At 41.1% G+C, this 288,358-nt stretch overlaps 5 protein-coding genes across 6 annotated transcripts in view; 4 read left to right on the top strand and 1 right to left on the bottom strand.

The window, feature by feature from the left end:
• Positions 1-69,338: 69,338 nt before the first annotated feature.
• On the top strand, positions 69,339-73,692 carry FOXD3 (forkhead box D3). The gene is given in 3 exon segments (XM_031968382.1): positions 69,339-69,888; positions 71,381-72,872; positions 72,875-73,692. Coding segments are annotated over 2 exon segments (1,722 nt in total). The 5' UTR covers positions 69,339-69,888; positions 71,381-71,968.
• Positions 73,693-113,361: 39,669 nt separating this feature from the next.
• ALG6 (ALG6 alpha-1,3-glucosyltransferase) lies at positions 113,362-155,214 on the top strand. The gene is made up of 15 exons (XM_031968983.1): positions 113,362-113,488; positions 117,864-118,192; positions 131,032-131,116; positions 135,648-135,737; positions 137,266-137,354; positions 140,037-140,119; positions 140,773-140,837; positions 143,604-143,795; positions 146,256-146,391; positions 148,042-148,127; positions 149,072-149,156; positions 150,548-150,618; positions 151,892-151,960; positions 152,076-152,274; positions 153,918-155,214. The coding sequence occupies exons 2-15, from the start codon at positions 118,111-118,113 to the stop codon at positions 154,113-154,115; spliced, it is 1,530 nt and encodes a 509-aa protein (XP_031824843.1). The 5' UTR covers positions 113,362-113,488; positions 117,864-118,110; the 3' UTR covers positions 154,116-155,214.
• Positions 155,215-158,414: 3,200 nt separating this feature from the next.
• On the bottom strand, positions 158,415-203,423 carry ITGB3BP (integrin subunit beta 3 binding protein). Its single transcript, XM_012547563.3, has 9 exons — positions 203,282-203,423; positions 190,111-190,153; positions 185,113-185,245; positions 173,312-173,381; positions 170,510-170,588; positions 169,666-169,759; positions 168,654-168,704; positions 162,950-163,000; positions 158,415-158,752 (listed from the first exon to the last, which is right to left on the bottom strand). The coding sequence occupies exons 1-8, from the start codon at positions 203,284-203,286 to the stop codon at positions 162,951-162,953; spliced, it is 525 nt and encodes a 174-aa protein (XP_012403017.1). The 5' UTR covers positions 203,287-203,423; the 3' UTR covers positions 158,415-158,752; position 162,950.
• A 57-nt stretch (positions 203,424-203,480) lies between these two features.
• EFCAB7 (EF-hand calcium binding domain 7) lies at positions 203,481-254,970 on the top strand. 2 transcript variants are annotated; one of them, XM_012547560.3, is made up of 15 exons: positions 203,481-203,618; positions 210,373-210,510; positions 211,656-211,843; positions 221,469-221,680; positions 222,365-222,451; positions 223,017-223,212; positions 223,797-223,921; positions 237,180-237,321; positions 239,397-239,506; positions 243,853-244,010; positions 246,194-246,327; positions 247,892-248,040; positions 252,054-252,260; positions 253,535-253,642; positions 254,551-254,970. In XM_012547560.3, the coding sequence occupies exons 3-15, from the start codon at positions 211,657-211,659 to the stop codon at positions 254,623-254,625; spliced, it is 1,890 nt and encodes a 629-aa protein (XP_012403014.1). In that variant the 5' UTR covers positions 203,481-203,618; positions 210,373-210,510; position 211,656; the 3' UTR covers positions 254,626-254,970. The 2 variants fall into 2 exon arrangements, with proteins under 2 accessions (XP_012403014.1, XP_003767333.1); XM_003767285.4 differs by lacking the exon at positions 210,373-210,510.
• Positions 254,971-277,515: 22,545 nt separating this feature from the next.
• PGM1 (phosphoglucomutase 1) overlaps positions 277,516-288,358 on the top strand; it is a 62,007-nt gene continuing 51,164 nt past the window's right edge. The window contains exon 1 of the mRNA XM_031968982.1: positions 277,516-278,010. Coding sequence (XP_031824842.1) covers positions 277,765-278,010 — 246 coding nt within the window. The 5' untranslated portion in view covers positions 277,516-277,764. The remainder of the gene's footprint in view (positions 278,011-288,358) is intronic.

Genomic DNA, 288,358 nt, shown 5'->3' with positions numbered 1-288,358 from the left:
TAGAGAATTTGCTTTTCTCCTTCCTCAGTAACTGTGGCTGCAGCACTCACTGAAGCACTTAGTAGGTCCTATCTCTAAAGGCAAAAGCCCCAACTCTGGAGTCTGAAGACCTAAGTTCAAATCTCTCCCCTGACACTCCCTTTGTAACTTTGGGCAAATGACAGTTTCCCTGGGTCCCAGTTTCCTCATTAGTAAAATGGGAGATGTTTTTTGCTTCCCTTCCAGCTCTTCATCGAGCATCCTATGGATCTGCTGGTCTGGAATTATTAAGACTAGGTCCTCGTTCATGAAGGAGCTGTTGTAAGAAAAAGAAAGAAAAGGGAGAGGGAAGGAAGGAGGAAGGGAGGGAGGGGGATAAAGAGAGAGAGAGAGAGAGACAGAGAGAGAGACAGAGAGAGAGAGAGAGAGACAGAGACAGAGACAGAGAGAGACAGAGACAGAGACAGACACACAGAGAGAGAGACAGGCAGAGACAGAGACAGACACACAGAGAGAGAGACAGACACAGAGAGAGAGAGAGACAGACAGACAGACAGAGTGAGAGAAAGAGACAGTGAGGAGGAAAAGAGGGAGGGAGAGAGGGAGGAAGGAAGGAAGGAAGGAAGGAAGGAAGGAAGGAAGGAAGGAAGGAAGGAAGGAAGGAAGGAAGGAAGGAGAGAGGGAGTGAGAGAGAAAGGAAGGAAGGAAGGAAGAAAGGAAGAGAGAGGGAGGGAAGAAAGGAGGGAGGGAGGAATAAAAACAAACTAATAGAAATCGTGAGTCCAAATTTATTGTCAAGATCTTCAACAATAGGACAGAGTTTTGTGGAGAAATCATGTGTGTTCATAGAACAGACAAGTTGTAGGTCAATAGAAAGCTTCCTTCTCCCTAGCGGCGCAGAGCCTGGACACTATCTGGTTACAAAATAGCCCAAGGGACTGGCACTGCTTCTTGCCTCCAGGTGAGTTAGTGGGACTCCTGGATTAACATGCCAAGATTTAAGACTCCTTACTTCTTTCTTGTTGTTGTGGATCCTCCATTCTCAAAGGGAACCTATGATATCCAGAGGGTGATGTCGTGACTTGCTAGTGAATCGGTTCTGAGGGTGGCAGAGCTGTGTAAAGTCATCACCCTCCCTCTTCCCTCCAGAGACATCAGAATCAAGTGGCAAGACATAGATCAGGACAACTGGCCATGGCTGCAGTGGGAGACCATGGCCTTCCCTTCCCTCATCAGGCTCTAAGCAAAAGATGCCCAGATGCTGCCTCAGACAGTGATCCAGAAGCAGACATTTCAAGTAAGGAGGGTTCTGGGTACCATAATCCAAGACAGTTGGAGAGAACTGACCCCAGAATGTCAAGTATAGACTCCTAGGATACAGGGCTTGGTTTTCAGGAGCGCAGGACTGTAGTTTTCACAAGAATAATGATCAACCCTTAGCATCTATTAGCTCAGCTCTAGAACAGACAGATCTGCAGGTCTCGGAAGAGCTAAACCTTCTACCTGGCTGCTAACTACGCTTACGACGTCCCGGGGGGAACCAGGAAAAATGGCTCCTTGTGTAGTCTGACGATAACGCTAATGTTTACCCATGTAAGCATATGTTCATAACGAACGTGTTAATTACCGACTATTTTGCGTTCGCCTCGGTTTTATTCCTTTCTTGTTCCCGGTTATTTGGCTTTGTGCTCATCTCTTTCGCGAACTGGAGCCAGATTAGTCGGCTAACTATGCACAGTTTTGCCCTTTGTTTATTTGCACATATGTTGCTGTTTTGCGTTTTGCGTTACTTTGTAGACACACTGATGTTACTGCTTTCCTTTCATTAGCTGTTAGGAATATTTCCTTGTACTCTCTAGAGTTGCCAGAAATGCTGAGACAAGTGTATCTTGTATGTCCTTGACATCATTTCGACTTAAGATAATTTAGTAACTGTGGCACCATCCTATGTCTGTTGTATTTCTGCTGCAATTTTCCTGTGAATGGCACCTAAAGTGATCACCCAGGCTGGGGTCTAATTGGATACTATGATGTACAATTCTGTAATGTTGGCACCTGATTTTGCAAGGAACTGAAAAATGGCTGACCCTGAGGAGACATGAAATCCTGGTAATTCCTTAACTCTCTCCAGGGGATTTGCACAAGCCTGGGTGGGAGGGGAAGGAGTAGATATAAGATTTCCTTATCAGGAGTCTCTGAATTAAGTGATCAATATTGAAATTTAAGGGAGATTTTGCTTTCAGGTTAACAAACTGACACAAGGATGATGAATCTGGACACTGAACAAGAGGAGCAGAGAAGCAGCCAGAATTGAAGCTATCTCAGTTAAATGAGACAGCTCGGTAGCACAGTGAGCATCAGGCCTACACTCAGGAGGACCTGAATTCAAATCTGATATTAGAGACTTCCTAACTATGTAACCCTAGGTAAGTCATTTACCTGTTTGCCTCAGTTGCCTCATCAGGAAAAATAAGCTAGAGAGGATGATTTTAGAGAGGCCTGGGGAGGCTTATATGAACTGATGCTAAGTGAAATGAGCAGAAGCAGGAAATCATTGTGCACGGCAACAAGAAGATTATAAGATGATCAGACCTGATGGACAAGGATCTTTTCAACAATGAGATGATTGATACCAGTTCCAATGATCTTGTGATGAAGAGAGCCATCTGCACCCAGAGAGAGGATCATGGGAACTGTGTGGACCACAACACAGCATTTTCACTCTGTCTGTTGCTGTTTGCATTTTATTTTCTTTCGCAGTTTCTTCCCCTTCTTGATCCGATTTTTCTTGTGCAGCAAGATAATTATTTATACATATATTGGATTTAACATATATTTTAACATATTTAACCTGTATTGGATTACCTGCCATCTAGGGGAAGGAGAGGAAAATTTGGAACACAAAATTTTGCAAGGGTCAGTTTTGGAAAATTATCTATATATATGCTTTGTAAATAAAAAGCTTTAATTAAAAAACAAGCTAGAGAAGAAAATGGCAAACCACTCCAGAAAGAAACCTTCAAATGAGGTCACAAAAAGTCAGAAATAATAAAACATAATAACAACAATAACAACAGTTAACTGAGAACAAAGGAGAGAGATCTGGGTCTTGGGCAAAAAACAAGTCTAGTATGCCGACAGCACCCCTACTGCCACCCCTATAAATTCATTTGAATCATTATATTCTGCTTTCCTAATTTGCTTCACTCTCTCCCACCAAAAAGAGTGTATATGAAAACATCCAAGATTTTTTAAATTTATAGTTATGAATTCATTTTTTAATTCCCCAGTGTTATTAAGTGATTGATTCTAATTCTAAGAACAAACACAATAAGTGGCCCGAGGATTCATATGAATATATCATATATGTGCATGCATGTGTATATACATATATGTACACATATGTGTGTATGTAGACATATACAGAGAGAACTATATTAAGAGATAACAAGACAGTATTTTATATAAAAAGATAGAAATATAGAGTTAAGTATTTTGTGCAAGCCTCCAGGACTGTATCCTAGCTGGAAACCTGAGCAACAGGATATAAAATCTTATGGATTATTATACTTTAAGCAAAATTATAATTAAATCTAAGAACTTTTACTTTCTTTAGGTGAAAATCACTTGATTGTCCTTAAAGTCTGGAGGTCAGGCTGCGCTCTGTTCAGCCTGTGGACTTTTTCCACTGTTTACCCACCTATGCTTGGAGAAATCCATCTGAAAGGATGGTGGAGGCAGTACCAGAAAAGTAGTTTCTTACCTGTGGGCAAAAAAAAAAAAAAAAAAAGGAGTGACTGGCAAAGTTGGGCAATTCCTCCAGCAGAACCATCCCAGAAGGAGCAGATAGTCCACTTTACGTAGCCAACACTCACCAATGCCTTGATTTGAGCACATTCTGTCCTCCTTAGTCAAGTGTTTTTTTAAACCAGATAAATTATCGGTAAGGAGGGTCTTGGTTTCTCTACATCTCTCAGTCAGTTGCATGACCATAAAGAGTCAGTTTTGCCTAGTTCCTGCCTCATATTTTCATGGTGGATAAATATGAGCACAAACCAGTCTCATAAAGATTTTACAGAGATGAGAAAGCTGCCCAGGGAGTGAGAAGTAGCTGATATCTTCTCAGATACCTTCTTCTTTTTTTTTCATAGAGACAGCATAATTGAATGGAGATTACAGTGGACCTGAAGGCCTGGGCCTAAATCCCAGGTCTAACCTTGACTATTTGGGGGACTTGAGGCAAGTTATTGTCACCCCTCGGGGCCTCAATGCCTTCCTCTGTAAAATGAAAGGGTTACTTTTTAGATGACAAAGGTCTTTTTCAATTCTAAAATTATGATACTGTGATCCTACGAAACTCACTGCTTCATGCCTCTGGGTCCTAATCCATCAGACAGTTGCTAGTAAAGGGAGAACAAAGACTAAGAGTATTGGCTCACATTTCTATAATGATTTAGTGATTTACAAAATAATTTCCTTGCTGCTACAACATAAGAGAGTGCTATGGATAATTTTATCCCCATTTTACAGAAAAGAAAACTGAGGCTCAGGGAAATGAGGTGATGTTTTGCATGGACATAAAGCTACTAAGTATCAAAGATGGGATTTGAATGCAGTAGGTCCAGAGAGGTTTTTCTATAAACACACAGCATTTAAGTGTCAGAGGCAGGATTTGAACTTGACTCCATAGCCACAAGTTAAATTACTTTCCCCATAGACACAAAATAGTAACTCAGAGGCACGAGGCTTCAGGACTCTGACTTTAAAATGAGGCAAATAAATCTAGAAGAGGGACCTGGGGCTTAGGCAAGGGTGGGGGTCTAAGGACCAAACTGGTGGTTTGATGGCCCCATGTCCAGCTCAGAGGTCAGAGCTGCACACACATACACCTCCAGCCTGCCGTCCTCCTACCTCCCCACTGCTAGGGCTGTCACCTGTTACAGCAGAAACACTGGGAGGGGAGGGAGGGGTGTGGAAGAGGGGGAGGGAATGAGGGGATCTGTTTTCTAAGAGCCATCACAAAGTTTGTTTCCATGGGCCCAGGGGCTCAGTGAGAGTGAGATTTCTGTGCTGCCCGAAGGGGGAAAAGCAAGCTGCAGGGAAGTCAGCTATATAAATCATATGAATATTTTGAAAGAACCAGGACCTCCTGTGCTGAGAAGAGATCCAGGTTCACTCCTGGGGTTCATTCCTGGGTATTCCAGACAAACTCAATTACCTTCTTTCCCTCCCTGCCTTTATTTACCCCATTCTCTGTGTCTAGAATGCGTGGTACTGTGGGGAAAAGTACCAGTTATGTGTTAGAAGATCTGAGTTCAAATTCTAACTTCTATTTGTTACCTGTGTGACCTTAGGCAAGCCCCTTCCCTCTGGGCCTCAGTTTCCTCATCTGAAAAATGAGACTGCTGGATCATTAAAGTGCCTTTCAGTTCTAAGTTAATAATTCTTGTATCGACTCCCCCCTATCACCATCACTCTCCTCAGCATAGGTAGGAGGCGCAATGGCTAGAGCTCTGGACTCTAAGATCTAAATCAAGTACATCCTCAACACTTAGTAGCTGAGTGATGCTGGGCAAGTTGTTTAACATCTGACTCAGTTTCCTCATCTGTATATTGAGGATAATAATAGCTGTCACTTCCCAGAGTTGTGAGGATCAAATGAGCTTATTTTTTTCTTATTTTTAATTTATGGAATAAAACAAGCCTTTCCATACCATAATATAATAAAGAAAATTACACATTAAAATGCAAATCTCTTATGTACAACAAGATAATATTTGTAAAATGCCTTGCAAACCCATCTAAGTGCCAGTTATTATTATTGTCTTAAGCCTGACTTGAACCCGGTTCTCCCTCATTTTCCAGCTAGGGTCTTATCCACTACACCATGCTGCTTCATCCGTTAAAGACCAGGTTAAATGCTACCTCCCTCAAGGAGTTTTCCCTAATCTCTTCCTTCCATCCTCACATAGCACTTGGTACGGCAAAGTTCTCCCTTTTAAATGATGTGATATTGCTTGGTTTGCTGATCTGCGTGAGCATCATGTGGCTACTAGACTGTAACCTGACTTAGGGAAGGGATGCATGCTACTCTGCACAGAGTAGGAGTTTTACAGCTACTCTGCACACAGTAGGAGCTTTACAATTAGATCTTGTTAGAGTTTGCTCTGGGAGTCTCTCATTTGGTCCTAAGTGCCTCATTTTAGGCAGCACATGTACAAGCTAGAAAGCAGCCCAAAGGGGATGCTCATGGTCATCACAGGCTCAGACTTAAAGCTTTCAGGGAACTTCAGGAGGCTCAAGTGCAGCCCCCTGCTCTTCCAGAGGAAAGTTTAAGGGAATGAGGCTGTTTATCTTGGAGAAGAAAAGCCTCGGAAATGAGAGCAGGAGAGAGAGCCACGTTCAACTATTTTGGGGGTCTTCGTGGGGAAGAGAATTAGCCGTGGCCCCAAGTGAATAATTAGGAACCCACCAGGCTGAAGAGGAAATTGCATCCAAACAGGACTCCCGATTCTTGTCCACACTCGGGCAGGCCCGGAAGTGAGGAGTCAAATGAGGATGATGAAATAACCATCTGGCAACACATTTTGTCAGCTCATGCTTGCTTACATGCATACCAAGGGACAATTGATGTTCATCACCAAAGTGTCAAAAGGGAGCACCTGCCAGGAAGTTGTATGTTTTCACCCTGAGGTTAAAAATCGAGTGTGAACCCAGAGGAATGCTTGTATCAACAGGTTCAGATGCATATTCTCCTTTCCCTTAATCCTGTTACAAAATGGCCCTCGCCTGCCCTCCCCCTCCAGCAGTTCCTCTCTTCCCAGAGCCTGGGCAAAGCAGATTTCAGCTTGAACTCGGGGATGTGATAATGAGCTATTCATTGCACACCGACTTTGCAGGTTGACTTAAAACCTGAAAACTCAGAGGATCCAAGGAGAAAGGGGAAGACAGCTTTCATTTATTAAGCACCTATTGTGTGCCTGACACCGTGCTAAGTACTTTACAAATATTGAAATAAGGGGAGCTCTCACTATTTGCAGATTACAATTTATCTGTGGTTTAAATCTATCTGAGAAAAATGACTGAGGGTCTGAGGTGAGATGACTTGTCCAGGATCACATAGATAATAAGTGTCAGAAGTGGGATTAGAATTCAGATCTTGGTTCTATGTCCAACCTTCTATCCCTATAATAATAAAATCGCAGAAAAACATTTAGAATTTTCACATCTATTTGCTGACCCCCCCCCCCCCATTTATTCCTTCTGGATGTCTCCATCAGAGAACTAGCAAATATGTTCATAGTGGGGAAAGTGCTGCCAGCTGACACATGTCCAGCTTAGTTCAGGCTGGTCGGGCTGAAGGACACAAAAATAAACCAGAGAGGGCTGATATTTCTTCCTCTATATTTAAAGAAACTAGTTATAAAAGGTTAAGATTGGGCTCTGCCTCTGTCACCAAGTCAGGAAGGCAATTCTAGTGGTGCTATCCATTAGTGTTCATTTCTATTTTCTTCTAACTGCCTGGGAGCTGGAGGCCAGAAGATGCCTCCTCCTTGTTCCGGCAGTTAGGGGCAGAGGACCTCTTGTTGATACTCTGCCCCACCCCAAATTCCAGGCAACCTTTGGGATCACCTACCCGCCAGCTCCCCCCCCCCCCTCACTCAGCCCCTCCAGCACAGAGCACTCCCATGGGCAGGTGGCTCCCAGCTCAAAGTGGAGAGGGTGAGCCAGGCCGTTACATGAGCTTCTTGCAGCTCAGGCATTCTGGGCGTGACATTTAACTGAGACCCCAGAGTGGAGCTGGCCTGGATCCCAGCCAGAATGTAAGGAAGGAGAGCATCAGCGTCAGGATGATGACACAGGGGAAACAATCGTGACCCTGGCATCGGGAGCCAGAAAGTAACCCAAAGCCTTGTGCACGCCAGCCCTGAGCCTTCCACATGGCAGCAAAATTCCCCTGTGCTCTTAACGCTTTCTTCTTCAGGCTTTCCGGGGGCTCAAAAGTACATATGAACCCCAAAGCCTTAAGCAAACTTGGGGTACAAGTTTTTCTCTATCGTAGAGACAGACAGAGACACACAGAGACAAGCAGACAGGCAGACAGAGCCAGACACACATAGAAAGATAGTTTAGGGAAAGATATAGAGAAAGAAGAGAGAACTATAAATAGAGATGATAGAGATATAGATTAGATATGGACAAATACATATAAGTAGGTATCTATATACATTCATATGTGTATTTATATACCATTTTTTAATTAGCTGGATTTAATTACATTGATATGTGGAACTCCCATTTTGAAAATATCCTCTACCAATTCAGGGTTAGACAAGCATTTATTAATCACTTCCTATGTCAGGCAGTATGCTAAGTGCTACAACAACACAGGCCTGCCCTTCAGCAACTTAAATTCTAATAGAGAGATGGATGGATAGATAGATAGATAAGTAGGTAGGTAGGTGGATGGATAGAAAGAAAGAAAGAAAGAAAGAGATGGATAGATAGATAGATGATAGATGGATGGATAGCTATAGATAGATAGGCAGGTAGATAGATGATATATATATATATACAGGCAGAATGATAGATAGATGGATAGACAAGATAGATGATAGATAATTAGATAGACATAGATATAGATGGATAGATAGATATGTGTGTATATATGTATATGTATATATGTGTGTGTGTGTATAACATACATCAGGTGGAAGTTTCTAGCAGATGGGGAGAACTAGGAAAAGCCTCCTGCAGAAGCAGCCACAGATTGGTTGAATTAAGTCTTGGAGGAAGCCAAGAAAGACAGGAGGCAGACATGAATGAGAACCAGCCATTGCAAATGCGTGGAGTTGAGATGGGGTGTCATGTATGAGAAACAGCTCGAAGGTCAAGATTGATGATCATATTTTACATAAAGAGAAGGTTTGTTATTCAGTCGTTTCACTCACTTCCAACTCTTCATGATCCCATTTGGGTTTTCTTGGCAGAGATACTAGAATGATTTGCCATTTTCTTCTCCACTTCATTTTACAGATGAGGAAACTGAGACAGACATGGTTAAGTGATTTGCACAGGGCACACATATTTGAACTCATGAGGATGAGTCATCCTGACTCCAGGCCTGGCGCTCTATGCACCACGTAGCCATTTAGTTGCCCAAAGGGAAGACAGAAAGACAAGATGTGGGGAGCTTTGAACACCAGCAAGAGGATGTTTTAATTTGGTTCTAAAGGTGATAGGGAGCCACTGGAGTTTACTGAATAGGGGTTGTAGTCAGACCGATGCCCCAGTTTTTCATCTGTAAAATGAGATGGATATGGAAACCACGTCAGTATCTTTGCCAAGAAAACTCAAATTGGTCAGAAAGAGTTGAACACAACTGAATGATTGAATAATAATGAAGATGAAACAAGTACTGAAGGTGAAAACAACAAAACAAAGGGTCGGTAGAAAGCCCCAAAATGTACGTACTGCTGGGTAAGGTAATGCAAATGGTCCGAAGTCTAGGTCAGAAACCAAGAAATTCATAGGAATGATACCTCACAATCCCTACCAACCTCTTGGAAGTTTCCAAAATAGATGAACAAATGGAGAGAAAAGACTCAAATTCTGATTTGAGTCCCAAGATCTGGTCCTGGATCTACTGCAATCTAACTGGTTGATCTTGAATAAGTCACTTACTTTTAGTGGGACTCAGCTTTCTCAGTTGTAAAACGAAATTTGGATAATAATATGGCTAAAGTTCATTTTTTCCCATTTTAAAATTATCTTACTTTTGCAATAAATATGGAGATGGAAATCACAAATAAGCAAGGCATTCATGAAACATAGTGATCATAAATTAATTGTGTTGTAGGGCAACTCTGCCTTTCCCTTTTTTTTTTTTTTTTTTTTTTTCTTCTTTCCAGTCTCTTCTGTGACTCAGCCACTTATTGAGAATCCTTTCAGAATCAGCTGCTCCAAGCAATAGCAGCCTGCTCTGGATCCTAGTCCACTAGCAGAGCTCTGCTGGTGGAGATGTGCTAGGACCCATGAACTCTGGGCACTGGTCCCTAACATTTCTCAGCTCTCAAGCATCATACATGACTCATATTCTCCCACTCAGCAAACATTCCCCACTTCCAAGGAGTGACCTACTAGAGGCCAGATTTACCATGAGGAGAAATCATTCCTTAAATATATCAACAGAACATTGCCCTTTCGGCACGCAATCTCCTTATGACCAGCAACTGAGGAGAGATCCTACCCTACAGAATTATATTTCTTTTAAATCTTGCTTCAAATAATATTTTCCTCTTTCCAATAATGTCTTACGCTCATTTAGCACTTTAAGACTTATAAAGCATTTTAAATATACAGTCACAATTGAATCTCCCAATACCTTCTCTCTTTATCTGGTCCACATTTTGTTTGAACAGAATTATTTGCCTTGTGTGTCCCTCATTAGACTGGAAGGTTCTTGAGAGTGGGGATTGTTTCTAGACTTTTTTTGGATCCCCAGAACTTACCTCTATGCCTGACATACAAAGTAGATTCAGACCTTTATAAACGCTAGTTGACTGACTGCTATTAGTACTCCCATTTTTCAGATGAACAAAGAAAGACACAGAGATTAGATAAAGTTCCCATAGTAAATAAGAAAATTGAGATGAGATTCAAAGCCAGATTTACCTGACCACAAGTCCAGCCCACCATGTACAACAGCAGGTTAGCCTTCAATGGTAATATAGTAAAGTAATTCATTGGAGTTTAATGAACATACATATACTGTTATTTTAATCCTTATAATTAAAAAAGGAAAAGCATAATTGGCAAGCCTTTGTACATTAATTTCCCATTAGTCTGGGGATAATCTAATTATTGGTCCTTTCAAATGCTCACAGACATCACTGTATACCTCACAGCTAATCAGATTGTGTGTAGAGTACCTTAGAGACACTAAGCAGCCTTTTGGGAGATACTCCAAAGAGTAAAGCATTTGTAACTATAGAAACAACCCAGTATCTTTTACATAATATTGACTCTATATAGTTGAATGTACAGATGAGTTTTCCATACACGCCCTCAAGGAGATGTTCTTCACCATCTCAATGCAGTATAATGGGGAGGGATTGTTTGGGGAGACAATCGGGGTTAAGTGACTAGACCGAGGTCACGGAGCTAGTATCCACAGCTGGATTTGAACTCAGGTCCTGGATTTGAACCTGACTCCAGGGCGGGTGCTCTTTGCACTAGGGCATCACTTGGTTCTCTCTCAATATAGTCTTAATGGGTAGGTCCATGTCTTTTACAAGAAAAAAGAATCACAAAGTTCTCGTTTTTTAGTCCTATTTAATTCCCCTGGCTTACCCTTGTACTTACCTTCTTCACCAAGGGCTTTGAAAGCTATGACATATAATTTTAAAAGAGAGTAATCATAAAGATATCAAATTACAGAGATAGGATTTATATAGGGCTTTAAAGTTGGCAAAACACTTCATTATTATCTCATACGGTCCTCACAATAACCCAAGAGGGAGATGCTATTATTGTCCTTGTTTTACTGTTGAAGAAACTGAGGCGAACAAAGGGGAAATTGACTGGACCAGGGTCACACATGTAGGAAGTGTCTGAGCAGATTTTTAACTAGGCTCCAAGCCCAGTTCTCAGTCCTCTATGGAGCCATCTAGCTGCCTATATACTATATAAAATATTACTATAAAATATCGAGACCACAATATAGAAAGGGTCTTACTTTAGGCTTTTGAAATTCAGCCACTTTGCCTTTTCAGAGTTAGTAGGGAAATAACCAGTGACAGTAATTTGTCAGCCTTCCCCCAGAAGATGGAATTCAGTTCTGGGCACCCCAATTGGAAAAGGTCATTGACAAGCAAGAAAGAGCCTAGAGGAAGAGTCAGTAGGATCGAAAAGGATTTGGAGTTTCTATTGAAAGAAGTGGGGATGTTGACCCTTAGGAAAGAGAAGACTCAAGAGATGGGTTGGGGCTATGCTAGCTGAGTTCAAGTATTTGTTTGGAGGGGAGAACCAGGAGCAAAAGGTGGAAGCTGCTAAGAAGCAAATTGAGGATTAGTGGAAGAAAACTTTCCAATAATGAGGGCTGTGCAAAAACTAGAATGGGTTGCCTTGAGAAGCTGGTGTTGACTTCCCTCAGAAACTTTTAAACAAAGGCTGGATAACTACTTGGATTGGGAATAACGGGTTTGGTTCATATAGGTGATTGATGAGATGGCCATTGATGATCCTGCTCTCAAACTAGGCGATTCTGTCTGGAAAGGGAGTGGGCAGAAAAGAAATAGGAAAGGAGACCTCAGATTTCATTGGTACAAAAAGGAAGCTCCCACGTGAAGGAATTGACCTACTAATAAAAGTCAGCACCTTTTAAAAACCTAATAGTCTTAGAGAGTTCCCTAAAGTGATAGAGGAAGTTAGTAAAAATGTTTCACAAATAAATAATTTTTATGTATACATATATTGTATTTAACATATACTTTAACATATTTAACATGTATGGGACTACCTGCCATTTAGGGGAGTGGTGGAGAGAACGAGGGGAAAAGTTGGAACAGAAGTTTTTGCAAGGGTCGATGTTGAAAAATTACCCATGCCTATGTTTTGTCAATAAAAAGCTATAATAAAAATTTTTTTAAAACAAATAATTTTTAAATTATAATATTCAAACATCAACCTAAAGATAACAAGGAGTGAAAATGTATTTTAAAAATTTAATATATGCTTTAAAATATGCAACTATATATATATATATATATATATATATATATATATATATATATATATACACACATTCAGATGGGGGAGTCTATTTATTTTGTTTAACTGCTTTCTTCCTTGGGACAGCTAGTTGGCATAGTGACTAGAGTACCAGATTTGCAGTTCATCTTCCTGAGTTCAAGTCTGATCTCAGACACTTACTAACTGTATGACTCTGGGCAAGTCACCCCTCCAATTTGCCTCAGTTTCCTCATCTACAAAATTAATTAGAGGGGGAAAAATGGCAAACCACGCTAGCATCTTTGCCAAGAAAACCCTAAATGAGGTCACAAAGGATTGGACATCACTGAACAACTGCTTTCTTGATTAAAAGGAAGAATTTAGTTGTGGAGATGGAAGGAAGAACATAATAAGCCTGTATCCAGATATGTCATTGTCTAAAAACAAAAGATAATAAAGTTTTTTAAAAAATATATCATATTATAATCTATTTTTAAAATACCTTATTTTAAAATGAAATTCTATAATCAAAAAAGGTAACATGTTAAGTGAAAAATTCTATAATATATTTCCTATTTTTCATATACATTAGAATGGGTATTCGTGGAAGGAAGGGACTGTTTTGTTGTTGCTGGTTTTTGTTTTGTTTTTGCCTTTCTTTATATCTTTAGGACTTAACATATTCCTAGTATAGTTAATACTTTAAAAAAAAAAAAACACATTCAATTATGAGCTTCTTGAAAGTAAAGACCTACTTTTGCCTCTTTTTGTATCCCTCTGCCTGGCAGAGAGTGGGTGCTTCATTAACTGATTGACTAACAATTCCATTTCTCTTCTCCGGGCTTGTAAATGCCCCCAAAAGTCCTGCCTTCTCACTACTGACCTTTAGATTATCAAGTTTCTTTCAGAACTCATCACCTCCAATATGAGATCTTTACAGACTCCCCCAAGTACTAATGTCTCCTCTTATCAAATTACCTTGGAGTTTTTATTCATTATGTGCATATACATATGTCTGTATACATACACACATTACATGTGTGATACACACATGTATATGTGTATGTATGTATATGTATATATGTGTGTGTGTGTATATATATATATATATATATATATATATATATATATATATCTCATCTCCCACACCCCAACAGTAGATACATCCTCTTGAGAACAGAAGCTCTGGAAGACCGAGGATGATTATATATTTATCTTTGAATCCCCAGGATCATGTCTGGGGAGTCACTTAATAAATCTGTTGATTGTTTAAAAGGTTTATTCTTCCCTAAAACACAGCACTATATAGGTTTCTACAAAGCTCTGTGCTTTAGTCTGGAGAAATCTGGGTCTAAAACCCATCTTTAACATTTATCAGCTGGGTGACCTTGAGCAAACTTGACCTCTATGCACCTCAGTTGCCTCATCTATAAAATGAGGGTACTGATACTGTTCTACCCACCGCAAAGCTTTGTAAGGCTGAGGGAGATTCTTTGTAAACAATAAAGTAAAATAAAAACAAAAAATTGAGATTCCTCATCTGCCTCTGAAAAAATACTATGTGGAACTTACAGTTAGTTACAAGCTTGGTCTAAAAGGTAGATTAGATGAGTTGAGTGTTTTCCTTCATTGCAGTAATTATCTGGATTCCAGAAGCACCTTGGTCCATTTACTCACCTTGTTTAATGGAGGCCAACCCATCACAGAATATCTCCACCATAAATTGGCCCCTGGACTAGCTCTATTGAAGGGCACCTCCTCCATCAGATCCAGTAATGGAGTGGGCAGTCTTCTACCATATGTCACCATGTCTATTCATTAAAGAAATGCAGATGGCTCATACCTACATTTCTTTGCTTTCTGATTTTATTTAGGGTCTTACAAATAAGTGAACTGAACTTTTGGCTCTAGCTCTAATATAGAGAAGAAAAAAAATCAAGATTTCCTTCCTGACCTATCAGCTTCTAAGCTTCAAGTTTGCCAACTGGCTCGTAGACATATTTAATGCAATCATTATTTAAATGGTGGTGACCATGATTTACTTCTGTATTGTAAACGGAGAAACTGAGGTAGGAGGAATTTTATAACTATCTACTGCACTTGTATCTCCATAACTACTTGGTTGAACAACATTTATTTATTATGTGCTGGGCCCCAGACTAGGCACTGAGGATATGAAGACAAAACCAAAATAAGTCCTATAATCAAAGAACTATATTTTGCTGGGGGGCAACAAGAAGCACCCAGAGAAGAAGGTGGACAAAAATTAGGTGATAATTTCGGAGAGGGAGCCCAGAAAACTGAGGAAAGAGGAAAGGCCTCTTGTAAGAGACAGCGTAGATACTGAACCTTGGAGAGGGTTAAGGATTCCAGGAAATGGAGATGAGAACAAAGAGTATGTAAAGGCTAAGAAGAGGGAAAGTTAGGTAAAGGAACACCAAATAGGACACTAGGAAGAAAGGGAGAGAGAATTAATAAGGTAAAATCTGCCTGGAGGGATGGCCTAGAGCCAGATCAGGAAGGATTTAAGTGTCAGCCAAGTCTGTATTTTGGAATTAGAAGTGATAGGGAGCCAATGAGGTACCTTGAGTATTGTAGAATCATTGTGTTGTATATTTAGAACTGAAAGAAGAACTGAAGAGATGGACTTTGAAAAGTTGGATCATTCAAAGTACTGTGCAATGTCCCCAAAGCAGTCCCAGTTCTTCCTTCTTACCTCTGGGCTCAATTCTTTGCTCATAGGCAAGACAAGTATTGAAAAAGTAAATGATGATAACTAATACACAGGACTGCCTGCCCAGTAGCATGTCAGAGTCAGACTAATCTGAGTTTTTCCTCCACTTTGTTTTTAAAGTGTGGATTGTTAGGATGTTATCTTCTACACTGCAGTGAGTTTCACTGAGAAAACTTGGTATAATTCTGGAGTGTAAAGAAATAAATACAATTTAACATGGGGCTAAGAACATCTGAAACATCTTGTCATCAATCCAGGATCCCATTTCCATTTGACCTCTGAGTCATGTAATTAAGATAACTACAGTAATTACCTGACCTGGAAAGTGTACAGAATTCAGGCCCTTAGCACACAATTTTCGCTACTCGCAGCAGAATTCCTCCCCAAGCTCTATGCTGAGATATCAGTTCAATAAATGATCAGTCTTAAGGAAATCAAGAAAATCTCTCCCAAGATAATAGTCAAAGATCCAAGTTTAAACAAACCAGAACAACACAACAACTCCACCTCCAGAAAGGAGGAATCCTCCACCCACTCAGAGATAAAGGAAAGAAACATAGCTAGGAATGAAATCAAAAGAAAATCTTACAGTGAATACTTACTATATTTCATTTTATGACCTTGAATTTCTTCCTCTTGGATAGAAAGGACTATAACTGTCCTAGCCTTTACCTGTAATCCTGTTAATCAGTTTCCATTACAGACTGTCAAATACATACATCATTTGTGGACTTTTAAATCTAAATTTTATTGAAGAAATGTTACATATGGTTCAATATTTCAGTTCGGCAATGGCCATCAGCAATGTACATCAATCCAAGGGTAGGGAATAATTAAATATTCCAGCAAACACAGTGGTCAAATAGCAAAGAAAAACCCTGGGCACTGAGCCCAGATTCCCCACCCTCTCTTATGGTGTGGCTTATGCTTCCTCCCACCCCACCCCCCTTGATTAAATCAACAACCAACAAATCTTTCATCATCATTAGTTAATTTGTAAATGGGCAACACATTCTCAAACTTCTCAAAAATCTCCCTTTAAATTCTGTTGTTAGAAAGAATAATCAAATCATTCCATTAATGAGAAATCTGTCCAAAAAAAAAAGAGGAGAAAGTTGGTATAATTAGAAGGACTAGCATCCCCTGTCAGTCATCATTGTTCCACTCTAAATTCACTTTCCCACCCCTCGGTGCCATTCAGAGAAACTGAGCATTCCTTACATTCTGGCACTTATATTTAAAGCTCTAATTATGCAATCATGAGGGAATGTTTTGTATTACAGTTATTTATGTATGTGTCATAGGATTTAGAGTTGGGAGTGACCTTAGCATGGTGTAGTGGAAGAGAATTAGGCATAAAATGAGTAAAGACCTCAGTTCAAATCCTAACTAGCCAGGTGACTGTGGACAATTCCATTAATCTCCTCAGCCTCAGTTTCCTCATCTTTAAAATAGGGATGAGAATGACTCCTCATTACCAGGGATGTTAGGATTATATAAAATCGTCTATATAAAGCACTTTGTAAACCTTAATGTCATGTAAATAAACATCTTTTTTTAAAAAATCTAATCTAGCCCCCTGGCTGCTTACTTTCTTAACTAATATTATTATAAAAATTATCTACACATCTTGGAAAAGAATCATCAATGTAGGTGTTATTAGGGAAGAAGCAGGTTCTTGCAAGTGACATTCCCTAGTAGAATGTATCTTGAAAAAAAAATGCAAAGAAGTTTTTTTTTTTTTTAAGTTGTAAAGAATAAAATGCCCCTCCTTCCCTCAAGCCAAACTCCATCTTAAAGGCACTTTTAACAAGGTATCTCCCATGCTCATGTCAAAATGATTCAAGATTCTTTGAAAGGTACGATAGAAATAATCTTGTTCTATGACCCTCTGATGTTAACTCTCCTAAGGCTTAAAAGACAAAAACATGTTCCTCAAAAGTGTTCTTCACTGTCATGGAAGAGATCCAGCGTAGAGTTTAAATTGAAGAAGGTTTTCCTGAGGATGTTAAGGTTGTCCCGATGCTCCTCTTTGGTGATGACAAAATAGATGGCTATACCATGCTCCCAAGCATTGCCAGATCTTATGGATGAGACCCTTGACCATGTTAAAAAAAAAAAAAAAGACTTTGACCCCACACACAAGAAAAACCAAATGGAACACCACCACCAACAACAAAAACCTTATATTGCTGATTGCAGCATTATTGCATTATGACATGAAGAACCAATAGAGTTGCTTCATTATTATATCTGTCTTAGACAGAAACTGCAAATGGTTGGTGAGGAGGGACCAGAATTACTAAGAATGAGAAGAGTAGATTGGATTGCCTTCATGAAATTTCAAAGCTCCATTAAAGATCCCAGACCTCTACCAGGAGCCAAAGTACACCTTTTTTTATGTAAACATAATGTCAACGGCAATCCCTGGAGCCATTGTATTGTTGTGAGTTGTGAAACACTACAGTCACCAAAAATAAAAAGTGAGAATCACTCGAAGGACAATGGAGAAGCACAGGGTAACTAAGAGCAAGTTGGCAATGGTCAAGTAGGGATCTCTAAAGAACAGGAAGCCAAGAAACTGGAAACTGAATAGATGTCCATCAGTTGGAGAATGGCTAAATAAATTGTGGTATATGAATATTATGGAATATTACTGTTCTGTAAGAAATGACCAACAGGATGATTTCAGAAAGGCCTGGAGAGACTTACACGAACTGATGCTGAGTGAAATGAGCAGGACCAGGAGATCATTATATACTTCAACAACAATACTATATGATGACCAGTTCTGATGGACCTGGCCATCCTCAGCAACAAGATCAACCAAATCATTTCCAATGGAGCAGTAATGAACTGAACCAGCTATGTCCAGAGAAAGAACTCTGGGTGATGACTAAAAACCATTACATTGAATTCCCAATCCCTATATTTATGCCCACCTGCATTTTTTATTTCCTTCACAAGCTAATTGTACAATATTTCAGAGTCTGATTCTTTTTGTACAGCAAAATAACGGTTTGGTCATGTATACTTATTGTGTATCTAATTTATATTTTAAATGTACTTAACATCTACTGGTCATCCTGCCATCTGGGGGAGAGGGTGGGAGGTAAGAGGTGAAAAATTGGAACAAGAGGTTTGGCAATTGTTAATGCTGTAAAGTTACCCATGCATATATCCTGTAAATAAAAGGCTATTAAAAAAAAAAAAAGAACAGGAAGCCAGATTATTATCAAAGGAACATTTAATTGAAAAAGATGAGAAAATCTTGTGGCAAGAGCAGAAGATAAATGATGGGCAGTCTGTGAACTTCCATGATTACCAAGTACAGTAAGGAGAAAGCAAGGAAGGCTTTTGTAGACTCTTCCTATGAAAGATACATGGAAAGGTCCCATGCCACTGAAGACACAAAGACACAAAGCTTTCCAGGACTTCAAGGAGCTGACATGCTATCAACGGAGACAAATCGAAATGAGCATACATATGTATACACACACATATATGATATATAACCACATTCATAATATATGTTTATATATACATATATTTATATGTGTATATATAGCTATTATTATTTATTTTTATTTTTTTATTTTGCTGAGGCAATTGGGATTAAGTGACACAGCTAGGAAGTGTTAAGTATCTAAGGTCAGATTTGAACTCAGGTCCTCCTGACTTCAGGGCTGGTGTACTATCCACTGAACCACCTGGTTGCCCCCATTATTTTATTATATTTAGTACATATACATACATATATACATAATGTGTATAAATGTATTGCAATAATAACTAAAATTCCCATAGTACCAAGCATTGTGCTAAGGACTTTCAAATTATGATCTCATTTGATCTTCACAATAACCGGGAGAGAAATTATTCTATAGTCGAGAGCAGCTGGGATTTGGAGGCAAGAAGCCCTGGTTTCTAATGCTGACTGTTCCCCTGAGAAACCTAACTTTCACCTGTCTGAACTTCAATTTTCTCATCTGGAAAAGGGCAATTGGAGAAGCAAATGGTGAACTGTACAGCATCTTTACCAAGAAAACCCCAAATGGGGTCATAAAGAGCTTGACACAACTGAAAACCAAGTAAACACCAACAAAAGACAGATACTAAATAATAGGACTCACAGAACCGTCAGGAAGATCAAATGTCTTAATGTATATAAGATGTTCTACAAATCTTCAAGCTCTAAGTTGAGTTATAATGAATAATCCAAAGCCCTCACTTGACATATGTCGATTTTGCAAACTCCTTCAAATCTGCACTGACCTCAGGAAATTCCAAGGAAAGCCCTATTTCTGAGTCGCACTGAGGTCAGCTACTTTTACCTATGGGTGCAGCCTGATACTGTGGCCTTGAGTTTTAACCTGAACTTTGAACTTCCTTGTTTTGGTGAACTTTAGTTCAGCCCTAATCTTCTTTAATTGTAAAGTGGGATGGGGGAGACTCATAGCTGGATATTTACAAAGGATCTCATTCAGAAAACACCCTGGCTACCTTTCTCTATCTCCCACTGTTCCCATTGGCCATTCAAGAGGGACACAAAAGTATCAAACATACTCCAGATGTCGCCTGCAGCAAGCATTTCTGCCATCATTAAATCTGCATTTCCAGAGCACTGATGTCTATTGTGGCAAACGGTCTCCTTTTAAATTCTTCTTTGGGGCTCTCTGGGGATGCTACCCACACCCAGATATTTTTGAGACAGTAACAGCAGAAATAAAGAGCTAGCAAATAAAGACTGACATCGTTAGACTGCTTTCAAGTTTGCAAAATGTTTTGCATGGTATTTGATCAGAGATTAAAGCTAGATAGTGCTTTGAAGGTCACAGCCAGTAAGTGGAATTCTAACCTGGATCCTTGACTCTCAAATCAGAGTAATTTTCATTGTTCTGTGTGACCCTCATTTCGGCCTCCCAACAACCTAAATAAAATGTAACTATCCCCTTATTACAAGTGGAGACTTACAGGGGTTACCCAAAGTCAGAGAACTGATAATAAGGTAGAATTTTAAGTCTTCCTAGTTCCAAGTTAAATATTCTGTCCATTTTTTATGCTATCTCTCTATTAGGAAAATGTGAAATAACTAGGGGTATAAAGGGCAGAGGTACCCAGAAGCCCTGGATATTCAAGTGCAGTACTGTAAACTTGGAACATCAGTAAAACCTTGATTCACTTACTAGCTGTAAGCAATCCCCTTAATTTTAGTTTGAATCTGAAAGGCATCCAAACCTTCATTTCACAGATGTGTACAGGTTGCCCTAGATTCAGTCAAGCTCCAGATAAAAATCAACCTTTTCCCATCTCCAATTTATTCTGTATCAAGCTTGTTTAGATGTACCTAGTTGTTTTCCTAGTTATACTGTGGGCAAGTGTTATTGTTGTTCAGTCTCATCTGACTCTTCGTGACCCCATTTGGGGTTTTCTTGGCAAAGATATCGGACTAGTTTGCCATTTCCCTCTCCAGCTCATTTTACAAATGAAAACCTGAGGCAAACAGGATGAAGTGACATGTCCAGGGTCACACAGCTACCAAGTGTCTGAGGCTGGATTTGAACTCAAGAAGATGTGGCGTCTGATTTTAGGCCAAAGAAACATGGAAGTTCATAAGAATCTTAGAGAGCTGTATATGGAAGAAACCTTCGACTATCCAAAGTTATAATAGTGGACGTAGAAGTCTGGGATGGACTGGACTAAGAACATAGAAAATAGACTGACTATTAGAACTGAAAGGACCCTTAGAACTTCAGTTGTTTGAGCTGGCTGGGAATTTAGAATTCATCTAATCTAACTTTCAGGTTTAATGGAAGAGGAACTGAATTTAACAATCTCTGAACGGTGAAGGATTGTACCCATTTCTACAAATAAGGAAAACCAAGGCCCCAGAAAGCTACAGGGAGTTCTCTAAATCTCAAAGTTGCTGAAAGAACCAGAACCCAAATGTCCATTGTCTCTGGTACCCATTCCATTCAACTAGCCTGAAATAAAAAAAAAAAAAAAAATCCTTTGGAATCACATCTTTATCACAGGAAATCCTTCCAAAAGTTGGTTTTTCACTGTTTGCCTGCAGACCACACACAGTTCTTGGCTGCAGACAAAATGGCTAATGAACAGGAATGTGTTGTTTGGAATGGAAGCCACCAGTTATTTATTGGAATACAAAGAAAACCTATTTCCAAGAGGGTCCCAAATAGGTTATTTCTTCCTAATCTTTTAAATTTTCAAAGTCCACAAAGTGAAAGTAAAAGACATACATTTTAAATATAGAGATACAAATAGCTGAAAACCATTAGCTTATCAGTAATGGGATATAAGATTAATTTTTTAAGGATATGAGGTGTATTTTCAGTGGAAGTAAAAAAAAAAATTTTTTGTGGCCTCAGCATGAGATAATCCTGAGCACCAATGGATTTATTATTAATGAATTATAATTAGTAAATGGCACTTTTTCCAATATTTTGTTTTCCCATTCAAATTTAACATTTTGCCTAATTCTGAAAACAGACTAGTGGGCATATTAAATGCTAAGCAGGTAAATATTTCCTAAATGTAGATATTTCCTACATGTTCATAATCAATATAAGTAGATGAATATTACAAAAGTAACAATGATTAACTTTCTAAACATCATATGCTTTCTTCACACTGAAATAAATACTGTTACAAATACAGTATATTTATATAAAATATTTATTAGAGACATGATCTTTTACCTATCCCAATCTCCCATAATATAGTTATGATTGATGTTACATTTTTGCAAGGAAATGGCTATGATTAAGATGTAATTTAATTTCACTTAATAACCAGTCCTGTAGTGTCAGTCAAGATATTTCCCACTTTCCAGTATACAGCCCATATTTGCTGAACAAATACTCCCCTTCCTGGGAATATATTTTGGCGATGAGAATTTTAATATTTAGGAAGAGTCGTGAATGCCGTGACTGTTGTAGCTTTAATTCTCAATTTTAATGTTTCATTAACACAGCTTTTTCTGTGAATAGATCATGAATTGTCAACCAAACAAATGTTTAATAAAGCAATAACCTGTTGAAGGAATAAATTAGCTGTACAGGCAGGTTATGCTTTTAGCATATCTTCACTCCAAAAAAAAAAAAAAAAGGTTTTGTAGCCATTCTGCTCAATGATCAGTCTTATATTGCAATGTGACTCATAAGACTCGCTGTACTGAATAAAAATTTGGGCAATTAGTGATCTTATTTCTTAGGGAGAACTGCTCGCTCTCGTATATTAACGTGGATCTCGCTCAATTAAAATTATTCACAGTCAGCAAAAACAATTTCTGCACTGTAATGAAATGATGAAATAATTATATGCAAGGGAGGACTTGTGATCTTTTTAATTATTCTATTCTTCATTTTTTAAAGGGCTATTTGAAAACGCACTCTTATAATTGATTGCTATAAATCAGTCAAAAGCATTCTAAGGATCATAAATATTCTAACTTTTAAAAGACAAAGAAATGCTAAATATTCAATGGAATCCTTCAATATTCAGAAAATTTAATCTAGGGGGAAAGGAGAGACTGCTCTTTGGAAAATAAAAAAGTAAATTTGTTGTCCTGTGAAAAATGAAAGCTCTTGAATGTCAGTAACAGAAATGGAATTAACAAGAGATCTTTTTATTGTTTTTTAAGGTCATTAGGCTGTGAATTCTATAATTATGGAAATTGTCAGTCCAGTTCTGTAGAGTGTTTGCTCCCATCCATAAGGTACTGGAATGTTCAATCAGTCTCTCTCTCGTGGGAAAGTTAGGTCATAACTGTAAGTGTACCAGCAAAATTGAATTAAGCAAAGAGATTTCATTAGTATTTATAGCCAGAAGGCATCTGTAAAAGTACAGGGCAAAGAAGTTATGTGGAAGTCAAAGGAGGAAAAAAAATGGGTTTCTAGTGACAAAGGCGACTCTGAAAGAGATATAAGTGTGTAATGAATAAGCGCTATTGAGCGAGCCTGCAAGGAGGGAGTCGCAAAGATGTCAAATATTGATTTTCTTGTGTATGCCTTTGGACTACATATGTAATTGTTTGGATTTGCTGTCTTCATGGTACAACAATATTTGTTGTTGAAGGTTAAAAAGCATGGTGTGAAATAAACCCTAAAAAAAAGTCTGAAACATGCTGAAGAATCGTAATAATATTTCACCCAGCGTCTCATTAAGGAGTTGAGGTATTTTCTCACAAAGGAATATTCTCACCCAGAAAAACGCAATAGCTCGATTCATTTTTAAGAGAACAGAAAGTCCATATTGGTGCTTAACTACGTTATTGAACAATATTTGATTAATTGATTGCCGGCATCACTTTAGATTAAACTAATTCCCCAACTACTTACTCCAATGCACAGATATTCTTAAGGAGCATCTGCACAGGGGGAAAACAGAGACAGATTCTTTTTATTTTATTTTAGGTCTTTGCTGTGATTTTAATCAAGCCAAATAAAGGTCAAGTTATTATAGAGATCTAGAGAGTCGTGTCTTTAAAAAAAAAATTTCCTATGGCTTTTTATGTTGTCACTAATTTTCCTTCAGCTGCACAATGCATCTCTGCTTTGGAATCCATTTAAACGTATGTATTATGATAACAGGTTGTAGTTGAAGTAAGCAGAATTATCTATGGTGTTCATAAGGTAAGTAAAACAAATTTTTGAATGTTTCTGGGGATTTCTTCCCCCTTAAAACTTCAGCAATCTTAATCAGGATTGTTGATTATCATAATCATCTTTCTTTTTTTAATCAGCAAAATGGCCCGTTTATTTTTTATTATATTTTATTATTTAGCCACCCTTGACCTTGGCATTTATTTCTATTTTCTTGGGAATTCTTTATTTAAAAACATATATATCCAAAATAATATTACGATCTCTGGTAGCCTGAAAGCAGAAACTGAAAAAGAAAAAAAGGAAATTCAAGGCAGGCAAAAAGCTGGCCCTTCCCAGGCCCCAGCCTAGCTCGGGAGGCTAGTTTCAGCACTAGGATAGATGAGAGAGCTGGCTGTCCTTGGCCAAGCATTGCTTACTTGGAAACCAAAATGGAAAATTCTAAGTGAGGGCAACTCCCAAGATAGAGGCAAGCTCGGCAGCACCTGGAAGATTGGAGCTCATTTGTTGCCTGGTGTGCAGCTTCTGCAGCTGAAGCAAAAACATTTAAGCAGCAAGGAAAACAGAAGGAGCGGACCAGATCGGAGCCGGGTCCAGTGCAAGGATGCTGCGTTTTCCAAGGATTTTCCTGGCAGGTGGGACCAGAAGGAGACGCTGCAACGCGAGCGTGAGTCCCCGGTGTGAATACTTGTCAGCAATGACATACAGCGCAGTTCTGCTTGCCTATTTTCCTATAAGGGCCGCTAGCAGGGTATCTGTTCATAAAATAAATGACGTTTCCTAAAGAGCTATTAGCGCGCAGCCTTTGGCTTCGGGACCAGCCCCCTCCCATATGTTGTCCCCCTCTCTTGTTCTCTTGCCCCTCCCCTCACTAGGCACTTGACAATCCCTCTGCTCCTGGGGGAGCTTGCTGCCACACCCCCTCCCCACGCCTGGCTGGCCATTAACAGGAAAACCAATTGCTGTTTGTTTGTCCCGACTCTGAAACGTTTTCCTAAACCCCGAAGGTTAGAAAGCCCCTCTGACTTGAGAAAGCTTCGCCCACTGAGCTGAGACCAGCATGCTAATCCCCCCCCTCCTGGCAGACCCCCCCCAGGCCCGGCCTGCCCCATTTCCCTGGTTCTGGGAAAAGAGCTGCGAAGTTTGGGGACCTCGCAGCCAGAGCGCAGTGTTCTCTAAGCAAGCAGTAAGGGAGGACAGCGCCCAGGACATGGGCTTACCCCCAAATCCAGGGTTTCATTAATCAAATTATACTGAGATAAACCTGTCAGTGGACAGAGGAGACCAGAAATCAAATGGTCAGTGGAAAGTTCTGACAGATTGTTAAATAGAAACCCCTTTAAAATGGAATTTAATTTACTGTGATATTATAGATATTTATGCATCAATAGGCAAGTGCAGATTGAGTTCAGGGGTCAGCTCTGGTATTTGAAAAATAAAAGCCTGGGCCGAAACAAAAGGTGGCAGTTACCTTTGTCTGAAATTAGGGCTCATTAGACTAAAGAGGGTGTCTCTGATGGATCGGTTATCGGCAGAGGAAGCTACCGGCTAGGATGGGGATGTGATGTGGGAAGGCAGGACAAGCCCGTCACTATTTTGTCAGCTTCATCAAAGACTTGGCTAAAAATTTCAACAGAAAAAAAAAAAGTATGTGTGGATATCTAAACATATGTACATGTGTTTATACAGACATGTGTGTGTAAACACATGTACGTGTGCTTATACATGTGTGTGTAACATATGTACATGTGTTTATGTATGTCTATCTTTTCCCCCAGAGGCTCCCTTTTTAGGTGCCTATCTCTTTTCTTTCATTCTCTTCTTCTTTCTTCCCTTTTTAAAAAGGTTCTCCCAGTTTCTTCTTTTTTTTCCTTTTCCTTCCCACTTCTGGCACATTTTCTTCCCCATCCCACCCCCTTCCTACAGGGGCCAGTCAAAGGCAAGTATTACTGGCAGCCCTATCTGCTCCCTTTCCTTAGTAAAATGTTTTTGAGCCCCCCTCAAGAGTTCTTGAGCAGAAAACCCAGTGAAATGACAAAAGAACCTTGTCGTGGACAACAATGCTGCCCAGATCAAATGTTTTGGGGAATTCCTTTGCTTCTGATAAAGCTACAACTGGTTTGGGTAAATTAATACGATTAACATCGAAGTCCCTATTAAGCTGCTAATAATGGATGCTGCCCTTAGTCAAGCAAGGATTTTGCCCAGATCTGTCCCAGAACATAATTCTAGTACAACCTGCCCCTGAAATCTTTCCTAATATTCTCAGTTGTTGGTATTATCCCTCCCAAACTCTTCCTAAAGTATATGTACTTATATGTGTATTGGTTCTCTCCCTCATTAGAATGTATGCTACTTGAAAGTAAAGATTGTTTCATTCATTCTCTCTGTATCCCCCATTCCCTCGCAGCGCCTGACATATTGTAGGTACTTAATAAATGATTGTTGATCTGTTGATACGACTTCGAACAAGAATTATTGTACATTTTAAAAACATTCCACACCCAGAAGGGTTGTGTTTTACAGTTCAAAATTACTTATTGTGTTCCCTTGATTCATGTTTTCGGCAGCTCTACACTTTCCCAAATGTTCCTGTTTTGCTTTGGTTTGGGTTGGGTTTTTTATGATCCTGTGAGGTTTTTTTTTTTTTTTTTTCTTTCCTCTTTCTACACATCTAGTAGGAAAGAACAAGGAAGGCTTTTAAAAGAGTGTGAAAAATGGCTCCATCGATAATGGTTATTTTCTAGAAAACATAAAACATTTGCTCTCTGTAAGTGGCTTTATAGTAGAGTCAGTCACCCAAGCAACTGGATGAGCTGACTAGGGGTCAAAGAGCATTTGATAAGTCAAAGAGAGAGAGTATGAAATACTGCCATCCCCAGCCCTCGCTTATTTGTTAAGCAGCCTAGACTGACCAAAAAGTTGGTCAACAAGTATTAATATGTACTATGGGCCAAATGGTGTGCTAAGCATTGGGAATCCAAAAATAGGCAAAAAAAAAAAAAAAAAAAAAAAAAAAAAAAAAAAAAAAAAAAAAAAACCAATCCTCTGGCTTCAAGGAGCTCAAGCTTAATGAGAGAGGTAATATGGAAACACCTACATTCAAAAAAAAAAGATAAAATGCAGTTCATATTAGAGGGAAAGCATTGGGACAGTGGCAGAGGTGGAGTAAGACATTGGAATATGAGATTTGAGCAGAGTCGTGAAGGAATCCAGGGATAACAATACTGGGAAGGAATCCCAGGCATAGAAACAAGCATCACAGAGGTATAATCAAAAGATGAAGTGTAATGTGTGAGAAACAGCAAGTAGACCAGGGTAGCTAGATGGTATGGTGGGAGGTAAGTAACCAATATAAGATTGGAAAGGTGAGAAGGAGAAAGGTTGTGAGGAGTTTTAAAAGTCAAAAGTCAAGACCTTTAGATCATATAGATAATGAGGTTCCGTTGCATTCATGACAATGACCCAAAGAGTTCATAATAAAAAATCTGTAATGGCACCTTAAGCAGTAAATAATTGCCCGATTACATTATGAGCGTGTTTTTCTTCTGTGACAACAAGCATGTGTGCATTCTTAAGCATCATAGGTTTGTTTCCACAGCTATTCAAAACCATCATGATCATACATACAGTGATTTGGTATTCATGATGTGATTATGTCAAACTAGTACCACATCCAACTAAGCACAAAATGCTCTTGTAGTTTCTCAACCTGTCATCAAATTGTTTTCAAACTGCCAAGTGTTGACATTTGAGCCCAAACCAATTCCCAGTAATTGGATGCATACCTTCATTTGCATTCTGTACACTGCATCAGAATAGCTTCCTCAATCCCCTCTATTATACTGTAATCACATCTCATCAGCTGTTTAATCATATGATCAAGATGTTATGAACGTTTGTGTTCTGACAGCTCAAGTGTAAGGTTCTTTGAACACCATGATCGCTGGGCATGTACATTAGCAGCCATATTGAAGCCATTTCAGACTATCACAAATGTTTTATAGATACAAATATTATATTGCCTCTTACTGGAGTATCAAGACCCTTTTTTTGCTTGAAACACCCTCCACTAACATGATTATTCCTTGAGCTGATGACCATGAACAGTTTGACAACACCAGTCAATCACAGTCATTCAATAAAGTGTCTTAAATACTATTGTGCTATAAGAAATGATAAGCAAAATAATTTCAGAAAATGTGGAAAGACTTACATGAACTGATAGAAAGTAAAGTGAGCAGAACCTGGAGAACATTGTACACAGTAACAGCAATATTATATAATGGCAAATAGCTATTCTCAGCAATACAATAATCCAAGACAATTCTGAAGGATTTATGATGAAATATAATATCTCCATCCAGAGAAAAAACTGAATACAGATTGAAACATACTATTCTTCACTGCTTTTATGTTTTCATGGTGTTTTTTGTTTTTTGTTTTTGGTCTGTGTCTTCTTCACAGCACAACTAACACAGAAACATGTTTTGCATAACCTATATCAAATGCTTACCATCTCAGGAAGGGAAGGAGAGAATTTAGAACTCAAATTTTTAAATAAATATTAAAATTGTTTTTACATGTAATGGGGGGGGGAATAAAATAATAGTTTAAAAGTATCTCTGAGAGTGTAGCTGGTATGCAAATAGTAGAAAAGCATGTCATACCTGCAGAAAATTTTTATTTACAAAGGTTAGTTTATATGTTAGCACTGTTAAAATAACAACAACAAAACAATAAATACAATTATACTTTAAGCGCATTTATCATTTAATAAAAAGCTTGCAATTAGTCAGTAGAAAAATAAAATTTTAAGAACAATGATCAACTGTAAAAACAAAACAAAGCAAAGCAAAACAAAACTTAGGTGTTCTACTCAATAAAATGATCCAAAGCAATTTCAAAGAACCCATGATGAAAAATGCTACCCACCTCCAAAGACAGAACTGATGATCTCTAAGTGCAGTTTGAAGCAGAATTTTTTCTTTTTCTTGCATTTAATTTTTTTCATGATGGATAATCCATATATTATATATTAATATATATTGCTTGCATTCTCAGTGGATTTGAGAGAAGTTGAAGTGAGTTCCCCTCACTGGAACTTAAATTTTGTTTTACATTAATATTAAAAAATAAAGTTTACAAAGATAAGAAAAGTAAAGTAAATATTTTACAAAATAACTAGCTATTCATTCTTATCAATTAATCTGGTGGCTAAAAAGTTTTTTTAAATGAATTTTTATCTTTCAAGAGAACTTATAAAATTCCTCTAAGATTCTCCACTACATATTTGTATAAGCAAGGATTATTACTTTGTTTTAAATTACAATTCAGAAGTAAACTCAAAGCTGAATCAGATTTATTTAAGGCCATATTTGTTTTATGTTCAGTCAATCATGCAAAACCTTATTCAAATAAAAAAGATCCAACATATATAATTTTATGTTGTGTTAAATGTCTTCCAAGATGCAATTTATTTCATTAAAAATGTTCTTTATATTCTACAAAATTTATAAAAATAAATTTAATATGAGGCTTTGAAAATAATATATAATATGATATGATAATATGATACAAATAATATGTAAGTATGTGAAGTCTTATTGGATTACTTCTTTTAATTCTTACAGAATGTCTCACATAAAAGTGTTAGTAATTACTTTGTATTTGGAGTCTTCACATTACAAGTAAAATGAAGTTTTATATTCTGGATTTATAATTATGTAATCGAAACTCTAAATTTTAATTTGGGGGGACAAAAGTTATTATTGTTATTATAAGCACTGAATGAACATATCTAAAAGAATCTTATGAGGAGTATTTTATATTGCCCTGAGATATCATAATGCATTTGTTTGTTATTGAAAGAGGTTCACAGAACAAAACAAAACAAAACAAAACAAACAAACAAAAAACATTGGGAACTACTGGAATAGGAAATGACATGGCAGATTTGCAAAGTAGCCACTAACTCAGTCTCTGCTCCTAGACAAGTCCCTTAATCCTTCTGAATTTTGTCAAGTCAAGAAGCATATATTAAGCACCTGCCATTTCCAGGCAATGTGCTAAATTGTGGAGATACAAAAAGGACAAAAAATAATCACTGCTCTCAAAGAGCTCACAGTGTAATAGGGGAGAAAAGATGTAAACAAGTACAATGTATAAACAGAATAATTCCTAGCCTGGGGCACAGACAGCTTTCAAAGATATAATGTCATAGTTCAAGAAACAAAAAGAAGGCCAGTGTCAGTGGATAATAGAGTCTGAGCAGGGGAGTAAAGTATAAGAGACTGGCAAATTAGAAATGGGCCAGATCATAAAGGTTTTTGAATGTCAGAGAATTTTCTATTTCTTTCTAGGTAATTGGGAGCATCTAATATACGTTGAGTAAGGCAGCGATATGCTTTAGAAAGCACTTTTGCTGCTCAGTGGTTAGAGACTTGGGACAGGTCGGTCAACCAGCACACTATTTCAGTACTCCATAAATGAGATGATAACGACCTGTACCATGGTAGCAACAGTGTCAGAGGAGAAAAAGAGACATATACAAGAAAAGTAGATTTGACAGGACTTGGCAACAAATTGGATGGAGCTTAGAAAGAGAGAATCAGGATTTGAGGATGACACCGAGATTGCAAACCAAGGTGACTGAGAGAATGGGAGTACTCGTGACAGTAATAAAAAAAAATTAAGAAGAAAAAGAATTTGGGTGGGGGTGAAAGTTAATGAATTTATCTTGGGACAAGTTTAGTCATTTAGTTAGATTTGTCCAAAAGACATTTGGAGATTCAAAATTGGAGGTCAGGAGAGAAATTTGGTTAAAATATATAGAACTGTGAATCATCTACAAATACTTGATAATTGAATCCACGGAAGTGAATGAAATTCCCAAGCAAAACCATATAATAGGAAAAGAAAAGACAGCCCAAGGCAATTTGAGGCAAATAGATGAAGATCCATCAAGAGAGAATGAGGTTCTGATTAGCTTATCTGGAAAATCTGGAAAATCGGAAAAATAAAAATAATTTAAAGGAAAAAAAGATGAAAAGATTTCAGAACTCTGATCTATGAAGTATTCAATAGAAACTGAAGAGAACTAATGATGAAGAATGCCTTTCCTTCTTGACAGAGAGGTGATGGACTAGAGATGTGAAATGAGGTATATGTTGTCAAGCATGGCTCCATGTTCATTTGATTTGCTTAACTGTATAACAAGAAAGAGTTCTATTGGGGATTCAGTGAAAAGTATCAGTGATGAAAAGAACTTCAATGAAACGTTTTTTAAATGCAACGAAATATATAGGAATGATACCTAATCTTATAGAACATACAGTTTCAGAAGCAGAAGGTATTTTGTAGATGAGCTAGCCCAACCTTCTTAATTTGTCAAAAAAGACTCAGAGAAGTGACCTGACCAATCCAAAGTCTCACGGCCAATTATGGGAGATATAAACTTGGAGCCAGATATCAATTCCCAATCCAGTACACATTCTACTATATTGCAGGCAATCTCTGGGGACTATAATGTATGAAATATGGCACAAGTGATCCTACTGTGACATCAAATATCACATAAATTATACACAGATGCTTTGAGAGATATATGGGCATACCACCCATGAAGATCTCAGCCCCTCCTGCTTGTGGCCATCTCTGTCCATAGAAAACCCACCCCAAAGCACTCACTGGAGGCCTCCCCTCTGGTTCAGAATAATACCAACGTGACAACAGCAGTTTTTTCTCATTCTCATTATGCAGTGTGCCTTCTTAGCCAGTCATAGATTTCCTTGAGATACACAGCCCAGCACAACTAGTCAATATCAAATTTAGACCCTCAAGATTCATTAATTATCATTTAACTCCCAAATGGCATTATTCACAGAAGCCAAGGTTAGCTCCAAGCACAACCACATCTTTTGTATCAGTTAGTGTCTTACTTTGCATTTCAATGGGACCATTGAAAACAGAAATGTCAATAGAAGGGAAGTCCATATCAATTCCTGGTTCCCAGGATGAAAACCTTGAAAATCCAGAATAGAAATAGTGCTAAAGATATAAATCAGGATAGATCACCAGCCCTGAAATCAGAAGGACCTGAATTCAAATTTGTTCACTTAACACTTCTTAGCTGTGTGACCCTGAGCAAGTCACTTAACCCTAATTGCCTCAGGAAAAAAAAAAAAAAGATATAAATCAGTATGGTATAGCAGCTCAGATTAAGACAGACCAGGCCCAGGAGCTCTGAGATCCCTAACACAATCTGAAGTCAACAAAGAGCATCCAGCCTTCTGTTCTTCAAAAATCTCATAGGGCATCAGTACAAGAACTGATACCACCCAGAGTGAAACAGCCCAAAGCACAAAGGAGAAAGAGCTTGGCCTTGGCACAAAGCCACAGTTCAGGAGATAAAGCTGGAAAAAGAAGAGAGAAAAGAAAGAAGGATTTATTTAGCAGTATTGTTTTAAATGCTTTATAAATATTCTCCCATTTAATAGGCAAATCCAAAAAAAAGCACTGAGCATCTTCAAAAATTATCGCAAATCTAGAAACCCCTAAAAAAAGGGAAAATTGCTTCATAACAACTGCAAGACTTAAGGGAAAACCATATTTTCCACAAAGACTATGTGCATAATAAGAAGAAATTAAGTAAGAGGGAAAAATGAAATAAAATTAGGAGAATTAATAGCTTAGAAGAGAAAGTGGTAACCCTACTAAAGTAACAGACTCCATGAAAATGAGAATAGACCAAACAGAAATCAAGTAATCCATGAGATTGAAAGAAATATGAGAATAAAATCAAAAGACTATGGAGGGAGAAGCCAACTGATATTTTAACCCTAATGATTATCCTAGAAAATAGGTCATGGAAAGATAGCTTAGGAATCATAGGATTTTATGAAAACCATTTTTGAAAAAGGCTAAATACTATCTGTCAATAAATTTATTCTGCCTTCTGGAGTCACACAGAATAAATCTGGACACTGTTGTCCTTTATGGTTCTCCAAATGAGACAATCTTATTCCACCTAATTTTTCTTTAACCACAATTTACGATTCCCACTTCCTTCAATTTAAGCTCACATAAAAGGGTTTTTCTCTCATCATTCCACTCACTCTTCAATTTTTGAATGTTTCTTCTAAAATGTGAAGTTCAATCCTAGATATAAAATTCCGGTGAGTCAAAACAGCCCAGATTAAGAAAAACTGTGCAGATCTATTAAATTAGAGGACAAAGCAAAAATAGGGGGAAAAAAATTCTGTTGATAACTTCCCTAAAAGAATTCCAAAAGAAAAAACCTCAAACATGTCAAAAACAAAATCTATTAACGTCAAAGAAAAATGCTATAAGTATCCAGAGAGATGCTAGTCAAATGTCAAGGAATTATAGTTTGGATGGCATAAGACCTGGAAATTTCTACTAAAATCAAGAGGAGCTCATGAAATTCTATATTCCAAAAATGAAAAGACATAGGCTAACAAACAAGGGCAACTTATCCATCAAATTTAAGATTTTTTTAAAGATAATTTAAAAGAGAAATAAATGATCCTTCAATGGAATAGAAGACTTTCAAACATTTCTTTTCTTTCTTTTATTTTTTTTTCAAGGCAATTAGAGTTAAGTGACTTCCCCTCGGGGTCATATAATTAGGAAGTGTTAAGTATCTGAGGCTGAATTTGAATTCAGGTCCTCCTCACTCCAGGGTCAATACTCTATCCATTGCACCAGTTAGTTGCCCCTCAAACATTTCTGATGATAAAACCAGAGTTTAGTTGGAACTTTGAGATTCAAATACAAGAGTTCACAAGAAACCTAGAAAGGTAAGTTAATTTGAACAATTAGAAGTCAATTTTGGACATGTATAATTAGGAAGTTTGTTTTGCCTTACTATACGTGTTTATTATGTTTAATTTTTCTTTTTCAATGAGGAGAGGGGAAATGAGAGAAAAATATAAATTTGTCTATCAAAAAATAGTTTAATTTTTAAAAATAAGACTTTTTTGACCTGTCACAGCAACATAAATATTTAGGTTAAATGTTGTTGTTTTTTTCTTTTGAATGAAACCAACTTAAAGGCAATTTTGGTTACAGATATAAAGAGCAAATTTTGGTTTTGATCGAAAATAATCTTTTGTGAGTGAAGAAGGAGATGCCTTTGTCTAAGAATTCATTCTGGACAAGCTGTCTCAGAGTAATGAAAAGTTTTGCTTTTCCATGGCAGCCCAGGAAATGATATTCTCACCAGCGAACAACCATTTCTTCTCAGAAGCAGTTGGTATTACAATGGATGGATTGTTGAGCTTAATGTCAGGGTTCAAATCTAGCCTTAGATATTTACTAGCTGCGTGATCCTGGACACGTCCATTGATCTTAGTTTGCCTCAATTTTCTTACCTGTAAAATGAGAATTATGATAGTATCTATTTCCCAGGATCGTGTGAGGATCAAATAAAATAATATTTGTCAAAGCAAAACATTCAGTGTAGTGTCTGGAACCAGAGAAATACTTAATGATGCCCATACATACCCAAATATGCCCAAAATTTCCAGTGTAACTGAATTTCCATGGGAAAATAAACAGATGTAGAACATTATTGTCTATTGTGCCATGGCCAGTTTCAAGAGGACAGGGAATTATACTTGTCCACTTTGACTTACAGGGTTCTTGTGAAAAACAGAGGCAAGAGGATGTAGCTTATTGGGAATACTGGAACTGAAATCAGCAAAAAAATATATATATTTTAAAGGAGACACAAGAATTTCTTCAATTGTGCCCTGATCAGACAAAAAGAGTTTTCAAAGAATAATTGGGAAGTGAAGGGCAGAAATCAAAGTTAAGAAAGAATAGAGAACAGCAAAAGAAATGAGTAAAGAAAGTAGAAACAGCAACAAAATCAATAAAAACTGGGGTCTTTATCTACTGTCAGACTGTACTCCAGCCGGTCATCTCATAGTCACTGATCAAAAAGGAGCCTGAGGGAAGGAGTCTGGCTGGTCAGCGTCCACACATCCCCCACTATGGGAAAAAGAGCCCAGGCTCCTGCTGATGGGTCATTCGTGTCAACTTTATGAATAGTGATGGGCAAATCTTACCCATCTTTTGAAGTCTCTCTTTTGCATTTCTAAGTTGTTTTAGTTAAACACCTGGTTTGTTTTCAGTTTTATATTCATTTGTTTTTTAAAACAAACCCCCAAAAAGTGGAAGAATCAGTAAAACAACATATACACATTGACCATAATAACGTAAATAGAAAGAACAAAACAAAGCAAAAAACAAACAACCCTGTACTCTTCGTTAGTTTAATGACCCATTTTAATCCTAAAGAAGAAATGAGAGACTATAACTCCTTTGAATTCAGTGAATCCTGGCAAGACTTGAATGAACTGATGCAAGGTGAAATGCGCAGAACCAAGAGGCCAATGTATACTATAATAACACCACCAAAAACAAACAACTTTGAGACACTTAAGAACTCTGATGAATTAAATGACCAATCATAATTTCAGATGGCTGATGCTTCATCATCAGCATCATTTGTCTCTCTCCTGAGACAAAAATAGTGGACTCAGGATGCAGAATGGAATGACAACGATAATGATAATGACAGCGATAACCACTGCTACTACTACTACTAATAATTTGTAATTAGGTAGTTCTTTAAAGTTTGCAAAGTGCTTTACAAATATCTTATTTGATCCTCAAAACAACCCTGGTGGGGAAGTACTATTATTATCTGCCAAATTTTTTTTGGACAGGGCCGATGTGGGAATTTGTTTTATTTGATCACATAGATGTGTTACAAGGTTTTTGTTTGGTTGTTTGGGTTTTATTTTTCAATAAGGATGGAACATACAAGAGAAAAATCAATTTTTGTTGATTGAAAACACAAAAATGAATAAAAGTTAATAAAAAAAAAAGCATGCCCCTCCTTTCTTTGCTGCAGTGAGGAACTGTGAGTGTGGAACATTGCATATGTGAGATAGAAAAACTCAGAGTGTTAGTTTTACTGAACTTCTTTTTCCCTGTTCTTCTTTATGCTTAGTTATGGGGAATGACTCAGTAGAGGAGCATTATATATAGAAATGAAAGAGATGTATAAGCAAAATACAAAAAAGGGGAAAAATTAAGAAAATACTGATTAAGAATTATGTATTTGAAAATAAATGTGAATTTAGAGAGTTCTTTACAAAGGGAATTTTTCTAATTAGCCACATAAATTCCTTAATGTCATATGAAATGCATATTCACATGTTGATCAACAAGTAGCATTTAATTTATTAAACACTTAGTATGTGCCAAGTGCTAAACTAAATACTAAGGAATAAAAAATATAAACAATTCCTGTCCTCAAGAAAATTACATTCTAATGAGGGACAAAATGTGTCTTTAAATAAGACACATATGAAACACATATGGTAACCTTAGAATGGAAGTTTCTGGCAGCACATCTCTGACTTAAAATGTTTCCGGCCTCTTAGAATCCCATCTCATTTCTCCATTCAGCAAACACTTCGTGAGGGCTCGCGCTGTGCAAGGCACCACCACAAACTTGTATTCTAAGTACTTGTATTGTAACCCGGATATTAAAGCATCCTCCATGGACAGATCTAGTACATGGCAGAAGGGACGATACAATATGGTAAATACAAAAATGGATACAGATGGAGAAGGGGAAGGATGATTTCCTCTACCTGCGGAAACAGAGAAGGTTTCATTAAAGGGTTAATGTTTGACCGGGGCCTTGAAGGATGGCTAGAAATTGGTCAGATTGCTAGGAAGGGCATGGGCACACATTCTTGGCAGAGGAAATAACTAAGCAAAGGGTTCAAGGTGGGCAGATGACATGTATTCTAAGAAGAGTAAGTAATCCAGATTGACACTAGCAAGAGTGGGAAAGAAAAGCAGAAAGGAAAGGTAGCAGTCATTTTAAAAAATTCTTCTAAGGAAGCCCTTCTCTCACCATTTCAGATGTCTTACTTTGAAATACTGGACAAGTCACTTACCTCTCTGGGCCTGACTTTTCTCATCAATCAATAAGAGGGGAAAGGTTGACTTCAATGGCCCTTGAGTCCTTTCTAGTCCTTGATCTAGAATCTGCTTATTTAAAAGGGAGGGAAGAGAGAGAGAGCACTGGACTACAGAGTCTCAGAAGTCTCTTCCCACTCTCAAGCCTATGTTCCCATAAATACAGGAGTCTTATCCGTTGGAGGAGTGAATTGTTTGCTTGAAGAGTTTGTTCTTTGAGTTAACTCCTGACATGAGATCAAACCGTATTACAGTTTGAAATCTCAACCCATTCCCCAGCCGCAGAGTATTTTAGGACTTGGAATAAAGCACACACTCATACATCTGTCCCTTTAGGACCGTTCAGACTGCCACTGTAATTGTTCAGTGACCACAGTTGTTGCAACTTTGACACAGGAATGACCACAGCTCTAGGTCAGGTTTCATCCAGAAATGAAGACACATTAAGAAAAAAGAAGCAGGAGGGGAGGGAAGGAGGAAGGGAAGAGAGGGAAGGAAGGGAAGAGGGAGGGAGGAAGAGGGGAGAGAGGAAGGGAGAAAGGGGAAGAGAGAGGAAAAGATTGAGGAAGAGAGATTAAGAGGAAGAGAGGAAGCGAGGGAACAAGGGAAGGAGAAAGAGAGAGGGAGGGAGGAAGGGAAGGAGAAAAAGAGAGGGAGGGAGAGAGAGAGAGGAAGAGAGAGTAAGAAAGAGAGAGAGAAAGAGAGAGGGAGGGAGGGAAGGAAGGAGAAAAAGAGAGGGAGGGAGAGAGAGAAAGAGGAAGAGAGAGAGTAAGAAAGAGAGAGAAAGATAGAAAGAGAGAGAGAGAGAGAGAGAGAGAGAGAGAGAGACTACTCAGGGAAAAGATAGAAAAAATACCATCTATTTCAGTATTGCATAAGCTTTCCAATGAAAGCCACACTCTAATTATTATTATTACCATCATCATCATCATTTCTCACCTTGATGAACATGAAAAATCGTTCCATCTCAGCACTTAAATAATAAAAAGCTTTTACAAATTAATTATATTATTTTAAATGGGCAAGAATCAAATCAAACAGCCAGTTACTAATGAACTCAATGGAATGTTTATCAAAGGTTATACTTTACTACAAATAAATACTTTAGAAAGGAAAGCCTGGGAGATGAGAAACAAAATTTAATTACATCAGTTCAAGATGATCTATTCTCATATTAGCTTCAATGTTGGTTGTGGGCTGGCAAATTCTGTAAACACATCCATAAAATCAGCCGCCATTGCAGAAAATCGAGTCAAGGTTTAGCCACTAAATGGATGAAGCTATTTGAAGAGATACTGTCAAGGCAAGATAAGGTAATGATAGCGCTGTGCCCTCTCACAGAAGCAGCGTTCATCTGAAAGGAAGGAGAGCTGTCACAGAATCCAGATCACAGCATTTTAGGGCAGAAAGGGACTCAGTGGCCATGTGGCACAACAAGAATTCCCTTCTTGCCCTATTGACAAATGGTCATCCAGTTTCTGCTTCTGAAAGGGATGAGGAATGATCCATATGATTTGCTGCCTGATAACTCCTGGAGAAATGCTAGGAGCAGAACACAGATCTGTACACAGCATTGCTTCCTCTGACCGAGCCCTCTGATGCTGTCAGCAGTGAGGGCTTTTGGGAAATTATGCCAAAATTTGGTCATTCAGAGAAGCTCATCAGTAGTGGACCTCAATTTTCCAGTGGCACGCTTGCCTGGGTCCTGGATAATGGATAATACTCTCACACTTTCCCAGTCACTACTGGAATAAAACAAGGCTGTGTGTTTGCCCTGTGCTTTTTGACATGATGTTTTCAGCAATGTTGTCAGATCCCTTCTGATGAACATGGCATCCTGAGTAGCCACTACAATGATGGCAAGTTATTTAACTTGAAAAGGCTACAAGCCAAGACTAAAGTGCAGGAAGAGTCAGTGCAAGATTTTTTGTTTGCAGATGATTTGTGCATTCGGTGCAGCCTCTGAGGTTGATATGGACCATTTCTCTGCTGTTGTGGCTAGTTTTGACCTAATGACTAACACCCAGAAAGCCAGCACTCCATCAGCCAGCGCCATCATCCATATGTGGAAACACTATGACAGCAAATGGAGAAATTTTGAGTGCTACTTACCCCGGTAGTAGACTTTTCAGAGATATCCACATATATAGTGAGGTGGCCAGATCCATTGCCAGAGCTGGCTTCTGAAACTGCTGAACATCAAGCAAGACAAATTTCTTCAGTGGCTGCTTTGTGTGTGTGTGTGTGTGTGTGTGTGTGTGTGTGTTGAAATACATTGAAAGAATCTATATGTGCTGGTTTGGGAGATGGTGGTCATGAGAGACTCCAGGACAAAAGCCTACATTCATTCCAAAAAATTATACCCCACAGGGATTTATACAAATATACAGAGATAAAATTTTCTATTTAATATTTTGAAGAGGAAAATTAGAGAAACTAGGATACAATGGAATGAACGTGGGTTTGGAGCCAGAGATGCTGCACTGGAATCTTAGCTCTGCCACTTACACCTTTTGGCACCTTTGGCAAATCATTTAACCTCCCTGTGCCTTAGTTTCCTCACCTGTAAAAAGAAGATTTCTAGGCGACCTCGGAAGTACCCCACCCCAAGCTCAAAATCTTTGATCCTATGAGCTGTATTGCGACCACCAAAAACTTCGCATAAAGTCACCATTTAAAAATAGGCATCAAGCCAAAATCCCAAGATCTGGGTTCAAGCGCTACTCTTCACACGGCTATCTGTGTATCTCTAAGCAAGTCACTTGACTTCCAATGTTCTAGGTATCTCTCTGTATCTCTAAGTAGCACAGCAGATGCTTCTTAGCAGGTACTGGTTGTCTCTAGAAGAGGGGATTTCCTAAATAATAACTCTCTACACTCATGAAATCACAGATCTTGTCAAATACTATTTCTTGACAGTTTATTCATTTTTTTGCTGAGGTAATTAGGGTTAAGTGACTTGCCCAGGGTCACACAGCTAGCAAGCGTGAAGTGTTTGAGGGCAGATTTGAACTCAGTCCTCTTGACTTCAGGGCTGGTGCTCTGTCCACTGTGCCACCTAGCTGCCCCTTGACACTTTTTTTTAATGTGTGGCCAGAACACTCCAAGAGGCTGTCCCAAGGCTGGAGACGGCTGGAGAAATCAGGGAATGGGGATATCATAGAAAATGACTGCTCCTCAAGAAGCAGGGGGAATTGTGGGTGATGGAAGTGAGCCAAGTCAACACAAATCCAACGGCTGCAAGAATATAGGAGAAAACCATGGGAAAAGCCAAGTGAACTCTGACTAATTGTGTAAGAACCAAATTCCATCCCAGAGAACTGGCAATGAAGCACGGCTCCTTCCTCTCTGGACAGAGGGCAGGTGACAAGAGATGTGGAATCATAATGTTTATGGAGTGTTTCAAGGTTTGAAGGTCCTCCATAGAAACAATGATTGAGTTCTGGAAAGGAAACACCATTATTATTCCCATTTCACAGATGAGGAAACTGAGGTTCAGAGAGGTAGGAAAGAGTGTTGTTTTGGAGTCAGAATTCAAAATACATGTCTGTGTGACTTTGGATAAGTCCTTTTACCTCATTGGGTCTGAGTTTTCTGAGCTGTAAGATAAAGATATGAGACTAGGTGCCCTCTAAGATCCTTTCCAGCTCTAAATCTCTGAAAGACTATTCACTACACTCCCTTGATAGAACTAGGAAGGGACCCAACAGGAAATAAATATTTATATGGTCCCCTTTTTACATAGGTATACCATTCACATAAGTACCTTCTATGTGTCGGGCATTATGCTAAAAACTTTACAAAAACTTTCTCATTTGATCCCCACAACAATCCCACAAGGAAAATGTTATTATCACCCCCTCCCCCATTTTGCAGATGAAGAAACTTAGGGAAACAGTGGTTACAAGTGACTACTCCAAGTCCACCCACCTGGAAAGTGTCTGAGTGGAAAAGATATTACTGACCTCCTCTTACAGACATAGGGCAATTAGGTGGTACAAAAAAATCGAGTTCTTCATCTGGAGTCAGGAAGAACTAAATTCAAATACATTCTCTAACACTAACTAGACATGTGAGTCACTTAACTTCTGCCTGCCTCAGTTTCCCCATCTGTACAATAGATAATAGCATAATCTCCCAAGGTTGTTGTGATGATCAAAGGAGGTAAAATGCTTTAGCAGTAGCTGGTAGATGGTAAGTGCTATATTAATGTTAGCTGTTAATATTGTTCTTAGGATGTCAATAGAGTCAGAGGTTCTTGAAAGCCCCGATATTCTTCCGATGCCATGAAACTTCTGTCTTACTTTATACTATGAACTGAACAAATGGGAAAGCTGGGGGTGGGGGGGTGGGATAGAGAAAGTAAACAAGACTAGCTGAAGCTCCATGCAATTTCTTCCAGAACTTTGTCCGCAGATTCCAAAGCCACCACATAACATCCTGGCTATTTCAGTCTTGGATGACTCCCAAGGGGCTACTGACAATCATATCAGATTGAAGATCTGGAGTGGGGAATGGACCTCACCGAGGCAAACAAGCTCGTTTTCACTTGTGACTCAAATGGGATTTCTTTCTCATCAACTGGACAGAAATGTTCCACGTGTGACGGGGGCTGCCCTCTAAGAACCAAAGATAGAAGTTGGGTGGATTAGACCTGGTCTAAAAGGGAACTTCTGGAAAAAATACAGATGCTATGGGAAGGCATATTAACTGTAGCACATGAATGCTGGGCACACGGCAGAAACTCGACAAGTTCTTGGTAAGTGACTGAGTGAACGAATGAATGAATGAATGAAGGGAGAACAGGATCTCAGACTAGGAAAGGACACCAAGGTCCAAACTTCTGCCTAAGAATCCTCTCTCCAACATACCTGACAACTGGGCATCCAGTCTTTCCTTGACAATCTTTACTGATACAGTCTGTACCACTTTAGGGATAGCTTTTTTAGGCAATCAAATGGTGCAGTAGATTGAACACTGGGCCTGAAATTATGAAGACCTGGTTCAAATCCAGCCTTAGACATTACCTAAATAAGCCACTTAGCTTCTGCCTGCCTCAGTTTCCCCATTTGTAAATTTGTGATAATAACACCTAACTCCCAAGTTAGGTGCTATTGGGTGTTGTGAGAATATTTGTAAAGTGTCTTGCAAACCTTAAAGCAGTACTAAATATTAGCTCTCGGTAGTATTAGGAAGAATTAACGATTGAGAATATTTGTTAAACACTAAATATGTGCTGAGCGTTAGGAACAAAAACAGAAAAATTGATCTAGTCCCTACCATCTTCATCATCGTCATGTCTAGTGTTTATATATGTTACTTTAAGATTTGCAAAAAATTCAATATGTTGACTCATTTCATCTCACAGAATTCATATTCAAAATGGGGGAGCAATAAATAAAAGAAAGTTGAGTTGCAGGGGAAATGGAAAGTAATTATAAGGAGAGGGAGAGAAAGAGAGAGAGAGACAGAGTGAAACAGTGACAGAGACAGAGACAGACAAAGAGAGATAGAAAAATGCTAATTCCTCCTTAAATGTGCTTAGTTATGTTGACATCCCTCTAATTCAGGCTGCTTCATTTCTCATCTACGAATTCATAAACAATCTGTTATTTCATCAGAATAAGGGATTCCAAATGTAAGAACTCCTTCTAGAAATTTGGCCCCATTAATCACAACCATCTTAAGACTAAGCAGACAAATCCTGGAGAATTATCCCAAGATACATAAAATCCAAGGGACTTGTCCAGAATAATGTCACTAATATGTATCAGAAGGCAAGGATGGAGAGTGGTGCTCCTGACTCAAAGACCTGCAGTCTCTCATCCATAATGGGGTTCTTAAGTCAGGCTTCATAAATTTGTGATGTTTTAAAAATATCAATTGTATTTTGATATAAATGGTCTCCTTAATCATCCTATGCATTTGGTTAACAATATGATTCTGAAAGAGGGTCTCAAGACTTCACCAGCTTGTCAAAAGATCCATGACTCAAAGAAAATGGAAAACCCTGCCTAGATCTTCTTCCCTTTGTACTATCACTATTCATCCCATTGCAATCATCCCCTAACGGGGCTCCAGAATTTTGGGCTCCTTCCTCCAATCTACCTTTCACCCTGCTCTTCCTAATAAGCAGTTTTGACCATGACAGATTTCCTGGACTTAAAAATCTACAATGGTTTACACTGCTTGATGAATAAAGAACAGATACCTTATCCTGGCATTTAAGGCTCTCCACATTATGATTCTAATCTGCCTCTCCAGTCTTATCTTCCATTTCTTCCATTTTCACACTACAATATAATCAAGCCCAAATATCTATGATCTTTTCCACCAAGAATGACCCTTCTCTGCCTTTACCTAGGAATGCAGGAACCAGTTTGAGAGATAATTATTAAATTTTCAGTATGACCATTTATACCTCAAAAATCAGCAATGCTACAAATCAGGGCTTGATTTATTATTCTGTTATTTGTCAAGACCATAGAAAGTGATGGACAAAATGTTAATAATGCAGGTTAAACTGAATAGTGTGTCCTGTGTACATCCCTCTCCCCCCCCCCCAAAAAAAAAAGTTAAACATTTATTGGTTGTTAAACATTTATCACCACACCTCTCTCTCTACGTCAAAATTCTATCCATTATCTCAGACCCAGCCCAGATACTACATCCTCCTTGAAGCTTTCTTTGTTCTCCTTAAGGTGAAAGGGATCTCTCCCTCCTCGAGGTTCTCAAGGCACTTTGCTTTCACTTTTCTTAAACCGCCTCTGGTACTTGACATATTTTATTCTCTGTGTTCATAGAATCGCATAGGAAGGAAGTTATAGGTAAACTACTACAATCCTCTGTTTTATTTTATTTTTTAGATAACCAAAACCCAAAGAGTCTAAAGAGATTTTCCCAAGTACACACACACACACACACACACACACACACACACACACACACTAAATAGTGAACTGGATTCAAAAGCTAGGCTCTACCCAAATCCAGTGTGATTTTCACTGAACCTTGCCTCCATTATTCCTTACCATGTTCTACCTTCTCTGTTTTGCAATACTATAAAAATATCCTGTCAAAAAAGGAGGAAAATGATTGATAGATATGTTTAAAGAACATGATTAATTGGTCAAAAACAGAAATATTTTGAAACATTTTATTGAACAAAAATTTGAACTGAACACAAAAATGCACCATTAGATTTTTCAAATGTAACTCACAATAGCTTACTTTTAGAGGGAGACCATCAAATAGCTAAAATTCAGGAATGGAATCAAAAAGCCTTCCATGAGTGATATACATATGATCTTAGGCAACAAGACTTCATCAAAGAAACATTGAACAAATGGTAAAGTTATGCAGATTTGCTTGTGGAAACATTGTTTTATGACCAAGTTATTGCCACTAGAGGTCCTGATTTAATAAACTGATATGGATTAAGCACAGATCTTGTGCATAAGTATTCAAAGTGTAAGAATTTCACCCCCAGGAAAACACAATCTGCTAATAGCTATTAATATAGATCAGAGGATTATTATTATTTTTTTGCTGAGGCCATTAAGGCCTCAGGGATTAAGTGACTTGCCCAGAATCACAGAGCTAGTAAGTGTTAAGTATCTGAGGCCAGATTTGAACTCAGGTCCTCCTGACTTCAGGGCTGGTGCTCTATCCACTGTACCACCTAGCTGCCCTGAGGATTATTACTTTTAATTATAAGACCTCAAAATATCCCTGAGAATTCAAACAATGAACTATATTGGAATTAGACCATTATCACAGAACAAATCATTGCCCACAATGTCCACTGTCAAAAGTTAAATAGAGATCAAGAAGAGTGTGGAAACAGACTAAGCTATTAGAACTGGACATCAGAAAGTAACTTTGGGAACTTTGGAGGAACAGTTTTTGTTAAGTAATAAATTTGGAGGCTACATCAGAGGGTTTTTAGAGACACTAAATGTAGATGGCTTTTTCAAGAAATTTGACTGAGAAATGAAAGAGAGATAATAGTTTGCAGGAATGATGGAATCTATATTATTTTTAGGCATGGGAGAATTTGAGAATGTAGGCAGAAAAGGAGAATGCAGATATAGTGAAACTGAAGAATAGAGAAGATGATAATGGGAGTAATTGACCCAGAACCATTTTGATCTGAACCCCACAGACAAACACACACACACACACACACACACACACACACACAAAGTCTCATTCTTTTACACATAGACATACATGTATATAATGCATACCATAAAGACAGGAGCAACTAGATGGTGCAGTGGATAGACCACTGACCATAGAATCAGGAAGACCTGAGTTTAAATCCAGTTCCAGACATTTACTGACTGTATGACCCAAAACAAATCACTTAACCCTCATTGCCGCCAAAAAATATGAAGACAGACTGACTAAGAGCACTTTACATTTTACAAATCCCTTTGAAGTAAACTATCCTATCTGGTTCTCATAATAACCCTTTGAAGTTATCAGGACAGGTGCTATTATACCATTTTAATGTAAGTAAACTGAGACTGAGAGCAATTAAGTGATGAGACTAATGCCACATGATAAGTACAGGTGGGATTACAAATGATCTATATATAGTCCAATCTTCTTCTTAGTTATCTGCCATAATGCCTTACCTATAACAGGTGAATCACCAAATCACAGATTTTTCTGAGTTGAATAGTTCCTTTATCACCACTTTTCCAATGACTGACTGAAGATTCCTACTACAATACAGCTAAGAAGTGATCATTCAGCTGCTGCTTAAAGACCACTGAAAGGCAGCCCACTGCCATCTTTGGAGTTCTCTTTCTTTTAGTGAGCTTATTCTGAAAGTTTTAATGTTATACTTTCCTATTTTCTCTCATTACTCAACAGTCCTTCCCTCTGGAGTTAAACAGGACAAAACTAATCCATCTCCCGGATAGTTCTTCAAATACTGGCTTTCATACCCTCCCTTCTCTAGATTAAATACAAATATTTTATAAACATTACTGGCTTTATTCTGGGATTATTCTGAAGTTATTCTTTTTGAAATGTAGGGTTAGTGGCTTTCCTTCTCTACATCTCCATTTCATAGAATCAGAGATTCAGAGTTGGGAGGACTAGAATCCACTTTATAGATGAAGGAATTGAGACTGAGAAAGCTTAAAATAATAAGTAAAATAAAAACATAAAAATAAAATTAAAGCTTAAAATAATAGTAATAATTATAAAAATAATAATAAAGTAAATTAAAGTAATAATAGTTATAGCACACATTTATATAGTATCTACTATGAACCAGGCACTATGCTAAGTGCTTTACAATTATCTATTATCCATTTTGAAATAATACTGGGAAGCTAAAAATCTGCCTCACCCTCAATGACATAGAAATTTAGCAAACATTCTATATTTTTAATGCCTTTCTTTGAATTTTTGTACTTTTTTCATGTATATAAATATATATATATATATACATAGTGTGTATATGATACACACATATGTATATAAATCTGTCTATATATGCATATCCCTTTGTGGTTTGCTGGGTGCTTTACTTATATTATCTTCTTTGGTCCTCCTATCTACTTGAAAGGCAGGTACAATTATTATTCTTATATTATAATTAAGGCAACTGAGGCAAACAGAAGTTAAATGATTTGTCCAGAATAACCCAGCTACTGTCCAATGCATGATCGTTCAATCTTTTTTCAGCCATGTCCAATTCTTCATGACCCTATTTGGGGTTTTCTTGGCAAAGATATTGGATTTGCTATTTCCTTTTCCAGTTCATATGACAAATGAGGACCCTGAGACAAATACTTGCTCAGGGTCACACAGTTGAGTCTGAGATCAGATATGAACTCAGGTCTCTGGCACTCTATCCACTATACCACATAGCTGTCCAAAGCAGGTTATAGAATCAGGTTTTCATGTCTCCAGCTCCAGGGATCTAACCACTGAACTACCTAGCTACTTCTATTTTACATTTTGTATTAACACGTTTGTATACTTTTTTTCTCCACTAGAATTTCCAGTAACTTCCTTGAAGGCATGATTTGCTATTTCTTTTTTGTTATTGTTTTGATTTGGTTTTGTTTTTCGCCTTGGTATTCCCAGTGCCTGGCACATAGTAGGGACTTTTAAAACAGCTTGCTTTTACCCACTGACTTAAGATTTACTAGATGCTTTACAAACATTAAGTCATTTTGATTGATTGGTTGATTGGCAGCATGTAAATTCCTCAATTGCAGGCATTGTTTCATTTTTTTTTTTTTGCCTTTGTATTCCCAGAGCCTGGCACACAGTAGGGGTTTAAAGAACATTGGTTAAATCAAAACTACCGCCTAGCCTTCTGAGAGAATGAACCTCTCCAGAGTGTTGTTTACTTGTATTACAATATTAAAAAGAGAATCTTCTCTTGGCTTACACAGCCTTACAAGACAGACAATAGCCGCGTTTGGATCTCTGGACTTTGCCAGTTTATAGTGGCCAGTGGGTTTGTCTTTATGGTTCACATAAAGCCCATTGTTAATAGAACTAAACTATGCTTCCCCCTCACCCTCCAGCAGGGTGTTCTGTGCATTTAATAAATATTCGTTGAATTGAGTGAATGATTTTTTTTTTAAATGTAAGAGTTTTTGATCACCGTTAGGGAGGGAAGAAACAGTGTGGGTAAGTGGACTTCCTGGGTCATTGAGATTTCTGTTTAATTGGGAGTATGAACACTAATTTGGAAGAATCCTTTTTGTAATCTCTCTATCCACAGTCAATGCCATGTTCATAAATAGAGCCCTGTGTTTCATAGGCTGTCCCAGCACAGCAACAGGCTCTGTTCCCAGGCCGAATTCCGAACTTTAAATGACTGTAATGGCCAGTTGGTGGGCTTCAAGTTTCTGCACCCTCCAGGTTGGTCAAGTCCACGCTGTAAATCACAGCTAGCCAGGAGAGTGTCTACCAGCTGGTGCGGGGGAGGAAGCATGGAAAAAATCCTTTTAGATGTGAAAGTGGCTTTTTCTAAGGAAGATGAATTCCCAAGCAACCGGGCAATGGATTTTCAGAATGTTATTTACTTACAGGACTTTAAAAACAATTAAGACATTTGGGGCACACATTAAACCACAGATAAATGTGGATTCTCTCCCAGACCATCTATCATCCAAAGCTTTTTATTCCCCCATCTTCCACTCGGGAAGATGAATGTTTCAGACTACGGTGACATATTTCCTTTCTGTCCGGTTCCTTAGAATGCATTTCAACGTGCTTATTGAAATTTCCCGTGGTGCAATATTTTAGCAAGATTCCCCAAATAGATTTCACTTTCAAGTTGTAAATACTGGAGTGAAGGGATGGCTGTGATTTTTTTTTTTTCTTCAAGAATAAATGCTTCTGCAAGCCAGAAGTCACCTATATAAACATTTCCCATCTGGATGTAAACAAGATTAGCAAGAGAAAAGAGGCAGAGTTGTAGTTTTCCCCCAAGTAATTAAAACATTAAGAATTGAATATGCAAAAAAGGAAGGGGGCCCCCAGGTGCTGGCGCTCTTTTGGGGTGGGGGGGTTCTGCATGCATATGCCTACCTGCTAAGAACCCATTGTCATCTTTAAGACCCTCATGTTCAAAGATTGCCAAGTTCCTAACAAAAGAAAAGTAGAGCTTATCAGCAGGAATAAAGAGTCTAGGAATCCCCAGAAGTCAGAGAGAGGAAGGGACCTTAGCAGCCTTCTAGTCCAACCTTCCGCCCAATGCAAGCATTCGAGCCACCCCAACCCCCCAACTAAATACATCATCTATATTCAAGAATCCACAAATCAGAATAAAATCAAGACTGTCCCCTCAAGTCATCCAGAAGCAAAATCTCCTGGGGGAAAAAACATTGTCTTAGAAGAGGATATCCACTGAGCATTTCTTAAACACCTACTATGTGTGCCAGACTGTATGTGGGTTCTGGGGATTCAAAGGAAAAAAATTACCCCTTGTCCTACGGATGCTTACATACTACTGTAGGAAAACAAGTACAAAGAAAAGTCAATTACAGTCTCTTGTTGTAGCTTTAATTGAGGGGTGGGAGGTGGGGTTGAGCATTAATTACTCTTCATCTAGCCCTGTCTAGACGTTTAGTGATGGCCAGATGAGTTTGGGAAAGTAAGGATCAGGCAACTGACAACGCAGGTAACTTAATGAGGTGAGAAATTCAGCTAAAACATGTATTCAGCATCTAATATATGCTAAAGGCCAGGAATCCCAGGACAAAAATCAAACAGTTTTGAATCCAAAGACAAAAATCCCTTCCCTCAAGGAGCATAGATTCTACTATGGGGGAAACTATGCATACAGATAAATCCATACAAAATAAATACATAGAAAATGCAAAGTAATTGGGGGGGGTGTAACAAAGGGGGAGCCAGGATTTCAAACTTATTTAAATAAACATTGGGGATTTCATGATTCTTAGGGGTTTTTTGAATGAAAATAAAAATCATTTAAAGTTGGATTTTTTTAAAAGTTCTATCTGATTTAATTGTGGGGAAAAAAGAAAATATTATTTATTTTAAAAGTTCCATCTGAGCTCACCAGAGATGAGATTTGGTAATTATACAATATACTCTCCTTTGGATTGTATTTCATCTGTGCTGGGGCAGATCACGGCAGCCCAACAGTGGATGCTCCCACTTCCACCTTGAGATCAACTCCTTGCCATATTTATTCTGTTAAAGGCACTATTGTGACAAGCTGCAAATATTATAATGCAGACAATTCTAAACGGGAGTGCCCGTCAGAGTGTGGGGAAGGGATCATGCTAAAAATTTTGGTTACAGTCATGCACAGTAGAAATGGTTTCTAAATGAAAAGGGACAAGTTTGAAAAGAATTCACGAGTTTAGTCCACACATGGACAAACAGCCTACAAAATCTTATTCTGAAAAACAAACAAAGCCTCCTTTGCATTCCGGGAGAACAAGAAAGCATACAAAAGGGAGAATTCCTCAACTTCTGCCCTGCTAATATTTTTTAAAAGGCCAAAACAGGCAGACAAGATGAAATGACAAAATCCAGGAGTCAGAACTTTCAACCCCAACTTCTGGAGAGAATAAAACAAAAAAGGGGATGTGGGGAAGGGAGTCACAAAAGGAAGCAAAAGGCATTTTGAGGAAAATGAAAGAACGTGAAGAAGTTAAATTAAAATGCATCCTATTTTTTCCAAGTCAGGCATTACAGTCATGGGTTCATAGCCTTAGAGCAGAAAGGATTTATCTGTCCAAGCCTTTCATTTAACAGAAGGGGGAAACTGTGATCCAGAGAAGCAGTGACTTATCCAAGATTAAATAAACAGTTGTCAAGGTCAGGATTCAAATCTAGTTCTCTATCCAAGAATGCTATTCTGATTGGGGTATAGGAAAGGAAAGAATGACAATAACAACAATGAGGACATTTCTATAGTCCATTTATATGATGATTCGGTGTGTATTATATAATTTGATCCCACATCAAACCAAGGAGATGCTGATAAACGTTTAACAATCAGATCTCTGAAGGAGGAAATAGACACTTTTAAGTTTAATCAGCATTATTAATATTTTCTCCATCACCTTCTCAAGTCTGACTAATCAAACCCTGATTTCCAAGGTCTCTCTGAAAACTTAATAATAAATTTCTGAAAAATTAATATTCAGTTCTTGCTCATATGAGCAGGCTCTAGCACACTCCTGCCCTGCTCAATGGTCACATCCATAAATGTCCTATTTATTTATATCCTGTTAGGGACCAGATCTGTAATTTCACTGGCATAGAGATGCTTAATGAGGAAGTTTTCTCTACCAATGAAAGTGAGCACCTTCTCTCCAAGATATATATAGTCTTAGAAACACATAGATGATTTTTTTCTCAGTTTTCTCTTTTTTTCAAGTCATTGAAGTTCAATGACTGGCCCAGAGACACTTAGTCTAGATTAGGGGTAAGACTTAAGCCATCTTGGTTCCAAAGGCAGCTTTCTGTTAAAACAGTGACAGAATGAAAAAATGAATCAAAATTCACAGTAGAAAATTTTAAGAAAAGAAAAAAGATATATTGGGAACTAATTCATTGTTGGTAGAGTTGTGAACTGGTCCAGTCACTTTGGAGAGCAATCTGGAATCATGCAAAAAGAGTTATTTAACTGTCTATACCTTTTTTTTTTTTTTTTAACCCAGCAATACCATTACTAGCTCTATTTCCAAAGATGATTAGGGGGAAAGGGAAAGAACTTATGTTTTACAATATTTATAATGGCTCTCTTTATGAAGGCAAGGAACTGGAAATTGCAGGGATATTCATTAATTGGAAGAGCTGAACAAGTTGTAATATATGATTGTGATGAAATACTATAAGAAATAATGAAAGCAGTGATCTTAGAAAAACATGGAAAGAATTGCATGAAATAATGAAGAGTGAAATGAACAGAACCAAAAAAAATATTGTATATAGTAACAGCAATGTTGTCTTAAGAATGGTTTTGAGGGAATAAGTCATTTTTATTTTTTAAATGCCCAAATTAACTATAAAGGATATATGAAGAAAGATACTAACTGCATGGAGAGAAAGAACTGATAAATAGAAGCATGGATAGGATAATTTTACACATGTATATATACAAATAAACATATATATTATATATATACACATATGTATATATATACACTCAAACATATATGTGTGTATACATTCAACATACATATGTGTGTACATATACACACACACACATATATATATATATGTTTATATAGAGAAAGAATGACCATTTCTAGGGCTAGGGGAAGGGAGGGAAAAAACTAAAAAAGGGAATTGTCCATGATAACTTTGTTCTATATTTAAAAGGAAAAGCAGGTTATACATAGTAGATTTACAGTTTCATGTACAATAATCTCTTTTTCATTATACTTTGTTATGGAAATGTTTATTTTGTTCCATAAATTAAAATTTTTTAAATTCAAGTTCATGTACTTCATTGTTTTATCTCTTGTGATATCCTGTGGTATACCAAAATTCAAAATTAAAAAAAAATTTAAGGGGAGATCACTAATCAAACCTAGTCAAGCATTCCAAGTCTGGGACTCTTCCAAGAAGGTAGGCTCAGGGTGAAGAAAATCGCCATGAGGTCTTACTCATTAGATTAGAACATCCAGGATGAATTGGGCTCAAATTCTATCTCTGCTGCTTACTGCTAATGTGATCTTGTCTCTGGTTTTGTGAAACTTTCAACCAAGGAGGTTGACACAAGCATTTATGATGCCCAACCATGTATCCAGTGAGGTGACATAATGCAAAGTGTTAAACCTAGAATCAGGAGGAGGGGGGGAGAGGGAAAGAACAAGTATTTTTAAAAAATATTTCCCCCAGTCACATCAAGAAAATTTTGAGCATTCATTTTTAAAGATTTTGAATTCCAAATTTTTCTCCCTCTTTTCCTTCTCCTCTTCCAAAGACAATAGGCCGTTTAAAATGCTTTATATGTGTGCTATTATGTAAAACATATTTCTATATCAGTCATAGTTGCAAAAGAAAAAACAAAAAGGGAAAAAACATGAGAAAGGTTAAAGTAAGTGAAAAAAATGCTTCAATCTGGATTCAGAATCCATTCTTTATCTGGTTATGGGTAGCATCGCCCTTTGTGAATCCTTTGCTTTTGTCTTGGGTCATTGTGTTGCTAAGAAGAGCTGAGTGAGTCACAATCAACCATCCTATAATGTTCCTGATGCTCGGCTGTACAATGTTTTTCTGGTTCTGCTCATTTCAGTGGGCCTAAGTTCATACAAGTCTTTTTAGGTTTTTCCAAAATCTTCTTGTCTATCATCTCTTATTACACAATAGTATTCCATTACATTGATACACCCCAGCTTGTTCAGCCATTCCCCAACTGATGGGCATTCCCTCGATTTCCGATATTTTGCTACCATGAAAAGTGCTACTATAAATATTTTTTGCACATGTAAGTCCTTTGCCCTTTTCATGATGTCTTTGAGATACAGATCTAGTAGTAGTATCGATGGGTCAAATGCACAGTTTGGTTGCCCTTTGGGCATCATTCCAAATTGCTCTCCAGAATGGTTGGATCAATTCACAACTTTGTGCCTTAGTGTTCCAATTTTCCCACACGCTCTCCAAAATTTATCACTTGTGTTTTTGTCAGTTTGGTGAATCTGATATGTGTGAGATGGCATCTCAGAGATACTTTAATTTGCATCTTTCTAATCAAAAGTGACTTGGAGCACTTCTTCATAGCCCCATAAATAGCTTTGATTTTTTTTTAATCTGAAAACTACCTGTTCATTTCTTTTGATCGTTTATCAATTAGGGAATGGCTTGTATTCTTATACATTTGACTTTCTTTACATATATATATATGTATATATATATATGATATAATAGTTGACTTTATGTACATTATAAATGTATTATACATTCTTTGTATATTTGAGAAATGAGGCCTTTATCAGGGACACTTGCTGTAAAGAGTTTCCCAGTTTTCTGCTTTCCTTCTTATTTTAATTGCAGTAGTTTGTTTATACAAAAACTTTTAAACTTTATATAATCAAAATTACCTCTTTTGCATTATGCAATACTCTCTCTATCTTGTTTGGTCATGAATTCTTCCCCTTGCCAGAAATCTTACAGGTGAACTGTTCCTCGATCATCTAATGGCTTATGATTAAGGCATGTACCCATTTTGACCTTATCTTGGAATATAGTGTGAGATATTGGTCTATATGTAGTTTGTGTCTTATTGTTTTCTAGTTCTCTGGCAGTACTTATCAATAGTGAGATTTTCTCCCCAAAGTTGGGATCTTTGTGTTTATCAAATACTAGATCGCTAGTCATTGACTACCGTGTCTTGCGTACAAGTCTATTCCACCCATCTACCGCTTTATTTCTTGGCCAAAGCCAGATTGTTTTGATGATTACTGTTTTACAATATGGTTTGAGATCTGTTTTGCTAGGCCAAGAGAACAAGCATTTATTAAGCATGTTAATTATGAACTTGGACCAGTCATTTAACCTTTGTTTACCTCAGTTTCCTCATCTGTAAATGGCAATGATAATAACAGCACCTACTTCACAGGGATCAAGAAATCACAGGGAGGGGATCAAATGAGATAATATCTATAAAAGGTTTTGCAAACCCTAAATCGCTGCACAAATGCTACCTTACTCAGTACATTAAAGACCTAAAAAATGTAAGAAGGAAGGGAGGAGAGTTGTTGTCCTTATCAAAAAGGGCAATCAGAAAAGGCTTTGTGGAGGAGGAGTTTTTGAGTTGTTTTTTAAAACCATAAGTAAGAAATTCAATAGGTAAAGAAAATAAGACTATCACTTTTGGAACCGTAAAAGGAAACATTGAAGGTAGGAAAGCTCGGGATTTTCTCAAGAAACAAAACATTCAATTTAATTGAAGTACATAGAATATGGGTAGGGATGAGGAGAAGAGAGGGGAGAGGGGGAGGAGAAAGGGGGAAAAGGAGAGAAGGAGGGACAAGGAGGGAGGGAGGAATAAGCAATAAACCAACAAAGTAAGATGGTGCCAGATTGGGGATGAGCTTGGAACGAGAAGCAAAGAAGTCTGAATTCGCTGGCAGCAATAGGCAGCCAGTGAATGATTTTTGAGCAAATGACAAATAATATGATCTGAGAGTTGTCTTCAAGCCATTCCAAAGAGCATTCCCTCTTAAATGCATGATGTCTGAAGGCAGGTAGAAGTGGTGGAGATGCAGATTTTACCTCGTTATGAGGTAAAATTGTCTAACAGAGTTTTACAAAAGTGATATAGGCAGTTTTTAGAAAGAGGGAAGTCCCTAATCATCACAGATCTTCAAGACCAGATGATTTGAGAGAGATGCTCTCTGAGGAATTAATGCTTCACATAGACTATGTGCAATGCTAGGAGTTTCTCTCCCTCCCCCAATTAACCAATGGAACACCAGAGTAAGGTAGGTATTGGGAAATTTTCCTATAACATCATCAGAGTGTGGACAAGCCCTTAATAAATTTAAGGACTTTGGGTCATTGGGCGAAAGGCAGAAAATGTCACACAAGAGATATTTTACCATGGGCTGAGAAAATCAAGTCATTCTTCTTGGGTTAGCATTTTAAAACAGCAAATCATTTGGTTAGAGAATCAGTCGAGCAATGGCCAAAATCAGTGGGGAAGAACTTCAAAGAAGGTATTCTTTTTACCTCCTCACCTCATCCCACCTCCCACTCCTCACTGATTAGGTGATGATCTTGTGAACTTGAAATAGTCATATTTGGAGTTCTCATTCACATTAGGTGGCAGGATCCCCAAAGTGTTGATGACTGATGGTGTCATCTGCATCAGGGACTGAGAGACACAGAGGACAAACTAGGTCATCTGAAGAAAGGGAGTTTTGAGGAGTGTAACCTTCAAGAAAGGGGAAAAAAATCAGCTACATAGATCCTAGAAAACACTGACTCTCAGAGCCAGCAGAGAAATACACCTAAGGGAACTTTTTTAGGACTCAGTGAAGGGTGGGGGCAAGGAGAATCCTGGTAACCAGGAGTTAGGAGTTTCTCTTCAGCCATAAGTGTTCTCCACACATATACTTTACTATCTTTGTAGTTTAAATTTGACCTTGTGTTTGTGTATACAAAGGGAGAGTGAATTCCTAGTGTGAGATTACTTTTGTAATTACTTTGTAATCCTTATTATCCCTTCTCAATAAATACCTTTCCTAAAAACAAATGAAGTCTGTCGGTAACAAATGGGAATCATTCCAATAGGGGTTTATGAATATCCCAGCATATTGGGGTTACCCACAGAATCCTGAAGAAAACAGAAAGCAGTCACTTGTGAAGATGTAACTTTTCAGTGCCAGTGAGGACTGGGGAGAAATCCAGTGGATAGAGTACCAGTGTCCAGTGGATAGAGTACCAGCCCTGAATTAAGGAGGACCTGAGTTCAAATTTGACTTTAGATGCTTAACATTTCCTAGCTGTGTGACCTTAGGCAAGTCACTTAACTCCAATTGCCTCAGCAAAAAAAGAAAAAGGAAAAAGAAGAGAATCATGTCCAACTTGGACTAAAGGTTTTCTATTCCTTCAATATAAGTGGTCAGATAGAAGAGTCACACGTAACCACATCCTGTGACATTAGAGACTGAGGGCTGCAAGGGCCCTTAGAAAATATTTAATCTAATCTCCTAATTTTACAGAGAAGGCAATTTAGGTCTAAGACATTAGTTGATTTATCCAAAGTCACACAAGGATTAAATGTCAGAGGCAAGATTTGAACCCAAGTCCTCTGAATTCTGAATCTAAATGATTTCCGCTGAATCATGTTGCCTCCCCAAGCTGGGTACCATTCAATTGCTTCCCCATGAACAGATCACTGGCTTAAAAGCAACCTGCCTGGCAGAGTAGGTGTACTCCCATTCTGTAATGACTGGGTCATGCATTCAGGTCTATAATTATCACTGTCAGTTCCTCACTGGTCACTTAAGAAAGTCTGATTGGCTTCATCTGAGCATGTTCGATGTGTTGAAATCACTCACAAATTTGGAGAACACTCAAGCAGGCAAAAAGGCCGTTGAATGTCATAGAAGTCAAACATAATAATAGCCTTTGGGCTTCTTAAGTACTCAACAAATAAATATCATCTCTGAAGTCTCAGTCAAAGGCTCTGAGGTGGAAGAGACTGAAGGCTTGCTTTGGGAATCATTCTTGCCCCATTGCCTATTGGCTGAGGGATCATGGCACTCACACTCTAACTCTTAGGGTTGGTGCATGACTCTGGGTGAATAATTTTCCCTCTCTGGGTCTTAGTTTCCTGATCTAGTTGGACTAAAGAGCCTCTGAGACTCCTTCCTCTTCTGATAATGGAGCCCACTTTTTTTCCATGAAAGTATCATCTGATCTATAATGTTAGCCCAATCTAAGGACACAAATCTCCTTCCCATTAACAATAAAGAAGGGTAAGAGACCAATCAGTGGCCAAGTACCTACTACGTGCAGGGTACTGTGTAATCACTTTATAAATATCTCATTTGATCCTCACACCAACCTGAGAGGTAGATGTTGTTATTATGCCCATCAAAGTGATGGGGTTGCAGACAGAAGTTCTTTCTCACACAGCTAGTTAGTGTCTGAGGCCATATTTGAATTCAGGTCTTCCCTCCTCAAGACTCAGAACTCTATCCACTGTGCCAGCAGCTACCTCAATTAACAGAAGATAATTATTTTTCAGCCAAAGTCTCAGATTTGGAGGAGTGTAAGAGTTGGAAAACACCCCAAAGTCTGCCTAGTCCAACCCATATCCATAAGGAACCTTCCCTAGAACCCACCCTCCTGACAGGTGGTTATCCTCCCTCCGCTTGAAGACATCAAAGAAGGAGAAATCCCCCAGTTCTTGGAGCAGCCCTCGGCATTTGGGGGCAATGCTCATCAGTAAGATGCTTTTTCTGGCATCGGGCCTGAACTGGCCTCTGGAGCTTCCATCACTGTGTGTGTCTCTGCCCTCTGGGGCCAAGCAGAGTGATACTAATCCCTCTCCTACAAGACAGTCCCTAAGACACTGGAAGACAACTATCACAGAGCTTGTAAGGATTGGGGGAGGGTGTTCTTTGGGTTCTTGTTGGGAAGGACCTATAATGTCAAAGTAAAACTGATCAATAAAATCAAAATAAATAAAATATCGATTTGGTATTTAAAACATCAATTTTCTAACTTCCTGATTGACTTCTGGGTTGAGTTTTAGATGAGAAGGTTACAGTTGCTAACTGACCACACCATCTACTCCAGCTTCTTATCCTCTCGCCTAGAATCCTGACTGCACCAGGGCTTGATTTTCGTGAGAGCTCTGCTTTTAACAAGACCTTCGGCAAATCACTTTCCCTTTACGTGCCTCAGTTTCCCCATTCTAAAAATAAGGAAATTGGTTTGTCATCTCCACCTTCATTTCCAACCTTCAATACTCTATGTAGGATCTAGTCAGATGTGAATATTCCTCCCTCTAAAGGGGTAGTTTATTGTCTCCCAGCCTGAGCTACTCTTTTTTGAGATATTCAAAGGACTAAGATAAAAATCAATATCCTAAAGCCTTCCCTCATGCAGACTAAGTTAAATTTTCCTTAAAAGGATGAAAACCAATCAGTCAGTCTTTACAATTTAATTAGCTCAAGGGACTAAGGCTCAGCTAGTTGATATTGCTTCCTGGTGACTTGAGTATATACACCACACACATGTATCTATATTTATCTATACCCATATATGTGTATAAATCTAGATAGATAAAGAGATGGATATACACATACATATACAATACACATACACATACACACACCACAAGGAGTTCCTCTCAGGCGTCTGACCAGCATGGGCCAGCATAGATAACACAGAGGCATGGAAGGCTAACATTGAACAAGAACTGCCCTTAACAGTGGTATGGAAAGGATATTCAGCAGTTAAAATAATGAACATCTCTTCGAGTGCACCCCTCTCCCCTTGTCTCCATGGGCAGCAGAATTCTGGTAGAGAACTCCCACATCAGGAAGGTGCTGAGTATATCAAACCTGAAGAAGCATCCAGATTCTTTTGATGGTGGGAGACACAACATCTATGTCATGTAGGCTAAGCTAATGTTGCCCTAATGGGTAATTAAACCATCCTCGAGATTTAGTTGGTCCAGCGGATTTAGGATCGACTGGTAACATAACTTTCAGGTCCCCTGAGTATAAAAGTTCAGCAGAGAAGACTTGAGCACTCCCGGTGTGTGCTGTTCTATACTTCCTCCTGACATGGGAGTCTCTTACCTGGGCACTTCTTCCTATGCAAACAAAAGGAGATGAGTCCATGGCAGCAATGCTTTATCCTTACTGAATATTCTTTCCATGCTATAGATAAGCAAATTTCTTTTTTTTTTTTTTTAATGTCAATCTTCTTTGCCTCTTCGTGTTACCCATGAGAGCTTGCTGGACAGAAAGCTGAGGAAGGGACTCTTTGGGCCCTAGTTGTTTTTTTTTTTTTAAATAACTAGGGCCACCAGAAAGCTACGCCAGCTACCTGAGCCCTCGCCCCCTTAGCCAATTAAAGAGAACAACACTGGAGAACAGCAGAAGATCTGATTGGAAAGACAGATTGGGTCACCACCCTTCTTGTCCCTTTTTCTTCCCACCACCAGTATTCTTTAAATATTCCATAGGAAAAAGAGCTTGTCACAACTTTTAGACTGAATTAAGGCAAAGTTTTTGCACAATAATATTTGCTTCTTGTCTCACATTCTATACCCCTTTCCCATGTCCGAGTGTCCCTTCTCCCAAGTACCTACAATATTTATGATCCACCTTCAAATACCCAAACTCTTTCATTTTAGGACCATCAATAGTCCTAACGCTTACTCCCACCTCTACAAACTACCTTTCTGTCCAGGGCCTTCTAATTTCCCAATCTCCAGTTTGAACATCTAAGTGTCCAGCCAGGTAGAACACTAAATTTTTAATGTCTGAAGTGGATCATCTTTTCTACTTGGGTTGTTCTTACATTAATATGTGAGCCGCCTACAGTGGGAAAAGGGAGATAACCCTAGAGGGAGTTCAAGGTGATAACAGACAAGAAGGCCGAACTTAGCTGGGCTCTTATTTTCTCTGACAAGGAGTACAAGCTTTGGCCCAGAAGAACGAGAATAAACAATGGACAATAAGAAGTTGAAACCCCAAATAAAGAAAGAGATAGCAAGAGAATACCAAGCAGCTCTTGCCAAGTTTTGAGGGGCCAGGTCCATGAAAAAACTGGAAGATGGGGTTGCTGAGACATTAGGAGGGAGGTTGGAAACTGGTCTCTTCCAAGTCTGAATGGCTATGAATGCAAGCAGGTGTTTAGGGGAAAGTGTCGAGCTTAATCTTCTTGACACTCTGGTGTGAAGTACTGATTGCTTGGGAGGTGGGAGGTACCCTCCCCAAACATTTACATTTTAAAAGAAGAGATTGTTTAATCACTTACAACTCTTTGGGACTCCATTATGAGGTTTTTTTGGCAAAGATACTAGAATGCCTTACTATTTCCTTCTCCAGCTCATTTTACAGATGAGAAAACTGAGACAAATAGAGTTAATTGACTTGCCCAAGGTCACATAACTAGCATCTGAAGCCAGATTGGAATTCAAGAAAATGAGTTTTCCTCACCTAAAGCCAGCACTCTCTCCACTTCTCCTTCTAAAAAAGATGGTAGATTTATTCAAATAAATCTTTCTTGATGGAATTTAAGTCTAGAGAAGAGCATATGAGAGCAAGGATGCTTTTCTGATTCCTTTAATCCTTAGTAATCTTAAAGTTTAATACTTGCCTGCTCAACCTACCTACGAAAGAAGCTGTAGGACTGGGAAAAGGAAGGAGACAGTATAAGTCCATGGCATACATAGCCTAAGTCAAGTCGGGAAGATGTTGCCTTGGAAATTTGGGCTTCCTGTGTTACTGCATCCTGTAACCTGAGGAGTGAGACTTATGGGAATATGAATACTCAAGTGCCAAAGAAAATGCCATTGGGCGCCATGTACACATATGTTAAAAGTGCCATTCCCTTGGAGCATTGTGGGTATAGAGTTGATCTTGGAGTCAGCAAGTTTTTTTTTTCAAGTTTTGTCTCTGACGTAAGCTCAGCTGCGTTAAGTCACTGACCCCAATGTCCCTAAGACTTTATTTACAGAGCCAGTCTTCATTTCAACTTGGACCTTTTTGCTGTTCCTCAAACATGACGCTCTTTTCATTTGGATTTACCCAGCCCTGAAATGTTCTCCCTCCTCACCTCAGCCTCTTAGTTTCCCTGGCTTCCTTGTACACTCTGCACAAATCTGACCTTTTGCTGCTCACCTTCCTATATTTGTCATAATAGCTACCATTCTACAGCCTTTTGAGTTTTTTATTTTGTTTTTGTGAGGCAGTAGGGGTTAAATGCCTTGCCCAGGGACACACAGCTAATAGACATTAAGTGTCTGAGGCTGGGTTTGAATTCAGTTCCTCCTGACTCCAGAGCTAATGTTCTATCCACTGGGTAATCTAGCTGCCCCTAACCCTTAGTTTTTCAGGATTCGAATTCAGAGCTTGACTCCAGATCCACCCCTACCTACTTGTTTGCTTCTGGTGTTCCTGATTAAACTGTTAGCCCCTTAAAGACCGGTACCTTTTTTTTTTTTTCACCTTTCTCTGTATCCCCAGCATTTAGCAAGAATGGAGAGTGTTGCACCTAAAATCAGGAAGAACTGAGTTCAAATTTGCTATTTACTAGCTCAGATCCTTATTAGTTTTGTGATTCTGGATAAAGTCATTTAACCTCTTTCTGCCTCAGTTTCCTATCAATAAAATGGAAGTAATAATAGTATCAAATGAGGGAATAATTATAAAGTGCACTGCATAATGTTAGCTATTGTTGCGGTTGTTATTTTCATCTCTGAGGTTCTTCACAACTCTGAGATTCTGTGATTCAATGAATGTGGATATGGAATATCTGGGGATACAGATGATACCTAGAAGCTAGTGGGAGAGGAGGTCAGCAACATTTGGAATGAGACAGAACTTAAGCCTATCTTCATGACCAAGAAAATGCTGTCCTTAACCAGCATTTTGACACATGCATAATTACACGTTGTATAATCCATTGAGGCAATATGGTTGACATAAACATTTTCTCCCGGAAAGTCTGTTCCTAAGCTGGGGAGCACACACAGGAAAATACTTCTTTGTGACATCTTTGATTGTGTTGGAGTTCTCTCATTTTTTATTTTTATTTTATTTTAATTTTTATTTATTTATTTATTTTGCTGAGGCAATTGGGGTTAAGTGACTTGCCCAGGGTCACACAGCCAGGAAGTGTTAAGTGTCTAAAGTGAGATTTGAACTCAGGTCCTCCTGACTTCAGAACTGGTGCTCTATCACTACTCCAGCTAGCTGCCCCATCTCTACATTTTTAAAAGCTACATGTTAAAGTGCACAGGGCATATAGAGCGTTGTAAGGATTAGACCGTCTCTTCCTGTGCTACTTTTGGACTGAGTCTCTTTAAACCAGGATGTTAGCGGCGCCAAATGGAATATCTGGGGTTACAAATGGAATCTTAGACATCATTTAATTCAACCGCCTTGATTTTCCGGCTGATAATCACAACTGACATTGTATAGACCTTCCGCGTGTGCAAAATGTTTTCTGGGCGTTGTCTCACTTGAGCCTCCTGATAACCCCGGGAGGCTGATAGTGCAGGTGTTATCCCCATTTTACAGAGGGAGAAATAAGCACTGAGAGATTAAAGATCTTTTCCTGCGACCCACAGAGGCAGGATTTGAACTCAGACTCCAAAGCCGGTGCTCTCCCCATAGTGCCACTTGCAGCCCTCCTCCACACGCTGTCTGCTGCCATCGGGGTGTAAGCTCCTCTGGAACCGGTTCCCTTTGTCTTTATCTCCCCAGGACTTAGTCGTTCCTGGACACGAGCAGGTTAATAATTGATTGATCTGCCCCACGTTAGGTAAGCCAGGGCCCGGTGGCTGTTGGTCGTGGGCTTCAAGGGCCCAGGCCACAGAACCCAGAGAGAGATGAACTTCTGGGCCCGCGCTGCGGGGAAGAACAGCCAGGGGATGGTGGAGAGGCTGGAAACTGGATGGAGTCAGCAGGCCCCGAATTGTGGGGTTCTGGTCGGGCAGTCCCACTCCAGGGGGTATCGGTTTCCTCATCTGTAAAATGGGTGGGGGGACTTAGTGTGGTTAATACAACGCTTCGAGGGCCTCAAGAAATGAAGGAAATGCTAGTTCTGGTGGCCCTTCCCGCTTCAGCTCCCCTCTCTGTCCGAGCCCTTAGTCTCCTGTGTCCATTGGACGCCACCTGTCTCCAGGAGCAAAGGGCAGCGCTGGGGGCCTGGAAACACCCGAGAACTTCCCTCAGCTTGAGTCCTCCCCGAAGGGGCCAAAGGCTCCGAAGCGGGGATTTTCCGAACTGGCCGCGGAGGGGGCGGGTCTGGAGCGAAGGCCACTCAAAACAGGGATGTGGGGAATTCGGCCCGGATCGGACTCGTCGGAAGAGGGAATCGAGTTAAATATAACCCTCGGAATGGAATGATGCTAAAAATAAGCCAACAGCTGCCTGGTCCCCGGGCCTCCGCCTGACAGGATTTAAAAAAAAAAAAAAAAGCCCTGGGCTAGGGGTACGGAAGGGAGAAGGAAGGGTGGGGAACCGAGAGCCTGGCTAGGGATTCAACCTTCTCTGCCAGCACGGGTCCTGGGCCCTCCCAACAGCTGAGCCAACGAAGAAGGGGGCCGGGGGTTGGGGGTGGGGGGGAAAAGGCGCCCTTGTCAGCCGGGCTTGAGGCTGCCGGTGGGGCTTCAGGCTGTCGGGGGGCTTCAGGCTGTCGCGGGGCTTCAGGCTGTCGCGGGGCTTCGACTGCCCGCTCTAAGGGTCGGCCCTAATGGTCCTGGGACCTGCAGGAGGGGGGAGGCTGCCCGCCACGCCCCGGCCTCCTCCCAGAATCACTTTGCTGCCTTCAGAGATGGCAAGATGAAAGGGCAGACAAGGATTGAAGCTGAATCCGCGCCTCCCAGACCCGCAAGGGTCACCTCCTCCAGCCCTTGAGCCTCACCTGAGCCCAAGCTCCGCCCCCGCCCCCGCTCCCCACCCCTCCCTCCCTCACCCCGAGAGTGGTGGACAGGCTGGGGGTTCTGTTCCCAGGGAAGGAACTCCCCGGGAAAGGGATTAGTTGGCAGGAAAGTCAACAAGCATTTGTTTATCAGGCCCCTACTATGTATCAAGCACTCTGCTAGAGGCTGGGCAAAGGGAGGCAAAAAAAGTGCCTGCCCTCCAAGGCTTCATAAGCGAAGTTTGTCACTGAGCCTCTCTCCCTACCGTCCCCAGTCCTCAGTCACGCTAATTCACATATGTATGCGTGTGCCCTTCCCTCCCTCCCTCCCTCTCTCCTTCCTTCCCTCCCTCCCTCCCTTTTTCCTTCCTTCCTTCGTTCCTTCCCTCCCTCCCTCCTTCTTTCGTTCCTTTCCTCCCTCCCTCCCTCCCTTTTTCCTTCCTTCCTTCGTTCCTTCCTTCCTTCGTTCCTTCCCTCCCTCCCTCCCTCCCTTTTTCCTTCCTTCCTTCGTTCCTTCCCTCCCTCCCTCCCTCCTTCTTTCGTTCCTTTCCTCCCTCCCTCTGCCTTTCTTCTTCTTCTTCTTCTTCTTCTTCTTCTTCTTCTTCTTCTTCTTCTTCTTCTTCTTCTTCTTCTTCTTCTTCTTCTTCTTCTTCTTCTTCTTCTTCTTCTTCTTCTTCTTCTTCTTCTTCTTCTTCTTCCCTTTTCCTCCGTCTTCTCCTTTTCTCTTCATACACACACACACACACACCCACAACTCACATACCCCACACACGACTCCCTGGGAAAGTTAGGGCCTCCTTTCTCTCACCCCCAAAACCAACCCATTTCGTTTTACCGGGCAATTTCTCATCCCCTTCTCCCCCACCCCCATCAAAGTCGTCGCGGGCTTTCCAGCTGACCATCCCTCCTCCTCCAGCACACACACACACACACACACACACACACACACACAGAGGCTCTCACGCACTTGCTGTTCCATCCTCGACCTGGGGTAGTGTGTGTGTGTGCTGTTTTGCAGGTGGGTGCAGAGTCCCCTTCCACAGACTGCAGGACTGATAAAATATGAAAGGTTTCCAGTCCTTTATTGACTCGATGGCTCTGCCTGAAAAGGGGTTGCAAAGAGGGTTGCCCCCCCTCGGGAGGAAGGGTCGGGGGCTCTCGGCAGGGGAGAAGCTCCAGGGGGAGCGAGAAGTGGAAAAGGTGCTCCAGATGTTGCTGCTAAGGAGGCAGAAGAGTTAGAGCTGACAGATGTGCATGGGGCAGGCTGGGAGCTGCCCCCATTCTCCTCGGCTGAAGTTTCCCTGGCTCCCGCAGCTCCAGGGTCCCAAGAGCCGGCGCCTAACGGCGTTTTCTCGGACTCCAGCGCGACTGAAGCAGCTGGGGCTCTTGCCCTCGAAGCTGCCACATCTGAGAGAAGGACGCAGGGAGACGATATCTGCGAAGCAGGGCAGAGTGATGCTTGTGGAGAAAACAAGCATTCTTTGGGTGTTAGCAAGGCACACGCAACAACTCCGGCGCCCTGCACCGCCCAGCCGCCCACCCTCCCCAGCCAGCTAAAATGCCCATTTTTACCAGCTATCCTTTTCTCCCCCACTCTGTATTCCTCCCTCCCTCCCTCTTTTCTTTTTCCTTCCTTCCTTCCTTCCTTCCTTCCTTCCTTCCTTCCTTCCTTCCTTCCTTCCTTCCTTCCTTCCCCTTGGTTCTACTTTCCTTCTTCCTCTCCAGCTTAGGAGGCCTGGGAGGCCGGCCGCGTGCAGCCCGCAGTCAACCCAGCCCCTCCGAACGTCTCGTCTGTTCATTCTTTTGTTGCTGAGCCGACCGACTCTGCCTTTCCCGGGTGAATGGGGGTTTTGTAAAATGGGACAGATAAAAATGAGCAACATCATATTGTTTGACAGAATGATCCAAGATGATAAAGTGGCGGCTCCGGAGGGGGGTGAAGATAGTGAATTCCTAAAAAACAAGCCCTCTGCTCCCGTCTCTAGCCTGGAGGGATGCTGTGAAAGCCCATGCGATGCAAGACTGGGTCCAAAACACCCGGGCTTTCATTTCTGAGGCCGGATCCAGCTCAGGACCTTTCTCCTCGACGATGAAAAGAACAATTTTCTAGAGAAAGGCTCGTTTTGATTAAATCTGACATGCTGCTGATAACTCCATGCTAATGTGAAATAATTAACATAATAGCCATAATTAAAAGCACGCTAACAATGCCATAAATTTATCACACAATTTTACTAGCTTTCTGCCCCTAACTGCTCTCTCATCGTTAATTAAACGTGTTGCCTTTTACAGAATGGATGTTTATACATTTCCAATATAAATAAATCCGCAACTACTATTCCCTCTCTTTCTCTCTTCTTCTTCTTCTTCTTCTTCTTCTTCTTCTTCTTCTTCTTCTTCTTCTTCTTCTTCTTCTTCTTCTTCTTCTTCTTCTTCTTCTTCTTCTTCTTCCTTCTTTCTCCTCCTCCTCCTCCTCTTCCCTCTCTTTCTCATTCTGTGGTAACCTCCTGATTTTATAGGCAGCGAATTGCAGGAAGGTGGGGGTAGATTTAGAAAACAAATGAAAATTTTTTAGATGCAGATCCACAAACAAGAACATAAAACCAGCTCTATTCCTACAAGGTGAGAGGGAAGCAGGGCGAGAGGGAGGAGGATGGGAGAAACTGAGAGGGAGGGGGCCCTGAAGGTCCCACCCACTGTGTGTGGGGAGGGGGAAAATGAGGTGGGTGGATTTGGGGATCTCCTACCATCTTGTCCTTTCCACTCTTGTCAGCTGCAGCAAATCTCCAGAAAGTGGTAGAAAACTCTCTATATATATATGGTTGTTTATGATTCACACGCACACATTGTATATACGTGTGTATTTAAAGATTAGAAAGGAAAAAAGGACATAACAGCCCAAGACTTTTATAAAAGAATTTTGGTAATATATGTTTATTATATACATGAAATATATTTATGTATGTGTGTGTATATATAAATACACACACATATGTATGTATAAATATTATCCCATATCCAATTATCCCCAAGATATATATATATATAGAGAGAGAGAGATGGAGGTAGGGAAAGGCAACATCCGGACCCACCTGTAATTTTTCCAGCTCTGCGTCTGATTTCCCCCTTTCAGGAGAAATTGACACACACCCACACATTCGAAAAGAGGATTGTCCCCCGGACCAGCGCCACGGATTCTGGAAGTCTTTGCAAAGGCAGCTGCTCACGGGAGAGGGAGAGAGAGTACTCTGGCTCCCGCTCCGCTCCCTTCTTTCCCCAGCTTTCCAGCCGCTAGGAAGCCCGCCTGCTGCACCCCTGCTCTCCACTAAAAACCTACAGTTGCTGATTTCGAACTAAATTGAACTGTAATTAATTTCTCTTTCTCCATCATAAGTTGTACCATCTACTTTTCTCTCCCCCCCCCCCACCACACACACACACACAGTAACAACGACACTCTTGTGCCTAGAAGACATCTCAATTCCCTTTCTATCGATCTTTACTACAGTTTACTTTCTTCTCCGGTTGTTTGAATCTCTGTACTTGAAACCTCCCCACTCTCCCAAAGTGCTCCCCCCTTTTCTTTCTTCCTTTCTGTGGCCCAGGTGGGTTCCCCTGGCTTCCATTTCAATGAATTCCATGCCTGCACCGGGGCAAGGAAGGAATTCATTCCCTTTTAATCCATTTCCCCCACTTTCCACTTCTCCCACCAGTGCTACCCCTCGTCTAGGGGAGAGATGCTTAAAAAATTAAAACAAAAACTTCAGCAGATAAGTGGCCGGATGCCACCCCTATCCAAACCATCCTGTGAAGTTTGCCTTTTTTAAAAAAAAAATTCTCTCTCTCTCTCTCTCTCTCTCTCTCTCTCTCTCTCTCTCTTCCCTCCCTCCTTTCTCTGTACTTTTTCTTCTCTCGTTTCTTCTCTCTTCTCTTTCCTCCTTTTCTTCTCTTACATTCTTTTTCTTTCTTTCACCCTTTCTCTTCTCTCCTTTCATCTCTTCCCTTCCTTTTTTCCTGTCTCTCCTCCTCCTCCTCCTCTTCTTCCTCCTCCTTCCCTTTCCTCTTCTCTCTCTCCTCCTTTTTTCTCTTTTTACAAGATATAATAAAAATAATAACAATAACAATAAATCGAATCTTGTGTTCACTGAAGACACGCGGGGGTTTAGTGATCAACTACAAAGAGACTTCAAACAGATTCTAGTGAACACTCAAATTCGATGTGAAAGCTACAAGCCCCAAATAACCGCTTTTACATCTAGGTTTCCTCCTTCCTTTGGCTGCTATTTTCTAAAACAAGGACCACTTCTAAGGGGAAGGAAGCGTTCCAGTGCCAACCTCCTCCCACCCCCCAAAGGAGAGAGAGCCAGAGCCAGAGCCAGAGAGCTGATTTCTCCCCCTCTGTGCAGGTGAAGCGAGCCCCCGAAGCCGAGATCCGGGGAGAGCGAGGACTCGGGCAGGCTGCAGCCGAAGCCGGGTCCGCGGAGCAGAGCGTGTCCGATTGGCAGCCACCTCCCTTTGATCTAAATCGATTTTAAACAGGCGGGCAGGCAGAGGAGCCGGCGTCAGGGCTGCGGCGCAGTGGGTCCGGCACGTCTAATAATTTAGCTAATCGAGTCGAAAAGTTTCTGTAAGGGGCCGGTCCGCGCATCAGATGGTAACACTGATTGAACAAGAGATTAGCACAATAGATCTCTAATCGAGGGGAAGCGTTGCTTTTCACGCTAAAGACCGTAATTAATGGTATGAATCAATTAATTTGACTTTTATTGTGTCGAAGGAAAAAGCGCAACAAATGAAAAGCCCGGCTAGGAGTTGATCATTCGCCCTCCCCCTCGCCCCCCCTTTCCCCGGGAGATTTCCGAGAGACACTGGAGAAGAGAACGGGATCGTCTTTCCCCAGTGGAAAGGAGAGAGAGAGAGAGGAGCTGATGGAGATGCAAAAGAAGCGGGAGGGTGCTCCCGGGGAGCGGGCGCTGCTCTCCCCGCGCCCCCCAAATCCACTGCCCTCCAAATAGAGATTAGAAGCGATCGGAAGGGACTGGGAGAAGACAGCAGCCGGCGATCGCTAAAGCGCACGCCCCCACGCGCCCCGCACCTGCACGCAGCGCCCCGGCGGTGGCCTGCACCCCGGGCGGGAGGGCCGGGCAGCTAGGAGCCGGGGCCAGGGCCGCACCCCACTCTCGGGCGCTTTGCAAACGTCTCGAAGATGTGTTTGTGGGGGCGAGCTGGGAGGGCACGAGGGAAGGGGACAGGGATTCGGGAATAGTCTCCATGCTTCGCCCCGAAATTTTCCTCCGGGCCGGTGCGGGTCGGGGTCCGCCCTAAACGCTCTTCTCTCCTCAAAGCCCCACATTCTCTGATTCCTGAAAGGTTGTTTTGTTCCCTCCACCCCACCCCCTCCCCAGCGTGCACACACTCCACACCTTACAAATAGCGTTTTGAAACGGTTTGGAGCAAGGAGAGTTCAGTGCTGCAGCTGCGAAAATCCAGCCCCTGGCGCATTTCCTTGGCTCAGCTGCCCCCCGGAGCTTGACTCGGGACAGAGATAAATCCTAGAAATGAGTGGCAGCCTCCTAGAGCGGAGCGCTGGCCTCCTCCGCCCCGTCTCAGCCACCCCACCCCTCCCCGAGCCCAACTCCCATCTTCCGGCCAAGAAAACCCCGCGGGTCTCGGGTGGAATCGGCCGCTCGGGTGTCAAGGCTCCCTTTAAGAGCAATTACGGCAGATGCACGAGTGTATAGACAAGCCCTATGGAAGCAAGTTTGGGCAGACTTCCTTGGCGGAGTTTATAGGCTAAAAGGCTGAGAGAGAGAGAGGCGGGAGCCTGGATATGGGGGGAGGAGGGAGCGTTGGGGGATGGGGGTAAAACAGCAGCCCAGGACCCGACCCTGAAATAAATCAATCCTTTTGCTCAGCTTCTTCACTCCCAGATTCCTCCCAGTCTCTTAGTTCTTGCCCTTTCCCCTGCCCAAGCTCAGCTCTAGCCGGGAGGGCTGGGGGGGGGGGGTGAGGGACCACGGGAGCCCCACTCGTGCTTCCTCTTCAAGCGTCCGCGGCCAGAGATGGGGTTCGAGTGATGGTAGCCGGCTCGGGGGTGGTGCCAGTCAACCGCATCCTCGTCCTAAATGCTTGGAGAAAAGGGGGGAAGAGAAGAATTATTGGCTCCCACTGGCAATCGTTGAGATCTCTGTTCCTGTGCCGCAAAAGGTAAAAAAAAAAAAAAAAAAAAAAAAAAAGCCCTGCCAACGGAAACGCGGTCGAAGTGGTCCTGGAGTTGTCCGACTTCTTTTTCCATACCTATTCAGCCCATGCGGATAGTCTGTATTTTATAGAAGGCTTCCATTCCAAAAGAAATGTTATTTGCATTTACGATCTGCATCTGCGGGCTGGAAACAGACATCCTCCTTCTGTCGATCGTTTCTATTTATAGCTTTGATTTTGCAGCCCCCCCTCCCCCCCGAAAAGCCCAGAATACACACGGCAACGCATGCAGGTAAGAATCCACATAGATCAGACCCCCCACCCAAAGCCGGAGAGGAAAACAACGGAACGAAGCCGCTTCCGACCTTGCCTTCCCAGCTGGGTTATTCTTAGTTTGAACAAGGCCCTTGGCTCCAAGAGAACAGAATTAGTCGACAAGTTGCAGCATCCTTTCCAGGGACCAGTCTTACCTTGGGCCAGCTGAATAGAGTCTTCACATTCACACTCCCCTCATTTCCTACTTTTTCGTATGCTAACTCTTGCAATGATTAAGTCGTTAACACCTCTCAGGAGCCGGTTAAGGCTTCCTTATTTACAGTTTCTCTTTGTTATTTTACGTCTTTTTATTTCTCTCGGCGACTAATCTAATAGATTAATCAATAGTCATTTTCGGATTTCCTCCCATATACCGTGGAGGGGGGGGATCTTTATAATTTCGTATACGTATAATATACACCGGTTATACATACCAACGTGCAGAACAAGAAATGGGTGCAGGGCCAAATTGCCTTTTTGTTGCCTTCCCCGCCCCCTCCCTTTCCCCCCCCCCCCCAAAAAGCATCCCTTAATGTGCATTGAGTCGGAGGGATGGGCTCGCCGGCCCTGGCTGTGCCGCCGGACTTGGGAACGTCTTCCTCCTGGTTTTTTGGGCGCAGAGGAACCTGGGGCGGGGAAAGCTGAAGGGGAAAAGTCGGCCAAAGGCTGGTTGTTGACTGCCCGACTCCCATACTAACTGTTGGGAAAGGGAAAATGGAGGAGGGGGGGAAGGGGAAGAAAGAGGAAAGGAAGGGGGAGAGGGGGAAAACACGCGCGCGCGCGCGCACCCACACCCCTTTGGCTTCCAATGTAATGAAATGAAGTGCCTGTAATGTGTAATCTTTAGGTAAAGGCAGACTAATGGGCTTCCCATTGATAGAGTCCCCAGCTAGCGTGAAGGAAGGCTGTGGGCTGAAATGATGCTTGCATGTGATGATAAGTTGTGCTACTCTTGTCTCTTTGTTGACAATTCCATGAAACAACTTGAGTTTTGCATGGCTTAGCAGTGGGGCTCCTGACGTCACGGGCAGTCACGTGGCCCCGCCTCCTGCTATATCTTTAAGTGGAAAGTAATCTATCAGCCCAGTCTTTAAAACGGGACTTTCAACTGAGGCGGCTTTTGAGTCCCTGTGACACCCCCCCTCCCCCTTTGGGTTTCCCCCCCTTCTCTCTCCTTCTGCAGCCACTTGGAGATAACCATCCCACACCCCTCGGTCGCCAGCCAGCACCTCTCCTCCTCCTCCTCCTCCCCCCCCCCACATCCAGGGGGAGAGAGGGAGAGAGAGAAGGAGAGGGAGGAAGACAGGAAGAGAAAGAAGTAAAGGGGCAAAATCTGGAAGCCACCGACAGCCGAGGGAAAACGCCGGAGCCCCTTCCCCAAAGAGAGGAGAGCCGAGGAGGAGACGGGGAAGCAGACGGAGTCACCTGCAGCTGCTCGCATGAGAAGCACCGAAAGCCGGGGAGTTTGAGCTGAAGGCAGCCGGGGAGCAGCCACCTGCAACCCCCTCCTCCCTTCTCCCCTTTCCTCCCTCCGCTTCCCCACCCCCAGCCCTCACCTCTCCTTCTCCCCCCCCCCCCGATTTTGCCAGCTTTCGGGACCGAGAAGCCCCCCCCCCTTCGCCGCCTCTGCCCAGCCCAGCCCAGCCAGCCCCCTAACTTGCCCCACGCTCCCACCTCCTCCCTCCCCTGCTTTCCTCCCCGCTGCCACCACTCCCTCCCCGGCACCGCCGCGGCCGCCGCCGCCGCCGCCGCCACTAAACTCCGAGAAGGTATGACCCTCTCCGGCAGCGGCAGCGCCAGCGACATGTCCGGCCAGACGGTGCTGACGGCCGAGGACGTGGATATCGATGTGGTGGGCGAAGGGGACGAAGGGCTCGAGGAGAAGGACAGCGACGGCTGCGGCTGCGAGAGCCCGGCGGGGCCCCCCGAACTGCGCCTGGACGAGGCGGACGAGCAGCCGGCCCTGGCGCAGCAGCCCCAGCAGCCCCAGCAGCCCCAGCCCCTGTGCCTCCCCAAGGAGGCGGCTCCGGCGGCGGGGGGGGACCCGAGCGGCGGCGGCAGTCCGGCCGAGGCGGACGGCAAAGGCGGAGGGGGAGGAGGCGGGGGCGGAGGAGGTGGGGACGAGAGCGGCGGCGGCGGCGGCGGGGGCGGCTGCAGCAGCGGCGGCGGCGGCGGGCCGGCCGCGGGCCTGGCCCCCAGCAAGCCCAAGAACAGCCTGGTGAAGCCTCCCTACTCGTACATCGCGCTCATCACCATGGCCATCCTGCAGAGCCCGCAGAAGAAGCTGACCCTGAGCGGCATCTGCGAGTTCATCAGCAACCGCTTCCCCTACTACCGGGAGAAGTTCCCCGCGTGGCAGAACAGCATCCGCCACAACCTCTCGCTCAACGACTGCTTCGTCAAGATCCCCCGGGAGCCCGGCAACCCGGGCAAAGGCAACTACTGGACGCTGGACCCGCAGTCCGAGGACATGTTCGACAACGGCAGCTTCCTGCGCCGGAGGAAGCGCTTCAAGCGGCACCAGCAGGAGCACCTGCGCGAGCAGACGGCGCTCATGATGCAGAGCTTCGGCGCCTACAGCCTGGCCGCGGCCGCCGGGCCCTACGGCCGCCCCTACGGGCTGCCCCCGGCCAGCGCCTACCCGCACCCGGCGGCCGCGGCGGCGGCGGCGGCGGCCGCGCGCTGCAGTACCCCTACATCCCGCCCGTGGGGCCCATGCTGCCGCCCGCCGTGCCGCTGCTGCCCTCGGGGGAGCTGGGCCGCAAGACGGCCGCGTTCGGCGGCTCCCCGCTCAGCCCCGGCCTGCAGCTGCAGCTCAACAGCCTGGGCGCCGCAGGCGCGCCGCCACCGCCACCTCGTCGCTCATCAAGGCCGAGCCACAGCGGCCCTCCTTCAGCATCGAAACATCATCCGGCGTGTCGGCCGCGGCCGGGGCTCGGCCGGCGGCGGCCCGAGGCGGCGGCAGGCGGGCGCGCAGGGCCAGGGCGGCCGGAGGCGCCCGGGCGCCAAGGGCGGCCAGAGCGATCGCGCGGCAGCGCAGCGGCAGGCAGCGCAGACTTTCCTGCGGCCGCCGGTCTCGGTCCAGTCGGCGGCTCTCATGGCCACGCACCAGCCGCTCTCCCTGAGCCGGACCACGGCGGCCATCGCGCCCATCCTGAGCGTGCCCCTCTCCGGACAGTTCCTGCAGCCCGCAGCCTCGGCGGCGGCCGCGGGCCAAGCCAAGTGGCCGGCTCAATAGTAGCCCCCCCCCCCGCCCCGCCCTCCCCGGCCGGCCGCGGCCCGCCCGGGAGCAGGCAGGCTCCAGCTCGGGCCTCTCCCCTGCCCCGCCCCGCCTCCCCCTGCCTGGCGCTCTCCGACCCCACTCGCTTGCCCAGCGGTCCCCTCCACCCCCAGCGGAGCCCCCTTTCCCGAGGCCCCTTCTCCGGACCGGCGCACCCCGAGGCCCCCCACCCTGAGCCGCGCACCCCTGTTAGATGGGCAGCCGAGGGAGCCTGACCTCGCTCTCCCCACCCCCCGACCCCCACTCCTGGCACCCACAAACACACTCGGGTGCGAGCAAATAGGAATGAAGCTGGCAGAAGTGCGTTCTGTACAGGTAAAAAGAAACTCAGAATCACCCAAAGGCCCGAAGGCGACAGCACCCAGTACCGCGGGGAGGAATCATTTGTACATATTTGTATAAAAATTATTGACTTTCCTTTTGGGGTTTTTATTTTTTTAAGAAAAACAAATCCGGTAGATTTAGAGCTCTGAACTTTCATTTTTTGGAAGGTTCACTCTCCGCAGTTTTATCTGAGAAAAAAAAAAAGTGTATAAAATCGTTGGGAAATTTTAAATATAAAAAAAATTTTCAAAAAGGCGAAAAAAGTGTCATTCTATTATAGAAGTCTGTTTATATATGAATGAATATATGTTATTCTAAATGTTATTCCATCGTGTCGTACATAACTTTGTAAATAAATTTTTAAAATGCTGACCCCAGTGTTTTCTTTAGTGGCCTGACAGGATTTTAAAATAGCGTTTATATTTTAGTTTTCTCATAAATTCGCCTTGTTTCAAATAACAACCTTTTCGAACGTTGTTATTTTTAATTTGCTTTGCAAGAGAAATTTAAATCTGGGGAAGTATAAATAGAGACATGGAGATTTTGGGGGGTCGCGTCTAGATGCTTCATTTCGGCCCGTAAAATCTAAATGGCTGAGAGTTCGCTGGATTAATTCAATTTTCTTTTTTAAAACCCATCTCGGTTTAAAACAATAGCTCATTCAATTTTTTTTTAGAGCAGTTTTGTTTTTCCAAAGGAGAACTTTGGAGAGTTTTTAAGCATTCCAAATGACCCTTTCAAGTGAATATAAATTTCTTCGTCATTTTAGACTCTGATATTTTTAAAAATTATTTTGGCTACCTTCTCTTGTCCCATCTGCGTTGGGGTGATAAGTATAGCTGGTAAATAAATTACTCTCCAATTACCTTCCTGCATTTAAAAAGAGTTGGAATTAATTTTGCAGTGGAACTGCAATGATTCTCCAGCTCATCAGATTTCCTACAACTCTAAATAAGGTCATCTGCGAATCCACAAAATTACCCGATTTCGGAAGGCTTTCTATCATCGCCTCCTCCCCTCCCTCTACTTTAAGGTTGTTTAAAGCACGGTTCATTACAGAGCTTTAATAACCTTTTAAAGACAGAGTCAATGAGACCTATTTTTTAAAATCTTTTGTTCTTTGTACGGCGAGTGAGGGGAGAGAGGGTAAAGAGTTGTACGTCAGGGCTGCGGCATCTTGTCAAAATCAGCTGGAGAATTTTCCAAAATCTCCATTTCATTGTTTTTGACCCAAAAAAAAAAATAATAATGCCCGAAATATGAAGGTGGAAGGAATAAGCCGAGGGCGTCTCGGGCCACCGTCATTTTCTCCGAGTTTCCCACCCGGCTTCCAAAGGCAGCATTTTCTCATCCCAATTATTTTAGGACTAGCTGGAGGTGTTGAGAGGACGGTTGGGGAAGGGAGGGCTGGGGATTCCCTCGAAAACAGTAAAGTTCGAAGGGTACCACAAGTGATGTCCCTATCCGGGGTCTTGTCCAGTTTGTAAAAGACAGTAAATTCACCGGGTTCAGGCCATCGCCGCCACCCACCCCCGGATTATTCCAGCTTTCCCGAGTTACTTCTACTCCAGCGCCTCGGCCGCTCATTTCTGGGCTGTCAGGAGTCTACAGCGTTCGGCTGCTTTAAAAGAAACGTCCTGCCCTCCGCATTACATTTGTTTTCCTGGGAAACAGTAAATATTATTGAGTCCTAAGTAAACATTTAGACCTCTGGATCCAGCTATACGAAAATAAAACAAGCTGCCCGGCGGAGAGGGTTTGACCTTGATAAATAAGGAGCAGATAATCATCAGACGAGTAGAGGGACAAGAGTCACCTTAAGCGAGAAGAGATTATGTCTCCTTAGGTTTCCACGCGGGTCCCTAAATGAAGACCTTTCTGATCTCCTTTTACAAGGAAAACTAAACGGATCTCGATTTTGTTTGCGGGTCGCAGCTATAAAAGTAACAAGTCGTTTCACAGTTGTGTCTGGCTAATCGGTTTTTACACAACAGCAAATGGTACATGATTTGTGCAAACACACAGAGGTTATTTCTATATTTAGCTGATACTCCTGGGAAAAGGGAAAGGAAGACCTTCTTGAATTCACTTTTAGGCTCAAGAAGCTGCTGATCCAAGGCTTCTAAATGACATCGGATAACAGGGGCCTCATTCCACCCCTGATCCTTTGTTACTTATAAAATTACTCACTCATATTTCCGTACATAGCAGCCATACCTTACAGCCTTGCCGCCGCCGCTGCCGGGGCCGCTGCTGGCGGGCTTCAGAGCCCGCCGCCCGCTACCGGCGGCGGCTCGCGCTCGCCCGGATTTGGGTCTTGCTATTTATTAAACGGCGGGGTGTGGAGGAGGCCGGATCCCCCCGCGACTTGCTGCCCAACTACCTCGCGCCCCAGAAATCGAGGCCTCCAACCTGAATTTGCCTTTCTTTCTCTGGGTGGGGGGCCGGGGTCCCCCGAAATCACTCCACCGCGGGGGTTTAAAGTTTTGGGGGGCTGTCTCAGGGGAGGGGGCCTGCTTGGAGCCCCGCTGGGGAGCTCCTTTGGGGGGTTCCGCATCTTTGTCTGTATTTATGGAGAATGGGGGGTAAGGGAGCTACAATATAAGAATAAGTGGGAGCACAAATCTCTTTCTCCCGAACGCAGCCACAAACAAGCAGAGGCTCTGAGAGCAATTGGCGAAGCGAGATTTTTACTGCAACCAGACCGGGTTTGGCTTTCAATAAGGGGAGAAAGTGGTAAAGGTCGGGAGGAAAGGACTTTAGTTTGCTCCTACCCATTCTCCTACAGTTCAGACTTTTAAAAAAGAAAAAAAATTTTTTCTCCTTTTTTCTGTTTTTATTAAAAAAAAAAAAAAAAGTCATTCCCTATTCCCGGATCTGCTGCCGCTGCTGCACTGAATCAAGAAAGAGACCCAGATCGGCGGTTCTTCTCCATTTAATTAGAATAGACGGAGATGGAGACTGGTAGGGGCCATTAAGTGAAATAAGAACGAAATGGGAGGCAAAGCAAACGGAGGAGCAGATTGGGTCCCACTTGGGGGCTCCGAGGAGGTTATAATCGTAATGACGGGTAGGGACCTGCAGGGGGCGATAGGTATATAGTTCTTTACTCGGTTTGTCATTGGGATAGCCAGGTTTAGACCCTTAGCCTCCTCTCCTTCTCTAGTCCGCTTTCCTCTGGGGGTTGGGGGGATGGGGCGCCCGACTCCCTCTTCTTCTCCCCTGGAGCTCCCCCAGGAGCACACCGTGTGAGTGAGTGTCCTTTTCCCAGGCCTCTCCCTTGGGAGCGAGCAGAACTCCCCGGAGAGCAGTGGCTAGAGATTGGGAGGCAATAAAGTTGAGTGATGAGAAAACATTGACTCGGAGGCAATTAGTGGTTATATTTGAGGTCATTTATTTTACATAGTTTAGAGGAAGAGCTTTCGTGTAATTGGGGAAAACACCAAAAGCCTGGTGAGCAGTTTTCTACTAGGTCTGCCTCTGGGAAGCGGAACTGTATTATCTCTGCAGTCTGTACGATACGCAGATCCAGTGTACACTGCGATGTAGACGGGATGAATCCAGATCTATCCGGAGAGATGACACAACGAATTGACTCTGCGGCCATGAAAGGGAGTGGAATGCTTCCTCTGATCCGCCACCCTAGGGTGCTCGGGGGACGTTCTTAAACTCGTGGGCCTTCCGGACTCTTGGGGGAAGGTGTGTCCAGATGCTCCCTGAAATCTAGGCTGAAGAGCAATTCAGAACAAAGCAAACTCGCTTCTGAAAAATCCGCTTCGGTCAAGGGAGACACCTGGTTTTAGAGGAACAGCCAGTGGTTACCTACAACGCCCCTAGTCCACATCAATTCAGGGATTCCGTGGGAGAGAGGGAGCAGCAGAATTATGAAGAAACTCTAGCCCCTCTCTTAGGCCATCCCCCCAGCTCTGAGACTGGCAGGAGATGGCTCTCTCCCACCTGCTTCTCTGCACCCTCCATAGCCATTCCAAGAGCTCTGAACAGCTTTTTTTCTGAGGGTGGCTTAACCAAAGTAGAAAAGACTGATTTGCTGTTTTTCCCCCCTTTGCTTCTACGCAGTATTCAACGCATGTGGGAGAACCTGACACCCTTGTTGACAGATGCCTATTAGTGTAAGACATTGCCTGCTGGCCTCTGGGGTGTATTAAAGGTAACCAGATCTGTAACATTGGTAAAATGACCATATCTCAACTGCTCCTCAAACAGTTGGCACATTTATACTGGAGTCAACTTTCCCTCCTCCTCCCCCCACCCCCCATTCGGTATTTCTTCGATTTAGAAGTGATGTTTCTCAAAGATTCTTCATTTCCTCCTTCTAAAAATTAGGGGGGAGGAGCCTGGACAAAATGACAATGACCACTCGGACAGCTTTTTAATAACCCCAAGTTATTTGTCAGGGAGAAAATGATCTTGGTTGTTTTTTTTGTTTTGTTTTTTGTTGTTGTTGTTGTTGTTGTTTTGGGGGTAGATTTGTCTTTGATAAACATTTTTTGGCCAAAAAAAAAAAAAAAAAAAAAGAAAAAGAAAAGAAATGAAGGAGGAAACCTCTAGCGTGTTAATGTAAAGTAAATGCTCAAACAAACCTTCTTTTCCACAAGTCATTGTTCACCTAAGACTAGTTCTTTTTAATTCAGTGAGAAAATGTGACATTAGCCCTGCTTCCTCCACAACTCATAAAATAAATGTACAAACTACCTTCTGATGTCCACAGCAGCAGAAGGAAGAACTGCAACCAAAGTATTCTCAATACCTTTAAGGTGCAAAGGGGAATTTTACACACACATACACACACACACACACACACACACACACACACTTCTGACTTTACTAGGAGGAAAATGGAAGCATGCCTTAGATGGAGTAAGGATGGAAAAAAAGAGAAAGGGAAAGGAGAGATGACAGACAAAATCGGAAGAGAAAAGAAAGGATTCTTGACTAAAGCCCCAGATGGAGGGTAATCCTTGGACAAATTGTTTAGGCTTGGGTAATGAGACTTGGTGAGGAAGAAAGTTCTTTGTTTATTTGTTTGTCCTCCTGTCCTTGAGGCACTAAGACGTCAATATTTTCATTCCTAATAAAAATAGTGGCGTCCTTATTTCAGACCCAGGGATTGAACTGATCATCATTGAATTTTCACATAGGGAGTACTTTGGGGAAAGGGGGAGGAATGGTAAAGTCTCTCCAGTTTCACCATACACCCCGAATTTGTGTCTAACTGTACCAAGTGTTGTATGTGGGAGGGATCCCCTAATGAGAATCACTCTCCTCTCCCTTCTCTTTCAAAGGGACTGCCTTTCCCAATCAAAAGCCCCCTGCCCCTCCCTTACCTTTCTCTCCCTTCCCATCTCCCCATCTTTAGCCTTAAGTGGAGGAGAGTTCTGAAGGTCAGATAGAGGAAGAACCAGTTGGGATGGGAAATGTTAACGATCGTGGGGAGGAAGTTGAACCTAGGAGACAAGAAGCAGATGGAGGGGGAGATGGGCAAAGCGAACCCCCAAATATAGGTTACTACCTACAACTAAGACACCCTCTGATGCTTCTCTTTTTCTGTGTCTCAAGAGGAAAGATCGAGACTGGGAATAAATCGCCTGTGAATAAAATATAGGCTGCCTAAACACATTTATCCTTTTAACTGCAAGCAAACAATTAGTAAGTTTGTTACGCTCATTAGAGTTAGACAACAGTAGGGAAAGTGTTGCACTCAAGAGAGCTCCCTCCCTCCCTTCGTACAGACTTGTCTCCTGAATTTCCACTCCCAACTTATACCCTGGGCCCAGGCTGCCTGGAGGAAAGGTCGGCGAGCGTCTGACTGGAAGGGAAGAATTCACCTCCTGTCATTCATTCCGGGACACAGCCGCTCCCATTTTAATAAGGTCATGTATTTTTTATCAGTTTTTTCCTGTGACTACTAGCGATGAGAAAGAAGCACAGTGCCCATTAGACTTAAGAACAGGATCCCCACCCACCCCGCCTCATTTTCTCCAAAAGATAAATGGAAATGAAGCACGGTTTTGTCCACAAGAGAATTTGAAATTTCACATGAAATCAATCCTCTCCCCCCGCACAATTTTTTTTGCAAATGTTTTCTTAGAACGACTTTTTGGGTTCTGGAACTGGAACCCAGTTCATCCAGAAATCCCTAGTTATTGACCTTTATTCTGCTTTTTCTCTTCCTGAAATACTGGAGGAAATGAGTATCAGCAATTGAAATGGGAATGGAATGGCTTTGCCCATGAAGCCCATAACTACAGCACCTTTCTCCTTCCTTCCTTCCTTCCTTCTTTCCTTCCTTTCTTCCTTCCTTCTTTTCTTCTTTCCCTCTCTCCTTCCTTCCACTCCTTCTTTCTCTCATTTCTGTCCTTTTAGCTTCCTTCTTACTCTTTCTCTCATTCTTCCTTTACTTTTCTTTCTTTCCCTTCCTTCCCTTAATTTCTTCTTTTCTTCCTCTTTTCCTTCTTTTTCTATTCTTTCCTCACTTTCTACCTTCTTTCTCTTTCTCTCTTGCTTCTATCTCTCAACTCCCCTTTTTCTGGGCCTTTTTGTTCCTTTCCATCTTTTTCCTTACTTTGTTTTCTTATCCCTTCTTTCTTTCTTTTTTAGTTGTCTTCTTTCCTCCCTCCCTCCCTCCTCCTCTCTTCCTTCCTTTCCTTATTTACATGCTTCCTTCTCTCTCTCTCTCTCTCTCTCTCTCTCTCTCTCTCTCTTCTTTCCTTCCTTCCTTTCTTTCCCCAGGTTCCTGACTTCTAGAGATTCACAAGTTGCTAGATCTAAAGTCAATTTGAAGTGGTTGATCCTAATCCACCCTGAAGTCTTTTGATGTGAATTACAGAATGTCCAAAAAAAAAAAAAAAATTATCTCCTGAAGTCTTGAAAAAACGTTCTCATTTTTAAATTCCTTTGTGCAAATTTGAACTGCAAAGAATACCAGAAGCTATTTAGGTCTTCTAGATATCATTAAAAAAAAAATTCACTTTGTATTGACTAAGCCAACTCTAACTCTTGAGAAAAATGTCCTATATTTGAATCATAAAATCTTAGGATCTCAAAGGATTTTAGAGATCATTTAGTTTAATATCATACATTTGCTCTAGGATCCCTCCTATATATATATATATATATAGAGAGAGAGAGAGAGAGAGAGAGAGAGAGAGAGAGAGAGAGAGAGAGAGAGAGATCGCTAGTGTACAATTAGGGATTCATTTGCAGCTCCTCTTTTAAAATGCAAATGCCTCCTTTTGCAGTAGGTTAACCCTCACAACCTCGGGGTGAATTACTTTAGCCAGATTATCAGAATGCTTTGTGCCTCATACCTAGTAGAGCTAGCTCTCTGAGGGAATGGGAAATTGGATTGGGGAGAAAAGTCAGCTTTTGAAGAAGCCAGGATCCATTTCGCCATGACTTAAAAGAAGACTTCAGTTTAGCCCAACCTGCCAAAATTCTTTTCTTTCAGTGTTTGACTCAAAAAGGACCCCTCCTTTATGATCTCCCTCAAAATTTCCTAGAGCATTATATCTGGATCTCTCTTTTACCTCAATTCCACTCTTCCTTCTTCTATTAAGCCCATTTGTAAACAGGCTATAAATCCTTCAAAGGAAAGGACAATGCCATTTTTTGGATCTTTGTATTCCAAGCACCTAGCACAATGCCTTGCACAGTTTGTTGAAGTGAATTGGTTAATCATCTGGGCTATGTGATTATAGGCAGTCAATCAACTTCTCTTGTCTCCATCCAAAAGTACGGGTCAGACTTTCCTGGAAAGGAAATTGTGTCCTGACAGAAAGGAAATAGTTCTGCCAGATAGAGGGGCACCCAAACCTCAGTTTTTCACCCACCCCTATTCCTTTTCTTTGAACTCTTTGTGTGTGTGTGTGTGTGTTCAGAAAAGCAGGATTGCTATTTTATGAAGCCTAATAGATCAGTTGATCTCTCTCAGCACTTTGCCTAGTGTTCTGGCATGGAAAAACATTGCCCAGCCTTCCCAGACGCAGTGGCTTTATCAGCTACAGAACATAATGAGTGAGTGCTTGGAGGTCTTCAGAGAAAGGTGCTGTCCAAAATATGCTTAGGTAGACTCCACTGATATTACATATAAAAAAGGAAAAAAGCCAGAGCCTTTCATGATTTTATTCAGTTTTAAAGGCAAGATAATGCTCTTTTATGGGATATATTTAATTATATATTTTTGTGACCTATTCTCAGGCAATTAGAGTCAGAGTTGGTACTGAAGGCACAGGCAAGGCAGGCAAGCATCTTCAAGACCACAAACAAGGTAATAAATGAAGGAATATATAAAACAAATCAATGATCACTTTTAAAAATTCAATTCCCAAAGTTTAATAGCATAATTATGAATGACATCTCTCTAGGATCTAAGACAAAATTGCATAGTTTAAACAATTCTACAAAGAGATTCAGAACTACTGTGGTAGTTTTTTAACCCAAGTAAAAGTCTTCTTTTAAAATTGTTTTACAATTGATGCTAAGAAAGCCTAAAGCAGACAGACGCTTTGTCCTGGCTCTTGCTAAAATATTGGTGCAAATGAATAAGAGCAAAGAAGTTCAACTCCCAAGTCCTAAATATTTGGGTTTCTTCTTTTTATAAACAGAGATTTTACTTTCAAGCCCTCTCTTCAATCGTATCATACCACAGATATAAGTGTTGGTCATGAGGAAAGAAGGATGAAAGATGGTGAATGACTCAGTATAAATAGCACCACTAACATAAATGCAAATCATATGAGCATGTCTTAGAAAGGGTTCATCTATCTTTGCACAAAAATATCAGGAATTGTGAAACTGAGAGAAACATGGAAAAAACTGATACAAAGGAATACAGAACAAGGAGCTGATCCAGGATACCATATACAACCACACTTATGTAAATGAAAACAGAATCAAAAAAGAGGGGCTCAGATTAAATGTAATGATCAATAGAAATATTGGTAATTTTGCTTAATTTTTTTTATCTATGGTGAGTAAAGACCACTTCTGAGGAATTAATAAAAAAAATTAAACCTCTGGTGGCTGAAAGAAAAAAAATGGAAAAGAATGGGAATGATTTCAAACATTTCTATGTGTTTTAAGACATGTGATACTTTTGAATAATCCATTAAAATCTTTTGCCTTTTTTTTTTTTTTTTTTTTTTTTACTTCTCACACTGCTTTGTAAATTTTATCCAACTAATCTGTTACTCAAAGCTCATCTTTCCCAGGAAGCTTCCTTAGACTTTAATGTGTGCACTGGATTAAATTCATACTCCATTAAATTACCCATTATGCTGTTATGTAATTGCTCTTATACTGTTATGCTTCTATATGTTTTTACTCTATAGCTAGACCATATTCTGCAAAGGGTAGGAATGTTGTCTGATTGATTCTATACCCTCCCCTGCATTTGGCATCTGTGGATGTCAAGTTCAAATCCCAGCTTGGTTAATTATTATCATCAGACTTGGGCAAGGTCTTTCATCTCTTGGGTCTTAGTGTTCCCATCTATAAAACGAGACAGTGGAGTAGATGACATATATGATATTTTCCAGCTCTACAAAACAGTCTTTGTTTCTATGACTATCCCAGATCACTCTGCAGTTGGTCACTCCCCAAAATCTTGAATTAACCGAAGAATAGGTTGAGAATGATTAGATTATCACAACATTTCTGATACTGTAAGAGTTGACCACGTCCGTGTGGAAGCCAAAAATTATGACATTAAAGTTCAAATTCCTTAACTTGATTTTCAAGAGCCCTCCACACTATTTACTTACACTGCCTATAGGTGCACCCTTTCTCCCTCTCTCCTCCTACACAATCTGAATAAACAATGTTTCAGTTAATTTTTTATTTTAAAAAGTGTTTTATTAATGCCTTTTCTTCTTAGTTCACATTCAGATCCCCTTCTTCTTATCCCTTTATTCCCCTCTTCCCCTCCCTCTCCTGGTGAGCTTTCCCACATATAAAGGAGGGAGTAGTCACACAGAATTCAATGGATACATGCACTGAGTCTTACAGCACATACAACATTCTGCAACTATAATCTTCCACCTCTCCAATGAAATAAATGCATTTCCTCATCTCTTCTCCAGGGATCAAGAATGGTTATTATAACCACACAATGTTAAGCTTCGATTCTTTTTGTTTCCAAACAATGTTTCTGAAACAAATTGAATACATTCCCACCTTCAGACCTTTGTCTTTCTCAAGTCTTTCTGTAGTGCCATCTTTCTTCCAGTCCTAGTTTAAATATCATTTTACTCCTGAAGATATTTCTTCTTTTACGAATAAAATCCTCTGAATTCTAATAATACCTATATAGCCCCTTCAGCATTTAGCACGTCACTATGTATTATTAATTTGTACAAATATGTTTTTGTCTATGATTTTATTATAAATTTTCTTGAAGAAAGACCCTTTTCCTGGTATCCCTAATGCCTAGCAGAATATCTTGTATAGAGCAGTCACTCCAGATCTGTTGACCATGATGCTTAAGTCACTTGGGGCGAAGTAGAGTGTAGAACTGACTGCCCATTATGTGGCAGGCACAGGAGACATAAAGAGGTTACTCTCACTTGAGGGAGAAAGCATGCCTGTAATATGGATATATAAGAAAGAAACACAAGGTTTTGATGCGCAGGGTACATGTTACCTAAATTCACCCAATACTTAGTCCTGAATTCCCTCAGTGATCTGTTCAATTCTATTGTTCAGTCACTAATGAGAGTGCTAGAGGTGACAAGGAAAGTAACCTTTCTTTATATACTAGTAGTTTGCCCATTTTAGATAGGAAAAAAGTTTCTCAAACCACTGCCCTTTTTCTTGCTTGAGTTTTCTCTGTTCTTGCAACTTAAATGTGAAACAATTTACTCCTTATTGACACCTGGTAAATCAATTTTTAGCTTATAGTGAATTTTTCAGTCCTGTGATGAAAGGCCCTGACAATCATCATTAAGAATGTGTTAGAGCTTTCATGGGAATAGGAATGCTAATCTCAGTAGCTCTTTGTGAGGGTCTGTTCCTGAGCTTATCATTATATTATATATATTAAATATAAATATATATTATTATTTGAACTTCCTAACTTTTCTTACAATTCTACTTGGAGAAGTAATTGACAATCAAGCAATCGATCAATAATTAACTGCCTATGATGTGCCAGGCATTGGAGACATAAAGAGATTACTCTCACTTGAGGAAGAAAGCATACATATAATATGGATATATAAGAAAGAAGCACAAGGTTTTGATGTGCAGGGTACATGTTATCTAAATTCACCCAATACTTAGTTCTGAACGCCATCAGGGATCTGTTCAATTCTGTCGTGCAGTCACTAATGAGAGTGCTTGAGGATAAGGGAGTTTGATCCTGCAGCAAAATAAAAAAGATTTGAACTTGGAAAATAGGGAAGGAAGGAAACAAGTATTTATTAAGTACTTACTATGTACCATGCAGTATATTAATCACTTTACACATATCATCTCATTTAATTAGCAGTCCTGAGAAATAGGTGCTGTTATTATTATTATTATTATTATTATTATTAACTTAACAGTTGAGGAAACTGAAGCAGAGAGAGGCTAAATGATTTAGCCCATGATCTCCAGACCAGGCTTTTCAATGATGAAATAACAATAAGATTGGGCAAATCCCTTAGTGCATTTGAGTTTCCTTTCCTTATTTATAAAATGAGGCAATAATATCTGCCCCATCTACCCCCTGGAGGATTGGTATCATAACCAAATAAAATGTAAAATGATTTGTAAACCGCTAGACAACCGTTAGCTAATATCTGTTTAAAGGACATAGGAGGAACATAGCTTTTGTTTGTTCTTGAATTTGGCTGAGATGTGATTTCTAGTGGAGCAATGGAGATTCCAGATTTAATAGTGTCACTTAGATAAGAAAGTCCTCTTGATCCTCTCAGTTCTCCCTGGAAGGAAACAGAATGCTTTCTGTATAATGTAGCAATCTGGGGGTTTTGAGGGAGGGATATTATCAGTGCTTTTATTTTACTTTGGCAGCTTTGCTAGTCTATTGTTTTTCAACTGTCCTACTCTCTATGACCCATGCGCAAAATAACTGGAGTGGTTTTCCATTCTTTCTTCAGCTCATTTTACAGATGAGGAAACTGAGGCAAGCAGAGTAAAGGACTTGCCCAGGATCACAGAGCTAGTTAGTTTCTGAGACCAGGTTTGAACTCACTTAGGATAAGTCATCCTGACTCTAAGCACTCTATGCACGACAGCGCCACCTAGCTGCCCCATTCTGGCAGCTTGCCCGAACTGAAACCATAATGCCTTATTTTTGCAAATAAATATTTCCAAGTGTATTTTGCCTCTTCTTTCTCCTCTCAAAAAAAAAAAAAAATTAATTCACTGATTGCTTTAGCACGAATCATCTACTGGTTCAAACTCGAATATTTTGCTCCTTCCCTTTCACCTTATCTTCCCCTTTTGACTGCTGTTAAGACTTGGAGAGATGTTAGAATTTCTCTATGCCATATAGATTTGTATGACAAATTTAAACAACTTAAACAGAAAAAAAAGAACCTAGTTAATGTTAAGCTCCAGTTTTACCCCTTCTCTTCTGATTTTTGTTCATGTATATATGGATGTTTCTATGTGATTGCAGTCGGTCAATTAATAAACATTTATTAAGCATCCACAGTGTTCCAAGCTCTGGAGATATAAAGAGAAGCAAAAGCCAGTCCCTGGTCTTAAAACAACTCACCGCTCTAAAGGAGGGACACAACACATAAACAGCTATGGACAACCAAGTTCTATTGGAGATAAATAGAAATAATCAACAGAAGAAAGACACCAGAATCAAAGGAGACCATGGGAGATTTCTGGTAGAAGGTGATACGTTAGCCAGGACTATTCTTCTGGTTGTTTAACTTTTTTTTTCATGTAAACACTTCATGTAAAACACTTTCATGTAAACATATTGCTTTAGGTGATTTCTAGAGGCATTCTCAAGGAGACAAGATTCCTGATCATTCTAACCCTTTTCTGAACTCCCATATAACAACAACAACAGCAACAAAAACAATAATAAAATACATAATTGGATTGTGTAGATTTGTTTACAGAAATGGGCATGGAAGAATTTTCATAGCAGCATAAGACCTAGTCCTTATTAATTTATAGAGATTTTGCAACTGTGGGTCACTCACTAGCTATGTGATCCTGTTTGATTCAGTTTCCTCATCTGTCAAATGAACTAGAGAAGGAAAGAGAAAACTAGTCCAGTATCTTTGCCAAGAAAAATACAAATGGGGGTCACAAAGAGTCAGAGAAAATTGAAAAAGAAACTGAGAAGCAATTACATATAACTTCAAATTGCAAAAATTTCACACATACTGAATCCCTAAGAATGATCACATGACCAGAATGAGACATCAGGTGCATAAAGTAACAGAGGACAAATCCTCATTCCACAAACACCAACTCCAAAAATATTCTTGTAAATTCAACAATAGCTCCCTACAGGGACTAGGGCATTATCAAAGACAAAACTGTTGTCCATAATCTCCTGGATCATAATCCTGGCCAAAAGAAAAATCAAGAACACTTTAAATTGATTTTTGTACACTTAACACTCATAACCAATCTATATGGAATGAAAAGCTCTTAAAATATAGAGACTGAACTGAAGAAATCAAAAGCGTTGATGCTGATGCTGAAGGACCTATCATTTCCTTCTAACTATCCCTAAGATATTTTCACTGTATCTGCAGAAGGTTAGCTCGTACCCAATACTTTATTCAGCTGTGAAAATAAATAACTTTATCCACCTTCTCAATAATCTATTGATAATTAAACATAAAAGGATGATAGTGACTTATCCAGGATCATTTCTGTCTGAATTCCACCAATTATAAGATAAGAACAACAACAGTAATAACAGTTGATATTTGCATCATACTCTATGATTTGTAACACACTTAACAAAATTTATTTTATATGATGCCATGCAACTGAGAAGCTAAATATCTTTTGGCTTTATATTATTCTATAATTGTTTCATGTGCTGATCTTTTCTAAGTAGATAAGAATTTCTTTGAGGTCAGAGATAACATCTTATAATCTCTTATTTTTCCACAACTTCTTGAATAGTACTGAAAACAGAGTGAATATTGAATAAATATTTATTAATCAATAGAAGGGATTCAGTTTTCACAGTCTCCATGGCAAATTTCTATTTTTTAATCTACCTTTTAAAATTCATTTTACTTATCTATCTATTTATTTAGTTTGTTGAGGCAGTTGGGGTTAAGTGACTTGCCCAGGATCACACAGCCAGGAAGTGTTGAGTGTCTGAGGCCATATTTGAACTCAGGTCCTCCTGCTTTCAGGACTGGTGCGCTATCCACCACACTGCCTAGCTGCCCCTAAAATATGTTTTGTTTTTTTTTTAAATACAGCCCTATAATTTGAAATAGTTCACAACAGATTCAAGTATGAAATAAATGGAAGATTAACAAGTCAATATTGAAAATCTGAACTCTAGCAGTGGAACTCTAACATTTTTATATTTATGTTTTATATCTAATAGTCTTCATTGTTTTCATTTTTTCTTTACATTGATATTGCACAGTAAGATCTTTCTATCCTTCATAGAATTCTCCTTGGAATAAAATTTAGTGGAGTCAACACAGTAGGTGTGTTGATAATGTATGGCTCATTTCATATTAGGAGACCATCACCTCCAAAAAGAGGGAGATTTGTTTCAACATCTGTCCTCCATGGACAAGACTATTCATTGCATCAGAGTTTGGGTGCTTTTCAATGATGCTTCCTTTAGGCTGTGATAGTCTTTGTAGGGCCATTGTTATGGTCAATTTGCTTGCTTCCCTCTCATCAGTTTACACAAATTTTCCTTGTTTCTCTGAAATATTAATAATAATCACATTTTATAACATAATTATAATATAATTTAAAAATTCAATCATAGTTCATTAAGCTCAGTTATCCCCCCATGAATGGGACCCATTTTCTGTTCAGTTTTTTCCTACCACAACAAAATGCAGCTACAAACAGTATGGACATTTGGGAACTTTCCCTCTGTCTCTCTTTTGGCAATATGGCTCCCAATAGGTATTATTGGGTCAAAGCATATGTACAATTTAGCAAACTTTGGAGTTTTCCAAAATAGTCCAACCAATTAACATCCTTCCCAATAAGTCATTGTAGTACCTGTCTTCTCTCCATCCCATTCGCTATTTCAGCATGGATAATTCAACTTTGAATCATGATTCTTAGCGTGTTTTCTCTTCCTGATAAAAGAAGCCAGGAGCACGGGTTGCAACCTGGGAAGAAGTGGAAGCTGATCACAGAAGCAGCCTGGGGTGAAAAGTTGCTGTCAGAACAAGGAAAAGGCCATCAAGTGACTGACACCCTCTGGCTCCCATCTATATTGAGCATAAGTGGGGAAGAGATGTGGAGAAGGGAGCTAACCATGGGGTCGAACCTCTGAGCCCCTGGGGTGTCAGCCAGCTGACCTAGCAGGAAGTAGACTCACTTAACCTGAGACTAAGAGCTGAATACTCTTCCTACAAGAGTTGCAAGATAAGGGCTAACTGGAAAACAAGGGACCATCTCCCTATTCCTTAATGAATCTGATACTGGCCAGAAGGCTTGAAGAAACGTCCCTGCAAAGGTCTTTGGCTTGTTAGTTTTTCTCTTCCCTGTGAGACCTAAGAGGCAGGACCTGGAATAGGGTGAGGGAATCCAGGGGATCAGGAAGCAGCTGGGGCCACTCTCAAGGCTGGGCAACCACACTTTACATTTTCCTTCAGTTTTCAGTCTAGTCAAATCCATTTTAAGGTAAATAACCATAATTATGATTATTTATATTTTTATTTATGGTTATTTATTATTTTTTGGGGGGGAACAGGGAAATCGTGGTCAGGGAACTTGGTGGGAATGGGGAGAATGATCTAAGAGAGTTATTATTAGGATCCCCACCCCACCAGATTGGAACCTTGGAGCGAAAGAGCACAGAAGGAGGTTTGGATGTCTCGTACTGTGCATGCGAGCTGGCAGCTAAAGGCCGGGGCTGCCAAGGGCATTCAGACATGCCCATTTGAGTAAACTGGTGTAGCTTGAGCTTGGAGCGCCATCTGGTGGTTCACCCAGGTATGGTACTCTGACTAGGGGCTCCAAGACAGACCCCCAAATAATACTGTATGCAATCCCATACGTGTGAAGGCAAGAGTTTCTACCAAGGAGGTGGATTAGAGGATTTCTAAATTCCTTTCTGTCTTGAGAATTCCCCAACTCTTCAGAATGATTAATTTGGGCCAAGATGAGCTGTACCCCTAAACCAAGGGGATCACCTTGGGCTTTAAGCTCTGCTTCTCCCATAGGGAGAGTCTCCATGAACCAACTCAATAACTATTTATGGAGCCACTGATATGTGTGAGTCACTGGGGAGAAAAAGACAAAAACAAAACAACCCTTGCCTTCAAAGAGCTTTGAAAAAAGAAAGAGAATAGGGGCACTAGGTGGCACAGTGGATAGAGAACCAGCCCTGAAGTCAGGAGGATTCAAGTTCAAATCTGACCTGAGACACTTAACACTGAGCTGTGTGACCCTGGGCAAGTCACTTAATCCCAATTTCTCAGCAAAAAAAAGAAAGAGAATAAAATCCACAAACTGGTGGCCAATGAGCTTGACTTTAGGTCCAGAAAAAATTCATATGTTGATAAAAATATAAGTAAAGCAATAGTTACCAAAAGCCAATTTGACTTTACTCCAAACCAGCCAGGCCAGACTAATTCCATTGTCTTTCTGAAAGGATGACTAAACTGAGAGATAAGAGAAAATTGTAGCAAAGCTTTTAATCGTGTCTCATATTCTTCCTGTAGAGAAGATAGATGTACTGCAGTAGAAGAAAACAATCAGACAGATTCAGGTTGGTTGCAACATATGTTCAAAAAGTAGTTGGTTGTAGTTATTGATATCAACCAGTCTTCAACAAGAAAGCCTCAGGGATCTGTGTTGGTTAACGTTGTTGAAGACTGGGGTAGTCAGATGGTGTGCTCATCATATGTGCAGATCACGTAAAGGGAAGAGTAATAGGTAAAACAGTGGAGGACAGAGTTAGGACCCAATAACATCTTGAACTGTTAGTGCATTGGGCTAGAGCTAATAGGATAAAATTTAGTGTTAAATCACATTTGGGAACAAAAAATCAACTTCCCAAGTATAACCCAGGGAGGGTAGTTAGACAGCAGCTGTTCTGAACAAGATCTGAGGATTTTAGTAGACCACAAGCTCAATCATAGTCAGCAGTGTAATGTGGCAGCCAGAAAAGCTAATGCAATCTGGAGCTTGATAAAAACAGGAATAGCTTCCAGGAATGAAGAAATGATAGTCCTTGTTAGGCTTCATCTGGAATATTCTGCTTTAAGGATATACTTATTGAGTATGTTGTAGTAGGGATTCCATGTATGTTTGATTTGGACGAAATGGCTGCTGGTGTTATTTCCAACTCATGAATTCTGGGAAATGATATTCCTGAAAACCAGGTATTTGATGGAATTTTTTATTTTAATATTTTTGGCATCAGATGTATTCTCACACAATTGCACAGTGACGAGGTATAAACAGTTGTCTTTCAAGTTCCGTTCCCTAATCCACTCTTCACTCATCCACACGGGCACCTCTGCTTACATTTTATACTCTGTTTTTACATTGTGTATTCTGTTGCTTATTTATTCCCTTTGGAGGTTTGTGAAGGTTCTACTTTCTATGAAATGATTTCCGGGATTCCTGTCATCCACCCTTTGAACCAGGCCCATTTTTGCTGCCTTTTGCTTCTCCCCTTCTTGTTCTTTTCTTTCCTTCTGCCCCTCCCTGTAGGCGACACAGTACGGCACCCAAAGGTGGAGGAGGGAGAATGGAGGATGGAAGTGAAAAATTATTCATCCAGTTCCCCTTTTCTTCACAGATCAAGATTTGCATATTTGCACAGAGTGGGGACATTTAGAGAGGCAATAGCATTGGGGAGTGGATAGAGAGCTGGCCAGGGAGGCTGAATTAAAGCCTGAATTATAATTTTATCTCTGATTCATATGAGCCGTGACATCTTAGACACACGATGTCACCTCTCAGTACCCCCGAATATTCTTTAAGATTGAAAGTTGAAAAACAGATTTGTGCTGATAGAAAGAAGGAAAGGAATAAGCAATTATTAAGCACCTACTATATGCCAGCACTATGCTAAGCTCATTAGTGATATTATCTCATTATGAAGTCTATAAAGTAAGCATTTATTACTCCCATTTTATAACTGAGGAAACTGAGGCAGACAGAAGTTGATGACTTGCCAAAGTCACACAGATAATAAATATTGGAGGTTAGCTCTGAATTCAGGTCTCCCTGCTGCCAGGTAACCTTCTAGCTACTATATCACCAAACTTGAATTTTCTAAAAGAAATTTCTTTACTGGAAGTTCCTAATGTCAATGAAATCAAAGGTCCATCCACCCCTGAAATTATACCCAGCCATTTAGGAAATGGATGGTTTGTAATCTGTATCACTGGATGTAGCAATAATCATCACCAATCATTATTAATATAGTTACCATTTGCATGGCACTTTAAAGTTTGTAAAACATATTATATACTTTGTTTCATCTGATCCTCCCCACAATCCTGAGAAGTAGGTGCTCTTAATATTTTTATTTTACAAATGAGGCTGATTGAGGTTAAATGACACTCACAGTTAATAAGTATCTGAGTCAAGATTAGAATTCCTCCAATTTTTTGACTCCAAGTCTAGTTTTCTTTCCTTTAAAATACCTACCTGTCCTATAGAGATGATCATGGATCCATTTAGAGTATAAGGTTCTTTGAATTCATCAATGTGGATGTTCTCTCCTTAGATTCAATTTACTTTTTAAAAAAGCTTTTTATTTTCAAAACATTACGCATAGATAAATATTAACATTCACTCTTACAAAACTTTGTGTTCCATTTTTTTTCTTCTTCCCCTTCCCCCACCCCCTCCCCTAGATGACGAGTAATCCGATATAGCAATTCTTCTATACATATTTCCACAAATATCTTGCTGCACAAGAAAAATCCGATCAAAAAGGGAAAAAGAGAAATAAAACGAAATGCAAGCAAACAATGAAAAAAAGTAAAAATACTCTGTTGTGATCCACACTCAACCCCCACCGTCCTTTCTTGGATGCAGATGGCTCTCTCTTTCATAAGATCATTAGAACTGACCTGAATCACCTAGGTGTTGGAGAGTCATGTCCATCAGAACTGATCATTGTATAATCTTGCTGTTGCCGTGTACAATGTTCTGGTTCTACTCACTTCACTCAGCATCAGTTCAAATAAATCCCTCTGGGCCTTTCTAAAATCATCCTGCTGATCATTTCTCATAAAACAATAATATTAGGGGCAGCTAGGTGGCACAGTGGATAGAGCACCAGCCCTAAAGTCAGGAGGATCTAAGTTCAAATCTGGCCTTAGAAACTTAACACTTCCTAGCTGTGTGATCCCAGGCAAGTCAACCCCAATTGCCTCAGCAAAAAAAGTAAAATAAAATAAAACAATAATATTCCATGACATTCCTATATTTAGGTTCAATTTCTAACTTATCCACTCAATCAGCTTATCTGTGTTCTACAGATTCTCTAAAAATAGAATCTGTATTATTCTCCAAAGAGAATCTCTTATTCTAAAAACTTTTTTTTTTCCTTTTGTGGATTCCAGTGCAGCCCCGTGGCCTTCTATCCATTGCCTTACTTCTTTATCTACTAAAGACTATTCTGCGGTCTTACCTTCGTATTGGGAGTGACTTTGGGTACTGAAAGGCTATAACAGCTGATGGTGCAAAGCAGAATTCATGCCATGCAGGGTCTATCAAACTGGAATGACCTGAATAAGCTGGATGATGTACTGTGCACACTCAGAGAAGCTCATTATTAAAGCATAGACAAAAAAAAAATTTTTTTAACTATAGCAACTCATGAAATAAAGATGAGGAGGGTTTTTGATCTATATCATAGTTATAACCAATCCATGTCAAATGAAAGCAAGGAACCTTAAGGGATTGAAAAAAAAAACTCATGTCTGTTTGTGGTATTGTTATAAAAAGTAAACATTCATTGAGGTTCCTGGGATGCTTAAAATGAGGTGGTTACACTTTAAAAAATGGATTTTATATGGATTAAAATAAATGAAGACTGGAATGTCCTTGCTATGTCTATGATTCTTTGCCTCAACTTTTAAAAAATAAGATGTAGATATATTTACTGATTATGTCATCCATTGAGAACATAGTATTGAATGAAGGAGGATATGAAATCCCTTGATGGTACAAAAAGAATATTGAGAACTGTCTTTTTAGTTTATTTGTATCACACTCTCTAATTAAGCTCTAATAGCAATTATCTTTTTTCCTCTTCCATTTCCCTTACAAAATAAAAACACCACCCCCCCCTTAAAATTTTTAAGTAAAAAATAATGTCTAAAGAGAAGCATCTCCTAAAAGCAGGAGTTGGCCAACATTACAAAGAGATTGAGGAGTAAAACTTCTATTTTTGTTCAGTGAAACCCATCAAACCAAAGCATACTCAGTCTAGTGTCCTATAATCCTGACAGCAAGCTGAGCCCATCAAACAATGGCTCTTTAACTCATTATGGGTCCTGTGCTGGTATATCTCAGACTTCTGACCTTATTTTCTGAAGGACCTTTTTTTTTTCTTCAAATCTTGTCACCCATAGTGCGCATGTGTTTATGGAGCAAATGATAGATGTTATGGTATAAATATGAACATTATATTTTTCTTAAGGGACAACACCCATTCTGGAGACTTTTATTGAGTTACATTTTACTAGTCCTAAAACATTTAGCATTATGTACTTAAAAGATACAGAGCATAGGTATTACATCCACAGAAAGTATTTTAGTCAGTGAATGTTCAATGTAGCAGGTAGAGATGAACTTAGCACGTCTCCTAGACTGAACTGGGAACAGACTCTTCAGCCATAAAATGCACTTAACAGTCTATTTAATAGTGGTGAGGTCCTTGAAAATGCAATATCCATGCTAATCTCGCCTTTTTTCTGAATCACAGATGAAAAATAGGTCAGTAAGGTAGTGTCTTCCCTTTCTATTGAAAGTGTAACATTTAATCTACTTCAACAACTACCAAAACTTTATTAATTCAATGTGAAGAATGAACTTTGAGTGAGTGGGGAACTTTATTAAGAACACAAACCTTTCCAAACTCTACGACGGACGCCTTGGATCTCTAGATTCAGTAAAACTTCTACTTGGGATTTAGGCCAAATGGAGAAAGAGGGCCTGAGAAAAGCAGTCTAGAAAGCAATTAAGTTCCACAACATGGCAAGGCTAAAGGAAATGAGATTTGAATTGTAGGAATGAGCAGGGAAGGAGACACTGGTCACTAGAGGTCTACTTTAGGGTGTCTCAGGGAACATTAAGATGAACAGCGGGCATCATGGCCCTTCCCTGCTTTGTTCAGAACATTCTGCTGAGAACAAACCACTAGGTTGAGCTTAAGTCTCTTCCCAGGTTTTAGGGGATTTTGCCCAAATCATAATAAATGACTACTTGCTTGAAAGAAATGTCGGAAATCTGTGAAGTGAATGAATATTATTTTAAAAATTGCTTTGGCATTTTCAACTTTTCTCATTTTAAAAGAACTTAATATTTCCTGATTCTATCTTTCTTCCTAGTTCGTAACACAGATGTTCTTAACTTGGGATCTTTAGCGATCTGTGAACTTGGATGAAAAAAAAAAATATATATATACTATATATATATATATATATATATATACATACATATATATTTACTAAAAATATATTTATACAATATGTATATATAATTATATTTATATATTATATATATTTATTGTATTACAATTATAATATATATTTACACAATATGTATATACAATTACATTGATATATATATTTATTATACATACAATATGTATATACAGTATATATATTTACTTTATACTCTATATATTTACTCTACTAAACAGCATTTCGAGAAAGGATCCAGAGACTTCAGCAGCCCAAGGGATCAGGACACAAAAAAGATTAAACTCCTCTGGCATAATGCATAATTAGCTTAGTACAAAGGTGTTTTTTCTCTCCTAAAGAAACAAACAAAAAAAAGACACCGTGGTACAAATAAAAAGAAAAAGGACAAAAAAAAGGCCAGATCTTGCTAGAGTCAGAGGCTCCCAGTTCTTACCTTGCTCTGGATCTTACCCTCACTGCCTGTGTGACCTGGAGTTAAGCATCTCTTTCTAGTTTCCTTATTGATGAAGAAATCCATGATCCTAAAGAATATGAGGCCATGTGACAATTGAAAAGCAAATGTAACCTATTGGTATTATTGATTTTTAGTCATTTTCATTTATATCCAACTTCATTTGGAGCTTTCTTGGCAAAAATACTGGAATGGTTTGCCATTTCCTTCTCCAGATCAATTTACAAGAGAAGGAAACTGGGGTCAGCAGGATGAAGTGACTTGCCCAGAGTCACACAGCTACTGTCTGAGGCTGAATTTGAACTCAGGAAGATGAATCTATCCATTGTGTCACTTGACTCCCCAATCTATTGGTTCTTCGGCTAAAAGACCTTTTGAAAATTTCTCTCATTTTCTATTCTTTATGTCCCTCTTCTCATCCTCAGCATTTTTATTGTTTCAGTAAATCATCTCTGTGATTAACTTTTTTGTATGTACATAATTGAAGTGACAGAATTAAAATGATGCTTCCCCACTCCTTCCCTCCCTCATCAAAAAAGGGAAGAATCTCTACTTGAAGAAAATCTGATAAGTTCAAGTTATTTCCTTTACTTAGATGTGTCTATTGCTAAAATCTGATCTAGAAATCACCAGTCTCTTCATCCCCTCCGAAGTTCTTTTTTCATTCTGTGAGTTTTTCTGTAACTAGGTGTTTTGTATCCTTGGGTATATATTAGTTGCAGGCTTCTAATGGCTAATTCAAGATGGATTAAAAAAAAATTCTGAGATGATACTTCATTCCCTTTTATTCTCTGGTCTGCTCCTTCCTAGTTAAAAATAAAAGAAAATCCCATCTCTCCAGTTTGTAACCCACTGTTTTTCTTAATCAAAGCTCTTTATAAGGGGCTGAACAAAGATTCCCTCTCTAGATGATACAATTAGGTATTCAAACTGATGGTCTTGTGAGTAAAGACTCGGAAATCTACCTCTATGAAATCTGGGAAGTATAGTCCCAGACTGGCTTGTTTCCTCTTATCTCACCAAAAGAAGAGAAATCCTTGTGGGAGCGCTCTCTGCAACAGATTGTAAGCTCCTAATAGACAGAGACTATCATTTGCCACTTTTTATATTTTCAGAGTTTAGCCAATTGCTTTGAGCTTGATAAGTGTTCACTGATTGGTTGAAATACATCTGGTTAGGAGGAAGAGTCAAAGTGAATCAGAAACATGAAGTGAGTTTGAGCTTGGAGTGGGGGAAAAAGCAGTAATGGTAATTGGTGAGAGAGAAAGAAGATCTTATAGTTAAATGATGTGAATACAGAAACAAAAGTCTGGACATTGCAGGCTTTGCTCCAGAGGCATCTGCTTATTAGAACACCAGTTGGTTGGACAGAATGGACTAAAGATGCTGGTTGTTTCTTCTGGGGATCAAGGAAAGGACAGTCAGAATTTAATTCTCCTTACTATTTTCCTTGTATCAAGCAGCACTTTTAAAACAATTTTTTTCTCTCTTTAGGCTGTTTTTAATTTATAATTTGTCTTACAAAAACCTGATTAGTCATAATCTCTTTTAGCTTTAGTCTATTAACTGTGCATTGGGGATTACAATGGAGAAAGTCAGGGGATAGTTTGCAGTATAGAAATAGAGACATTGAGGATGAATCTCACTGTTGGGGTGGATGGAAAAGGAATCTTCTTCTCCTCTTCATTAGAGACTGGGCCAAATGAAAAATTATTAATTTATTAATTTTGGCTAATAAACCAAATTTATTAATTTAAAGTGATGTAGGAACTCTGAATGAGTAATCTGATATAGTCACCTTGGATGTTTACTCAGTAAAACTTCTACATGGGATTCAAGCCAAATGGAGTAAAAATGGTCAGATCAAAGCAGTCGGGAAAGCAATTAAGTCCCATGATATGAAAAGATTGGTTCTCAAAGCTACACTAATCATCCTTCCAATAGCAGAGATAGACATATCACATGATTAGAAACATTAACCTCAAGGCAATGCTTCCATTTGTAACCTGGATTCAATGGTTTAGAGTCAGGGATATTTCAATGAAGTTTTCAGCCTCCAAAATGAAGGGCAGAGTAAAGGCCAAATATTTAGAGCAAGATAAGGTCACTCCTTGGGAGAAAGAAAGTGTAACCTGGGAAGAGAAGTCTCTAGTTAGAATCTAGGATAAGCAAGAAGACAGGGAGGGAAGGGGGAAATGGAGGAAGTTGAGGGGAGGTTTCCTTAATTGACTTCCAAACCTTGCTAGATAGTGCCACCTGCTGGTTACCATAAAAAACAAGAGAAAAGATAGGTCTTTCCCATGGCTTTGCCCACTGATCTCTAAAGTTGATCTTTAGCTATAAATAACATGTATCTCAAATACTCAGATGGATCTGTGATATGATTGAGTCAGGCGTTCCCTCAAAAAAGAAACATCACAATCTCTCCATTCCTGCCAGTCTTGTGTGACTCTTGTCCAGATGCTGGAGCTGGTTTGCTTGAACGATTGTTAAATTTTCAGTATGGACATTTACAACTCAGAAATCAGCAAACAAATTAGGGCTGCTGGATTTGATTGATTGCTCTGCTGATTGTCTAGACTTAAGAAAGTAGTGGAGAAAATGTTACAGTAGTAAGGGTTATCCCCTTTATATAGCCTGGGAGTGTGGGCGTGGCCTCAAGGGAGGAAGAATGGGCAACTCCAGCTTATTCTCCCTCCCATCCTTCTCCCAGGAAGATTTTACTTCTTGCTAGGAGGGTAAGCAGGAGATTGGGGCCAGTACCTTGAAGCTGTTAGCTCTGCTTCCCTCCCGAGAGAAAGGGGGAAAACAAGTTAGAATTCTATCTCTCTGAGCCCTTAAATATTGTTAGTCTTGGGGGTATCATTTTTCAAGTTCAAGCTAAACTCTTGATCATTGTTCATTACTGGGAAAAAAGAGGACTCCAAGATTTATATCTAAAGCTTGATTCCCTTCCCACAAAATATCAGTTCCACAATGAACACACTCATAGCGGGAAACCAAGAAACCTATTCATCCAAGTTAGTAGCAAGATAGACATCAGAGAAAATAAAAATGGGAGATGTAAACCAGACAGTACAGAGTGAAGTAGCTCTCTCATTGGGAGTGAGATAATTTAGCTCAACAGAGAGCTAAATGTGTGTATGTGTGTCCTAGAACTCACTCAAGGGAAAGTTCCTCCAAGTTTCTAGGGTAGCAAGCTGAGGAGAGGGACATGATGAAGATTGCTAACTCCTCTTGTGTTGACTTCTTCCCAGAGGTTTATTTTCCACTCAGCAACCTCAATTGAGGTAAGGATCATCCATCTTCCCTCTGAAAGCTGGAAGCCCGAAGCACTTGAAGCCAAGGAACTTGAAGAGAATCCAAAGAGAGACAGGGGCTCTCCTGAAGCTCTCCTCAACTCCGTGCTGCCCTTCACGCCAATGCATGGCATTGATCTCCACCAGAGAACAGAGAGTCCCACACCAATGGACTTTGGGAGTCAGTTTACATTGATAATGCAGATTAAATCTAATAGCATTGGGCATTTCAGAGACTTAAACATCCCTACTCTTATCCATGTTTTCTCAAAAATTCACTATAGGGAAACCATGCAGTATTCTGGACGCTTTCTTACTTTCTCCCAGTGCTGTGATGGTCAAGAGTGAAGCACTATGCTGATTCACCTGGCATCTTACCCTGAGCCAGGTTCATCTTCTTGGCTTATTATCTTGGCGATTATTATTTTTGGCGATTGTTATACAATTCCTTGATGACTTCCTTATGATTAAAGGGCATCATCAAAAGAGTTAATAGTAAATAAATCTACATAATCCATAATCTAATAAAGGTCTGTTTTTATAAAAATTAAATAGCAAGGAAGGTAATTTCCTAGAACAGAAATTGTAGGCTGATATGACAATCCCATAAACATTTTAGGGGGCCTTTTATATGCCAAGAGACAGAAAACAAAGCATAGCAGATGGCGTGCCAGCCCTGGAGGAAGAAAGATAATCGTTCAAGTCTTGTCAGTGATCCATACTCTTTGAGTGACTGTGGGCAAGTCAATCTTTCAGTAACTTTTTAAACTCTCTAAGAAAAATAACAAAATGAGTTGCCAACCTGAATCGGTGGAGGGATTTTGCACATTGGGATATCTTCACAAAGATCAAAATAAAACTGAAAAGTATAAGGCATAGTGCAAAGTGCTGCCCTAGTTTCAGTTCTGATATTGTTCATATAATACACAAATGATATTGAATATGGGGCCTTTTTTTCTGGTGGAAGGGGAGACAGAGAGAGACAGAGACAGAGAAAGAGAGAATTTTTTGTCATTTCCTTTAGGAAGAGATTTTTGGCCACAGAATTGCTCTTATTAGCAGGGTGCTTCTTTTATATTTAAACCAAATACTCATTTTCAAAGACCATTTTCGACAAGTACAATGATATCGCTAAGCTAAAGGATCTGCATGACACATAATGGAGTGTGACAATCCACTCAATTGTGAAAGACACAGGAGATAAAGTAGGAAAGGCAGCATTTGTATGATCACATTGATTTTAAGACTCTTCAGGAAGGAAAATTGACCTAACAATGCAAACTCTTTGTAAATTATTCATGTTTAGAAAGTTTCCAACCAGGATATACCAGCTTACGGGAGAAATGATGTATTTAACTTAAAACTCAAAATCTTAAATGGAGAGAGATGGATTTCTGGCACTCCCTGAAGGTTTTTAGGTCCATGAACCTATGAATAGATTATATTGCTACATTAAAGTAGTCTTTTTCCTCCCTCTAAAGATATAAGCACCACTCTATATTTTAAATAACTTTTAAAAATATAGCATTAAAGTCTTAGAATTTTATAGGGAATTTGATTTCTACATCTCACTAAGTCTATTGAGTTTTATTAGAACAACTTTTTGCCTTGTTTATATCTTTCTGAAAATCATTAAAAAGAAATGAGTACATTGTAGTAGACCATATTCCAGTCTGGAGATTCCTTATAGATGTTGCTAAAATAACAGTACTGGAACATTTCATGGCAGGGACATGGAGTAGTTAGTTTACAATTCATACCAAATATAATTATTTATTACATATATTAAGATAGATTAGTGACCAGACTTGTGATATGGTTGGTATAGAGACCTCTGAGAAGAGGAAAAATCCTTCTATAAATGAAGATTAAGACTTTTTTCCCTGCTGCAATTTAAAGTCTTAGATAATTTTGCCAAGAGATTAAAGATTATCAGCTAGAATATATAGAAAGTGTGATTCGAAGCCAGGATTTTCTGGCTTCACATTCTGTCAATCAATGAATTGTTTTAAAATTTATATTTGGATTAAAAATATTATTAGAAGAGATAGCTACATATAACATTAAAACCACATATAGAAGTACGATTATTCTAGGATCTCAAATTGCTAAATAAACAAACTTGGATTAAATGTATTTAACCACAGGAGCATTTTTTCAATTATCTAAAAATAGGACTGAGAAAATGTAGAGATTTCACCAGGTTTTCATCTATTACACAAAAAAGGTTAAGAACTCTCAATTTTATAACTTAAACAGCTTAGATTCTACTGGATTACAAGCTCTTTTAAGACAGTCTTGTGTTATTCGCTTCAATCCTGCCCTGTTCCCATCTCTGCCTAGCCCTTACTATAATACATTATCTGGTTTAGACAGCCAATTAAACTTAAGCTAAAAAAAAATTGACTTTGTTAAAGGCAAATTTAACACCAGCTTCTGACTAATGTAGAAAAATGTTCTGAGACTATCCCTGAATGTCCCACCACAGATAAAAGTAATCCTAAGTTTCTGAGCCTTGACTCTTCTGGTTTTCACTGAGAGAATTCTCTCTGCTTTCACTAAGAATGGATAAAAAATCTATATTCTATTAAAATATATTGACTATTGATTCCATATCAGCTGTGTGAAAATAGAGGCAGACCATGTAGGAGAAACATGAGAAGACATCCTAATAGATAGTAAATGTTTAACAACTGGCTCTCTGAGGAAAGTATCTGAATGACCGTTTTACTTTCAATCTGCATCATTAATATTATGTCCATTACTTTCTTAAGTCAAACAATTGACAAGACAATCATTTGAACCCTGATTTGTAAGATTTGCCAATTTCAAAGGTGTAAATGTTCACAGTACTTATTTTTACAATAAATAAACTGTACTATATATGTACTATATGTACTATATATGTACTATGTACTATATATGTACTACTATACTATATGTACTATATATGTACTATATGTACTATATATATACTATGTACATGTATATATACTATATATGTACTATATACATACTATATATGTACTATATGTACTATATATGTACTATGTACATATAGTACATACATATGTACTATATATGTACTATATGTACTATATATGTACATACTATACTATACATGTACTACTATAGTACTATAATATAACAAAATAAGTAAATAAACTGTGTAAATAAACATTTAACAATTGGCTCAGTTTGATCAAATTTCAGCATAAAGGCAAAAGCCAATAGGCTTGAGGTCTTCAGAGACAGGAGCCATTGGATTACCACTTTACCTCCTTCCTAAATCTGCTTATTACTTGTCCTTCATGAAGCCTTTCCTATCCCCTTCCAATAGATGGACTTACTCCATTCACCTTAGCATCAGTATACTACTATGTAATACACTCTCAATATGTCTCCATACTTCTGGAAGCTGGAAGGCATCCTAAAGGTCAATTAGTCTACTCCCCTCCTGTCATTTTATAGATATTTTTGGTAGAGAGGAAAGAGCTTTACACTGGGAGTAAGGAGATCTTGATTCGAATTTTACCTTTGCCAGTACTTGGTGTGAACTTAGGTAAGTCCCTTAATTTGTTTTTTCTTTTGAAGATCTTATCAAATCCTATTAATTCAACTGGCACGTTTGTATAGATGACTCCAGCCCGTCTCTCTCCTGAGCTTTAGTCACATAGCAGCATCTGCTTCTTGGATATCTCCACTGGATGTCCCCTATGCACCCTAAGCTTAGCACGTTTGAACGAGAATCTCTTATTTTTTCTCCTTTTCCTCTTCCCAAGCTCCTTATTTCTCTTGATGGAGCCATCATTTTTCTAGTCATAAAAGTTCGCAATCTCTATTCTTTCATCTTTTTCTTCTTCACATGTCACATCTAATTGGTTACCAGGTCTTACTGATCCTACCTCCATAATACAACTCCAATCAACTTTTCCTTTTCTCTATTCACATGGCCATCAACTAAATGCGGGAGCTCTTATCATCTCTCATTTGGACTGTTATAATAACCACTTAATTGGTCTCCCTGAATCCAGTTTCTTTTGTTTCCAATGCATCTCCTCAGAGCTGTCAAATTAATATTTCTAAAACTGCCTGATTATCCCACCTCCCTCACACGGAGATTCTTTTTGGACTATTGTTTTTGTCATCATTATTATCATACAGGGGTTCAGAAAAGGGTGAGTTTGAGTTAGAACAATCAGGAATCTTGCTTCTTTGAGAATGCCTCTAGAGTAAAACACACACATTCCTCTGTTTTAATGGGTGGGATTTCAAAAGGTCATATTAGAATTAATAGAAATAATTATTAGAAATAATAATAATGAGTAGATTTTATAAAGAGCATTGAAGTTTGCAAAGCAATTTACAAACACTCTCTTCGCATCCTCAAAAAAAACCCTTGAAAAGTTGGTACAATTATTATCTCCTTTTTACAGACAAAGCAGCTGAGGTAGACAGAGGTTAAATGATTTTCCAGGATTACACAACTGATAAGTGCCCAAGGCAGGACCACAAGTCTTCCTGATTATTTACTACACCAGCAGCTCCCTGATTCTATGAATGTGAAGGAGAAAGTTGGGCACAAGACTTCCATGTGTTAATCAAAGGGCACCATTTCCACTTCATGTGAAGAATCTCATAATTTGATACCTTTCTTTATCTTCCAAAGTTCAATATTAACAGAATCTCCAAGCCACAAAATTTGAAAAAAAAAATGACACGAGCAATCAGTCCATAATGATTGTAACATAAAGCTGACTTGCTTGTGAAGATCATTGAGATTAATGGACATGTGCTCATATAATTTAAAAGAAATCAGGTATAAACTACTGATCCAGAAGTCTGTATTCTATTAAAATATGTTGACTATTGATTCCATATTCTGTGCTAGTTCAGCTGTGTGAAAATAGAGGCAGACAATGTAGAAGAAACATGAGAAGACATCCTAATAGATATTTTTAAGTCCATGAGGATAAAACAGTCCCTTTGGGAAAAGACTTCCACATATGAAATAATAGTCAATGCCAGAATATTAGCTATTGCTAAGATGTAGGATGACACAAAGATATAGGAAAAGTAAGTGCAGTTGGGAAGATACGGATGAATACACCACTTTGTGTGAGCTGACGGTATCAGGCAAAATTTGACAGAGGTGCTAACAGGCTGACCTGGAGTCAGGAAGGCCTGAATTCAAATCTGGCCCTAGAAACTCATTACAGTGTGACCGACCCTGAGCAAGTCACTTAAACCATTTGCCTCAGTTTCCTCCTGCATAAAATGGAGGTAATAATAACATCTACCTTTCTTTTTTATTATTATTATTACAGCTTTTTATTTACAAGATATATGCATGGGTAATTTTTCAATATTGACAGTTGCAAAAGCTTTTGTTCCAATTTTTCCCTCTTTCCCCCCACCCACTCCCCCAGATGGCAGGTAGACCAATACATGTTAAATATGTTAAAGTATATCTTAAATATAATATATGTAAACATATCCATACAGTTATTTTACTGCACAAGAATAATTGTACTTTGAAATAACGTACAATTAATCTGTGAAGGAAATCAAAAATGCAGGCAGACAAAAATAGAAGGATTGGGAATTCTATGTAGTGGTTCACACTTATTTCCCAGAGTTCTTTTGTTGGGTGTCGCTGGTTCTATTCATTATTGAACAAATAGAACTGATTTGATTCATCTCATTGCTGAAGAGGGCCACGTCCATCAGAATTGATCATCATATAGTACTGTTGTTGAAGTAAATAATGATCTCCTGGTCCTGCTCATTTCACTTAGCATCAGTTCATGTAAGTCTCTCCAGGCGTTTCTGAAATCCTCCAGCAGGAGGTCATTTCTTACAGAACAATAATATTCCATAACATTCATATACCACAATTTATTCAGCCATTCTCCAATTGATGGGCATCCATTCAGTTTCCAGTTTCTGGCCACTACAAAGAGAGCTGCCACAAACATTCTTGCACATGTGGGTTCCTTTCCTTTCTTTAAGATTTCTTCAGGATATAAGCCCAGGAAGAGACATTGCTGGATCAAAGGGATTGCACAATTTGATAACTTTTTGAGCATAGTTCCAAATTGCTCTCCAGAATGGATGGATGTATTCACGATTCCACCAACAATGTATCAGTGTCCCAGTTTTCCCACATCCCCTCCAACATTCAGCATTATCTTTCCATCATTCTAGCCAATCTGACAGATGTGTAGTGGTATCTCAGAGTTGTCTTAATTTGCATTTCTCTGATCAATAATGACTTGGAGCATCTTTTCATATGACTAGAAATAGTTTCAATTTCTTCATCTGAGAATTGTCTGTTCATATCCTTTGACCATTTATCAATTGGAGAATGGCTTGATTTCTTATAAATTAGAGTCAATTCTCTATATATTTTGGAAATGAGGCCTTTATCGGAACCTTTGACTGTAAAAATGTTTTCCCAGTTTATTGCTTCCCTTCTAATCTTGTTTGCATTAGTTTTGTTTGTACAAAAACTTTTCGATTTGATATAATCAAAATTTTCTATTTTGTGATCAATGATGATCATTAGTTCTTTTTTGGTCACAAATTCCTTCCTCCTCCACAGGTCTGAGAGGTAAACTATTGTATGTTCCTCTAATTTCAAATGGAGAAGTTTTGAGTGCTGTGGATAAGTTCACTGACCTTGGCAGTACTCTCCAGGGATGTACATATTGAATATTATAGACAGGGAGTAGTGGAATAATTTATTTTAGATAAGATTGTAGCAACCAGTGAAAGACAATCTAAAGTTAGGATTTTATCTTATAGCCATTTGTGAACTATTTGTAAACAAGGGGATGAAATGATTTGGCCCAAGGTATACAAGACCAGAATTCCAGACCCAGGATTTATCCTGGGTGCTTATCCTGATTCCTGTTGTATAAAACTTTTATCTAGTCATCTCATTTCTATGGGCCTTGATTCAAGTTCTAGCATTTTAGATGAAGGAATTGTTATTATTTTGGAAATTATTATTTTAAAATAGTATTTTATTTTTCCAAATACATGAAAAATAATTTTCAACAGTCACCTTTGTAAAACCTTGTGTTCCAAATTTTTCTTCCCTCTGTCCCTCCTTCTTCCCCCTTTAAACAGCAAGCAATTGGATATTGGTTAAATATGTACAAGTCTTGTAAACATAGATCTATATTCATCAAGCTGCACAAGAAAAATTAGATCAAAAGGGGGAAAAACATGAGAAAGGAAAAAAAAAGATCAAATAACAACAAAAAGGTAAAAATACTATGTATGCCCTTTGATCCAGCAGTGTTTCTACTGGGCTTATACCCCAAGGAGATACTAAAGAAGGGAAAGGGACCAGTATGTGCCAAAATGTTTGTGGCAGCCCTGTTTGTAGTGGCTAGAAGATGGAAACTGAGTGGAAGCCCATCAGTTGGAGAATGGTTGGGTAAATTGTGGTATATGAATGTTCTGGAATATTATTGTTCTGTAAGAAATGACCAGCAAGATGAATACAGAGAAGCTTGGAGAGAATTACATGAACTGATGCTAAGTGAAATGAGCACAACCAAGAGATTATTATATATGTCAACCACGATACTGTATGAAGATGTAATCTGATGGAAGTGGATTTCTTAGACAAAGAGACCTAATTCGGTTTCAATTGATCAATGATGGACAGAAGCAGCTACACCCAAAGAAAAAACACTGGGGAATGAATGTAAACTGTTTTGCATTTTTGTTTTTCTTCCCGGGTTATTTCTAGCTTCTGAATCCAATTCTCCCTGTGCAACAAGAAAACTGTTTGGATCTGCACACATACATTGTATCTAGGACATACTAGGACATATTCAACATATATAGGACTGCTTGCCATCTGGTGCAAGGGATGATGTTGTAAAAAAAATTACCCTGGCATGGATTCTGTCAATAAAAAGTTACTATAAAAAAAAAAAAGAATGAAAAAAAATACTATGTATGCTTTGTTCCACATTCAGTCTCCATAGTTCTCTCTCTGGATGTGGATGGCTCTTTCCATCAAAAGTCCATTGAAATTGCCTTGAATCACATCATTATTGAAAAGAGCCAAGTCCATCACAATTGATCTAGAAGAAGGAATTATGAAAGTGACATTTCAGGAAAAATAATCTACCAGAAACATGGAGAATGGTTTAGAATCAGAGAGATCACTTGGATGAAAGGATAAGACCCCCCTCTTTATGAAAGAGAAATCAGAGTCACATAGTCGGCAAACATGACAAAACATGGGAAGAGTCAATGTTGGAAGGACTGCTGAACAGCTGGCACACTCATGTTGGTGGAACTATAAATAAAGGAAGTGGTTACAATGGACTTTGCACCCGGATTTCACAGAGACATATACACACACACACACACACACACACACACACACACACACATGTATATATATATGAAATATACATACACACACAAATATATATACATATGAAACATATACACACATATATATATATATATATATATTATACTAGTGTGTGCTAAAATCAGCTCAAACTAGCTCAGGAGAGGTAATTATGAAATTATCAATAAGAGCATCAGCATCTATAAATCAGGGCTTAAATTGCTGTTCTGTTGATTGTCTAGACATAAGAAAATGGAGAAAATATGAATAAGGAATTTGATGTTCCTTGAAATTTCAAATAGTGCTATGTATACAATTTGGGTTTTGTTGTTGCAGTTGTTTTGGAGGGCCTGTTTTAAGCATTTACCAGCATTTTTGTTGTCCAGTCACTTTCAGTCACGTCCAACTCTCCGTGTCCCCATCTGAGGTTTTCTTGGCAAAGATACCGGGCTGGTTTGCCGTTTCCTTTTCTAGCATTAACCCGCATACCTCAGCATATATCCCAAGAGGGTTATGAACAAAAAGAAAGGTTCTATATGCACCAAAATATTTATGGCAACACTTTGTGTGGGAGCAAGAGCTAGAAACAACGGAGATGTCCATGAGGAAAAGCTAAACAATTTGTAGTACATGAATGTAACAGAATATTACTGTGATATAAGAAGCAAACATAAAGAGTCCCGAGACACAGGGGAAAATTTATATGAAGTGATTCAAAGGTAAGTAAAAAGAGCCAGGAAAACGTTGCACACATTGAGGAAGACAACATAAATGGAAAACTCAAGCACAAAACGATAGAAAATGAAGGTTACAAAATTATCAAGAAGAAGCATGTCCTCAAAGAAAAGACAGACGATATCTCCCTCTTAGTATGCATAGGTGTGTGTCTCTTAGGGTGAGAGGATGTGTGTATGGAGAGTCCACAAGGGTGGAACACGTATGTAATGTCAAAATTTCTTAAACATATTGATCAGTTTTGCTCATTTTTTCCTTTCCCCTTTTTTCTTCTTAAAAATTATTTGTTATAAGTGGTGATTCTCTAGGAGGGGGATAAGATACAAAAAGAAAAATAAGCAACGTAAAACAAATCAATAAAAATGTATTTTAGATAAAATAAATGTAATGTCCCTGCTCCAATAGAGTTTAATGGTTTCCTGAAAGAAAGCTTTGTGACCTTGGGTACATGGAAGGAGACATGACTCCAAATTGGCTAAAAGATCACTGAATTCATGACTTTCCATATGGTGTAAGGAGGGAGAGTAACATAGAAGAGAACAGAGTTCAAGAGAGGCAGGGCAACTGAGAGGGTGCAAACCTGATTGTCTCATGGGAGTCCTCAGAGCTATGGGCATGTGGAGAAAGTAGGTCCCCTTATACATCCCTTGATTAGCAGTGACTGCACTCCAGAGATTGTTAGAGAGCAGTCTAAGAGTGGACTTTCCTAGTGAGATTGATGGAATCATTCTTTCCCTCTCATTGGTTTAGCTGAGATAGATGGTCCAGGGGATATGATTACAGACCTGCAGTTGGGGAAGACATTTTCCTGAGTTTAAATCTGGCCTCAGACATCCTAGCTGTGTGACCCTGGACAAGTCTTTTGACCTTTTTTTGTCTCAGTTTCCCCATTTGTAAAATGAGTTGAAGAAGGAAATGGTCAACGACTCCAGGATCTCTGTCAAGAAAACCCCAAATGGGATCACAAAGAGCTGGACACAAATGAATAACAATTTTATTTTCTATTCCAAATTATATAGCTCCCCCAATTTCTATTTCCTAATTAATTTAATACATATATTTGCTTACTACCTTCAATCGTGTTTGCGCAAATAAGCATTTACTTGGTGAGGGGGAGCTAAGACATGATAGGAAAATTGGATTTTTATCTTGAACCTCTGAAAGGGTATTCCATAAATTGCAAGTATCTGATAAGTAATACATATATATGTATGTATAGTACACATGTAAATTATAACTTTTTATATGTAATATACGTATATATAACATGTATATACATATATAATAAAAATGTAGATTACAAATATTTTATATGTAATATATGTATATATATATATACACACAGAGATATGTATATTTGTATATATATATATATATATGCTTCTATCCTAATGCCTCTCTTGAAGCTGAGCAGAACACCCAGCAAAATCCTTCTCCTATTCTCCTTCAAAGTCAAAATAACAGTCTCTTTCAGAGACATAAAATGGGGATGTTCTAGATCTTATTTATGTAAATCTAGCCCTATAACAAGGGCCACCGCCGGGCCCTGTGACACACTAGAATCTATTAGAAAGTTATTGATGTTCAGGCATCTTATGTATTATTCCTCTCCATGGTCATCTTATACATTATTTTCAAATGAAAATCATTGAATGTCCAAGTGGGAAAGAGTTTGAGAAACTGCTTAAATGCAATCCCTTGAGTATTTTCTTGGGAAATAGACCAGAAAGGGGACCCTTTGAGTCTCAGACAGATAAGTGACAGCTTTAGTAGTTCCACCCCACTGGGAAGGCTCCAAAGACAGAACAGGGAGCTGAGAATGTGTCTGCCCAAGGAGTAGCCTTGCTAAGCTTGAAGGGGGCCATCATCTAAAGGTGGGCCACCAGATACTATTTCTTTCTATAGGATCAACAACCCAAAAATACCAGGAGATGGCGACTACATTTGGCATTTCTGGAAGGGACACTTGCTCTGGGGGGAAAAAAAATAATAATTTTTGTTTTTTTAAGAAATGCAGTTAATAAAGTTGCAAATTCAACTTTATGTAAAGAATTCTGAAAAAAAAAATGCATTCCAAAAAATCACCTATGTTAACTTTACTGTAGTATGTGCAATCTCTCTCCACCAAGATCTTCTCCCCTCAAAATACCCCCCCCCCCAATACCTGCTCCCATCATGTCCTTGAACCATGTACCCAGCCATTTACTTCCCTCCATGGTAATGGCCCACCTCCTGTCTCTTTTCCCCTTCCTCCTTCCCACAGCTTCTGGCAAATCCACACTATCTCAGATATTCAGAATAGCCTTCCAAAGTAACTGGGAAGTGTCTGGGTATTTAATGGAGCAAGATCATCTAGAACAGTGGTCCTCAAACTTTTGTTCTCAATATCTTTATCCTATTAAAAATGATTGAGGATCTGTCCAAAGAGTTTTTGTTTATGTGGTTTATAGTTATATTGATCACATTAAAAATAAAAACTAATTATGAATTTGTAGACTCTCTGAAAGGATTTCAGAGATTCCCAGGAGGCTCTGGGCCAGACTTTGAGAACCACTGATGTAGGGCAAACCATTTCTTTTCAGTTTTTGCTCATAATCTGTAAATCCAGAGCATCCAATGGAAATTGAAACAGGAGCAGCTTCCTGGGGTTATTTAGCACTTTCCTGCCCTCTTGCTAGTAACGTGTTCTAGTTTTGTTTTTCTTCCTTGGTCCTGTGCATTTCCCTTTGCCATGGCAAGCCCGCCGGTTATTCTCTCCTCACTCTTTGCCAGCCACCGAGTTCGGAGCTCTGTCAGCACAAGCCGCAATCATGGCACCGTTACCTGATCTCTCTGCCTCTGATATCTCCTTGAGGCAATCCATCCTGCCTCCTGCTGCCAGTGCCTTCCTCCATATAACACGGCTCTCCCTAGGATCCTGTGGCTCTGCTCCTGTCACCTTATTTATTAAGAGCCAACCATGTCTCTCTGCTGCCTACGGAGTGAAATCTAAATTTCTTGGCCTGCCTTTCTCTAATCTGGCTAACCCCAATCTTTTCAGCTTTATCTCCCACTGTTTCTCTGTGAGTCCCACACTCTTATCCAACTGGATCAACTGCTCTTCCTCAGACCAAGCTTGCACTTTTACTAACTTAATATTTTTATAAAAATACCTCCCCTTATGATTACCTGGACACCTCTGTGGTGCAGGGGGTAAAGTCTAGATCTGTAATTAGACAGATCTGACTTCGAATCTTGCCTCAGATACTCACTAGCTGTGTGACCATGAAAAAGTTATTTAATCTCTGCTTGCCTCAGTTTTCTCAGCTGGAAAATGGGAATGATATTAATACCTATCTTCTAAAGTTGTTGTGGATCAACTGAGATAATATTTTAGAGCGCTTAGTTGATAATATGTGCAGAGCGCTTTGCAGATCTTAGAGTACAATGGAAAAATCAGGTGTGAATATTATTCCAAATAGTTCCACTTTTGAAATCCTATTTAGTGTTTAAGGTTCAGCCGGAACTCTACCGTCTGTCGGCTTCTTCTGCTGTCACTTCAGCCAGAAACAAGCTTCTTAGAACCTGGTTAGAAGGCACTTAAGCCCGGCTGCCTTCTCCTGGGGATGTCTGGAGAGAGGGCCCGCGTTTCCCGGGGCCGCTGGGCAGCTCTTCCTGAGAATTCTACTGGCTCCTCAACGTGGCCCAAACTGGCCTTTTCCTTCGTTCTAATCCGCTCCTGTCTGTTAACAGTGCCCACCCTGCAGCCTGACATACAGGGAAGAACCACTTCCACTCAGTCAGTCCCTGAGACTAGTGATTCCTCTGTGTGTGTGTGTTGCAGTCACCCCTTTCTATCATCTCTGCCCCAGAACCCAAATCCTTTCCTCTCCTATCTCCTCATTCACGTAAGCTCTTTGCTTGGTTTAGTTCAATGCTTTGCAAAAACAACCTCATTTGTTCACAAATGCCCCCCATGACTGTGTTTGGTCCCCACAACAACCCCGTATGCTCTTCCGGTTCCCTTTTACAGCTGAGGAAACTGAGCCAGACTCCTCCAGGGTCTCCTAGCTACTGATGGTCTGAGGAAGAATTGGCCTCGGGATTTTCTGCCCTCCAAGCCTTTCGGACGAGCCGGGAGCTGCTTCCGCTTCCGGATGAGACTCATCGTCACAGTCAGAAGTGACAGGCTGCCTGGGCCCACACTTTGGGCCTTTCTAGTTCAATCACGGAACGTTTTCTCCTAAAAGCTTTCACAGAACCTTCGCAAAGGGCCAAGGAACCGAGGGCCTAGGGAGCACCGAGGTGACGCAGAGGACGGGGATCCAGCCTCGGACGCTGCCTGGCTGTTGATCCCGGGCCCGTCGCTGAGCGCTGCCTGCCTCAGTTTCCCCATCTGTCAGATGGCAGCGGCAAAGCCCGGAGCTCCCGCAACATCGTGTGGGGAGAGGGGGCCCGGCTCTGGGCGCCGGAGAGTCTAGGATACAATGTAGCAGCCTACCAGGCCTGTGGATACAAGATAACGAGCCGCGCTCCCGGAGCCAGGAGCCTCCGGAGTCGGACACTTGGGGCCTGGACCGGCTCAGAGGCCATTCTCTGGGCACTGAACGCCGCTCTCGGCGGCCCCTCGGGGCCGGGGGATTCCCGGGTCACCGCCGGCCAGCCCCGCTTGGGAATGCGGAGCCGCTCCTCAGGCCTTGGCGGGGCTCCCGGGAAAGCCGAGCCGGGGGATTTCCACTTGCCCCGGGGCTCACCCCGCGGCCTCCTCGGATTCCACGCCCCGCCCCCCCCCGCGGCCAGGCCCCGCTCCCGATCCGGGCCCCGCCCACCTCCCGGTTTCTCTCCCTCCCCCTCCCGCTCCGAACTGACGTCCAGCGTGCTCGTCCCTGCGCGTGCGCGTTGAGGGCGGGGCCGAGTACTCGGCGGGGCCGGCGCGCAGGCGCACTCGCGGAAGGCGGCGGCGGGCGGGAAGCCCGAGTGCCGGTGGGGACTGTGAGCAGCGGGGTAAGAGTTTGGATGGGGAGGAGGGAGGGCCGGCCCGGCCCCTGACGTCCAAGAAGGGGAAGCAGAGCGGGGGCAGCCCACCCTCTTCGTCCGCCTTGGGCGTAAGGGATGTCGTGGCCTCCCGCCGCCGCGGGGGGGTGGGGAGGGGGCGGGGCCTTTCAGCGCGCATGCGCGGGGCGCTTCTTCCCACCTCCGAGCCTCTAGCTGGCGTCCTCCGCACCCTCTGTTCCAGAACCCCCGCCGGAGACCTTCCGGCAGAGGAGGGGCCCTGGCTGGGAGCGACTGGCCGGGCCACGCCCCCTGGCCGCGTTTTACAGCGGGGGACAGCCGTCCCTTCCTTCGCAGTGTAGCAGACCTCCAGCAGCGCGGGCATCTCCCTCGGGAAGAGCCAGGGGAGAGAGAACGGCCTTTGGTCCCCGTCAGGGCCCGGATCGGGGGGAAGCCGAGGAAGCGGAGGTCCGGCGGGTCCGGAGCCTTTAGTGGCGGCGTTGCCAGAGCCGGCGGGTCTCCGGCGTCCGGGAGAACGCGCTGTCGTTATCCCCATTTTACAGAGAGGCAAACTGAGGCAGTCAGGTCAAGTGTCCAGGGTCACAGACTTCTACCCACACTGTGATCCAGCCCGAGGCATCCGGCCGCAGCCTCTCACCTCTCTAAGAGGCAGGATCTGCCAGAAATTTGTGTTTCCTTTTTAAATTAAGCATTTTTTCACCCTCTGCCCTCCAAATCCACCTAAATAAGAAAGAAAAATAGAGACCCTGTAACAATTAAGGAGGCTCCAGGGGTCATTCTACCCCTGAGGTCACCTTGTCATTGTCAGGCGTCTTCTGATGAGAGACGGCGAACGCTGTTCTGCAGCTTCTCGCTAGGTCAGTTCATAGAAATCATCCCTTTTTTCAGTTCTGATAACCCTATTTCATCGCATCTGATATACAGCAGCTGGTTAGCCAGTTCCTAATTGATTCCTACCCCTCTTGTTTCCGTTTATTTATGCAACACAAAGCGTAACTACAAAGAGTTTTGGGGTGTGTGTGTGTATGTCTTTGAGCTCTTTGGGAGAAAGGCCTGATAGTGGAATCAGCGGCTAATCCTGCCCTGATGAGCTGCCCTCCAGAGTTAGTTTGTGAAACAAACTAGAGTCAGAAGGAAACTTCTGACTAATCCTTCCTTCTCCCTTCCCTCTTAAACCCTTCTTCCTTGTCCCTGAACTCACCTATTTCCCAGATATCTTTCCACATCAGACTTTGTGTATGTATGTATTCAGCCATTCTTGATTCAGTTCAGAGGAAAATGAGGTTCATATGATACTTCCTCCATCTCTTCATGTTTGTATATTTTTTTTCTCTTGCACCATATAACTTATATAATTATATGAAAAGATAAGCCTTGCCAGTTCTTCCCTCTTTCTTCCCTAGTTTTTCCTTTTCCCTTTGTTTTTTTGTCTTCACTTAAAAGAATGAAACAGAGCAAAACCACCCTTAGGTCCAACCCTAGAAGATACTAGAGTTCTGAAGAGTCGCTCATTTCTTCTTCCTCCATACACTATAAATACTTCTCATTTTTGTAGAGGAGCTAGGTGGATCAGTGGATAAAGTGTGTCTGGCTTTTGGTCAGGAAGACTCATTTTCCTGACAGGAGTTAAAAGCCAGACCTGAGCAAGTCATTTAACCTTGTTTGCCTCAGTTCCCGATCTATAAAATGACTTGGAGAAGGAAATAGCCAACCACTCCAGGACCTTTGCCAAGAAACCCAAAATGGGGTCACTGAAGAGTTGAACACAGCTCTATAACCATACAGCAAGAAATCTTTTCTCAGTCATCTCTTCCTGTTGCTTCAATGTATTTACCTTTCTAGAATTCAGTTGACTTTTTGCCTTTGCATTTTGAGGATTTATTCAGCTCTAAGCATTCAATTTTAAGATTTTCATTAAAGATCCATTTCTCCCCTATGGGATTATATTTAGCTTTGCCAGGCAAGTTATTCTTGATTTTAAACTTTCATCCTTTGTCTTTTGGAAGATCATATTCCTAGTTCTCCTATTGTTTCTCATGCTAGCTGCCAAGTCTTGTGGGATCTTGACTCTGGCTCTTTAGTATTTGAATTCTTTCTTTCACTTGGCTTGTTTATTTTTTGTTTTTTAAATCGGGAAGCTTTGGGTTAAACAGTGGAGATTCTGAGAGTTTTCATTTAGAGTTTCTTTTAGGAAATAAATGATAGATTTTCTCTATTTTTACCTTGCCCTCTGCTTCTAATAAATCTAGGCAGTTTTTATTTATGATTTGTTTTATTATGCCATCGAGGTTTGTTTTTTAAATTAGTTTTCTGGTAGTGTTAATGAGTTTTATATTATCTTCTTGATTCATTTTCTACATTTGTTTTCAACAAGGTAATTTAACTTTTTTTTTTTAAGTATTCCAATTTTGTTCTAATATTTCTTGTTTCAGAGTCCTTTGTACATTCTAATTTTCAAGAACCCATTTATTTGTGTAGAATTTCACACTTTCTGTGCTAAACCTTTTTTTTTTTTTTAAGTTCTTTTTCTTAAGAGTCCTTATTTCATTTATAATATCCTTTAAAAAAATCTCTTCCAGAAATTTTAATAGACATTGTGGACAAACCATACTTTTTTACATATGGATCAGTCTGTAGTCACTATGAAATTATTTGTTTCCCATTTGGATAGCAACACTGTATTATATTATAATGTCAATGGACAAACCAGGAGGATTGGGAAAGAGTTAACTTTTTCTTGAGACATTCCTCATCCTACATGCTCTTCTCCTCAATGCTCATAGACTCAAAGATTCTGCTCCATATTTCCCTTCTTTAATAGAGTTCAGAGGGAAACTTTTGTACCATGCTTGGTCTAGTCCCTCAAGTCCAGATTCTCTTAGGATATTAGAATCTTTTCTCCCAATTCTGAAGTTGCTTCTTCCTTTTACATAAAGTACTAGGCTGTTCTGCTTCATTCCTCCTGCTATCTGGGCCAGCAAATGGATCGTGCCCTCACAGACAGGGCAGGACTGGTTGTTGATATGGCATTTGTGTCGGAACCAGCTGCCTTCACAACTGTGGGAGATGACTACTGATAAATAGATGGATGTTGCTTCCCACCTTGGGCCCAACATCCATTCAAGGCCCCGTCCAGCTCAGAATCTATGATCCTTGAATGCAAGGCTAAAAACCAGTATCAAAACAGAAGCAAGGATAAAGATGAGAAGACTGGAAATGGCTTTAACAGCGTCCACCTGACCTGATCTAACTTTAACATTCTGTCTACTGAGATCTAAGTTTTTCCCATGACTGATGAGACCGCCACTTGGCCTTAGGGGAGTGAAGCTTTCCTTTTGTTCATTTCCTTCTCAATCCCCAGTTGGAAAAGGACTGAGAAAGTGAGGGCAGTGACTGTGTTCGTTTACTGCTCTCCCATGATTTTCCCTGGATGAGGCTCTGTTTGTTGAAGCATTCTGGGACCATTCTCTGAGCTCCGCACCAGACTTTGCCAACATGAAATAGAGTGAGGAAGAAGAAAAAGAAAACCAGAAGTCAAAAAAGTACATTTCCAGGGACTGCTCCAGGGAATTCAATAGCTGCAAATCTTCATTTCTTCTTGGTACCCAAGGATCCTCATCCAGAATTAATCTGAGGTTGAGTTCTGCTTGTGAAAAGAAACATCTTAGTTGTAATTAATGTGTTTTGTGATTTTGTTGCCCAATTGTCTCAGTCACGTCCAGCTCTTTGTGATGTCTTTTGGGATTTTCTCAGCAAAAACACTGGCGTGGTTTGCCATTTCCTTCTCTAGCTCATTTTGCAGATGAGGAGACTGAGGCAAATAGTGTTTAAATGCCTTGCCCAGAATCACATGGCTGGAAAACAGCTGATAACGAATTTGAACTCAGGCCTTTCTGACTCCAGGACTGGCGCTCTATCTCCTGCACCATCCAACTGCCCCAGTAAATGTGCTTTGGGTTGAATTAATTATCTTTTTATCTCCTTGTTCTCTAATTCTAATATCAACATATCCTGAATTGATCACACTCTTTCATTGCTGACATTCTTGCTCTGTTAGCCATCTCTTCTCTGCTCTGGTTGAAATTTGAGAAGAGAATTGTACATATAGTTCATATTTAGGCTGTAGGATTTAGAGCAGCCTGTCCCCTTTATTTATAAATAAGGAAACTTGGCTCACATAAGTTAGGTGGCTCATCTAGGGTCACACATTTAGTAATGAGCAGAGCTGCACTTCTCATGGTTCCCTTCTCTCATCCCCATTTCCAAAGTCAGTGACTAATTTAATGACTTAACCTTTGTTGGGCAGAGAAAGCTGAAAGTCTTTGATGTTCAAAGCCATTGAACTGATTTTTTTTTCTTTTTTTAGGCTCTTTCTTGCATTGATGTAACAAGACAATCTTTCTCTGATCCTGCACATAGAAGCGGCCAGCCCTTGAAATTGGCTGAAATTCTCCACTGCAGACAAGCGATTGCCCTTGAGTAGTGACATTTTCCCCCTGGCCAGGAAAAGAATTTTGAGGTGAGGGAAGTGCACCTCTCTGAAAGTATTGAGTCGACGTTTGCAAATGCATCTCGGGCCTGTTCCTTCTTTGTGACCCAAGCAAAGAACAACAATGAAAGAATGGCCCTCGATGACCGTTGCCGTCCTTGTGGGACTCACAGTCCGCTGGGCAGTCTCTCTGAATTCTTACTCAGGTAAGATGTGCTTATGGCTTTAAAAATATAAAAATGCTCTCTTCTTAATCTCTTTGGTAACAGTTTGCAAATTCAGAGAATAGGACACACAAAATTTAGGTCTCACTGATAAAGTAAAAAAATCCCTCCTGAATTTTCTTTGGAGCATTTAATGGGATCCTGCTTCCTCTTTTTGGCTGAGCCCTTAATTTGGTCTAAAGCAGATCCGTGTTGCTTGGTGCCAGGGAATGCGGTGGGCTGTGGTGGTGAGGGCGGTACTTCCCTCAGAGGGACCCTGGCCCCTGAACCATAAATGCATGACGGGCTGTCCCAGGATAGTGCCATGTATCACCTGTGTCACGCCACCACCTGGGCACGTGTTTCTTACTCTGTCAGATAAGAGAGTGAACCACAGGTTTCCATACTCCCCTCCAGCTCAAAACCTGTAAGTTGATGAATTAGCTAGAGCCAGGCTGAGCACCGAGGGTTCGAGGGCTGAATGAGTAAGTAGGAGTTGGGCAGCAGTGACCTCAGGTGGAGCGGGATCCTGGCCCGGGTGCCCGTCCCTGTCCCTGTCCCTCTGGCCCTGTCCCTGTCCCTCTGGCCCGTGTGTGCCCCAGCCTTTGCTAAGTATCTGCAAGGGTGGGGTCACCCCTCCCCTCAGGAGCTCTTTATTGCTAGGCAAGCAGCTCCTGTCCTGCTCACTGCTTCCTGTCCGCCCCCTTTGGGGCAGCCCTTTGGGTGTCCCCCAAAGTCCCTCTTTTCAGCTTCTGTAGCTTCAGCCATGTGAACTGGGACGCGCCCGGCCTCCCGCGTGGTGGGGAGCCGTTCTACAGGGATGGGCCTTTACCGCCAAGTGAGAAAACTTGAGGGGCTTCCTCATTTCCTCTGGTTGTCCATTGGTCCCTTTCTGGTCCCACGGACCTTTCTGGGCTGAAATGCAACATGACAACTTCTCTCTCATGTGGGGAGTAGGGGACAATGCGGTTTCCTTTTCCAAAGACATGTTCGATTTTGAGGGAATAAAAAGGAGAAACTTGGTACCAAGTCTGGTGAATGAGGCTGACGGCAAGATGCACAGTCCCGTTCTTATTTAAAAAGTATAAATGAGGGGCTGAGCCTGCAGTGAAATTTCTTTACGTGTGTGTGTGTGTGTGTGTATGTGCATTGTAGAAAATTATAAGTTTCTTAAACTGTGGTAACTGAATGGGGGGGTCATGAAATTATGATTTATTATTAGTAAATATTGATTTGTACACCTCTTTTATGTACCTGCATACTGGGGGTCATATAAAAATTTTTCGGGTGAAAAGGGGTCACAAATGGGAAAAATTGAAGAAGCTCGGTCCAACTGAGAAGGCCGGAATTCCTCATCACTTCCTCTTGGTCAAGTCCTTTATCATCTCCAAGATTCAGTTTCCTCATCTGTTAAATAATGATATTATGAATTACTAAATTAATAGCTATAATAATAATTGGGCTTTGAAAGCAATTCTTAAACTATTTTGTGCTAAGTAGAAGCATAACTGGAATAAGTGGATAAACTCTTTTTTTTTTTTTTTTTTTTACATGACCAAACCGTTATTTTGCTGTACAAAAAGAATCAGACTCTGAAATATTGTACAATTAGCTTGTGAAGGAAATAAAAAATGCAGGTGGGCATAAATATAGGGATTGGGAATTCAATGTAATGGTTTTTAGTCATCTCCCAGAGTTCTTTCTCTGGGCGTAGCTGGTTCAGTTCATTACTGCTCCATTGGAAATGATTTGGTTGATCTCGTTGCTGAGGATGGCCTGGTCCATCAGAACTGGTCACCATATAGTATTGTTGTTGAAGTATATAATGATCTCCTGGTCCTGCAGTGGATAAACTCTTAAGGAATACTTAGAAGGACTAACCACAAGAACTCTGGTATGGTTTAAAAAAAAGAGAATGTTTATTAAGAATGCCTTTGAACATCAGTACAATTTAAACTTGCTTGATAAACTTGCATGTAAATTGATTTTTTTTTTGGAAGCAATTGCAGTTAAGTGACTTGCTCAGGATCACACACAGGAAGTATTAAGTGTCTGAGGTCAAATTTGAACTCGGGTCCTCCTGACTTCAGGGCTGGTGCTCTATCCACCGCGCCACCTGGCTGCCCCTGAAAATAGGTTTTGAGTGTGTTTGTCCCATGCTGGGGGAAAACCGGGAGTGCTTCCTTTACCACAGTGTCACCTTTGAGATTCTCCAGCTAGTCCTTGGCAGTGAGCTCATATTCTCCTGACCTGCCAAACAGTGTCAGCCTCTGCCCGAGGGATGAGAAGTTCCTGGTTGCCTTCGTCCCCATCAGAGCTAAGTGGGCTGTGGCAGGGGGTTCAGGGTAGGGGGAGGACGGGTTAAAATTTCACTTAGTTATGCCTGTGGTCCAGGAATGAAGGCCCTGGGTTCTCCCATAGAAAAGACTGGTTTCTCTCTGATTTTCTGGGTTCTCGAGGCAGTTTCTTAGCCGCTTTGGGGTACTGGATTTCCCTATAGTTTTTCCGTTTTGCTGCCCCAGAAGGAAATGGCTACTGCTTGTCTTTCCTTTTGGAGTCCATCACAACGGAAAGGGACCTTTTATTGCATCCCAGGGTGGGTATTTTACTTTATGTGGATCTAATGCCCAGTATTCCATAGCACTTTTCACCGTCATTGTCTGATGCCTTTTTAACTTTAAAACCTGTGGGAAGTTGGGATACTTGCTTTTCTTGGTTCTTAGTCTTTTCATTGGCTCGATGTGAGTCTCTATGCTTGGCAGAAAAGCATTTATTCTGTCACATTAAGAATCTGCTTGTGAACTGATAAGGACTTTTTAATAATTAATGAGCAGTCATGAGGTCAGCGATCTTTTTATTATGGGCACTTATGATATGTAGCATGTTAAGGTGACTCTTTGCCCACTATGAATTAAAGCCCTTTTTTAGTTACTATAATGTATTTCCTTAATGAGTGCTTTGATTTACTTTGTCATGTTTTCAGATGATGATGGGAAGCTTGTGGGTTAAATTTCCTTGGAAACTCCTTTCTTCTCCAGAAATCAAGTATTATGGCAGGGAGATGAAAACCTCTCATTTGCATTATCTTTATAATTTACTCTCTTCCATTTCTGCTATCAATATGCCATTTGTGGTTACCCTCTTCTCTCTGAACTATCTGAATTTTTCAGATTGGCTGTTGACTAATCATTTGTTTTGACCCTTGTCACAAATAGCCAGCAGATAAAAGTTCCAAAAGTGGTAGTTCGGTGGGTCCCACATCTCTTAGAGTCATGGAGCCTCAATGGCAGGGTCACAAGCTCCAGGCAAGGCTTATACCATTACTAGTGCCATTAAAGTTGATTACATAGATGCCTTTTGAAAAGACTTGGTATCATCTCTCCTAATTGTTTTAATTCCTGTATTTTACATAATGGCCACTGGTTAGTGCTTACCATTTAAAACATTTTGGGAAGGAAAGAAGCAAGCATAGATTAAGCAACTGTTGTATACCAGGCACAGTGCTAAGGACTTTATAAATTATATCTCATTTGATCCTTGTAACAGTTTTGTGAGGTACATAATTACTCTCATTTTACAGGTGAAGACTGAGGCAAACAGGTCGAGTGACTTGACCAGGGTTACACAACTGGTGTCCGAGGCTGGATTTGAACTCAGATCTTCCTGACTTTAGGCCTGGCAGTCTTTCCACTGTGCCTTGTATCTTCCCTTAGAATAATTTGTGTTACAGGTATGATAGGCAGTGTTCGGTTGATTATTAATTTCCCTCCATTTATGTGTTATAGTTTACAATGTTTCCGCTCTCCCTAAAAATGTCGATAGATTTTATTGCAGATGGTTTAGCCAAATTCTGCTCTGTGAGAGTGTAAGATTTTCCATTTTAAGTCATTACCATATGTTATATCTGCAGCCAAGGCAAGAACTTGCCTCTTCAGTTTTAAAATAATTTTGCATAACACAATAATCAAAATATGAAATAAATATTAAATGCTGAAAAGAGCTATTTTCTTGAGAATAAGACTAGACACAAAGCTGAAGCTATATAGGTACCAACACTATATTTTCTTTGTCTAATTCTGAATTGAGTGTAAATGAATTTGTGGAGTTGATCACAGCGGTAGGAATCCTTTTTGCCCTTCCCAAGTGAAGCTCCCTTAGGTACAGTTCGGTTGTCCTTCTGGGTTGGTTTAAGGGCACTTTAGCAGTTTAAAAAAACTTAAGTACTAATTTCATAGCCAGTGTCAGCTGAATTTATTGAACTAGGTCAGACTCTGGATAGAAACTTGTTTCTCAAGCCTAAAGAGAGTCATTAGCCATTCTTCTATTTGGTAGAGAATGGTGATAAATTCCTCCACATTGGCCGCAAGTCTGGAGCAATTTGGGAAAATCTGGATACTTGGATTTTGGGGGTCTGGGAGATTGTGTAAGATCCATTTTGACCTTAGGTCCTCAACAAGCTGAGAGCTGCAGAAAAGGGATATATCCTTTTTAAATGATTGAAAGATTATAGAAAAATAGTGATAATAATGGATAATTTTATTTCTGTAAAATATGTAATATAAACTTACCATCTGTTATTTATTTCAGGAATAATGTCATTTGTGACTAGTCTGTCTTTTGTTTCTCCTGCAGATTCAGTTTGGTTTGAAAATATTTTTTTCCAGTGTACATTAGTCTATAGTACTATGAGTATTTATAAATTATGTAAAATACAGAATGGTGAAGAAACTTTTCATTTTGTTCAGATGACTAAACTTATGTGAAATATCTCAAAGAAAATACAGAACAGCCTAAGGACCAAAATGTGTGTTAAAGACAAATCCTGTGAGTTGTGAGTAAATGGGACAAGTTGCTGTTGGTTACAGTCATCAGGCTGGTATATGTTAGGGAGACCATAGAGAGGCCAGAAGGATTTGGTGACTTTCCACTTGCTTGTCTCAAAACTCCTGCCTCTAGTTTCCTTTGGGAGAAGGCTGAGCTCAGGAGATGAAGCTACAACTTTTTCACCTTCTTTCCTCCTCCTCCCTTCCTCCCCCTCCCCCCCAGCTGTCCAAAACAGTTTCCCAAAAATAAAAGTCACATTTTTAAGGAGATAGCAAGGACTCAAGTCTTTTGACTCCAGCAGTGCTGTAAGCACATGCCTGGCAGGAGGTAAGCTATAAGTTGCTACCCTTGCTGGAAGCACCCTTCCAGCTCCTCCTCTGTCCTGCCCTTCTGCTCCCGGCACATCTTCCCAACCAGAACGCCAGAGACCCTGCTGCTCCCCCTCTCCTTTGCACCCATGGCTCCAAGAACTGTGGTCAGAGAAGCACTGCTGTTGTCTCAGGCTTGGGCTCCTTTGGGAGTGGCCATCACCCCCAGACGCAGGATATAAGCTCTCCCAGAGCAGGAGCAGGCTCCTCTTTGTGCCTGTGTGCCTGTGCTTAGCATAAGCTGGGCCCATTCTCTTGTTTGACAATTGTCTGACTCTTTGTCACCCTGTTTGGGGCCCTCTCCTTCTCCAGCCCACTTTACAGAAAAGGAAACTGAGGCAAACAGGGTGAAGGGATTACCCAGGGTCACACAGCTAGTAACCAAGGGCAGATTGGAACTCCTGAGTGTGAGTCCTCCTGGTTCGGGGCTGGGCTCTATTCTACTGCACCCCCTCGCTGCCCAGGTTCGGCATACAGTAAGTGCTAAAGCATTTATTCAGTGCTGTGTGCCAGGGGCCCTGTGGAGCTCTGGGGATAAAAGCCCTGCCTTTGAGGAGCTGACACTGTGATGGAGATGGCCCATCTCAGAGGGAAGGAGTAGGGGTGGCTGGGGCACCTTTCTAGGAGCGACACTATCGCTGTGATTGCTGCAGTTGAGGCTGCTCACGGGGGCAGGAGCAATGAGGTCGCGCTCAGAGCTCTCCCTGCGTCTTCTCGATGATTGCCACTAAGGGCACTCCCTACGTGCCAGGCGGGATGTCCTGGGCAAGAAGTGAAAGGCCTTCAGGGCGGGAGTTGAGTTCTTGCTGTTCCCCCCACGTGAATGTCGGGGCTGGGAGAGAGACTTGTGTTTGAGGGTTCCGCAGCAGATCAGGAGGATGAATTTGAGAATGGGAGTTTGATTTCTGGAAGACGAATTAAAATACAGGAATGACAGGGACAGAGCATTTACAAAGACAAACTGTTTTTTCTGCGACTTGTACAAATCTAATTAAAAAGGCTTTCAATTAAAATGGAAAAGCAAGGGAGAAATCTTACCTCCGTGTGCACCCAACTCAAGCTCAATTTTGTAAGTAGCTGCAGTGTAGGTGTGGGAGATACCCCAAAATCATAGGAGACAAAGTGCCAGAAAGGCCTCAGACATCTATATGTCTGATGTGTGCATCACAAGCATAGTGATTTAGATCATTTTTTTCATTTGACTGGAAATGGCTTTAATTTTTTCATCTGAAAATTGTCTATTCGTATCCTTTGACAAAATGGAAGTTTTTTTTTTTTGTTTTTTTTTTGTTGTTGTTGCTGTAGGCAGCTGGGAATAGATAGGGATAAAATTGAAGGGTAGAGGAGAGGAGGTAATAGTAGGGTGAATCTGTTAGAAGGGATGCAAAGAAATGGTGTGAAGGGGAGAAGTAGAAGTGGATTAAAAGGAAAACAATTATATTGAAATACAGGTATTGAGATATATTTTTACATTTTCCCCCCAATTAAAGTAAAAAACAATTTTTAACATTAAAAAAAAAAGTTGTGCTCAGTTCTCTCCTTTCTCCTCTTCCTCCCTCATTGAGAAGGGAAGCATTTTGATAGAGGTTACATGTACAATCATGCAAAACATTTCCATGTAGGTCAAGTTGTGAAAGAAAACAAACCAAAAAATCCAAGAAAAATGAAAATTTTAAAAGTATGCTTTTAATCTACATTCAGACTCCATTAGTTGTTTCTCTGAAGGAGGACCTTTTCATCATAGGTCTTTTGGAAGTGTCTTAGATCATTTTATATTGCTGAGTCTTTTACAGCTAAATCATTTAGAGTTGATGATCATAACAATATTGCTATTATTGTGCACTGCAATACTCTGCTAATTCTGCTTACTTCACTTTGCATCAGTTCATGTAAGTTTTTTCAGGTTTTTCTGAGAGTTTACAGCTCATTGTTTCTTATGAATATCAATAGTATTCATCACAACCATGTACCACAATTTATTCAGGCATTTTCCAAATGATGGGTGTTCCAGCAGTACACCAGTGGCCCAATTTTCCACATCCTCATCAACATTTGTCACTTTGCTTTTTCTGTCATATTAGCCAATCTGATAGATGTGAGATGATACCTCAGTTGTTCCAATTTGCTTTTCTTTAATCATTGGTGATCTAGAAAATTTTTTCACATGACTATAGATAGTTTTGATTTTTTTCATAATCTTTGTCTCTTTATTAGTTAGAGAATGCCTTGTATTCTTATAAATTTGACTCAGTTCTTTATATGCTTGAGAAATGACATGTTTATCAGAAAAACTTGCTTTAATTTTTTTTAATTTATGGTTACTAATTGTATTTTCCTTAATCCTGTTTTTCATTCTCCCTCTCCACTCTTTCCTTCCCTCCTTCTTCCTGCTTTTACCCTGTCTTCCTCAAGTGTTTTGCTTCTGACTACCACCTCCCATAATCTGCCCTCTCCTCTCTCAGTATCCCTCTTATTTTCTTCCCTTCTCCTCTTACTTTCCTGTAGAACTGAGTGTGTATATTATTCCCTCTTTGGGCTAATTCCAAAGAAAATAAGGTTCATGCATTGGCTACCACCCCAATACCGATTCCCCCCTCCATTGTAAAAGGTCTTTCATGACTCTTTCATATGAGATAATATATTTCATTCTACCTTTCCCTACTTTTATATGAGATAATATATCTCATTCTACCTTTCCTTACCCTCTTCTTCCAGTGCATTCCTCTTTCTCATTCCTTAACTTTGTTTTTAGATACTCTTAGATCATAGTCAATTTATACTTGTGCCCTCTGTCTATGTATACTCCTTCTTACTGTCCTAATAATTAATTATAAAGATCTTAGGAGTTACAAGTGTCATCTTTCCAGGTAGGAATATATACAGTTTAACTTTATTGAATCCCTGATGATTTCTCTTACCTGTTTCCCTTTTTATAATTCTCTTGAGTCTTGAATTTGAAAATCAGATTTTTTTATTCCTCTGGTCTTTTCATCAAGACTATTTGAAAGTCTTCTATATCATTAAATATCCATTTTTTTTCCTCTGAAGGATTGTACTCAATTTTTGCTGATAGGTGGTTCTTGGTTGTTAGCTTAGCTCCTTTGCCCTCCAAAATATCATATTCTAAACCTTTAATTCTTTAATGTAGAAGCTGCTAAATCTTGTGTTATCCTGATTGTGACTCCATAATATTTGAATTGTTTCTTTCTGGCTACTTACAATATTTTCTTCTTCTTGGTGTTGCCTGAAGGCTGTGGAATTTGGCTATAATATTCCTGGGAGTATTCATCTTGGAATCTCAGGAGGTGATAAGTTGATTTTTAAAATTTCTATTTTACCTCCTGGTTATAGGACATCAGGTCAGTTTTCCTGAAAAATAAGTTCTTGAAAGGCTTTTAAGGAGTCATCAATAATTTAAAAAAATATTTCTCCTCGTTCTGCTTTCTAGGTCTACTGTCTAGGTTTTTTTTCCCCCAATATTTCTAGTATTGTTTTCAGTCTTTTGATTTTTTAAAATGAATTTTTGCTATCTCATGGAGTTGTCAGTTTCTACTTGCCCAACTTTAATTTTTAAGGAATTACTTTCTTCATTGAGTTTTATATCTCCTTTCCCTTTTGGCCAATTCTACTTTGTAAGGGGTTCTCTTCATTATATTTTTGTACATCTTCAGTGTGGTTTATTCTGCTTTTTTAGGATGTTCTTCTCTTAAGGGGATTGTTCTACCTCTTACCATTTGACCTATTCTGTTTTTTAAGGACTTCTTTTCTTTCTTTCTTTATTTTTTATCCTGTGCCTCTTTTACCAGGCTGTTGACTTTTTTTTTCCCATGGTTTTCTTGAGTCACTCTCATTTCTTTAATTTTTTTTTTTCAATCTGGCTTACTTAATTTTTAAAATTATTTTTGAGCTCTTTGAGGAATTGTTTTTGGGCCTTTGACCAATTCACTTTTTTGTTTTTGTTTTTTTGGAGGCTTTGGATATAGTTGTTTTGATTTTGTTGTCTTTTTTTAATTTTTTCTGTCACCATAGTAACATTATATGGTCAAGTTTTGTTTGCTCATTTTTTTCCTTGATTTTTAATCCCATGTTAAAGTTGGGCTTTGCTCTCAGGATGGAGGGGATACACTCCCAAGCTTCAGGTTTTTAATGATGCTGTTTTCAGAGCAAGTTGTAGGGATCTGTAAGTTTTCAGTACTTTCAAAGTGATCTGTCTGATCCTAGAAGAGTTGTGGTGCCTCACCTCTTGGCTTGTGCTGTAATCTATGAGTGACCATAAGCACTCTTTTCCACCCTGGAACTATGACTAGAGTCCTTGATTCCCTGCTGTTGCCTGCGTTAGTGTGCTAGTGCCTCTTCTTTCTGTGGGACTATAACCAGAACCACATCTGGGTAATGTAACAGTCCTGCCTCCAGTGCCAGCAAAAGATCCCCTGTAATTTCTTCTGAACAGTTATCTAACTTATTCTCTGTGGCTTGAGAATTCCAAAAACTACCACCATGGATTCAGTTGCCCACAAGATCTTGCAGTTGCTTTTTGGGGCTGTGGCCTGGGCTGGTTTGGGCTGTGTTCTATTATTTCCTAATTATGATGTATATAGATCTTGTGCCTTAACATATTTTAAAATCTGATATTAACATGAAGTCCATATTCCCCCAGACTAGGACTATCTGGCTTGACTAAGTGGAACACTATGGACCAGAATTCACTTTAAATTTTTTTAAAAATTTTATTATTATAGCATTTTATTTACAAGACATAAGCATGGGTAATTTTTCAGCATTAACAATTGCAAAACCTTCTGTTTCAACTTTTCCCTTCCTTCCCCCTACCCCTTCCTCCAGATGGCAGGTAGTTCAATGCATGTTAAATATCTTAAAGTATATGTTAAATACAATATATGTGTACATATCCATACAATTATCTTGCTGCACAAGAAAAATCGGACTTAGAAATAAGGTAAAATTAACCTGAGAAGGAAATTAGATTTAATCTAATTTCTCTAGAGGGGTATAGTAACAATTATTCCAAGATTTCATCTCGTTCTCCTTGTCCTTCAAAGAACTAAGTTTTGACCTAATCTCCAATAAGAAAGGGGAAAAAACTTGGATTTCTCAACATTAGGTTATGTAATAAACATTTCCCTTAGTCTTGTTTGTGAAACAGCCAAAGGACTAGAGTCATTGAATCAAAGAGTATGTGTATGTATTAGAGAGGAAGATGTCTGAAGATTAGAAAAATGGCAAGTGAAGGGTTGGGGAGTTCTGGGTTATGAAGGATTTTGAACGAAAGAGAAAATGTTATATTTGTCCTGGAAGTGATTGGGAGCACTGGAATTTATTGGGGGAAGGAGGAAGGGGAAAAAACCCACTTTGACCGTTGAATGGAAGAGGACTTGGCCAGGGTAAAGACTAACATACATACAGTAATGTAGGTGTGCCCCAGTGTGGCGGCAGCAGCAGGACAGAAGGGAACAAAGATTTATAAAGGCAAATTTAACAAGATTTGGCAACAAATTAGATATGGAAGATGAGACATAGTAAGGAGCAAAAGACAACACCGTGGTTGTGAGCCAGGGGTACTCACTTCTAGTAAGGAAGTCTGGAAGGTTTAAAGGAAAGAGAATGACTTCAGTTTTGGACATTTTGACCTTAAAGTCTCTACTGGGCATCCATTTCAAAATTTCTGAAAGGCAGTTGGAAGTTAGCAGAGAACTTCAGACTGAATCTGTAGATTTGAGAATCATTAGCATAGACATGATAATTGAATTGATGGGAAATGAGAAAATCACCCAAGTGAAATTATGTAGGGGGAGAAGAGAAGATGGCCTAGGAGAAACCTTGATGAAGATACCACAGAGGGAGGGCGGTTGGATAAGTTGGGAAGAGCCAGGAAGGAGTGTATCCTGAAAACCCAAAGAAGGAAAAGTGTACAACAATGTCAGAGGCTACCGAGAGAGAGGTCGGTAAGAACCGAGATCATTGGTAGCTTCAATGGAATGATGAGGTTGGAAGTCAGACTCTAAGAATTAAGAAAACAAGAAAAGAATTGGAGGCACATAGTAGGTGCTTTATGAATGTGGATTGATTGATTGAATATGGATTGATATGGTGCCCCTGAATGATAACACTCAAGTGGTTTGTGGATCATCTCAGGGGGTCCTCAAACTTTTTAAATAGGGGGCCAGTTCACTGTCCCTCAGACTGTTGGAGGACTGGACTATAGTTTTGTGGGCCTTTAAATAAAGAAATTTCATAGCCCTGGGTGAGGGGGATAAACGTCCTCAGCTGCCGCATCTGGCCTGTGGACCGTAGTTTGAGGATCCCTGATCTAGATATTCAAAGAATCCAAAGCCCCACACGTGCCTAGAGTTTTGCAGCCATTATTTGGCGTTAACTGGCTTTAGTGGCAAAAGCTCATGTTTGGACACAGGATTTTCCACTGTTATCAAAGTAAAGAAATCAGAAGGTGGGTTGAAGTAATCATTGTCGTTGGTGTGAGAAGGTCCTGTCTGTTCCTTCTCAGTCAGAAGAAATTGATGACGATGGTGGAGATTGTTTTATTGAGACCCAGAAAAAGCAACAATGCATCAATGCTTCAGCCTTTCATTTAATTTTGTAGAAATGAAGTCATAATAATTTGTGTCACAGAGATGAGCACTCTCCACTTCAGATTTGTTCTGTTTAGTGCCAGAGGGAAGAATTACAGTAGTAGTTAGGGTAGTAACAATGAGACAAATTCAGGATTGAGTTCTCCCCAAACCATACCTCCCTGAGGGGCTGAGCCCCCCAAACTAAAGGCTTCTAAGCCATAACTGTCAGAGCACTTTGGTGGGTTAGACGCCTCCGAGGACCTTTCCAATTCAGAAATCTTGGGAGTCTCAAATTTTAGGAGGAGGAGGAGACAAATGAGAAGAAACACATCTGTTAGTTTTTTTAATGAAGAAAAGTATATCTTAGGGGGAAGAAATGGGAGAGGGTCCTAAAGAATCTGTAGGCAGTTCCCCATTTTTAAGAGTTTGCATTCTGGTTTATAAACTCTTGAGTAAAAGATGTAATCAAAGAAATGTATGAGTAAAAAAGTGGATGGAAGGATTATTTGGGACTATTGAGGTCTAACAAGATGGCAGCTTGTATAGCCTATCCCTGTGGTGAAGTGGATAGAGCTGCTGGGTGTAGGGTCAGGAAGACCTGAATTCAAATTTAGGACACAAGTTGTGTGGACCCATTCTGCCTCATTTCCTTCAACTGTAAAATAAGGGCAATAATAGTTACCCCACAGGGTTGTTGTGAGGATCAAATGGTATAAATATTTGCAAAGTGCACATAATAGGAGTTTAGTAAATGCTGGTCCCTTTCTTCTTTCAAGAAAAATTAAAGAAGTGTCCAAATGCATGTTGGGTGAAAGGTCAATGAATGAGCCCCACAGAATCCTTGATGGGAACACCCACATTGACAGTCATAGATCCAATCAAGTGTTTGACCCTTGAAGTCCAGTGCCCAATTCTGGTATGCTTTTGTCAGTCTGGGAGAGTAGTAATAAAAAGCAACCCCTCAAGATACCTGATTAAAGAAAAGATTATGCAAACAAAACTCAATTGCAGATGTGTTTAAATGCCATTTCCTTTTTTTCCCCCTCTATTTTCTCTCCAGGTGCTGGAAAACCTCCCATGTTTGGAGATTATGAAGCCCAGAGACACTGGCAAGAAATTACTTTTAATTTACCAGTCAAGCAGTGGTATGGATAATTTAACTTAATCCTATTGTTTGTAGTTTTGTAAGCATTGTAAGCATTTTCAAAATGAGGAAGAATAATCAGATAAATGAAAAATCTCTTTACTATTGAAAAAAAATTGTTTTCTGTACTGTTCCCTGTCATGGGGATCTTCTTCTGGGCGAATGAGTAGGCTGCATCCCAAAGATGAGGAAGACTCGGCATGTCTGACTGCAGCAGAGAAGGAACCGCCACCTAAGAAGTGGGGTGATTGACAGGACCATCTACTAGGGGACCATGTGTGGGGGGATCTAGGGCACATGAAGAGGGATTGGCTCAGAAAGGATGAGGACAACCTCCTCATCAGGCCCAGGAGGGGCCGGAAGGAGTCAGGGCTGATGCTGTCATGGGTCCTCAGGCCGAGCAGCTGGGGAGACCCGAGAGGCGAGGTTTGGAGCTGCTGCCGTGGGGAGCGAGTCCCAGCGAGTCAGGGAGGGGGAAGGCCTGCTGCCCGCAGTGAGGGCCGTGTGGGTGGGAGAGGGACCCATTTGGCTTAGCTGTGGGACTACCCCAGCTTGGTTCAGCCGCTGATTAAGGCAGAAGGGATAGATGGCAGTGGGCATCCTGGGCTGAAACATGGGGTTCGGGAGCATAGGATGGTATGGAATGGCAGCTTTTTCCATTTTTCTTTTTAGTTCTCATGTCTATTACCAGCTCGGCAGGTAATAACTTTACTAGATACTTGGGAATGGGTTCATTTACTGCGTGTTTCCTTTAGAAACATCAGCCTGGATCATTTGGTCTTGTTCACTTGGTGAGAGGAAGTCAGGGCAAGTGAATGGATGAGTCATTTCTAAGGCTGATGGGCTCTGGCTTTTGCGTTTTGAGGATCTTTCCAGTTCTTTGTGCAGCCTCCATCATTCAGGCTTTTGTTCCTCAGTTGCTTTCATCTGCCAGGTGAGCAGAATGAATATTCCCTGACCAGCCCTAACCCACATTGGTGGTTATTTGTGCAGACCAGCGTTTTCTCTTGTCATAGATGCAAACTGCAAGTTTGGGTTAGAACCCAAGGGCCGTTGCTGACTAACCCTGAGTGTGACAGGAAGAGGAGCTGGCTTTCCTCTAGTCTCGGAGAGCAGGCCGGTGCTTCATCCTCATGGCCGCCCCGGAGGGAAGGCAGCGCTGCTGCAGACTGGGGGGTATCTCACCCAGGGCCACCAGGCACTGATGGCAGCCCATTCATGCCGGCTCATCCGGCGAGATCCTTGTGGAGCCACTTAGCTCATGTGAGACCATGGGGCCAGTAAAGCCTTAGTTCCAGTGAAGAAGACTCACAAGCTCTCAGAGCCGCCCCGCCACATGATGCCTCTTGGCTGAGACTTTGTCTTGACATCTCCTAATCCGGCCTGTTTGCAGCTTCTCCCCATTTTTCTAGGCTCCAGGCTCTGCCCTCAGCCTCATTGCCACCAACCTACACGTAAGCCGAGAACCCCAGATGGTCCTTTAGAGCATCAGCCCAGCTTTGCGTTGGCCTTCCCAGCCCTACTCCTGGGCAGTGAGTCCTCGTACCAGTTGCTTTCTGGGCACCATGGAGGGGGCAGACTGGCAGCACAGCATTCTGGAGACACAGAAGTTGACATGTGTTAGGCAGGGCTCACTACCGTCCACCTCCGACCCAGAACAAGACAGTTCTAAGTCACAGAACCAGTGACCCCCAATAAGATGGCACCCCAGACCACAAGCCCTGTTGGCAGCCCCTACCGTTATCATCAGGCAGAAAGGGGAATGACAGACTCAACACAACCAGCTGCCAGGTGTGGCCGGAGATCCCTAAGACTTACAGGAATATAAGGGCACCCTCTCAGGCCATTGCCATGCTACAGAAAGAGCCCTAATGCCTCAAAAGTTGCCATAATCTTTGTACCATCCACCCCCTTCCCACTAGCCATAGCAACTAACATTCTGGAAAAGAATTCCCCTCCCCCCAAGTCCTTGACTCCATGAAGTGGTTCAGCATTGCAGATAAATGGGGTTTTCTCAGTGGAAATAACATTGCAGAAGATGCATTTGCATCGCCTTTCCTGTGCAGTAATTCTTCCCATCCATCTGGCAGCTGTACCCCCCCAGGCAAATGGTCTCCCCCGGTAGACAGTGAGCTGCTTGAGGCCAGGCTTCTTTTTGTCTACCTGGAGCTTAGCACAGTGCTTGGCACATAGGAAACCCTTTGCTTTTCATCCGTCCATTCTTCATCTCACTATCCCATGCTGTTTCAAGGTCATAGGCCCAAAGGAGGTTTGCCTGAGTTATAGTCTCTGCTGCTGTTTAAACTGTGGCCATTTTGACCACTTGATACTTAGCAACTAGAATGGTGTGGTGAAGTAAAAGGAAATCTTATGAGGGATTTGCAGATATTCAGGTGCATTTAAAAGAATAAATGGCATCAGCACTAACAGTTTTGAATGGTGAGCTCAGGAATAGAGATGCAGCTTAAAGAAATAAGATTTATTATCAGTTGTTCATAAGATACTTCAGGCAGCTTATGAGGAATTCAAGAAATATCATTTATTGTAATAAATGTCAAGAATTTTCTTCATTTTAGTGGATAGCTTGGAAAAGCCAAGAACATGCCTCCTGGCAATTATGAAAGACTAGTCAGTTTGTTCCAGAGTCTTATTTAAAGGGTCTTATTTCTTATTTTTGTCACTTATTTTCCTGAAATAGAGTCCTCCTTTTTCTAGCAGAGGTTTTATTTTAGATGCTCAAAATTATCCTGAATTCCTTTTCCCTTTGTTTTTGGTCTTGTGCTTTATGAGGAGAGTCTTGATGCTGTCAACGTGTCTCATCTTACATTTGTACATATCAAGTTTTGCTAATAATTCATTTAAAATAGTAAAAAAAAAAAAAGTTTACTTAATGGCGATTATACATTGGTAGGTTAAAAAAAGGGAAAGCTCTTTTTAGTTCACTAAGCTTTAACTACCCAAGTGGGTAATTACTGCAGAGGGCATCACCATTCTCCCAGTGCCTCAGGTTCCCAATCTGGGATTCTCACTCTCTCTTACTCCTCATATCCAGTATGCCAAAGTCTGTCAGTTTCCCCTCTGCAGCATGTCTGGTCAGTTTCCCCTCTGCAGCATTGCTGGTCAGTTTCCCCTCTGCAGCATCGCTGGTCAGTTTCCCCTCTGCAGCATCTCTGGTCAGTTTCCGCTCTGAGCATTTCAGATCAATTTCACCTAACATCTCTCCATTATGTCCCCTTCTCTCTGACACACCCCCTCACCCTGGTTTACAGACACTTCACCTCATGATGATCATGGCAGTAGCTTTTGGAGGGTGAGAGGGGCTTTCTACCTGCCTTCCAGTTCATCCTCTATTCAGTCACTAAAGTGCTTTTCCTAAAGCTTAGATCTGATAATGTGACCCTCTACTTAATTAACCCTAGGGGCTTCCTATTGCCTCAAGGAGCAAAAGCAAAATCCTTGGTTTGGCATTCAAAGCCCTGTCTGTATCATCTGGCCCCTCCTCTTGTCCCAGGCTTCTCACACCTAACTGCTCACCATATACTCTTTGAGGGACACTGGCCTCTTGGCCTTTCTACCAACAAGCTCCTCCAAGTCTCAGTTCTGAGTGTTTTCTCTGGTTCCCAAGTCCCTTCCCCCCATTCCTGGATTGATCTCTGTCCTCTGCTCCAAGTAGGGACCTCCCTGCCTTTTAATTCCATTTTCCTTAGAAAGCCTGTCCCAACCCCTCTTAATTCCAGTGTCTTCCTTCCAGTGATCCTCTCTGGAGCTTTTGTGTTTAATTTGTTCTCTCCCCCATTAGAGCGTGAGGTTTTCGAGGGCTAGGACTATCTCTAACATTTAGCATAGAGCAGTAAGACAGGGGCACAGTAGATAGACCACAGGCTTGGAGTTATGAAGACCTGACTTCAAATCCAGCTGCAGACACTTCCTAGCTGGGTTATCTTGGATGAATCACTTACCCCTGTTTGCCTCAGTTTTCTTGGCTGTCAGATGATCCAGAAGAGGAAATGGCAAACCACTCCAGTATCTGCCAAGAAAACCCAAAATGGGGTCACAAAATATTGGACGTGACTGAAAAACCAGCACTTATTACAGTTCTTGACATAAATAGGTGCTTAATAAATGTTTATTGATTGATTAATTAGGACATTCTTTTCCCAGTCTATTTTGTTATACATAGTTTGGGGAAATAATCCTCCTTTCTTAATCTACTAGCAGTAAGTTATTATTATATACATTATATTGCATATTATATATCATATGAATTATAATATCTGTATTATGTATTGTTATATACATTCTTCCTTGAGTACCTATTGCTAGCACGTGTTTAAGATGACTTTTACACAGCTTTGGGGAAAAAAGAGGTAGGATAGACTAAAATGCTTAGTGACAAACTCATTTGTGTTATTTAGCATAATTTAGCAGTTTGCTTTATTTTGAAATGAAATAAAATGAGATGAAATATTGAATTCTTGGTAGATTTCTTTTTGTGAACTTGGGCTAATAGAACCTATTTTCTTGTTTTTCAGGTACTTCAATAGCAGTGATAACAATTTACAGTACTGGGGTCTAGACTATCCACCTCTTACAGCCTACCACAGTCTTTTATGTGCCTATGTGTAAGTTATTCATCTTGAACAAGTTCATAATAGTACCTGGCATGTACAGACATTTGCCAAGCACTTTTCAGATATTTTTTCATTTGGTCTTCACAACAACCCAGGGATGCAGGTGCTATTATCCCCATTTTGTAGATTGAGGAAACCAAGGAAGACAGCAGTTAAGTGACTTGCCCACAGTCACACAGCTGGTATGTGACTGAGGTCAGGTTTGATATCATGGCTTCCTGACTCCAGGCCTGTTATTTGTGCACAATGGAACCTCCTTGCTGCCTTACCCTTCTTACAGTGATGCTAGGAAGTCTTTTTCAGTAGCATCATTTTGTTGTAGAGAGAAAAAAGACTGAGGTGCTTGACTTAAAGTTTGGGGAGAGAAGCTTTCCTATAGCTCGGCTTCCCATTACTCTCTGTGTATTGGAAGGTCAAAGGTTATTTGCTTTTGTAGTTCATAGAGGATTATACCAATTTAATTAGACTGAACTGTTGGCTTTGAATAAATGTAAGGTAATAATCCAGCTTTTCCTACAAAGCAAAAATGCCTGTTTTAACTCATGTTTTTTGGATAGTAATATGAGTAGTAGGTCATTTGTTGGATAGGAAAGTTTGCTTTGTGGATTTCAGAGGATCTGAAGAATGTATATTGAGACAATAGTCTGAATGAGAATTACTATAGCATCTACCTTTCACTTAGAAACGGGATTGTAATGGCTTCCCCCATTTACATTTGAAATAGAGTTCATCGATGATTCAGATTTGGGGTTTGAGGCAGCTTTGTTTTAGAACATGTTCAGTATATTGGGAGAAGTATGCACAGCATTCCCCTCAAGCCCATGCGTGTGGGCTCGTCAGTCTTGCAGCTTTGACAGTTCCACATTTTTGAAAAAAATTAGTGTGATTATTTTGGAAAAAATTTTTTTTAATTTTATCTTTTCTGTTCTGTGTTGAAGGATGATAGTGTGGAATTAATTCCAGTGTTTGTAACCTAGCTTACATCTTTTCTGTCTCTCAGCCCCCAGACTACTCCAGGCCCTCATTCGCTGCTGCCAGAGTGGGCACACCCAACCACGGGCCTCCTGCCAAAGAAGGCACACGTTGAATCCTTGAGTCTGGCCTTTGGCCACACTCGTCTCCCACTACTCCCCTTTCACATACTCTAGCCAAGAGATATCTGTGGTGCAGAGGGCTTCTCACTCCAAATCTAGCACTTGGTCCGCAGTGCTTCTCAAGGGGCCGTACGCTCCTTGGGGAACCCCCTCCCGCCCTGCCCTTTGTGGGGTTCAGCAAGTGCCTTTGGGGAAGCCTCAGCAGGGGCTTTTCAGGCCCTGTGGTGACTCTAGGCCCCTACTTCATAGCACGGATGGTCTCACAGATCTTAAGTGAAAGTCAAAGGTCTCTTGTGACCATGTTGCTTCAAAACAAAAATGGCTTATTCTCAGCATAAGCTCAGATGCTCCTATTGTGGACAGCGATGGTGGCGAAGAGGTTAGGGAACATCTGGGCTGAAGCATCTCCGTGTTTTCTTTTACAGGGCAGAGTTTATCAATCCAGACTGGATTGCCCTACACACATCCCGGGGCTACGAGAGCGATCAGCATAAGTTATTCATGCGTTCTACAGGTAGGAGAGCACTGTGGTTTGAATTTAAGAAGAGGAGGAGAAGGGAAGAAGCATTTGTGTAGTGCCAGCTGTGTGCCAGGCACTGTACCAAGCACTCACAAATATTATCTCCTTTAATTTTCACAATAGTCCTTAGGGCTAGCTAATGCTAACTAGTTGTTAACCCCATTTTAAAGTTGAGGAAACTGAGGCAAACAGGTGAAGTAACTTGCTCAGTCACACAACTAGTAAGTGTCCGGGGTTGGATTTGAACTCAGGGCTTTTTAACTTCTTGTTTTAACTCCTAGCACTACACTCCTGTATTACCTTATTGCTGGTATAACTCAAGACATTTTATTTTTCTCATTTTGGAAGCATTAACAAAGGTAAATTAGTGATAATCACATCTTTTGTAGGGGCTAAATTTTAAAATTACTAGAAGGAGAAAATTATTTGTAGTCAAAATTACCTTTGGATATTTCTTCATTTGCCTGTAAGGTACAATATAGTACAGTATATAAGCTATATCTACACCTGAAGAAAAGGGGTTAGTGTTTCTTTAAGACAGAAATTCTTGACCTTTCTTGTGTCCTGGACTCCTTTGGCAGGCTGGCTGGATCTTAGGCAGCCCTTCCAGCCCTTCTCTAAATAATGTTTTTCAATGTATTAAATAAGAGTAATATATAGGGCCATAAAGGGAACCGATTATGTTTAAATTGTTGCTAAATTTTTTTTAAAAAGGAATTTATGGATCTTAGGTTAAGAATCTGTCCTAAAAGCAGGTATCTGGATCAGAGAGCAAATGAATCTCATGTGGTCATTATGGAAGCATTTGATATGAATTTTACTTTTAACTCTATCCAGCTAAGCTTTGACCAGGAGAAAGTCAGGAGCCAGGACTTCTACTCGAATAGAAGAAAAAACAGATCAGGACAGAAATGGCAGGAAAACTGAGGATTAAGGTGGTCTGTACTCTCAAAGGAACGTCAGTCAGGTGCTTCCACGGCTGCAAAACACTGCCTTCTTCCTGCTTTACTGGGAGATCAGAGAGAGCCCAGCAGGGACGTTCTGGCTGACCAGGAGGGCCAGCTCAGTCCGTGTCTCCCAGCAGTTCTTCCTGCTGAGAATGACTAGATTCTAGGTGGGTATGTTTCAAGGGGCCCACCCAGCTTATCAAAAAGCTCATGGTACACAGGGCACTGAGCACTGCGGAAGGCTGAATTCTGGTCACACCTCCCAGTTTGGGGCCCATCCTGCCTACATAATTTATATAATTCTCATTCTTTTAAGTTAAATACAGTGGGAGATAGTGCCATTGAATTATGCCAGTATGATGATACCAGGTTTACCTGCCCTTAAATCTTAACATCCTGAATTGGTCTTAAAACTGATTAGATTGAATAGAAAGGAAAATGGCAATCAAGAGATCAGAGTTTCTGTATAGGTCAGCATTTCTGAATGAATGATGGTTATGTAAACAGTTCTGTAGTCTGCTTGGATAATGGTTCTTATTTTAATTCCAAATGACTTTTATTCTACAAAGTAGGACTTTGTGTTCTTTTTTTTTTTTCAAGTTAATTTAAAAAATAATTGTAATTTATTTAACATGCATTTTTTTAAAAAAAAATTGAATTCCCAATTCTCCCTCCCGCTAGACTCTTTCCCACTTTATTGAGAAGGCAAGCAGTATACTAATAATACATGTGAAATCCAAATAAGCCTTGCTGCCAAAAAAAAAAAAAAAAAACAAGACATTTTAGTAAAAAAAATTACGTTCAATCATCAGTATTCATCATAGGTCCTTTGGAATTGTCTTAATCAGGATAGCTGAGTCATTCACAGTTGATCATTCTAATGTTGCTCTTACTGGGTACAGTGTCCTCCTGGTTTGGCTCAGTTCACTTCACATCAATTCATATAAATCTTCCCAGGTGTTTCTGAGAACATCCCACGTGTCATGTCTTAGAGCCCAATAGCATATCAGGATCATAAACCCAACTTGTTTGGCCATTCCCCAGTTGCTGGGCATCCTTTCAACTTCCGGTTCCCCATCAGCACTAAAAGAGCTGCTATCGACATTTTGTATAAAAAGTCCTTTTTTTCTTTTCTTTGATTTCTTTGTGATACAGACCCAGTAGTGATACTGCTAAGTCAGAGGGTTGTGTGCATTTTTGGGCCCTATGGACAGAGTTCCAAATTGTTCTCCTCAATGCTTGGGCCAAGTGCATTAGTGCCCCAGTTTTTTTTCCCATCTCCAACAATTGTCATTTTCCCCTTCCGTCACCTTAGTCCATCCGAGAGGGGAGAGGTGGTCCCTCAAAATTGTTTTAATTGGCATTTCTCTAATCAGTAGTTATTCGGAGCATCTTTTCATAGGATTGTAGATAGCTTTGGTTTCATCTGAAGAATGAGGGTAGGCTGTTTACAAGCCAGAAGCAGCAGCTAAGCTGGAAGGCCCGAGGTGATTTTTGCCCTCTGTTCTCTCCACGCTGCTTCTGAAGGAGGACTTGGGTCCATGGATCCATCTGGCTCGTTCTGTGTGTCTGTTTCATTACCCAGGATGACGGGAGGTGCCTCTTAGCAATAGGCAAGGAGCTGTTGGCACACCTCCCGAGGGGAAAGCACCTGGAAGGGTGGGGGGGTGGGGCTAGTGCATTGTAGACCCCAAAAGGATGTTTACAGATGGTGTCTTTTGTCTTTCAGTGTTGATTGCCGATTTGATGATTTACGTACCTGCGGTCGTTTTATACTGTTGTTATTTAAAAGAAACTTCAACCAAAAAGAAGGCAAGTATCCAAAGAATTTAGTTCACGTTTCTCTTCTCATGGAAATGCTTTTCTTGTTAACTTCAAAATGAATGAAGCTGAAGAACAGATTTTATTAGTTCTGTGAAGTCGTACTACTTGGGAGTTAGGTACAATTGTTGGAGGACAGTCTATCTTCTATTAAAGATTTTCAGTTAGAAAAACTTGCTTAATGGCAGTTGTTTTAATGCCCTTTGATAACAATAACAAGATGAATTCTGGAAGATTTGTGTTCCTCTTGTATTTATTGCTAGGGGAGTGAGTAGACAGCACCTGAGGATGACCTCTGGGAGGAAGTCCTAATGCAGAGATTAGGAAAAGGGTTGCCAAGGAGATAAGTTCCTGTGTCCCTCTGCCTCTTTAAGAGACTTTCTTCCCTAGGACAGCCAGGTCTGAGGGGTGACCCTGAGAGTCTCCCCCATTCTCAGCCTTTTCGCTGGTGGCTGTTCTTCTAGAGCTCTGCCCTTTCCATTGGAGGAGAATGTGGTACTTGGCAGCCCTTAGATATTTAGGCAGAAAAAGAAACTTTTGGTAGCTGGAGGGAAAACAGCCCCCGAAGGCCCAGTCCCCCAGTTTAGGGGCTGTTCTGCTTCATTGGGTGCAGTCACTTTTCCCTGTGCACTGTTTCTCTTTAGATTGCGAGCGCCTTTTGCATCCTGCTGTATCCGGGCCTGCTTCTGATCGACTACGGACATTTTCAGTATCCTTTCCAACTTAGAATGAAGTCTTTGCGTGTTCTGAACTCCAGGCTTAGGGAGCTCCTGGGGTTGTTTGGATGATGGTTGAATTTCTGTTTTAAGAGAGTACTTGCTTTGAGGCATTTGTCATATTCACCCAAAACAGGATTTCCCAAAAGTCTTACCGTTCTGAGTTCAGATGAATTGTGTGTTTTCACACCTGGTTGGCCTGGAAGGAAGATGGTGGCAAGTCTTTGGCTCCCTGTGGGAAGCTGAGGAAAAGCGTGGTTGCCGTACACATGGGTGTGTGTCCAGGTGCTGGAGAACTGCGTCCCGGCTCCTGTGCCGTGCCCTGTGTGGGCTCGGGGAGCTGCGGAAGGCAGCCAGCATGTCACGGTCTCCTTTCCTCCCTGGAGGAGCCTCAGAAAGCTGACACTCAAACTGAAGACTGCAAGAAGTCACTTCTGAGGCGCGAGTCTGGCTTCTGGTGTCCCCGTCTGTCCCAGAGAAGAAGCCATAACGCACAGCAACTTGATTGCTTCATTAACAGCTTTTCCTTTTGAAGCCAATTTGTTTTAGTTGTAATGAAATGAATGTGTGTGTCTGTCAAAGGACGGGCAGAAGAGACTCGATTCTGGCTCTTCCGGGGTGTCTGTCTCCCCTCCGCCTGGCGGCCTCGGGTAGGCTCTTAGCACAGGGAGTAAACCCTGGCCGGTTCCTGGGGCAGCTTTTGTCAGGGCGCTGCCCTGGAGAATAGTGGGCAGCGTGGGGACGGGGGCGTTCACTGACTCCGGAGCTCAGCCATGGGCAGGAGCTGACCTGCCCCCAGAGACAGAAAGAGGGCCGGCCCGCTGGCTGCAAGTGGCCTTGGTATTGAAGGGGGAGACGGGAAAGGGAAGAGGTGCAGAAAGGAGCCGAGCCTAGAGTAGAGTAGGTGGAGGGGACTGTGGGGAGGGGGAGCTTGTAGAAGGCCTTCAGTGCTACTGCATGAAGGGCGGTGATGGGGAGCCATGGAAGGGTCTAGCAGCAGAGAAGGAAAGGGGAGAAGTGCGTTACGTAAGGGAGGCCATGATCCAGGAGCCAGGGCAGAGAGAGAGAGGCTCAGGTCTGGGAGCCATTGGCTATGGAGGTGAGGAGGGTCAGGATCCAGAATGTGGGGAAGGGTGCGGGTGCTGAAATGAAGACGGTTTGGTACTTGTAGGGACCAGGGGCTGCCCCCCACGTCTGCACTCTGCTGGTCAGTGGTCAATCCAAAGGCAGAGCGGGCCCGGCCTCCTCCTCTCTTGGCAGATTTTCTTTTGTCTTCACTTCAGCTCTGTCCTCTGTCCTTAGAACCCCCATCCCATGGTTAACAAACTAGCAAACCAGGGAGGATGTGAGAATTTTGGAGAGGTGTGGGGAAGCCTCCCGGCCTCCACTGTTGGTGGGCCCCCGATTCCCTCTGAACTAAGGGGGTGCCCCCTGCCACCGGGCACTTTGACCCTAAGTCCGTGTGGTATCCCCAGACGCCCTTTCAACCTCTCGTCTCCCAAAGCAGCCCCTCATTTGATCCAAGTGTCGACGAGGGAATGTTTGCGAAGGCCATGGCATCGTGCCTGGCCCATAGTGGGCACTTAAATGCCAGTTCCCTTCCTCCCTTCTTTTCTTCATTCTCTCCTCCTTTCCTCCCTCCCTTCCTTTGTTTCTTCCTTCCCATGTTCCTCCTCTCGACCTCTTCTTTGGTGCCGTCCTGCTCTTAGCCTTCTGGGTCCCCACTCCCCCGAGTCAGAAAGCTGCCAGGGCAAACAGTAACCCTAAATGTCTGCTACAAAATGCGCCATCTAGTGCCTAGGCTCCTAGTGCCACATGGCAATGATTTCTTTATCAATAATTTTGCATTGAACAAGCGGTAACGGGTTCCGCTCTTGCTGTCTGTCTAGTACTGAAGCACTGGGCCAAGGAGGGAGTGTTGCTGAGACAAACATAAAGGCATTCCTTGTCTTCCAGGTGCTTCTCATCTAACTGGGGACGTGGCCCAGATGCGGGAGGGGGCTCTGGGAAGGGGTGCTCTGGTTATGAGTCAGGGGTAACGGGCAGGTCTGAGAACAGAAAAATGGCTGAGTGCATTTGATTCCAGAGCCAGAGGAGCTAGAATGTTAGCTGGGGGGGTTGGTGAGGCCGGCAAGAAGGTGGGCAGAGACTAGGGAGTGGGTGGAAGTTCCAGTGATGAAAAGGGCCAAGCTTCGGGGCTTGGTCTCGAGTGTAGGCAGTGAGGTAGCTGGGGAAGGAGTCACGATTGGCCCTCGCGGTCCTAGTCCTTCCTTCATTTTACAGATAAAAACAAGTTGGTGGAAGAAAAAGTGCCGTGAAAATAGGGTGCATTTTGGTTATAACAATTGGTAGTGTTTTAATACAGCAGGTTTATTACTGCTGATTGAACATACACATAGGAGAAATCGGGGGTTCTTTGTACCTGAATGTGTGCCTGTTGGATATGCTTTTTGTTTTCAAGCTTTGAATGCACTGAACATTCATTGACTCGGTTGCTTCCTTGCTCCGTTATATGAGGACAAATTTCAGTGTATCAGTTGTAGAGCTTTTAATCCCGAACAGATCATGTGCTCTCACTCTGGATTTTGCAGGTTGTGCTCCTTACCTTTTTATCACCAGTACTGCTTCAGTGATTCATTTCTATTTGTTTCTATCTTTTAAAGAATATTCGAAGTTTTTTAGAGCACTTTATTTCCCCTGAGAAATTGTGCAGTCCTGGATAGGCTTCTTGCCTCTGGTGGATATTTTCCTTGATATAGAAACATATATAACTGTGTGAGCCTCGGCTTCGCTTTGTGGGCTGTTCTTGGCGTGTCTCACGACTGGGATGTCCCAGGGTCATTGGCGTTCTGCCTGGCCATAAATTACAAACAGATGGAACTTTACCATTCTTTGCCGTTCTTTTGCTTTTTGCTGGGCAAATGCTTGAAGAAGGGCCTGAAAGGAAAGGGGTGAGTATATTGGAAGTGCTGGAATCTAGAGAATGGTTCCAGGGACACATTTGGTGCCCTTCAAGCTGAGTGTCCTTTGCTTCCCATGGTCCCACGGTCAGTCGTGCCTGGGGTCTCCATGGCCTCCTGGCTGCCCTTCTGATTTCCTTGTCACAGACCGCCCCATGGATGTGTCCAGTTTGCATTGTCATAGTTTGGTCACTGAGTTCTTCCCAGAATGCAGTAAATCTGTTTTGATCTTCCTAAAGCAAGAGGGAAATCTGACTGGGTCATCCCCATCATCCTCCACTCGGTTAATTCCAGTGGCTCCTCTGTCCCCCACCCCAGGACCCAGGACGGAGGGCTCGGAGCCCCCTCCCCTGATGCATGGCTGTCCTTTGCTGCCTCCTGCAGCCTTCCTTGGCTTTCTTTGAGTCCCAACTGTGTTCCTCCTTAACTTCTTCCTTTTTCACCTCTGGTCACCAAGCCTTAGAGCATTTTGCTGTATTGTCTGTCCCAGTGTGGAACAGCGGTCTTGACGTTTTGTCCTCGGCCTCCAGGTTCATTATCCAGTTGGCAGACTTGGTTCAGTCAGCTGACTTGGGACTAGTTCTTGCTAGTGTCCGAATCATTCTGGCTTAAACGGGTTAAATCCCAAGACCGCCATAACGGGTACTTTAGAGGAGACAGAAAAACAGTTTTCTAGGAAGAGGGGCTAGGTCTTTGAACTGAGGTTCAGACAGTGAAAAGAAGAAATCAGAATGATGAGTGGAACCAAGGCATGGAAATGGAGGCCGCAGGGAGGGAAACAAGCATTTGTTATGGGCCTACTACCCGCCAAATACAGTCTCATTTGGTAACAAAAGGGGATAAGATTAGAGGTACAGAAAGAGAGATTAGATTGAGTATTGGGGGGCAGTTGTAGGAACCTCATCAAATGGCCTTAATCTTAATACATTAGAGGTTAGAGCATCTCCTGCACGTGTGGTTGGGGTGTTAGGAGCGGGGCTTGGAGCACGAGGCAGGGGAACAGAAGAGAACTTCTGAGTAGCAGGGAGGTCCATCCAGTGCAGGTGATTTATCAGGTCATCTTTGAGAAGGGCAGCAGCCTGCAGACCCCAGGGGAAAAGGTCCATCTCCTCAGGGACCACGCCCAGTATTCTTCTCCTGCTGATGGAGTCACATGATTTCTTAATTTTGGTGGCTTCATTTTCTCTGCTCAGTTTTTCCTTTTTTTAGAATGAAGCTCAGAACAGTTGTTTTCCATATTATTTCCTCTCCCTGTTGAGAGGATATTGTCCCAAACCCCAAGATTTGCTCACCTGCAGCCACTCTAAGTCACCAGTTTTGGGATCCACATTAGGGAGGTAGTAGTCGTGTCCTCCATCTGCCTGGGTTATCCTTAGTCTAGTCCTTTGACGTTCTTCTTTCCTCTCTTCTGCATTATGGAGCTCTGCTCCCCCTTTCTGTGAGATGTTTCCTCTAAACGAGGTTTGCCCCATGCTGCCATTTTTCCCTCATGAATTCCACCTGTGAAATGCCTTCCTTGTCCCTGTACTCAAAGTACATTTGAAATGTTGGGACAGTCTGTGCATCGCTCTACGGCCATCTGAGTCTAAGTGCTCATTCCTGGCCTCTGCAGGTGCCCTCTTGGGGGAATTCTGGAGCCTTGTGCTCACCGTTCTGTTCCCTACTTTTCTTCTGTGTCACTCAGTTTTATAGTTAGAGCTGGGCCGTTTTCTGCCCCTCTGAGAATGCACCGAATTTCACTGCATTGTTGTATTGATAACATTGTTTGTGTGAGACAGTCAATAGGGTTTAATGGATTGAGAGCCAGTCACAAAGCCAGTTCCCTCCTTTGACCCTCTGCGGGCTCCTGCGGGACCCCTGAGCTCTAGCAAGCTCTCCAAGAGTCGGGAGATACTAACCTGTGTTGGCGGAGGGAATTTCCTCCTTGGGGAGATCCCTACCCCAATTAAAGTGAAGGTCCAATCTCTATGCCCTGTTATTTGTTTTGTTTTTGCTGAGGCAATTGAGGGTAAGTGACTTGCCCAGGGTCACACAGCTGGGAAGTGTTAAGTGTCTGAGACTGGATTTGAGCTCAGGTCCTCCTGACTTCAGGGCTAGCACTCTATCCGCTGCACCACCTAGTTGCCCCCTGCCCTCTTATTTGACTTTAAATTTGAGAAATTGTTTTTAAATTGGTTATGCTGTTATTTCTTCCTGCTGCAGTTAAATGGTAGTCAGGGAGAACATGCCCTTTGTCTACATTTTCATCAGCTGGGAATTTTTTTGCTTGGGTTTTAGACGGGTTACCTCCCCCAGAACCCTTCTCTCCCTCCCTCTCCCGGCCAGCCTCTGTGTTTGGTAATATCACATACATTTTGTCCCTTGGCTTTCCATGTGAAGGGAGGGAAGGAAGCGGGAGGGTCCTTTCTAAGATTAACCACCTCCCCCACCCTGCTTGTCTTTCTGCCCCAGGTTGCTGCTGCTCATTAAACTCATGGCTACGGTGGTTGCCACCTTTGCTCTCTGCTGGCTGCCGTTCTGTACGCAAGGGGAGCAGACCCTGCAGGTGCTAAGAAGACTCTTTCCAGTTGGCCGAGGAATCTTTGAGGCAGGTTTACTGACTTTCCTTGAGCAGCCTCCCCCGTGATCTTTAGGGGTTTCATGTGGAAGACCTACAAGGGGTGTAACTGGAGCTGAGCCCTTCCGCCCGCCCTCTTTGCCAGTTCCTTAATCCGGGATTTAACCCCGAGATTTAACCCCGAACTCCGCTGGCACCTTCTAGGACAGTATACGAGGAGCTGCTAGTGATGCCATCGTCAGATGCACACTCAGGCCTCCATTTTCCCACTGAGATGGATCCCATAGTAAATGGCTGTGTCAGAAGATGTAGCTCCAAAGTCTGTAGCTTGGGAGAGAGACTGGCCAGCCTCCTGTTTCTTCTTTCAGGCCAAGAAATCACTTGGAAAACCTCAGAAACAATCAAGGCACGGTTTTAGGTTGACGTTTTGGAGGGCTCATTTTTAACTGAAAATTTTGAATCCTATCCCAATTTTATCAGTCTTCTTGATGTATTATAAAAATAGGTGTAAGTTAAGCTCAGTCATTAGATTATCCCCAGTCTAAAGGCTTTTAGCTAAAATGAACCTCAGCCAGCATGTGGAGATTCGATCTCTTAAGGAGCACTAGACAAAAGCCAGAGACATGTCCTTCAGGGTGTTGACCCTGAAGATCTGGCCCGTTTTGTTGCAAAAAAGAGAAGTTTTAAAGGAATTCTAATTAAAGACCCAGCTTCTTTAGTTCGACTTTTTAGAAAAATAAAAATCTCTATTATATTTTAAAATAATTTTTACATATATCTGCCCAGGGTTTATGAGGAACCCAAGAAGGTGGGAGTTCATATGAAAACATGTGTTTATATGTTATTTTTACCCATAATTGACTCAGATAAGTTTTATGTGAGCAGGAAATTTATTTCCTTGGCCGTTCGTTGAAATAAATCAGAAGAACTCTTGTCAGCAGAGCCAGGCCAGGGGAGGATTGTGTGGCTCTCGCACGTCATCTGACTCAGCTTCCATTTCAGAAATGGCAACAAATGCTGATGGTCAGAACATTTCTCGCTGGCATCTTAAGTGTTTGCTGGCTGGCGCTGCCAGGCTCCCCCGTTCCCTTCTAATCCCGGTCAGCAGGAGGACCATCTCCTTGCTGCTCGCACAGGGTGGTGGGAGGACGGCTTACTGCCTTCTAGCTCTTAGGCCTTCACAGCTGTGATTGAAGCAGCTGTGGAGAGGGTGGGTTTCAGGCGCATGAGAGCTGGGTTACAGATTTAATTTTGAAAGTGATCCTAGCACAACTGCTAATGTCCTTAAACTTCTTGATTTATTAGCGGTTAACCCTGTCATTGCTAGCAGCAAGTTGGGCTATTTTCAGTAAATTCAGGTATGTAATAATAGCATGTGGGGAAAATAGCCTTTTGTGAACATTTCCAAAGGAAGTGATTTAGAAGATTATATTTTAAAGTTTTTTTTTGCTGCCACCAACAGCTTTGGGAGGCAAAGCAAGGAATACTTGGCTATTTTGGGCACCTCTTTCCTAAACTCTCATTAAAAACTGTACCTCAAAAGGCTGGATGTTATCTGCTCTCCCTTATAGGATAGAATATATGGAAAGGTGGGCTTTTCTCAAATTTTGGAAGTTATTTCTAAAATAATAACAATATGTTAACATAACAAAAATCTAAAACGCGCGATTCTCTCTTAAGGATAAAGTAGCCAACTTCTGGTGTAGTCTCAATGTCCTTCTGAAGATAAAGAGCCGTCTCTCCTCTCACACTCAGCTGATGCTCAGGTAGGAGTTCTTGCAGTAAGTGCTGAGTGTCCCCGTGTGTCCCGGGCTCCTTGTTCTGAATGAGGGATTTTGCAGCTCACTGAGGGCCCACCTGGCTCTGGCTGCATTGGCCCTTTGGATGAGAGCACCTCTGAAATGGACTGTTTGCCTTTAAAAAAAGGAAGGAAGAAAGGGAAGGAGAATGGAAGGAAGGGAGAGAGGAAGGAGGGAGGGTGTGAGAAAGAGAGAACACAGACCTGAATTGCCCATTGACGTGTCTTGGGCTGTGAATGTCTCACGTGGTGCCTGGCCCCAGGAGAAGGTGGTTCCCCAAAACTAATGGGGAGCCCCCAGGAAGGAGCACTTCCCCTCCCCCTCACTATGGCCTCACGCCCTGCTTGGGCGTTCTAGGCTCCCCTGTGACCTCTTGGAGGTCGGGAGATGGGCCGGGATGGGAGGTGGGGGCCGGGTCCTAACAATGATACTGCCAATGAGAGCCAGTAGCCGGCACTGATGCCTCAACTGCTCTGTGCGGGATTCTCTGGCCCGGCTCTGAGGGAGGAGCTGGTCCTGGTTCCGTTTCACAGCTAAGGGGCAGGAAGCAGGGTCGGTGACAGGCCCAGGGTCTGGTCCCGCCTCTAGGCACCCGCGTGTTCCCCCTGGCTCCCGGCCGCCTTTGGTATCAGCACAGCCACAATTTGTCTGTTCATCTGCCAGAGCTTCAATGTGCTTCTGAAGTTGGAAAAGATTAACAATAAAAACGGCGGGGTGGATTGTGGGAACGCCAGCCCAGAGAGGGGACTGTTGGGGGCCTGGCCCTGCGGGTCCCTAAGTATGTAAATGCGGTGTGAAGGTGGGAGGGGGGCAGGGGCGGGAGCCAGGGCCCGGGCCTGGGCCTGATGGGGGACGGGGCGAGAGCCATCTTGGGCGGGGGAGACCCTGGCCAACCCGCCTTTCTCCCGCAGCTTTGCTCTGACCCTCCTGAGCCTGCTTCCTGCCTGTGTCAAGCTGACCCTTCAGCCCAGCCTGAGGCGCTTCCGACACAGCCTGGTAAGTCCGGGAACCTGAGTCTTCCTCGCCCTCCTGTGAGGAGGCTTGGGGGGGTTGGGGGGGGGGGGGGGGGGGGGGGGGGGGGGGGGGCAGCCTCTCTCCCAGAAGGGAGTGTACTGTGTGCAGACAGCGCGGCCTAGTGGGGCTGGGTGGGAGCTGCAGCTGGCCCGGCTGGCCCGGCTGCAGCCCAGGGCGGCTCCCCGCTGCGGCCTCCGCGAGCTCCCTCCGGGCTCGGCTTTGCGGGCGTCAGTCTGGGGAGCAGCGGCTGCGGGGGGGCATGTGCTTCAGGGACCGCGGGGGGTCTTCCAGGGATTTGCCAAGTTCCCGCGATAATTCCGCTGTTAGACGTCGGGGAGGAGAGCGGCCGCGGGAGCAGAATTCGGGCCTTGGACGGCGGGTGTTGGCCAAGGCCGGGTCAGGAAGCAGGAGCCCCCGGGGGGGGGGGGGAGGAGGACGGCGGGATCTTGTCATTTTTAGTCCCCTCCGACTCCTCGGGACCGGGACGGGGTGGGGGTGGGGTGTCCTTGGCTCAGGGGCTGGAGCGCTTTGCCGTGGCCTCCTCCAGCCGAGGGACCCGAGGCAGCCCAGGGTAAGTGACGGGCCAGGCTCTCACACTGGGAAGTGTCTGAGGCAGGATTTGAACTCGGGTCCTCCCGTGTCAGTCAGACCCAGGCCCGGCGCTCTGGGTGCTGTGGCGCCCCCCAGCGGCCCTTAGCTCTGCTGCCCCGCCCCGTCCTTAAAGAGCTTGTTTTCCCGTCCCGAGTGAGACTGCGCACGCGCAGATGTCCCTGCCCGAGACTCCATCCCCCGTCACCCCGGTCCTCGGGAGTCCCCGCTGCTTCCCAGAGCTCCCGGCGGCCATTCTGCCCTTTCGCCGCTCGGTCCGGAGCAGTGCCCAAGTGTCTCTGCGGGGGACGCCCGGGACAAGCATCTCTGGGAAGGAACATTCATGTCCCGGACATGGTTCCTCCAAAACCCGTTTGTTTTCTTACCCTTGAAAAGCCACATCATGCGCTTAGACCCTCGTTCGCTTTGTCGCACACCGCGGGAAACCAGGTGGGTTTGAGGGGTTGCCGGGTAGCGGTGACATTGTAGCCCATCCCCGCTTACTTCTGCGGTCTCCGCGCTGTAAGTGGAGGCGGGCGCTTTGGCTGCTGTTCCTCCCCAAGATCTTAGAGGCCTCGCTGCTTAGGAATGGATACAATGTGAGCGGTTCTGTGTCTCTTCCTTGTTACAATGTTGCCCCTAAGTGCAAGCGCCGCAATTGTTCTCGGGAGTTTTAGTCAGACCAGATCACGCCTAGCTTATCAAAGGAATCTCTCTTAAATTACGATGGCGATTTTCCACGTATTGACTTTATGTCCCATTTCCCTTTTTTTCCTCCTGTAAAGGTGGCCTGCGCTCTGTCATTCTTCCTGTTCTCCTTCCAAGTACATGAAAAATCCATCCTTTTGGTCTCTTTGTAAGTAAAATCTTGTAACATGGAGCAAAAGCCATACTTTATAGATGGAAATGTGTCCCATAATTTGCACATTAGCACACCTGGGAAGTACAGTGAGTAAAACGGACAAGTGCACTTGGGTCCCCCAGATGAGGCCTGCTGGTGCTGGATAAATTTTGAAGAATGGAGTGAACAATGAGCGAGGTTGATTAGCCTCTTAATGGCTCGTTGGGTTCCAGATCGGTTCTAGATTGGGAGCCGGAGGAGTCCAGGGGCACTGTGTCTGACTTCCTTTTACCCCTCCCTTCCCCGTATTTCTTCTGGGTATCGAATGTCCAGCCAGCTTCAGAGGGGGCACTGCCAGTCTCCGGGTGACTGGTGCATCCCATTCTCCCTTGAAGTGACAGTTTGTGAACCTCAGTTTGAGTGTTTCCAGAACAGGGAAGCCAAAAGTGCTGAAATCCAGCTGACTGGGAAGGGGGACATTTGAGTTTAAAATCCAGCAGTTTCCTTCCTCCCTTCATATGCTTCAGGTGGGGGGAAGGGACATTTGTCCTGGTGGGGCCCACTAGAGCCAGTTCAGACAGGCTCACAAGACAGTGGGTGGCAAATCAGCAAGCTACTGTTCGGGGCCTGGCGTGCCACAGGCTGCTTGTCTAAACCTGAGGAAGCCATGGAGAAAGTGAGGAAAGTGCAGGAGAAATGCCCACATTGCCGGCTCTTCAGCACTTAGCACCCTCACCCCCAGCCCAGTCTGCAGCCCTTCAGGGGAATGGAGGAAGGTACATGGAATCCAGATGAAGGGAAAATACAGATGTGGCTTGACCTGGCATTGTCTGGGGGAGCCCTAAATCCTTGGGGGGCACATGAAAAGCTCATCGCCCTTGGATCCTCACGGAGCACACGACAGGCTCATCGCCCTTGGATCCTTTGGGGGCACATGACAAGCTGTGGAGTCTCTCTGTTGTGACCTTCTTGGGCTTAGCTGTCTTCCTAAAAGGTGCCTTCCATGAGCAGGAGGGAGGAGGGCTTAGAAGATATTTTCTGTGTAATGAAAATCTGCCTCCAGCACTGGCAGAAGCCCAGGCAGCTTCTGGGGAGCCAGAGTCTCCCCCACTGGACCGTTAGGGAAAAGGAGCCGGGGCTCCTTAGTTCATGTGTAGTGTTCTGTGTCTCAGGCCAGTGAGAACAAATCAGGGAGGTGGAATATTGTGATGTTTTGGTTCAAGAGCAAAAGTTGGAAATGCAGTTCTGTTTAGTCAGTACATTAAACTATTTTTCTTCCTCATTTTAGACCAGTCTGCTTAATTCTAAATGAAGTTCCATTTATGTCCACATGGTTTTTGATCGTATCAACTTTCAGGTGAGTCAGACCTTTGTGTAAATAAATAAAACCTTTGATTTGGGGGCATTCATCCCTGTTCTGCTTCCCCGAGGTTCACCTTCCGGGCCTGGGTCTGGCTTCTTTTCCTCCCCAGCATGCTTCCTCTTCTTCTGAAAGATCAGCTGGCGCTGGCCTCCGTTGTGACCACACTGGGCTTCTCCGTAGCCTGTGTGGCTTCCTTTCTGATATTTGAAAACGTCTCTGAAGAAGAACTGCAATTAAAGGCCTTTTCCATGTATGTTCGGCGGCATGTCCCTGGTTTCAAGATTCCTGCTAAGATGCTAAAAACGTGGGTAAGTCACTTGGTTGTCAGGATTGTCACATTGCCCGTGTCTCTCTGGAGGCGGCAAGGCTCCCCTGATCATTATGAGGTATCCTGTGGCCCCAGGTGCACCCCTGCCCGAGGATGGAGGCTCAAGAATCAAGAAGAAACTTAGCTGCTCAACGGCCTGGCTTTGCATCTGCCCTGAGTGCCACCAGGAACTGTTACGAGGGTCTCTGGGTGCTGAGTGTGTTGGGGAAGCTTCATGGGATGCTGGTCGTAGTATTGAAAGTGTGGTTTTCCTCTGGGTTGTTGATGGAGAATTGAGGAAAGCAGGAGCCGAGGGAAGGCGTGTGAAGCTTTTGGCTACATGAATAAGCCACTTGTTAGATGCATGTTACATATTTTCTTATTACAGACTGGAGCTTTTCAAAATGAGAGCATTGTTTGCATAATATAAGAAACCCCAGCATCGCCCTAAATCATGTGACTATCCCAGACAAGACCGTGTCCTCAGAGGCTTTCCTCCGCAAAATTTGAAAGAATATTTTTCCTAGCCCAGAATTTTGTTTTTCTTTCATTCTCCCCCTGCCCCCAAGGGTCGTTCATTTGACAGTTCTCTCTCTGAGCACCCACGGCTTTAAGGGTCGTCCTGGTGCAGGGTGAGGGAACGTAGGACAAACAGACCTGCCCTCAGTTTGATGGTGTCACATGGGAAGAGCCGCGATAACGGTGCACCTTGAAACAGCCTGAAGTTCTGCAGAAGCAGAGTTCTGCTCACCTTACCACAGCCTTGAGAGGAAGGTAGCGCAAAGGTTGTGATCCCCACTTTATAACTGGACTGGCCTGTGAGTCCATTCCACTGCCCTTTGGAGCCTTCCCAGCAAATGAGAAAGGTCACTTGGGGCTCAGTGACCATGGACACTTTCCCTCAAAAGGACAGATTCATCCTGAGCCATGTAGTTTGGGGAAACTTCCTGAGCAGCCCAAGAAAGCTGAGTGCTCGGGCTCTGGGGACTCTTCCTCTTGTAAGTAGATTTTTTGGGGCCCTCATTGAACATTCTCCATGTCTGACATGATGTTTATTGCCAGAGGGTCGAAGCTCCTTAGATAGCAGAGAGGGGAGCAGCCGGTGGCTGCAGACACAGTATTCTGTTTTTTGAGGTGACGCTTCTCAGAGCGGACACCGCGCCAAATGGTAACTGCTGCATATGATCTGAAGGCACTGAGTCCCCCCAGGAAGAAACTCTTCTGGTCATGGCAGAGGCTACGTGGTCTCGCCTTGGGCATTCTGGAGGCGCCTTGTTTTGGGGGACTGTGTGCCCCTCTCACTTTCCCCTCCCCTCCTTTGGGGTTCTCACCCCATGCGCTCAAACAGGACGGATTTCTTGCCTGTGTTCCCCACAGCAGCAGTCCGCGGGAAGGTTCAGATACTTCTATTTGTGAATTGGTAACGAGTGTTCTAACTGCTGCCCAGCCTGAACATGGGGACATTAGATGGCGTCTCCTCATGTCCCAGACAGCTTGGAAACTCGCTGGGGGCTTGGGGGAGGCACACGAGCCAGGAAACCTGGATGGGATCCACCTTGTGTTGCTCCTGGCAGAGGCCTGTGGCCATTGCCGCCCCTTCTGTCCCACAGGCCCCTCTCCTCAGACCTTTTTTTCTCATTGCAGTTTGCAGTCTCCATGATGACAATGAGCCTGCTGAGCCTCGGGAGCATCACCATGGAGCCCCCCCGCCGGCTGCCAGACCTCTTCCCCGTGCTGGTGTGTCTCGTGTCCTGCTTGCACTTTCTCTTTTTCTTGATCTACTTTAATGTTCTAATTCTATGGGATCACAGAAATGGAAGAAATCAGAAAAAAGTGAGCTAGCTGCCCCCAAATGCAGTAGAGCCAGATAACCTTTTAAATGTGACCGTTGCTGAACTTGAATTAACTTGTACTATCCAAAAGGGAGAATCAAAACTAGGGACCATGGGTTGGAGAAACAGGGAGCCACATCCACCACTGCCTTCAGCCGAGGGACCCGACTCCTCTTGCACTCCCAGGCACAATCAGCGGGCCGGAATTTGCACAACTAGTTTCTTACCCTAATGAAATCACAAACTTGGGTCCAAGTCCCCCCACAGAGGGACCAGAGTACCACTGAGCTGCGTCTTTCTTAGTTACACCTTGGCCGTGGGAAGGGAGGATCTCCTAAACGTTGATCCTGAGAAAGGGGAAGGCGAGCTTCCTGATGACCGTCATCATATGTGCTCTTGGCTTGCTCGCATAGGCCCTGGAGTTCGTCAGGATAACGTGTGACTTTCTTTCCAAGAGGACACTCTTTGAGATACTGAAATTCAGATAAAGACTTGCTTTAGGAGTTGTGGCTGTCCCAAAAGAGCACGTGTGAACTTTTCTACAAATTTAATTGGTTTCATCAAGCTTTTAAATAATCTGGGAAATTCAGATATTGGGGGATTTTTTTACAAGTTAGACAACAGAAAGTTGTTTGAAATTTGTCAGGTCTTCAGTACAACCTCATTTGGACATAGGTGTAATGGACACACGTTTATTTTTACAAGGTTGCAAGACTTGTAGAATGCTTATTTACTTTATACAACTAGAAATTCATTTTTCCCCAATTGAAATCAAAGCTGTACCTTAATGCAGGCTCCCTTTTTGAATTCCTCGTCGTTCTTGTCTCTTCTCCTTGGTTTCTCCCCCTTCTGGGATCATCCACGGTATTTCAGGCTCTGGGTCTTTTTCTCATGTGACCAACAAAGATTGCCAAGGCTACTCAGTAATAACTGGGCCTCAGTATCATACTTCATGTTAACATGACCCCTTAATAAGGGAGAATGAGTCTTTACTTGCCAAAGCCTATTCCTACCAAGGAATCCCAGTATGAATGTCCTATCATTTTCCTCTGCCATATTTTCCTGTTGGATTTTGTTTAAAATAAAAATTATAATAAAGCAAATCATGTCATTTCTACATCACCAAGAATTTATTTTTTAAAAATGTGTTGGTAAAGGGCTTCCAGGTCACCCCTGATGGCACTTGCAAGGGTGGCTCTGGAGAATGGCCAGCTGAGAGCGGCGTGCGTGTGGGAAGCGTGTGTGGGCAAGTCAGAAATCCTGAAGTGTTTCTTTCTCAGAGCAAGCACACACAAAGACTCACAAGGCGAGTCAGCACAGCAAACAGCCTTGAATCCTTGCCGCATCAGCAGGATCCCCGTTCCCCTTCCATGGTCGCTATCCGTAATCACTGTGCCCACATGTCAACAGCGGGGCTGGTGGGGAGAGCCTTACAGCAATGGCTTCAGAACCACATTTGCATTTAATTCTGAGAGGGACTAGAACAAGATCCAAGAGACCATCAGTGTTTTAAGAAATTTCAAGTTTTATTTGTAAAGGCTTTCATATAAATTGGGATAGAAAAATAAACATTCCCATTACTGAAATGGAAAATAAACAGTGGATTCCATTACTAAAATGAAAATTAGTTCCATTATTAGCTAAATGAGTAAATAAAAAGGCAGACACCTCTCAGAAAGTTTTCTGCATGTCTCTCGTGAATTTTTTAACATATCTAGAATAGTTAACACAAAGGTTTTTCCCTTGAAAACTGAAATATTGAGGCAATGATCTGAATAATTCAAGTTGAAAGCAGTTTTCCCTTAACTCTGGATATTTCGGGTCTAAGTAATTGAAAGCAGTGTGATTCTCATGTATCGGCCATTTGCAAGCTTTGCATCAGGCACCGTGCTAGGTACAAGAGAGATGTGGAGACAAAAGGCCGCCGCCAGTGGGCACAAACTTGATAACTCGGAATAACTAAAATTTCTTCTTTTAAGTGGTTTCTGTGGAATGGATGCAAGGCATGTTTACCTCGAATCCCATCTGAAAGACTTGATTGGGGTTCTGTGCCACAGGACAGTTTCCAAGAGGAACCCTGATATAGTCCCACAGGATGGGTCACAGGTCAGAGTTCCTAAGGAATTACTAATGTGGAGACTTGGGTCATTTTGTTCCTTGGCATAAAGGGTAGTGAGTGAGTGTTTCCTCTGACATCTAATGGTTCTCTCTGGGGGGGGCACAGATGAGGACTGCCATCATCTTCATCCCAGTAAAGTTGGTTGTGGGCTCCTTAGAATGGGGGCGGGGGGAGATACCCATGTGTCAACTACAGGCACGGAGGCAAATCACGGTCCTTGATGGGGAAGAGCTCGATGGCGCACTGTCCAAATGACAGCCACAAGCCAGAAGCGGGCTGTGCAGGCCCGGCTTGAGGGGCGGTGGTGGGAGATGGAGCCAGTGCCTTGGGGATGACTGAACACGATGGCTTCGAGTCTTTCAATTTCTCTGAGAGTTGCTGGGAGACCAGGGCCATGTGCTCCTTGCCATATGAAACATTTGTTTTGTGTGGGGATCTTTTTGCTTTTGTCCTTCATGTGGCCTCCAGGGGTGATAAAGTGAGAGCCACCCGATCCACGCCAGGCCCAACCGGGGAATAGAGTGCGGCCTCCCAGCTGTTCTGAAGGGACGCCACGAGGTCACCCGGTGACAGTGAGCACAGGCAACAGCTTGAAGCAAGGTAACTTCACCCCTTGTTCCCTGTGTCAGGTAGGCTGCCTTGCGTGTGGGGCCTGAGAGGCCAAAGCTGGTCTTAATGCAGAAACTCCACTCGAGGCTGTGCCAGTTTAATGTTTAATGGCAGATTTAACATTTGGGAAACTGCCTAAAATCTCAAGAAAAGTCATTTGGCGCTAGAACGGGTCCTTGAATGTTCACTTGCTTTCTAGATGGCTGGGGGTCCCAGCTTTTTGCACTTGGCTTCTTCGTGACAAGTCTTTGCACTCCCCCTTTATACACTGTTTCCCCATGAGAATGTAAGCTTCCTGAGGGTAGGGATGACCTCACTTGCTTATATTTGCGTCCCTAGCACTTTGGAGCTAGTGGACTAATTGTCCTCCTTAAAATATCACATGCTTTTGTCCAATAGTTCTAGAGCAGTCAGGCCTGAGGGGAGTCCTAGAATCCAACAAAGACAGTCCCTGCCCTATTAACAGTCTTAGGATCCCAGCTGGGATCATTGTAACATAATCCTGGAGGTTGGTCCAGGCTGGAAAAACTTTAAGTGAGAAATCCAGGAGGTGAGAGTTGGTTTCTTCACAGAACCGGATTGGGCCGGGAACGAAGTCCTGGAAGCAGGTGTGGCCGGCAGCACCTCCTCCTGCCGGCAGGAGGCATTGGGCCTAAACCAGGGGTCAGTCTTCATGGCCTGCTTTGGGTCGGTGACCAGTCTAGCAAATGCGCTTATTCTCAGAGAGAAGCTCTGCCCAAACTCCTTCCAGCCACGGCCTCCACTTTGGGAGATGTATCTGCCCTGGCCTGAAGCTTTGCCCACTGCTCCCTGCCTTTCCCTGCCTCCTGGGCCTCTGGTCCCTCCTCCACACTACTGGCCTTGAGACTCAAAGCTGTGTGATGGCCCGCACCCCCAACCCAAATCATCCTCAGCCAAAACCACAGCTTGCGACAGTCTTGTGTGAGGGACTCGGGTCCTTCTCGAGTCCCTTCGGTTCACTGATGTCCAGGATGGCAACAAGACTAGGGCTGAGCTTTGATCAGGACGGAGCGGGAAGAGATCCCTACCTCCTTGTTCTGGAAACCATTGTCCTGGTGCAGTGTGAGATTACGTTGGTTTGAGATTTTGTTTTGGGGTGGTCACATCATATTGCTGCTTCACACTGAGCTTGCAGTCCACTGAAACTCTTAGATCTTTAATTATCTAACCATATATTTTAATACAGTCTATATTTTATATATTTTAATATATAGTAAATACTATAGTGAATCACTTAGCTTGGCACACAGTAGGGACCACACAAATGCTCATTCTTTTACTCATATACATATAGAGATTTAAGAAAGGCAGAAATCATGATTGACTAGCAACAGCTTCCTGATAATAGCATGTGGGTTAAGTAAAAATAAATAAATAAATAAATTTTTTAGATAAGATGGCTTTCGATACATTAAATGGGAAAGTTGGTGATCCCCGCCAGCCCCGTCCCCCTCAAAAACAAGCATGAGTTTGATGTTATCCATTTCTTAATACAGGAATCAGATTTAATTTGTGATACTCAGTTCTCTAAAAGTGGAAAAAAAATATAATTCCATCAAGTAGACCATTATGTGTTTTATTAAATCTCCATATAGGAAACTCCACTTAGTATAAAAAATTGTGCTACAGAATAATAAATCAGGATCCTCTTACATACAAGCTTTCATAAAAGAGTCATGAAGAAATGTATTATTTACATTGAGATTATCTGCTGGTGTGTGTAGTAAAGTTTAAATTAGATGCAAGAAATTTTATCTCGACGTGCACCTGCCTGGTTCCGTGAGCCATCCTCAACTGGTATTTGCTAGGCAGATTGGTTTACAAACATTTCTTCTGTCCCTTTAAATAAAACAGATGTCGAATTTGGTGTTCATACTGAATGCATTTCTTCCTAATGCCTGTGGGATATAAAAGATGATTAAGTCATCAGACAGACGCTGGGGGCTAAATTAACATATGCATACCACACTTGAGCTCCGAAATGATGGAGCGGCCATTTCCAGATATTAAAAATAGCGTTTACAAGCCGGCAGGAGTACTTCAAGGATGGCTTTGGCAACCCGACATTTTTCTCATACCTTGGAAAATTCAATTCCGGCCTGATTCTTGCTTATATTTTGCTTATATTTATTTGTTTTTTGTTTGTTTATATTTGAGTCAGCTAGAAGATCTTGGAGCGCAATTGCAAATTACTTTCGCTTAATTAGAATGGTCAATGTTTTTCTTATGATGTGGCCCTCTTCACCTTATGCTGATGGGAAAAAAAGCCTGAACAAACATGGATCTTGAAGCGAAAGCCTCTCTAAATCCCAAAGTCCCCAACTAAGAATACCAACCCCACGAGTTCCCTAAGTGGAAACAAGGAGACTCCAGCAGATGTTTTGGCTGAGGCTGTGCAGTCACCCCAGTTTTTCCAAGTCACCGTGTGTCCCAGCAGTAGTTCTGGTGGGCAGAGGGCTTCTTGGGGACACAGCACCCAGAAAGCCTGCGACTAAAGGCGACCTTGAACAAAGGGGATGATGGAATATGGTCAAAGGAGGATGAACTGTTCTCCAAAAGATAGCAAACTATTAACCTTCTGAAAGACTAGTCCAGATTACCGGTAAGAGAAATGCAAATCAAAACAAGGCTGAAGTGCATGTGATCAAGGACAAAAGGAGATGGGGAAAGAGCATTCTGGAAAGCACTTTGAAATTATGTTAATGAATGGAGATGCTGCCGCCTGGCATCTCAGGGAGATCAAAGAGAAAAAAAAAGGCCCATATTCACCAAATATACTCATAGCATCTTTTGTGGTTGCAAAAATTGGAAACAAAGGTAGGGACCCACTGGCTGAGGAACAGCTAAACATGCCGGGATATAGGAAGGTCACAGCCTAAGGAACTAGCCTAATTATGGCATAAAGACTGGTGAGTATGAGCAATTCAGAGAAACCCAGAGAGAGCTCCTAAAGTAACGCAGAGAGAAGCCAGTCAGTGGCATCCATTAAGCTTCTGTATTAGTGCCAGGTGAGTGTTGCGCACTGTCAGGGATCAGAGCACATAGAGGGAGAGGTGGGTGTGAGGAGGCTGGAACAAGGACCAGGTCAGGTTATGGAGGGCCCTGAGGCCAAATATGGGAATTTATATTTGATTATGGCAGTAACTGAAGGAAGCAAAACCAGGAGGGTGTAGGTAGCTAAAGGTAGATAGAAGGAACAACAATCAGTGCAACAATTATGGTGACCAAGATTGGCCCCAAAGAAGTGGAGAACACTGTGTTCTTTCCTTCCTGCCTTGACTTTGTGGCACTTCTTCAAGCTCCCCCAAATCAAAATCAACAGGACGGGGCCACAAAAGGCATCTCCTCGCCAGCTCCCTCTGAGAACTGCTCACATGATTTAGAGGAGTCAGGAGACTCACAAGCGTGAGGACAGAAGTGACAGCACAGTCCCAGTCCCTTAGCCGCCCACCTCAAGGAGGAAAGGGGCAGATGGCAAGAGGCTCGAGAATGGTTCCACCATTTTGGCTTCCTGTGTTATGTCAGCAGGTTGGGTGAGAGGTGCACGGGAGGACTTCCCTTCACTCTGAGCCCTTTCTTTGGGGCTCATTCATTCAGTCCATGTGGACCATCTGGTGAAAATTCAGGGAGATGCGATCTGCTGACTGCAGGCACCCCCTTCCCTCAAACACAACTTCAGTGCTTGTCTCGGTGTGTCTCCTCCTTCCCTCGCACAAGGAGACGACTTCCCCATGCTCGCCCATTCTCCTGTGCACTCTGACCTCCACTCCCACTCCTCCCAACACACACACGCGAGGATCCTGGTATGGCCAGCACTTACCAACGCTCCCTTAGCCGACCACAACCTGTCTTTCTCTCCTCCTCCCCTGCTCTCATTGTGACCCCCAATCCCTCGACCCCTTAGTTCTCGCCCGGGCCTCACTCACTAGCGCCCCTCTCACTTTCCCCATGTTTTACTCTTTATGAACCAGCTCCAGTGTAGAATGTTGTCAGTTCTTGGGTCCCTTGTCCCCTTATGGCTGAACTTTGTCTGGCTAAGCTTAGGCCTTGGATCATCCCATCACCTGCTACCCTCACTCCTACATATGTGCTAATGTCCCAGTGGGAGAAAAATCATGAAACTGGACTAGATCCACGACAAATTTCTTACAGAACCTCAACTGGGCCCTCATTGTCTCAAAGCAGCCTTTGACGCTACTTCCCTAATCAACTTTCCCACTCAAATCAGGTTTCCCAGACCTTTTTTGTCCCCCAAAAAACCTCCCAGAGTTCTCTTCCCCCCTCCCACCCTCTCAGCTGAGACCCTTGTTTCCCATTTCACTGAAGGCGGCGGCTGTTCATCAAGAGCTTTCTCCTTCCTGCCTGCCTGTCACCCAGTTGAAACAATTTCCTCCTTCACTTCTATTTCAGATGAAGAGCTGAGCCTCTCTTGGCAATGCTAAGCCGCTACACGTACATGATCCCACTCCATGCCACCTCTTCCAGCAGAATGTTACCCTCCCTTCCAATTATCTTCAATTTCTCCCTGCCCACTAGTCGTTCCTGTCTCTAACAAAACCCATCCTTTGCTCCTTCCATCTCTACTACAGCTCCTCTCTTTGGTGACTGAACTCTAGAAGGTTGTCTACACTATGAATCTCCACTTCCTTTCCCTTCACTTACTGCCCCACACTTTGGCTTCTTAGCTCATTATTCTTTCCCCAAAGTTGTTACCATGATCGCCAATGGCCTTTTCTCCATCTTCATTCTCCTTGACCTCCCTGCTGCTTTTGACGCTGTCAATCAGTGTCCTGATAGCGCTCTTCTCTCAGTTTTTGTTCTACCCTGGGCCTCCCCCTTCTTGGTCTCCTTTGTTGGACCTTTTTCCTGGGTCCTCCTTTCTTTTTCTTTTATTTCCCATGGTGGTTTCCTCTGCTCCCATCTCTATGCTGCTGGTCCCCTATCTCCCTATCCAGGCCTAATTTCTCCCCTATCTTCAGCCGTCAGTTAGTGAAGTGGATATCCTGTAGGCATCTTAAATTAAACTAATCTTTCCTTCTAAACCCTCTGCTCTTGGCTAACTTCCATGCTACTGAGAGGGCTCAAACTTGAAATAAAATCATATGTGTGTTTGCCTTTGCATCCCCAGTGCTTAGCACATTGCTTGACACACAGTAGGTACGAAAAACTGCTTCTTGCCTCTGGCAGTGGGTACAACAGGCTTTCATCTGGGTCTGATAACCTGAAGTCATTTCAGGCAAACCTCCAGTTTGCCCAGTTTCATCAAGAACAGGTCATCTAGACTCAGCTGCAGATGTTAGCAGAACCCTGACAAAGATGGGGGGAAGCAGGGGGTGACAGTGGTTGGATGAAAGGGATTTGGGGTGTGAGCAGATCGTGATCTGGAGATTCATCAGAAAGTTAACGCCATCTTGAGCCGCATCCCACAAGTGGCAGGGTCACAGAGATCATGGTTCCAAGCAGGCTTCCTCATCTCGGAGCAAAGTGTTCCGATCTAGGCGCCCTGCTTTAGAACATACATTGAGAACAGCGAGTGAGCACAGGATGGCAACAGAGCCTGGCACCTGTCACACAGGGGACGTCCAGCCCGCAGAAGGGAAGCCTGAGGTGGGGAAGAGAGAGTAGGCCCTCAGGACCTGAAGGGCAGTCAGGCGGAAGAGGGACTGGACAAGCCAGAGACCACATGGCAGAGAGAATTAGGAGCCATGGGTAAAGATCCCACTTCCTTCTGGGAAGTGCCAGGAAAAGGGGCTGCCTCCAGGAACACTCCTGTTGAGGGTGGCCATCGGGCCGGTGCTTGGTTAAAATTTCAGTATCCCTTTATAGTTATTCTTGAGAAAGTTGCCATCTCTGAAACTGGTTGGTGTTTCTCAAGGATATTCTTACTCTTTCTGCTTGAGACTTGCTCCTACCATAATTTCTTACATAGACCTCAGTAGAATAGCATTAGCTCAATTAAAAGACAAAACCTGTATTTTCTGATAAAATAAAAATAATATAAACAATTTCCCCACTTAAACCAGAGAAGAAAATTTTTCAGAATTCAGCCCCAAAAGCAAAAAAAAAAAAAAAAAAAAAAAAAAAAAAAAAATTACCTCAGTTAATAATGGACTTGAGGAATTCATAGCTTTTGAGATGACCAAAATCTGTGGGGGAAAAGAATTTTAAGTGATTTAAAAATGACTTGTCAAAAATGAGAAGTAAATATTTCCAATTAAATCAAATGAGAATTAAAATAACAACACTAAGCTTGATAAAGGTGAACTCCATAGTAGTAGTAATGATAGGATACAGCTTTTAGGGGAAATATAGCAGTAATCCTGAGGTTCTCTGACCTTATCGAGTGCTATTGTTCTAACAATCTGTCTGTCAATGATCCTAAATTCTCCTGGCCTTAAGAATCTAATAATACAGTTTGTATTTTTTCCCCTAGACTTTAGTGTAGATATAGCAATAATCCTGAGGTCCCCTGACCTTAAAGTGCTGTTGTTCTAACAATCTGTATGTCGATGATCCTAAAGTCTCCTGGCCTTAGGATAGTCCTACTATCCAAAGTCAGATAATCTGTATGTCATTGATAACAAGTTCCTGAGACACTAGTGAATAGACTACCCCTTAAACCTACCTGTAAGTGATAAAATTAGCATATCAGTGACATGAAGAATCAGATTTCTCTGTCTTTTCCTATAAATTTATCTTCTTGCTAAATAAATCCTTTTGGAACTTAGCCTGCTTCAATTGGCATCACAATCACAATAAACTTTTTTCCTTGACTAGGAGATGGGTTCAAACCTGCAAATTCTTTTGGAATACTTTGCAACCCTAATCTGTAACCCCAACCTTTTGGTTTGCCCTGTTGAACCCCAACATTATGTCAATTAATAAGCTTTTATTAAGTGCCTCCTAAGTTTCACACACTGTGGTAAGTGTTGGGGATACAAGGAAGGCTCAAACCATCCCTGCCTTACAGAGGAGCTGAAGTAAGTTGTTTACATTTTAGCCTGTAAGCTAAAATGCTACTTATGGCAGCTTCTGTTCCATAGATGATGTACCACAGTCACTTTAAAATATGACAAAAATCTTTCACCTTTTGGGAGGTTAAGATTTTAATTCACATTTGAAATGAGAAAAGATGCCTTTTTAAGTAATGGTATGAAACAACTTTGGGCTGATTTAGCCTCATAGAGGAAGATCTTAATTCAGCGATTTAATAAATCTTGTCTCGGCTTACTTACTAATTAGACCATGGGAGGAATAACTGACTGGTAAGGCTAAGCCCGCTTAAACAGAGTTTTGTAATGGGAACTGATAGCTAAACAAACGCAGCTTTGCATAGCCATGGCAAAGTTGGTTAGAAATTTTAATGTTGGTGAAGGCAGATGATGCCTTTGGAAAATCAGGCTTAACAATGCCAAAAATACAGCCATTCTCGGTTGTGTCTCTACTCTCTACTGCATCATAGCTGAATTTAATCTAAAAGTGATTGATGTGAAAATTCTGATTTTCCTTTGGTATGTTTTCCCTCCCCCCTTCCCTGCTTAATAATAATATAATAATAATAATAATATAATAATATAATATAATATAATAATAATATAATATAAAATATAATATAAAACCAAAATTTTCCCTCAATGTGAGGCCAGAAATCCAATGGCTTCTCCATTTCTCTCCTTACTATTAATTACTATGCAACTCACCAGTTTAATTATGCTCCTTTCCCAGATATGTAAACCACTTATTCCAAAAACTTGTCTAACCTTTTAAAGTTTTTTTTTTTTGGGGGGGGGGGGGAGAACAGAAGGTAGGGACAGAGAGAGGGCAAGTTCTAGTACTCTATAACATTTACAGAGCTAAAACAGGAAAAAAAATGTTCACCTGTCGAGTGATATAAAACCAATCTTCTCCTAAATGTAGCAGAATAATTTTCTCCACCTCAAGCACAGTTAAAGCCTTCGGTCTATTCATTACTGTCTTTTTATAGTATTTTTATTTAATAAAACCTATTAAGACTACCATACAAATCTCTTTACTTATGCTTTTATCTTTTAACTGATCAATTTTTATATTGCTGACATCCCTTCCTGCCCGTCTGCTCATTTAAACATTCATAGTATGTGAGATATGTCTCTGGAGAAAATGTCGGTAAAATTTGTTAGAGCTGGCAAATGTGTGTGAGTCAGTGATAGCACATGACGAAATGCTTCTCCCAGAATCAAATTTGTTTCTGTAGTAAGCAGAACTGTTTAAATGTTATTTATTTTTATGTTTCAAAGAAAATATATTGTGAAGTGCTGCATTGATTTAATACGCAACAATGTCTGTGTACACGCTGGAGAAGGAGAATTTATGAAACCTTTGCACAAGTCCTTTAATTGAATTTTCCAAATCTCTCACCACACACAAATAATCAATACCTTCTGCAGAGAAAACCAGTCAGAATTATTACAGTCTTTCTTTTCCATTTCGTTGTCATCAGCACATACAGAGCACCTGGATATCTGCAATGTCTGCGGAGTACTTTGTTTAGGCCTCTCCTGCACGTAACTGTTGCTAAGTGATTCTAATCCAATGCTACTTCTAAAAATTATTTACTCATTATTTAAATGATCAAATGACGTTTCTTTTAGAGCAATTATTGACCAGAAATTATTAAGGAGCCCCTGAATATTAATGTACCTAAGTATTTCATTAAAACCCTGGGCAAGTGGAAAGTAGTCATTTAAAAAATAATCTGCACATCTGTTACAAAAACATTAGTAAACAGAGTACATGAGTCAGAAGCCGAACCATCGCCCCTGGGCATCGGGTTCTGGCCATCAGATGTGCATGAATGTATACTGAAGGGTCAGAAAAAGAAGACTTTCATTTCTCTTCTCCAAGAACACTGACTATAATGGTATTAGAGCAGGACATTTTTTTTTGTGGTTACTTCTCCAAAATTCATCTTGAAAACTTCAAAACAAGGCTTTTTTCAACTGAAGCACATCTTTGGAAAAAGATGTAGACTAATGTACACATAAAAAAGAAACAAAGAGTCATCTTATGGGAATAAAAGTGTAGCTCGGAGGCTGATTTTTTTTCCCCAAAGAAGGCTCTGAGTGGGAGAGAATCACACATTTTTAAGTTAAAGGGGGGAAAAAACCTACTCCAGTGGGTGGTGGAAAGAAAAGGCAATATTCAATCTACAGTATAGCTAGAGAATAATGGAAAAAATTTGGTCATTTAAAAATCCTTCAACCAACTAAGCCTCCCTTTACAATGTAAAAAGAACAAAGTCAAATGTAAAAAAAAAAAAAAAAATAAGACATTTAGGTTCTGACAAATGTTTTTCAAACCGAGATCTAGAAATTCTAAAATATTTTCTGTAATAAACAGCTGAAATAGTTTTTTGGTTTTTTTTTTGAGAATACTGTTTGTTCTCAGCACATAAAGTTTGGCCTTCCATTTTCATTTAAGATATGCATATCCTAACCTACACATTTCTTCTCAGAACAGATAAAATGTGTTTTGGACCGAAGCTGATGGTCTAGATTTCATCTCTTGGCAAATGCTGTGCATTGTGCTTACACTCTCATCAAAAACATTTTGTTTACTCTAAGTGCTAGTCATGGACAAACAATGAAGCCCTTTTTTATGTCCTTAACAAAAAAATGAATATATCCAAGCAGAAAAATGCTGCCCATTGACTAAGGAATGTTTTGTATCGAGTTGTTTTAAGTAGAGGCTGTTTATGTAAAGTAAATAAATTTCATGCCTTACCATGTGATGATAATGTGACATTCCATCTGTAGCAACCCACAGAATAGGCCTAGGTTTTAAATCTTCAGCATAACTAATTAAAAATAATTATGAAAATCCACATCCAAATCCCAACAGTCAAAGAACCTTTCATTCCTAGCCACAAAGTTAACATTCTTCGGGAATATGGAGTCAGGAGTACTTCCTACTGTACTTGACAAAAGCAAAGAAATGATCCTTCTTTGATAAAAGTTTCTATTTAGAAATGAAATCCATTCTGTGTACTCCACATGCAATTCTCATGAAACCGAATTCATTTGGTTATATTTCTTCAAACCACTTAGAAGATTCACATTTCCTTTGTCCAATTATACATACTTTGTTCATATGAACTAAGAAGTATCAACTTATCTGAAACATAATTTCATAATTTTCTTCTTATTGCTCATATGGGAATTGCAACCCTCACCGAACCAAAAAAAAAAAAAAATCAGTAATGAAATGGATAAGTAAATAAATGACATGAAAACCCAAAGTTGAGGGCCAGGGGCAGGAATTCTCCTGATGCTGGTAATTCCATAAATGTTTTACAAGCATCCATAAATCTGTGAAAACTCTACCCTTGTTGGATTGTCTCTGAATAGTAAAAATAAACATGTGTTTATTTGGGGCTTCACAATTATCTTAAATGGCAAAACCCCATATGTCTTGTGAGGCTGTCTAATTTTTATAATTCCCAGTACTAGTAAGTCTTCCAAAAACGAGCTGGTATTTCTTTATATAACTCTTGAAATCTTTAATGGTATAGTACAGAAAAGAGACATCAAAGGAATATATATAGAAAAAGTTGGAAGCTGATGCTTTCTGAATCTGACTTAAAACTCACTTAAAAGAAAACTCTATGTTTCTTTTCTTCAGGTCTGATGATGTCTGACTGAGAGCACAGGTAAACATTGTGACTCCTTCACCAACAGTGTTCAGAAAAGCATAAACTCCTTGTGTCCCCTCTGGCCAGAGCACCAACAAAGTAAGTCAGAAAGACTTCCAAAGCATTTAATTAACTGCATTACCTCAGATATAACCCAATGAACAAAACAAAGCTGACCTCTTGGGGGGGAAACATTTTCAAAAATATCTGAAAACTGAGAGGCTGCATATTTTAATACAGGCAAAAGGAGGTGCTCCTCTCTTAGAACCCCAAAGGTTCTGAAGGGGAGGCCTGTAGGATGAGATCTCGTTACGGTGGCTCATTGTGAGCACACGCCAAATCCATGCTGAGAAGATTTTAATTACATCTCAGATCACCAGATCTTTGTAGTGTTTTAGGGGTGGAAGTGGGCTAGGGGAAGTTATTTATATGTGTGAAAATGCCCTCCACAAATGCAGGCAGTCTTAGATTAAATATTCAGAGTGTTTAACTTGCCTTTGGTCACAAAATCTGCAACAACAAGGTGAGATCTGAACCCAGGACTTCCTGGATCAAAGGCCAGCATACTGAAAAGTGAACAAGTAGGGCAGCTCTGTCTCATGTTTAAGTGAGTGATATCATCACTTAACGCACTAGCAAACAGGCTCAAGCTAACTGGAAATGGACCTAATTCATCAAAGATATTAAACCACCAAAAAAAAAAAAAAAAGAAAAAAGAAAAGAAAAATCACTGGAGATTATGTGAGATCACAGGGGATAGACACTAGCCAGGAAAACTCACATTTGTGCCTCAGTCTGGGCACGATGCATGGGCAGGAGCACTCCACAGATGGAATGTCAGTAAGGACTTTTAAATTTCCCAACACTGGTTACAAGTGACTTTGTGGATCCCCTCTCTGCTAGCGATGCCCACCAAATGCCAATGGCCTGCTGGGTGGCCCAACTGACATTACAAACAGGACCTAAGAGGGTTGTATGAGATGGAGTTCTCGGGCCACAGAATCTCTAAGGTGTCTCATGCAAAGTTCAGTCTTTCCCAAGACCCCAAAGAATTCTGGGGAATGACTGTTCCCTCTGCCTCAAGTGATTCAGGAATGCTATCATACAGGAGAAAGGACGAGTAGTCTTACCTCTTGGTAATGTTTTCTTTCTCAGCTGGTCCCATTTTCTTGCTTTCATCACTGGAAAAAAAAATCATCTTTCCAAGTTAATATCCACCAGCTCTCATGCATCCTTACACAGAAAGAGTAGCTTTTTCAGGAAAAAAAAAAAGAAATCATGGAGAATCACAGGCATAAGATCTAAGATGTGGAACTTTAATACACATAATTTCTGGGATTTGGTTAGGTCTCAGATCTCTGGGGCTTAGAACACAATAACATGGGAGATATGGTCTGAGGGATTAGTGCTTTAGGAATCCTCCTTGGATAAAGAAGAGCTGCAAATTCTTTCAAACACCAAGAGGAAATTACGGCTATTGGGACACTGAGAAACTGATTAAACAACTATTTCTATAAACTGCATATTTGATATTTCAGAAAGAAAAAAACATCACCAGCACTGAAATTCTTTCATGGAACCCAATGCACAGGATGATGACATTAACAGGGAAAGCACCTTAAGGTTTGCAGTCTGCTTTCTATTCCTTATTTTCCTTAATCTTCAGAACATGCCATGAGACGGGTTTCACACTCCCAATATCTCAAACAGGGAAAGTGAGTCTTACCGATCTTCCATGACCCAAGGACAGAATCAAGGACTCCTCCAGTTTCTTTCTTAAAACACCCACTCCACAAGAAAAGGCCTTCACAATCTACAAATCTAAGGCCAGTTTTTTTTCCATTTCACTCTTTAGAAATGTCCTATCTCTCCTGAGGAGGTACTTAAGCATCTCCCTCTCATTTTAAATGGAGCCACAGTATTCTTGCCATCACTGAGAAGTACACCAATGGCATCAAGACATATTTGGACATATTTAAGAATTTTATGAGATTAGAAAATATGAAATCCTTCCCCATATGCTAATTAGAGAAGGGTTATCTCCCTTTGCACAAACTGCAAAGCTTAAGAAACAATCTGGAAAAAAGAAGAAAGTGGATCCCCTCTACTTCTGCTCATGAAAATTCCACAATGATCATTTACTCAGTTCTCTTGTTTTCTTCAATTCACTTCTCAAGTCCAGTGATGTACAGGAAACACCGATGAGATTTTCCAGCTCTGGCTGGCCCAGCAAGGTCTAAAACAAAAGGGGAAAAATGGCAAAATTCAGTTACTAAGAGTCTACGGGCCTACTTATCACTATCACATCTGGTGAACATGTTACAGTGTTCTGTCTGACTAAACAAAATATGCCATTGTCATTTTCTTCATATGAATTCGTAAACCTTTCAGTGTTAAGGAAGGAGCCATCCAAAGAGCTGATCATGTCCCGTGCACAGCAGTGCTTTGGGGGAATCCACTGATCGCTCATGGAGAGCTTCTGCTCTGGAGGAGGCAGGGCCTCTCTGCAGCTCACAGCACTGACAGAATTACAGAGATGCTTTAAAAAGGACTTAATATTGATAAGTACAAAGGGACATATAAAGTCAGTTATTATGGTATCTCTGTCCATATGGTACTTACTAGTGAGATACAATACACATACAAATACCTCTAATTGGAAAATGTATCATTACAACTGAATAAAAGGAAGACAAAGGTCAGGAGAAGGAAAGATCAGAAAACCTAAAAGTAGTTAAATTCAAGTTATCAAAAAGTCAGTTTTGGGGGGGAAATCCCAGGAAATAAAAATGTTAAGTTTAACAGAATTGTTTACAAATCAAGTTAAAATAAAATACAGTTATCATCAAATATCATGAAATGTACTCTCGTTCCCAAAACTCTGCTAGATTTAGTTCTTTTGTGATACCATGCAAGAAAAATTTCTGCTCCTAGTATCAAGATCAAAATAAAACACGAGGGAATGATAACCAATAAAATGACAAACCTGTAAGTGTTTTAAACTTTGCCATGTTTCCATGAATTTTTCTAAGGATTTGTCAATTGTATAGAGTAATATCATGATGCTAGAAAAGGAAAAAACAAAAACAAAAAATTACACCAAGTAGGATTATACATTTAAACATCTTAAGTCATTTTCACAACTCTTAACATTCCTTGGTCTTTAGAAATGACATGAGATTTTGCTTCCTAGCTTTTCTACAACTTCCCCCAAATTCAAATTTCTTTACTCCTCAGCACCCATCCTTTTTTGGAGAACCCAGGCAAGAAGCTGCTAGTTTATAATGTATCAACTTTAGCTGATGGTACAATGGGGAGGGAATTGGAACTGGAATGAGGAAGACCTGAGTTCAAATTCAGCTCCAGACATTTACTTTTCTCTTTCTTAGCAGAGCGCCCCTCTACCATCTCTTTCCTTAAGGCAGCCCTGCCTTTGAATGGGAAACAAAACAAGCAACACAAGCCCCAAATAGGGTAAAAAGCACATAATTAGCACAGGCCCCCTGGAATGAGGAATGACACTTGCTCTACAAGGCTGGTGCACAAGAGACCCTCGATTCATGCCTATGGACAGAAACTGACATTTTCTGATTTTGCAACACAAGAATCAGCCTTGGTTAGAGACGGGAAAGATTGCAAAGGGAGACTGAGGCCTTTCAAAGGGCTTCTGAACATCCAAGGGTGAGGGAGGTTCTCCCTTTCTGATTCTATGCCCTAAAGTGTCAGTGAGGGCACAATCTGGGATTCTCCCCCCCCCCAGCCTCATGGCATGGCTCTCCCCTCACCACCACTGTCTGGTCAACCTCCTTCCTCAAGGCATCTTTACCACACAACGACGCTAGCCCCTTGAGTTTTGTCTATTAACATACAAAACTGAGATGGATCTTGGCCAGTGATTACATGTCGAACATAAATGTATTACCTACCTATGTAAAATGGCTTACATAACCAATACATTCCTACCAAGGTTTATGTGGTTTTGTCAGAAAAGCAGTATCTTTTTTAGACGACAAAAGGACCTTGATCTCACCAGAAATAAGGATTTAAAAATGAGTTTTTTGGAAAATGCAAAGTCACCATGATTATGTTTTCTGCAGCAGCAGATGGTACCAGCGGAGGAAATGCCAATGGTATTGTATTATATAGTTTCCTCTCAGAACATAAAGTGTATGGAAGATCACATAAAATATTAGTGTGTAGGTGTTTGTTTATAAATGTGCTTTATTGGCGTGTAACTAAAGGCTTGCCTTTGGAAGAATTTTTAAAAATACAGTGCATGGTACCAAATTTTTCTGGGAAGAGAATCCCGACAGTCCTGCTCTTCTTTAGATTGTTACTCATTTGGAAACACCACACTTTCAGAACACAAGTACAGCTTCCAGGATCAACTGGTTTTTGTTTACAGTAAAGCAAGAATGATTCAATTTTTCTATGAGAACATGAAGATGTGAGAGAATCTGATAATTCAAGTTTTTTTTTTTTTTAAAGGTTGCATTATCTAACTATTGGATATCTGAGGAAAAAGTAGGTAATTTCGGGGATAGATTATCTAGATAATTATATTTGAAATAAGTAAATGCATCTCAGAAAAAGAGCCATTATTGGTCAGTTAAACTCCCTCAGGCCTTTCTTTTCTTTTCTTTTCTTTTTTTTTTTGCTGAGGCAATTGGGGTTAAGTGACTTGCCTAGGGTAGGAAGGTAGGTAGGTAGGAAGGATTAAGTATCTGAGGACAGATTTGAACTCGGGTCCTCCTGACTCCAGGACTGGTGCTCTATCCCTATACCACCTAGTTGCTCCAGGCTTTCATTTTCTTTTTGACCTTCTACTATTTATATATGGCCACTGGTAAGTGTTAGAAAGATGTGACATAATTCTTCCCTAAGAACTATATTTAATGTGTTCAAAGACAAAAAAAAAAAAAATTAATGGGGGGTGGTGGTGCATAAGTCTATCTGACATAATCTTCCTTCAGAATCGAGACCCTGAATCCAAGAACTTGGAGATCCCAGTGCTCTTATTCCAGGAATAGTCACTGCTCCTGCAGGGGCTACAGCCACACCAACTGCAGACCCACAATACAAAACTTAAGCCACTGAAATTGCTGGTCCGGTCCAATGATTTGACATCAGAAACTCCCATGATTTCATCAGAAGAAATGACATGAGACAAGAGGCTGGACCACCTGCTCTGCTGCCGGACACTGAGGACCATGAATCAATCCCTTTCCCTTTGACTTGCAACTGAAACCTTCCTTCTGTGTTGCCTCTGCCATCATTTCCCTTGGGAGAGAAGGGACTGTCTTTACTTTTTCTATTTGTCTCCCCAGCACTGGGCACAGTATTTTATACACAGCAAGAGCTTAATCAGTGTTTACTTCATTCATCCATTCACTCATTCGTTCGGATTATTTATTTTCCTGCCTTGGGAAAGATGGAGATTCAGGCATCAAACAAGAAAATAAATGTGAAAGTCCTTTATAAAAGACTAGAAAATGTAAACAAGCCACAGCATTGAAATATAGGGTTAAGAAATCTCAAAATTATACTATTCCATAAGCTAGGATATGAGTAAATAAAAATAGAATTCAATTAACTAGCATATAAGTAAATAAAAAGAGAATACAATAATATTTTTCTTCTCTGGGAATTAAATTTTATTAAGAAAATAGATAATGTCATTTAACATGACTTAATTGTAATTTGCCCTATTAGGAAATTAATTCTATTAAATTATCACTTCAATAATAACATTGTCTTCCCAGAGAAAGAGATAAATGACATGACTTACTCATCTTTGTCTTCTGCTCGAGGCTGCCCTCTCCTGGGGACTGTGTGGCTCTGATCAGCTTCTACTTGCTCTTTGGGACAATGTAGAAAAAAAAAGGCACATTTAAGGGAAAGTGTAAGATAAGGTGGAAGTTTCAAACCTTTCTTAAAGAAGTTGGAATTTCCTACAGGAAGAGGGCACAGAGTCAATAACTTCTCTGATTGTCATTTGCTTTTTATTTGTGCTCCAAATTGATTTGTTTTTTTTTTTTTTTTTTTCAATAGATACCCAGGATCTTTCCTGTATAATTTCCACTGGAATATACATTAAAGAGAAAAGTCAAACAGACTTATTAGGAATGCACTCAAACTGACCAGGATTCAGACATCATTAATTTTCCAGAACAGGAAGATCTCCAGATTAGCAACAGACAAGGCCTAAGACTTCCTCAAATCATCCTCTCTCCTCATTTTGCCACACTAGGCCCAGGAAGGTTCAAAGATTCATGCAAAGACAAATAAGACATAAATGGCCTAGCTGGGACATCACGCTCTCCCAAAGCAAGACCATAATAAGCCTACTTAGAAAATACAGGAAGCCCTCCAGTATACACTTCTTCTCAAATCCCATTTTTTCTCTTAAAGAACAACATGGTTTGGATGAAATTATTTTTAATTTTCAAAAGAGAAATTTGTAATTAAATAAGAGACACACATAATGAATGGCTGTCAAGATTAACCAGAGTACAATAACTGACCAAAGGTCAAGCTGCTAGTGAGCTTTTCTTTACTATATTTTGAAAATTATAATTTTTTTTCTTTTTAAAAATGGCCTCAGGATAGAAATAAAATATAATATTTATTAGAGTATTTCTTCTCTGATAACAATACTTGTAACAGAAAATAAATTACTTTAACTTCCTTTTAGAAAGGAAAACAAACCTCTTCAGGTCTTTTTAGCAATGCAGACAAATGAATCCTAGAGACAAAGGCCCTCTGTAGAAAAGGCCTGGGTTCCTGATTCACAAAATAGTAACAAGGGAGCCATCTTTAGGGATGTGCCCGGCCATCTTAACTGCTGGGAGGAGTCACAGGGGCTACAAGTGACCCCCTAAGGTAACTTGGACCCATGCCAAGCCCAGGTCTGCAGACTCAATCTGCTGAAAGCCTCAAGCACGGGTGAGGGTGTGCTTCAGGGCAGTTGCACTGGGGACCTTGGCCCCTTTGCTGGAGACCACCCATGGACGGCAGCCATGGCCACTATCACCACAAACATGGCGTTGGCTCATGGCACAAGCCGCTACCTGCGTAACAAAGGAGTTGCTGACTGTGAACCAACCCAGGGCCCAGAAATTTTCTTAAAAATAAATCCTAAATTTGGCTGGAAAGAAGCTCTTAAGAATTAGAAATCCTGCTAAACAACAGGAGTCATGCCCCACTCCCAACATTTCCTTGGGCAAATAACAAGGCTGTAAGTGCCCATGCTACCTCATACACCTCACTACTCCCTCACATCTCATCCACATTTCCCACAAACATATCCAGGGGCTTCACCCCATCCCCAGGGGCCCCACAGCCGCTCCTGCCCTCCCAGGACACTGGCGGAGCACCCTGCCTCTCTGCCCAGCCTTTGCCCTCCCCAAACGGCCAGTAGGTTCTCTTTGATTGTAGGGTCTGCTGAGGACATCCTTTGTTCCTGGGCTTCATGACTCATTTGTCAGACCATCATTCCTAACACAAATCATTATCTGTGCGACAGTAACTTTCGGTTCTTTGGAGAATGTACTCCATGACCTGGAGGTCCAGAACAGTGGCGGAACACTGGCATTCGGAAGCTGGCCCTCTGTTTCTGGGGCCATTAGAGCAGCCTTGTAATTACATTCTGTCTACTTCCCTTCTCCTGTTTAATAATGGTCTGATGTGTCCATCTTCCAAGGTGTGCATGATACGGCGAGAGCCCAACTCAGAGCGAGCACTCTGCCCACCCGAATGCCAAAATCTGGGTACCGGACATTCTCTATCCACTAGATCTTCCCGTGTGATAACCGGGCCAAGCTTTCGGAGGGCCCAACAGATTTCTTCCTGAGGAAACAGCAGTACTCCAGGCTTAATGCAACCAGCTCAAACCCAGCCACAAAGAGGAGCCTCTGGAGGTCCTTGTCTGACCAGAGAACAGCTCTTCCCCATCGACCTTGGCTATCCCAGCAACTAGAACCCCTCTGCCAAGATGTGCTCTGCCAAGAACACACTGTCCTTTCCTCTTTAGGGCTGAAGTCTTCTGAGGCAGCTGGGCATTACCAGAACAGCCCAGTGGATGCTGCTCCCCACCTGCAGGATGCTAATGGTGTGTTCAAGAACACGGTTTGTGGAAGCTACTAGTGCCCTCTCCATGGCCTCAGTACAAGTGGGGGTGCTCCCTGGGATGGAATGAGAGTGCCAGCATTCTCTTAGTCATCTTATTTTGGTATTAAGGTCCACAAATTTCTTCCGTGCCTTGGACTTCTTCCCTTCCCCTTGTCCCCTCACCCTCCCCTAATTACTATTCCTATAATCTCCTAAAAAGACAGATTCCAAAATTAGCCAAACTGTGAACATGGCAAGACCCATTCTCTCAAATGATCTTCAAACTTCTTAGTGAAGATTATCAGGAATAGCATTTTCACTATTTCTTTACAAAGACTCTTCTACTCCAGAAAAGGAGTTTTAACCCTTTTTGTGGATCTTGGCTCTTTTTTACAGGCTAGTGAAGCCTAAGGAGGAGCCCTGCTCAGAAGAACTCTTCTAAATACAAAATTAAATTATATAGGATTCAAATGTAGTTATTCAAAAATATAAAAAACAAGATCTTGCCCCTGAGTAAGACCCCCTGGTTTCTAAGTAAAATCTGTTGGTTTATGTTTTCCCTTCCGTTCATCATTCTGACTTGCTCTTCCTATAAGAAAACAAAACAAGACAGCTGCTTTTAATGCAGGATCACCATCTCCTTGTGGACAGTTTGCTTCTGTTCAATTAAGCTACACAAATGTCAACAATAATATACATGACCTTGTTGCATGCTGCAAAAAGCTACAGCCTACACATGCCTCTGTAACCTCTTAAATCTAGCCTATATTTAAACTTTCTGGCAGGACTCCAGGTCTGTAATCTTGATTTTCACCCTCAGCTGAATTCAGTAGTCCAATGTTAGTTGAACTAATGTTAGTTGAATCAATCAATCAACAAGCTTCTTTGGATCTATTTCTTTGCTTGTTGGCTCCCCTGTTGGACTGAAATCTCCTTGAAGGCAGGGTCTTTTGTCTCTTTTTTGTACCCCAGCAACTTAGCACAATGCTTGGCACATGGGAGTTGCTTATAAACATTTACCAACTAAGTCAAGTACCACATGAAGATTACATGTTGCTGTCAAGTGTAACCGATACATGAATTACATTCTAGGCTATTAAAACAACTACAGACTTAAGAGTTGAATATTCTACTAAAGAATCTAACCTCTTCCTAAAGACCTCCATTGAGATCCTGGAGGCAACCCAAACTACTTTTAGATAGCTCTGTGACACATTTTTTTAGTATCAATCCCAAATCTACCTCTACTATATTTCCCCCCATGCTCTCAGTGATGTCTGCTAGGGCCCGTGAATACACTGCACCCCTCTTTCATAAGCTAGTCTTTCAAATCTTTATGGCTTACCAACAAAATACATATTAGGGTTTTAAAATATAAACAACTGTTCACTGCAACAAATATAAACAACTGTTCATTGCAACAAATATAAACAATGCTCATTGCAACAAACTATTTCTATTCTCTCTTCCATGATGTTAAAATATTTTGAGATATTCATCTCCACTATTAAATAAAAAGCCTAATTTAAAGAAGTCTTTTCTGAGGAAGAAGGCAGGAGATTTCACTTTCCCTCTAAAGTAGTAGGAACTCCCTGGATGATGGGGAGATGGCACACACACTGCGGAACTGGTCCCTGTGCTACCTCAGTGAGTTACTAGGTCAGGGATCCTTGGCCCACATTGAATCTGAGCAAAGAGACTAATGAAAGGGTTGGAAGTTCTTCCTTTTGTAACAAGGAAAAGCAGGATATAATTGGGTTTAAGATTAAGTGTTCTACTTATATTAATAGTATACACAAAGCAAGCAGTAAGCTTTTAGTAGATTAACAAACCATAAATAATCAAACCATTAATATTTGTCCAATTTGTAAAAATTAACAGAAGTAAAATTAAAAGAAAATTCTATTTCCCAGAGCCTAGTTAATAGGTTTAGAATGCTGAATGATATTAAAACCATAAGTTTTAGAATATAAGCTAGTTTCTTAAATGTTCAGTGCCTCAGCCATTGTAGATGCTCAATATATGTTTGCAGATGCCCTATTTCTTAGTAGCATTTACCTAATGATGAGTGATAAAAATAATCAACTTTTCTAAAGTACTACGCTTGTCTCATTTCAAAGAAAACATAATCAGTATCAATTTGTGATGATTAGAGTATTCAATAAAGCCCCACTCTATGTAGAGTTTACTTCTGATAACCAAAAGTTGGACATGGAAAGTTTAGATGTGCAGTTGCTAACCGCATAGTGCCAAATTGTGCTTGTCACACACAATCTGGAACCCAAGGCAAGCCTGATTTTGGGTCTAGAAGGAGAGGGAGTAAATAGATGAGACTAATAGAATCCCTTTATTTTCAGCACTATTCAAGGACACAGATATTAGGAATGAGAATCAAATCTCTTAAATCCATTCATTACTCTTTCTACTAATCATACTGCATCTCAATTCTTAATGTTAAATGAACTCTAATTAAGCTTAAAAGTCTGAGACTTGTCCCTCTCCTCCCTAGATGAGAAATTATGTTCTAGCATTTTAGCACTACATATAAGAACCAAAACCAACCTCATGATTGATGGCTGCCCATAGTAGGCACTTTAATACCCATGTTGACCTGGCCCATGGTCTCATTTGACTGGACTTGTCCACCCAAGCAGAGGGATTCACGATTATCAATACAGAAGCAGGCAGTGATAACCAAGGGTCAGGGCCATATAAAATGGGGGTGGAGGTAGGGGAGGGCCCTACAACACTTCTTTGATCATCCATGAAACAGGGTATTATAGTGTAATATAGGAGTTGAAAGACTGGCTCCACTTCTTAGTAGCTCTGGGAACCTCCTCTTTTCAGCCTCAGTTTCTCCCCTCTAAATGAGGACAAGAATGTTTCCTCATTTTACAGAGTGATCTCAATCTATCAATGTGAACTGCTATTAATGAGGGAAGAATTTATATTCAAACAAGAAATAGAGAACATTATGAAATGCAAAATGGATTTAAAAAATCCATTAAATTTAAAAATTAAATTAAATTTAAAAGTTTGTACGCAAACAAAACCAATGTAGCCAAGATTAGAAGCGAAACAGAAAGATGGGAAATAATTTGTATAGCCAGTATTTCTGATGATTTCTCAACTATACAGAGAACAGATTTAAATTTATAGGAATACATTTGATAAATAGTCAAAAGATATGAACAGGCAAATTAAAACAATTCTGAGGTACCATCTCATACCTATCAAGATGGTTAAAATGACTGGAAAAGAATTACAAATGTTGGAGGAGATATGGGAAAACAGGAACAGTAAAGCATTATGGGTGGAGTTATGAACTGATCCAGCCATTCAGGAGAACAATTTGGAACTAAGCCCAAAGGGCTAAAAATTGCATACTCTTTGATCCAGTAGTGCTATTTCTGGCTCTATATCCCAAAAAGATCACAAAAGAGGGAAAAGGACCCACATGGGCAAAAATGTTTATAGCAATTCTTTTTATGGTCGCAAGGACTTGGAAATTAAGTGGGGAAATCAATTGGGGAAAGGCTGAATAAGTTATAATATATGAATATAATGGAATATTATTGTTATATAAGAAAGGATAAGCAGGCTGATTTCAGAAAAGTCTGGAAAGACTTAACATGAATTGATACTAAATGAGGTGACAGAATCAGGAGAATACCACACTCAGTAACAGCAAAATTGTGTGATGATCAACTACGATAGACTTAGCTCTTCTCAGAAACACAGGGATCCAAGACAATTCCGACAGATTTATGATGGAAAATGCCATCTGCATCCAGAGAAACAACTATGGAGACCAAATGCATATCAAAGCACATATTTTTCACTTTTTTACTTGTTTTTTTCTTTCTTGAGTTTTCTTCTGATTTTTCTTTCACAACATGAATAATATCGAAATATGTTTAAAATGATTGTACCCTTCTATATCAGATTGCTTCCTGTCTTGGGGAGGAGGAACGTAAGAGAGGGAGGGAAAAAAATATTTGGAACTCAAAATCTTACAAAAAATGAATGTTGAAAACTATCTTTACATGTAATTGGAAAAAATAAAATACTATTAAGTAGGGAAAAAAATCCTCCTTATTTGCAAATTAAAGTGGCACCTTTTTGAAGACACAGTGACTCATCAGAAATTGTATGGCTATCATTTCAATATCTGGGGAACATCTGACCCTGGAATGACAGTGCTTTGTCCAGGGATGTGCCAAATCAGAGTCACCAATATTGTGCCCCAAGAGCTCCCACAGAATCTTCTATGAGCAAGAATCCAGATTCCCCCTGTGCATGAGCCTCTGAGGGAGCAGCCTTAACAAGGTTTGTTTTCCTCTCTTCTCTCTGAAATGTCATACAAAACAGCAACCTCAAATAAGCTTAGGTGATTGCAAGCAAATCATTCTTAAGCTGGATATAACATAAGACTGTCTCCATCAATTGATAAATATTAATCCTATTCTAACACAAAGTGGCTGACAATGAAGCAGACATACTAAGTATTCTTTCTAGTTCAACAGATGAATTGTTGTCATATATACAACATATATTAAATCAGTTCAAATAAACAGAATTACTGTTTGTTGAAGCATCTCTCTCTCTCTCTCTCTTTGATTTTTCATCACATGTCCTTTTTTAAAAGATCTTATTCCTTCATATTCAACTGCTATCTGTGCCCTCTGTCTATATAATACTCCTTCAAACTGCTACAATAATGAGAAAGTTCTAATGAGTTACAAGTATCATCCTTCCATGTAGAAATGTAAATAGATAAACCTTATTAAGTCTCTTATGACATCACTTTCCTGATTACCTTCTTAGACTTCTCCTCAGTCCTGTATTTGAAAATCAAAATTTTTATTCAGCTCTGGTCTTTTCATCACAAACACCTAAAAATCCTCTATCTATTTCACTGAATAGATTATATTCAGTTTTGCTGGGTAGGTGATTCTTGGTTGTAATCCTAGCTCTGCTTCTCTCTAGAATATCATATTCCAAGCCCTCTCCTCTGGTCCTTTAATGTAGAATCTGCTAAATCTTGTGTTATCCTGAATGTGGCTCTACTGTACTTGAATTGTTTCTTTCTGGATGTCTGCAATATTTTCTTGTTGACCCGGAAGTTCCAGAATTTGGCTACAATATTCCCGGGAGTTTTCATTTGAGGATCTTTTCAAATTCTATTTTACCCTCTTATTCTAGAATATCAGGACAGTTTTCCTTGATAATTTTTTGAAAGATGATCTGTCCATCTTATTTTTTTGATCATGACTTTCAGGTGGACCAATAATTTTTAAATTATCTTTGGTGTACCCATTTTCCAAGTTAATTGCTTTTCCAATGAGATATTTCAGTTTTTTTCATATTTTTTCATTTTTTTGATTTTGCTTTATTGTATCTTGACTTATCATAAAGTCTTTAGCTTCCACTTGCTCAATTTTAATTTTTATTTTCCTCAGTAAGCTTTTGTATCCAATCAGCCAATTTTTGCATTCTTCTCTTCTTTTCCTAATTTTCCCTCTATCTCTCTTACTTGGTTTTCAAAATTGTAATGAACAGAATTAGAAATTAGGGAAGTTGAGGACTGGTGAGTTACAAAGGACAAATCCACAGTTTAGTAAAGAATCAAAGTCACCATTTTGTTTCTGTATGACTAGGAAAAGAGCTCAACACTATGTGTTGGAATAATTATCTACTTAAATGTCAAATGTGAGCATGGGACCAGTCTTTTTATAGTAAAAAGAATGCTCCTTTCAGTTCATATGTAATCTTAGTGAGAAAATACAGCCCTCATGCCCTTCAAAGCTGTTCCCAGCTCAGTGTATGTAGATATACATCTACATATTCAGTCTATAAGGTATTCATGTTTATTTTTAACATGATTATCAGGTGCACACATAATATGATAGAATTATAAGTTTTTTTTTTAAATGTATAATCCATTATGTGTCTTTGTGATCATAATCCTAACCAAAATAGCTATAGGATAAAAATGACACTGGGCTAGACTCAAACCAAAAAAAAAAAAAAAAAAAAGAAATCACTACTTTATCTGCCCATCTGCCTCATATCTGAGCAGTTTAAACAAAAGTTTGGCAAACAGGGATGTATCTGCATTTTTGTGTAGTTCCTTGTGAATGTTAATTGTGTAAGACATGCTAAACAACAAAATATGAATTAGGCTTACCATATGTAAAAGAGATTTTATTAAATGAACTAATTTAAGATTTTATATTATAAAAACTGGACAACTGAATGACTCAATGAATAGAGAGTCAGGCCTAGAGTCAGGAAGACTCATCTTCATGAGTTCAAATCTGGCCTCAGATACTTACTACCTGTGCAACCCTTGCATGTTAACCATGTTTGCCTCTATTTCTTCATCTTTAAAATGAACCAGAGAAGGAAATGGCAAATCACTTCAGTATCTTTGCCAAGAAAACTCCAAATGGGATAATGAAGAGCTGGATACAACTGAACAATAAACTATAGAAGCTCTCAGACATATTACAGATTGACAGTCATTAAAGTGTTACAATTTAAACAATCCATGAAATCTATAGAGCTACCTAGATCTTTCTAAATAGATTAACAATATATTACAAAGAAACAACAAAAACTATGTGTAATCTAGTCATACCAGATCTAAAACTATTTTATAAAATGGTAATTGTCAAAATAATCTGGTACTGGCTAAGAAATAGAGTAGAATAGATTAGGATCAAATTACATTGTAGTAAATGACCATAGTAATCGGGTACATGATAAACTCAAAGATCCAAGCTTTTGGAACAAAAACTCATTTCCCACAAAATGCTTAAAAAACTAAAAAACAATATGGTAGAAACTAGTTATAGATCAATACCTCACACTGCATACCAAGATAAGGTCAAAATGAGTACATGATTTACATAGAAAGCAAATCAGGAGAGCATGGAATGGTATATCTGTCAAAAATATGGATAAGGGAAGGATTTAGGACCAAATAAGAGGTAGAGAGCATTACAAAATGTAAACTAGATAATTCTGATTATATAAAATTAAAGTTTTGGTATAAACAAAACCAATACAACCAAAAGTATAAGAAAAGCATAAAACTGGGGAAAAAATTTCTACAACAAATATGTCTCATTTCTCAAATATTTCATGGAGAACTGAGTCAAATTTATGAAAATAAAGCTATTCCCCAACTGATAAATGGTCAAAGGAGACAAAGACAGTTTTCAAAGAAATGTTCTAAATCACTACCAACTAAAGAAATGAAAATCAAAATAGCTTTGAGGTAATACAACCTCACAGACTAACTACCACTATCAGATTGACTAATATGACAAAAAAGGAAATATTGGATGCTGGAGGGGATGTGGAAAAATGGCCTACCAACCAACAATGGTTGGTGGAGTTGTGAACCAATCCAACCATTCTGAAGAGCAATTTAGAACCATGCCTAAAGGGATATAAAAGTACATAACCTTGGACCTAGCAATACTATTGCTAGGTCTATATTCCAAAGACATCAAAAAAAATGAGTACAAAAAAATATTTATGGCAGCTATTTTTGTGGTTGTTAAGAATTAGAAATTAAAGGTATGACTATCATTTGGGGAATGGCTAAACATGCTAAGGTATATGAATGTGATAGAACATTATTGTGCTATAAGAAATGACAAGAAGGATAATTTCAGAAAAACCTGTAAAGACTTACATGAACTGATACAAAGTGAAGTGAATAAAACCAAAAGAATGTTATACACAATAATACTTATATTGTATGATGACCAATTCTGAGTGACTTAGCTCTTCTCTATAATATAATGATCCAAGAAAATCCCAAAGAACTGATGAAGCATACTGACTCCAGAGAAAACTGATATTGTTTGAATATGGATCAAGCATGCATGCTATTTTCCACTTTTTGTCATTCATTTTTTAAAAATTCGAGTCTTCCTGGACAAAATGACTAATATAGAAATGTTTGACATGATTGCATGTGTATAAGCTATTTTTGATTGCTTATTGTCTCAGTGAAAACGGAGAAGAGGGAGGCAGCAAAGGAAAAAAAAAGTTTAAAAAATTGTTTAACTGGGGGAAATAACATTAACAAAACTAAATCTAAGTAAAATCAAGTTCAAAGTGTTAAATCAAAACATTTTTATTTTAATAGACAAGGTCTTTCTTTGGTAAATACATACATTTAAAATCACCCACTTTTAGAATTATAAATATACAGAACATGGTCAGGAGTTACTTTGTCAGTGGGTTTTGCTTACATTTTTCTTTGTTAGAAGGGAGGATTTATAAGGGAAAGGTGAATATGGGGGTTGATTTGAACATTTATAAATGAGCATGAGTTACAACAAAGCAAAAGCAAAAAGAAAGTTAAATGAAAAGAAACAATAACAATAGCTACCATTTGGATAGCTTATACTATGTGTCAAGTACTGTAGTATGTTAAGTGCTTTTGAGCCATTATCTGATCTAATCCTTACAACAACTCTGGGAGATAGGTGATATTATCATCACCATTTACAGATAGGGAAACTGAGGCAGGGTGGCTAAGTGATTTGCCCTGGGTCATAAAGCTAAGTAAAAGTATGAGCCTGGATATGAACTGAGACCTTCTTATTCAGGTAACATAAATGATACTAAGTAGACAACGGGTCAAAGAAACAAACATTTAAAAAAATTCTAAAACTATGAGCAATAATGTTTGAATCTAGGCTTCCTTCAATGTATGATTAGTAGCTTATTAATGTAAGCACGCTCATCAGTTATAATTAGTAGTCGGTAGAAACATAATTTCTGCTTAATAAATCTGATGTTAAAGGAACAAATGTTGCGATAGTTATTTTAATATAAGTGTTCTGAAAATTTATGTTGATGACAAAACTGTTTAAATGCATTTTCTCCATGTCTAAATTCTTGTACAAAAACTTTTTTAATTTAATATAATCAAAATGATCTATTTTGTGATCAATAATGACCTCTATTTCTTCTTTGGTCATAAATTCCTTCCTCCTCCACAAATCTGAGAGATAAACTATCCTATGTTCCTCTAATTTGTTTATAATCTCATTCTTTATGTCTAGATCACAAACCCATTTTGACCTTATCTTGGTATATGGTGTTAAGTGTGGGTCTATGCCTAGTTTCTGCCATACTAGTTTCCAATTTTCCCAGAAGTTTTTATCAAATAGTGAATTCTTATCCCCAAAGCTGGGGTCTTTGGGTTTATCAAATACTAGATTGTTATAGTCATTGGCTATTTGATTCTGCGAACTTAACCTATTTCACTGATCAACTTCTCCATTTCTTAGCCAGCACCAAATGGTTCTGATGCATGTCTAAATTCTTTAAATGAAAGGGAGGAGAGAGAAAATGGGGGTCAATGTGATCCATACATCATATGTTCAAATTCTTGATTTAACCAATAACTAGAAAAATTTTACAGTAAATGGAAAAGAATGCTTAACTAACCATTTGATGGTCCATTTCTGAGCTCTCGTCCGTTATGACTTTTGGGAGATGAATACGGGCTGATCTGACGAGTTCCTGTTGTTGGTGAGTAAGATGCTATAAGCTGTCCTCTGGATTGCCTAGATTTAGGGGACTATAACAAGTAATAGCTTTCAGAGAAATATTAAGATAAATTGAAGTAACTTTATATATTTTCCATTGCATGGTAAAATTCATCCCAAGTTCCTAATCAAAATAGATTCTACTTTGCTATTTTCAGATTTCAAATACTCATCGCTCTCTTCAAAGCTAACAAAGACATTTTTACATTAACATTTCAGATCAGTTCAAAAATTTTAAGATGCCACTTTCTGTCAGGGCACCCCCCAATTAGATGAATAGGAAAGTAAAGGGCAACTTCAGATTTTGCTTTGGGCTGAACACAAAGTGTGACTGTAATCCTAGAAACTGGACCACTCCATTTACAAACAAAATGCTTCTCCAGGAACAAGACAGAATGCCTATTTCTAAACTGCCTGGGTCATTCTTGATTTGTTAATATAGGGACAGCACTCTATAACATTGAGGCAAAGAACAGGATCCAGGGTGACAGTGCAACTGAAATCCATCAAGGGAGTAACAGACATTCATTAAGTGCCTACTGTGTGCTGGACAATGTAAAGAAAAAGACAAAAAAATGAAACAATCCCTATATTCACAGAACTTAAATTTTTTGTGAGGGAGACCACAAGTACAATTACAAGTATATTCAGACAAAATGTAAAGAGAATGCAAATACATGAGAATTAGTTAAAAGCAAAGTATTTAAGTTTTGAAAACTGTGAGTTGGGAACCAATTTGTGAAGGTTGCTGAATGTCAAAGGAGGAAATTTAGAGAAAGCTATCCAGAATTAGAATATGCTGCTTTAACGGGTAGTGAGCAGACTGTTCCAAGACACTTGTAAGACCAATGGCTGGGAATCACTGCCTCCAAATACTGGAAGAGATCCAGCCTCAGACACTGACAAGGAGTTTGATCCTGTACCAGTCCCTTCCCCTCCCTTTGCCTCAGTTGCCCTCTGCAACATGGGGATCTTGATCCTCACAGCAGGTAGTTCTGAGGCTCAGAGGAGATGCTAGCCGTAACAGTGCTCAGGAGGTGCCTGTCCCAGAGCAGGCCCTTAGTAAATACTTTGTCTTACTTCTTTCCAGCCCTGATGACAGTCTGTAGGCTACGGCACCCATCTAGAGACCTCCTGGATCCAAGGGGTCTCTCTGGGGCCTGGTCTGGGGTGGCAGAAGCATACGTGAGGGGCCAGAGCACAAAACTCTGGGTCTGTCAGATAGGGGGCCACTCCACACTCAGTGAGGGAGGGAGGCAGCCACCAGATTACTCTCAGGGCAGCAAGGGAAGGAGAAGCACAAAAGAGCTCTTGGCAGATGCTCATTAGTCAACAGAAATATCTCCTGTTTTGGTGGTTCTAAGATTGACTTCTTGCAAATAGCCAAGATCCCTCTATACACTGGAAAAGTAAGTTAAACCTAGTATTTTAGTCAAACTGAAATTTAACTATTAATTTCCTGCTGGAAAATGCTATTTTTCCTTTAATTTAAAATAAACTTGCCTTTTTACTACAATACCTCTCACAAACTGTAATATGATCCCATACTAGTTTAAAGCATCTTCTACAAAAGTGTCCATGCATTTTATTGCACATCACCTATTAAAATCATCTCTAAGGATTAGATGTTCCAAAGAGTGGAATTTAGTATATAAACGTTTTTATTTTTTTATTTTTATGACCTAGCAGACCCTCATTAGAATGTTTAAAAGCCAGACACCATGGATGTTTGGACCATCAAGGATAACCAAAAATCATGGGATGGGAGAAGAATATGATTATTCATAACAATGTAACATTGGTCCCCAAACAAGCAAACTGGAAGCTTCATCTACAGCAGCACAGACGTGAAGGACTTTTGGACAGAATCAGTCCAAATCCATCTTAAAAGGTCAGCAAAGGAAGATCAGAGCTACCCTCCCTGAGCTAACAGGTCTGGTGGGAGGCACAGGCAGGGCCAGAAAACATGTCTCTCAGCTCCCAATCCAGGTGCCAAGGATCCCGAATCCTGGCTCCTCACTAGGGCCTCCTGCAATGCTACAATTATTCTGAGGTAAACTTTCATAGAAGCTCAGGAACACTAAGTGGCCCTGAGAGGCTGCACAGGTCTAGGTCTAGGTCTAGGCCTGTGCACAGGTCACCAGGTAATAATCTATGGCATAATTTCTTACCTGCTACCACTACAAATGACCCCATGAATGTTAAGAGGTTTGGGCGTTTGGGGAGGAAAGGGAAGGAGGAGCAAAAAAAAAAAAAAAAAAAAAAAAAAAAAAAATATGGGAAAGGCGGGGACAAGGGATTTGAAGGCCCGAATACTTCAGCAGCCATTTCTAGGGGCCCATTTTGCCTGTGACATCCTAGTAGCTTCTGAAATTGTGGGAGACCTTGGTGGTCACTCAGGAAACAAATGAAGGGAGAGTCACAAGGCTAGTCCCTCATAATTCCTGGGAACATGGTGATGGCAGTGGGAACACCACAGACCAAAGACTAGGGGTAACCACAATGGTGACAAATTGGATTGGGGAATTCAGGCAGTATCCAGACACAGAATTTTGGCACTAACAGGGATCTGGACATGTATCCTGTCAACACTAAATGGAACCTAGTTGTGCCCGTCTGGGGTGAGAAAAGTGGAGGCAGCCAGTGAGGAATGACTGGCAGCTCCCTGGCAGACCCCTGACTGATGGAGGGCCCCGTCCAGAATGGGACTCTTTCTGACCAGCCCTGGTGTCCTCCTCATCAAGGTTCCCCACAGAGAAGCACGGAGAAAGAACAACCCCATGCAGAAGCCAACAAGCGAATTCCCTTTCCCCTTCTCTTGTGGCCCTGGGTTTTCTGCTCTGACCCATTCAATCCCATCAGAACTTTCTTTTGGCCTCTGCAGCTGGTTGGCTACAACTGCCTCCTGAATAGCTAACATTTTGTGTCGCTCATTAAAATCTGCAAAGCACTTGACAATTATTATGACATTTGATTCTTACAAAAGCTCTAGAAGGAAGTGCTGTGATAATTGTTTCCTGAGGTCCCTTAGGCAGTGCCACAGGGCACAGCATCAGGAAGATGTGAGTTCAAATACAGCCTCAGACACTAATTAGTTGGGTCTTCCTGGGCAAGTCACATCACCTCTCAGTCTCCTCATCTGTAAGATGGGGATATTATAAGCATTTATTTCCCAGAGTCATTGTGAGGATCAACTGAGATAATTGTAAAGCACTAAGTAATTGCCTGACACTTAGCAAGTGTTTCATAAATGTTTGTTATCATCATCATTATTGTTAATTATTTAACAAAAGGTCCCTTTGGATACTGTGGCCTTTTTGTTTTAAATTGAACAGAAAAAGTAAGCAAGATGATGACATCTCCTGGCTATTTCACTTGTACTTGCAAATTATTTGTCCTTCCAAAACTTTAGTGAAGATTTCTTGATTCTTTCCTCATTGCCTTTTATTCATTATCATGAAATCCTCAAGGCTGCTTTTTAGAATTGTAATTTTCAACACCCTTATTCTGCCTGAGTTACTTTCCCTCCACATTTTTGGTCTTCCTAGGAAAAAGTGAGATGGATTCCACAGCAACCATTAAGAAATGTTTAATCAGTAAAGTCACTACCTAAAAAATATGTGGACAAAATCTTGTACAAAGAGGTTCTCTAAACATACTGAAGCGTCACCAGGTATTCCAATGATCACCCTGAAGAGTCCCATTCTCATTTTCCAATGAAGCTCACTGGCTTGACAATGGGCATTCTGAACAGCAAGCTCGCCATTGTGACTTCCATATGCACAAAAAGAATGAACTCTAAAACGCAGTTCTTTTCAGTTCAAATCATTTTGTTCCTATCTCCCAAAGAGAGCTTTGGGGCAGGAAAGAACTGCATTTAATTTCTGGCTGGACTACTCATCTCCCAAATCCTCCTCTGCCTCAAGAAACAGATGCAGAATTACAGTCACAGCTGCATGCTGAACCCAACAAGTTGGATAATGGTCCACTAAACTGCTAATTAAACTGCTAATGATTTTTTTAGTGCCATTGCAGTGTTTTGCCACCTTTGTTTAAATAAAAGAAAAGTATCTTGGAGATTTTTAAAATTTCAAGTTTCTGTTTTGCTAAATACCAGAGAGACATCCAAAGAGGAATTATACATAAACACATTTCTCTAAAATGACATTGCCATATGGGAAAGAGGGGAAGCTCATTTACTGACCAGGCTTTTGTTTTAATTTACTTTCCCATGAACTGACTTCCCTCTCATCTTACTATCTCTATGAATGTCCCATTATTAGGATTTGAAGCAACACCCATCGTGGGTAGGAGAACATAATAAACTGACATATGTCCTGACATGCTGTCACTAAGAATGTACTAACTGGGTTTACAAAAAGGGATTGCAACAGTACAATACTATTTTATTGTGATAACAATGATGAAATTTATTAGGATTGCTATTGTATGGTTTAATCAAACTAGACTAGCTGGTAGAGATAATTAGACATCAAAATGTGTTGCATTTGTACAATAATCTACACGATGTGTATGTTAAAGTATTCTTATGATAAAGGCATAAATAACTATGCCTTTTTGTGCCAGAACATTGACTCCTACAATTAATACACTAATCTCTAATACAGTATTCCAGAGGTTTGTAATTCACATTTGCATCCTGAGTAAATCTAGATATTAACAAGACCGATCAATAATTTTTCTTTATTTATAAAAAAATAACATTATAAAAATAACAGCCAATATGAGATAAGGACTTATCAAAAAGAACAACTCCTTTTAATAAGTTATTTCCCTTGCTTGGTGATAATGCTTTTAAATAAATAAGTGGAATTTTAAAAATTCTAATCCACATAATTTTCCCACATATAATAAGAATACACAATTAGATACTTACATTTTCCTGTGATAAGACATCCAACTTCAGGGATCTTTTAACACTGTAAACAAAATATTTAAAGAGATCTTAAATTTTACAAGCCTCAAGTAATCACATTTTCATAGGCAATATGCACAAGCAAAGGTTTGAGAGTCAATTTTGCAGCTCAATTTCATGTATTTTAAAAAACTGGAAGATGATATATATTAGGAAAAACAACTCTCAGAGGGCAGTCAAATGTACTTTATTTTGTGTTTTAATAATACATGAAAGATAGTAAAGCTTCAGAAATGACATCTCTACAAATATCTCTATTTTGAAAACACATTTAGAGATATGACATGTCATGCTAATCATACAATCATTATTAAATACACACAACTTCAAAACATCCTCTACTTGTTACCTTCCCAGAAAATTATCCCCAACCAATAACTCTTCACAAGAGTCCAATCATTTACATACCTTTAGGGTGGGTATTGAAAGTAACTTGTCATTAGTAGAAATCATGCATTAAGCATTAAAAATACTGGGAGAGTCAAGGTGAAAAAAACAAAGTTGTTCATCCCATCCTCTGAGCTCTTAATATGATTCAGTGCTATCAGACTATGGCTTAACTGGGGAACAGATGCTCCATGTCTTTACAAGTCCCCAACCCATAAGAAACTATTTTTTTTTGTCTTCTTTACTAAACTGAATCAGGCACATGCCCAGCTTTCCATGTGCAAAATCTGTTCTGCTGAACTGGATGCCCAGCTGTTCATGGAAATACTCAGAAAGAAAAAGCAGAATATTTATAAGACTTTATTTCGTGCAGCTGTCTTCTAAAGAGCAGTCATCAAAATTTTATTGAATGCAGACTAAATACTCCAAGGAGAAAAAGGTCAACATAAATTAGGTCTAGTTTTCCCAGTGACAAATGCAGTTTTAGAAGTACCTTTTTGGTCCTTGAAAAATAGAAATCAAACTAATTACATAAAAATTAAAGCAGAAAAAAGTCAGAAACATTGTGAAAGTTCATAAAGCATAGTTTTAGGAAAAAAAAAACTATTTCAAACCCAAAAGAAAACCACTAAAAAATTCATCCTTGTCTACTGATGTCCTATCTAGTGGTTTGTTGGCAAACACGAGAAAAGGATCCAAGACAATGGTGGTTTGGACAAAAACAAATTCCTTAATAAACAAGAGAGATGCCAAAATTGAAGCTTTATCAAACTACAATACACTGTGTTACTGTAATGTTATCCTAGTTCACAAAATTATTTTAATGAAACATTTAACATCATTCAAAATAAACCTTAAAAAAAAATCTCTCACAAATCAATTTAAAATCAAATGACTATATATTCTTAACCAAACATGGAGAAAATAATGCTATGAATAGCTCGAAATGGGAAATGATTTTTTAAAATCCTATTTATATTAGGTTTAAAATAAATATTACTCTACATTATATAGTTCTAAAAGTTCGTAATTAAATTTTTTTTCAATTAAGTTCAATTAATCAGAGTTCTTTTAATGCCAGCTATTTGCAAGACACTACATCAGGCCAAGAGAATATAGAAGTAAAGTACAGATCCTAGCGTCAAGTAATCAATACCATCCTAAGGGGAAGGTGGAATGTGATCATAGTAAAGAGTTCCAGAGTCAGTGAGGGTGGAAGAAGAGATCCCTTTTTTGAAGTGGTAGGGAATATTTTATAGGGAAGGAGACACTTGAGGCAAGCCCTTAAGGAAGAGAAGCATTGTAACAAGTAGAAATAGAAGGCATCAGCAGGGGGACCTCCAGCCTTGAGATGTCGGGAAGAATGGCACCCAAAGACCAGGGCATGGCTGAGGGAAGCAGGTCAGAATCTGGAAGAACAGAAAGGAGATCCTGACCTTAATGAAATAAAAGTTATATTAGGAAATAGTTAGAAAATAATGTGGGACAGGTTAAGTGGGGAAAGATTTTGGAATTCTTACATATTTAAAAGTTCTGGGTTTCCCCACATTTACTAAGGTTGGAGAGGTCGGGAAGGGAAACACCAGTGGAGATACACCAAGGTCACAGTCTTCAAGGGGCTTACAGTTGGCTATCTGTGGGGTACACTACAACAGAGGTTATTTTTCAGATAGAACTCGATCTCATAATGTCCAATGCAGTCTCTTACAAGCTGAAATAGCAAGATTCTACAAAGTGTTTGCTACAGGAGATCAGAAAAGAAACCCTGCAATCAAAAAAAGCCAAATGAGGAACAAAAGTCTTCAGATGTACCTTTTGAAGCCTAAATATAAGTTGGTTAGTCAAAGGGGAAAAAAAAACTCTAGATAATACATGAAAAGACAGATGGCTTGCCAGGTGATGAGAATAGGGAGATCCTGGCCTTAATGAAATAGTTATATTAGGAAGTAGTTAGAAAATAATGTGGGACAGGTTAAGTGAAGTAAGATTTTGGAATTTTTACACATTTAAAAGTTCTAGTTTGTTTATGAATACTAGAGAATTACATTAAGATGAACACCTTAAGGACCTTAACACCATCAATTTTGCCCTTATCCAGTATGTAGTAGGTGCTTAATTCGTATTAAGTGATTGATATTAATAATATTCTCTGTCAGATTCTGATTTATTTTGTTTGAAATCTGATTCATTAGATCACAAACATCAAGTGAGGCTGCTGTTGAATGCTACCAGTAGTGAAAAACTTCAATCAGTTAATTTCCAACAAATAAAAATAATGGTCGTCTCAGCTTGAGCTCTCCCTGACATTTTCTGGACTCTTCCCAAACTACCCAATATGAGGTATGGACGCCACCCAGAGGCTTACGAAAAGAATGTGCACTGAGGTGAATGAGGGCAGAAGCCTGGACCAGTATTCTAAACATGTGAAAACTAAAGGCTCCGTCATGGAATTTCTAAAAACGGGGACTGAACATGGAATAGAATATCAGGGGTGACGGTGGCGAGAAGAAGAAATGCAGGCACGTGGATACAACTTTGGGAGCCTTGATGCTGTGCCAAATTCTTCCCTGAAGGTTGGGCAAATCACATAATCTCACTAAGCTTCATAGAGTTGATAATAACACCGGCCTGTAAAGTACTATGAAATCTCTGAATGGAAGATAAAAGTATCACTTAATATCTCTATGCTTCCATTTATTCTCCACTATAATGGAGATGATAATATTGCCAGCCACCAACTGCACAGGGATGTTTAGAGGATTACTGAGTGTGCTTGTGAGATGATTAGAAATTCTCTGATGAAAGGCAATGACCAAATTCATATCCCATGTGACTCCTCGTACATAAATCGAGATGTTAAAAATGATTTATTTTCCATCCTACACTAGGAGCCGAGCAAAGAAGGAAGGAGGGGCTCTCTCACCCCTTTTATAGTCTCCCTTTCTTTCATCCTTTCACACACCCCTTTGACACAAGCATGTAAAACAGAGAACACACGCAGGTCCCATGTAAAGATATGCTAGCTCTCTCAGCATTCAGTGAGATTACTTGTTTTCGGTTCATGATGGCAAAAGCAGCAACAATTATTTAATCACTATCACAAGATATTTACTGTGTGCTATGGCTTTGAAAATTTGTCCAAAGGCTACCAAAGAAGTACAATTTTTAGGGAGGCACACTATGGATGTGGATATGTTTAGGAATATACATTCTAAAGGAGAGAAGATTTAATTTAAATACTTAAGGGACTAGTAAAATAATTAATATAAAATTATTTCAGTATCCTCCCAGTTGTAAACATTAAAAAATTCCTAATTGCCATCATGACAACTATCTCTCATTCACAACCTTTTCAAGAAATACTTTAATTTTTCAATAGATTATATTTTTTCTAATTATATGGAAAGATAGTTTTCAACATTCATTTTTAAGACTTTGTGATCCAAATTTTTATCCTTCCCTCCCTTACCTATATGTGCATTTCTTTTAGTCACATTTCCAAATTTTTCATGTTATGCAAGAAAAATCACATCAAAAGGGGAAAAAAGCCATGAGAAAGAAAAAACAAGCAAAGAAACAAACTAAGGTGAAAATCCTGTTCTTCAATCCACATTCGGTCTCCAAAGTTCTCTCTCTGGATGCAGACAGTATTCTACTCTACCCTCCCAAGTCTATTGGAATTGCTTTGAATCACCTTATTGTTGAAAAGAGCTAATTTCATCACAATTGATTATCACATAATCTTGTTGCTCTGTAAAATTTTTTTTGGTTCTACTCACTTCATCTACTCACTTCACTCAGCAACAATTCATGTAAGTTGTTCCAGGCCTTTCTGAAATCATCCTGCTGACTGTTTCTTATAGAATAATAATATTCTATTACATTCATATACCATAACTTATTCTGCCATTTCCCAACTGAAGAGCAGCCACTCAAGTTTCTAGTTCCTTGCCACTACTAATAAGGCTGTGAAAAACATTTTTGCACATATGGGTTCGTTTCCCTCTTTTATGATACAGACCCAAGAGAGATATTGCTGAATCAAAAGGTATATACCCAGTTTAATAGCCCTTTGGGTATAGTTTGACATTACTCTCCAGAATGATTGGATCAATTCACAACTCCACCAACAATGCATTACTGTCAGTTTTCCCACAGCCTTTTTAACATTTATTATCTTTTCTGTCATCTTAGCCAATCTGAGAGGTGATTCTCATCCCTTTTTTATTTTTTCCTCTCTTGGCCACTTCCTACCTCCATCCAAAAAGGAAAGTAGTGAGAAGGGATATGACCAACAATGGTGATCTGTATTGAAGTGATCCACTGCCACTGTGCTCTCTACCCTCCCCAGACCATATTCCAGGTTCTTACACTTTCTTCTTTGTTTTTAAGACTCTGTATTCTCTGTGTGCTATTATAGCTTTTGACACATGACCCTATCCCGTCTTCAACTGTTGTCCCCTTTCCCTAACCTGAATGTTTCTCTGTTAAGTTTAAAGTCTTACTCTACCAAATGCTGAGTGTTCATACATATGTATGTTCATATATGTGCATGAGTGTTTTCAATTCTCCTTTGTGGTTCAGGTTGAGAGCACAGTTCACATGATGAATGGTGTCCTCAGCCCTTGCCTCCATTTTTGTATTCTCTTCTCATGTACTCCAATAAAAAGAAATAGTAATTTCTCTTCTAATGAATGTCTTTTTTTCTTTTCCCTTTTTTTCTTCTCAAGCCGCCAAAATGGAGTAAATTCACTTTCATTTGCCTTATTTAATTCCTTCTGTAAACCCTTGAAGTCATGACATTCTGAAGAAAAATTTAGTTTTTCTAATTATCTTTCTAGAATTCTCTTGACACATATGTTTGCATTTCAAAATATCTACTAAGCTCTGGTCTTTTCACTGTAACTACTTTAAAGTCATTATTCCACTAACGGCCCATTTATTTCCCTGTAGAATTATGGCTTGCAGGGTATTTTATTCTAGTTATATGATTTTTTAATAAATTATGTTTCCAGGTTATTTCCTTTAAAGTGGTGGTTGCCAGGTTTTGTGTGAAACTAATTTGGCTCCTTAGTTCATGAACCTTTTCTTTTTGGTTGCTTCTAGCATTTTTTATTTGATCTGTAAACTTCAGATTTTGGCTATTCCATTCCTGGTTATTTTCAAGTCACAGTTTTGTTTTGTTTTTCCCAAGAAGTGACTGGTGGATTTTATTTTCATTTGGATCTCTGAGAAATTTTATTTCTTGAAACATGGCTTTTCTAGGGAATTGGTGGGGGGAGATCATAGTTCTTATTAGGAAATCCAAAAATTCTCTCTTCTGGGCTTGTTTTCTATATCAATTGTCTTTGAAAGTAGATATTTTCCATTCATTTTCTTTAATTTTTTAAATATTTGAGTTTTGTATCTTGTATCTCTAGTACTTAACACTGTACCTCACATATACTAACTGCTTAATAAATAGATTATTTGAATTTTCTAGGTAAGTATACTCTTTTAAATTCTGTTACATCATTATAGGAAGTTTTGTTATGGGTTTCAAAAAGACCTCATAAGGTGGCTCCTTTTGAAAGACAGTCCTTTAATCTATAACTATAACAAGTAAAAGATACTTTTCTTATGGTTTGATTATCAGGGTAGAAGCTACAGAGAAATGAGAACTGCCTAAAAGAGTAATCGTCTATTTTCGAAGGCGGTGAGTTTCCTCTCATTAAAGGTCTCCTAGAAGAAGCCAGAAGATCAACCGTCAACTAGGTTTAGTTGAACTCCTTTCAGGCACAGGTTTAATTAGATAGCCATTAAGGTCCCTTCCATCTCTGAAATTCTTTAATTCTGAGACTCTACTATAGTGTGTCCATTTATTTTTTTCACATTTATATCAAGCTAATACACATACCCAGGCAATCTTTAAAAGCCCTTAAATGCCTTACTTGATCACTTCAAATTGATAGCCTCTATTATCTTGGCTATGTGAAAAATACTACCTCCTTGGCAGATTACTTGGAGACCCAACCTGTCCCATCATTCCCAAGATATATGCAGACCTTTACCTAATAGCCAACGGCAGCTCATAACTCCCTTTTCTGGCACGCTAACAGCCTCACGGACCTGGCTCATGTTCCAGTCCCTCCATGAACCTTTCCCTGAAAACGTCCATCTGCCATTTTTCAGTCTGGACCATCCCAGGTCCCTTAGCTATAAGGAGCCTCCATGACTGAGGGGAATGCCCAATCCACCCACTGGAGGCTTTGTTGTTGTTCAGGCTTCTTTCGTTGTGCCCAATCCCTAGTGACGCCATTCAAAGCTCCCTGGGCAGAGATATTAAAGCGATCTCCATTTCCTTCTCTGGCTCATTTTACAGATGAGGAAGCTGAGGCAGCCAAGGTGACGTCACTTGTCCTGGGTCACATGGCTAGGGCAGGACCAAAGCCAGACTTGAGCTCAGGGAGAGGAGAAGGCCTGCCTCTGGCCCAGTCGGAGTACTGATCCTCCAGAGGATATACTTGGTAGCTTCCATACATCCAGGAGTTGCTGAGTAGAGTTTGTATTTGATCAGAGTTAAGGCAGGCCAGAACTCTCTAGTCAGCCCGGTGGGTTTCTTCCCATTTGTGATCTACTCTTCCCTCATTATCCAAGATCAACAAGAGGGCTAATTGGCCTGGGCTGCAACACCCTAAGGCAGGACCCCAGGGGAGGCAGAGAGAGGGGGGGGGGGGCGGGGGGGGGGGATCTCAGCTGCCCCCAACTCTAGATAAAAACTGGTGGGCAGTCACTGCTGATGGGACCTCTAGGGTGAAGGAACTACCCCGGAGCAAAGTTGGGGGGCAGGAGAGTAAAGAACAAACTGCTGAGTCAGACTAAAGAAAAATGGAAATCCAAGAGTAAAAAAACCAAGTAACAAAGAAAAATAATGCAAAGAAATGAACAAAAATGTTGGTGATTTAAAGGAATGGTTTGGATAATGGGAATATCACATTTTAACCAATAAATGTTACTAAGCATAAAAAAGTAAACAGGGAAGAAAAAAAAACAACTGTTTTCTAAAGGTTGAAATGTTTACATTCCTACATGTAACTCTTGAGAACTGTGTCTCTGTCAGGAGAGTTAGAAGGGTTGACTTAGAGGGTATAGATATAAGTTGACTTTAATATGATGATATAAAAAAGAAATGGGGGTAGAAAAGGGAATGTACTGGGAGAAGAGGAAAGGATAGGTAAAATGGGGGTAAATTAAGTCACATGAAAAAGCTAGGAAGAGCTCAGACAATTTTGGCTATGTAGGCTTCCCCATTCTACTTTTCAAACAGTCTGTTGCTTGGGTAGGATTTTATGTGTTTACAAGAAACACATTTGAAGTAGAAAGATACATAGAAAGTAAAGGTAAAAGGCTGGAGCAGAATATGTTACACTTCAGCTAAAGTAAAAAATATATAAAATAAACCCACAAAAATCATACATATTTCTACATGTTACCAACAAAGCCCAGCATCAAGAGAAAGAAAGAGAAATCCCATTTAAAATAACTGTAGATAATATAAACTATTTGGAAATCTACCTGCCAAGACAAAGCCCAGAACGATAAGAACACAATTACTAAATACTTTTCACACAAATAAAGTTAGATCTAAACAACTGGAAGAATATCAGTTGCTCATGGGTAAGTCAAGCTAAATAATAAAAATGACAATTCTACCTAATTTTATCAATTTATTCAGTGCCATGCCAATCAAACTGCCAAGAAGTTACAGAGTTAGAAAAAATAATAACAAAGTCATCTACAAGAACAAGGTCAAGAATTTCAAGAGAATTAATGAAAAAAAAATGAAGAGAATAGTAGCCTAGCTACACAAGACCTAAAACTATATTATATAGTGGGGGTCATTAAAACTATGATCTTATGATGAAGTGAACCATCTACATCTACAGAGAAAATTGTGGGAACTGAGTTTGGATCTCAACATAGCATTTTCACTTTTTTTGTTGTTGTTTCTATTTTGTTTTCTTTCTTTTTTTTTTCCCCTTTTTGATTTGATTTTTCTTGTGCAGGAAGATAATTATACAAATATGTATACATATATTGGATTATATATATATATATATATATATACATATATATTTTTTAACATGTTTAACATAGATTACTTGCCATGTAGGGGAGGAGGTGAGGGAAAAAGGGAGGGAATTTGGAACATAAGGTTTTTCAAGGCTCAATGTTGAAAAATTATCCATGCATGTTTTGAAAATAAAAAACTGTAATAAAAAAAAAAAAACTTTTGTTCTGGCTAAGAAATAGAATAGTGGATCAGAGGAATGAGTTAGGTTCACAAGAAACAATGTAATCTATTGTTTGATAAATCCAAAGACTTCAGTTTCTGTGATAAGAACTCACTATTTGACAAAAATTGATGGGAAAACTGGGAAATAGCGTGGCTGAAACTAAGCAGTGATCAACATTGACCCTATACCAAGATAAGGTCCAAATGGGTTCATGATTTAGACAAAAAGGATGATAGTAGAAGCAAATTAGGGGAACAACAGATAATCTCTCTCTCAGATCTGTGGAGAGGGGAGGAATTTATGAGCAAAAAATAACTAGAGAACATTATGGAATGCAAATTGAATAATTTTGATTATATTAAATGAAAAAGGTTTTACGCAAACAAAACTAATGCTGCCAAAATTAGAAGGGAAGTAGAAAGCTGGGGGAAAATTAATAATCAGTATTTCTGATAAGGTCTTTATTTCTAAAATATATAGAAAACAGACTCAAATTTATAAGAATACAAGCCATTCCCAAATGATAAATGGTCAAAGGATATGAAGAGACAATTTTCATAGAAATTAATGCCTTTTATAATATGAAAAAATGTTCTAAATCACTATTGATTAGAGAAATGCAAATTAAGACAACTCTGAGGTACCACTTCACACTTCTCAATTTGGTTAAGATGAGAGGAAAAGATAATGATAAATGATGGTGAGGATGTGGGAAAACTGAGACATTAAAAGAATTAGGTGAAGTTGTGAAATGATCCAATCATTCTGGAGAACAATTTGGAACTATGCCCAAAGGACTATCAAACTGGGCAAACCTTTTGATCTAGCAGTGTCTCTACTGGGTTTATATCACAAAGAGATCATAATAGAAGGAAAAGGACCCATATATGCAAAAATTATTGTGATTAGGTTACTGTCAAGTCAGAGTTGTTAAAATCGCCTTATGGTTGGTGCAGAGGTTCTTCATGAAAAAAGTTCATGAAACCCAAAATATTAACTAGCAAAAATGAAAGTTTATTGTTGGACAGGAAGCCAGTTCTGCTAAGAGACTGACTTCTATAGTGGCAAAGTCCTCTTAGGAAAATGGAGGCTGATACTGAGAAAAGAATGCCTTCTTAGTGGGTAGGGTCCTAGCAGCTGCTTTAGACCTTCTGCAATGAGTGAGTTTAGAAACTGCCCTTTAAAAGGAGTCTTGAAGCTTTGAAAGGCCAAGATTCCCAGGCCTAGATGCTTATTGGTATCCAGCTCAGAATTCCTATTGGAATAAACAACACTTCAAAGGGGTGCTTTTTGACTGAGATTTCTAATTGAATTAAAGGGTCTGGCATCCCCAAAAGATAACTTATCTGGAGGGAGACTCCAAAAGGGATCACAGATCAACAGGGAATATAGTTTCAGTGATAATCTTAAAGGGAACATAGTTTCACTAAAGGGAACTGTTTCCCTCCCCCTTCAATTGTAGCAGTCTTTTTGTAGTGGCAAAGAACTGGAAATTCAGTGGATACCCATCTGTTGAGGAATGGCTGAATAAGTTATATGAATATAATGGAATATTACTGTTCTATAAAAAATGATGAGCAGGTTGATTTCAGAAAAGCCTGGAAAGACTTATATGAACGGATACTGAGTGAACTGAATAGAACCAGGAGAACACTATACACAGAAAGATTATGTGATAATCAACTGTGATGGGCTTGGCTCTTTTCAACATTGATCTGGGACAACTCTAACAGATTTGGGATGGAAAGTGTCATCTGCATTCAGAGAAAGAACCATGGAGACTAAATGTGGTTGGAAGCATAGTATTTTCAGCTTTTTGTTGTTGTTTGTTTTTTCTTGTTTTTTTTATTTTTCCCCTTCGATCAGAATTTTCTTGTGCAGCATGATGAATACAGAAATATGTTTAGAATTGTACATTTAGAAGAACTGCACATATATCAGATTGCTTGCTGTCTTGGGGAGGCAGAAAGGAAAAGGAGAGAAAGAAAAATTTGGAATACAAATTTGAAAAGGTGAATGTTAAAAATATCAGATTGCTTGCTGTCTTGGGGAGGCAGAAAGGAAAAGGAGAGAAAGAAAAATTTGGAATACAAATTTGAAAAGGTGAATGTTAAAAACTGTCTGAATATATTTGGAAAAATAAAATACTTAGTACATTTAAAAGAAAAGAAAAGTAGTATGGACAAAACAGAAGTCAATGACTCCAAGAAATAAGAAAAAAATATTAAAAGCCAAAAGACTGAGAAAAAATAAAAGAGAGTACAAGACATCTCATATTAAAAACAATTGACCTGAAAAGAAGACAGGAAGAACTGAGTTCAAATCTAGCCCCAGAAATTTCGTCACTATGTGATGTGACCCTGGGCAAGTCACTTAATCCTGTTTGTCCAAGCTGGAGAGGGAAATGGCAAACCACCCTAAACAGGGCCATCGATACAACTAAAAAAAAAGTCAAGCAAGAACAATAACTTCCTGACTTCAAACCTAAAACTATCCATTTTGACACCTAGCTTTACCAGATCAAAATAAAAGACCCTACCAGTCATCTTGTGAAAGAAACCTTAAAATGAAAACTTCTACAAATATTATAGTGAAACCCATAGCTTCCAAGGCCAAGAAAAAAAAAAAAAAAAGGCAAGCAACTAGAAAAACAAATTCAAGAACTAGGGAGCAATGATCAGCATCACACAAAATCTAGCAGCCACCACTATATAGAAATAAGACAGCTTAAAAAACAATTTTTCAGGAGGCAAAACATGGAGGTGTACAACCAAGAATAACTTAACCAGCAAAACTGAATAGAATCTTACAGAAAACTTTTTTAAAAAAATTACATCTTTAATGAAATAAAAGGGCTTCATAAACATTCCTTTTAAAGACCAGAGCTACAAAGAAATTTTGAATTACACACTCAGGAGGCAAGAGAAATATAAAAAGATATGAATAAGTAATCAAAAGAGACTAAAAAGAGAAATCTAAGTATCGATTTCCTATTAACTAATATACTGTTAAGACATCAATTTGTGGATCCCATGAATCTTTCTTCTTTCCTCTGAAACAGACTCCTCTTAAATAATTTTAAACTGGCGTTACTATTTTTGTCTTGGTTTTATAGTTCTAATACATGCATTCTACATCTTAGCAGCATCTGTGGCTTCAATTCTATTGTGATGAATCCCAAACCTATAATCTCCATATACTCTCCCAAGCCGAATTCAAGTGCTACTCCCCCGTGGTGGAGTTTTTTCTGATTCTCCGGACTCATGACTTCTTCCTGAGGAAGCATCACAGAGAAAAGGACAACTTGGACATAAATCACTCGGCTTTTAAATACCGCTTTGCTTAGCAGTTTCACTTCATACACTTAAAAATTATAAGCATAGAAGTGCACTTGCATAGTTTTAGACAAGTTATCCTCTGTCCGCCTCAGTACCCCCATCTCTAAGACGGAGCTCACACTAGCATCAAGCTCCCAGGATGACAAAGTGAGCGTGTCTGGCAAGTGTTCTGAAGACCCCAGGGCGCGAATAAGCGCTGGTACCCATGATGTGGACGGCACTAGCAAAGATAACTAACGCAAGGCGCCCTGGCGGGCCCTGGGGATGCACAACCAAACGCCAAAGCGCCGCGCACGGCGCGCCCGCGGACAACAGCTGAAGGCAGCAGGGGAGAGAGGGGCCTATCGCTGAAGGCTTCGCGGCGCAGCGAGCCGGGTCCTGGAAGAGGAAGGACTGCGGGCCCGGCTCGGAGAGCGGCCCCAAGGGACCGTCTGAGTGGCACAGCCGGGAGTGCGGCGGGCGGGCTGGCTTTCGGTCAGCCCGGCTAGATGTAAACACAGGAGCGTTGGGTGGGAGCACGGCGGAGACGGTGGTCGGAGGCAGAGCGCGAGGCCTTCGGTGCCAGGCTGGCAAGTTGTGCAGCCCTAAGAGCAGGGACCAACCGCGAAGTTTCCCGAGGCCGGCCCCGCCCTGCCGGGCCCGCTAGGAACGCCGGGAGGGGGGAGGGGGGCCGGGAGGGGGGGAGGGGGGCCGGGAGGGGGGGAGGTAAGGAAGGAGAGGGAGAGGCCGATGGCTGCCCAGGAGTTACTGCCCGGGAGGGCAGGCACGGGATACGGAGCCGGCGGCCGGGCCCACGCGGGGAACCTCCCGGCCCTCTCGGGGCTCCGCTAGGGAACCGGGTCCTGCCCCTCATCACCGGAGACACTCGGACTTGACGGGCCGGGGTTTCTGGGCGGACTATCCGACCTCCCGGGCCCCAGTTTCCACATCCGTAAAAGGGGACGGGCGGGCGTGGTCTAAACCGTTTCCGAGGTAACTCGGCTCTGCCCCCGCCTCTGGGGAGACTGCGGGCCTCAGTTTCCCCTTCAGAAAATGGGGGTGGGGGGGAAGCGGGCCGGTGGCAGATTGACGCCCCGCCCACCCAACAACGCCGCGCCGCCCCCCCCCCCCCCCCCCCCCCGGGATACGTACGGCATTTCGCGCTACCGGAACCGGAACAGCCGCCAACTCCTCCGAGACGCTCCCGCTCCGCCCCACGCTGGGGCGCTGTTTCTTGAATCTTCGCCGGCCGGAAACCCGGGGCAGGCGCATGCGTATTCGACTCCTCACGGTTCTGATGCTAACTGCGCTTGCGCAGGCTCACGCCTGGGCCGTCCCCCGCCCCCTCGCCACTTCCGTCTTCCGGTGGCTCCTGTTGCCAGGGTAACGAGAGGACTGAGGTGTTGGGGTCCGGGAAGCAGCTCGAGACCCTGAGGTGAAGAAGAGCCTCGGCGGCGGCGCCTTTTCTTCCTAGGGGACCCAGGGCGAGGTAGGAAGCCGGACGCGGCGCCCCCGCGCTCGCCCTGCTTCGGGCTTCTCCCTGGGGAGGGGGCCGGCCCGGAGTCCCCAGGGATGGAAGGGGAGGAGAGACCCCCGTGAGAATAACCCTGGCGACCCCACGTGCAGCCGAGGCCCGGGAGAGGCGACCGCAGCCCCCACCCCCACACATCGCCTTAAACGCTTGGCCGGGATCCCGCATCCGCCAAGTGCCGCCCCACTGTGTGCGGCCTCTGCGGGCCTACTGGGGGGGGGGGGGGCCTGCTTTTTGTGGTCTGTGCCCGGTTACTGTGTGCAGTAACTGTGCCGCGTTAGATGGGGTGCGCCCTCTGCGGGCCTACTGTGTGCGGGGGCCTGGTGTGTGCGGGCCTACTGTGTGCGGGGGCCTGGTGTGTGCGGGCCTACTGTGTGGGGGGGCCTGGTGTGTGCGGGCCTACTGTGTGGGGGGGCCTGGTGTGTGCGGGCCTACTGTGTGGGGGGGCCTGGTGTGTGCGGGCCTACTGTGTGGGGGGGCCTGGTGTGTGCGGGCCTGGTGTGTGCGGGCCCACTGTGTGCAGGTGGGATGCCAGTCAGCACCCTCCACCCTCCTCTTCCTCCTGCTTGTCAGAGTCCTCGTCCTCTTTGCTTCATCCCTCTCCTTCTCCTGAGAAGCAAAGCGCCTCCTGCAGGCCCTGCTCTGGCCCCATCTTTTGTGGAAAGGCTCCTTGTTAGTGTTGATTCCCTGCCCTGATGGCTCCAGGCACTTTTCACCCGAGCAAGACTGGGCAGGGCCCAGCGGGGGGAGGGGCGAGAGGCTTGGGGCGCCTCGGTCACTCATCTTCCCCATCCATCCCTGGGATGAGGACAGGGACGTCAAACCCGTGGGGGAGCCCCTCCGGTCTCCCTGGGCCCTGGCAGCCCACAGTGGGGGGCACCCACAACAGGAAGTGCCCACTGCAGGGGATGCCCGCAGCAGAGGAGGGGGAGCCCGCAGCAGGGCGTGTCCGCAGTGGGGGAGTGCCCACAGCAAGAGGTGCCTATAATGGGGGTGCCTTCAGATAAGGGTGCCACCGTGTGGGCAGGGCCTAGAGCAGTGAGTGCCCACAGCAGGGATGCCCAGAGCGGGGGGTGCAGCAGACTCTCCGGCCAGGTTCATTGACATTCCCGCTCAGAGGCTCCTGTCTCCAAGTATTCTCCTTGTTCCCGAGCCTCTGCCCTGGGCCCAGGGTCCAGCCCCTCGGTCTTGTGGGCAGCATTTTAATTCGCTTTCCGGGGTCCCTTCTGGTGTTGGCTGGTTTGCCTTCTGCCTCCCCTCCCCCTTCCTGCCCTGATGTCCCCGCTTTATCCGGTCCCCTCCTTGCTTGTCCAGAGCTGTTTGTAGGCTGTCTCTTCTACTGGACTGGAAGTCCCTTGAGGGCAGGGACTGGTTTTGCCCTCCTTGCAGCCTCAGCCCTTGGCACAGGGCCTGGTTCCCAGGAGGCCATTCTCTTGGGAGCTCTCCTTGCCAGTCTCCTGGGGGAGAGGCGGCCTTTCTGATCTCCCAGGCAAAGCCCTCGTCTTATGCAGTGATGGTGCTCCCCCCCGGAAGAATCCCTCTGCTGTCACCCCAATGCAGCCCACATGAAGCACCTGGTGTGTGTGGGCCCTGGGCTAAGGGCTGGGGTCCAGGGAAGCCCAGGAAAGGCAGCCCCGCTTCAGGGAGTTCAGCCTCTGCCTCCTGCCCCTTGTCCCCTCTGCTGCCCGTGATGACCTCACTGTCTCTCTCCTCCCCATTCCCCCCAAGCTGCTCCCACTTTGACGTCCAGTCCTCAGCCTCCCCTTGGCTCTAGATCATTCCTCCAGTCCTCCCCTGGGACTGGCTGTGTGTGTTCTCTGCCCATGGAGCCAAGCCTTTCTCACTTCCGCGCTCCCCACCCCTCCAAACCTCTTCGGCCAGTCCTGGGGAGCCCTGTAGCCTGTTGGTGCGCTGCCTCCCCCTTTGCTTTCTTTGTAACCCTGGCACTTGGAGGTGCCTGACACACAGTAGGGCTTAATGTGGACTGATTGGGTCCACCTAGAACAAGCTATTTTCAAAAACAATTGGGGGCAACTGGGAGAAAGGATGGATGGGGAGTCCTCTCTGACAGGAAGAGGAAGAGCTGGGACAGACCAGCTCCTTGAGGTCAAAGGCAGCAGCATGTCTCCTGTTAAGTGGGAGGGGGAAGGGGGGAGCTCAGCAGGGGGGGTGGGTCACGCTGCCGCCTTTGATTTCAGGGCTCTGGTCCAATGAACCACAGAGCTTCCACCATGGAGAGATGGCCAGTCTCCTTTCCTGTGTGGGCTGGACCAGGGGCATCCGAGGGCCCTCCCAGCTTCCCATTTCTGTGGTTCCGGAGCTTCCACAGCATCCGCTTCTCCCCCAGGGCAGGAGAAGGCAAGTGGTCCCTGAGCAGACATTGCCCAAGTGCCCATGTGCCGAGCTCCCTATCCCGGCCTGAGGGGGACGGCAGGAGCCCAGTGATGTCCAAACGCACAGGCCACACTCCAGATTAAGGGGAGCCAGGCTCCAGCTCGAGTCTCGTAAAGATCACTTGTTGGGAAGTGAACATTTGTTTTCTCTCTCCTTCTTGATATTAATGGTTCCTTGTCACCATTTATAAGCCTCTGTGTTTAAAGCACCGATTCTTAATTAGAGTGACCCCAATTTGCAGTAACCAGACTGTGACACCACATCCCTGTGGGGTCCTTCTAAATCTGGTGTAATAGGAAAGTGTCAGCCAAGCAGCCTGTGTATTATAAATAGGGTACTTCAGCCAGGAGAAGTGATTATTATCTTCCTTTCCCAAGTGTAAAAGGCCAATGTGCCTCAAGAAGGTGCAAATCACTTAGGCCCCCTGAGGAAAGATCCAATGAGTCCTGAAGGGGACCCCACTACTTGTATTGCCTTGTTGTTGAATTTGAAATGTCCAATTTATTAGGTTGAATATATTTTCAGAAGTCAACACCAAGTAAAATAATGTTGGGAGCTGTTAGAGCAACAGCAGGATTTAGTGTCCCACCGTGGTGGCCTTACCAAAAGCCTCCGTCAGGAATGAGGAGGACGCAAACCCCTGCCACCGTCTATGAGCCTTTTACTCCAAATAATAACATCGGGATTTCTCTAGCGTCCCCCTGGTGGCGGCTCAGAACCTTTCCCTCGTCTTGTTTTAGCCTCTTCTCGAAGGACAAATATTCTTTTTTTATTTTTATTTTTTTTTATTTTTTATTTTTTATTTAATAGCCTTTTATTTACAGGATATATACATGGGTAACTTTACAGCATTAACAATTGCCAAACCTCTTGTTCCAATTTTTCACCTCTTACCCCCCCACCCCCTCCCCTAAATGGCAGAATGACCAGTAGATGTTAAATATATTAAAATATAACTTAGATACACAATAAGTATACATGACCAAAACATTATTTTGCTGTACAAAAAGAATCAGACTCTGAATTATTGTACGAATAGCTTGTGAAGGAAATCAAAAATGCGGGTGTGCATAAATATAGGGATTGGGAATTCAATGTAATGGTTTTTAGTCATCTCCCAGAGTTCTTTCTCTGGGCATAGCTGGTTCAGTTCATTAGTGCTCCATTAGAAATGATTTGGTTGATCTCGTTGCTGAGGATGGCCTGATCCATCAGAACTGGTCATCATCTAGTATTGTTGTTGAAGTATATAATGATCTCCTGGTCCTGCTCATTTCACTCAGCATCAGTTCGTGTAAGTCTCTCCAGGCCTTTCTGAAATCATCCTGTTGGTCATTTCTTACAGAACAGTAATATTCCATAATTTTCATATACCACAATTTATTCAGCCATTCTCCAACTGATGGACATCCATTCAGTTTCCAGTTTCTAGCCACTACAAAAAGGGCTGCCACAAACATTCGTGCACATACAGGTCCCTTTCCCTTCTTTATAATCTCTTTGGGATATAATCCCAGTAGTAACACTGCTGGATCAAAGGGTATGCACAGTTTGATAACTTTTTGAGCATAGTTCCAAACTACTCTCCAAAATGGTTGGATTCGTTCACAACTCCACCAACAATGCATCAATGTCCCAGTTTTCCCGCATCCCCTCCAACAATCATCATTATTTTTTCCTGTCATCTTAGCCAATCTGACAGGTGTGTAGTGGTATCTTAGAGTTGGAAGGACAAATATTCTAAGGCCCATTTTCTAGATGAGCAAACAGGACTGAGAGAATTTCTTAGCAGCCAAGGTGAGGAAGCCAGCCCAGACAGGCTGCACACTTGGGTGTAAGCAGCAGAGCAGGAACTGGCACCAGCTTCCCCAGGCTCCTGAGACCCAAATGCAGAGGACTGGCCGTCCACTCCGCTTACCGTGCCGTCTGAACCAGGTCTCCCGCTCCCTCAGCCAGGGCGGCTTCCTTGCAACTACGATGCTTTTGTTGGAGTTAAATCATTTGTTAAGTAAAAATTTTAATACAAAGTAAACATAGGAGCTGGAAGATGATTTAATGCCTATTTAACTCTGCAATCTTTTCCCATCCTTTAAGTGGACAACTATTTTATAAATTTGGAGTTTGTATACATTACTCTTCACACATCTCTCTTCATCTATACCTCCCGATATTTCTCTGCAGCCCAACTTGATCATTCTTTATGGCAATCATTAAATGCACCTACCTTTGTTAAATCCTGTGCTAGGTCTTAGGGACATAGAGGCAAAAACAAAACGTTCTCTCCGGAGACAGCACGTCCTCCCACATGTGACTGAATAAACTCCTGGTACTTTGGAAGGGGAGGGGGCTGGCAGCTGGTACCTTGGGGAAGGCCAAATGTGAAGGAAGCCACATTCTCCAAAGCAGAGGAGCCTGAACGAAGGCAAGGGGACTGGCAATGGAGTCATTTATGAAAAGGGATCCAGGACACTGCACAAGGACCAAGGACAGAAATACAGGCAAGCACACATCTGGGGAGGGGGCCAGATGCCTTCCCCTCTGCCTCAGCTCTTCAGTGTGCCCCTTCTCTCCTCTGACACCACTCCTCATCACATCCTGCCTGGAGAAGATCCATCTCCCTTGTCTTCCCTGCATCCTTCCCCCTAGTCCATCCTCATTCAAACACTCAGAGATCCTCCTCAAGTGCAGTTCTGACCATGTCACCACCTCCTCAGTAAACTCCTCTGATTCCCTTCTCAACTCGGGGCATTTTCTGTGGCTGTCCCCCAGGCTCGGAGTACCCCCCTTTTTTGCCCTGATGGTTCCTTCCCCATCTTCTTCCAGTCCCAGCTGAAGTCTCACCCTCTGCAGGAAGCCCTCCCCACATGATTGTTTCCTACTTAGCCCAGCCCTAGCTGGCATCCCCCATTAAATGGAGAGCTCCTGAGGGCAGCCATTGCCTGTTGCCTCTGTCTCCCAGTCCCTTAGTCCAAGGCCCGGCACAGGGTGGATGAGCACTTAATAAAGCAAGATGGGCTGACTGAATAGGTGTGGTCATTAATCTTGAATGGGGTCCATTGCAAGATGAGACTTGGGAGACTCAGGTATTGGAGTTTGGAGCCATAAGGTTCAGGGACATCCCAAGGTTTTAGGGGGAGAAGGTGGAGATGGTGATCTGAACAGAGGAAGTGAGCAGTTTGTGCTTAAATGTAAAGATCACAGGGAGCCTGAAGTTGTTGACTGAGCTGGGCCTGGATTTTGGCAGCTTCCCTGAGGACGACAGGAGGGGTAGGGCCTGGAGGGAGGGAGGCTCCTACAGGTAAGAGGGGAGGAGGGTCTAAAGGAGAAATTGAGACTAACCCACAGCTTGTGAACCCAGATCCTTAGAAGAAGGGGGTGGAGTCCTTGACAAAAATTGGGAAGTATATAGTGGGTACAGCAAACTTACCCTATAAAGGATCAAGTACTAGATGTTATAGGTTTTATAGGCTAAGAGACAAAATTGAGACTAGTATAGGGATATTTTTATAAAAATAGAAAAAAAATTTAATTTTCACAAGTAAGAATCAACAAAATTAAAAATATAATAATAAAGCACAATTTTTGTAGTATTAATCTATTAATGAGAGGAATGGAATTCATTTTGGGGGAATAACATTTCACTTAATTGAGGTTCGAAGTTAATGTTTCCTATCACAAAAGTTGATTGTAAATATTCATCTATTAATATTGATCTGTAATGAGATCTTATTATGTATTTCATCTTTGAAAATGTCTTTTCAGGCAAATAAATACCATCAAATACTGATATCAGTCTACAAGCATATGATTTTAATTGAGCAAAATCTTGGATAAATTTGTTTTCACTGGACATATTTAACTGTTGCAACCAAATACAATTTAATTATCTCACTATCAGTAAACAGCTTTCCTTGCTTGACTAACAATGAGCCATGAGAATTTTACTTTAATTTCAGCTTTATTTCCATTTTTTATTTGTCATCAAATTCTGCTGTGATAAGATAATCCAAATTTCTAATTGTTCTATGGTCTGCTATCCTGTGATCTGGGAATATTAGAATGAACACTTTATCTGATAATAGTGATGTATATTGTATTCTTTGAGCACCTCAATAATGTCATTGCATAAACATGGTGCTATCTAGTTCAATAATAAAAGAATCTATACTCCCCTTAGTCTTAAAAACACGACCATGGAAAGCCTTCTTTTGTTTTAATGGGTTGACATGACAGATATGTACTGGTAATAAAATTAAATTGCACTATGGCGAAAAGCAGGGCATTCAAAATATGTCCAATTCTGATTGCCTCACTGCAGTTGGTAGCGTGCCTGAGCACAAGAGGAAGCAGTGTGCGCCACACAACCACCTCTGGCTCTTCCTCAACTCCACGGGTATACCTGGAAAGCAATCAGACAATACACAAACCATAAACTTTACTGAAAGGACACAGAAAGGTGAATATCACATAATTCTCATTTCAATGAAACTTACTCTTGATTTGGTCTTTTTTCAAGTATTAAAAATGCAAAAACTGTTCTTATTTCTTAGCTCCTGGATGGGAGGGAGCATTTGGCCCCCTAGTGTACTAGTTACTGAGATAGAGCCAATCATGTGGTGTTCACTTTTGGATCTGCCTGGACCTTTCCCTGCCTTTGACCATTTGAGAATTATCTAGTCTTTCACTACTGAGGAGAGTGACATTATAATACAAACAGGTCTTTTTTTCTTCTTAATTATTTATTTCCTTGGGAAATATTCTCAGTGGTAGGATTACCAAGTCAAAGGTTATATGACCTGAGTTTTTGAAAAAGGAAAGACTTCTGCCCTTGAGTTGCATCATGTATTATCTTACAATATTATGTCTACATTATAATATCAGTGATGATTTTTGCTAATGCTCAAACAACTAACTACCTTCCTTCTCTCAAGGACATAATTTAGAATCTAGAATTCTTGATGAATTTGTCTATTTAAATTTTCAATTTGAAAATGTGCCTTTTTTTTTAAAAAAAATCATTAATTTCTCATTTGTTTCATGTTTAATTGACATAGTTCTGTCTTAAAATTTAACAATGAAGTTTTGAGGAAAGCAGGAAAATTTTTGTGTGGCTCTAAAATATTCTTTCTTTTTTGGTGAACATCTTAGTGACTGACATTTTGAATATCCCTTTTGAACAGCATAGTAATTAAAAATAATCCAGAGAAATGCTGGAATAATACAAATGAAGAAATAAACAGTGGCACCATTTAGGAGCTTACCATTCATCATGCTGAGACTTTCTTTAGTAAATTGTTTCTCAAAAAACTTTCTATTACTCACTGCAATCAAATTATTGTATAATTGAGGAGCTCTGTATTAGAAGAGAAGAGAAATACCAGCAAAAGGTTTATTTTGTTCTTGCCATTGCTATTGCCCATAAGATTTTTTTTCTTCATGTGAATGTGTTGTCATTAATATGTAAATATAAATGCAGGTAAATTTACACATATGTTTAAATATATTGCTTTGGGGTATCTTCCCTCTCTTGAGAGGCAAGATGGAGATTATTTTTAGATTATTAAGGAATCCAACCATGACGATTTTTGCATTTTTTTATAGAATGGCCAGTGGTCCAGGAGGTCATGCACCTCTCTCCAATCAGAAATCGATACCTTGGGAATGTTCTCGAACAAAGAAATTACAGGTCACTGAAGAGGAGCTGTTTTATATGAATTGTAGAGCTGCCTATCTAACTGTTTTTAAAAGCAGTTTAGAAAATATTATGTCAAGAGATCAACTCTGCATAGGTAAATATTCTTTTACTTTTCAGCATGTGTTTATTTTTTCCCATAAATTGAGAAAAGCAAAAAAAAAAAATAAGATTTAGAATTTAATTCTAAATTTGTTTTCATTTCTTAATAAAGGTTGACTAATAAAATCAGTTTTTTAAGATGACCATATGCTACAAAATTAAGTTCCAAAATTATTAAATAAAATATCTAAATGTCATATTGTAAAACCTTAAAGTTTTTGTTTTACTTTGAGTATATTTTAAGCCATCATCATCTAAGGATTAGTGGTTTACAATGATAGGTAAGAGCTTTACATTCTGAGTAAGTTTGAATTTGACTAATTTGAGGGAATGAATGGAAAAGAATTGATTAGTTCTTGCCATGAGACACTTAGAAGCATGCTGAGCAAACTCAAATAAAAGAATGGTCTCCAGGGAGTGAATTCAGTCTGAGGAGTATTGGGAATAGTGACCTGATGTATAGGGCAGCCAGCTGACTCATCATAAAAGAAGTAATGATGCTGTTGATTTCTGTGTCCAGAAAGGAGAGCAGATCACAAGATGGCTTAGACAGACAGCCAGATGGAAGGGGAAGGATGGTCTGGCCTGAGGTCTGAGGTCAGCCACATAGAATGGACTACCCCAGTTTGCACTCCTCTTAGTCACCAGTGAAAATCAGTCCAGAGATGAGTGAAATTCCTTAAGTCTTGGGAACATGGATTCTGGAGTCCGGTGCAGAAGATGGGTCCAGATGGGAAGAAGCAGATCAGTGATAAGATGGGTTAGGGGGGTGAGTGGGTAGGAAATCTGTTCAGGATCTGAGGCCAGCAGAAATAGTGGATGGGGTAAATTTGCAACTCCATAGTCACAGTCAAAATGGCTGAGGCCTAGGTTGAGGAGAACAGAGAGAATGTTTGAGTTTTGTCATTGGGTAAAGATTTGAAGAAGAAAATAGAGAACAGAATGAAAAGACAAGAAGGAAAGGAGAGAAGAAAGGGTAGTTTATTCTCGTCATTGTTGTCCTCTCCCTTGTTACTTGTTACATGGTCCCTGAGGACATGGTCAGCCCCATAAATGTGAAAAAGAAAAAAAGACTCAGCCCTCTCACTCCGTCTGTGGTGGTCAGTAATGTTGGGACCACTCACAGATACGGCTTCGGTTGTTTGGGCCATAAGGCCAGCAATGAACACAGGACCCAATGACTTGATAAGCCATTTCTTTAAGACAGGGCAGTGGTGTGGTGCTCAAGTGGCAGAAAGGACTTCCTTTTATGGGGCCATAGGGACCGGGAATTCCTGACGCAGTTCTTCATGCCCCCTCTGCATATCCCAGGGATGAAAAACTGGTCCCTTCCCTCAGAGAGCTGACATTCAGTGGCAGGATCATGCCAGAGTCGTACTGAAGACCCCCCAAGGAGCCAGGCCCCTTCCTCTCCTCTGGGCCTCCTCCTAATCAGAAGACGGCCCAAGGGGTGGGAGGTGAAAAGCTGTGCAGCTCATGCTGAAGAGGAACGAAGGCACTTCTGGGCATAGTGGCTGAGAGGAACGTGAGCCAGTGCCGGGGACTGGGGGAACCTTTCCCTGCCACCAAGGTGCCCAGGGCCAGAGCCAACAGGAGGCCGCCATGATCTGGGGCTTGTGGGCAGATCGCAGCAGGCCTGAGGCCTGAGAGATGGGCCAGTGTGCCAAGAGTGCCATCAAGGCAGGGAGAGGGCAGCCTGAGGCAGGCCCTCATCACCTGCAGCCTATTTGGTCATTATTCTTGTTGATACCAATAATAGTCAGCATTTATGGGGCTTTTTCAGGTAGGGCAAAGGGCTTTACAGGAGACATCTCTGATTCTCACAACAGCTTTGAAAGAGAGGGACTATTGTTATCCCATCTTACAGATGAGGAAACAGGCAAAGAAAGGTTAAATGGCTTGCCCAGAGTTACAAGTAAGTTTCTGAACCAGAAATTGATCCCAGATCCTCTTTTCTGCAGGATCCAGAGCTCAGTCCATTGGGCTGCCACCTGCATCACCTCCTGTACCACCTCCTGTACCACCTCCCGTGCCATCTCCTGTATCGTCTCCTAACCACCTCCCATGCCATCTCCTGTATCATCTCCCGTACTATCTCCTATGTCACCACCTGTACCACCTCCCGTGCCATCTCCTGCATCACCTCCTGTACCACCTCCCGTGCCATCTCCTGCATTACCTCCTGTACCACCTCCCATGCCATCTCCTGTATCACCTCCTATACCACCTCCCTTGCTATCTCCTATATCACCTCCTAACCAAATACTGTGCCATCTCCTGCATCACCTCCCATGCCATCTCCTGTATCACCTCCCATGCCATCTGTGCCACCTCACTCCCTTCTAATCACTCTCCTTCAGATCTCTTCTCCAGCCCATCGTCCAGTTTCTTCCAGATGATTTTCTTGAGACCTAGGTCTGACTATGCTGGGCTCACCTTCTTAACTTGACGCTTATGGACGAGGGCTCCATGAATTCAGAACTTGTTGACCTCTGGTTGCTGCATTTCCATATAACTGATGTCCTTTGGGATCCTGTGCATTTCATTTTGTGCATTTAAAACCCTGCTTCTGAGAAGAGGCCCCCGGACTTCTCTGGCTTCTCCACTCTGAGCCAGAAGGGTCGGACTCAAGAAGAAGCCAGCCTGGTGTGAGCTCTCAGGCTTTCAGGTTCTGCCCCATTGGCCTTCTCTCTGCGCCCCATGGCACCTGCAGGTCTGATAAAGCTGTCAGCCATACCTTTTATCCAAGCCCTTGAGAAGAGCCCAGGAGTCCTCCAAGGCCTCTCGACTCTTGAAGCTTTATTCAGTTTGGGGGGGTGGGTGGAGATATGCCCCTGGCATAGGATTGTACCCACCCAGAATATTGCGAGCTGTCCTTCAGGAAGCCTGGGCTGCTTTGGGGCTCGCCTCTCTCACCCCCTGTCCCAGGAGATATCTGAGAACTCCACCAGAAGATGAAGCTGCACTCACCACCTAATAAATCTTGTTGTCTTCCCCTTTTAAAAAAAATGAGGACCTTGTTTCCTTTCTCCTCCAGTGTGGTCTCCCCTGTCCCCAGCAGGGAGTAAGCTGCCCCATTGGCCTGTTTTTCTGGGCCAGACTCCTCAGGGTCTCTGAGTGGGTTCCCTATCTTCTTATCTCAGGTATCACCTACTTTTGTCCTGACCTTTTCTGCCCTCCCGCAAGAAAGAGAGAGTAAAGCATAAATTCAAGCCTTGTTCTCCTCCCCTGTCCCAGGGCTTCCCTTGTTCCCCCAGGCTGCTTGAATAGCTCTGTCTTCAGGAGCTCCCTTCTCCTGAGCTGCTCAGCCTCCCGGGTCATGCTCTGGCTCCTCATCTTCTTGCTCCTGCTCTCTTGGCCCATCCAAGGCAGCTGCTGACTTACTCAAGCGGCCACTTGGCTCCTCTCTCACTTTGAGAGTTGCTTTTGTGTCTTCTGAATTCCATTCATGGAGTTCCTTATCCTTCTTGGGCTAACTAACTTCTAGAGAATTTCCATCATCTCCCCATCTTGCTCTGAGCCCTTGGAAATCTGAGCTCCCAGATCTGGGGTGCATTTCAGACAGCAGGGGAGTCGCAGTTAACTTAGGCACATTCAGCTAGGTGAGCTTGGGGAGCAGGAAGTAACGGACACGTGCAGGAGACAGAGAGAATGAGAGAGAACAGTTTAAAGACTGTAGGAGCCTCCCTCGCCATTTTATGTTCCGCTGGGTCCCAGTTCCCAAGTGCCTCTTGTAGAGTAGCCGTCTTGCCCCCAAGTTTGAGCCTAGAATCTTCTCTTTATCATGTCCACAGGCACTCTATTCATTTTCTTTAGGCTCACTGAACTAAGGTTCATTCTTCATTGGAACTCTTATGGTTCATGCCCACTCAGCTGGAAAGCCCCTGCTGGCTTCCTCCCCTTTGACTTCCTGGGGAGGCAAAGAAGAAATGGTTCTGGGCTTTTAATACAGGCACACTTGGGTGGGAAGCCCTGGCAAGACTAGTTTGTTCCTAATCAATGATTTTTCTGCCAGCTAAACCTTAGCTGTTTTTATTTGCTTCCATTTAAAAAGGATTCACGCCTCCTTCCTCATCAATAGCTTAGTTAAGTACAGTGGGGAAGAGAAGACACTTAGTTGTTTCTCTGGCACCATCTGCTCCCTGATAGTGGCTGCCTTCTATATGAGACCCTGGCACCTTTCTTGGTGTAAGTTTTTAAAGAGACTCTAGACTTTCCTTTCATGAAAGGTTACCTGCTAAGCTTTCCTCCCAGGCTTTATCAGAGGGTGGGCCCTGCCCCCGAGGCCGATCCTACTCATGCAACCTTTGTCTCAGATTGAAATCTAGAAGAGAATCTCCCTTTATTGGTATGTCTTTGGCAGAGAGAGTCACCAAGGAGATGTCTTGGTAATTGGAAAGCAGCTGAAGTGGTCCGGTGGACCCATAGCAGGCTCAAAGTCAGAAACGCACAAGTTCCAAACTGGCCTGAGACAGTTTTTAACCGTGTGACCCTAGGCTGGTCACTTTACCTCTATTTCCTCATCTGTGCAATGGGGTTCATGATAGCATCGACCTCCTGGGATCCAGCAAGTGAAAAGATGTGACAACGTGCTTTGCAAAGTTTAAAGCATCAGATAGACGCTTGCTGTTACTGTCACTGAAGTCTCCAGTCACTGCTTCCTTCTTTCCTCCCTGGCAGATTAGAGATCTGTTTCCTAAACTTTTCCACATCCTCTTACCATCCAGTTGTCTGTGGTGACAATATGTGTTCAGGCTCTTCTTTTTGGGGTTTTATGCAGATTTGTGTCACCGTGCATCCCTCTGATTTCTGAATTTCCTCTTAATACAATACTCTTCCTCTACTCCTTTTACTCATCCCCCTTTTTTTGAATAAGTCATATCTGTTGGAGCCAGATTCTGATCAGCACTCCCATGCAAACAAGGCTCTGGGATAGCTCCAAGGACAAGGCTGCTTCTTCACTTAGGACCTCCAGCTCCTTTCACTTGTTGCCTGAGCTTCAGGCCTTTATAGAAAGATAATTGGGATTTGAATTGAAGTGTCGTCTCCTTTTCAGACATTTTCTCCATGGAATTTCTGGCTGCTGTAGCCTTTCTCCCTCCCACATTATAGCTGCTCTCTGTGAGACACAGTTTGGTGGGTGTTTTATATATGTGTGTGTGTGTGTGTGTGTGTGTGTGTGTATGTGTCTATGTATGTATGTATACATACATATATATCATCTGTTTCCTTTAGACTTCAGTTTCTTGCTCAGATTTTTTAATCGTTGGCAATGGTTTTAGCTTCCTTGGAAGCTGATTTCAATGACCAGAAATTAATAGTATCAGATCAACAGAAAGATGCCTCCAGTACAACAACCATGCGCTTCTCAGCAACATGAATACAAAACAGATAGAAATCACTGGGAATGGGGCTAGAGTCGGCTTCCTCTAGGAGGTGGCACCTGACATGAACTTTAGGGAAAACTGGTGGCTCTAGAAAAGGAGGTGAAGGGACCCCAGGCATGGGAGAAGCTCTGCAGAAGGCATAGGATGGGAGTAAGAACCAGTTCCTTTCATTTTGAATTGTTAAATATTGAAACACTAGAAACTGTTCTAAAAAGTTGTATGACCTGGCAAAGTTTGGCGGGTGATCTCTCAGAAAATGGGGTCGCCAAAAGGAAGTCATCAGATGGCCTTTGGAAAAGGCTGTAGGATAACTTTTTATTTATTTCCTCAGCTACAAAAGAAATGTTTTAGATGCAAGGACTCATTAGCGTGCCTCCTCACTTACTTGACCACAGCCCAATTAACCCTTTGTATTTCCTCTGCTCTCCGGGGAGGCAAAGACCACTTTGGGGTGCTCCTGAGCAGATATTGCCCAGCTGCCTTAGTTCTGCACTCGCTGAGCAACTTGTAAAGTCTGTATCTTTGGGCCAGACATGACTTTTTGGTCCCTGCAGGTTCAGAGTGATCCTCTCAGTGTTTACCTTCTCTAAATAATGGTGTGCTTGTGGGAAGCACTTTCCACTAAGTCAGGTGCCTCAGCACTAGGGCTCAAAGGTGTTCTCCCAGGCTAGAAATGCTTCCCCCTGGCAGAGGCAGCCCTCATGGTCCCGATCTCAAGTTTTTTCTTCTGATCTGTGCTTTTATCCAGTATTGCAGCTGGCAGTGGTGAGGGAAATCCCACCCCTACTCCCACAGAAGTCTGAATCAGTGCTGATGGAGGCCCAAAATGTGCTCTCAAAAATACTCTCTTAGTGAGCACACAGTAGGCACTTAGTAAGTGTTTATTGACTGACTTATCCAACCTTTTCTGTGGGCAGCTCTTCCTACCTCAGTCATCGGTGATTTTTGACGCAGCCCTCCAGTTACAGTTACTATTAAAGTGTTGCTTCATCATCTCAAAGTTCATATCTTTTAGGAAAGGGCCAGAGTCCATTCCTAATTCAATAAGAAGGGCCCCTGCTCAGCAGATTAGGGGCTTCTCTGACTACCCCATTCCAGCTGGACTGTTTCAATACTGAATTATTGCATTTCAGTGTATCAAATAAAATACTTGTTTATTGATATAACTTCTGACATGTTATTACTGAGCTTCCTTTTGGTGTTATCACCAATCCAATAAGTTTATAGTTTATACTTTTCCCTTATTGAGGCATTTACTTTAGAAACCAATGAATGTGTATTATCAAGACACTAGTTTTACAGGCTTATCTGGAAGGATAAGAAGTTAGAATTCTTCTTCCATAAATTCTTGGTGCTAAATGGAGCTCCCTTTATGACATGCCAGTGATTAATTTCAAATAATCTGAGTGTAAACACAGGCGCATTGGGAACAAGTGTGAGAACCTTTATATATTCTTGTGGCTTTCCTCTGTATCCAGGTGCCCAAATATATACCAAGGGTACGTACATCTCCATTTTGGGACTGGATGGACCGACAATTATCAGACCTTGACATGAACGTATTAACAGGAAAATAACAGTTATAGGTTTATATTAAAATTTCAGGTGTACTGGGGCAAGGGATTAGGTGTATGGAGTCGGTTGTGAAGTGTCTAGAGTTATATTATGTTGGTACTGTTAGGTACACTCTGCTGTTCGTTCAATACTTATTCATGATAATAGGCTCCAATGAATTATTACAGAAAAGTTTTTAAAACAGTTTAACAGTTCATAGAAATAGGAATGCAAAAATAGAGAACATATTTGTGTGTGTGTATGTGTATATATATACATATATATGCATATTTTATGGAGAGAGAGGAGGAAGAGAGAGAGAATTCACTTTATTACCTATTGTTTCTTTTCCTTTCTATATACTATAATTCTAACCTTCAAAGAGGGGAAGTATACAACATTATTTTTTAAAATGTATACTAAAAATAGCAATTCAGTTACTTGTTGTTCAGTCCCGCCTGACTCTTGGTGACCCCATTTGGGTTTTCTTTGCAAAGGAACCGAGGGATTTGTCTTCTCTGACTCACTTTATAGATGAAGAAACTGAGTTAAGTGACTTTATGGGGTCACATATATAGTAAACGTCTGAGGTCAGATTTGAACTTGGGAAGATGAGGTATCCTGACTCCAGGCCAGGCTCTCTGTCCACTGCACCACCTAATTGTTTACTTACTTGCTAGACACCTGTTCCCTAGAGTGACCTTGTAAAGGTCCAAGATTGTATTAACAACTGCCACTGCTTTTAGGAGATGTTTAAGTGAAGACAATGTCAGCTATTACCATTAAAAATTCCCCCTTTTCCCAAAGCATCTCTGAACCCTGCCAAAAAAATATCTAGCTATTTCCAAAAAGCTTTTAGTTGGATGCATTAGAGATGGCAGGTACATTTTTAGAGCAGAGGGAGATTGATCTTGTAATATGGACTCATGAAAAAAAGTGGAAATCTTAACATTAGTTTGAGAACTGGGCTTGTGGAGGGAGAGGACTATTTCTTTCATCTTTGTGTGCCTCTGGAAATAGAATAGTGATATGCCAAGTTCCAATAGGAATAATTTCTCTTTCCTTTCTCTCCAGAAAGTCCATTTTTATCCAACTTGATTCTGCTCCAAATTAAGTAATTGTGTATATCTGGGTTCCCCAAAATCACCTACCGAATTTACTTGTCCATTGGTCCTCCACATATCTGAATAAATAAATAAATGGTGAATTAGTCAGATATTTCTTTTCTGGTGTGACAGTTCATAATGACCTTCCATCTAGGCAACCCCAACACAGACAAGAACCTACAAATTTCTGTAAGAATGTATTAAGTTTTTATGTAGATATTTGTTTCAAATTTCTTTTTTAGGTTTTTTCCTTCTAGTAAATAACTGGGTTTTTCCTATTTTCTAATATTTCCCCAAAGCATTTAGTAAAATATTTTGCACAGTGGGAAGACTTAAATGTTTTATGATATAAATGATTTATAAGGTCTAGGTGGGCTACTCTGGATCTAGTTAGTGTGTTTGTTGTGCCAAAAACATCTCTTGCGATGTCACATCACTTGAAGTTTATTCACTCAGAGAAAATCATGAAATTAACTACCCAGATCATTTTTCTGAGGTTCTGAGAATATACAGGTGATCCTGTGAAATCTCATTTAATTTAACTAGTATGTTTTTTTTTTTGGTTTTCATTTTTATGTCTCCAGTGCCTAGCATAATGTCTTGCACATAGGAGTGATTATAACTGAAATGCAATTCAGTTGGATATGAAATTTCATATAAGACATGAGAATCCCAAATTAGAGCAAGTATGCACTTTATTTTGTGACTTTAAGGGTGATGACCAAGATATTAGATGTACTAGATAATGAATATTTTTGACAATCAGACATATGTATGTTCAGCAGCATTTCCCTTTGGGGTTTATGTTATGTGGCCATTATGCAAAAATCTGGCCATCCTCAATGAAAAGGTCAGCTTGCCCCATTATAGAAAATATTTAAGATTATCCAGAGTCATAGTTAGCAGTATTTCAAAGTGTTTCGGCCCTTGACTTGTCTTTGACTTCAAATGGTTTTTAAATTTGAATAGGTTATCCAGACTTTAGATGACTTCTAATCCCCAAATTCTATGATTCTAAAAACGAACACATTTCTGTATATAGGTTATAATGTAACATACAGCTAAAGACCTTGAAAAGGCTCCTGGGCAACAATAATTAGAAAACAGTTTATTCCTTAGTTGAACTGTTGCTCTTAATCTAATGATTTTTAAATTTAACTCCTTATTTTGCATTTTAAATGTGTCAAGAGTATTTGTTGAGCCTGGCAAAAGGGTATTTTTTGGCGTTTACTTTTTTGTTTCCAGGTCTCAATTGCATTTGATCTTCTGAGTTCTTAATTAATAAACAAGTTTTAAAAAACCATCAAGTTGTGAACTGAGGTGTCAAAATTAATTTTTTGAATTTATTAATGGACATTAAGTAATGGACTTGAGCTTTTGTCATTTGTGTTTTTGAAAAAAATTGAATACACAAGAATAACATTTAGTTGTTAGTATTAAAATTATATGTATATATATATGTGTTTGCACAATTTTGTAAAAAAAAAAATAACTTGGAGGGGGGAATTATATAATTCAGGCCCTAGTATAAAGTTAATAAAATGTCAAAAAAAATTTTTTTTTTACTTGGCAGCACTTCAGAAAGCAGGAAGAAATCCTTCCCAAAAGACAATTGATAAGTACTGGACTCCTCAAACTGCTAAGCTGAATTTTGATGATTTTTGTGCAATTTTAAAAAAAGAAAAGCCTACTTCAAAATCAGAACTATTAAAAGCATTTAAGAAAATAGATGTAAATAATGATGGCTATATTTTACACACTGACCTTTATAAAATTCTTACAAAGGTAAGCCCTGTGAGAAATCTTTTTTTCCTAATCTATTTCAGGAGAAATAGGCCCATTTCTGCTATAAAATTTTTTTGGAACTCAGCTTTATCAATCATTTGCATTGATATCAGAACTAACTGTACTTGAGTGGTAAGAGAAATGACTGACAGAATCTTAGATGCTGTCATAAAGTGCTTCTGGATCCTTCTGAATGAAAGGTGTTTTGTAAATGAAAGCTAAAGGAGTTGCTTGGGACGATATCGCCATTCCTTTGTGCCTCTGAGTAAGTCTTTGCTGAGCAGCTCTCTGTAAGTCAGTGATCGATCTATGTGCGAAGGAAAAACTATATATAAATTGGGAGAAGTCATTTTGTTCTTGGCTGTAGCATTAGGAAGTATCATTACTCTAGTTGCAATGTTGTATTTTATTTAATCTATAATATTCAATTGTAATTCGTAAACAGAAATTGAACACAACTGCCAAGAATTTGATAGTGTTGCAAAGTAAGTGATAACAGAAACAGAGCTTTTACTCAGAGGGTTAGTGGCTTCCAACCTTTGACAAAGATCAGTTTCCAAAATTTTTCATTGCTCTTCTTTGCATGGCTAATTATAGAATGTTATTCATTTAAAAATTGACATATTTTAAACTATCTCTTAAAAAAACATTGTAGACATTTAAAAATCTAATCTGTTTTCACAGAGAGGGGATAAAATGACACCAGAGGAATTGAGTGCTATACTCAATTTGGCTGATGTAAATGTGGACGGCAAGCTTGACTACAATAAGGTGTGTGTTAAATCATCTCTTGTACATGTGACCTTGTAGTATTGGTGAGGAAGGAATATTGTGATAGCATAGGTATCCTTTTGAAAGTTTGCTATAACTTATTAATATTAACCAATTTATTTTAAATTGAACATGTCTTCAGTTTCAAATTATTTCATATCATGCCCTAGTACAATAATTGTATTTTTTTAAAATAACAAGTCCTGGAAACCTACAAAAACTTATCAGAAATGCAGCTTTTCAAGAAAATAAAACCATAAAAATTATTTAGAACAAACCCAAGTCTGCACATGTCTTATAAAAAAATAATAAATCACCTCCCAGGGTGTACCACATTTTATTTTCACTCAATGTGACCTCCTCATTGAATCATGGCTGCATTTCACCTGGTCACTTGAGAGTGGTCAATCTGATCCAAGAAAATAAAATGAGTAACTCAGTTCCATTGAAAATGTCTTCCATCTATCAGTCTACCCCTTACCTACTAATGCACATTTCTCCCTCCCCTTCCTGAAATGTATGACTGAACATTTTGCCCACTGGATTACTTTTTTATTTTCTATAGTTTTGTAAATTATATGTGACAACCAATGAGCAGTGTCTCAAGACTGCACTAGAAAAACTGGAAATTGATAGTAAAATGAGGCTTCAGCAATTAGGAAGTCACCTGGAAGGATCTCCAGAGAGTGCCATATCACCAATAGCAAAACCGTCCCTGAGAATTCCAAGGAATATTGATCAGGAAACTATGCTCAATAGAGGTATTTACTTTTGTGCCTAATAATTTTCTGCTAAAGAAATACGTTTTTTAAAATCAGTAATTCTCTTTTAAATTTGAACAAGATTCTTTGTTATTGTTACCATTTATAGACTCGTTTAGCCATAATCCAAATTCTTTAAAAGTAAATTTTATGATGAAACTTAATTAAGGTTGCAGTATTTTCTCTAGGAATCAAATATCTAACTACAGAGTGACAGTCTAGCAAATGTGTATATTAATATTATAAAAATATCCAGGGAGACTGATTGTGTAGACAGTTATATAATTGCTGAGGAAGTCACTTAGCCTTTGTACACCTCAATTTTTGCACCTGTAATGTGAAGGAGTTGTCCGTTATGGCCTCTCTGTGCCTTCCCAGCCCAATCCATGATCCTGTGACTCCACTCTAGACAGTAATTACATCACTCTTGCCTTATTTCCCATAGGGAATACACAGAGAGAAGGATTGATTGCTCAAATGGGTCAATTTATATTATTGGATGTTAGAGACAAGATTCATATTGATAATCATTAAATAATATGATGAAAGAACAGAATTTAACAGTTAATGAAAATTTGTTGCAGGGGATGGCCGAAATTCTTCTCTACCATTACCAGCTCGAAAGTATAAAACATCTGTTTCTTTTAATATCAGCATGGGGGCTAACAGCTGTAGAAACTCAAAGCTACTTGAGCCAAACTCACTCAAGGTATGTTATTTTAAATCAGAAATTGGGAAATTGGGGGATATTTTTTCATATTATCTTAACAATTTTTAATATTTATACTGTTTCATTAAGGTCTACAAAGTAATTTTTTGACATTTTTGTAGAGGCATCAACATTTGCAGTCTGTATTTAAAACAACTTTTCTGGTTTTAAAGTAGAAACGGTAAATGATATTTTAATGAGGACTTTAAGGGTAATGTGATTTATTTTGAGTTGTTTTACCTGATTATCTAAATTAATGCATCATTAGCCCTAAAATAGTTAATTTTATTTAACAAAGAATTTATCTAAGTCTTTTCTTTTAAATAAATCACTCATTCGATATCAGTTCCTATGGGGAAAAGACAACAAAGTCACTTTGCTAAGTCAATATTTGTAGAGTGTTAATATTGATCTTTTTCCTTTGTTTTCCCTTTCTTGACTCAACCTTTACTAGTTTTCTTTCAGCAGAAAATAATAGCCACAGAAATATAAAACATTAACTGGAAACTGCTAGGATACATTAAAAATGTGCACCTTGAGACCTCTGTTAAAGGGGAAAAATGGTTATGACCACATAGTATAACTGCTGTTAGAAAACTGAACTGATTGTTCTCATGAGCTACATTTTGTTTCAAATAACAACTCTGTATTTGTTATTGAACTCTGAAGTCCCCTATATCTTTAAATTGCTAGACAGTGACATTTGTTCTATATGAAAATTTTAAAACATCATCTCCAAGGAATTGTTTTCAGTCTGTTTAGGAATCCATACCCCCCAAGCAATTTAGTGTGCATGCTCACCATGTTCAAACATAATATTTAGTGTCCAACAGTATGATTTTCTACCATTAGAGCCTTCGTCTGTTTCCCAAACATGAAATGTTTTTTTAAAAGCCCTAATATTATCAAAGATGACCTGTGTGTAATAAATAACCAAATGTGAAATTACAGTATAGAAATGAAAAAAAAAATCTGTACAGAATATATTTTGTAAATACTTATAAGAATTTTCTCTCCATATCATATTGTTGTCTTCAAAATAATTTAGCCCACGCCATTGTCAGTCTATTGCCTTTAAAAGAGAATTTTACATTTTAAATAGTACGGATTTAAACCTAATATTCATAACCATTATTTGCAATCACTTTTGTTTCAGAATTACAGCAAACAGATAATATTTGGGTCTCTTTTCCAGTAACATAATTGAGATTGTAATACTGAATACAGAAGTTAGGCCAAGCTTTCTCTTAAGACCAGGAAAAACCAAGATTATACTAACTTCTACAATATTGCAAGTTGTCCTATAGTGAAGCTACCCAGATCCATTCAACAACTTACTATATTTTTTGATTTGTTTGAATACTTGTGAGAAAATACCAAAAGAACACAAATCGTGATGACAGTCTTTGTTGAGTCATTGTTTAGAGGGATGAAAAAGATAGAAATGATAAGACCTTGCCCTCCACCCCAAAATTAATATAGTTCAATCTCGTTAGAATCAACTGATTTTTTTAGCTGGGAGATAACTTTAAAGTAGAATCATAACATCCAATTTGAGAACCCTTCAAGTATGGTTTCCTATAAAACTTCTCTGGCAGGTCATTATAAGTTCTTCAGTTAAAGAGCTGCAGGGAAAGTGCTACAAGCCAGGACAATGCAGCTCACTGTTAGATAACTCATAATTGCTAGGAGTACCTTACTTACATTGAGAAGAACTTATCCATACTCAAAAATTCTCATTCTGGAGTTAAACAAAAGTCCAATTTTTCTACAAGAAATCCTTTTAAAAATCTGAAGCCAAATCTCTAGGCTAACTCTCTCCACTTGGTTTTACCATCCTGGCTTCCTAATACCATTAAGTTTGTTCCAATCTACAAATGGATTCCAAAGATGGAGTCACCAGAGAAGAGGCAAAGAAAACCCTCATCTCCTTTTCCATGGACCTTATACCTTTTTCTTGTAGTCTCCAAGCACATGAGCTTTATTGGATATTCCCATCTCCTAACAGTGGACTTCTATTGCCTTTTTCACATAACTGCGGTGTATTTGTACTTTTCCTCTCCTACATTATGTAGTTTGTTTTTTTAACTCAAGGAGAGGAATTCTTTTCTATTTCCTTTTCTCTTATTTTTCCACCTTTCAAGATCAGTTTTAGATCTTGACTTTTTCAGTTACATACTAATTATTCTGTCTAGCCTCATTTGGAAGTAGAAAATAATTCCTGGGAGAACTCTAGGTGCAAGAATGAGGATCTTAAAAGAATCTTAGCAGATGAAAACCTTGGGGTAAATCTTAGGAGATGGGATATAGAAGGAATAAACCTGAGAGCTGGCACTGGGATTCAAAAATGATTCCCACAAATGTAAGATGGAGGAGAGATATAGGCAGCTTGGTCTCCAAAAGCTCTGTGGAGCTTTAGTGGTGGCAACTCATTATCAGTCATGCAGGTTGTTGGAATCAAGGCTTCCTTGCTGGGGCTGGTCTAAGGACCAAAAGTGTTAGAGCAGGGCTGCTATAGCAAATAGCCCCAAACCCAAACCCAACCAAACAGGTGCACCTGCTTTAAGAGGCATAACCTCTGAGTCCTCCTCTCCTCTGCCTCCATCAGCCCTCATCGGGAGTTTTGTGCCCAGTTTGGGGTCGCAGGGGAATTTTAACAAAGGATGACCAGAGGTAGCTTGCTGCACAAGGTAGCATTTAATAGCGGGACACACTGCCTGTCAGCGAACATGTCCATGGCAAAGCCTCTGGGCAAAAGGGCAGTTCTGCTTATCCAGGTGTTGGGACATACGGAATAGGTGATATAGGATGGGCAACATGACTGATTTGGTAAATTTGGTAATCAGAGCTAACAGTGATCCCTCTCCTCTCCCCCTCACCCCTGTTTTCTCATGAGACTAAGAAATGCCCATTGTCTGAATGCAGGTGTGAGACCATGGGTAAAAGGTTTGGACAGCAAACCGGCTGTCTTTGAAGGGTAGACTGATGGAGGAAAGATATTGGGCCCAGCTCACACACATTTCACAAGATTAGCAAAATTTCTTGAGGCTACAAAAGATGGAGTTTTAAATTTAACCCATTAAAGACCAGCTGAACTCTAAACTCAGTTCAGAGACAAAGAATCATGACTTAAGCAGTTACAGGTAAAATCTATTAATTGTAAATGGGGTCAATAAGAAAAAAATAGGCTCAATTTTAGTCTTCTCACTGGCTTAAAAGGAACAGGTATAAAATGGAGAGTGAGCATCTGAGACAGGCCGCCAGGTTGGTGAAGGGCCTGAGCCAGTAGCATAGAAGGATCTCCAAGAAGACTTTGAAGGGTTCAAGAGCTCCATTGGGTATTGTGCAGATTCCTTTTGTGTAGGGGCAGGATTATGTCTAGTGCCCTTTGAGGCCTTTCCAGCTCTCAGGTTCTGTGATTCTGTGACTAAGGGACAAGGGGAGAAGCCATGTCTTCTCAAAGGAAAAAAGGCTGTCCAGAGAAAAGACGCAGAGGCAGGGCACTTTGAGCCCGATCTGTGACCTCCTTCGTGTCACTGGTCTGTGCATCCTGCCCTTCGGGGAGCACACCTGACAAGGTGCGGTCAGCAGTGAGGGTGCACTCCCGCAGCCCACTTCCATCCATCATTTGTGTTTCTCTTGCCCTCTGGACCACTGGCCTTTGGGATTCCCTGGAGAGCCTGGCATTGATCGCCTGTCTCACCATAGTGCACAGTGATCTCTTACTTACCCTGTGGTTACAACAGGGGAACAAAACACTTCCATCCCAACAGAGGGAGCAAAGGCTGCTGGGTTACCTGTGGGCTTCCGTGTCTACATGTGGGGTCTGCCAGTCTCCCAGAAGAGATTCCCAGAAGGTGTTAGCATGTCCAGCTGGCCTGTTTGTGGGTGCCCTGGCGAGCGCCGAGCTGTATTTGGCAGCATCCTTCCCTCTCTTAAAAATGTGCAAGCAGGTCTTCCTGCCTCTGTCTCTTTCTGTTTCTCTTGTCTCCATCCCTGCTTGCCACTGTCTCTGTCTCTACTTTCCTCCCTTCTCTGTCTCTCCCTGTTTTGAGGATCACCCCCCACATTAGGGAAGATAAAAGCAAAGTTGTACTTTCTCTCTGTCATCATTGGCTCTTCTTTCTCTCTCTTCCCAACTTCCCCCAGTCCTCTGTTGTTTTCAGCATTTGTTACCAGCCTGGGTTCATGCTGGGCCTTAGCCTTCCTGACTGCCTTACAGCTTGGTACTAGGTTGGGATTGTGGAGAGGATTTGCCATTAGTTATTCTGTCTTTGAGCATGGCCCTTTAAAATCTGAAATAAGTGGAGAGCTTTCTATGTAGCTAAGTCCATTTTTTTTATCAACATTTTACCCTTTTATTTCTCACCTGGCTCATTTTATTTATAGCTTCATCTTCTCTCTTAAGATGGCTCTCCCATTAGTCTCAGACTGTGGGTCCACATAAGACTATTCCCAATACAACCCTCCTGTTTTTTTAATCATTGGGCTGAGAAAAGCGAAAGAACTTGAGTATATAAATACTTGGGGAATAAATAAATCACATTAAACTTTCTGGAGGGCATGAAGGACACAGACTGACCCAGAGCTTGATCAGTCAACAAACTTTTGCTAAGTACTTACACTGTACCAGGCCTCATCTAAGCACTAGAAGATGCAGAGACAAAAGTGGGGACAGACTGGGTCAGGGACTTAGAGCATCCAGATGCAGAGACTGAGACTCCCAGAGGCTCTCTGGTTTGTCCAGAATCACACAGTGGTAAATAGCAGAGGTGCAACTGAAACGTTGGTCCCTGTGACCCAAATCCAGTGGATTTTTTTCAGCTAGGTCAGATGGACTACAAAGGAGAAGTAGCCATTTGTCATAGAGTCATTTTCAATCGTGTCTAGCTTTTGTGACCCCATTTGGGGTTTTTTTGGCAAATATCCTGGGATGGCTTGCCATGTCCTTCTTTAGCTCATTTTACAGATGAGGAAATTGAAGCAAACAGGGGGAAATGACTAATCCAGGATTACACAGCTAGGAAGTGTCTGAGGCAGGATTTGAACTCAGGAAGTTCAAATGATTGACCTCTGGGTCTGGCATTGTACCCATCACCCTACCTTGGTGCCCTGTAACTATGTTAGGTAGAGTATTATTTGATTTAAATGTTATTAACGGTTCAATTCTCTGTAGCTTTCACATAAACTTCATTTTATTCTGAAATGTTTGATCTTGCACTTCTGACCTAACTTCTCATTTCACTTCATTTCCTTCTCACTGTCCTTATTTTATTAGCTCCAAACTGTTTGACCCTTTTTATATTTATAAAGGAAAGGATTTTTAAAAAAATCTTCCAAGTAACTTAACAAAGATAATGTATTATTTTATATTTATGATGTATTTTAAAATGCTTTGTTAGTTCTCTTTACAGCTGTAAGGATTGCATTATTAGATCTTGTCCATTTTGCTAATAACAAAACTGAGATAAAGAGAAGTGAGTTCCATAGCACCAAGCAGTTCTTGAGTTGGAGGGTATCTGGTCCCGCTTGCTGCCACCGCATGGAGACTCCCCTTCACATCCCCCAACAAATGATCATAATCAGAGTATTCTGAAATGGATGGAAAGTTATAAAGAATCTTGATAACATCGTATTTTACAATAACTTTACCAAAAGGGTTTCTCTTCTGTTCCCTACAAGAATCCAGATTTTATCCCTTTTTTAAAGTCCACAACAAGGCCCAGCCAATGTAGGTGTATAATAAATGCTTGTTGATTGGTTGGCTGGACCCAAGCAGCTATTGCTGAGGCAACAAAAGAGTAATTCAGACTGAGAGAAAGTGGCCTTTTAGGGGTTACAAAATGTCTTGAATGGCAGAACAGGGATCAGATGACACACAGACCAGATCTGGCAGACCAGATTATTAGACTGGCCCCCATCAGTTGGTTGCTGGAGGATTTATGAAGCACATACTTTGTGCAAGGTACCGTGCTAAGCGTGGGTGACACCGGGCAGGACAACAGGGTGGTCTCTCCTCTCCAGAAGCTTACACTCAAGTGGGAAAGACAGCAGGTAAAATGGAGGTAGAAGGATGATGGAGAGAGCTAATTCTAATCATTATGATGATCGTTATGGCCTCGGTTAAGGAACACAGCCAGGGGCCCCGTCTGTGGGGGCCACTTCATCAGACCCGAGGTGTCTGTCTTTGGTTCTGCCTCCAAACACAAACTGCCCAGCGCCTGAGCACGTGGAGATTCATAATGATGGATCACAAGCTTCTTTCTGCACTGTGCTAGGCCCAGAGAAAGGGCTTGGTAAGCTAAAAAGCCACTGGGGTTAAACTAAGCAGAGCCTATCTCCTTAGCCACCCTATTAGGATGGGCCTGATCAGGGCAATTTCTAGAGCAGAGTTAGCGGTTTTATTTCTAACTTAAGAAGATGAACATAAAATTTGCTTCCTAGATGGTATTCTTGGGCTCCCAGGCATGTGTTGGGGACCTGCTATAGTGAATATGTTGAAAAACGTAGTCATTTAGGAAGGGCAAGCATGAGGAATGCCTGACAATACCTGCCGTGATTCAAACACAGAGCTCTTGGACTACTCTCAATTAGCTGGCAGAATTCTTTTGTGAAGAGTACTGTAAATGATTTTGATACAGGAACATTATGCTTGCCAGCCAGGATAAGGAATATGCTAGTTTCCCCAATTTTAAGTCATAGAATCAGAGAACTTTGAACTGGGAGGGGCCTTAAATATAGTTATGCTGGTCCTTCCACTTATATCTGACTAAACTGAGGCTCTTAATATGAGACAAAACTAGAGTTACAGGGCACACAGAAAGCTTGCTTGTGGAACCTAGGCCTGCTGACTCCCAATCCATGTCTTCGTAGCTCTATGGAGAAACATATCTAACTCTTTTCTTTCCTTATTTTTATGCTCTTTCTTTCTTTAAATTCACAAATACTATGACCTTGTTTAAGAGACCTACAAACAACTTCTGCAGATTCATGTGGTTAGATTCCTTTTTTAAATCCAGAGTACATGGTAATAATATGTTTAGTTCTTGTTCCAAGACCTTACTTTTCTGATAATTGATTTCCAAAAGAACAATCTTTTTTTTTAAATTAATATTGCTCTAATACTAAAAAAAATTTTTTCATTGAAAACTTTAAATATATTGGTAATTAAAATATGAAATTTACTGTTTTTGCAATTTCTTCTTTTCAAATTGCCTTCTAAATTACGACCAATAACAGATTTGTATCTAATATATAATAGCATAATGCTTCTTTTTTAGGTTTACACACTTCCCCTGATTTGATAGTATATAGCACCACCTTATGCCCTCTCTAAGGAAAAACAAGCTCCTGGTTTTTCTTTTATATTGATTAAAAAACAACTTACTTGACATAAAAGTTTCTTACTGTTAATACTTGAGATAAAAAATTCTTCCCAATCCTATCCTAGTTTACTTGCTATAACATTCTGACTCATTGTCTGATCCAGAATTAGACTGTTATTCTCATTTCAATTGAAATATGCAGCAAAATGTATATAATTATACAACTTATATAATTTGAGGCTCAAAAATTAACTTACGTTATTTTAAATTTTATTAGATCATTTAATTTATTGCTTAGTTTTATTTTGTTGCAAAGATACCGAAGCTTGACCAGTGCTCCAACTTAAAAAAATCATCTAAATGGCATTTGATACTGTGGGGAGAGCTGAACTTCTTTTTGTTGGGATGCTCTTATCTAGTCAGAGCTGCGTCTGGATTCTTTGAAATGTGGTTGATGTTACTCTGCCCCTTCTCTTCCTCCTAGTCTGAAATTGCTGCCTTTTTCTACCATTCTCCAACCACATTAAATCATGCTTACAGACTTCACAGATTTACCTGCATTTTTTCTACTCTGCAGCATTTCCCTGGATAGCCACCCCCATAGCTACAAATATTATTTCATTTTAACTATCCTAGGTAATAGTAAATTAAAATTAATTTAACTTTTACAGGGACGCAGGTTGAGGGACTTGCCTAGGGTCACATAACTCTAGTAAGTGTTAACTTTCTGAGGCGGGATTTGAATTCCTATCCTCCTGGTGCTCAATCACTGTGCCATCTAGCTGTGCCATCTAGCTGTCCCATGAGTGTTCTTTAAACTGGTTTTATCTCCATTTCTTCTCTGTGTTTTACAGGGTATTTCTGCTCATAATTGTCTATCATTCTTCATTGTAACATTTTATAGGCATTCTATATGTATTTTAATGTAGGATTCCCTGTGTTTATTCTCTCTTTCTGATTGACATTTTAAGATGCTTGTGAAATAAGGTGATTTTGGGGCTCTTGTTATGGCAATAAATTGATATCTGTTAGACTGCCTGATGAAATTATCACAGTCCATGTTGATGTGATTTCTTTTATCTATCTCATTATTTATTTTTAGTTACTTTTTAAAGAGTTCAGGCTTAAGTTCCCTCAATTGTATTGCATACCCTTTTTTCATTATTATTCTTTCCTCCTCTATACTGGCATTAAATATGATCTTAGCTCTGATGAATTTAAAGCGAGTCTGTAGATAGATGGCCATCTCAGGAATATCTCCCATATCAATGACAAGTCTTTTCCAGTCTGTTAAAATATTCTCTGTTTTCATTCTTTCTGGTGTTATTTGGCATTTGCCCATCTCCACTCACACTACCCGCCTCCTTAGTGCAGACCCTGATAGATTATTACAGTATTACAATAACTGTCTCTTTTCCAGCCTTCTCATGGCTTCCAAAGGGATTGTCCTTAAGTGCAAATCTGACTCTCCCTTCTCAACTCGGTCAACCCCCGGGGCTCCCAGTCTCTAGAAGAAAACTGAGGCCATTCTGTGCAGCTTTTAGGTTTCTTTGATACCTGGCTCCGCCTGGCTTTGCTCTGTTTCCTCATCCATGGTGTTCCATCACTCTCCTCCCACCTTGAGACTGGCCATCACCCCAGCCTGAATCCTCCATCTTCTCACTGCCACTTCAGAGATTTCCTCCCTTATTGTAGACACGGAATCCAGCCCCACTGCCCTTCCTGCCAAACAGAGGCAGATCAAATGATCTTTATTTATTCTGTATTGTCATTCGCTTATGGCAGGGATCTTCAAACTTTTTAAAAAGAGGGCCAGTTCACTATCCCTCAGACTGTTGGAGGGCCGGACTATAATAAAAACAAAAACTTTGTTTTGTGGGCCTTTAAATAAGGAAACTTCATAGCCCTGGGTGAGGGGGATAATCATCCTCAGCTGCCACTTAGTTTGAGGACCCTTGGCTTATGGTATCAATCTCTTGGGAGTAAGATTGTTGTATTCTTGGTAATTTCCCCCAACAATTATCACAGTACCTGCCTATAGCAGGGACTTAATAATGCTAATGAGGATGATAACCAACATTTATACCACACTGTAAGCTTACAAGGCCCTTTATACTCCCAGCAGCCCAAAGAAGCAAAGATCACACAGTTGGGTCCTAGAGAGGATTCACACTTGGACTGTCTGAGTGCCCTCTGCCCCAGCTCTTTGAATGATTGAAGCATTGAGCATGTATTCTAGGCTTGCCATGTGCTGCCCACATTCTAGTTCTAGGGGAACAGAGACTAAAACAAGACAGTCCCTTCTCTTCCAGAAATCTCCTTCTAGCAAGGGAAACAACACTCCATAAAATGTTCATGCAAAAATATATTTTTTAAAAGAATCAGGTTGTACCTGGCAGCACCAAAGAGATTTTTTCCCCCCAGTGGCTCATCCTCCATGAGAAAAGATTCTAAGAAGAGGCGAGGAAGGACTGTGGACCACAGTCTACACCATAGTCCAGGTGTGGCTGCTCTGGAGAGACACAGGAAGGGCCATGATGGACTCACAGGCTCAGAAATGGGGTTTTGAGGGATTAAACAGGAGAGCTTAGGTTTGCAGACATATAGAAGTGCTGGGTGGAGGGAGGCTGCAGGAGACCAGCTTGGAAGCCACTGCAATATCTGGGCAGAAGGCACTGAGGTCCCGAGGGATGAGGGATGAGGGTTGAGACTATGGGTAGAAGTAACCGTGGCGAGATCGAGCAGCCGAAGAGATGTGTGGGGTAGGGCTGGAGTGACGGGGTACCTCAATAGGAACAAGCAGGTTGGAGGGCTTGGGACGTGCCAGAGGGGAGTCACGTGGCAGGCTGCCCCAGACAAAGAGAGGCTGTCCAGCCCCACCCAGAGCCCAGGCCAGCCTCTGACCTGGAACCTCAGACTCCAGGGACTTCGGGCTCCTGGTCCGGCCCTCCTACTGCTGCCCACAGGTCGCTATCATGGAGCAGCAAAGAGTGTGTGGAACTGAGGGCTAGGAGACCTGGTCCAAGCAGGGGGGGGGGCGTTCTCCACATTGACCCCCAGTTTTCACATTGTGAAATGGATGTGTCTGCCTATGTTGTTAAAGTCCTACTATGTGCCCACCTCTGCTAGGCCCTGCTAGGTGCCTGCCTTAATGAAACTTCCTATTTGTCAGGGAGAATACAGCCCCTCCAGAGATATACAGTTTTGTCTGTCTGTAATGCAGAAGAGAACAGACTGACATGATGGAAGCAAAGTGCCATATGGGGCACAAGTAGGTAATGATCAGTGACCACCAATACTAGGGAAAGGGAGAGCTCCTTCACCCGGAATGACATTAGGAGATGGAACTCCCAGGAGAAGGAGCTTCCTTCTGCTGATGGAATGAGGTTAAGTGTCTTGTCTAGAGCCATTCAACCAATGTGTCTAAAGTGACCCTTAACCCAAGTCAAGGATAATTCTTTGTCCCCTACTTAACTGTGGCTCTCTTATTCACAAATATATTTGCATATTCATATCTGTTCTTAAAGGTAACATGATTAGGATTTAATAGAAAACCATGCAAGTCTCAAGTGGTCTTCAATTTCATAAAGAACTGAACCTTTATGGAAGAGCTTGCAGACAATATAGTTATCACCTAAAAAACTAATTGCAATAAATTGTAAATTGTATTTTACAATATTTGCCTTTGGTTGATAATGCTGGATAAAGCAGACAAAGAAAGATACAATTTGGAAATGTGTTCCACTTGGATACAAGATTTGATAGAATATGTCTAAATAGAGAGATGATTTCACCTTTCTTTCTCTGCTTTATCAGTCATCCTCATCCAAGGACAAGTGTATTCTATTAAGGCCAGTTGTGTTTGAGTTATGTCAGCATCTTCTGTTAATCCATTCAAATTCCAGTCTAGGAGGGAAGCCATCTGAAATTGTGGTGTACTCTTCTTTGCCATTAATACTTGAATTTGAACTCTGTGCTTAAGTCTTTTGTTTCCTGGTCTTAGGAAATCTGGTTGGATTTTTTTTTTGTTCCATAACTGTACTTTCTTATGATTGAATGGAAGAAATAGTACTTTTTAGGAGTGTTAGAATCTAGTCTTAATTCCTCTCTCACCTCCTTATAAAGCTTTGAACCCATTCAATTGGTGTTTGTTAGTTTTTTTTAATTAAAGTAATTAATATTTTCTCTCTCTCCATACCTTATAGGAATGTTGCAAAATTGCTAAAATTATATATCTGAAAGTGTTTTGAGTTTTTTGGAGAATTTTGAAAACTAAGGACTTCCTTCTTTGCAAGATCTGGCTATGAAGTAATGAGACTGATTTCCTTCTCTGGCTTATGAGAAAAGGTACTCATTACTTTCTAGTCCTGTCTTGTTTAGTTAGCAATCTGGTGTGGGGATTGAGCAACAGGGGAAAAGGCCTCTCTCGAGTTAGAGGGGCCAGATTCACCCCCCTTTCTATGCAAATTATTTGACCTCTCTGGCACTCTCTAAAATGAGATAGTTGGATGAAATGGCCTTTGTAGCTCTAGAACATTGTTATTAGGAACTGAATTATTTCTATTCTTTAATTTCTAAGTATTTAAAACATAACTTTTCCTTCCTTTTATGAAATGGTATAGATCACTGAAAGCTAACTACTTGTCATTAAACTTTCTTTTGCTCATTTTAAAATTCAATTCTTTTCAGGCAAAGTGAGATGCTACACATTTTAAAAGTTTTTTCTATTGAAGAATTTATTTTTAAGCATAAGATGTAAAGCTTTGCCCTTGATAATTTGAAGGTGAATTTATTCTCAACTATATGATGTCTTCCCTTTCTTTTTCTGAGCCAAAGTAAATAACAATATTGAATTAACTAGGTTTTCCTGTTTGTTGTGTTGTGATACATCCATTATCTACCTGTCTCAGTAGATATTAGAAGATCATTAAAAACTCTACGTTGTGGGTATTCAGATATCCCCACGGAACATTTTTGCAGAAAGCAGCCAATTGCAATTGCTTTACAAAAGTAAAGCCAATAGCAAAGCCTTCTTACTCTTCTTACTCTTACTCTTAGAGATCATCTGCCAGTTGGACAGAAATATGCACATGTCTTGCAAATGTGAATCAAAGGCTTTTATCTTTGTGTTCACCTCCATTTCTCTTAAGCAACAACTGTTTATTTCTGCTTGTGTCCATGGTCCCATCTCCATGCTGGAGAAAGCTTTGTTCTGAATTAACAGGCACAAAAAATCCCATCGGGGATGTGATTTTCAGGTCACACAGGTTTGAAGTCTCCAGGTCATTGTGACTGTTTCCTCTCCTTTTCCCTCTAGCCTGTAACAGCCATCATCTTCCCCTGGTTTTCTCTTAGTGGCCATATCAATTCCTTTCTTCCGTTCCTACTGTGGCCACAGCCGGATGCTTTTAATGATCTGAGGCCCTGCTCCCTCAGTCCTTTTTTCCCCTTTATCATCCAATCTCAGTGGGCTTCTTCTTGTCCTCTCCAGGGACATCTCCTCCTCCAGGGCCTTCATTTTGACATTTCCTTCTCAGAAAGAGCCTATAAAGCCAGCTACTTCTTCTAACACTACTCGTACTAGCAGCTGGCATCACAATACTCTTAACAGACCATAATCTCAATACGACATTTTTTGACCCTGATGGCAGAGGCGACCCCCCATGCTCCTCAGTCTGCCCTTGGCAGCTCCTCACAGGCTGGTCCCTATCCTGCCAATTCTGGCTTCAGCCCCAGAATAAGGAAGATTATGATCTAGCAAGACCCCTTTCTTTCTTACCTTTTTAAAAATTTTTCCCCAAATATCCCACGTGCCCTCAGACAAGGATTCTCTTAAGGATGTTCCCTCTATCATTTGCTGCATTCTTCCTTCCTGCTAATTTCTGCCATCCTCTACAATCTGGCTCAAACGTAACTTCTTTTCTCATTTTCAGGAATGGCAATGTGCTCAGTCAAAGGGCTGTTTCTTCTTGGAAGAAAATGGTGAAATTATTAGTCATCAATACAAAGTCCACTTATCCCAGCGGTCCTCAGTTTATCTTACTATTAGACCACTGAACCTCAGTCAAGAAGAAGGCAAGTTTGTAATTTCTATCTTTTCTTTTAGAAAGTTGGTGAACAGATGTCATCATTACAAGTGTTTGAGGCATATTCCATGTTCCTATTTCAGGAAGAAATCTACTCCTATAGTAGTAAGAGTGTATGAGAATCTGGAGTTCCAAAGTCTTGGTACCAATAATAGAATTTCTTTAGTTACCTTACTAAAATATGGATTTTTTTTTTCATTTTGAATCTATAAAAGAAGGGGAAAGCTGATGCCTTTTGTTAATTGATGATTTTTAGGGGGGTTTTAATAAGCTTGAAAAAATGGGAAGCATTGAAAATCCTACTCTCCCCTCAAGTTAAGTGATTCTGGAATGATAAATATTGGATAATATATTTTTTCAAAGCTCAAGGAACCACAAAGCAATGAAATTACCATTATTTCGGATTCTAAAAACTTAGGTCAAACTGATTAGTCATAAATGGTCCTGCTCCATTGGTATATATAAGCAAAGGATTTTATTAATATGTGCTACATGTGCTTTGCATTGCTTGTTCATTTCTTGTTAGGAACCTTTCAACAGCTTGGGGTGTAAATATTTCTATGTAAGGAGTCTTCTGATTGCTCTATTATGTACACACATATTGTAGCAACATGACACTGGTGTGTATTTATATACATATACACATATTGTATCAATATAACACTGGTGTGTATATATGTGTATATATACATACACACACATGAACACACTTTATAGTGGACTGTTTTATTCATGTAGGGAACCCTTCATGTAAAAAACTCTTCATTACTGGAAAATGGCAACTTCCCTGTAACTTTGGCCGTTTCTTGTGTGGGAGAGCCGCCTGGGGATTCAGAGCAGTCGCCTGGCCTGCCCAAGGCCACACAGCTCCCGGACTTGTTCTTCCTGCCTCTTCCCCATTTGCCCATTTCCTCCCAACCTTGGACCTAAAATGGTCACTATGAGGCGTTTCCATGGTCCATTATGGTTCGTTAATGTTTTCGTCATGCACGGCACATTTTAGTGGTCTGTGGCAACTCACAGTTTTGGTCCTAAAGCAGAAATTTCAGGCTGTTACCTTTCTCCCTACCCTAGAGAGGTAGAGAAAAATCTCTTTTGGAAACTATTTCTAGTTTCCAGTACTCTCCATTTTTATGGAGTTTTATTTTTAATCATAGGGTATGAATTTATTAAACAGAAAATAATAGATAATACGAGTAACTAGTATTTATGTTTAGTAACTCAATAAACATTAAGTACCTGCTCTGTGCCAGACAGTGTGCTAAGTGGTGGGGATACCAAGAAGAAAATGAAAGACCAGCCCCTGTTTTCAGGGAGCTTAGAGTCTAGTGGGGAGACAGAGAACACACAAAGAGAAGCCAGAAGGGATGTGGGGAGGAGTTCAGAAGAGGCAGAGGTACTGATAAAAAGTACCGAGAGCCTGCTGTGGGCCAGGTGTCCAGCTGAGCTCTTATCAGTTATGCTCTCATGGGATCCTTCCCACAGCCCTGGGGGAAGAGCTATCATTATCCCATTTTACAAATGAGGCAACCGAGATAAATGGATAATTTAGGCAACTGGGTAACACCTAGATCAGTAGCCCTGGAAACCTGAAAACCTGAGTTCTTTCACACATGGACAGGCTGTATGACCCTGGCTAGGTCTGTCTGCCCCCCCTTTCCTCATTTATGAAATGGAAGTAACAAGCCCTCTGTTCCAGGTCTCTGTGAGGCTACAATGAGATGATAATTATGAAGCACTGTGGGTTTGATTTGCCACCAACATCAAAAATTATTAAATTGTGATACAGAATTGAGTCAGATAGACTCATATAGAAAATATTCCTATCTTCTAATTATGACCTTGAGAAGATAATTAACATGGACCGTTTTACCCACTGCATTATGTATATACCTCCATGCTATGTTTTTATGTCTGAAAATAAAAGGTAAAGTAGACAGTTTTTGTGAGTTTAAACAAATTTGGTGGGAGAGAACTAGGGTATATTTGCTAACTTGCAGTTACTTAAGCAAAAGGCTAACTTACTGTTTAAAGGAAGTTAAGGATTCTTTGGTTTGTTTGTAGGATCACCATCTCCTTGGTTGTCAGTGGACACTGCTTTGTATCTCTTCAAGGAAAACGAAGGCCAAGCGAACCTACAGCTCATGTGTTTTACCGAATTGCGGAATAGAGAAGTACCCATTTTTCTTTACATTTCTTATATTAATTTTTAAAATGCCAAATGTCCAAAGGTGAGGAGAGTTCAGATGTGAGGTAGAGGGGATGTATTCCGTGCATGCTGCGAATTCTCAAACTGCTTATGGAAAATTTCGTGGAAGGGTGAGCGATGGTCAGCGTGGGCTGTGGTCCCGAATGTGTCTACTGGACTAGCTTTAGGGCCGTGAACGAGTCACAAACCTTCCTGTGCCTCGGTTTCCTCATCTATTATAATGAAGATTTGGATCCATAACTCCTAAGACAAATGTTGAGTTCCTCTGCTATATGAGGCACTATGTGAGATGCTCAGAGAGATACAAACTGTTAATTGTTCAGTTGCTTCCCACAAGGAGCTTATGTTCTAATGGAGGAAACTGTAAATACAGAATGATTTTTGGGCTGGAAACAGCACTAATGTCGTGTATCTGAGACAGCCCTGGAACTGAGCCTTCAAGGAAGGCTTCTGAGATGCTGACGCTGGGGGCAGGTGAATCTCCTGCCTTTGTGAAAGTGCCCCCCAGGGATGGGGTGGCTGTAGGTGGGCCAACTTGCCTGAAATGGGGACTCTTCAACAAGCCAGAGGAGGGGATAGGGAACAGGTAGAGCCCAAGAGTTTCCCATTATAGGTTGTAGCATTTCCATTTGATTCTAGCACTACGCCTTGGGAGATGGCTCTATAGCTATACCCATTTCACAGCTGAGGAAACTTAGCTTAGCATTCAGTGCTTTATCTGGTGTTGACTCGAACCCAGTGGTCCCTCCTCTACATAAAGCTGTATATCCAATGTGACTTCTTAAATGACAGCATCCCTGCCATGTCTTTAATTATGGGTTTTAGCCTGGTTGAGGGACATAGCATCATCCCATATCTATTTTGGCATTTAATGAGTTATAACTGAATAAAAAGTAAAGATTCTCTGTGGAGCATCCTGTATACCAGGAGTACTTTTTATTTATTTTTTAGCCTCTGCCCTTTCAATCTCATAGGAATCTAATCTAATATTGGTATATTAGATTGCGTTATGAAATTTTAATCAGTACGAATTTTGCTCAGTATAGCAGCACTACTAAAATATTCTCACACGGACAAAGTTTAGTGTTTTCATGATTGATAATAGTGGCCCTTTTTTCCTAAATAAAAAGGATCTAAGGCTTTGGAAAAGTTAGTTCAGCTGCTTTTCTCAATTATCTGACCAAAAAAGAGAAAAATATCGTGTTCGCTTTCTTGACGCTTGATTTATATTTGCAAGCTTCAAAAATATACTGATATGACAGAACGGATTTTTAAAAACCTCTGTTTTACCCATGGAATTGTTCTGATTTTTTCTAATTATATATTTACTCAGAAGCCAAATATGTGAGGCAGATACATAAATGTGGCCATTTGTTTTATGAGAACTACAAAATACATCTGCTACATACCCGAAATAATACTATTCAAGGACTTACTGCAATCTCATATTTAATCTTTATATAGGCCCAACGACAGACAAATATTTCCCTGATGTAATGTTATATAAAAGTCTTTATTGTAGGCCTCCTAACAGACAAGTGTAGTTATAGGCAAGGAAATATTAAATGACAGAAGTTAATGTTTTGGCCGAACTCTTCTTCAGAGCTGACTACCAAGTTAAGTTCCAGATAAAGCATTGTCCAAAAACAATGGCTGTTCCCATTTTGTTTTAGGTAGAATGACTTTCAGATGAGATTTCTTCTCTGTAAAATGTTAGTCTATCAGAAAGCCTGTAATAAAGTTGGAATGAGATTCTGCTTGCCCTTTTATTATACACATTTCTGTTTGGGTGAAGGAGGTATAATTTGTCATATTTACAAAGAATTTTTATTTTTAGTTTCAGAATTACTTTCTTTAAAGAGAGTTTAGTAACTGGGAAAGTTGATTTTTTTTTTTTTTTCCTTTTTGCCTTCTACGGTGACATTCAGGGTCAGGGTGACTTTGGGAACAGAGGAAAGCCTTGGGAAGCCAAGGATCAGTGGGGCAGCTCCCAGCCTTTACTTCTACGCCTGGTTGCCCCTAAGCCCCCATCCAGGCAGACCAGGCCAGCCTTAGTGGGATGCCCTCAGTGATGCTGAACACCTGGGTCGTCTCCAGAATGATGGTGGAGCCCCTGTCTCTGTGAGAGAGGCCAGGCTAGGTCAGAAGGATGCTCAGGGGTCAGGCTCATGCCCTTGGGGCACAAAAACCTGCCTCTGGTCTCTGGGAGGAAGCCACTGGCTCCCCTGACTTCTCCAGGCCTCAGTGGGCGGCCCAGAGGAGAGCACACTGGGTCTGAAGACCTGAGTTCAAATGTGACCTGTGTGACCCTGAACAGATTCCCTGATGTCTTTCTGCTTCAGCTGAAGAATACCTGCCAGGCTGCTCTGGGGGAGATCCTACTTATGAGTGTTTAGTGCAGGCAGAGGACAGGTGGCTCTGGGCTCAGCCCTCCTACCAAGAGCCCTGTGGGAGCTGCGGTCCTGCCCTCCCATGGTCACGGCTCTGCCGTTGATCATTTCAAAGCTTATGCCATTCAGGCCTGAGAAGGCAGCATAGAGATGGGCCCCTTTGTGCCGGAGCCACCAAAGGGGAAGCTTTCTGGGCTCACAAAAAGCCATTTTCAGAGGCAGGTCATGCTAAGTGAGCCCATCGAAGACACATGGACAGACACAGACCACGTTAGTGACCATCGCAGGTAGACGGCCATGGTGACATCATCGGCCCCATTGGCCCCTACACAGACTAGAGACCTGGTATGAGACGTAGAGCGAGTTCTTCCTCGACGGGTCCATGAGAATTAGCTCGTACCTCCTGCTGCACTCGACCCCTTGTTCTAAAACATGACCGCACCAGTGAAGTCTCGCCTACTTCTCATTAGTCCGGCTCACACAAACAGGGTGCTCTTTTAAAGACTATTCTTGTAATTCTAGTCATTTCACTCATCATAGTTGAAACTCTTTAATTTATTGCATTCTGCTTTGTCTTCATTACATTTTTATCATAACAGGAAATTGCAGCTTTCCTTTAAGAGCACTGCTGCTTATAAAATAACACTAATTTTTAATTAGACATGTTTCCATACAAGAGGGCATTGAACTAGAGCCCTTTCAGCTCTAAATCAATATAATATCAAATGGCATTGAAATCAATGTGAGAGTATACGGGGTTTTTCCACCGTGACAAAATACCTGTTTTATGGGTCGCTTTTGTCAAAGAATTTATCCCCTACTACCAGCATTCTGCCAGTCAGCCTTTTCCATTGCTAGGCTGTCCTTATGAGCAGATACAGAGCCTTTCTCCCTTGGTATGGGAGGACTCTTTCTCCCTTGGTATGGGAGGACTCAGGACCTCTGCCTGGATGGGGGCTTAGAGGCAACCAGGCATGGAAGGAAAGGCTGGGAGCTACCCCACTGATCCGTGGCTTCCCAAGGCTTTCCTCTGTTCCCAAAGTCACCCTGACCCTGAATGCCTCCTTGAGACTTCAGGGGCCATGGAAGGGACGCTGGTGGGTTATGCTAGTAACCAAAAGGACGGCCTTCCATTTCAGACCTTCACCTAACACAAGAAGAAGCTGAAAGGGCAACTCATGCTTCTTACTTCACTGTTTAGCAGCACAAACATTACTAAACATTTTAACTTCTGCTTTGCCGTAGGGGAAAGGGGAACAAGCATTTCTGAAGCACCTGCCGTGTGCCAGGCACTGTGCTGAGCCCTTTAGGAAGATCTCGTTTGATCTTCACAGCAGTCGAGCCAGGGAGGAACTGTGGCCATGACAGTCTATTGTCTAATTGTCTAATTTTGTCTAATGGGTCTCCAGAATGAGTGGCGATTCCTAATGGAGGGAAACGTCCTCCATTCCAGTTGTCCTCCCCCCTCACCGTGAACCTCGGCATCTCTAAGGCTGTGCCCACACGAAGCAACTCCAGCAGGAAGCCTCTGCAAAGAATGGGCCAGTTAGGAGGATGTGTAAGGATCAGCCTTAACAAATGCAGAGAAAAGGGCCATTGGAGAAGACTGGATAAAACACCAAGATATATCAGTTATTCTTTTTAGCCAGTAAACAGTGGCTCATGGAGCTCAAGAACCTTTGAATCCTGCCTTTCCCACTATGTCCCTTGTATGTTTGGGGCACGTCACTTCTCCAGCTTGTGCCTCAGTTTCCTCAGCTGTAAAATGAGGGGTTTGGGCTTTATGACTTCTAAAAGCTATGCTGTTTCTAATTCTCCTATAGTCATCAGTATCTATGAGTGGTGCATATTGGTTTGAAGCAAACCTAAAGTTAATATTTTCAAAGACTAACAGAATTCCCTTTTATTCTTTTGAAAATAGCTGTATGGATGGAGTGGTGAATTAGGATCAGGACTGTATTATTTAATTCCATTCACAACTGGCTGTTGGCTGAAGAAGGAAAAGAAACACATTACGGAGGAAGCCATGCTTGTGGGCAGAGGTGAAAAGGGAGAGTTGTTTCTTACAAAGAAGTTTAGGTAAGCCTTGTTTCTGGTAGGACTGGAGCCCCTTTGCCCAACTCCACAAGACGACAGCCCCACCCGTCAGACCAAGAAAACGGCCCGCCCATGAAGCTGGCACTCAGCTTCCGCCATGTGGCCATTTCCTCCAACAGGAACCGACCCATGCTCACCTGTGGGGCTCCTGTGTCTGTCTCTGCACAGGAAGCCCTGCTCCTGTGCCTGAGACATTCCCACACTCTTGACAGATGTCACGTATGGATGCCCAGGGCTCTAACCTGCGTTCTTTGGGGCCCGTGGGCAGGATGTCTTTTTTTTTTAATTTTTATTTAATAGCCTTTTATTTATAGGTTATATGCATGCATAACTTTACAACATTAACAACTGCCAAACCTCTTATTCCAATTCTTCCCCTCCCTCTCCCCCACCCCTCCCCCAGATGGCAGGATGACCAGTAGATGTTAAATATATTAAAATATAAATTAGATACACAATAAGCATACATGACCAAAACGTTATTTTGCTATACAAAAAGAATCAGACTCTGAAATATTGAACAATTAGCTTGTGAAGGAAATCAAAAATGCAGGTGGGCATAAATATAGGGATTGGGAATTCAATGTAATGGTTTTTAGTCATTACCCAGAGTTCTTTCTCTGGGCGTAGCTGGTTCAGTTCATTACTGCTCCATTGGAAATGATTTGGTTGATCTCGTTGCTGAGGATGGCCAGGTCCATCAGAACTGGTCATCATATAGTATTGTTGTTGACTTATATAATGATCTCTTGGTCCTGCTCATTTCACTCAGCATTAGTTCGTGTAAGTCTCTCCAGGACTTTCTGAAATCATCCTGTTGGTCATTTCTTACAGAACAATAATATTCCATAACATTCATATACCACAATTTATTCATCCATTCTCCAACTGATGGGCATCCGTTCAGTTTCCAGTTTCTAATCACTACAAAAAGGGCTGCCACAAACATTCGTGCACATACAGGTCCCTTTCCCTTCTTTATAATCTCTTTGGGATATAAGGTGGGCAGGATGTCTTTTACAACTTTGAGTGATTCCCTTTTTGTGACACCCACTCTGCACCTCTCCATTTCCCTCCGGGTGATCTTCACTTCTGGTTCATAAAACACCTGAAGAATCCAGCCCTTGGAGTTCTAGCCCCATTGGACATAAGGGTGTTAGACCCTGCTCCTTTGTTGCAAGGAGAAGCTTGGGGTCATTAAAAGAATCATGCAGGTTTTTCCAGAGGCAATCCTGGCCTTTCTCTTCCTCCTGCTTCTGTACCTATAAGCATTGTTAGGTAATAGACCCATTTTTAAATCTTAGATGCTTTATTAATGCTTTAAAAAAATTTTTTTTGGCTGGTAACTGTCATTTTCCAACAATCAAATACAGACAAACAAATCAACATCCTGATCATGTTTGAAAACATTTGCCTCCTTCCCCACATGAATGGGGAATGTTTGCTACCTCTTTATCATGAGAAGGGAGCCATGATTTATCATTCAGTCTTCAGAAGTCCTATGTTATTGGTCATTGCAATGATTATAGAGTCCTGAAGCCTCTCATTGTTGCCTTTACACTAAAATTGTTTTTCTTCACTCTACAAATGTTCATCTAAATCTTGACAGATCCTACTGGGAGAGATTGGCCAGCACCTCTTCTGCCCGAGACCGTCATTGCTCTAGACACAGAAAGCATAAGAAGTGTTTAACATTCTCTGGAGAAGCCGGTGGCCCGAAGCCAGCCGCAGACACCCTTCTTCTCCTGGGCAGCCAAATCACTGGGCAGGGAGGCTCTGGAGATGGCTCAGTGGATGGGCCTCTAATAATAGTCCAAAGCCACTTTAAATGATATTGTCTTGTTTCTTTTTCTTTCTTTCTTTTTTTTTTTATTCTTCTCCTTTCTTTTAACATTGATAAATGAGTCTGTGGCACTTGTAACCAGGCTAACCTTAATGCTCCTCAGCTGCTATATATCTTTGTAGACAAAATATGTCTGTTTTCCTAGGTCACCCAGTGAGCTCTGAGGCTCCTTCTAATTCTAGGGGCTTGTGCGTCTCAGTTTGTGTAAACAGATGAAATGGGAACTACTGAAAACAACTTGGTAATAAAACCAATACCTTTTTATGTTTTAGGAATAAGACATCATGCTGTCGTTTTTTTTCTTTTTGTCTATTTGTTTTAGATCAGCTTTATCAGACATATTTGATATAATTGATTTAGATGGAAATGATCTTCTTAGCCTTGATGAATATAACTTTTTTGAACTGAGGACAAGTGGTGAGAAATGTGATGAAGATGCTTGGGCTATCTGCAAAGGTAAATACACTTTTGCTTCTTAAAATAGAACGTCAATATAAATAAAACCACTAAGTCATTTTTCTCTTTGCTCTGTAGTAATATGACAAGGAGTGTCTTTCAAAACTGTTGATTTACTGTTTTTCTTATTTTTGTGGTATAGACTGAAAGGGTCTCCAACTGGAAAGGGAGGTTAAAATGCTGTTTGGGGCAATTCCAGTTTTTAGGCCTCTGCCTTAATGTGTAAAGTAATCAATGCCCATTTATTTTGTTTCTGCCGAGATGACGTACCTTCTCATAGTTTGTGTTCTGTCAGGTGAGATCTCATAGAATTGAACTATATAGAGAATGGATGTATAAAGAATAATCACAGGGGTGGGGAGGAGGCAATGCATCCCAGGTCCAGGGGAGATGAGTGAGCCCACTAGAGACAGAGATTGGCTGAAGGGTCCTGTCTGAGGGCCTGTGGATAGGAGAATCCTGGAGAAGCATAAGATCACAGGGAGGTTAGAAGTGGGGCTGGTTATGAAAAGAGCCAATTACCAAATGGAAAAGGTGATATTTGATCTTGGTGGTAATAGGGAACATGCTTGTGAGCGCCTCATGTGTTTATACCTGTGCTTGACGACAATCACTTTGGCAGTTGAATAAAGAATGGATTGGGATGGGGAGAGGCCCGGGGTAGTTAGAAATCTTTTTAAATAGTTCAGGCAAGAAGCAATCAGGATCTGAGTTAGAATTATGGCTATGTGAGTGGAGAGAGGGGAATTATATATAAGAGAAATAGTGTAAGGTAAGATTTAGTTTTAAAAAAATGGATATGGGATGAGGAGAATGCTGTGATTATGCACCTGAAAAGCTGGAAGCCTACGGATATCCTCAGCAGGAGGTTTGAGATGATAGGGATGACAAATTCTCTTTTGGACATACTGAATTTCCAATGTGTCCAGAAAATCCAATTTTAAGGGTTTACTAGGTGTAGGTGATGTCAGACCCGGTGCTCAGAAGAGATACTTGGGCCACATATATAGATCTGGGAGGAATTTGTTTAGAGATGAGTGTTAAATCTGTAGGAGCTGATGAGACCAACCAGTGAGAGAGTTTAGAGCAGAATGTGTCATGGACTCCTTTGACAATCTACTGAAGCCTTTGGTCTCCTCCATTTTTAAAATGCATAAAATAAAATACTGAGGATTACAGAGGAAGCCAATTATATCAAAATAGTTATCAAAATGTTTTTTAAAAACAAATTCATGGACCCTGGGTTAAGAATCCCTGGTGAAAAGAATTTGTTATGCCAGGTCAGTTAAAAGTGTTTATCAGGGAGGATAAAGTACTGAAGAGGGCGAGGGCCCGGGAGCTGCTGCTGAGGAGGGAGGGCATTCCACGCAGAGTTTGTAGGGAAGCCTCCCTGTTGTTCCCCATGCGTCTTTCGGGGGGAAAAAAAAAGCTTGTTGGTGCCTTCTTTGTAAATTTATAAATGTCCATTATACTCTTTACAGATGAACACTCATATCCTAATGGCTTATATAAATATTTGAAAAAATAATTGAATCACATAGTGCTTCTTTTCTCCTAAAACCAGAGAATTTTGATACAAAGAAGAATGAACTGACAAGGCAGGGATTTATGGATCTCAACCTAATGGAAGCCAGTGATCGAGAAGGAGATCCTAGTGATCTCTGGGTGACTCTGCACTCAATGGGTTTCAACAAAGCCCTGGAAATGGTAGAGGTAAAAAAGTGTTTAAACTTTGCCATGTTTTTCATTTAGAGCCTTTTTCTTTTTCACCCACAAAGCCCCTGACTTGCTAGATGAAGTTTATGTGTGTCGTAAACTTCAGACAAAGCTCCCAGATCCTTTCGTCCTGTACCCATTCCCATTCAGTACATTATGAGTCTTGCCAGTCTCATATACAAAAATGGGTCTTGCTAAGATTGCCAGTATTTTAAGAGCTGCCTCCAAGATGGACAGGACAAATGGACAAGTGCATGACTTCACAGGTATGGACAATGTAGCCAGAGATGGTTTAAATCGCTAACATGTTTGTAGAGACCTCCTCGTAGTTTCTTCTTACCCCCAAAAACATGATCTGTGATTCTAGTGATGGGAGGAAGAATGATTTCTTTAGAAATAGGAGAATTCTGGTATTTGGCAATAGCTTCTTCCTAACCTGGTACACACAAAGAGTGATTCATGGCAAATCTGAAATTAAGGTATCAAGCCTTTCTATTTCTGAACTAAGTTGGCCCACTCTGGCCAGGACCTAGATCAGAACAAGTTTGTGCATTGATTTCTTGAGATGGGAATGTGGATTGTAGGATTAGCACTGGTGTTGATCTATTTGGGGCTTGGATCCTACTAGTTTTTAGTTACATTCCTGTTTGGGAACCACTTAAAATACAACAGTCAATCCAGACATTTTTCACCAAAGGGCAACAACTGTTGACACGGTATTACAGAATTCAGAGTTACATGGGATCTAAATGGCACTTAGTCCAAATCAGACCTGAAAAAAAAAATTGTATATAGATCATCTAATGAGTGGCCATTAGTTTTTGCTTAAAAGTCTCAAAGCAACCCATTCCACTTTTGGATAGCTCTAATTCTTAGGAAGTTTTTCCTTACCTCAAACACACAAACAGATTTAGAAAATATCTGTCCATTTTTCCTAGTTCTAACCTTTAATAACAAACAAAAGATATGATAGCTAGCCCTGAAGAAAGGTACTGAGTTCCTCATTTCCCTCTTCCCATCTTTTGTTCTTCTTGACAAGTATCTCCAGTTTCTTCTGTGACATGAAATCTCAGTCTTTCCCCATTAAGCTGACCTTCCTCTGGATGCTCTCCAGCTTATCCAGGCCCTTCTTAAAACATGGTGCTGCCTGTAATTGTGGAATGGCCAGTGGGATTGTCATCTCCCCGTACGCAGCAGCTGGGCTTCCCCTCACGCAGCCCAAAGTTACATGAACTTCCTTGGATGCTCCATTTCACTGCTGAGATGTCTCATGTCTCATGTTGAGTTTGTGTTCCACCCAGACCCCCAGAGCTGCTTCAGACAAAGTGCTCCTTGGCCATGCAGCAAACTGAGAAAGTGAAGTTTTTAACTTACAAGATTTCATATTTACCCCATGTGTGAAAAATTTAAATTTCTTTTTTTCCATATTATCTTTCTTTTATTTTCATTATTTTTAATAGAAAAAAGAAAAACAGAAAAGGAAAACAAAACAGAATAGAACATCGTAATATGTCCAGTAGAACATAGGGGAGAATTCAAAATAAATAACCAGTTCAAGAAAGGATATAAAATAGTGGAATGATTTATATTCATCTGTGTCCATCTTTTCTTTGCTTCCTTGTAGGTTGCTCTTTGTTCTCTGATCATATTTTATTTCCCTTTTCATCCCCACTACTTCCCCCTCATCAGGCTACAGTTAAACATAGATATGTTTAAATATACATATATAGATACATACATATACACATGTATATACACATATATACATATACATACAGAGCCATACACACATCCATATATCTATATATACACATACATAGAGCAGCATGCATATATAAATACTCAAACACATTTATACACACACACACTTACCCATATATAAACATTCATCTAAAATAATATTAGTATGGCTGACATAATGTAGATTTCTCTCTTGATTGAATTTTTTTTCATTTTGTCAAAGATCAATGAATACTAGCTGAATTTTTTTCTAATAAATCTCTTCTTTCCTATCTTTACTAATTCTTCTGCTTTACTTCTGTTCCTTAACTTGCCTTGCTATTATTTAACCTCCTCCCATCCTTTGCTTCCCCCTCCCCCTCTCCTTTCCCCCTTATTTCTTTATAGATTTTGAAGGGTGCTATACACTTCATTCTGTGGATTTTAGTGTTACCTGTTTAACCCGTTATCGATGTGAATAAGTTTTCATAATAATGAGCCTTCCTCTCCGCTGTAATGCTTCTGTGTCTGTTCTTCCTCTGCACCTGATTTGTATAACATAATTACTATTTTTACCTTTTCCTGGACAGTTTTGGTTTTTAGAGTCAGATCATACACAACTCTGCCCCATTGTTTCTTTTGAGTCACCCAACTGCTGATGTAGGTCTTAAGTATAGGATACATTTCTATGTTAAAAAGCAAAGAATTTGTCCATGTTAAGTTCCTTAAAATTGACCTTTGATATTTTGAATGTTACATTTTCTTTTGAGTTTGGGTTTGGTTGAAAGAAAGTCCTGAAAATATTATGGATAATTTTGCTGGATGTGATATTTTTGGCCTCAGGCTTAGTCCTTTTAATTGCTAGTATATATGATTCCAGGACCTGCAGTCTTTTACTATGGCTGCTAATAAGTCCTGTATAATTCTAATTTGAATTGTTTTTTTCCTTGTTTCTTGAAAAATTTTTCTCTTTGATCTGGAGGTTTTGAAATTTGGCAATAATATTCCTATGTGTTTTCCACAAAAGATATTTTTGAGGTGGTGATCAGTGGATTTGCTATTACTATAACAATAAAACTACTATTTAAGTTTTTCATTGTGCTCTAAAATATTATTTCATTTAATCCTCACAACAACCCTGGGAGGGAGGAGCTGTTCTTACCTCCCATTTTACAAAAGAGGAAACTAAGGCTAAAGTTAAGAGACTTGCCCAGTGTTTCAGGGGATTTGACCCACATTTTCTGACCTTCCAGGCAGCCCTCTTTTTATTTCACTATCCAACGTTATATCCCCAACATCTTTCCTCTACAGCACTTTCATAGGTTTGTAGGACTTTCAGGTTTGCAAAGAATTTTATTTGAATTAGCTTATTTAATCATTTTAATGTGAAGAAAAATGAGTTGGGATTTGGAAAGGGTTTTTTGGTTATTAAATTGAAAAAGAAGTCTTCATTTTTGTAATTGTCTTCGTGTGCTCTTTCTTTGGCCAAAAAAGAGTTGTGACCACAAATTTTGAAATAGAAAATTTAATAGGAATTTGTATTTAAGCTCTGTATGAATAAAATCGGCTTTTTAAAATATGTGAAATCTTTATTGAAAAGGAACCTTGAGTTGTTTCCATAGGTAGAGATTTTTATTTTTTTCTCCAGTTTTATCAGATGAATATGGTTGTTATTGCTTTATTGGTCAGTTTTGACTTTCCCTTGGTTTCCTTTATATTGCCAGAGGCAGAGGCGGAGAACTTGCTGTTCTAAACTCTTGGCAGGTCTTAGGCCAAGATTAACTCAAATTTATGAATGGTTTAAAATCATGAAAGAAAATGTAATAAGATTTTAGGACAGTAAAAGTCTTTGAACCAAAGGAAGAATGTACAGAAGTAAAAAGAAGCTGTCCTACCTGAACATCTTCTACTTGTAGCCTTCTCCCTTTTTCTCTGTACTTATTACCTTACCCAGGTGGATCGTTTTAAAAAGGTCAGAAGTCCAAGGCTTGTGCATTCAGGTTTATCGTGTTCACATTTCCTTGGAAAGCTAAGCTAGCCCAATTCACACCAGCTTTAAGGAAGCCCCTACTGTGCTCAGGGGGCTAGGCCAAGCATTGGGGACAGAAAGGACATGGTACATCCCCTTAAGGAGATGGAAGAGAAAAGAATGGGAATGTGTTCTAATAAACAGTGTGATAAGAATGAACACAATAGTTTTCATGAATAAAAGCAGAGGAAGGGCAGTGACACGTTCTGTCCCAGAACACAAAAGTTTAAAAGATCAAATAGTGTTTTTCCCCCCTTTGCAGGCTTGCCCATTCATCATTGACATCCACGCAGAGAAATGCCGGCCCAGAATTAAAGCTGTTCACATGGGATCGGGCACTGGTCATTTTGAGAAAGCCATTTGCAAGTCTGTCATTAGCAAAGGCGATGTCAAAACTATGGACCATGAGAATATCTTTCTACATACCTATAAAAGTGATTTCCGGATAACGACAGTTCTTGAAAATAAGGTATTAATTATGACTTTGCTGTCTATAACTGTATTCCACATAAACTAATACTGTCTCATTTCCTTTTTGTGATTGGCAAAAGAATTAAACTTTGTTATATCAGTATTTTAAAATATTCCTAAGAAAGCTGTTTTTCCCCTTTCTAGTTCCATGGGATTCATAATTTAGGGCGGTTATTAATTTTTTATTCAGAAAACTTATCAGAAATTAGAGGAGAAAAAGCATGGATTTATAACCTTCCTTGATAGTTAAATTAATATATATTTCAGTTTGGCACAAACAGAATCATTCAGGTAGATTTAGAGCTGGGTTTCTGGAAGTTATTCAAGTCAACATAAAGGTTAAAGGTAACTTTAAGGTTACTATGTGCCCAAGAGAGTACGTATTTAGCTGTACCAGCTGCCAGCTTCAGGGCCCCAAGGCCAGGCCTAATTTGGACTCAGTCCTGGAAGGGAAGGGAGTGAGTGAGTGCTCATGCAGGGCCTACTATGTTCCAGGCACTGTGCTAAGGAAGCACTTTGTGGATATTGCCTCCTTTGGCCAATCACTGACCGCCCAACTCTATGGTCAGTCCTGGGGACATGGAGACCATCCCTGCTCTTGGGGAACCATCCAGAGAGGCAAGCATCTTTGCAATTATGGAAAATGTAGCGAGGAGAGAGCAGGCCCAGGACAGGCCTGGCCGCTGAGGGATGCCCCGTTAATGGGCGGGACTCGATGAAGTTGCATTCACCTCCTCCTTCACCATCACTAGTTTACCCTGATCATTAACCGTGTTCCAAATATTGGTGTTTCAGCCTCCAGGCATCCGAGGCTGGCCCTTTTCTGAACATGGTCACCTGTGAATTACATGGCCTTTTCCACCTTTTTTCTGTGTTATTTCTGGTATTTCTGGGGGACTTAGACACCACAGGGAACCCAAGAAGCCCGAGGCCGCCCTCTGCTTTAGAAAGCCAGCAGTCTCCTTGGATGGGTAGCCATTGCTCCCTGTAACACTCAGCTGTTGGGTATTACTGTGAGGTGCATCAGGGTTTCAGAAACAGAAGGCTCTGTGGGAAGAGAGGGGAGGAAGGGGGAGCAGAGCCCGGGCCCCGGAAGGAGCAGGGGCTTGTTCATGGAGGCGGGGGTCCCTGACCATGTTGGGGAAGAGGCAGAAGGAGCATGCTGGGCACTCGACTGCAGGATGGGAAAGCCCCGGATTGTCATAATTATGTCAGAATTTATGATGTACTAAAGTCTAGAATAAAATTATCATCTTTCTTTTTTTTATATAGTCAGAAAAGAAAGTGATTATTCATGTCAACAATGAGTTAAGTAAAAACTGCTTAAATAACAGAGGTCTCAACATTTTCGCTGTGGAGGTGGCGCCCAAGTCTACAATGGTAAATAATTCTCTTTTCTATGTGACACTTTTAGAAATGTTTTGGGGCATCTCACTCCTGATGGAGTCATGGCGGATGTTTTGGGGCGTTTTACTCCTGCTGAGGTCATGGTGGATATTTTGGGGTGTTTCACTCCTGCTGGGGTCATGGCAGATGTGCTCAGGAGAAAGAAGACGAATCCTAATCTAATGACAGTAATCAGCCCCATATTCACATGGATATTCTTAGCGCGCTACCCAATGAGTTGGGAATTTTAGGCTGCACTCTGCCACAGGTCATCTCTGTCCCAGGCCAAGCAAATCACTCTCCTCTGTGTCCATTTTGTAATTTGCATAATGGAAATGAAACCTCTTCCACCTACTCCATGGACTGGTCAGAAAGCTTGAGATGGACCAAGAAATAAGCCCTCGTTTTCATAGAACTCTACAGTTGACAAAACCTAGAACAACCCAGTGAAATATATACTAGAGGTTTGGTTTTATCCATTGCACAGGTGGGGAAACTGAGGCCTGGAGGGTGGAGCCTACAGTCCCAAAAGGAGGAGATTGCAGAGCTGAAAGCTGACTAGATAGTGTGGTGGAAATCCCAGATTCAGATTCAGCCTGAACCACCATCACTGTAGCAGTGTGTCCTGCCCATCGCGGCGGCCTCTGTGATCCTCCCAGGACTCCTCAGCCAGTCACCAACCATTAATCACCTCCTGCATGCCAGGCAGGATTCTCAGTACTCCCCCTCGCTTCCCTTCTGCCAGGGCAGGACCTGATTTGGTGTGAGCATATCCTTCAGACCCTCCATGGTGCGTTCTGAAGCAGGAGATCGCCTCTGTCACAGAGTAGTCAGTGCCGGGGTTGCCCCAAGAAGAAGGCGCTCCCTGTCCCGGTGCTGACGGATCCTGTTTGCCTTCGCAGGTGTGTCAGCACGTGGTGCCGATGAATGAGCGCCAGGAGTGGGTCTATAACTGTGTGTACTCGCTCGTGTCTTGAGGGCCCCGCGTGGAAAGTGACTGCTCCGAGACTGCCCGAGGGCGCTGACCATTGAGTCGTGAGGACGTACCCTGGTACAAACCACTTCTCTGAGCTCCCCTCCCTCTTGGCTGTTGTGTATTGTGTGTGTGTAAGAGAGAGAGAGAGAGAGAGAGAGAGAGAGAGAGAGAGAGAGAGAGAGAGTTAAGTGTGTTGCATTTTCCTTATCTGGGTTCTAGATCCATGGCATATTTTGCTTTTTTAAAAAAATAATATAATATTTTCTTCCTGATTTGTAATAGTGTCAACCGATTGTAAATAAGTCTTTGGCACAGCAACATTAAATGATTTATTTTATATAAAATAGCAGATATTTAATTTGTCTTATTCAGTTAAAGATATGATCCACAGACCCTTAAAATGTGCTTATATTTAAAATAGGTATTAAATATATTTAACCTAGTGTAACAGGACAGCACCAGTCCTTGAAAAGCTATATTTATCAACTAGCACAGCGGGATTCTGTCCCACATTCTTCTGTAATAGAATACAAGGCCAGTAAATGTCAGCTATGAGACAGGAATACCATTATGGAACTCTTAATTATTTTTACATGCAGTATGTGCTGGTGCTTAGTTTTTGAAAGGTCACTCATTTCATTTTTGTTACACAGTTTAGACATCTGTAAAATGGGTTAATAACATCTTAATCCTGAACTGAGCATCAGGAGATTTGGGTCCTAGTTCTGGCTCTGTAACCAACTAGTTGGGTGGCCCAATTAAATCAGTTAGCTTCTACATCTGCAAGATAACGATCTACCTCTTGCATAAAAGAAGAAAAAGTGGCAACAAAATATAACTTTAGGTTTTTAATGGGATAAGAGAATGTTCCAGTCTTAACCTATACCATCAACTAGAGAACAGAGAAGAAAATGGCCCAAAATGAAAATAAAATGACTGTGTTTTGTGAATTTTTAAGAAATCCATAAAAATAAATTTATCTCATAAAAGAGGAACAATGTAAAAATTCATCAAAAATACCAGTTTCCATAATTTCATCTTTCATTTTACTTAATATTTATAACCTATATAAAGATTATAATTAGAGGATTTTATATGTAGACCACTGCCCAATAAATTATCACTAGTTTTAAAAATACATATTTATGTGAGATCCATTGTAATAGAGAGAGTTCTGGACTTGATTTATGGATATCCTTGCACTTTTAGATATGGCGTTTTGAAAAGGTATGGGACCACATGCAAGTCACTTAACCTTTCTAATCCGTAGGCAGCCTGCTAAAAATACAAATTATAGAAGACATAGAAACACTGTCATTGGAGGGTCCTTGTCACCTCCAACAAAATCATAGGTTTTAGGTATGTAGGTGTAACTGTTCTGAGGTAAAGTTTATATAAATTACACTTCACACAGTTAAATTAAGGAAAAATCCCAAGACTAATTTTAAGGTAGTTCTAATCATCTAAAATTGTATTCATTTCCAACTAATGTGCTATCACACTTAAAAGATGAATTAGTTGCAAGGACTACAAAAGTGAAAGAAGTGAAGCAAGAGATGAAAAATGAAATTATAAGTTCAGGAGGCAAAACTTAAAGGAGAATAGTTTAGAATAGAAGATAGAGAACCTTACCCAGAAGGGGACTCCCTGAAAAATATAATGGAACAAGCAAAGCCCAGGGACTCATGACACAACAAGAAATATTAGAACAAGGACAATAAGGTATCAATTATAAATTCCCTGAGAGCTGTAATCAGTGAAAAAAGTTTTAACATTGTATTTCAAGCAATCATAAGAGAAAAATATCCAAATCTATTAGAAGACAAAGAGAAAACAGAATCCACTGATAACCTACTATAAGAAACAAGGAAACTGAAAACAAACGAGAATGACATATTAAAAGATATTAAGTTTCTAAGTCAAAAAAAAAATTTCCTGCATTTAATTAGGAGTACACCCAAAAATGAACTATGAAAAATATAATGGAGCAAGCAGAACCTGGAGACTTCTGACACAGCAAGAATAGAACAAAGACCAAAATTTTTTTTAAAATCCTAAGGTATTGTATAAATGAGACATATGAGAAAGAGAGCATACAAACATTGAGGAAGGTTTTTGGGTGGGCCAGACATCTCCCAATCTATCTAACAAGAATAAGGAAATTAAGAGAGGTTACTACAAAGAAGGGTTATTATTATATTATATATTATCAATTTATTTAAAACTTAAATAAAAGAAAAATACAAATGCACAGAACATAACAGGATTCAAAATATAAAGCAATAAATTTACATTTCAAGAAAGCCTGTATAATAAGTATCTGTCAAGCTGTTATCTTTCAGGTTTTCTTTTCTTTCCTATGTGAGATACATGGATCTACAGATACATAGATACATAGATAACTATAATTTTACACATACTCATTCATATACATCTATGTAAAACCATACTATGCTTTTTTAATCCCCTGTTTTTCTGAAGGTGGATAACAACTTTCTTGATAAATCAAAGGCTTTCCATATTTTTTCTAAATCTACCAGCTCATCATTTCCTACACCACAATATCCCAACTTTATATTAGCTATTTTAAATAACTAAATCTAAATAATCTAAAACAATATTGATTAATATGGCTGACAATATAGTGTGGTTCCCCATTTTTCTCTTTTGATTATTTTAACTTTAATTTTTTCTGAAATCATAATTATTGCCCCTGCTCTTTTTACCTAATAAATTCTGCTACTCATCTTTATTATGTTTATGGGTATTTATTGTTTTCTATCCCTCCTGACTCCTCTGCTTCTGTTCTCTACCTTTCCCTCCTATTACCTAAATTATACCCTCTCTACGGATCCCTTCCTTATCCTCTCCCTTCTCCCATTAATCTACACATCTTATACCATTCCTGTTAATCTACATACTCTTCTATGACCTTCTTCCCCCTTCTCCTATTCCCTTATCTTCTTATTAAAAAAAAATCTTTTATTTGATATTTTCTTTTTAACCCTGATATAAGTAGGGTTTCATTTAAAAAATACCTCCCTTCTCTTCTTCTTTTCCCCTTCCTATTCTCTTGCCTTCTTTTCTTTCTGAATTTAGAAAACTTTGATACCCTTCCAAATATATATAAATTTGTTCCCTCTTCAATCCATTCCCAATGCAAGTACGATTCCAGAAGTCCCAGGCCTTCTCCCTCATCTAATTCTTTTGTGTTTCCTATATGATTTTGCTTTTTAGAATCACATCATACTCAGCTGTGCCCCAATTTTTTATTTTGAATAACCCAATTATTAAGGATAATCTTAAATATACAATTTACATTTCCATGTATAAAACAAAAAATGTTTGTCCTTATCGTGTCCCTTGATTAGTCTTTGATGTTTACCTTTCATTTTCTTGAATCTTATATGTCAACTTTTCTCTTAAGCTCAGGTCATCTTGAAAAGTCTGGCAAGTCATTGAATGTCCATTTTGGGGGGCTCAGAATTATGCTTAATTTTACTGGGTATAATATTTCAACTTTCAACTTCAACTCTTTGGTTCTTCAATATATAATGTTCCCAGATCTGCAGTCTTTTAATGTACTGCTTCTAGGTCTTGTGTGATTCTAATTGTGGCTGTGCCATATTTGAATTGGATTTTTTTTTACTTGTTGCTCATAATATGTTGACCTGAAGGTTACAGAATTTGGCTATGAAAAGCAGGTTTTTTTTTTTAAGACTTCTCATTGAAAAGTGGAAGGATATAGGAAAAAATATTTTAATGAAGTATTTTTCTTTGAAATGTGCAGAATAGGAAGTATTTTTCTTTTTTTTTTTTTATTTAATAGCCTTTTATTTACAGGATATATTTCTTGACAAAAATACTGGAGTGGGTTTGCCAATTTAGTTCATTTTATAGATGCAGAAACAGGCAAACAGGGTTAAATTTCTTGCCCATTGTCTGAAGCCATATCTGATTCCAGGCCCAGTACTGTATCTACTGTGCTATCTCACTACTCAAGGAAAAAGGAATATATTAAGAAAGAATTCAGGAAGAAGAGGGGAAAACTTACTAACATAAATGGGATGCATGAGGAAAAAAATGTACCTACAAGAAAGTTTGGGGAAAAGCAACATTTAATGACCTCTGAAATCCAAATCACTTGCAAGGAATGGCATCACTTCCCTGATGTCATGGTCCTCTTCAAGAACAGCAGGAAGAATCTGAAACAGAATAAAGAATTTAAGAGAGTTCATCACAAAAAGGTTAAAGCAATATATACATTTTTAAAATTCTATACCATGACCAAGCTGTATTTATACCAAGAATGTCAGTTTGGTTTATTATTGGACCATGTTAATTAAAGAGATTAAGACCATATTAATAAAAATCAGATAATTATGATTACACAGAAAAATCTTTTGACAATATACAACAGCCTTTCATGTTAAAAATACTAAAAAATTAAAATAGGAAAAGATGGTCTTTCATATGGTAAACCATCCAAACCCAAAAACTATTATTTATAATTTAGATACACTAGAGGATTTCCTAGTAAGACCAGGGATAAAACAAGAATACCCTTTGTCACCACTATTGTTTGACATAGTTCTTAAAAAAAAATACCAGATAAGACAAGAAAAAGAAATGGAAAAACTAAGCATAACTAAAAAAAAAGATAGTTCTTTTTTGGAGATAATATAATAATTTTCTGAGAGAATCCTAGAAAGTCAACTAAAATTTGATTAAAGCAATTCATGACTTCAGTATAGTAGAATACCAAAAAACAAACAACAACAAAAACCCTACAAACACAATCATCTTTTTTTGTATGTTACCATCAAATCTATAAAGGAAAGAGGAAAAAAAGAAATTCCATTCAAAATAACTGCATAATATATAAAATATCTGGGAGTCTAGAAATCAAAATACACAATTTATGTGAATATTAGATATTTTTTAAAGAAATGTACCTAATAATTGTAGAAATATTAATCACTTTTACTTGAACCTTGCTGATATAATAAAAGTAATACCATATTATACAAATTTAGTACCATGCAAATGAATATAATATACATATATAATATTAGATATATACATAATAATATTAGAATAATATACATAATAATATTAGAATACAAATATAATACCATATTATCAAAAGTAATTTACAGATTTAGAACTATACAAATAAAGTCACTAAAGATTACAGAACCAGTTGAAATAATAACTAAATTCATTAGATAGTAGAATCTCAAGGAAAATAATGAAAAAAGTGAGAAGGAAGCCTAATAGTTCCAAATGCCAAACTATATTACAGAGAAATATTCATTTAAACTATCTTGTACTGGTTTAAGAAATAACAGAAAAGTCGATCATTATAACAGAATCAGTACCCAAGACCTAGAAGCAGAGATAGCTTCTCATTCCAAAAGCTCCAACTACTAAGAATAAAAATTCATTATTTGAGGAGGAAAAAAAAGATCCAGCTAAGCTATAAAGTAGTCTGATGGACATTAAGCTTAAATATCTCTTATCATGTACCATCATGCTAAAAAAGCATGGGAGCAAGCTCCACACAGTGGAGCGGCAGCCTTGAACTCCTGATGCATAATCTCTGGAAAATTTCAATCTACTTCTGTATGAGCAATGGACCCCCACCCTGTAGATCTCATCTGGAATAGAATCAGTACTCGGGGCTTTACTGCAGGAAAGGAGCCTCATGGCCTTTGAAACTTCGAGTTCCTTGGAACTTCAGCTAGGGAGCAATTGATTTCCATTTGAGGTAAATAGCCAATAGCTTCTGCATTGATTGCTGACAGCCTGTTGAGGACACTGGGGAAGTGTTTTTAGCACAATGACTTGAGCCACATTGTTAAACACCTCCAAAGACAACAAATATGGAATCAAAGGGGTAAATTCTTTGACTTGAAAAGGCTGCAAGCCAGAACTAAAGTAGAGGGTGGGCTGGTGCGTAATTTTGGGTTTGCAGATGATTGTGTGCTCAATGCAGCCTCCAAAGCCGAGATGCAGCAAAATATGGATCCATTCTCTGCAGCTCATGCTCGTTTTGGTCTGAGAATTAACACCAAGAAAACACTGGACCTCCATCAGCCAGCACCGCACCGTCCGTATGTGGATCCATTGGTTATGGCAAATGGAGAAGTTTTGAATGCTGTGGGTGAGTCCTCTTACTTTGATGGGATACTTTCCAGGGATGTCCACACTGATAATGAGATTGACACCTGCATTGCCAGAGCCAGCTTAAGGTTTGGAAGGCTCTGAAGGAAAGTGTGAGAGAGGAGAGGGATTAGACTGACTGCCAAACTGAAGGTCTCCAGAGTCATTGGACTGAATTGTTCTATCTGTGAAACCTGGACACTCTCCCAGCACCATGCAGGAAACTGAATCACTTCCATGTGAATTATCCTAGAACGATTCTGAAGATCACCTGGCGGATTAAGCTACCCGACCTTTCTCAGACCAAATATTCCAACTGCAGTGAACACAACCCCGTTGGGCTGGCCACATTTTTTTGGATGTCAAATGTATGCTAGTCAAAAATAATATTTTATGGAGAACTCACATAGGATAAGCGCTCACAAGGTGGCCAGAAATATCGATATAAGAACACTCTCAAGGTGTCTCTTAAAGACTTTAAAATTGATTGTATGACATGGGAGAGACTGGCATAGGACTACCCGGCATGGCATGCCCTTATCAGAGAAGGGGCTGTGCTCTATGAGCAAAGTAGAATTGAATTAGCCCAGAAGAAATGTGAGATGTGTAGTTAGAGAGCCCCCTCCCCCAAATGTTCATAGATACTATTTGTGTCTGAGTGATAGCAGAACATTCTGAACTTGTGTTGGTCTGATCAGCTACAGCTGGACTCCCGTAACTCGACACTAACATAGAAATGTCGTTTTGGTCCTCTTCGAAAATGAAGGACAACAACCAACCATCCCCAAAAGGGAGCAAGCTTTTATTAAAGTGCCTACTAAGTGCCAGGTGGTGTGCTAAGCAATCTCATTGGATCCAGTAAAACTCCAAGTGGATATATGGTCATATAAACAACTTAGAAAGTAAGGAAGGGTGATACCTTTCACAACTATGGCTAAGGGGAAAGTTCTTAACCAAACAAGTGATAAAATGGACAATTTTGATTACATCAAATAGAATGTTAATATCAGATTTGTTTGCAAAATCACTCTTCTACTTGGTCTTTGTGTGGATGGACAAACCAAACTCCTTTGAGTGACATCGATCTTTTCCATTTTCTTTTTTTAACCTGCTCATAAATTAATATTCTAATATAAAATATTCATACATCAGAGCTACCCTGTCCCCTGGCAGAATACGGTTATGGACTCACCCTATTCCAAGAAAGCAAAGGATGCTGTTTGTTCTCTCACTTGTGTGTAGGTTTTCCTTTAAACATTGCTTGGCTTGTATCTGTTTTTTTTTTTTTTTAAGAAAAAGATTTCTGCCTCCAGTTTTTCCTCTGCATGGTCAGTGACTCTCCTCTCACTAACTATATTCTCCCAGTATTTCAGCACCAGTTTCAGCTGATCCTCAAGACAAAATCCCAGACCACAAGAAGGAAATCATTTCCATCTCTAGCCTGAAGGCCGAGTTGGCGAGGACAAAGGTAGACCAGAACCTTATGAGAAAGAACCGAGCAGCTCTAGAACCTGGAGAAGATGGAGATAATGGAGCTGAAGAGAGGGAGAGAAATTCCAAGGCTTTTGAAAGCTACCTGTGAGCTTGGAAGAGGGAAACAGACAGACACAGAAACAGAAACTGTTGTTGGGGAAAGATTACCTGTGGGTAGTTGGACAAATAATATGCTGTCCCATCTCAAATGGTGTCAGGTGTGGATGGTAGTCATGATCCATCACTCACAGACTCACAGGTAACTCACAGAGGTACAGTGGTAGTGGTAGTAAACAGATTGGATGATAAGCAGTTGGGATCCTCTAAAATCTGAGTATAGAATCTAACATGATGGAAATGTTCAGTCATCAGTATAAAGTTTTAAGTGATTCTTAAAAAAGAATCAAGTTGAAGATTGGGGGAAGCATGGGTAGATGAGTTTTTCCAAAAAAGATCTAAGGATTTTGGTATACTAATAGCTAAATACACATCAGGCCTCATATACTATGGATCTTAATATTGTCTTAGTTGCTTCAAGAGAGGCAGTGTCCAGAATCAAGTCATAATTAAACTTCATTTCACTCCAGTCAGATTATATATGGAGAACTGTATTAAGTCTCAGTGATGCATTGTAAGGAGAATATTAATAAGCCAGACAGTATTCAGAGAAATGCAGTCAAGATGGTAAAGGAGCACACAATCATCTGATTTGAAGGGGATTAGGAATGTTTGGGAAGAGAAGACTTGAGGGTGGTGGAAATGACGTGTGAAGAAAAGATCTGAGGTAGGGAAATATGATGGCTACTTTCAAATATTTGAAGGACTGTCATGTGAAAGAAGGTGGAATCAGAGCCTGCCAGGAAAGCAATTTTCAGTTTTCACAAGGATATGTTTCTAATAATCTGAGTTGTCCAGATGTCAAAGTCAACAAACAAGATTTATTAATCTCCTCTGTATTAAGTGCTGGAAATATAGAGCAGACTGGGTTGGGATTAGGATTTGCCCCAGTAGAGATTTTCAAAAAGAGAAGTTAGGGTTAGGGTGGCTACATGAGGATACTCATTGAACTCGATAGCTTTCGTGGTTCCTTCCAACTCTGAGATTCTGTGCTTCATTTACAAGAAACTACATTTATTCACACTTATCAAACTTGCTGAGAAGAATAAACACAATATTCCATATTCCTGTTTGTGGGTTTCAAAATGGAAAACATTCAACTATCAAGCAAAATCCAGCCCCTTCAAGGATTCTCCTCAAGATTGCTTCCACTCCCACATTATAATGATGCAAGATTCCATGAGAAAAGTGATTTCAAAGACACCCACTCCACACCATGAATGTGCTCCGCTGGGCCCATTTAATCAGTGACAAGGAAAGTGTCCTCTGCCTGTTCTAAAAAGAAAAAGACTGGATTCACAAGTGCGTTCATCAGGGACTCTTGTCACTCCTGTAGAGTGCAGGCCCTTAAGCTAGTAAAACAATAGCTTCCTACCAGATCTTGTCACCTCTGCTTTCTCCACCTCTAACCTATCCTTCCCATTGCTACCTAAAGAATCTTTTTTGTATGTGTCTGTGATGCTCATCCGAAATCTTTAATGTTTACCAGTGGACGGACCTATTGCCTGTCAACAGACTATCAACGTGGCCATCTGGACTTAGAAAATTGACCTACAAATTAACTCGGGTAATAGTAATAAAACCAATTTGAACCCTTTATGGACTCCTTAACATCAGTGTGCAGTGGAAAAATCATTGGATTTTGAGACCCACGTGTGCAAAAGTGTTTGCGGCAGCCCTCTTTGTGGTGGCAAGGAGCTGGAAGCTGATGGAGCCCATCAGTGGGGGAATGGCTGAATAAGTGATGGGATGTGAATGTTATGGAATATTATTGTTCTGTAAGAAACGATCAACAGGAGGATTTCAGAAAGACCTGGGCAAACTTACAGGATTGATGCTGAGTGAAGTGAGCAGAACCAGGAGATCATTGTACACAGCAACAGCAAGATTAGATAATCAGCAATTCTGATGGACCTGAATCTTTCCAACAATGAGATGATCCAGTGATGGAGAGTCATCTGCATCCAGAGAGAGGACTGTGGGAAGTGAGTGTGGTTCACAACATAAGCATTTTCACCTTTTTGTTATTGTTTGCTTGCATTTGGTTTTCTTTCTCAGTTTTTCCTTTTTGATTTGATTTTTCTTGTGCAGCAAGAAATTGTAGGAATATGTATGCATATATTAGATTTAACATATTTTTATCATGTTTAACATATATTGTATTATTTGCCATCTAGGGGAGGGGGTGGAGGAAGGGAAAGGAAAATTAGAATACAAGATTTTGCAAGGGTTAATGTTGAAAAAATTATTCACGCACATGTTTTGAAAATTAAAAAGCTTTAATAAAAAATAAAAATAAATGGATAAAATATTGTCTTCAATTGTATACAGTTTTGCATTGTATTGAATACGATATTGTAGTCGATATTTTATAGAAGTAGGTTTTTCCACTGACCACTTATATGGAAGATTCTGAAATGTTAATGAGGTCAAAGATCAGCTTTCTGAGCCCAGAGACTCCGCTCTGTCCTAACAAGTAAGTGCCCACATCCTGGTTTCATCATTTTGATTTAAAATGCAGTCTATCTTCAGAATTCAAGGCCTCGAGTTTTACATTAACTTTTATTCAAATACAGACTTTAGACATCTGATAAACTTCAGGAGAATAAATCAGATGCAGGGCACGTCTCCGATGCTTGTTTTGCTGTGTAGCAACATGATTAGAACAGAAAGAGTTTGGAGGGGAGGGAGGGACAAGACCCGGGACCTGGTGAGTATCAAGTGGCCAGATGTACAAGCAGGTATCTTATTGATGAAGAGTCCCAGAGGAGGAAAGTCCCTCTGCCAATGCAGTTCAATCTAGAGCCCTGTAGTGATTTACCCAGAAGGATGTAGCCAGAATTTATTAGAGGCAGGATTTGAACTCAGAGCTTCCTGGCTCAGAGGTCTCTATTCATTGTTATGCCATCTGTCTCCCACAGACCTGACCCAGGAGTCAGAAAGCTCCAATATAGACTTAACAAATGGTCCTAAATTGGGGTCAAGGATGAGTCTGTCCTGGGTGCCAGGGCGGGAAGGCGCTTCTCACCCCACCATACACTGCCTCCCTTCTGCTGCTGGGAATGGAAATCATAGCACCCTCCTACACCTGATAAGGGATCCAGGCTCATCGTTTTCTGTGGGGGTGATGGTGATCTTGGTTGTGATCATCCCTCTTTATTCCCTTCCTCCTCAAGTTAATTTCCTCCCCTCATGTACAATAAGAAGCATTATTCTCCTGTGAGAATATACCTCTAAAAGCAGTTGCAATGGACCAAAGATGATCACCTTTGGGTCTGTAACTGGGAGACGGAAGCATGACATTGGCTGACTAGCTCCTAGCACGATATCACAATGTCAGTAGGATGTAATGAGGCAAAAGATGGAGTTTACAGTCTAATGGGTTAGAATTCTGTTTATCTGCCCCCCACAAATATTGATGGGCGGCTAGGTTGTGTAGCACATAGAATGACCGACCTGGAGTCAGAAACACTCATCTTCCTAGTTCAAATCTGGCTTTAGACACTTATTAGCTGTGTGACTGGGAAAGTCACTTCACCTTGTTTGCCTCAGTTTCCCCATCTTTAAAACAATCTGAAGAAAGAAATTGTGAATCCCTCCAGGATCTTTGCCCAAAAAATCCCAAATAGGATCACAAAGAGTCGAACCCAATTAAACAACAACAACAAAGCAAACATAAAAGAGCACCTTTAATGTTAGTCTAGGGTAAATTTCTGTGTTCAAGATAAACTCCTGATTGCTATCCCTTCTCAATGAAGGAACACCACAAGCTCTATTTCCAAGGCCAATTCCCTTTCTGCTAAATGCCAGTTTCACAAGGAACACAAAAAGCACAATTTACCTAAGCGTATAAGAGAAATCAAAGGAGTTATACAGAATAGGATATGCCAGATGATTCACAGAGTGAATTAGCTCTCAAACTGGAAGCTATCCCAACTAAGAGAAAGAGTCCCAAATCTCACCCAAGGGGAAATTCTCCAAAGTCACTACTGAAGCATCATAGAGGGCCATGCTTCCCGACATGGCAGCTTTCTTCTCAGTCTTTCTTTCCCTTCAGGGAGCTGAAGAGGATCTGAAACCGTGTCTCCTTTTTTGAAGTTAAAAACCAAATGACTAAGATCCCTCTGCTCCCAAGTTCCTACCAACCCTCCCCTTTCACAGGCAATCAGTCTCCACCATGGAGAAGAGTCTGAGGTCCAGTTACTAAGTAACCATCTCTCCTGTCTCCCTAGAATGCCACAGGAAAGAATCAATAAAAAGAGAAGCTTTGGCAACAAGCATTTATTAAGCACTTACTGTGCTGCTTCTTAGCGCTGGAGATATAGATCCATCCAAAAAGAAAGTCCCTTGGAGCTTATGTTCTGATGGGGAAAGACAACACATACAAGAGTGATGGAAAGGGGGAGATGGCGGGGAGATGTGTGGAGAAGGTACCTGTGTGAGGGCATGGTGGGGAAGTCTATAGAAATAAAAAACTGAGCTGGGAAGGGAATGAAACCTGGTAGGCTTGGGCTCCTTCTCCAAAGGAGGGTCCCGTGGAACAGAGAGAGGAATGTTCTGGGCTGAGAAGGCAGCTGATGCAGGGAGGTACAATCTGGAGGATCCCAAGCAGAGATCGGAACTAGACATAGAATGTCTGTGTGTTCCAAATCTCTCCAAGGCACTTCTGCTCCATGTCATCATCCCTCCCCAAAAGACGACCCCAGGCCTCTTCCACATGATTGTATCAGTTAGGTTTAGCGATGCTACCCACCAACCTGTCTCAATGTTCGAGCAGCATCAGTGGGATAATCAACATTTAGGAACACAACGCACCCAGTGTGGCTACTTTTGTCCTGCAGCTGAGAATGGACAAATCGGGGAAAGCAGAAAGGGAAGGTGGCCAGGAAAACAAAGGTGGCTCCACATTTCTGGATGAGGGAGGACAAGGACGGAAGCTCAGGCTGCCTACCAGCCAGGATCCATTGCTTCTGTCCAATCAGCTCTCTCCTTGGCTACCACTCTCAGTCCCCAGCAAACAGCATCCGAGGAGGCTGCCCTACCACCATATCCACCTGAGTCTCTCCCAGTCTCTGGTTCTCTGCTACTGCTTCTACTGCCCAGGTAAGATATAGATGCCAGTTGTGTCTGTGTCTGTCCCTCCCAGAGGCTCTCTGTCCTTCTGTCCCCCTCCACATGTCTCTCCCCAAAAGTGTCTCAAACACACATATCCTTTCCTGAGGCAAGAGAGAAGGGCGCATTTATCTCCTCAACTGTTTCACCAACTCTGTCCCTCAAGCCATCTTAAAGGCCATCCTTTCTATGCCTTTGGAGTCACGTCCCATGTGCAGGACAGGGCCGTCCTTTCCCGGGCTCGGCTCCGGTGTGAGCTGGGTCAGACATTGACAAAGCAAAGTCTGTTTACCCTAACGTGAAGGATTCTAAGGAGGAAGAGAACAAGTATCTAAAGATACCATGTGGCTTCAGAGAGATTTCTCAGAAAAGCTCAGATTTCAAAAGGATATTTATTCAAAGTGAAAGTCGGGACATTTCGCTGAAGACAAATGTAGGGGAACATCACGCGACTGAAAGGTCAGGAAGCTTGGGGATGGAAATCAGTTGAGGCTTAATGATGAATATGGAACTATATTTAGAAAAGTTGCACATGTTTGATCTATATCGGATTGCCTGATGTCTATAGGAAGAAATGGAGTGAGAGCGGGAGAAAAATTTGGAACCCAAACTTTTGCCAAAGTGAATGTTGAAAATTATCACTGCATGTATTTGGTAAAATAAAAAGCTATTTTAAATTAGAAAAAAATAAACTGAGGCTTACAGAAAAGTTGTTGTTGCTATTTGTCCTAAGGGGACCAAAATATCAGATTGGGGATTTCATGGCTCAAGAGGATTAGATTGAAGTGAGGGAGGATTCGGATTAAAAGTAAATAGCAAACATTTCAGCTTTGGCCAGAAAACCTGAGGGTGTTCACCTCCCAGAAACTTAAGGAAAAGCCAGAGGGTTTAAAGAAAACATTCAGATTTGTTGAGGGCAAGGAAAGAAAGGAGGAAATGATAAGCCTGCTGTGAAAAACAGATCGGTGACAAAACAACCAGCCCTATTCATTCTAGTTTTTATTTTCATTGTTTTTCCTGTTAAGGAGATCTATTTTCAGAACCACTAGAACTAGCCCTCTAAGGTTAGTGAAGCATTTATACAGCTATTATCTCATTTGAACTTCACCAGAACCCTGCTTGCCCAGGGTCACCAGCAAATAACTAAGACAAGATTTGAACTCAGGGCTTTCTGATACCCAGTCTAAGGCTCTCTCTACTGTACCAAATAGTTACGATGCTATTGAAACGCATACTAAGTAACAATACTTCCCATGGAATAAATTACATCCTGGATTGGGATGGGACTTTTAAATGTGATTACTAAAGCACTGTCCATTATCTTAGAGCATTTTGGAAGAAGAGTCAGGTTGTTATAAAACTTAAAATGGATAAAAGTCTGAATTTTAAAAAGAATTTCAAAGTAGATTTAGTCAATTATTGACCATTCCAATAATAAAAATAATCACGGTAATAGAAAACATTTATGTAGCACTTTATTTTCATTATCTCATTTGATTCTCACCACAATTCTTCAGGTAAATCTTGAGGTCTCATTGCTCTCCAACCCAGAAAAATCTAGAACAGAGTAAATAAATGGTCTGTAATTCCTTAGCAAAGTAGCACTCACTAGGAATCAGAATGGTTCCTCGTGAATAAATTATGGAAGACTGACTTTGTGTCCTTTGAATAAATGGCTAGATGGGGAGATCAAGAGAATGCTGTAGACAGTGTATTGGGGGCAAATGGACATCAACTTTCTTAATTTTTTTATGGATGAGAGGGAGAAACATGGACTTGGTGATATTTGAGTTAGGAAGTAATTGAATCACCAGATACAAATAGTGGGTTTTTTTTTAAATGGTGGATTGATATTAATTCTAAATAATGAGTTATATACTTCCTTGCTAAAGGACTTTCTCCTTGATCCACTTCTGTTAGTTACTTTTAATAGTGATCTGGATAAAAATAAAAATCTGGCACAAAATCTTACCCTATCATGGCATAAAGATGAACTTAGATTTACTAAGGCACTGGAAACCCCAAACAAGCTCTGGCACACATTACCATGTTGGAGAGGCTTTGGGTATGTTCTTGGAACAGACTCGGTCTTTGATCTGCTTACCAGCTTAACTGACCTTGAAAAGCTCATCAGTAGGCTGAGCACTGATGATGAATTCTTCAACCACAGCAGTTCGTGAAACCAAGAAAAAGACAAAATGGCCCTTAGTTCTGTGTTACTCCTTTCTGTTTCCTTGGTGATGGCGGCAAAGTGACAGAAGAAGGGGCAGAAAGGGCTAGAGCCAGTTCTAGGCGGGGTACAAAATTAAACTTGACTATTGGTAGTATGGGGGAGCTAGGTGCTCAGTGGAGAGAACACTGGATCCGGAATCAAGAAAACTTTTTTTCATGAGTTCAAATCTAGTCTTGGGTGTCCCTGGGCAAGCCACTCAAGCTCTGTTTACTATAATCCATAGTAGAAGGAAATGGCAAATCACTCCAAGCCACGTAAGTACTAGTGGTATGTGGTGGTCCACAGGGTCACAAAGAGATGGATTTGAGGTCTTTGTCCAATAATGAAGGAGTGGATATGCCTTTGGAAGAAATGAATCACACCAATGTGGACATTCTCATTAAAGATGAAACAAGAAGACAGGAGAAGCTGTGGCCAAATGAGAAGATTGATCATAGGAAAGGAACAGGCAGAACTGGTTTTATTGCATGTCCAAAGTTAATCAAGAAACATCATTTCATGGGACAATTCATGTTGTGGTGCTTGTTATGTGTCTGCAAAAAGATTTTCGTGAAAATAATTATAGGCAATGGTCTATACAAGATGATGAAGATGCTAAAACAAATTTGAGGAAGAACTTGATAAGACCCTCTAAAATCAAGCAGCATGTGCCATGATAATAACTTCAGGAATTCGAAAGAAGGGAAGATACTAAGAACATGGAAAAAAATATTGGTCCTTTTTGCATCAAGAAAAGATGACTGAGGGGCAGCTAGGTGGTGCAGTGACTAGAGCACCAGCCCTGAAGTCAGGAGGACCTGAGTTCAAATATGACTTCAGACACTTAACACTTCCTTGCTGTGTGACCCTGGGCAAGTCACTTAACCCCACTTGCCTCGGGGGGGGGGGAAAGAAAAAAAATGACTGATAGAATTCCAACAAATATCAATGCCTACATTCCTATCAACATCCAATTCTGATGAGGATACACGTACTTCGAGGACATCTCTGATGAGGGTGTTGGAAGAGGAGATACAGGATTTCTTGGGCCATATTCCACAGCAGATCACATCTTTACCTTCACACAATTAACTGAAAGATGAAAAGAATATTCTGATCCTTGTTTGCTCTAAAAAGTTCTTCATTTAGTAGAACAAAATATCTCCTTAAAATGTCTCTTCCAACAAAATAGCTCATGTGCATATATCAGAATTGTATGTTAGTGGAAAATATAATGACACAGACAGAGAATCTTGTTTGATGACTCTCTGATTAGTAAATCAAAGTGTGAAACAGGAGCCAGGCTCACCATCATCATGGAGGAGATTCTCTACAGGATCTGAGTTGAAGAATTCCCTATAAATGAGGAGGTTCTCCTGGTGTTCCTTTTCTGTGGATATATTGTATCATCAAGCCCTAAATTGTTGCAGAGCCTCCTGGATGAGATCCAAGAGAATCACCACTCAAAAGTGTCTGACTAAACTATCCACATTTGGAAAATGATGGGATTAAGGAACATAAAAGTGTCTAAAATATGAGAATATAATCTGATCCTGCAGTATATTTTCCTGGTTATCCAGGCTCACAAGCTGGGTGTCAGCTTCTACCTCCCCCTGCTTTTTATCTTACATCCCCAGTCTCTTGCCAAGTCTTGTGAATTCTACTTTCATAGTTCTCTCATACTTGTCATCTTCTCTCCCCTTAGGCAGCTTCCTCCTGGCTGCAGGCTTTTCACCTCCTTTCTGGATTGCTGTAATCGTTTTCTAGATGGCCTTCTTACCTCAAGTTGCTTCCAATTCGGATCTACCCTCCACTCAGCTGCCATTTCCCTGATGTGCATGCCCGTCTAAGTCACTCCTATGCTCAAAACCATGAATGGTTCCCCATTGCCTTCAAGATCACATAGAAAATGCTCCATTTGGCATTTAAAGCCCTTCACAATCTTTCCAGTCTTCTTACAATTTATGGCCTTCCGCAGAACAGCCTGCTCATTCTGTTCCATTCAAAACGAGAACCCGGAGGCAGGACTGCTACTCCCTGACAACAGAATCTACCCTCCAAAAAAGCACGTACTAAAGTCACAAGGTGATCTGCAGGACAGTGGCTGGGTAGGTTGTGCCGTACGGTGACGGAGATTTTCCCAAGAGCAGTTGTGGAGGGATTAGGGTGTTGAGGAGCTGGCTACCAATGCAGGATGGGGGAGGTTTGGAGTTGCTGGAGTTGGGTAGGATCGAAGGAGAAGGGTAGAGGTGGCTATGTTGGAGACAGTTCCCACTGTCGACTCTCCAAGTCCATTTAAACATTTTATTTTATTGCGCATCCCTCAGCTTAGGCCACAGCCAGCTTCAAGTCAGCCTGTGAACAATCTTGTATATATATATATATATATACACACACACACACACATTGTCTATACATACATACATATATACCTTGCTTATACACACACACACACACACACACACACACACACACACACAAACAATTGGGATTAAGTGACTTGGCCAGCGGACTTCAGGACCAGCGCTCTATCCAATGCTGCCCTTCTTGTTTGTATTTTGGAGACCTCTATTTTAGAGGAAAAAGGGACATCAATCTTCAAATATCTGGGAGGGCTGTTAGTTGGGGGATGGATTGCATAACCCTGTTCTGCTTGGCTTTGGAGCAAAATTAGGATCTTGGGGAGAAGTTACAGAATATCATGTATCAGTGAAACATAAGAAAGAATTGTGTGTACCATTTGATCCAGCAATAACCGCTACTAGGCTTATATCCCAAAGAAATAAAAAAGTGAAAAGGACTTATTTGAACAAAAACATTTCTAGCGACTCCGTTTGTGGTAGCTAAAAACTGGAAATGAAAGGGCTGTCCACCAGCAATGGTTAGACAAGCTGTGGTAGATGATTGTGATGGAAGATGATGGTGCTATGAGAAATGACAAGCAGGATGATTTCAGAAAAACCTGGGAAGGCTGACATGAACTGAAGCAAAGTGAATAGACCCAGGAGAATGTTATACAGCAAGATTGTAGAATGAAAAATCGTGAAGGACTTGGCTATTCCAATGATCCAAGACAATCCCAAAGGACTCATGATGAAACCTGCTGTCTCCAGAGAAAGAACTGCTATTGTTTGAATTCAGATGGAGTATGCTATTTTTCCCTTTCTTTCATCCTTTTCAGTCTTCTACAAAATGACTAATAATAAGAGAACGTTTCACATGATTGCACATATACAAACTATATCTGATTGTTTACCAATTAAGGATGAAGAATGGAGAGGGAGGGATAGAATTTGGAAACCAAAACTTTCCCAAAAATGTTTAAAAATTGTTTTAATATGTAATTGAAAGTATTTTATATATATTTGTAATTAATGTGTAATATAATATGTAATTATATGTGAATATAATAAAATCAGGGGAAAAAAGAGAAAGAAAAGAGATCCCCTGGAGCCTGGCAAGCTAAGGCTAAGCAGAAGAATATAGAGCAGCTGAAGGCTTGCCAATGTTCGGCTTATAATGGCCTGTAATACATGGGCAAGGATCAACACCTGTTTTCTAGATGAGGAGACCAAGGCTGAGAAAGGAAGGCTCCCCAGCTGGAGCCTGGCAGGATCTCCTAGCTCCAAACGCAGAGCTCTTTCCACTCCATTCCATTGCCTCTCACCCCACTGATGTCATGGTCCCTGACCCGATGAGGGTCCTCTTTGAGAACGAAGGACAAACAACAACTGCCTCTCAGATAAGGTATAAGATTTTACTGTTTAGTCATTTCACTCGTGTTTAACTCTTTGTGACACCAACTGGGGATTTCTTGGCAAGGATGATTTGCCATTTCCTTCTCCAGCTCATTTGACAGATGAGGAAACTGAGGCAAACAAGGTAAAGTGACTTGACATATGTCTAGTGATGTCTGAGGACAGATTTGAATTCAGCTCTTCCTGACTCCATGCTAGGTGCTCTCCTCACTTTTAAACTATCAGATTGAAAGTTTTTTAAGGTTCTTTCCAAATTCATCTCCCATTACTTCACAGTGTGGCGGCAGACATTAGTATTCCCATCTTCCCAAGCGTCACCTACATTGACCACTTTTTTCTCTTGTCATTTTTATCAATCAGATAAGTGTGGGATGAAGGCTCAGAGTTGTTTCATTTGCTTTTCCCTCATTAGAATCCAGTGCCTTTTCTCCATACCAAAGTGACTTCTGAGCAATGTTCCAGCATGGTGTCTTTGAGAGGTGAAAGTTACAAGTGGCCTAGATTCAGAGAGAGGGGAGAAGCCTCTTTGCCTCATTAAGTACACTCAGAAGAGTCGAGAAGAATTATTCTAACAGAGGATGAAGTCATTTAATCCTGGGAGTGTTTCAGACTTAGGGGAAAAGGACATCTCTTAGTAATCTTGAGTAGTTAGCACAGAAGCCACAAAAGACAAAGCTGAAGATCACCATCAGATGAATGGAAGTCCTTGTCCTCCGAGGAGACTTTGCATTGTCCCAGATCAACTAAACCTGATGTTATCTGGATTTTCAGAGTCCTCACTAGCTTCCTGCCTCAAGAATGGGATTGAAGGTCCCAAGGAGTGTGGGATGTAGCTTTGGGCTCCCTCACTTTCTCACTAGCTTCCTTGGCCCTGACAGGAATGACAGACAGGCAAACTGAAGGTTATTCATCCAGTCAATTTCAGCATCAGAAGGCAATGGACATGTATTTCTCATATTTCCACAGAGACATATATATGTGTGTGTATATATATATATGTGTGTGTGTGTGTGTGTGTGTGTGTGTGTGTGTGTGTGTGTATGTGTGTGTATATCTTTCTATATATATATATTCACTCTTCCTCCTTCTCCTCCTCCTCAGATGTATGAGCCAGAAAGGGAAACAAAAAAGAAAGTGCTACTTACAAAGCAGTTTTGCTAAGAGCAGTATGGGAAGGATGGACAGGAAAAGATATTTGTCAAAGCAAAGAGGCTGGTTCGTTACAGAGGAAAGTGTCCTTGTAAGCTAATAGACCAATGAAAACAGAACTTTCATAATTAATCAGTTAATCAATTAGCTAGAAGTCTATAAATGTGCACACGTTCCACATTCTGATGGAACAGAGTCATCATTGCTGAAAGTTTTGTGCATGTGTGTGTTTGTGTGTGTGTGAGTGTGTGAGTATGTGTGTGAGTGTGTGTGTGTGTGTGTGTGTGTGTGAGTGTGTGTGTGTTTTGAGCTCAGGGTCGGATCCTCATTGTGAAACCAGGACAGTCTACCAGCGCCACTCCAGGAACTGAACTGCTGCATTGGATTATCTTAGGAAGATACTCATTTGGCAGGAGAAGCTGTGGGACACCGAGATCTTTTCTCAAGCTGAACTGCCAAGCGTTCAAACTCGACAGCAGAGAGTGCAGTTCCCTTGGGCTGGACACCTTGTTCAAATGGCAAACATACACTCGCCAAAAAGATTATTTTATGGAGAACTCACACAGGGCGAGTGCTCACAGAGTGGCAGAAAATACAAGGACACTCTCAAGATCTCCCTTAAGAACTGTGGAATTGAACGTGGCTCTAGGAGATATTGGCACAGGACCGCCCACCGCGGTGCCCTCCTCAGAGACAGAGACTTACTTGTTCTATGAGCAAAACAGAATTGAAGGAGCGCAAAAGAGACGCCAGATGTGCAAAGGGAGAGAAGTCACCTGAATGTTCATGTGGACTGTTTGTGGCCGACCTGTGGCCCAGCATTCCGAGTTGTGCTGGTCCGATCAGCCAGAGGGACACTAACGGTGACGTCATTTTGGTCCTCTTCCAGAGCAAAGGGCAACAACCAACCAATTAGAATTTTTATGGGCCTACCCAGTGCCGGATGGACAAGAAGAAATAAAACGACCGACTTCCTTGGACCATAGGGATCCTCTGAAGTTTTTGGTTTTGTTGTGATTAGGGGAAAGTTAGTTAAAGGAAGAGAGTCTCTGTATTGTCAGAGGCGTCACTGATAAGTATGAGAACACGCAGGAAGAGAAAAAAAAGAAAGAGCAAAAGCAGAAAAAAGTGTTTTTCTTAAAATCCACTTTCAAGACTGAAAGCATAGAAATATTACGACATTACTCGCACAACAGTGTGAGTCCTTGCTCTTACCGGGTGGTCAGAAACAGCCATACAAGGACACTCTCAAGGTCTCTCAAGAACTTTGGAACTGAAGGTGGGGACAGGAAGCAGTGGCACCGGACCACCCAGCATGTGCCCCCTCAGGGAAGGAGCTGGGCTCTAGGAGCAAAGCGGAACTGAAGTAGCTCAAAAGAAACACAGGCTGTGTGAAGTGAGAGAAGTCACCCTAAGTGTTCACGTGGCTGATCTGTGGCCCAGTATTCCTAGCTCGAATCGTTCTAATGGACCACAGAAGGACACACTGTAACTCTATTCCAATACAGTGACATTATCTTGGTCTTCCAGAATGAAGGCTAATTGACCAGCCTGCTTCAGTTTCCTCATCTGTGAAATGGGGATAATAATGGCACCGACTCAGGCTTGTTTTATAAAGTATTTAACACAATGGCTGACATAAATATATGGAAATTCACTATGTAAACACGAGTATTATTATATTAGCTACTATTCATTAGGTACAAAACCCATTATCTGCATTATCTCATTTGATCTCTGGGGTAGGCAAAGCACCATCCTTGTTCTAAAGGTCACAAAACTCAGTCCTGGAAAGGGACACTTGTGAGAAAGGGAAAGTGAGGGGGCCCAAAGCCACAAAACTCAGTCCTGGAAAGGGAAAGTGAGGGAGCCCAAAGCCACATCCACCACTCCTTGGGACCCTCAGTCCCATCATTTCACACTAGACAGAGTCAAGGAGAAAGCGGACAGCCCTAAATATTCATCTAGCAGGACAGACTGAGGACACCGAAGCCAAAAAATCATAAACTGAAAGCTTGAAATTTGTTCAGAAATCCTCTGCCTCAACCCTCTCGTTTCAGAGATAAGGAAACCGAACAGAGGGGGAGGGGAAGCGACCTGCACTGGGAGCACTAAGCAAGCCATTTCCCTTCTTTAAGCCTCAATTTTTTTCATCTGTAAAATAAAGGGGTTGAATTAGATGGTCTTGATTGCAAAGGGTCCCTTGAGAATAGTCTTTTGCCTTTCTTCGCATCGCTAAATGCTGGTGCCTGGCACATAGTAGGAGCTTAATAATGAGGCAGCTGGGTGTTTTAATTCATGAATGGCCCGCAGGACCAGAATTCAGATTCAACCTCAGACATTCAGGAGGTGAGAACCCAGGCAAGTCACCTATTAACCTCAGTTTCTTCATCTGTAAAATGGGGATAATGACCCCACCTGCCAGGATGAAATAATGAAATAAATGCTCTGCAAACCTCGCGGACCTTAAATTGTTGACTGATTGCCTTTGAACCTCTAGGGAGAGTGGAAACGGTTCACAGCAAAGGACCTCGTTTCAAACCCTGGCTCTGTCCCTTGTTCAAGGTCACGCAGACTGAAAGTGGCGCCTTTGTCGCTGTCCCCGGTGGGCCACAGATTGAGAACCTGAAGCTGCTTAGGGTCCATTTGGCCCAATGAATACATTGAGGCCCCCGAGAGGCCCGGGTTGCAACAAGGGCTGAAGTCAAGGAGTTTTCTCCTAAACTGTGACATCTTCCCTGCCCAAATCCCGCGTCCTTCCTCCCCCCACCTATAACTGGGAGAGCGCTATGGAGAAAATAGCCAGCCCCCTGCCCCCTCCCCCCTCCCCGGCCCCCCAAAGGAGAAAGCGCTGCTTCGGTGCGCGGGGCGTGCAGGGGAAGGGTTTCCCAAGCGAGGGCTGGTGGGAGGAGGGAAGGCCGGACAGTAAGGCCCCACCCAGAGGGTGGGTGGGGGGTGGGGAGCCACCTTTCTCAGTCCCTCCGGGCACCCGCTGGTGGGTGGGAGGTTCGAGAGAGGGGGAGGGCCCAGCCGCTGTCTCTTTAAGGAGAGCGGAGTCTCGGGCGTGTGCGAGTGTAACACGGCCTTGGGCTCCGGAGCAGGCGGCGGCGGCGGCAGGAAGGCAGCCGGGGCCGAGCGCGGGGCAGCAGCCACCATGGTCAAGATCGTGAAGGTGCAGAGCAAGGCGTACCCGGACCAGAAGCCCGGCACGAGCGGGCTGCGCAAGCGGGTCCGGGTGTTCCAGGAGAACGCCCACTATGCCGAGAACTTCATCCAGAGCATCCTGGCCACGGTGGAGCCGGCGCAGCGGCCCGAGGCCACGCTGGTGGTGGGGGGCGACGGCCGCTTCTACATGCGGGAGGCCATCCAGCTCATCGTGCGCATCGCCGCCGCCAACGGGGTGAGGAAGCCGGCGCGCGCTGGAGGGGGGGAAGGGGGGAGGGGGGAGGGGGAGGGGGGGGGAGATAAGGATCGCCGTGGCTGCGGGCCCCCAGCGGCGACGACTTCCGTGGGCGGTGCGCCCCTCCCGCCCCCGGAGTCCTGCACGTCTCCCACGAGCTCGGGTGGGCCGGAGCGGGGCGGGGTGGGGCGGACCGTCGGGCTGGGGGGGTGGGGACTGCGAGGCTGGGAAGGGGAGGGGCTTGGGGCCGGCTCCAGCCTTCACCTTGGGCGGCCCCTTCCTCCGGCTCCCTTCCTCCCTTTCCTCCTCCTCTTTCCCATCCCCCGCCCCCAGGCCTTTGACATTTAAAGTAACCTTTCCCGGAGATATAATTACCGGACTGAGCGTTCCGGCCTGGAGCTGGGGTGAGACCTGGGCGCCGGGCCGACGCCTCGGGAGGCATTGGGGCGCGAGCGGGCTCCCCCCTTCCCTTCCGGGGTCTCGCAGCCCCACTAGCCTGTATCTGGCGCCCGGGGGAGGGAAGCTTCCCCAGTCCCCCCTCCCCCTTCCTGGCCAGGCACCTGGACTCCCTCCATTTTTATTAGGGCATTTCCAGAGCAGGGGCGTGGGAGGTCGGGTCAGGCCAGGAAACGAAGGTAAAGGCTTTACCCCCACGCGTGGAAGCTCTCCCAGCCGAATTGGGGAGGCCGGGTTAGTGCGAGCTGGGTCTGGGTGCCCCGAGCTTAGAGCAAGGCCAGGAGCCCAAGATCGGAGGCTCAGGCCAGCTAAGCCCGGTGCCAGGGAGGCCCCTGGGGCAGGAGCTGCTCTCGGGTTCTTTAGCTGAGCGCATTGAAGCGACTTTTCAGGAATTTTTTCCCATCTAGAACTCGAGTACCCCCGAACCGAACCAATGGGCTTTTGAGGTTGCTTTGGTTGTCTTGGATGCCTCCGCAATCTCACTCTGGCCTCGCCTCGGAAGGACCAGCCTTTGTCACCCCCTCTAAAGATAGCTGGCTTCTCGGGGACATTTTATAAAGCCACCCCTTCTTCCCCCCCATCCATGCACGTAACTCTGTGGCTTAGAGTCCAACCAAGCGAAGTCACTTCTGTCTGAACCTCCTTCGTCCTAAAATAAAGTTCTGATAGATAAGGCCCAAGGCCCAGTTCTCAGTCTGTGATTACCTCTGTTTTATGGAGAGGTAAACTGAGTCTGGAGAAGAGCAGGTAGAACATTGTGGAGCTGTGGGGTTGCCTTTGAATTGAAAAGCTGCTGTAATATCTCTGATTTCTGCCTGAATCTGGACAGACTGGTTGTCAGTGAGCACCAGGCACTTGTAACTTCTGATAACAATCCATTTTTTCTGTTGTTTTAAAGGTCCAGGAACTTGCCACTCCCAGGTCTACAACACATTCAGCTTAGAGTCTTCTAAAGAGCTGTCCAGAGGAGAGCTTACTGGCATGTAGAGTGTCTGATCCCAAGCTATCCTGGCTCTCTGGGACCAGGAAATGAGAGGGCAGGTTAATTTTAAAATTGTTAATTGAAAAATGATAGATAAAAAGAAAATGACTTCCTAGTCCACATGGCCCAACTGACAGGTGAGGAAGCCTTAGTAAATGAACTTTGAGAGTGTGAACTGGAGGCTTTATGCAGGGATGTAGCTAATAATCATCTGAATTGGAGCTTGGGCTTTTTGATTCCAAGCCCAGCTCCTCATCCTCTTGGTCCAACTACCTCAGAGGTTATATATCTATTTGATTAACAAAGCTTTTGTTTCCTTTCTCGGAATATAGAAGGGGATTTTGGCCGGGCTTATTTATCTGTGCTTTGGCAGATCTGAGATTTCCCAGGTGTTAAGTCTTTCTCCCCCACCTTCTCTTCGAGGAATCCCTCTCTCTATCTTCTTGTTGGATGTACTTCATTTACTCTCCTGCTTTCTCCCCTATTTATGCTTCCTTATCCTTTCCTAGAGCTGCCTCTGGGTCTCATTCACTCAACCTGTCCCTGTTTTGGTTCCTCTTCTTCCTGGACTTTTATTCAGTTTGATGTTTTCATCAGCATCTCTGGGTTCAATCATCATCTCTGTGCAGATGATTCTCACATTTGTTTATCCAACCCTAACTTCTAAGCTTGAATCTCAACTGGGATAGACATCTCACACTTTTCCTATCCACAAATAAAACTTTACCACCTTCCGAACTTCACCATGACTGTTGAAAACTTCACAAAACTCCCAGTCATCCAAGCTCACAATGTAGTATCACCCTTAACTCCTTACCAGCATTACAGGTATCTATGGCCAAGTATTTCTATTCTTACCATTGAGTAGAGAGTAGCACTAGGGCAGCTCTAGTGCTCTCCATCTGTTATCCCTTGCTCCTACAATGGCGATTACTTTTAACTTGCAAGTCACTGTTGGTAATATGGAGCAGCCTGATGTTGTTTCATCACTATTGGCTTTTGGGAGATCTGCAGTTTTGATTCTTGTGGAATTCTGTCACACACACACACACACACACGCATGCATGTATGCACACACATCATTATCAGAATGTTGATTTTAAATGAAATTTAATGATGGAATTTTCTTGGAAGGAGAAACTTGGGTTACTGAAAATACTGAGTAGTTTTCCAACTACAGTCTTGCTTTTCCTTGGTTCTGGGCTCAGAGCATTCATTATTCATGTATAGAATCGGTCTGCCATACATGCACTGATGGCTCAGAACAATGGGCTGTCCATCCAGATGTACCTCCTAGGTTGGACAATAGGTATTTTCTCTACCTGTTTTTGGTATAGATTGGTAGGCTGACTTCTTTTGATCCCTAAAACAGCAAGCAATCTGTTACAGGTTAAACATTTGCAATTCTTCTAACCACGTTTCCATATTCGTCATGCTGTGCAAGAAAAAAGGAAAAAATATGAGAAAGGAAAAAAAGCAAACAACAACAAAAAAGTGAAAATACTATACTTTGATCTATATTCAGTCTCCTTAGTTCTCTCTTTGAATGCAGATGGCACTTTCTATTGTAATTGCCTTGAATCACCTCATTATTGAAAAGAACCAAGTCCATCGCAGTTGATTACCACATAATCTTGTTACTGTGTATAATGTTCTCTTGGTTCTTCTCACTTCACACAGCATCTATTCATATAAGTCTTTCCTGGTGTTTTTGAAATCAGCCTGCTTAGAATGGCATATTCTTGACACTTCTCAGTTAATTGTGTAACTAATGGGGTGGGTTATTCCAGAACACGTGTTCTCATCCTGGGCTTCTTGAACTTGACTTTAAAAATATTTAGATAATTGTATTTCAATATAATTGGTGTCCTTTATAATTCTGTGTTGTCTTATGTACTTAAAAACATGGTCCTGAGAGATTCTATAGGCTTTGCTAAAGGAGAGATGTGTCCAGGACATGGAACTGCTTAAAGATCCCTCCTCTTGGCTATCATTTATGGATGCTCATCTCTTCCATCCTCTTATTTTCACTAAAGCTGTCCTTGCCACATAGGGGCCACTTGTCCATTTAAAGGGTTTGTGGTGTCTGATTAGTAGACATCCATGTCCTCTAAGTTTCCTTTGCTTTTGGCAGTAATCTGTTTTTGTTTTTATTGTTTGTTTTTGTTTTGTTTGTTTGTTTTTTGTTTTTATTTTTGCAGTCATTGAGTAGCCTCATTCTCTTTCAGATAGTTTGAGATTCAATCCAGGGAGTAGAAAGAACTTGAGATTTTGAGTTAGGGGACATGAATTCAAAGCCCAATTCTGCCCTTATTACCTGTGAGATAATGAATATAAAGCACTTTCTAAACATTTGTAAATTTTGAGTTTTGTCTCCATCCCCATCATCAAATTTTTTGAATCTCCTATTTCCTCATTTGTAAAATCAAGTGGTTGGACTACAAGATCTCTCAGTAACCTTCCAGCTCTAGATCCTTGGCATAATGACTCCTTAGTTCTCTCCCCCATGCACAGACTATTTATAGACACCAGTGCCTGCTATTTCACCTATCTTAGTTTTCCTCAATGCCCCTTTTCTTCTTTCTCATGAAATCCCAAACATGATGGCTTCACTGCTCTTGATGAGAATGTAACTTCTCATAGAAATGTTGACAAATGTTTTCAGTTTTTTTTTTTTCATTTTTGTGTTCTTTTTCTAGTTTTATCTTCAAATGCTTTTTCAGATAGTCTGATCTACTTAGTTCTGGTGTTAAGTTTTCTGCAAATTCCATTCTGCCCCTCTCACTTTTCACTCTTTTAAAGGTGATACTGATCATAATCTTCTACCATCCTCCTCAATAAGATTTTGGAAGTAGTTTGTGTTGTTTTAGGTTTTCCCTTTGAATGCTATTTATATCCCTCCTCTCAGCAAAAAATAAAGTGTCTGCTGAATGCCTTATTCATAGGCTTTTTTGGCCTCCGGGTTGTGGTGATTGCTTTACACTAGGTAAATTTCCATAGGAAATAGTGATTTTTGTGGTGGTTGTTCTTCTTATTTAGTCATGTTAGACTCTTTGTGACTCCATGGATCTTAGCATGTCATGCTTTTCTATCCTTTGCCATTTCTCAGACTCTGTTCCAGCTCATTTTTTTTGTTTCAGTGACAATATCTATCCATCTTGTCCTTTGCCATCCCCTTTTGCCTTCAGTCTTTCCCAATGTCAGGGTCTTTTCCAGTGAGTCCTGTCTTATGTGGTCAAAATATTTCAGCTTCAATATTTGATTTTTCAGTGAATAGTCAGAATTAGTTTCTTTAAGTATTAATAAATTTGATTTCCTTGCTCTTTAGGGACTCTAGAAAGTCTTCTCCAGCACTACAGTTCAAAAGCATTGAGTCTACCATGTTGTTTTCCTTACAGTCCAACTCTCATAGCCATATATCACTACTGGAAAAACCATAGTTTTGAGTATATGGTCCTTTGTTGGCGAGGTGATCTCTCTCTCTTTTTAGCAAGCTGCCAGATTTGCCAGATCTTTCTTTCCAAGAATCAAGTGTCTTTTTAATTTCACGGCTGCAATTGCTGTCTACAATGATCTCTGAGTCCAAGAATATAAAATCTGACGTTGCTTCCATTTCTTCTCCCTCATAGTACGTGTCATTTTATTTATTCATTTTCCATTTCAGGGCATTAGTTTAAATAGTTCTCTTGATATAACTGAACTCTTTCGTTTCTGGCCTTAAATTTTGTTCCATATTGTTTACTTTTTTTTTTAAATCACATTGATTTCCAAATATATTTCTTCTTAAACCTTAAATGTTTTCCCTTGCAACAAAGATTTCTTTTTAAGTTTAGCTAAACCAACCAACACGATGATTATATTGGACAAATATTCTACACCTATAGCTTCTTACTTTTTCAATCCACGGAGTTGCTTATCTCATCTCATCCATTTCTTTTCCTCTTTATCCTTCTAATTTGAAGTTGATTTTGATCTTTGCTCTAACAAGTTGATTCTGACTTGCTGGATGGTTATCCATAGCTTGGATAGCACCTGTTGCATCTCTGCTTGCTCATGCTCATATTGCAGTTGGTTGACACCCCCGTATGTCTTCTTGTTGCTCTATTGGTTATCATGTTAATTTTTCTGAGAATATGTGCTCCTAAATTCATAGGCATAAACCCCAGAACTTTTTTGTTTGTTTTGTTTTTGCTCTGAGTCTGCTATGTCATCCTTCAGGGAGCACTCCAGTGAGGAAAAACCCTTCATTAATGCAGATTGCTACTTGTTGGTAATTTATAATCTCAGAGAGTTCTTTAAGGCACTGAGAGATGATATTACAGAGGTGCCATGAGCCTGGGGCTTCCTATTTTAATCAGTTCTCTATCAACTATCCAGGGGTGGTTTCTTTTCTTTTTCTTCTTCTTCTTTTTTAATTTAATAGCCTTTTATTTACAGGTTATATGTATGGGTAACTTTACAGCATTAACAATTGCCAAACCTCTTGTTCCAATTTTTCACCTCTTACCCCCCCACCCCCTCCCCCAGATGGCAGGATGACCAGTAGATGTTAAATATATTAAAATATAAATTAGATACACAATAAGTATACATGACCAAACCGTTATTTTGCTGTACAAAAAGAATCAGACTCTGAAATATTGTACAATTAGCTTGTGAAGGAAATCCAAAATGCAGGTGGGCATAAATATTGGGATTGGGAATTCAATGTAATGGTTTTTAGTCATCACCCAGAGTTCTTTCTCTGGGCGTAGCTGGTTCAGTTCATTACTGCTCCATTGGAAATGATTTGGTTGATCTCGTTGCTGAGGATGGCCTGGTCCATCAGAACTGGTCATCATCTAGTATTGTTGTTGAAGTATATAATGATCTCCTGGTCCTGCTCATTTCACTCAGCATCAGTTCGTGTAAGTCTCTCCAGGCCTTTCTGAAATCATCCTGTTGGTCATTTCTTACAGAACAATAATATTCCATAATATTCATATACCACAATTTATTCAGCCATTCTCCAACTGATGGGCATCTACTCAGTCTCCAGTTTCTAGCTACTACAAAAAGGGCTGCCACAAACATTCTTGTACATACAGGTCCCTTTCCCTTCTTTAAGATCTCTTTGGGATATAAGCCCAGTAGTAACACTGCTGGATCAAAAGGTATGCACAGTTTGATAACTTTTTGAGCAGAGTTCCAAACTACTCTCCAGAATGGTTGGATTCGTTCACAACTCCACCAACAATGCATCAATGTCCCAGTTTTCCCGCATCCCCAGGGGTGGTTTCTTGATATTAAACTGATGGACATTAATTTGAGATCATTGCAAAGTCTACAGAGCTTCTCAGATGCCACCCAGCCTGATTTCCTTTTCTTGTTCAGTTCTGATCCCAGTTTATTTTATTTTTTTAATTAAAGCTTTTAATTTTCAAAACACATGCACACAGAATTTGTCAACATTGACCCTTGCATAGCCTTGTGTTTCAGAATTTCCCCTCCTTTCCCCCACTCCTTCCCCTAGATGGCAAGCAATCCAATAGATGTTATACATGTTAAAGTATGTTACATTCAATATGTATAAATTTACTTATACAATTTTCTTGCTGCAGAAGAAAAATCAGATCAAAAGGAAAACTAAATGCCAATGAACAACACCAAAAAAAAAAGCGAGAATGTTATGTTGTTGATGCACACTCAGTTCCCACAGTCCTCTCCATCACAAGATCATTGGAACTGGCCTGGATCGTCTCATTGTTGGAAAGAGTCACGCCCATCAGAATTGATAGTCCTGTAATATTGATGTTGCCGGGTACAATGCTGATCCCAGTTTATTTATGGAGAACCTTTATTCAGAAACGATAAGGACTCATGTTGATATTGACTGGCAAGTTGTGTACAGCACTTTCTTGGCAGCCATGTTAGGCAGTGGAAAAATTATTCTCTCCATTTCATAGTTGAAGAATCCCGGGCTCACAAGATTAAAGAGGAGATCTAGAGTCCCTCTGGTCCCCAAAGTGACTTAACTGAGTAGTAAAGGTGGGGTTTGAATCCAGGCTTTCTGCCTTCAGACCCAGGGTTCTTTCCACGGCTCTTATTCACATTTAGCACTTAACAGTTGAAGCTGCAAGGAAGCTTAAGATCACCCAGCTACAAAGTTGCAGACCCTAAATTTAGTTGCCTTTGTAAAGATCCATATCTGGATGGGCTACATTGTCATCAGGGCAGAAAGCTCCCTCCCTCCTGTCCCAGGTAGGGGAGGGGTTGGGAGGGTGAATAGCACAAGTTTCTTTCTGATCCTTGGTCTTTAACTAGGAGGCTTTGTAGTTTTTCTAACTATCCTAAGATCACAGATTTAGGAGGGACTGATCCGATTCATTTTAGCAGTGTGAACCCTGAGGCCAGGGAAGTTAGTTGACTCCCTGGGATCATTGAGTTATGACTCAATGATAGTCTAGAGCTGGATGGGGATGTGGAGATCACCTTTACCAAAGCCTTCATTTTAACCAATGAGGAAATTGGGGTGGTAAATGGCAGAGCTGAGATCTGAATCCCAGACTCCCTGACTCTATTTCCCTTATTCCTTCCCTGACAATCTTTCCAAGGGGTTGGAGAGCCTCCCTTTCCATAGGAAGTCCCCCTTTTGTTCACCCTTTACCATGGAACGCCTTTCTGAGACCCTTTTTTGGCAAATGTCTATTTCCTCATCGAATACCCGGCAACAATTAATATTAATTAATCGATAATAAATATTAATACTAATAAAATACTTATTTAATAATTAATTAATTCATGAAAATAATGGCCACTCCATCAATTATAGAACAGTTTTCTCTGGGCTTCCTTCTGCCCTGGAATTCTGGACATGAGAAAGCACTTTTTGCTCTTTCAAGTCAAATGATTTCTTCTACTCAATAAATAGAGAGCTCAGGAGGACCTTGTATCAGCTGAGTGATCATGTGGATGGGATCCATTGGAAAGAGTTGTCCCCCAAAGACCCAATTTTCCCTTTTTGGTTTCTCATTAAAGAGCTGCTTCTCAAAGACTGTCTACTGATGAAGAAAGCAAGCATCTGTCAATGTCTTCTTGGTTGTCTTTTTTAATATTTTGGGATTTTTCTCTTTTAAAAACTATCATTTGGACCTATCCCTGAGAATTCTCTAAACTGTATTACCTGTATTAGTGTGACTTACTGGAAAGGGTTAAATGTGAAGTTAGGAGACTGCATGAGAATCTCAGCAAGCAAACATTTTGAACTTCAATCTCGTCATCTGTAAAATGGGATTAAGAATAATTGAATTGTTTGCCTTCATAGGTTTGTTGTGTGGAAAGTGCCTCATTCATCTTAGTGTTCTGTGGAAATGGCGTATGGTTTTTATAGGCAATGAAGGATTTGGTGGGGTCCTGCCACTCTTGAAAAGTCGCCTTAATTGGCATTGCCATTTATTTACTTTGTACCCATTGACGATTTCATGACCGTGACCCACGAGAGCAGATTGCTGTCCAAATGCCAGCAGACTGTTCTGATTCCCATCTGTTTGTTTTCTTTCCCAATCTTCCCCTTGTTCTTCTCATGTTCTATCTTATATCAAGCTCATTTATGAATCTCATGCTTCCAATTAAATTGTGAGCTCCTTGAGGGCAGAGATGGTGACACTTTTCATCTTATATTCCTGGTTCCTAATACAGTGCTCTGCCTGAGGCTGAAAACTAGTTTATATATAATATAAATAATATATATATCATATTATAATATAACATAATATATTATATATAATATAAGTAAGTAGTTTATAGGTTAGAGAGCAGGATTCTTATAAAGATGGTGCTCTCATTGATTTCTAATTCGTTGTTGTCTTTCCTCTGTATACATTTGGTTGATACTTAATATCTGTTGTTCTATTTCATCCTTATTTTTGAATCCAGTGTCTAGATTGGTGCCTGGCATATGGCAGACATTTATTAAGTGCTTGTTGAATTGAATTCACTTGTTAAGTTCTTCTGGCTTATAGTAAAAAAAGTTGTTTTAGAAGGAAAAATCTATTCAGTGAACATTTATTAAGTATCTACTGTGTGCAGGCTGTGCTAGACATTGGGGTTCCTGCAAAGTTTAGGTTAAGATGGGCTTCTGCCTTCATGGATCATATTTATATATAGTAGGGGGTTGTTAATATCAATTAACATTTGTTTGGTGCCCCATGCTGTTGACTGAGGCAGAAACTCAGTAAAAATATACACTTTTCAGTTTATGAAATTAGAGCTGGGACTTTGGAAACCACGCAAAGTCTTTTCAGACATTTGAATGGCTGTTGTGTAGACAAGTGAGTGAGACTTGTTTGCTTAGCTCCAAAAAGCAGACACAGGAACAGGAGCTGGAAATAGCCAAAAAAAAAAAAAAAAAAAAAATGGCCATTTTAGACTCGGAGACTTTCTAAACAGTGAGAGCCCCCTGGAGGACGGGGCTGCTTGAAGAGGGGGATGGCTTTCCCCTCGATGGAGGTCTTAAAGCAGAGGCTTGACAGTTACATTCTAGGGAAGCTGTTTCATCTCGGGATCGGAGTACCGCACGTGAGGTTCCTTCCTCCTGTCCAACTCATAAATTCTGTGAATAGCATTATGAAGAGGGAGGGAGAAAACAAAGGGCATTCTGGGCTGGCAAAGCTAGAACGGGAATGGGCTTCTGATCCCAAGCCACGTTGTTGGCTCATTGATTTTGCTGCTGGGATATCCAGGTGAAATTGTCCTGGAGGCTGTTGGGAATTCAGGTGAGGAGTTCAGAAGAAGAATTAGGACTATGTACATACATACATACATATGAGCCATCTTCATAGAAGTAATGTTTGAAACCACGGGGACAAATGAAGTTTTTAAGGGAGGGAGTGTAGAGAGCAGAGTGAAGGGCTAAGGATAGAACCTGGAGAA

Source organism: Sarcophilus harrisii, chromosome 4 (genome assembly GCF_902635505.1).
Source record: "Sarcophilus harrisii chromosome 4, mSarHar1.11, whole genome shotgun sequence".
NCBI lineage: Eukaryota > Metazoa > Chordata > Mammalia > Dasyuromorphia > Dasyuridae > Sarcophilus > Sarcophilus harrisii.
This window is presented reverse-complemented; position numbering and strand designations above follow the sequence as displayed.

Bases quoted from the DNA above. Each gene is read 5' to 3' on its own strand.
- ALG6 (XM_031968983.1), top strand. From the start codon at position 118,111: ATGAAAGAATGGCCCTCGATGACCGTTGCCGTCCTTGTGGGACTCACA. The intron at 140,838-143,603 runs GTATCCTTTCCA...TCCTTGATATAG, and splicing joins ATCGACTACGGACATTTTCA to AAACATATATAACTGTGTGA. The intron at 149,157-150,547 runs GTAAGTCCGGGA...CCTCCTGTAAAG, and splicing joins GGCGCTTCCGACACAGCCTG to GTGGCCTGCGCTCTGTCATT.
- ITGB3BP (XM_012547563.3), bottom strand. The intron at 185,246-190,110 runs GTAAGTATCTAA...TACTTGTTATAG, and splicing joins ATGTCTTATCACAGGAAAAT to TCCCCTAAATCTAGGCAATC. The intron at 170,589-173,311 runs GTAAGTCATGTC...TTCCTTTTCTAG, and splicing joins CGAGCAGAAGACAAAGATGA to CATCATGATATTACTCTATA.
- EFCAB7 (XM_003767285.4), top strand. From the start codon at position 211,657: ATGGCCAGTGGTCCAGGAGGTCATGCACCTCTCTCCAATCAGAAATCG. The intron at 221,681-222,364 runs GTAAGCCCTGTG...CTGTTTTCACAG, and splicing joins TTTATAAAATTCTTACAAAG to AGAGGGGATAAAATGACACC. The intron at 223,213-223,796 runs GTATTTACTTTT...AATTTGTTGCAG, and splicing joins GGAAACTATGCTCAATAGAG to GGGATGGCCGAAATTCTTCT.